This window comes from Rhineura floridana, chromosome 2 (genome assembly GCF_030035675.1).
Source record: "Rhineura floridana isolate rRhiFlo1 chromosome 2, rRhiFlo1.hap2, whole genome shotgun sequence".
NCBI lineage: Eukaryota > Metazoa > Chordata > Lepidosauria > Squamata > Rhineuridae > Rhineura > Rhineura floridana.
Window position 1 is genome coordinate 210,493,720 of NC_084481.1, and position 288,358 is coordinate 210,782,077.

Here is a 288,358-nt window from a genome sequence, read left to right on the forward strand (position 1 = left end):
CCAGTCACCAAAAGGCCACTGCAGGAAGAAAGGAGCTTAGTGTTGTGGAGATGTTAGATGGGAGCACTCAGGAGTAAAGATGGATGCCTCTGAAGGTTGCAATTCTAAACACACTTACTAAGGGACTAAGCCCCATTGAACTCAACAGGACACTTCTGAGTAGATATGGTTTGGATTGTGCTGTTGGTAAAGCTTGACTAGGGATCCTCTGCAAAGACATCCATATCCAAGCAGGGTTGGCAACCCCCTGCTTGGAATGTCCTGCCCTACATTTTAACATAGCTGCTCCAAACTTCTTTACACATTTGACCCTTCACTTCAGAAAGAGATTTGAGAAACGAGTAAGAGTAAGAAGATTCTTTATCTTTTTCTGTCTACCCTATGGGCTGGGCTGCTATAAACTCACTTTGACAACCAGTCCAATTCCAGTGAGTAATAATTGACAGAAAGAAAACACACATGGTTTGGTCTAACTTCACAGGCAGCAGCTTGGGAACAACAACTGCAGCCACATCTCCAAATATGTGAATTTTCTTATACCACTATTGGGCAAAAAACAAACCGTCATGCAACCAACAAGGTGCATCATCAGTGGGTTTAACGGGGTTGAGCTGAGTGCATGGAACCACTATTCTTCCTTCTATGGATGTAAGGGAGTGAGGTTAAAGATAAATGAAATGCAAACAGAAAAGAAAACAAAAGATAGTGATGATTTCCTAAGTGCAATACCATATACCAACCACAACAAGATTCCTTTGAGAAAGGCAGAAAACTCAGCATCCCACAACAGGTCAGGATTCATAACCAAAAACCAAAACTGAAAAAATCCTGGCAGCCAGTCAGCCAAGGTCACAGAAATTCTCATGCAGCACAACCTGACCCAGAGGCTGCAGAATGCTGTGGCACGGTTACTAACATGAGTGAGACCCTATTAGCATATAATAACTCTGCCCTGAAATCTGTACTGGTTGCTGATTTGCTACCAGGCCAAGTTCAAGGTGTGCTTTCCATGTTACGGGTGCCACATAGTACTTGTTCTGCTCTAATAAGAAATCAATCCTTTAGTGTAGCATCACCTACACTTTGGAACTCCCTGCTCCAGAATTTTCTCAGGGATCGATGTCAGGCTGAGTCTGGGAGCTGCCATTTAAAGTTCTCCCTGTGCCCTCAATGTAGCACAACATCTGGAGGGCCACAAGTTTCCCACTCCTGCGCTATACCCATGGAGGGGTCAGGACTCCAAATACAGTAGAACCTCGCTGTAACGCGGGAGTCAGGGACAAAGGGCGTGCCCGTGTTATAGGACTTCTGCGTTATAATGAAACCCATGTTCAGTAAACAGTATTTACTTGAGGGACATCATCATACATGTCATGGCTGCAAAGGAGAACCTCTGGCAAGAGGGGGACGATGAAGAGTGGGGTACAGATCTTGGGAAAGGGGTTGCCAGTACTGCAGAAAGGAATGAAGGAGGCACAGGGGAAAAGTCTTCAGAAGAGTCTGGGCTTGCTAATAGAATTACTGAAGAAAGCTGTGGGTGCCAGTCACAAAATGGCTGCCATGTGGGGAGCAAGGTATAACACAAAATTAGAGTGTTATACCATTGCTGCTGCTTTCCCCTTCCCCAGACATTGGTGGTCCCAATTGTGGAGATGCAGCTGTTCAAGACGCAGGAACCCTCTTTTCCCCAATGCCAGTCCTAAACTAATGCTTAAGCTGCCATCCTGTACCTACTTACTTGGAAGTAAGCCCTGTTAAACACAGAGACTTTCTTCTGAAGTAGACGTATACACTATTGCACTGTAAGTTAACTACACAGTGAATTCTGGATATCAGCTCCTTCACAGGAGACATGCCTAAACCTCTTTGCAAAGTTTTCACATTTTTCATTTGTGTGTGTGTGTGTGTATTCTTTAACATCCACCCACACATACTGTGTAGTAATATTTACAGAAAATAACTTCTAGGAAGTGCCTGATCTCAGACACAGGAAATATGCATCCTGGTTGCTAAGGAAAAGGGAAGGGAAAACTGCAGAGATTCCTACTAAATAATAAAACAGAATCGGGAAACGGAGAGGAAAACAGGAGCTCTTTAGGACCCCATGGATTCCTGTTGCCTGGTGTCCAAACAACTCACTTATTAATCACAGCTCACATTGGCTAAAAACACTGACAGGTGAAAGCAGTGACACTGGCTCATTTCACAGAAATCTCTTAGGACACCTGAACATTTTGCTTCATAACTATTTCTGGGAGGGCCCTGCTTGGGGGCACCAATGAAGGCCTTTGCTGGTGCCATGGGTTGGCAATCCCCAATATAGGTAATAAATTAATCAAAACCTAATACAGTACATAAAGCGACAATATTAAAATACAGCAGATCGAAAGTGCAATGGAACTTCGGGATTTTTACAAATTTAATTACCTGGGTAATTTTTTAAAAAGTCTTATCCGGACACAAATGAAAAGACTGTAGAGTTGACATCAGGCACACCTCTTTATGGAGGCAATTTCAAAGCTGGGGTACCACCATCGAGAAAGCCCTCTCCTTGTTGATGCCTTCTGATAAGGCAGGTGTTTTGATCAGAGCCTCAGTGGAAGAGCTTAACACAAGGACAGGCTAGTGTGCAGTAGTGTAGTGGCAAATTCAAAAGTGCAGGGTCCCTTCCTAACAGTCACAGCCACCTCCCCTCATGGCCACACCCCTTCTAAGATTATACAACCTTCTAAGATTTTAGAATAATTGGGCGAGGCTTGAATACTGCTTTCAGCTTTTCTGTCACTATCACCATTTGACTATCCTTTCTCACTGTCAGAGATCTTGCTTGAATTAGTGAATTCAACAGTTACACGTTGATCTCCTGTTGCTACCAAACTGCTTGATGAGATAGATGAGAAGCTGTCAATCAGGATTCATTATCTCTCCAGCATTACATAATTCTCACTCTCCGCAAGTTGTCTTGGCTTTTTGAAGGAGGAACTAATAAAGGCTTACTCATTGGGACTTTCCTCACTGGCTAACAGACTTCCCTTTCATGCTGGTTGGCTCGTAGGACACTGGAGACACAGGAACCCTGCTAGGACCCTGGCTCCTGAAAAAGTAAGGGGTCTAAGACTTCTTGAGACCCTGGGCAATTACATCTCTGCTAGTAGGGGAAGAGGCAGTCCTTGGATATGGTCTTTAAATGGAGCTGACCAGCAGGTAGCCAGCATGGAAGGTTGAAATGGGCAAGGCATCCTCCTTTACCAGTGATATGGAAAATCTAGTTGTGTGAATATGTAACTACCACAGTTTGAAAAACTCCATTTCATTCAAGCACTATGCTTCGAGAAGCCTCCCCCATCATATTTCCTCAATATTCACTTTAGATGCTCACTCAATCTCAAATTTTCCCTCAGAGGGGGAAACAACGCTGGTTTTGATCAAGTAATACAGATAGGGCAAGAATACAGACCAGGCAGTCAGCCTGACATCTATCCCTGAGAAAATTCTGGAGCAGATTATAAAGCAGTCAATCTGTAAGCACCTTGAAATCAATGCAGTGATTTACAAATTGCGTGAAGTATTGGTTCCCCTCTATTTGGCACTGATTAGGCTTCATCTTGAGTACTGTGTTCAAGTTCTGGACACCACACTTTAAGAGGAATGCAGACAAACTGGAATAGGTTCAGAAGAGTGCAACAAGCATGATCAGGGACTGGAAACAAAGCCCTCTGAGAAGAGACTGAAAGAATTGGGCATGTTTAGCCTTGAGCAGAGAAGACTGAGGAGAGATATTATAGCACTGTTCAAGTACTTAAAAGATTTCCCATACAGAGGAAGGCCAGGATTTCTTCTCAGTTGTCCCAGAACGCAGGACACGGAATAATGGGCTCAAGTTACAGGAAGCCAGATTTCAACTGAACATGAGGAAAAACTTCCTGTCAGAGCGGTACAACAATGGAACCAATTACCTAGGGAGGTGGTGGGCTCTCCCAACACTGGAGACATTCAAGAGGCAGCTGGACAGCCACCTGTCGGGTATGCTTTATGTTGGATTCCTGCATTGCTCAGGGGGTTGGACTCAATGGCCTTATAGGCCCCTTCCAACTCTATTATTCTATGATAGGGGTGCTCTGAAGAGAATTTAACTGGTCTTTATGCTTCTGCCAAAAATGTGCTTTAGCAGCTCTTCTTAAGCCTTTGGAGCGTAAGTTAATCAACCTCAGCTAGGACAGCAGCGTAAAATATTCTGAAGCAAATCACATTTGAAATTCCACTCTCTGGATGTCAGTACTGATTGTTGTATTAAACAGTACATGAAGCATGAGGAAATGCTGTATGGGCTGCTATAGTTAATGCAGAAGGACATGATCCACCATAATTGCCTCCAGTCAACCCCTCAGAGTACTGGCAGGCTTAGGCCAAAGAGACAGGACCCAGTTCAGGTTTCCATGCTGACAAGACTTTCCCAAACTGACTGCTCCTGGGGGGGGGGGGCTTGCCAGAGGGCATTCTCTGTGGCAGTGCCTAAGTTATGGAATTCCTTCCCCTTACAGCTTTTATCATATACTGAAGACACACCTCTTCATCCTGGCCATTTGACACTTTACATACTTTTTAGGACTCTCCCTAGCTGTGATTGTAATAGGTTTCAAACGGTTTAGACTATTGTATTTTATATTGTTCTGACTTATCCTGGGACTTTCTCGTGAAGGTCAGGTAATAAAAACAACAGCAACAGCAGGAGGGAATCCTTAGGGAATATGGCAGTTCCATCAGGAGTACTTGATCCACAGTGGCTTATTTACACATGCCAGTCACCATCTGACGATCCAGTTATGGAGCGATGAACACACTTTAGGGGTCCAGCCAATATCATAGGGTCCTTTGGGCATGCTGTGGACTGGACTTCACAGAATGATCTGTGGGATGATTCTCACCAGGCTTGTGACTGAACCAGAACACTCTTTTGGTTCATTTTCTGTTGATTTGAACCTATTTAAAAAGTGATCACATGCCAGCCCCCAGACCTTCCTACAGTCCCTATGGTATGGTATGTCTACATAAGAAAACACTCACAAAAGGGCAGTTGAGATAGTTTATTTTGGTAATGACATCAGCTGACAAGATCTGTACTGAACAGAACACCGTATTTGTGTAAGGAGTTTGCTGGTCAATATACATCAAGATTAGTACCAATAATCTATGCTCAAAACACACTTGGGGTGGGGAGTGAACATGTTTGAAGCAAAAGAAGAAGAAACAGAATACAGCAGTTTTTTTCCTAGAGTGGCTTCCTGTTTTCACATTATACAGATTGTTTTTGCTGTTTTTACATTAGCAGGCTATATACAAAATGATGCCACACAAAGTTTTGACGAATGTTTTTTTTTTTTTTAAAGTACAGAGTTTATTTTTGTCCTAAGCTACATTCAGCTTATGTGGTATTTCCTTTCACAAAAATGAAGTACAAGTGTGTGATTTAGTATTAACGAGTCAAATTGGTTTAGAAATGTAAACATGATCCAGCATTCACAGCAAGTTGACTTTGCTGTCAGAATCACAAGCTGTAGAAGGGCTGGTGATGGATGAGGCAAGTTTACAAACATTAAAGATCTAAGAGCACATACCTGCATGTTTTCACTGTTGAAAAAATATTCTATTGCTAGCAGGCCTGGCACATTTTACATGTAATATACATTTATACTAATTTAACCACGTCTTGCTATTTTACAAATACTGTGCATAGAAAAATAACTAGGTATCAATCTGCAGGTTGTCTAGCTTAAGTCCATTTCAAGTAGATTCAGCTACTTTTCACCAGCTGTTGCTGATGTATAGAACTTCAGGGTTCATTCTTATAGTTTCAAGTTCACTAAAATGGTTAATGCAGAATATCAACACCACAAATTGAACATATTTTTAAGTGACAAAATACAAAAGCCTATTGAAATGCGCTCCATGGTTGGGATCCAGTTGTGAAGCATGCATGAAGCTCTGTGCATGCAGAGGCTTCCCTACTTTTCTCTGTGAGAAGTGCTTTTATACAGCAGCCTTGGGAACCTCTTCAGATACTGGGCTTTGAATCATAGCTTCATTGACAATACCACTGTGTTCTGCACTAGATATGTTGTTTTTCCTGCTTTTGAGGTCACTCACCAAATAATATCCAATGGAAAACAAAACGTTTCAGTAAAATAAAACCTTTCTGTGCCACTTTACTTATATCTGAGATGAGGATGGTAGTAATTGGTTTTTAAGAAGAAAGGTGACCAATCTAGGAAAGTATTTTCACAGGATGCTGCAATTATGTGCAAATGATGCTTGAGAAAAATTGGGACTACTGTTCAAGGCTGTGGATGTGAACTCATTGGGGAAGGGCCATAGCTCAATGGTTGAGCATCTGCTTGGCATGCAGAAGGTCCCGAGTTCAATTAATGGCATCTTCATGTAGGGAAAGTCTCCTCTCGGAAATCCTGGAGAGCTAGATCGACCAATGGTCTGACTCAGTATAAGGCAGCTTCCTATGTTCTTATAACCTCTGCCGTTGTGAAACAAACACCCCACAGATGACATACGTGAAGCGATGGAGTTTAATTATATATTATTTTACACCGACATATTGTTTCTTGTAAAGTTGCAAAACATTAGTACTTTGGTTTTTAGAAATTCCAGTAAAATTCATGTTCCTTACGCACCCTTCTGTTGATGGAGGGAAACCTACTTTGTGTCAATCAGCATCTGGCTTTAGTACATATACAGCGACCTGCCTGGATCAGGGAACTAAAACACAGCAGTGGTTGCATGAGTTCATTACTTCAAACAAGTTGCATTGGGATCCAAATGCATGGGTTTGCTTGTCGCTTTTTCCTCTACACAGGTTCTCAAAAGTTGATACGTGGGTGAGAACCTATGTTCTACATGCATACCTATATTAGTGGTCAGCTACTGGCACCCAATCGGCCATACCTATTGGGCATGCTAAAATCTCACTGATTCATTACCAGTTTTCCTTTTCATCTTATAGACAGACTACCATGAGGGCTTTAGTGTGGTTGGCTAGAGGCAGATAAAGGAACCCTGGGAGAGAGCTTTAGTTGAGAGGACACAAACTGGCTTTTAATCATGACTCTTGTGCATATGACCATCCATGCCATACAGTCTAGAGGTCAAACAGACTTAGAATGAGTGGTATCATTGAAAGTGTGTGCTTATTTACGGCCAATGTCAATTTTAATGTATTGTATTTTGTCTTTTCCCCACAGTATTGAGAAATGTGGGCTATCCCCGTATTGGCTGCGAAGCACATTCATGGTGGGATTTGTGTCCTTAGCGCACACAAGTCAAACTAAAGTAGCTATGCAATTTGCCTCTGGTATGGTCAGTGTCATTGATTCAATAAGGAATGAAGCCCCTAAAGGGAAACTGACAAGAAAGAAATAGGAATTCTCATATCCAGACTGTCCCTTTGCAAACAGGCAGTAACACACCCAAGTACTCACTTGCTACATAGCTTTGAAGGGGGAGAAACACAGAGAAAAAGTTGGGTATTTCTGAGATAAATCAAAATGCTCATCAATATGTAAGTCCCTCATAGGAATGCCTCCCTGCTAATGGAAGCACTCTCAACAAGAGAGGCAGTCTGATTTTTCTTTCATACTGTGGACCTAATCTTTAAGTTGTTATAGAGCTGGTCATCTATCTCAGTTACTACTATTATTTAAGCTATAGAATACTGCCAACAGTGCACTCTGCAGAAGTGAAACAGGGTTTATTCCCACACAGGAGTAGACGAATTGACTTCGACTTCTTTTCAACCCACTGTGGTAATGTTAACATAGTGATCAGTGATATGAATTGGAGAATGATTACTTTATACTAAATGTTGTTAGACAAGGTGTCTGAAACATCTACCCTAATAGCTTGGACGCTTCCAAATATTGCCAAGGATGGGCAATATTTAGAACCCAGAAGAAACAATCCATGGGCCTGGTGTCAAATGGCATACATACAGTAATGAATGCTGGGGAAAAGATATTGCAAGCATAGATATAGCCCACGGTCCTTATGTTTGCCACGGCACACCAAAGGGAAGAAAGATGGGGTTGGAATGTTTTGTACAAATGTCCAGCAACATACGGATTTGGCTGATACCAGAAATTTCAATCCTGGGCTCCAAGGACTGGGGTACAGTGCAATTTTCCTTATGTTTTAGAGACAGCTAACAACAAGTTACTGGTAGTGTTAATGGTGCTTGCTCTCTGCTCTACTAGTACCTGTCTCAATTAGCCAAATAGTCTCACTCATTCACTGACACACAAAGTAACTGCCTCTGCCTAGGTGACCTTTATTTATTAAAATTTATATATTACTTCTTAACTATGTTAAGAAAGCAGCTTATAAATGACAGCAACTGGTTTACTTGCTGCCTGCCTACATTAATAACTCACAACTGCAGAAAGTTCACTCAAATTGATGCTGTATGTCAGAACAGAAGCTTTTTGCTTAAAAGGAAGCTGCAGCAGCACCTCTTAAAAGTTTCCTATACATTATTTCTGAGTTCTGTACAGGACTGGATTTCCAATTTTAAAAGTGCACACAAATTAGAGTTTGGAAAAAATTAAGAACATTAAGACCACACCCAACAGCAACTGATCAAATGAATTTAAAAAATATTCTAATTTCTGAACAAGTTTAAAAGCTAATTCTCTTGCAATTAAAATTGAAAAGAAAAAAAATGGATTACTACGATGCAACTTGCATAGCATTTAAACAGAATCATGAATCACATTAACATATACAAATCCCAATTGTCCTTTCACAAGACACCTCTTTTGCCTCAAGCTATATTCTCTCTCTCTGTGCGTGTACTGAGAACCAATCACTCACTAGACACCTTTTCGCTATCCAGCAATCTGAATAACTGTTAAGCACTGCAATCCGGTTTTATTGTCCTTGATGATCTTGTAGTGTTCTGTCCCTTTAAATAATTTGCATAATTTTTAAAACTACATAAGAATAAAATGCACATTACATTTTATTAACAATTATTTTAAAAATGCAATATACAGGCTAAATTCTTTAAAGTGCAACACAACAGAACATGTCTGTAACGTTCAGATTGCTCAGATCTCCACAAAAAGAGGAATGCAATATGTAGGGAAAACAATTAATGTCCACAATCATATGAAAATAAGTTTATGACAAGATGTCAAGACAGATTGTCCTTGTTGTTAAGTGCCACATGAGAGAGACTCACAGCTAGCAAAATAATTGAAATCCCATTGCTTTTGATATCCTGTAGCGTCCATGTCTCATAACAGACGTCAACCCTGTTACAGAAGGGTACCATGGTAACCCTTTGCTAAAAAAAACTTATTTCAACAATGCTTGGGGAATCCCTTTATACGTACATATGGACTGAGAGGTAGGGGAAGTGGGGTTGCTTCAAAAGAAGGGCAAAAAGCCCCTCCAAGAACACAAATCAAGATACCAAAGAAGATATGGTACCCAGTCTAAAACCAGCTTATCTTATCTCGGCTACAAAAAAGGTGCCACTCCATTTGGCACTGACCAAACTCGCTTTCAGGTTTTGACATCAAATTGCTTTAAAATCTCTTGTGTTCCTGAGATAAGCATATTAAAAGGATACGTCCCATCTAAAGTTGCCATGACAAGCGCTTTATGCTTTCGGATTCTCTATCTCTGTGAGTCAAATACATTTAAAGCTGTCAGTCCTCTCCAAGGCGCCACTTCTGAGACTCTTCCTGACGCACATCAGGCCTGATTTGGTTTCTCATGCCACCTAAAACATTTGATGTTGCTTCTGTTGCAACTATGAGAGGTTTCACCACAGTTGGTGGAATCTGTCGGAGGACTCCTCCTACTGCTCCAGTTACTCCTCTGTTTTCATGTTCTCGAGCTGCAGTTTCATAGATGGTATGTGCCGTATCTGTAATTCCCTTGAGAGTCACAAACGAAGAGTATTAAGAACTGCACTATCTCTTTTAGTGAAGTCACTTCACTGAACAGTTTTTGGGGTTTAGGTAATCAGTCCTCAAAGCCCCAGAACCACCATCCCCCATTCCATCTCAGGGCATCAGGATTTAACTCCCTGAGCATCTTGCTTAGTTTGGCAGGGTCTCATGCAAACCCCTTGCTAATTCAAGAAGGAGTTTGCATGGACACGCCTGCTAAAAGGAAGGTTTTTTCCCCATGTTTGGAAAAAATTGTAATCCAGAAGGCCAGAAGACGATAATAATTTTCCTTACCTCTTTTACAACACTGTATGCTTTGGCCACACCTTCACGAAGGTCTACCGGCTGATGAGCCAGGCGGTAGCGAGAAAGTCGTTTGATCTTTTTAGTCTCAATTAAACTTGGCCCAGGGGAAACCATGTCATAAGCAGTTTCTGCAGCTGCCTAGTTTTCAGTTCCAATAAAAAAAACAATGCATCCTTAAAACCCAGATATCACCATAATATCAGAGTATCTGTACCAGGGATAGCCAAAATGGTGGCCTCCAGATATTTGGTGGACTACATCTCCCATCAACCCTAGCCAGCATGGCCAATGGCCAGGGATGATGGGAGTTGTAGTCCAGCATTGTCTGGAGGATACCATGTTGGCCACCCCCAATCTATACATAATCCTACTAGCTTTTTAACACATGAGTCATCCCTAAAGATTAGGAATGCATTCCGCATTTCTCATGGCTCACTATAATCCATCCATCCTAATAGCCAATTTTCCAACATACATTAGAGTGTGATCTAAAAAAGAGCTAACTATGGGGCCCCAATAGGGCCCCCAATTACATATACAGAAGCAAGCTTGAATCTTAATTTCTGAGGTCCCATGGGCAGAGAGCCTATCACAATAATGTCTCACAGAACACTCCTTCATTGTCTCCCATATAAGTGAATTACTGTTGTTCTGTGCAGATATAATCTCACTTAGGAATACTGTTGCAATGAACATCTCCCAACACTACTTTGCCTGGGCTATGCTGGCATGGATTCCATAACAGGTTGCAATATGCAGTCCCACAGAGTTCTTTTTGTCTATAACGTCTCTCTCTCCCTATCTCTATCTCTCTCCCCCTCTCCCTTCCTCCCCTCTCTTATTGACAGGCACTTTGCAAACAATGAATAAACATGAGTTCTAAAAGAAAAAATAGTGTTCAAATGTCAGCATTCCTGTCTAAAATGCTATTCCAAACACCCAGTTACACAAACGTTACAGGCCATGCTTTTCCTCCTCCTAATTAAGGTGTAAATAAAAGGTATCCTAGTTTACTATGTAATTGAGGGCTGTAGTTTACTTCTGTATATATTTTCCAAATAAGAAACGTGTGCTTCAAATAAGATGAGGCCTTTTTTGTCTAACACCAATGATGACTGGAATAATATACCTGTATGGTCTGAACCATTCTGTTTGTCAGCTCTAATGCTGCCATTGCAGTGGAAGTACCAAAAGAAGCGGCGCCTTTCTGAAAGCCTCTTACAATGCGGCCATCTTTTCGGTATTGTTCTATTGGTAACCAAACCAAGTCTTTTAGACCCTGCACTGTAATTAAAGAGAGAACACCTTTTCAGCTAAGTGCTTATCCTTTAATCAATGAGGAAAAATATTTATATATGCATTTAGATTAAAATTAGCAGAATAAAATCAACCGGCTTTAAAAATATTGTATGAACTTACCTAATTGCACTAATGAGTGCATTGGGCCAACTCCTCCTAGAATACCTGGCAACTGGTTTTTCTTGATGTCATTAATCCATTCTGCTATGGCATAAGAGAACAGCTTATCCACACCTAGCAACCTGTAGTTAAGTAGCCTTATTAGTATACACAAAAGTAAAATTTAGTTATCTGAGAAATGACAAAAAATACAAAATGCAGGCTTCATCACTTACCGCTAATAAGACCTGTTAATTATTTTGTCTTTCCTTCTCAATAAATATAGTAACTAAAGTTACAAGGGTCTGTGTTGGTTTTGTTGGAAATAGACTAACATGGCTACTCAGCTAGAATTAAAAACACAGATCACTCAATAACCTTACCCGTGTCGATAGCAAAGCCTCTTCAGTTTCAGTTCTGAGCAGTTTAACTGAGCAAGCCCAATCAGAATCCCAGCTAATGTACCCTGAAAGTTAAAAGGTTCCAGTTCATCTACGGTACATAAGCAGCAAATAACAGCCAACATATTTTGATTACTTTTCATTATTTGTTTATTAAATTATCTGTATTTATAAGATGCCACATAAAATAAAGTTTCCAGACATTGCATAGAAAATAATGCACAGAATAAAAATAAGCTTTGAAAACTAAATTGGCATAAAAGCCAAATACAAAAGACCTACATAATAAAATACAATAGAAAGCATAGAAGCTGAAACAGAAGCTTAAAACTATCAGCCGTAACACAGGGACTAAAATACAAGAACTTAAAAGACCTGGAAGAATAAAAATTCTTGGCTTGGAACTGAAAGGGCAATGTGAGGTTCCCTAAAGTGAGCATTCCATAGCCAGGGGGCCACCACTGAAATTATGCCTGCTTTGCATTTATATATTGTCATTTTTTAAAAAAAGTTTGACTAATGTCTACAACCTACTGGAGAATGCCATCTAAAAACAGATGACACGCTGGGGTTCTGGCTGCTTTATATTAGTTTGGATCTCTTCAATAGCAAGATAGGGCTGCTCTCCCCACAAACAGATGTGTACTATGTTCAGGCCACATCTGTTCTGCAGAGGACAATCACCTAGGGGAAGCCAATTTGGTATCACACATCTTCAAAAGCATGAGAGCATTAGTCCTCATTGTACAGCTCCTCAAACACACTGGGTGGTGGGTCATGGTTTCAGGAGCAGTTATGATAATAACCAGTGAGGGAAATCATAGGGGTTGGAGCTGCAGCTGGCTGCCGCCATGGCTCATGAGATAATAATAAATAAATATACACGTCTCTGGAAAATACTACTGTGTGCTCAGAATGGAAGAGGCAGTGCAGTGAATGGTTAGGTAGCAGTTGGCACCTCAAACAGAACACCAAGGAGGCTTTATTGTAGACAGCACCCTGTGTACAACTGTTTTCCAGAGGCATTAAAGAGGCCCTTAATCCTCTCAATTCATAAACTGAAAAAAAAATATCAAGCAGCTTGAAAAGGACTTAGCACTTTATTTCAGGCTTGCAAATGGTTACCTGCCTAGTTACCTATGGTGAACAAGAATCTTCTCTGGGTGATAAAACAGGAAAGCTTTACAGAACGTTGGTGATTTGTTCTCTTAAACCACTAATGACCCTCAAAAACCATGTGTGGGTGAATGGGCTGGTAAAAATCTTTGTGGGCTATTAACTTCTCTGGATTTCCTGAAAGGTTATTTTATCTATGAATTTAGCAACATTTGCTTTATTTAAAGATTAGAGCAGCAAAGTTTCATATTTCCAAAAGAATAAACAATTGGTCATGAAATCACACAATTAATGGAAACTCCAAAAGGCTAATTTTATCAAAAAAGTCAACAAACCTGATCCATAGAAACATGCTTGCCATGGTAATCAAGACGTATTGGAACTTCTGATGTAAATCGAAATTCTCTAAAAAGGAAAAATAAGTGATAACATGCTATGCAGAAACAAACACACAGGACCCCAAAACTAATTTAACTCTAGCTGTAGAAGTAAAATTAACACCCCTGAACTCTGTATTGTTTTAGGATCACTAACATCCAGAATGTATTTGCTAAATGGTCAACTTTAGGGGGGAGTTAAAAGTTGCTAGGCCTACTGTTCATCTTAATATCACAAAATCCAGTCTCATACTTCTACTCTCTTTGATAATGTTTACACTCAAAAGATTCACCTACAGTAAAATTGAAGTGCAGTTCATGCAGTTCTACAGTGGAGTATTTTTAAGAGTACTACAGGCAAGCAAGGCTTGCTCCTGTGAATGGAAACATGCTAAACTAACAAGACAGTATGGAATACATAAGATGAAAACAGCCACAGAATATACCCTGTGGAGGGGGGAGTCTGAATATTACAGGCTTAAAATCCTAAATTAGGTAGGCAACCTTTTTACCCCCAACAGCTACTTTCAGTGGGTGGGGTCAGACTCAGCGGTGGGCATAGCTTGGGCTGGCATCCTCCTCGCCCCTTTTTTACGCTTAAAGAAACTCATTCACACACCCACACCTCTTTTTTACCCACCCACCGTCCACCCACAATGCTACCAATGCAGCCAAGATCAGAGTTCCCATGCTGCTATTAATAGCGCAGGGACCGTGATCTTTCCCCCATTGCCCATCTGATGGCTGAAGTGATATGGAGAGGCTTACATATGCAGGAGGCTCTGTATGCATGCACGTAGGCATTGCTACACATACAGGGCTCTGACTGTGGCTACGCTGATTATAACATACAAGCTTTTGGACAGAAGTTGCCATTTACAAGAGGAACAAATGACAGTAGACTGGAACTTCTTTAGGAGATCTCAAAGATCTAAGGCAGAGGTGGGGATCCTGTGGACCTCCAGATGTTGCTGAACTGCAACTCCCATTTCTCCTGCCGACTAGCTGTGCAGGCTGGGGCTGATGGGAGTTGGAGTCCAACACATGAAGGGCCACAGATTAGCCACTCCTGACCTAAGGTGTCCCAAGGTACCTGAAAAAGATTGGTTGGTCACTGAACAATGCCTCTTCATGTGCGAAATTATGGTCATCCTCATTGAGCACATCCACAGAATCAACACTTCCATTCTGGCTCACTCGTTTGTGTAATGAGAAAGAAATAACCGGGCTTGGCTCCTTGAAACTGCTGTGGTGCTTGGGCAAAGTACATGTTACGTCTGCACCAGGCTTTTTAACTGCAAATAAATTAATGCATGCTGAAATCCAAGGCAGTCAGTGAGAGTTATTTGTGTGCAGCTGCACATGTTTGTATAAATTCATAACACACATTAGGAACATATATTACAAAAACAAGATACTGAATGGCTTATGATAGAATATTTACCCTCAGGATCTGGAGTCATTAGGATTTCTACTTCTGTAGACAGACTAGTGAAAAAATCCTTCAAGAAAAACAGGGCATCCTACAACATAAAAAGTAGCATTTATTAGTTTGAAAGAAAAAAAAGATGTATTCTCCATAAAAATGGTCCATCTAATGCTTCTGTGCAAACATGAAAACAAACTGTGCTGGCTGAAGTAAGAATTCTTTTCCAGCTGTATCATTACTGAAAGAGACTACAGTCAATACCTACGTAACTTGCATGCTCTGAGCTGGAGCAGTCTGGGGATGGATAGAGTATGACCAACAGTTTTCGTAGTACAATGCTCTGGGGGACAAGTGTTTTTCACCAAACCCCAAGAGATGAGGCAGAGGTACCGATGCAGCTTAGAACTGAATTACATAGGATACTACAATGCTGCCCTGTGGAATTCCCTCCCCTTAAATATTAGGCAGGTGCCATCTCTGTTATCTTTTCAGCGCCTTTTGAAGACTTTCCTCTTTCAACAAGACTTTTAAGTTGAGACCGATCCCAGTCTGCATCTGTGTTGGAATTGCTTTTAAACAATATATTTTTAACCCTTTTTTAAAGATATTTTAAAGCTTTTTTTAAAAAAAAGTTCTTAAAGTTGTTTTGTTTTAATGTATTTTAAAGTCTGTTTTATGATGTTTTGATGAGACTGTGCTGGGACCATCAAGGGGCAAGCATTTCCACCTGCCTTGTCCCATCCCTCTGCGTGGGCCTTATCAGGAGGACCTGCAGGCTGAGTCGTGCTGCTGCAGGGATGAGACTGTGCTGGGACCATCAAGGGGCAAGCATTTCCACCTGCCTTGCCCCACCCCTCTGCCTGGGCCTTATCAGGAGGAGCTGCAGGCTGAGTCGTGCTGCTGCTGGGGTGAGACTGTGCTGGGACCATCAAGGGGCAAGCATTTCCATCTGCCTTGCCCCATCCCTCTGCCTGGGCCTTATCAGGAAGAGCAGCAGACTGAGACATGCTGCTGCTGGGGTGAGACTGCTGGGACCATCAAGGGGCAAGCATTTCTATCTGTCTTGTCCCACCGCTCTGCGTGGGCCTTATCAGGAGGAGCTGCAGACTGAGACGTGCTGCTGCTGGGATAAGACTGTGCTGGGACCATCAAGGGGCAAGCATTTCTATCTGTCTTGCCCCTCACCCCTGCTCTTAGTGACATTTTTCTGGGGACTGCGTTTTACCAGGAAGATGAATGCTTTTGGTTTGCTGTTCCTGTTTTTTTAGAGATGTTAAGACTTCGTTAGTTTGATTTTTTTTTTTTGTAAATTGTATTGTTTTTATTTGTATTTTGTATTTGTATTTTTTTTGTGTGTAAGCTGCCTTGGGTTGTTAGTCTCGTAATGTTTTGATGTTTACATGTTCTGCTTTGTACGTCGCTTAGAGTGGCTGACAATTCAGCCAGATAAGCGACTAATAAGTCGAATATTAAATTAAATTAAATTTTTAGCACTTTTGTTTGCTGCCCTGGGCTCCTGCTGGGAGGAAGGGCGGGATATAAATCAAATAATAAATAAGTATTGTATAAATCATGAATAAGGAAGACCACCTTATATACCAGGGATGGATAACCTCTGGCCCTCCAGATGTTGCTGAAATACAACTCCCATCACCCTTGGTCACTGGCCATACTGGCTGATGGGAGTTGTAGTTCAGCAACATCTGGAGGACCACAGGTTAGTGTTGGTGCCAGGCGCACCTCGTAAGAGACATCATTCCATAATTTGGGGGCCACCACTGAGAAGGCCCTCTCCCTTGTTGCCAGACTCCCAGCTTCCCTCCGAGTAGGCACCCGGAGGAGGGCCTTAGATGTTCAGCGTAGTGTACGGGTGGGTTGGTGTCTGGAGAGGCATTCCATCAGGTATTGTGGTCCCAAGTCATGTAAGGCTTTATAGGTTAAAACCAGCACTTTGAATCGACCTCGGAAACATATAGGCAGCCAATGCAAGCGGGCCAGAATCGGTTTTATATGTTCAAACCGTCTGGTCCCTGTTACCAATCTGGCCGCTGCATTTTGCACAAGCTGCAGTTTCCAAACCGTCTTCAAAGGCAGCCCCACGTAGAGTGCATTGCAGTAATCTAATTTGGAGGTTACCAGAGCATGGACAACTGAAGCCAGGTTATCCGTGTCCGGATAGGGGCGTAGCTGGGCCACTAACCGAAGTTGGTAGAAGGCACTCGAGGCTACCTGAGCCTCAAGTGACAGAGATGGTTCTAGGAGAACCCCTAAGCTACGAACCTGCTCCTTCAGGGGGAGTGCAACCCCATCCAGGACAGGTTGAACATCCACCATCTGGTCAGAAGAACCGCCCACTAGCAGCATCTCAGTCTTGTCTGGATTGAGCCTCAGTTTATTAGCCCTCATCCAGTCCATTGTCGCAGCCAGGCACTGGTTCAGCACATTGACAGCCTCACCTGAAGAAGATGAAAAGTAGAAATAGAGCTGCGTGTCATCAGCATACTGATGGCAACGCACTCCAAAGCTCCAGATGACTGCACCCAACGGTTTCATGTAGATGTTGAACAGCATAGGGGACAGAACTGACCCCTGTGGAACCCCATACTGGAGAGTCCAGGGTGCCGAGCAATGTTCCACAAGCACCACCTTCTGGAGGCGACCTGCCAAGTAGGAGCAAAACCACTGCAATGCAGTACCTCCCACTCCCACCTCAGCCAGTCTCCCCAGAAGGATACCATGGTCGATGGTATCGAAAACTGCTGAGAGAACAAGGAGAATCAACACAGTCACACTCCCCCTGTCTCTCTCCCAACAAAGGTCATCATACAGGGCGACCAAGGCTGTTTCCGTGCCAAAACCAGGCCTGAAACCCGACTGAAATGGATCCAGATAATCGGTCTCATCTAAAAGTGTCTGGAGCTGGCCTGCAACCACTCGTTCCAGGACCTTCCCCAGGAATGGAACATTTGCCACCGGCCTATAGTTATTAAGATTTTCCAGGTCCAGGGAGGGTCTCTTCAGGAGTGGTCTCACTACCGCCTCTTTCAGGCAGCCAGGGACCACCCCCTCTCGCAGAGAGGCATTAATCACTTCCCTGGCCCATCTGGCTGTTCCATCCATGCTAGCTTTTATTAGCCAAGAAGGGCAAGGATCCAGCACAGAAGTGGTTGCATGAACCTGTCCAAGCACCTTGTCAACGTCCTCAAGCTGTACCAACTGAAGCTCATCCAAGAAATCGGGACAAAGCTGTGCTCTGGATACCTCATATGGGGAAAAATAATGTGCTGTATGTGGAATCACTGTTGCAGTGGAGGCAAAACACTCTTTCTACCTGTCAGTGGGTGGCCCATGAAAGGCACATTGTGTACCAAGGGCAAAAAAATAAATTCTGCATACATCCCTCCGTCCACAAATACCCTGCCCATTACAGGCATTTCTCCAATGATTGACTATAGCAAGACACATTTCTGAAATGTGTCACAATTCTATAAATCTTAGTTTTCAGTTTAAAGATGTCAAGCTAACATGTTGCCTGTATTCCAGAAATTATTCTTTATCTCCCACCCAAGTTACGCATACAATAAAGGCAAATGAACAACTATAGTTGCAAAATGTGTCAAATCAAATCACAATTTAGTTGAAAAATGCAAGTGCACAAAATATGTATTATAGATTATGAATTAAGCAATAATTATAATGCATAAATTATAGGCTTCCTGCCTCCCTCAAAAAGTGTTTCTTGCTAAACCAACCTGATCAATATTGAGGCGAAGTGGCATTAATGACACTCGTAAGCAACACTCTTGTGGTGATCTGCCCGACTCTGGACGAACATGCAGTGCTTTGACTGTCAACTGCAGTACAAGTTAAAATAGAATGAAAAGCTCAGTAAAAATGAACGTGTATTTGCTAATTGCCCAGACAGCACATGTAAAACAATAGCAGTATTTGCAACTTCTTTCTCTACAGCACAGTATAGATGTGAACAAAATCATTCATAGATATATTCATTCCTAAAAAGCTGTGCTGGCAAATTTTAAATTATGTTCAGATGGGTGAGTTTTAGAGTTGTGCTAAAATTGCGTTTACTGGAATGCACACATAAAAGTGTTTGTGAGAACAGAAAGATTTTGCAATTTTCTTTGTAATTTGCTCCCACTAAAGCATTTAACCAAGCTGATCAGCTCTATATCTAGGATATATTCTATATGTAGTACAAAACTACACGTCCAATCAGGACCTACATTTTTATGCTACAGGTAAGAAAATACTGCTCTAATAATGCCTTCCAAAGCCCCAATATTATGGACATTTTTTACTTACTACTACTAACTACGGTTATATATCACCGTTCTGCCCCTAAACTCAGTTAATTTGGCATTACATTCTATTATTTATTAGGGTAATCTGAGGTAGTAAGGGAATGGAAGGTGAAAAAGGATCATACCTTTCAAGGCAGCTGAAATCCAAAGTTTAAACACAATGCAGCATATAGTAACAGTTGTAGCAGCGCTGTATGTGAATTGTGTTTCTGGATTGTTTTCAAATTCCATCATTTCCACATTTACAACATTCAGCAAGTTCTTATACAGACTCACCATATTAGAATGTGCCTTTCTAGGCATTTCCTTACTACAGTAGAGATAGAGAAATTTATTCATCTGAGATGTAGCCAAGCGATCTCTGATCTCAAGATCTTGAACCACAAACACTTGACGAGAAACTGGTTGCTCCAACAAGTTGACCTCACACTCTGATTCGCCAGATGGATATACCTCATGCTGGAATTTCACCTTATAAACAGAAAATGGAAAAGGCAATAGTTCTGTTCAGACTCACTGTAGCATTTACAGTGCTCTTCAATATAGATTCATCACTTAAAATTTAGATGGCTTCAGTAGCAAGGTGTGCCCGTTTTCAGCTCCGGCCAATTCACTAGCTACCGCCTTTCCTGGCAGAAAAAGCCTACCCACTGTAATGCATGCTCCAGATTGGCCTACTGTAATGCACTTTATATGGGGCTGCCCCAGAAGACAGCTTAAAGCTGCTACTGGTGCAGAATGTGGTGGCCAGGATGCTAATTGGTGCAGCCAAGTTGACCTGTTTTACACCAGTCCTGAAGAAATTGCACAGATTGACAATATGCTTCTGAGCCCAATTCAAGGTGCTGATGTTAATTTACAAAGTCCCAATTATTTGAAGGAATGCCTCCTCCAATACTGACGTGCTCGTGTGTTAATAGAAGCTGAGGAAGCCCTCAGTTTAAGCAAGTTTAAACAGTAATTCCACCACTCGGTGAAGTTTTGCGGTGTAGCAGCATGTGAGAATGCACTCTCTGAGGTGGTATACGGTCTCCAGGATGACCTGCCTCCCAGATGTGTCCAGACACTGTTAACCTTTCACAAGCAAGTGAAGACGTACCTCTTTATTCAGGCATCTGGAAGGAGGTAGTATGTGCCAGTCAACTCTGATTGTTTATATCAGGGATGGCTAACCTTTTCTTGGCATGAGGGCTGCATTGACTCTGGGCCAATCTTCTCGGGGCTGCACACCTATTTAATTTAAATTTATTTCTTGAAGACAGCAAGCTTTTATGCACCAGAGTAGTGCACTGCAGTAATCTGTCCCCATCAGTAGTCTAGTCACAGCATTTTAACACTAGCTGGAGCTTTCAGACCAAGCACATGGTCATTCCCACATAGAATGCAGTAGCTTCTACCAATTGAATCCCAATAAGCAAATCACTTCATTGCTAGAAAATAATCTTAAACACGTATTGGCTAAGATGGGGAACCTTCTTCAGCTACAGGTGGGGAACCTTTTTCAGCCCACATTCCCTTCTAGACAACCTTCTGAAGGCCACATGGAATTCCCATATAACACATGGAATCCTAGTTTAAATTTGCCAACTTGGAGATAGCTCTTTTCCTTTTCTAAGTTCAAAAGGTCTCAGTGTTTACTGCTATGGCTCACAAAAGCTACAAAAATCATGGACGCTACTCAGATTTTAAAGCCAGAAGAAAAGGTCATATTGCCTCTCTGTTGTAGTGCTTTATGTCCTATTCATGCCAAACAAACATTCAATAAAGTACTTAGGCAAATAGGATCCCCCATCAGCTGTAAAGAAGTCCCAACAATAAACAACATGTAGCAATTTAATTTACTCTTACCTTGCTTAATTGTATTTCCATCAAGAAATCTGGGTTCCTTCCTCTTCCCCCACAGGCTGTGTTACGCCCATGCCTCGTGGGTGTGTGAGAAGGGGAGCTCTGAGGACTACTGGGATAAGAGGAAGGATATTACTTTTCCATTTAAATTTCAAGCTTGGCTCACAAGAACTCTTTCACCGCTCAATTGCTCGCCTTTTAGTGTTGTATTATTTTAAACTGTATTAGTGTTAATGTATTCTCATCATCACTCTGACATTATAATGAGTTCATAAATCTTTTTTAAAAAAATAATAAACTGAATTCTTAGTAAGAAAAACAAATCAACTTGCTGTGATCGCTAACCAGAATGTATTTTCCTCTTGTATAAAATTAAGTATCTATGTAGAGCTATGAAGGAAAAAACACAATTTACAAGCATTGTATAAGTATTGGGAAAATGTAAATTGGCTAAAAAAAAACCTTTTTCAGAATAGTCTCACTGACAGTGCTTTGCCTGCCTTCACTACTTTTGACTTTACTAACATGTAATCACATGTTTCAAGGAAGGGTAAGTTGATAAAACAAGCAAACGCAGATGTCTACTTGAAGTTGCCGTTGCTACTCACTCAGATGCAGCTCCTGGGGAAATGGGCTGTGACAATACACACATGCCATCGATGAAATATTAGCCCACTTAGCTCTATGTTTTGAAATCAAAGGAATCTTTTCCCCATGTAACATAATAAACTGGTACCTGAAGTACTTACATGCAGTTTTTAGCTGGAGATGTAGGTGGTGCATTTCCAAAGTCCTTCCCCCCATAAAGGTGCCAAATGACTGAGATTTCTTTCACAACATAGCGCACCAATGGAATAGGAAATCTCAATGGAGCTTTGCTTGTGTCTGCCTTTTTTATTGGAAGACTGAAATGGTTCTCTTTTATCAGGATTGCATCATCAACCATGGTTTTTACTATTGGCTCTTCTTCCTTATCCTAAAAGGTTATAGGATGTTAAGTGCATGCACATTAAATGCTTTTTTAAAATTCATGCATTTGTTCTTTTATGTAGCTAAACTATAATTTGTGCTTGGTTCTATGTTGTTAAGTTTACTAGTTAAGTAAATAGTCATTTGTATGTGAGCAGTGGCAAGAAAGAACTGCCTTCAAAACATCCAGACACTTGTGCAAATTAGAAGGAAGCTGGGGACTAACAGAGATAATAATTTGGGGCTAGCATTTTCTATAGATTTACTTGGACTCCCCTTTAATCCAGCCCTGCAAAAAGGGACAAAATAAGATCTTCACCTTCACTGGACACTTTTCCCTTGACGAAAGATAATTTCTAAAATGCTGATATATAAAAAGAGAAATACTGAAAACAGGACTTCTAGTATCTAACCATACTATAAGTCTCCACACTATATTTTACACAAAATGACAAATATCTATTTCTCTACAGCACACTGGCCTTATTGTCCAATCTGAGCAACCACTTTGATAAGACAATTGCTAAATGCCATTTAACTGCTCTACTAAGGATTGTCACATCACATTCCAAAAGGATGCTCCAGTGACCACTTCACAGGTCCAAGATGGAACGTATTTATTCAATAACTTATGAGCAAATAAATGAAATCTGTGGTTTTCAAAATGTAGTTATCTGAAATGTATTTGATTTCTTATTAATATTAGAAGTTTCTTACAGAGACAACAGCTTTTGGTGCAAAAAGAATACAGAAATCATCATTTTCAGAAGGTACATCTCCTATCACTTCATTAATCATATGGGGAGTGAAGGAAGCATAGGTAGGGCTTGGCTCTTGAGAGAGGTTCCCACTTTCATCAGGGAACAGGAAAAGATCTGAGCAAGATGGTGTTGGTGTCAGAGAATTTTCATCCAAAACTCCTGGGAGAAGAGAAACAAGACATTTCCATAGAATGTTTTCATACAACCCGTAAACTGCTAAGATGGCTGTATTCAGATGCAATGGTAAACCATGGTTCAGCATTACAATAATGAGTCACAGCTTGTGCACTCATTCCTCTCCTTTCTGTATGGCTGTGAGGAGAAGATTGGAAGGTTTTACTTTGGCTTTAGATTAATTGCAGTTTAGTGTGTCACCTAGGGATAGGACAGGAATCTGCTGAATTCCAATTCCAAAGCGGATTCACCCCATTTGATCTGGGTGGATCATGATGCAGATTAGCTCATGGGTCCAGAATCCTCAATAAACACTGGGAGCAGCCACATTTTTCCATAAAATGTCCTCTGAAATATCAAGTCTCATTGTTCTCAGGTGCACTTGCTGTACTTGGATTCAAAGTATGCTATGCGAAGGAGCCCCATACACTATCCATTTCTGGCTGCAGGTGGTTGGATGCCTTATTTTTATAAGTTTAAAATAAAAATTTGATTTCTTATCATTTTTAAAAAATGTGTTTCTGTGCCTATTTTTAAAGGATTTCCCACTAAAAATCCATATGGAAAAGGGGACAGACTTATTCCCATTCCTATATAGAACTGAGATGGATTGGAATTTAATGGGTTCATCCATCCCTAATGTCAACAATGGATGGTTGAAACAAACCAGTTTCATAAACAATGATTTTAAGTTGGCTTGCTTCAACCAACCATGGTTAAGACTGTTCAGGTTTGGGTGACACAACAAACTATGGTTAATATAAAATGGAACCAAAGCTTCTGAACTTCTTCTGTGGCTGCACTGGAGGATGGGGGAATATGAGTGAGCCCAAGGTTATTATAGGCTCAGTCTTGTAATGCTAAAGCACAGTTCAGCATTCTATCTGAACAAAGCGTATATGAGTATGAGTACCAACTCTCTGTGCTGAGAACACAAATGTTATAAGCATATGTATTGTGTTAACATTATTTAGACCTCAGTACAGAATCACCTTTGACTAACTTTAACCATGAATACATTTTACAGCTAAGTATCAAGAATCAAATGTCAAGCTCTAATATTAGTATTTCTCTGAGCAGTGTCAAAGCCAGATAAGCTGTAGTGCCCTTTTAAAGGACAACGCCCTACAGTACCATTTAAAGTAAATCATATTCAAATGCTGCCATTTTAATGTTTTTAAAGGGGGTCTAATTTCTCAAAATATCCCAACTTTGCAACTGTTTAATTTCTCCACCTGAACTGATGCACTAACCAACCACACACAGACATCCTTTACCCCATGAATACATAGAGACTTCTGCAGCATAACCTGAGGAATAAAAATGACAAACTGCTCCAATATAAAATACAGTACCTTATAGACTGCCTTCTCACATATGTGCCTTCCCATTTATTAGGACCTGCAAGAGAGGCTCTTCCTCACGTCCTACCAACATCTAAATTGTGTTTGGTTGAGATGTGGGAGAAGGCTCCCTGACAGAGCAATCCAACTCAGGGGAAGCCAGTGGAAGGGTTGCCAGCAGAGGAGGAACCAGTAGGAAGCTCCATGGCATCCATTAGCCATTTGTTCCACTGGCCCATAGGCTCAGCCAGGAACTGCACACATGAACAGAAAAGAAAAAGCTGGCTCTCTTGAATATTCCTACTGATGAGTAAGTGCTACCCATTGATCTCCATTATAATTATTTTCTTAGACCGACATTTTTCTTGGTATAACTTTGGCCTGGATCGGGACCCGCAGGAATGCTCCAAACAGGAGTTGGATGTGTGTAAGTCCTCCTCCCTCAGCCCCTCCTCTGACACGCCCCTTTTTGGGGCCTTCTGCCGGCACTCCTTCTGCCAGGCTGGGAATCCGCCACATCTAATTCCCCTTAGCCCAGCATAAATACAAGTTGGATAGCACCCTAAGTTGCCAGGGCTAAATTTTGGAATTTCCTTCTAAGAGAACAATGTCTCACTCCTTCAGTGGCTTCTGATGTGGTGTACAAATAGCATCATGTGTTTCCTATTTGCCAACTGCTTACATTTTAAGCTGAGGTTTTTTTAATCTTTTGGCTTTTCTTTGAACTGGTAATTGCCCTTTTTGTTTTTCTTTACTGAAATTCAAATTTTTGTTGTATTCTGTCATTGCTATTTTATTTCCATGAGCCACCTTAAGCATTTCAAAAAGAAAAAGGGCAGAATATAAATATTTTTAATGAGACAAAAAGTAGAAGCAACATCTTTAACTGTACTTAGGTCACGTTGTTAACATATTCCTCCAATATTAGCAGCTATCACTATTGAGCATTTTTTAATTTATTAAATTTATCTCCGGCCCTTCCTCCTAGAAGGTGCCCATGTGAAGTATGTGAAGAGAATTAATGTGATTCATTTAAAGTATCGTATTTAAATGGCATCGCTTTAAAAACAGGAAATCCTGGAAAGATCTACCATTAGCTTGTGGCTTAGTGGGGGAAGTAAATTGCTGGGTTTCAATCTCTTCCATAGCATCACTCATTAAATCCCGTAAAATCTGTTGGTCGGCTTCAGCAAGGATTGGCCCTTGTGAAGATGGCCGGCTACAAACATCTGTCTGGAAGACAAAAATTATACTGTTCCAAACTTATAAAGGAAACACAGCACTGTTCTGATAAACATCTGTAGCTATGATACATTCTAGCTTAGTTAGTTATAAGAGTGTTGTTTCCCAACTTTACAAAGAGGATCTAGTTCAGGATGACATGTTGATCGAATATTACAACCCAGAACTTAACACCTGCAGTAGCTAGTGCTCTCGATTGACGGCATCAGCCCATCAATTTGGGAATCACAAGTTATTTCTTCTCAAGCTAAGCAAATGAACTAAAGCTGTGATTGCTACCTCTGTATACTAGAGTTCAGAGTACACGCAAAACCAGTGCTGATTGCCCATACATATTCTGCTAGGGCATAACAATATATGAAAAACAACCCAGTCTATGCATGACTAAGATAAGGAGATGACAGAATATCAGGTTGGAATCACAATTCTTCAAACAAGCACATGTTTTAAAACAAGAAGCAGAAAGAGCTAGAAGTATTTTCTACCATAAAACACCAATGTACACCCCCCTCTCATCACAAGACATAGCCTACAAGGAATAAAACTATGTGGTAAGGCTACTTATTTTCCCTCTCCCCTCCAAAAAAAACCTCATATAAGTAATGGTTTTTGAAACTGCAGACAACAGCTAATCCATAAAAGGTTATGATGACTGGAAAAGGAAGACAGAGAGATGCCTTTTTATACCTTAGCAGTCTGTTTGGTCACTCCACAGGTAGCCTCCATCTTAGTAGGTGGATTCAGATCACCGTAATTTGCAATATACTGTATAAGATTCATTAATGCAGCACAGGAGTCTGAGCACGTTCTAATGTGGATAACATCACTGGAACAATGGAGTTCAAAACGTGGTTTACTCTGGGCAACAGAAATTAAGTAAAAATCATGTCTGATATCAGGACAAGATATATTCAGGACTGACTTAAGGAAAGTGTATGATCAAGTAACCAAACATACAATTTTCAAAAATGACCCAATATGTTTCAGAGCCCATATCAATTCCAGCCCTACTGAAATGAAACTTCACCCCAGTCTTACACCCATTTATTTGAAAATTAATCCCACTGATTTCAATGGAACTTTTTTCCAAGTAAGTATGCTCAAGACCAAAGCCTTATTTTTATCATGACTTAAAAAAAAAAATCAAAAACACATGATTTAGCTTTTATATTTTTACTTCAATCCTTACCCTCTCTCCATCAGATCCAGGTTTCACTGCCCTTATGGTTAGTTCTAAGAGTCCCATGTCCATAACTCGAACATAGTCTGAAGAAAAAAAATATCTACTATATTATTCAAATTATGTTTAAAAAGCAAATTCCTGATTTCTTTTCTCTCATGCTCACATTTACTTTTGAATTGTTCCATTTCTTCACTAACAGATCCTACTTTACCTTGCCATAAATAATGCTCTCTCAGCTTTGAAGTATTCTCTCCATCCCCCTGACTTATACTTAGACCTCAGTTGCCCTCAGGTGGATTGTATTAGGAATGAGACTCAAGTCCTTCCTAAACTACAGAAAATAAGGAGATAGCTATATTTCCACTTTTGTTTGCCTTATGACTGAGAATTATTATAGAATGACTATTTTAGTGGACAATTTTGACTTGTTCTTCCATGGTCAACTTTACGGATGTTTAGCAATACATCCAGAATTTATTAAAATATTGGGAAGCAGGTTAGCTTTTTGATTCCAATATGTGATTGAAGATAACAAGACAAGGAACTCATGTGAGTGATATTCAGAACTGCAAAAGCGTCTTTCCTCCATCATGGCACATCAAACAATCTTGTCCAATTTACTAATAATTACTGCATTTACGTAACATAAAAGTGTATTTTAATATCCTTACTGGTTACTTTGAATTTGTTTAAAAAGCTGGAATGCACTTACCTCTTTGGAGGTTCACTGTAACATTGCACTTGTCAGACATGTGCAAAGCAGCTTCATCCAAGATTATTCTATAGCAAAAAGTAAAAAAAAAGTGTGTGCTTAAATATTTTCATACTGAAAGAAACAAAGGTGAAATGAGGGTTTTGTTAAAGTTTTTAAAACTTTACCTGAGAGTTGAAGATGATTTATCCAGTGCCACACTACTTGAAATGCTAAATGTTTCAACGGTAAGAAGTGATCTAGTTGGCAAAAACAGAGGCCTACAAAAAAGTCAAGGACAAAAACATCATTTGCAACATGTTTGGAAAGAAAGAAGTTTAGAACTTCAAGCCACAATAAATAAACTTCATAGAATCATAGAATAGTAGAGTTGGAAGGGGCCTATAAGGCCATCAAGTCCAACCCCCTGCTCGGTGCAGGAATCCAAATCAAAGCATCTTGATATATTGCATCTTAAAGCAAATGCTTCAAGACAACAGTTTACTATATAGGCTGATTTAAAATGCTTTATTAATTTAGCTTACCTATAATTCAGAGCACAGCTCCAGAGATGGACGTGAAATGTTGTAACAGATGCTGGAGGATTATATCCCAACACAGGCTCATCAGAAATGTTCAAAAAATACAAAATCTACAATTACAAAAGTGTAAAAATAGGCCCACTGTATTCTGATAAAGTAAAATAACATCAACTGTCATTGTTACGACTTTGCAAAATACATAAAAAGGAGAAGAGACAAAGAAAGTATTTACTGTAAAGGTATATTTGACTCAGTAATTAGAAAGGGGAGGTTTTCTTTTTAGGTATACAGAACTGAGCCACAGAAAATCAGCATACAGGAATTCCAGTGTACAGTAGGTATAATCTTTCTGTTTGTAAGAACATAGCCCACACAGATACCTATAGATCATAGAATACTTAGCAAATTAACATACCTGTTCATGCCAGCTTAAACCCGAAGGAAGTACTCTATGCTGAAGAGTGGTGCCTCTTAATCCAACAGCAACTAAAAATTCCTGCAGAAACAAGTAAGTTCATCCAAAGTAAGATGTTTTGAGATTCCAAAAATACAGTATTAGGTCTGATTATAAGATGTGCCTTTTCCCCAAATCTGGTTTATGTAAAACCTGAGTGCAGCCTATAATCTCGCTTTTATAGATTATAGATGAAGCTTCAAGAGCCACATGGAACTTCCGTATACTTTGGAAGTTTTTGTAAAAAAGGTGGTGGTGCTGGTTGCCTGACAAGTTATTAATTGTGAGATGAGCCTAGGGGTTGCACACATTTTTTAGATTTGTAAACGGCACTGGATGGTGCCAGAGATTTATGGCATATTTTTTTTCCTTTGAGAGTTTTCATTTTAGGGGTGTGGATTATATTTGGACCAATACAATACATCTTTAATGAAAAACTTTCATTCTGATCTGTTAGGAATAATACTTAGTATTCCAATATCATCAGAGCAACTGTTGGAAGAACACTGTTATAAATTATCTCCAGACTCTAGCTTCAAAGGATCACTTTATAGAACAACACTGATGACACTACAGACACGATCAACTCTTTTGAAATTTATAGTTACAGATGTCTTCAATGTCTTCAGACTTTGCTACCTGAAATTAAAAAAAAAAATTGCCATGATGGCAAAGGCCGGTTCAACCCTAGTTTAAATAGCTGAAAACAAGTGATGGGCCCATGAAATCCCCCAAGCACACCAACTTCAGGCTTTGATCATGGTTAGTGGGGAGACATTAAATCACAGTTTCCCAAACAAAAACAAGCAAACAAGTGATCACACTAGCAGAAGAGATAAAACCATTAGCATTAAAACAGCATTAAACAGCACTCAAATATTAATTTAAAATGCCTGGAAAAATAAAATAAAGTCTTTACCTGGGGTTGAAGGAACTATAATGAAGGTACCGGTTAAGTCCTTCTAAAAAAGGTCCTCCATAACCAGGACACCACTACTGAAAAGGCCTTATCACTAGTAGCCACCTGTCACACCTCATTTTGCAGAGTAACCTTGGGAAAGGCTCAGGGTCTGGGTAAGTGTATATGGGATGAGGCAATCCTTCAGGTAACCTGGCCCCAAGCAGTTTAGCGCTTCAAACTGGGCTCAGAAATGGACTGGCAACTAGTGCAGATGACCAAACACTGACATAACATAATGATATCAGCCAGTCCATTAATAAATTTGCTGCCCAGTTTTGGATGTCACCAATGTGATGTCAGTGGGCACATATGTGTGTACAAAAGCCTTCCCTGGCACCCACAGGGTTCTGCCCTCACCCCCAGAAATTAGGCCTGACAGAATCATTCACTGTAGCCACTAGAATAAAATACACTGTATTTAGTTGTAGTGTGTATGTGGTGTCCATGACCATTTCTCCTGTTTGCAAATGTGCCCATGAGCCAAAAAAGGTTGGTGCCCACCCCATTAAACTTTCTAGACAGTTTTTAAAGGCAGACCCAAGTATAATGCATTGCAGTTAACGAAGCACAAGGTTTTCAGAATGAAACAGTGGTTTGTTAAGCCAAGTTGATTGCGTCTGAACAAACCCAAAGTATCTAGTCTTTCTTAAAAATGCAACAAAAACATAGAATAAAAGATGGATAGCATAGAAAACGTTAAGCTTTAAGAAAGCATGGAATGTCAAGCAATAAACGCCTAGTCTATACAAGTGTTTTGCTGCTAGAAGACAGCCTTTAAACAAGTTTCCTTAAAATAATGCTAGCATCCTTAGTTAAAGAGTCAGGCACCTATTTAAAGACCTTCATTTTCAAACTAGACATTTAAGTAGAGACCTTTATCCCAGTCTGCATCTGTATTGGAATTCTTTTAAACATGTTTTTATTGTTTTATCACTTGTTGTTTGCCTGCCTCGGCTCCTTTTGGGAGAGGGGGGGGGATAAAAATATAATAAATAAATAAAATCAGTACCAAACAAAACCAGGGTTTAAAAATTTTTAAAAATTACTTTGGAAATATACATAAAAATCTAGCCAATAGCTTTGAAGACCAGGATAAATTCATATAAATGATTTCATGGAAAATATATGAAGAAATTAGTTTCTAAATACAAACCTTTGTGTTGGTCTCCAACTTATTTGACTGTATCTTCACTGCAACAGACAACATGCTTAAGCAGTCCACTCCTACTCCATCTGAAGATGCCCTACTGAGACCGTCTTCTTCCGAAAAATATATAGTAGGTTCTAACCAATGAGGAGCTGTTGCACTTGGCAGCCTTATTTCAGATGGACAGACAACCCCATCCACTACACCTGCAGAAAGATGGCATTATGGTTAGATGGTCTTTCAAAGACATTTGGAACTGAAGTAGAAAAACATACTGTTTTACTCTAAAACTTGCAAAAAAAAAGTCTGGCTGGTATTCAAAACACTTAAATCGTGTCATGTGAAAGTGCAGGAGAGATTTTTAAAAATTCTTTTACTTAAATAATGGAGCTTACCAGTCACCAGCAATTGATTTGACTACATATTTTAGCAAAAACAATCAGAAAAACTTAAAAGAAGGAAAAGGCATTTAGAGCAATTAATAGTAGTTCTTGTTCTGGGAGAGGAAGCTCACAGAAATGTCCCAGCAACATTTTCTTACTGTATGAAAGGGCAATAGACGGTTTTGTAACTATAGATGTACTTGCAAAACACTTTTGATACGTCAGTTCTGAACTGGCTGTTATTGGCACTTCACCCTCCTGTTACTGGCATAACCACCATGCCTTCCTCCTAGGACACCTTGTAAGTATTTTTTTCCATATCATTGTTTAATCTACACATGGAATGGGGCTGTACTGGATTGCAATAGACATATTTGTAAGGAAATAATAGCTCCGTCGAGAACCAGTGTGGTGTAGTGGTTAAGGTGTTGGATTACAACCTGGGAGACTAGGGTTCAAATCCCCATACAGCCATGAAACTCACTGGATGACTTGAGCCAGTCACTGCCTCTCAGCCTCAGAGGAAGGCAATGGTACACCCCCTCTGAACACCGCTTACCATGAAAACCCTATTCGTAGGGTAGCCATAAGTCGGAATCGACTTGAAGGCAGTCCATTTCCATTTTTCAATAGCTCCCCCATCTGGATTCAAATATTAGAATTGAGGGGGGGAATTCTATGAAAGACATGTGGTCTATAATATTAGATCAAAATTATTTCAAAGATACTCTACGGAATATAAGAGCACTATCACCAAAGTCTGGGGGGAAGCAATTCGACAAATTCATGGAGGAAAGCTCAACCAACAATTAGCTGTAACTAGGTGAACCTCCAGATTCAGAAGCAACACACCTTCAAATACCTGTTGATAGGACACTAAAGAATAGGGGATGGCCACTGCCTTCATGCCCTGCCTGTAAACTTCTCAGAAACATCTGGGAAGACACAGCTAGGAACAGGGTGCTGGATTGGATGGGCCTTTGGTCCGAATTAGCAGCATTAGTTGTTTTACTGTTTGGAAAAAATGTATGAAATAAGGAGTTGCTTCTAATAGCTCTTCAGCTTCTAAGGACCACAAGCCATTTGCTAATCTCTAGCTGTCAAGGAATTTTTATAAGCTGCCTAAAACATAGAAAAACTGATTCTCTCCTCTACTCTACCATCCACCTTTTCATAGATCTGAACACAAATTGCATATCTATATTGACATTTCAGTTTCATACCTTGATGATACAAGCTGAGGCTACCAGAATGGAGACAGATGTAATGCTGGTCTTCAAAGCCTTCATATTTTGTCACAAAGAACAGTGACCCATTACAGAACTCAAACCAAAATTCTCCATGTTTCTCTTCAAATACACTCCCATCGTCCTGCTAGATAAAGAATCAGAAAATTATATAGTTCTGCAAATATTCTCAGCTTAGTCCTTTTATCTAAAGCAACACTGCCATTAAAAAAAAAAAACACACCAGTAAAAGCAACATACTAGATGCCACAGCAAGTTGCCATAGCAGCTTATATGGTATAGCAAATGTAAGGATGGTAGTTCAAGTTAAGATGGGCTTTCTCACCCTAGAAGTCTCACCTTGACATCAGTGAATATTGACACTAATCCATGGTTAACATTCAAAAGAACCGAGAGAAAACTCTGTGCATTCCTGTTTTGGGATTCAGTTTTTTTCTTTCTCCGCGAACAGTAGTTTGGATCAACTGTAGAAAAATACTGTAGCGTTTCCTCCTCAGACCCACTCTCATCATCTACAAGAGAAATATTTGAACACTTAACCATGCATATAAACAGCTTATCACAGAAAGCTAGATCATTTAACTTTAAGGACATTAAAAATTTACATTTAAAATCTTCCCTCAGGGTGAGCAAGTAACTCTCTATGTATAGGTTTTCCTCTATCAATTTAGTAGCTTTAGCTGTTTTTTAGAGATAGTTGCGCATAACACTAGAAGTTATGGACATCCAAAAAAGCTAAATGTTGGAGAATTCATGACAGACAAAAGAAAGGACTCCTTCACACAGCTCATAGTTAAACTATGAAATCCGCTCCCAGAGGAGGCAGTGATGAGCCTTAACTTGGATGGCTTGAGAAGAGGATTAGACAAATTCATGAAGGGTGAGGCTATCAATGGCTACTAGTAACATTCGCTATGCTCTTCCTCCACAATTGGAAGCAGTATACTTCTGAATACCAGTTGCTGGAAACCACAGAAGGGAAGAATGGTGTTGTGCTCAGGTCCTGCTTAGGGACTTCTCATAAGCATCTAGATGGCCACTGTGAGAACAGGATGCTGGATTAGATGGGCCACTGGCCTGATCCAGCAGGCTTTTCATATGTTCTTGTCATGGAGTTTCCATCAAGAAATTTTCTGACGTGCCACTTGAGGATGATCCCACCCTATGAGCAGTTCAGGGTTGTAAGTTCCAGAAAGGACGAGGAAGGTACAATTCACATCCAGCTCTGCTCTGCTGGGACATTCAGCAAGTACAAGTGGCACATACTCACTCCATCATACCCCTGAACTCTCATACATTTAAGCACAGCAATTTGAGAAGACATATACAGCATATTACCATAGTGAATCGTAGATCTGAATTGATTAAAACTGTCTTTACTAAATGTGTTGATTAGCTGGCTGGCCACTGAAAGCCCAACACCGTAAGAAATATTTTCAAATGTTTCTACAGGAGATGGCGCTGTGGGTTCCCACAATAATAAATCATTACTGATCCTAGAAAGAGAGGAAAAAACCAGAAGTATTTTAATATGAACCTGGAAGAAATTGAAAAGAGAGCAAGGGTAAGGGGGCAAATGAATCAATAATGGGTTGTCTCCAACATTAGTTCTACTCAGATCAGATCCTTGGAAATTAATGGATATGATTCCCTTAGATCCATATTCATTTCAGTGGGTCTACTCTGAGTACAACTTAGCTTAATACAACCCAGTGTATTTAGAATTATTTTATTTTTGAATTAGTTAAAAGAAATCTAACCAATTGAATGCACCTGAAAGCACTAAGCTTGGTGCTATGAACTCCTACCGATGTCTGCATGCTATATGTATTTAGAGAGGAAAGCAAAACATAACCAGAAGAAAAAAGACCAGACACAGTGGCCACATCTGTATATTATTGGGGTTTGAAAATTTATCTAAATCTTTACAAAAATGACAGCATACAAATATTGATCATAATATTATGAGCTACTTATGGGCACATGTGTATCCAGAAGAACTTCCAAAGTTTTTTTTTCTTAGACAAGCAAGCTCTGCAGCCATGTACCACAGTCTGCTTTTAAACCCCTAATGTTTCAAAAAAAAGTTGTAACGCAGCACAGGGTGTGGAGGGGGAAAGGGGGAGTATTTGTTCAGGGGAAAAGGGGAGTATAAAAAGCTACATTAAGTACACCAAGTTAGTTCTGTGATTCTTGACCAGAAACCCAGAGATGAATCCACAGTTCAATGAGTAGAGTTCCACTTACAGAATGGAGCACTCTCAAGCCTCAGCTTTCCTCCCTCTATATTCCCCTACACTCATTAAAATCTCCTCCAGGGGATCAGGGATCTTTTGGATCACTGTGGGAGGTGGCATGGGCTAGCCGCTAGAGGGTAAAATTGGCGAAAATAGCTTTCCCCTGCCCTCTATTCAAAGAAGGCCTCCCCTGGATCATAGTCATGGGTCATACAAACCATGAAAGCTAGTGCTTATACTTGCCTATTGTAAAGCTTCTCATAAAAGTTCTTGTTTGGTAATGTTAAATACACATTTGGTAACATGAGTTCCAGTACATAATGAGAGTTGCCGATTGCTTTATCCTGAAACTCAGTCATCTCCATTGCATCGCCTGGCATCACCATCTAGAAATAAAAACAACATCTCAAGTAGACAGAATCAAAGAGAGAGAGAGAGAGAGAGAGAGAGAGAGAGAGGAAGATCCTCCTTAGGGAAGGTGATCGAGAGCAATTGCAAGTACTCTTGGATGAAACAGATAATCTTGACCCATTCCAGTCTGGGTTCAGGCCTGGTTATGGGCAGCCTTGGTTGCCCTGATGGATGACCTTTATTAGGAGAAGGAAAGGGGGAGTGCAGTCCTGTTATTCTTACTTGATCTCTCAGCGGCTTTTGATATCATTGACCATGGTATCCTTCTGGGCCGACTTGGTGAGATGTGTGTGGAAGGCACTGTTTTACAGTGGTTCTGATCCTACCTCCAGAGTCATTTTCAGAGAATAGCATTGGGCGATTGTCTTCCGCCCCCCCCCCGGCAGTTGTGCTGTGGGGTGCCGCAGTGTACCATCTTGTCCCCCATGCTGTTTAACATCTATATGAAGCCCTTGGGAGAAGTCATCACAGATTTAGGGCGAGGTGTCAGCAGTACGCTGACGACATCCAGCTCTATTTCTCTGTAACATCTGAATTGGGAGAGGTTGTGCGAGCCCTGGACCACTGGACTTTGCTTTGGATGGGGTTGTACTCCCTCTGAGAGAGCAGGTCTGTAATCTCGGAGTGCTCCTGGATCCATCTTTGTTGCTAGAGGCCCAGGAGACCTCAGTGGCTAGGAGTGCCTTCTACCAGCTTTGGCTGGTAAGACAGCTGCAGCCATTTCTGGACTGGAATAGCCTGACCACTGTTGTCCATGCACTGGTAACCTCCAGGTTGGATTACTGTAATAAGCTCTGTGTGGGGCTACCCTTGAAGCTGGTCCGGAAGTTGCAGCTGGTGCAAAATGCGGTGGCGAGACTGCTCACTGCAGCAGGATATTGCCAACATGTCACCCCACGGCTGAATGAATTGCACTGGCTACCTATTAGCTACCAGGGTAAGTTCAAGGTGCTGGTTTTGGTGTACAAAGCGCTATACAGCTTGGGACCAGAATACCTGAAAGACCGTCTTACCCCCTATATACCCAGTTGATCACTGCGCTCTGCAGGTGAGGGCCTCCTACAGATACTATCTTATCAGGAGATCTGTTCTGCACAACATAGGAAGTGGACCTTTAGTGTAATCTCTGATTTGTGGCCTGGACTAATTAATTAATTATATATATATATATATAAAATTAGTTAGTTAGTCCAGACCACAAATCAGAGATCCATATTTGGTTTTAGTATAATAAAGAAGAATCCTTCAAGAAGCATTCTGAGCACACCTTGAAAATCAGTCTGCTTTTATCAAAGCAGCGTTGGTTGTTTGACCTTCTCCCCCGGCACCAGCACCAATGTGAAAATTAGAGATACTACTGACTCCTAGAACATTTTGCATCTTAAGGCCTTGGATTGAATCCAACGCTGTGCAAGCAAATTTCTGCTCATGCAATGGGACTTCCCCTTTCTCTCTTCCCTGCCCCCCTCCAAATCTGCTCTGGAGGGTTCCCCAACATTCTGGAACAGATTTTGAGGGCACACAGAGGCCTGCAGGTGGGAGGAGAGAAAGTCGTGATTGTGCACATGGAAGTCTGTTGAGTGAACAGAACTGCAGCATTAGATACAACCCCTTGAGCCTAACTTTTAAACAATACTGCATCCAAAGCTAAGCAAATCATATTTAGTAACCAGCCAGAGAATCCACTGACTGATTTTTCAAACATGAACTAAGAACCCCGAAACAGTAAATAATCATGCCTTAGGGCAGGCCTGAACAACTGACCAACCAAAATGAATTCAGTCCACCAGCCATGTACTGTAACCTTCCAGGAGCTTGACTGCCTCTATTTTGCATTCCGAGGCAGGAAGAAAAGCAGGAAAAATTACTGAGGTCAGGCATGGCTCATGAACTTTATGCAGCTTAGTGGTCCAGTAACTTATAAAAGCTCACCTTGGGGAAATGGTTTGAGTAATTTGTTGAGACCATAGCAATGAACATCATAAACTAAGCATTCATAGAGATTGAGCAATTTATGATGGTGAATTATTGGTTGAAATGGAATACACCAATTGGATGCAAGTCATTTCTTGAAGCCCTGTTTTCTTGACCAAGAAGGCAAAGCAGCTGTCTTGTAGCACATTACTGGAACGACAGGAAGCAACTCAAACACTCTGAATATGGCAGCAGGGAACTGACTGTGCTCACTGAATAACCTACTCTAATGCTCACAATTGCTTTTGTCAGGTATATGGATGACCCAGGGAACCAGCACAGGCTGAAGCCACTTGCAAGCTACATGAACTGGATGCACTTCTGGAATGCACCAGATCACCAGGAAAAAAAAAATCCCATATGGATAAGCCCTTTGAGCTTACTTCTTCATTCTCAAACATGACCCTACGAGAGGAAAAGGGAGATGGCTTTGGTCTTCTAAGATCACACACGTCCTTCAAGGAATGAGACCCTCCTTCTTCTTCCTCTTGAAAATGACCATCAACTTCCTCTTCATCCTCAGGAGCTATCCTTTCCAGAATGGAGTGTACAGCAAGTGGGTTTATTTTAAGTACAATCCTAATAATCAGACAAGAGGAGGAAATTGTGACTAATTCCAGAAACAGTTATACATGTTTTACGGCAATGAAAATTATTTGCAAAGGGTTCTACAACCACTATTTCCAGCACAAACAAAATCTATTTCCATGTTAATACTACATTTATATAAACATACTAATATATAATAGCCCTAAACCTAGAGATAAGCATGGGTTTATGTTGGATTTATAAGACCTCATCCTTTGGTACTGTTCTCTCATTTTATCCCACATATTTAAGATTTTTTTTCCAAATGAGATCCACACAGCCTTCTTTTGATTATAGTTGCAATTATTGTTATTTCTGTGGTTTCGTTAAGTACTGTCAAAAATGGTCAGCTGTATTTAAAATGTCTACATATTATAGATGTTTTTCGTGGTGGTAATGATGACTTTGGGTCTATGCCAGAGCACCCACATAGCAAATGGGGTCCTATTCAAGCTGTAACTATTGATTGAAAAAGAGCACCACTCCAACATTAAGAGTACTTAATTGCCCTGATCAACATGCCCTGGATTTGAATTAACTCTGCTCTAACCCAAGTAATTTTTCAGTAGAACAACATTGCAGGCAGCCAGGATTTACATAAATAACACTGGTGTTGCCTGACCATACACCAAAGCTCTAAGAATGAACATGAACGACCAAGTATCTCATTTTACCGTGGCCAGTCAAAGTTATCTGATGAGATCATCTCTCCAACTACACCACTGGAAACTTGGAAAAATTGTACAGCGGATTCTTCTTTGCTTTCTTCAAATGACCCTATGGTGAAACCAGAGGAGATTATGTTATTAACTGAATTAACTGTTTAACTAGAATTAACTGCGTAGCCATTTAATATGAACAGAATTTAGACCTTTTTTTAAAAAAAAACAGTCCCTTTGAAATCATTTTTCCCTTTCCATTACACAGAATGGAAAAGCAGCTCCTCCTTAGTTATAAAAATGTAGATAGTGACCTACTCTTGCATAAAAAGAGGGTTGCAGACAACTATAATCACTGAAGAACAAATATATGCAACCATCTTGTAATAGATATGTTTGAAATACAAAACATTTGTTACTGGGCTTTAAAGTTGTAAAAAAATCAAAATCTGTAACCAGTTTACTTTCCCATCACCCCATAAGTCATCTGTATGAAAGTCATCTTCCTTTCCATTCTGTCTGAAGAAAGCCTGCATATTCCTACAATAATGGAAACTGGACCAGTAAATAGGTCCCGTCTTACTAATAAGTCCTTTGTATTCTCTTGGAGCAACACAGCTACAACCATCTACTGCAACCCTCGCTGAGTCTCTCTCTTACCAGTTAACTCTTTAAAAGTCAGCTCTAATTTAACTTGTTCTGGAGTGGGCCCTCCTGTACATTCTGTTTTAAGTTCCACATCTGCAAATTCTAATTGAAGAATTTCTTTCTGAAGGGATTTCTTAAACCAAGGTCCTCGTTCTGGATCTGATCGTAGGTCAGGTATTGGGAAGCGAACTGAAAGCTTCAAAGCAGGAGCAGTCACTTGTACCGATACTTTGCAATTTGCAGGAGTACGTGAATCATCCAGGAAAACTTCAGCAAATGCCTTGTGCTGAAACAATTGCAAAAACAGTAAGAAAAACAAACCCCACAGATTTTTAAAACAGTTCTGAGAAGGAAAAACACAACTTAAGGGACAAAATCCAATATCATGTGAATGGATGTCCACCCATGCAATAGGGCTTTCCCTTCCACTTTTCCTGCCTGTAGCCCTCTGTGCCCCCGCTGAACTTTCCCTGGAGTGCCCCCCAACATTCTAGATCAGCTTTTGGAGGTATGTAAGAGGACACAAGAATTTGTTCTGTTTGCAGACAGTACACACAAGTTACAACAAACCAACATTTTTCTTACTGTTTTCTTTTTATCAGTGACAAAGATGTAACCAGCATGCAAACACTTACCAGGCTAATGTGTTTGTTGTATGAGGTGTACATGTGTGATGCCATCATCTCCACCGTTGTTAACTTTTGTGGCTGAAGCAACGAATTCAGTCTGTCCACAATGCTGATATCCAATTCACAGGATGCTGGACTCAGCTTGATTTGTAAATCTGCTTTCTGGGGAACAGAGCTCAATCTCCCTTGGCTACCCTGTTACACAAAATAGTCTTAGTGGCAAAATGTAACATGCTGCCCTGGGCTCCTACTGGGAGAAAGGGCGGGATATAAATCTAATAAATAAAGAAATATTTTCTACACAGATATATGTAACTTAGTATAAATGCTTTATTTGGCTTTCTTCAAAAAATCAGAGGAAATAATATTTTCTACTCTACCTGAGGGCCTCTGTTATCCGAGTGCTTGTAATGGAGCTGAAGGCAGGAGAGAGGGTGTGCTTTGTTTCCTTGTTTTTCAGAGTTAAACATCAGCAGCTTTAACAAAATTAAAGGCAACAGGTACAATTAAAAGCAAGCAGAGAGGAAGAAAAAATTATCTGCTAAACATGAAGGACACCTGGTTCAAATTCATACTCCACCATATGATATTTGGCAAAGTTGCAGGCTAATCCATTAAACAGACCTTTGCAGTGTTTTTAATTTTTTTGTCATTTTATGAGCTGTCTACAGAAACTTGGCAGCAACACAACATTTGTATCCGCAAGATGCCATCTCTCTTTACACCCCATCCTGATGGAGAATATGGAGCTCTAGGAAATTTAAAGGAGGGAGAAAAATTAGTCTAGCAAAAGCAGGCATCTTCTGATTAGTGAAGTTAAGAGTGCCCCAGGTAGCAAGCATTAACTCTGGAGTATTGGGCACCAGGGACATCCCTAGCTCCCAATGAAATCATTGGGGCCAAGAAAAATGACCTCTGCCTGGAACCACCTTTTCTATATACTGGGAGTGGTATCCAGGGGCACCTCTTGTGCTGGCAGAAGGCCCTTTGATCCAATTGGGGCTTCTGTTGTTAGAACGGGGAGGGAAGGAATTTTTTGCTGATTCTCCCTCTTTACCTGCAGTGCCTATACCACCTCCCACACTATTGAAACCAGTCAACCAACACTCTGAGGTAGATTTTAAGGGACACATTGGGGAGAGGATGAATCAGCAAAAATTGCATTTCCCCATTATGTTATCAGAAACCTCTGCTGGGTCAAAGAACCATCTGTCAGCATAGGGAACACCACTGGATACAACCCTAAGAATGAAAATATATCATTTGCAGCTGACAAGGGAAACTCTTGTTGATCTATAGTGCTGAGAAAAGATACACTCAGAGCACCAATTGCTCCTTCATTCCCAGAATGTGGGGTGACCACAAATTCTACAAACATGTACCTATTTGCAGGAACAAACTACATGAAATCTTGCAGTATGTGGAATCATTCCCACATTACCTGGAACATGGTAAGAGATCTTCATGGAGTACTGCTATTAAAGCATTAAGAGTTTTTGCAATGCATTGCAATTGCTTGTGTTAAGTCATACAGATTTTTACCTCTGTATAATGAGGTATTTCAGAATGAGAGTCCATAGAAAAGAGGCATTCTAGAAGTTCCATCTGTCTAATAGATAAATCAGTACTCAAACAACGGGAGGCCGATCTCTGTCTTTGTTCATAGGACACTTTGATGCCTGTGCCTATAAATCTATGGTGAGAAACAACGGTATAAAATTGCATAAACTGAACACATTCTGCATTGATAATTATTTAAAATATCATAGAAATAAATCAATAATTAAATTGCCAATATAACTGAAACAAAAGGAGAAAAGACATCATTTTGCTATCATATTCTAACACATGCTAATACTTAATTTGTTACAAAACATACAAAAATTTATTAAAACTCAAAGGCAGGAGATCAATAACTAAAATGAATTATTTATGCAACACCTCCCCCCTGCCAGTTGCACCCTATTTTGCATTCTAAACATCCTTGCCCTTTCTCCACTAAAGGCAGCTGAAATTCTTTCTCCACTAAAGGCGATTTGAAATTCAATGCAGCAATTTTCAAAACAGAATTGCTCTAAACTGGCTCTTAGAGACCTGATGCATACACAAAGTTTATTCATTCCTTTCACTCAAGAATGCTGTAGCAAATGATGCAGGACACCGACCACTCTACTAAAGTGAGTGGGAAAACTCACTCACAGTAACATAGGAAGCAGTCTTATACCATTGGTCCATCTAGCTCTGTATTGCCAACACTGATTGGCAGCAGCTCTCCAGGGTTTCAGACAGAAGTCTCTCCATCCTAGCTGGAGATGCTGGGGATCAAACTTAGGACCTTCTGCATGCAAAGCAGATGCTGTACTGCTATACTACTGAGCTACAGCCCTTCCCCTAAATGTAAGAGCTGCATATGTACACAAAAGTGCAAATTGGATTCTGAATCTGTGATTGTTTAAGAGATCCACTTGTGATCACATCTCTGTATTTTGCATGGTTTGTTAATAATGTTCCTAACATCTTGAGCATGCACAAGAAGGCTATATAATTCTGCATACACACAGAGAGAAAAGTTTTCTACTTTAATGTGTGGTGGTGGCCTGATGTCTGTCATGCACTATCCCCACTAGCCTAAATTGTCTGCTGCTGAAATGACTATGCAAAAATCTGTTCTTTATGTATCAGTACACCTCAAATACGTTGCAACACCGTTTGACTTGTTCAGTAAACAAGCTTAAGCTGTCACAGAACTCATACAGAACGCTTCGTTTTGTTTGTGACATTAGCTGATGAATAAGCAAACTTGTACCTAAGGTGGTCATGTGAACAAGCCTTTGCAAATACTTCTCGGAGGGATAGAAAATCTTCTGTTGGAAACTTAACTGGATCAACCTTTTCTATTCGGGTAAAAAAATCCTGTGCCATTGGTGTCAGTGGACTAATGTTCAGCGATGTTTCAGGTGGTGGTAAAGGATCAATATGAAGCACCGACACCGAGAAAGCACCCACTACTAATCGAAAAAGAAGTTCAGGCCTAGATTCATCCACTGAGACAGATCTAGATGGAAGAGCTAAAATGAGATAAAATTAATACAGTTTAAAGGTAACATTTAGTGTACATCTGTGTGATATATAAACTTTTATAGTGCAGTCTGTCTTGGGATGCAAGCCCCACTGAGCTCAATGGGGTTAACTCTCAGGTAAGTGTGTATAGGACTGTACCTTTAATTAGAACAAAAGCGGTAAGTATTAAAATGGCCCAAAAGATACTTTTTACAAAACACCTATTTAATTTAGTTGCTCTTAATTGCAGAAATTCTTTTTGGCACAAATGATTAGAGTTAATAAAAATGTCACTTTCCCACATATGCTGGATTTTCTGTATGTCCAATCTTCTTACAGATAGTGTAATATAAGACATGTGCGATTAATGCTGACTTCTGGCTTAAATGACTGTTTTGAACACAGCCCAATAAAAATCATTTTCTCTCTTTAAACCAAAGCTATTGAACGGAAGTGGGGAACCTCTGGCCCAGGTGGATAAAAAAACAGCCCTTCACATCTCTCTTTCTGGTCTGTAGGTCTGTCCCCAGGACACACCCCTCCCTGGTCCTGCTCTGCATCCTCTCTGAGTGCTTTTGCTTGGCTGAAATGCGTCCTTGAACTGTGACAATGCCTTTTGCTTGCCTGGATAGAAGTGTGCGCGTGCTGCATATGTGTGTGTGTGCAGCAACCACTGAGTTTTTCCATGACTGGAAAGTACCCCATCATACACAGGTAAGAGTCACATTACTTGCTCCGGCCACTTTTGCCTCTGGCCCCCAACCACCACTAGTATGCAGCCCCTGGAAGGTTGCCCATAGAGGAATACGGCCCTCAGGTTGAAAAAAGTTCCCAGCCCTTTCCTCAGAGACCATAGGAAAAGAGCACTGTATCTTATCCTACCTGCAATCTGAAAAAAAATGAGACCACTGTGTGATTTTAAATTATATGCTGTTTTCCACAAGGTTCTGAATAGAGAGACATGCTGAGGAAGTAACTCCCCTTTCTTTACTTACAAGGCCTCCGCAACGGAGCTGGCTGGACTACGCTGGGCGTAAAGGATGAACTTCTTATGTGTGGTAGTTCCTGCTTGTTTTGATCAAAACAATCTCCCCAGGCTGGTTGCTGCTAAAAGGAAAAAGACAGCTGCTATCACGCTTATAGAACACATTACCCCATTCTAACTAAAGAAACAGAAAATGAAGTTCAGCATTTTTTTTGTCTTCGCATGTCCGTTATCAGTGACTTCTTTTGTAGTTCTGCTCTTTCTATCTGTTTGTATACTTTAAAAATCCCACTCATAGGCTGCTACCTTATGCCTATAGGGAAAGAGCAGAGGGCTTTGTGATATTGTTCATGCTATTTATTTTTATAGTGCACAGCAATTTACTGAGGACAAATCTCACCTTAGACACGAAAGAAACAGGAGGACAGGAAGACAGGGCAAGAATAGTTCAGTTACATGTACTTAGGAATAGTTACAGTAGAACCTAGGAACCTGGGCAGGGGTGGGGGTAGAGAGAGTGTCAAAGACTTCACAGAAAAAGTAGCTTTACAACTGTAGGGGATAAGTTACCAGTTGCTACCATGAGGTCATATATGTGCATCCTATTGGGGAAGAGCCCTAGCTCAGTGGTAGAGCACATACTTTGCATGCAAAGCATCCCAGGTTCAATGCCTGGTATGTCCTGGAAGGGCTGGGAAAGACTGCTACCTGGAACCCTGTACATCTGCTGCCAGTCAGTGCAGACAGAACTGAGCTAGACAAAAGCCAGATTAGCCATAAAGTAGCTAAGTTATTTTCCTTAAACAAATAGCACTTTGTCAAACACAGACCTTGCCAATATCTGTAATTTTGCACAGCTATAAACTGATTTTTTCTGTCTGCTAGCATGTCTTCGGGCAATGTCAAATTCTCATGCACACTAGGACTGGGCATATTAACATCACAGCAAGTTACAGTAGTACCATAGTGAATTAGGTAGAAGATATGAAGCCTCAATGCAGTGGTAGTGCCTTCGCTGAGATACTGTTCAAATAAAGCCATCCTACAACAGATGCCTACTGGGATATCAGGCTTAAGGATATGAAACTGGTAGACAGACAGTTAAGCACAACAGAGATTGTGTCAACTTTTGAAAAAGCACATACTATAAAATCATAGGAACATATAAAGCTCTCTTATACTGACTTAGATCAATCGTCCATCTAGCTCAGTACTGTTTACACTGGCTGGCAGCAGCTCTCCAGGGGATGTTTCCCTCCTTACTTGGAGATTCCAGGAGCAGAACCTGCGGCCCGCTGCATGCAAAGCAGATACTCTTCCACAGAGCTATGGCCTTTCTCCTACTCATTCACTCAGAGACAAACTGTTAACAATGACATACCATTGCAACACCATGTGGAGATCCTGCCGGAGTTGTAGTGTATGTACTAGTTAAAGAAAGGTCTAAATCCATAGTCGGTGGGTCTCCAAGAGGCGGCAGAGAAGAAAGACTGTGAGACATCTCCATGTCAGCCATTGAGAAAAAAACTTCTTCTTCTAAGGGAAAACAATAGATTATCTTATGTGGTTTGTTTGCAAAGAAAAATGTTTACGTCAACTACAGTACACAAAAGTAGATGAAGCAGATGGAGAGGCTTCTTTTGCCTATTCCACCTTCCCCCTGTAGGTGCCTGCATCACCTCTCATGCTGTCCCCCGATTGTCCAGAATAGATTTACAGGGCACACAATGAGCTGCAGAGGAAGGAGGAACACATTAACCACTTGGGGGTGTCCTAATGCCCACTGGAGAAGCTCAGTCGCTCACCACGGCTTGAAGGAGTTCTGGCTGCATCAGCCTCGTAAAAACTTGGATCAGACTGTGCTCCTGCTGGCAAAGTTTCTTTTCTTAAGTAACGGTTGAGCTCCATCTGAATCCGATATTCATCTTCCTGCTGCATTGGCCGGTTTTTCTTATCTTTACTACCCAATTCTATTCTGTTAGGATTCTCTGTAAACAAAAACAGGATATGGAAACGTGACCTCCAATTCAATTCCCAAAGATATCAAAACATCAAATAATCTCTCCCCTTCCCAACACCAGGTTTAGCAGCAATTAAGCCCCCACCCACATTTTAAAACACTATAAACCAGAAATTAATGTACAAAAAGAACAATCTGGCATACAAGGAAGGAATTAAAGTTTTCTGATTTGAGCTTTTTCTGTTTAAGAAAAATCTACCAAACATTACTTTCAAATACACTGTTTAATGACTTTTGGCCAGAGGCTCTGAATCTTCTTTAGTTGCCTAACTATATATATGAAACTTTGATAAAAAGATAAAGACTCTCTCCTCTTATGGTATAGCTAATTAGAAAGAGAAGAGGACCTCACTTGAATAACTGAGTTGTACCTTTTGTTATCCAAACTTATTTTAAAAACTCTTCCTTCCCTTGTTAAATGGAAAAAATTGTAGTATCTCCTGCGGCGGCTGCTACCTTCTACAGTGAGGGGGAAGAGTGTGTGCGGGAATAGTACCCATTCCTGATCTCACCACACAAAGGGGGATATGGTGCTAAGTGCCCTCTGTAAGTTGTTTATGAGGAGAGGGAAAGGAAACAATTTCCATTTTTCATCCTTTATGGGCTTTTAAAAATACACAGTACCACCACTGGATGAAGACAAGCATTAGATTGTGACTGCAGAAGAAAAGAGTGTTACTAATATTAATTTCAACTGTGCAACTATGACTCTGGTTTCAGGTCCTTTTGGATATTTCTAGCTCTTGTCAGCTGCTGAGTTTTTAAATTTTCAGAATAATTTTCAAAGAACAATACAAACCTACATATGAGAGATTTCCTCCCTGATATAACATTTTCTTTAGCCTTTATTGAAATGCAAATAAAACTTCAGTAATTAATGGCACAATCCAGTTCAGGTTAAGTTTTTTTAAATCCCTTGGATTTAAAAGGAAGAAATTTAAGCATGTGCTTTACTCTGCAATTCAATAAATGGAACTTTTGAGTGATGTATGCACTTGTGATACTTCCTTGGTCTAGAAATTCTTTAAAACCTTGGATATAGTGCAAAACATATAATGAGGTGGGCATTCTCTTTCTAACCACATAAGGCAATGCAACTTGAACTTACCTGGTCCAGCAATAGCTGCTAACATATCTAACAGAAGATGTACCTGTCTGGGGGACAGGAATAGATGCATGGAATCTATCTGTCCATCTATATCCAACTTAAAAAGAAAAGAAAAAGAATATTAAAGAAATGTGGATCAGAACGATTTCTTTCCAGTTATCAGGTTATGTACAATCTCGCAACTGAACCAAAATAGAAATTTCATTCCTGACTTTAATTCCTTTAATTATTATTGGTCTGTATACACACTATTACCAATAGAGTTGCTACAAGCTACTGAGACTGAATCTGTCCACATTTTGACAAAAATTTGTCAAGAAATATGGAAAACTAAACAATGGCCCACAGACTGGAAACGTTCAATATATATCCCACTTCCAAAGAAAGGGGATTCCAGAGAATGCACTAACTATTGAACTATTGCCTTAATATCCCATGCAAGTAACGTAATGCTCACGATTCTACAACAAAGGCTCTTACCATATATGGAGCGAGAATTGCCAGATGTCCAAGCTGGATTTAGAAAGGGAAGAGGCACCAGAGATCATATTGCAAACATACATTAGATAATGGAATGGAGCAAGGAATTTCGGAAGAAAATCACCCTGTGCTTTATAGACTACAGCAAAGCCTTTGACTGTGTAGATCATGAAAAACTATGGAATGCTTTAAAAGAAATGGGGGTGCCACAGCATCTGATTGTCCTGATGCACCTATACTCTGCGCAAGGGGCTACTGTAAGGACAGAATATGGAGAAACCGACTGGTTCCCCATCGGAAAGGATGTGAGACAGGGGTGTATTTTATCACCCTATTTGTTTAATCTGTATGCAGAACATATCATACGGAAAGCGTGATTGGACCAAGATGAAGGAGGTGTGAAAACTGGAGGGAGAAACATCAATAATTTAAGATACGCAGACGATACCATACTCTTAGCAGAAACCAGTAATGATTTGAAATGAATGCTGAGGAAAGGTAAAGAGGAAAGCACAAAAGCAGGACTACAGCTGAACGTCAAGACTAAAGTGATGACAACAGAAGATTTATGTAACTTTACAGTTGACAATGAGGACATCGAACTTGTCAAGGATTATCAATACCTCGGCACAGTCATGAACCAAAATGGAGACAATAGTCAAGAAATCAGAAGAAGGCTAGGACTGGGGAGGGCAGCTGTGGAAGAACTAGAAAAGGTCCTCAAATGCAAAGATGTATCACTGAACACTAAGGACAGGATCATTCAGACCATGGTATTCCCGATCTCTATGTATGGCTGTGAAAGTTGGACAGTGAAAAAGGCAGATAAGAGAAAAATCATCTCATTTGAAATGTGGTGCTGGAGGAGAGCTTTGCGCATACCATGGATTGCGAAAAAGACAAAGAATTGGGTGTTAGAACAAATTAAACCAGAACTGTCACTAGAAGCTAAAATGATGAAACTGAGGTTATCATACTTTGGACACATCATGAGAAGACATAATTCACTAGAAAAGACAATAATGCTGGGGAAAACAGCAGGGAGTAGAAAAAGAGGAAGGCCAAACAAGAGATGGATTGATTCCATAAAGGAAGCCACAGACCTGAACTTACAAGATCTGAACAGGGTGGTTCCTGACAGATGCTCTTGGAGGTCACTGATTCATAGGGTCGCCATAAGTTGTAATTGACTTGAAGGCACATAACAACAACAACAATACACACTATATTCAGACAGCCAAAAAAAATCACAACACACAACAGCACTACGTCTAAACTTGGATGCGTATAATGCGTACTTTGACATCTCTACTACATTGAACAAGAGCTATTTGCATACTCAAACTGCAAAGCAACTTGTGCTCCTGGGCCTGGTTGTACAAAGATGCCTGACAATTTTAAATATGCAGCTGAGGTTTTCAACACTGGACTCGATTCACTGGCCTTTGGCTATGTACCACAGACAACTGGGTTTTAAGGGCTGATTCACACAGTAGTTTTTAATTTAGTTATCTTCCATTAATATTTACAGCCTGTCCTTTATGTGTACATATATGTAAAACAGGCTAACATACAATAATTAGTAATAAAATTGAAAACACAACATTCATAATAAACAAAGGCAGCTAAAGCAAGAACAAAAATGCTCTCAAACCTCTCAAAATTCTAGAAATGCCCAAGCCAATAAATTTGTCTTAACCTGGTGCCACAATGATAACAACGTTGGTCCAGTTATACTTCTGAAGGGAGGGCATGGCACAGCTGGGCCACTACCACAGAAAAGGTTCTTTCCTGTATCATCACATAGTGGATTTCCCTAGATGATGGAAGCTGGAGAAGAGGCAGCCCCCTCCAAGAATCATAAGGCACAGGCAAGCTTAAAATAGGGAGAGGTGCTCCTTAAGTTATTTAGGGCTTTCAAGATAAACACTAGCACCTTGAACTGGAAACAGACAGGCAACATAACTCTTTTAGAATTGGTGTAACATGATTCCATCTGGCTTAAAAAATTTGGCAGCCATATTCTTTTGGGCTCCACTTTCCAGATCCTTTTCAGGATGTGTATTGTGGGCAAATTTGACAGGTGGCTGAGGCTGCCCACCGATCAATCACATGGTGTCATTATGACATCAGATGACTGACAGGTGGGAGAGGCCACACACCTGTCAAAATCCTTTGTGCTTTCCTTTTAAATCTCCAAGATCAGGGACTTAAAGGGAAAGGGGGAGGGAGCTAGCAAAAGCCTTTTCCAAGTCTTCCGGCACATCCCCTTTGAGTCTCTGAGATCGAGAATTTCAAAGGGGAGGGGGGAACCTAAAAAAGGTTTTAGGACAGCCCCCGCGCTCCCATTTGAACTGTCTTACAGCCCTTGCAAAAACCTCTTTGAAGTAGCTCAGTTGTATAAGCTGCTTCCAAGGGTGCTTTTGCATAGGACTTTAAATCCCCGCTCAGCTGATGAGTGGGGATTAAATCCTGCTGCCTTGGCTGCACAATCTCTTCTGGAAATAGGATTGCGCAGCCAATGCAGGATTTAACTCTGTCCTCCCGCCGATCACCTGATGTCACCTAGTGACACCAGCGGGTGTGCAGTTTGAGGAAAATGGCCGTGCATGCCAAATTGGACCCACGGGGAGGGAGGGGGCATGATTGGTTTGGAGGCCAGAGGTTTTCTACCGCATTCTATGCTAATCAATTTATCTGCAAAGGCAACCCACACAAAGATGCTGTTGCTGTCTAGTAACAGTGAGCATTCTCCAGTAGCAAAATATATACAAGGTAGTCACCCCACACACACAGTCACCATACACATAGACAACAAACATGCATCTTTCTCACACACATATACTTCATACATACATAGCCACGCATACTTCTCTCCTTTTCTCTGCTCAAGTGCGTCTCTCCCTCTCACACAGACTACATATAGGCCCCTCTCTCACTCACACACACCATACATGTCTCACAGATCACATCTTCATACCTCTCCCTCCCTCTCACACACAGACCACACATGGACCTCTCCGTTGCTCTCTGCCCGAATGTCTATCTCACACACATATGAAGAGCGTACTTGAGTACACACATATACATTCAGGAAAAAAGAAAACAAGTCTTTTTTCTTTCAAAACAAACAAAACACAAACACGAGGGCCACCAACCGAGTTGGCAATCCTTGCATTACAGTAATCCAAATGAGGAGGTTACCACAGCATGGATCACTATGGCCTGATCATGGCTATCCAAAAACAGCTGTAGCTAGCAAACAACCGAAGCTGGAAAAAGGCCCTCCATGACACTGAAGCCTCTAGTGATAGTGCTAGATTCAGGGAGAATCCCCAAGCTACATACGTACTCCTTCAGGGGGAGAGCAACCCCATCTACAACAGTTTGAGCCTCCAATTCATGCATATCTAATGCACGCAACCCTTCTCAGCAATCCTGAGAGTCACTTGGCAAGCAGATAGATTGATTTAAGTAAGCAATCACAGAATATAGTACTGGCAATTTCCGTTATTATGATTGAATCACAACACCTCTGCAACCATGTAAGTTCTTGCTAGCCATAGCTATGGCTGATTTTACACTATGTATTAACTGAAATCATTGTATACCTGGAGAGGCTAGGGTTGCTTGCTCTCACACATCTGCTGTACAGTGTTTAATGGGAAGCAATTACCTTCAAACTGGGTGAACATAAGAAATTAAAACATCTAAGTTATAGGTCAGATGGTGGGCTATGCACAATATCTTATTAACTCGGGTATTAAAGACAACATTGACAAATTACAAAATGACCAGTTATGCTGAAAAGGCCCAGACTCTGCAGCCTAACAGTAAAAGTTACACGTTCACTGTGATAGCATTCAAAAAATTCTGTATTGCTGGCATGTAAAACTCTCAGCAACTGCATTATATATACGTTGCCAGCCACAGAACATAACTGTATGAAGATGCATAAAGCAAAACCACATTTTCTTGAAGTTATTCTATTTCTTCCTCAACTTTGTAATTTCTCCTCTTATTCTCATTGTGTAGACCAAAATGAAGGCTAAAAGAAGCTCTAAAAAATCAACAATCCATTTCCTTCTGAATGGCTTCCAAAACATTACATTCAATGCAGTGATGCCTCTTGTTTAAAGATGTTGTGTATCTTAGAGACAGCGTTAGTTCTCTGTGAGTCGCAGTTCCTCAAAGAATTGCTTATGTTTACATCAGAAGCCTTATTGCTTTCCTGTCACAGCTAGTCTTGGGTCATGGCGCTTTCTATTTTTGCAACCATCACAAGAAGCCATGGTAGCCCAAAATGCAAGGAAATCTTTTACTTTGCACATTGGCTGGCTTGCGTGTAATGCTAAATCATGATTTGTTTACCTTAACTCTGGCTTGTCTGTTAATCTAAAAACCACCAGGTTCACTAACTATGGTTTGTTAGGGGCCAAAGCACCATGCTCTATAACTGCGATTTTAAATTGGTTTGTGAATTTTGGCTTGGGTCACCTGCGGTTTGTGGTTACACCTGAATTCGGTATCCTGGATTAATCCTAATTGGTTGTGTCACCTCATCCACACTGCCTATTTGGCTACAGAAACACAAGGAAAGAGTGGCTAGAAAACAAAACCAGTCACGTGGCTAAGAGCTTCTCACTGGTGCTTTCACAGACCTCTCCATCCCTCTTCTACTCACTCAGCCTAAAGATGGGCTGCTTTCCCCACCCGCTCCTCACTCACAGGCTCTCCTCTCCAGCTTAGGTGCCTATCTCCACAGCAGTCTTGCAAGGGAATTATTGTTTTTCTTTTTAAAGGACCAAGGACTCTCTTCCCCATAGCTAATAAGAGATACGTGTTAAACATACTTTTTTGTTCTTAGCAAGCTATATCAGCAGTTCAACAGGTGCAATTACAATTTCATCTAAAAGCTCCGCCTAACCACCAACACACTCATTTTCCACTAAACTCTGTTTCTGCAACATCCTGTCTACCACCTTTTATATTCAAAGGACCCAGGTTACTGTTCTTCCTCTTGCCCATCAGCAGTTTTACTACTGGGGGGGAAACACACCTTTGTCCCTTTTTTTGAAAGAATCCTCACAAAAGGAAGGAATTTTGTTCAAGACTGTTGGGAGGAAAGGACTAATATAGAACGCTAGCATCCCTTCATGAGGAGTATCTAGGAATGAGGGAGGAAAGGATGTTTTAGGACTTTTTCTCAGCTGAGGGTCATGCTACAAGCAGCCAAAGATCTCAAAGGAAGACAGCATTTGACTTCCTCACCCCATTTTTGCAGACACCCAATGGGAAGAGAATGGATGATGCTTTGGAGACCAAAAAAGGGCTTCATACTGCAGGCAGGCATTCATAGAGGCAGTGCAGGGGTGGGGGAAAAACAACAAACCACCCCCAGACAATTTTTGGACATTAGGTTTGTTTGAACATAAAATGGATCCTAGCTTGTTCAATGAACTATGGCCAAAACAAAATATGACATGGCATTCTATCAGAATGCAGAAAGTCAAACTAAAGCAGAAGTCACTATTGAACATGATGAACGAAATCAGCATCTGGTCATCAACTGGAAAAGAATGTTCACTAGCAGGAGCACCTGCAGAAAAGAGTGGCAGAGTGTCACCTTCCATGTCACAGTTAACTTGTTTCTGTCCGGAGCTGGCCTTTGCGCTAAACCCAAGAAAAAAGAAGCAAGTTTTAAATGGCAGTTGTATGATTGGCTGGCAACCACAACATGCACTCTTTTTTTCAGACCCAGAAAATTGGCCAGGAGAGCTCAGCTGTGTGCATCAAGGAAAGGGGGATGAGGGAATGATCAGCACTAAGACTTTGAGTAGCACACAGCAGGGGGGAAAACATGACTGCAACTTTTGTCTACAGTTGTATGCCTATGTTGGCACCCTGAACATATGACTTTACCTGTAATACACTAGGCTACAACTAACCTTTGCTCCTGGAAGCACTTCATTTTGCTTTAATGTAAGGCTCAGTTCCATCCTTCCAATCAGTTTACATATTTGCACAGGGTCAGAAGGAGAAACCTCTGGCAAGTTTCTTGCTAATTGCGGGTGTGGCTCATATACAATTTTGGGGTTCCAGCTAGGTGAGAGCTTTTGTTCTGTTGCCTTTAAAATAAATATGAGGAAAACAGTTAATTTCATTATCGTTCAAGAACACTGTGTATTCCAGCTGTAGCATATACAATGAGAGACTGTGTAATTATTATACATTAGTTGACTGTGAATCAACTACACTATTATTCAGTACCTAGCAACTGGAACAAAGTGATGCAACCATTTTCTAGTATTATAGACTTAGTTTTTGCTTTCACAATACACAGCATTCTGAAGATCAAAATGGAACACAGATTTTGAGCTGGAAGGTCAAAACTAATTTGTAATATAGCATCTCATTTTAATGAACATACTAAATGTCAAACTGCACTTGGTGAACTCTTAGCTTTACTTTGTTACATCTGTATTTTGCCCCAAAGACCTCAAAAGTAGCAGTTTTAGATTAACAGCAACTCTTGAGTTAAGCTAGGCTGAAAGATAGCTCTGTAGCTCACTGGGTAGTCTTGGCAGATTGGCAATTTGAACTTGGATTCCCAGAGTCAAGTCAACATTCTAGCAACTAAAAGAATGAGTGTTCTCATTCAGAATTCATTTACTATAAAACTGTAGCGGGCAATGTATAAATGGATTTAACACAAGATGTGGCAATGCTATAAACCTTGCCCAATTTAGCTCTCACAGAATCCGAGACATTTGACACTGCTGGCAGGGAAAGAAACCTGAGAATATAGAATAGGGGGGACACAGGGATGTTCTTTCTGTGTGCCTCTGAGGGACAACTAGGATAAACATGTTCATCAACTATACATATATAGTAATCTAATTTTTTTTACCAACGGTGTAGCTGAACAAACTGGAGAGGATTTTTCAGATGCTGGAAATTCATCCCAAAAGAAAGAAACACCTGAGAGGTGTAACAATTTGTGAGCAAAAGCTGTGGGCTGATGCACATTAATTCCAGAGGATTCATCAGCAGTTTCATCATAGTACAACGTTCTAGAAGAATGGAAATAAAGTAAAGAAATAACGACAGAACCAAACAAAAAAACAAATACATTTTTTGCTTGCATCTCCAACCATGTTTGAGAGAATTTTGTTTTTGTTTTTTTAAAGAGGCACTGATAATCCTAGAAAGGAGAGCACTTTTAGGTTGTTTGCTCACTGCTGACTTCATTTAAAAAAACACATTTTAAAATCCTTGTTGAGAGTATGTACAGCACAATCCTAAGCCTGTATACTTAGAAGTAAGTTGAGTAAGACTTGAACTCTCATAAACACACTTGTAATTGCAGCCTTCAAGTCCAGAGGGGCACCAAGTTGTCAGCACTCTCCATGCAGACTTGAGTGCTGGAAGTGTATTTCCCTCATGCTGTAATTGTTGACCATTCAGAACCTAAGAACATAAGAAGAGCCTGCTGGATCAGGCCAGTGGCCCATCTAGTCCAGCATCCTGTTCTCACAGTGGCCAACCAGGTGCCTGGGGGAAGCCCGCAAGCAGGACCCGAGTGCAAGAACACTCTCCCCTCCTGAGGCTTCCGGCAACTGGTTTTCAGAAGCATGCTGCCTCTGACTAGGGTGGCACAGCACAGCCATCACGGCTAGTAGCCATTGATAGCCCTGTCCTCCATGAATTTGTCTAATCTTCTTTTAAAGCCATCCAAGCTGGTGGCCATTACTGCATCTTGTGGGAGCAAATTCCATAGTTTAACTATGCGCTGAGTAAAGAAGTACTTCCTTTTGTCTGTCCTGAATCTTCCAACATTCAGCTTCTTTGAATGTCCACGAGTTCTAGTATTATGAGAGAGGGAGAAGAACTTTTCTCTATCCACTTTCTCAAGGCCATGCATAATTTTATACACTTCTATCATGTCTCCTCTGACCCGCCTTTTCTCTAAACTAAAAAGCCCCAAATGCTGCAACCTTTCCTCGTAAGGGAGTCGCTCCATCCCCTTGATCATTCTGGTTGCCCTCTTCTGAACCTTTTCCAAGTCTATAATATCCTTTTTGAGATGAGGCGACCAGAACTGTACACAGTATTCCAAATGATCTAATCTGCATGCAAAAGCCCATTTCTTCACATGGATTGCCCTTTCTGGAGAAAGGCAGTTACAGCAAATGATAGATACTTTCCAACATTTTCAATTTGGAAGATGAAATACAAATTCTAAATAATGTTAGCTTTTGTGCTTCCAAAAGAACAATAATGCTTTTTGATGATCTTACAATGAATAACCACACCAATTCTTAATTAGAAAACTTCAAAATGAAAAATGAATTTGAAACATCAAAGGTAGCAATCATAAACGTTTTGGATTCATGACCCTATTGGGCGATTTTGAAGGAGGGAGAAGAGCTGTTATGCATGGCTAAATTACTGATTAGTGGAAGTACTGTTCTGGGGAAAAAGCTTTGTGGAGCCAGACTTTCTTAGCATCCTACCAGATTACATTGTACATGCTCAGAGGCTTCTTGTAGCACCATATCAGCAAAGGTAACTTCTGTCTACAGTAGGACCCCACTTCTCGGCGCCCTGCTTTTCGGAGTTCTGCTAATACAGCACCAGCGGGGCGATCAGTTGGAGGGGGGGCTGGAGCTCCCTGCACTCCAGCTGATCATGCCAGAGGAGGGGAAGATCAGCTGTAGCACGCTAAATCTGATCTTCTGGCACGATCAGACTCCCCCGCTTGAGCTAATCGCACCCGAGGAGGGGAAGATCTTCTCCTCCTCGGGTGCAATCAGCGGATTAGGTTCCAGACCCCTGCACTACAGCTGATCCGCTTTTTGATGGTTTTCAGTTTTTGGCAGGGGTCTGGAACCTAACCTGCCGTATGAGTGGGGCCCTACTGTACATACAACATAGGCTCAGTATTACTGAGTAAGTCTGTTAAGTTTACAATCAAGAGCAGTTCTACTAAAGACACAATCTGCCCCCAGATTCCAGTTACTGTGGAATTCAGCAAAACCTGTAGCATAAACTCAGTGAACTACTGGGCCTAATCCAAGGGGTTAGTACTAGTGTGCAAACCTTAAATGGCTTGGGACCCAAGTACTTCAAAGAGCACCTCCTCCAATATCAACCATCTCAGGCCTTAAAATTGGCAGGGAAGGTCTTTTGGTGGTGGTAGGTTCTACCCGGTAGGCGCTGACCTGTGACGGGCCCATCTCGGCAGCTCTTCCCCATTTATGGACTGCCCTCCTTGGTGAAGTGTGTCTCCCTCTTGATTAATATTCAAAACAAATTTAAAAACATTCCTATTCACCCAGACAGCTGGTGGATGAAATATACTGTTCCTAGCAACCATGAAATTATTAGCTGTGAGGGTATTTGGCTGTTCTAAAATGTTTAAAAACTCTTTGCTGTTTGCTAGCCTGTACTCCCAAGGGTGGAAGGGCGGGATAGAAATCAAATAAATAATAAATAAAATAAATCCTCACGTATAAGAACAAGATAAAATTTTAAGCGTCACTTTAAAAAATCACTACTTACTTCTCAATGTGGATTTCAAGTGCTGTTCCACTTTTAGAGTTATCTGGCACATGTTCAATTCTCAGGACAGTGTCTAAAAAAGTGACTTTCACTCTTCTTAAAACTACACGGAAGAAAGAAAAATTAGAAGGAGGGGTCACATACAAATATGAAGACGAAACACAAGATATGGCATTCAGTTATGCAGTTATCTATTGCCTATACCAATAGAAGGAATTAACATAAAGTTCAATGAGCCTTCTTCCTCTCCCTAGGTACACATATAAAAAGCGTGAAGGCCCAGAAAAAAAATTAAAAAAATTTTTTGGAAGAAAATTATTTTTGGGGGGCAAGGAAAACAGAAAAATTAGGAAAAAATCCCCCCCATATTTTTTTCTGGACCTCTACAAACATACGGATCACCTGCACTATTCATCATGTAGAAGGAGTAGGTTGTATGTGCATCCTTGAACTACCCAGCCCTTATTTTCCTCCTCAGGGCAGAAGTAAATTGTGGAAACAGCACTGGGGAGAAGAGGGACTACTGAACCATTATAGGGAACATACATACTGGCTTCCCCTTCTCAATAATAACTGGTGCACCATGGTCCATGCATGAAGACCTGGGAATGAGGGAAAGAGAGCGCATTCTGCCCTACAGCAATTCCCTTTGTGGGTCCAGCAAGACTCACTTATTACTATATCATGGCCCACATCTTAAGAGTTGACTATTGTTACCATTGAATAGGAATTTCTTATAACCCAAGTATGCTGCTTGGTTTTGCGTCTGAAATGAATTAATTTAATCAAACAATGGCAGCTTTTCATGCTGTCAGATTCCTAGGATAAAGTTGTAAGACCTTGGCTGACCCAGTTAGCATTACAAAAAATATCTTGATATACTGCTTTGCAGTTTATAGAGTCAATAGTACCTGTTTCAATTGTTTCAGCAAACTTTTCAAGCCCTTCAAATGGCTGGGACCCTTCTCCTTGTTCATCTGTCAGTTTCTGGCTAAGGCATTCTTTTGCAAGTTGCATACTACTAGTCATAAAGCTTGACCAATACATAGGTTCTGAACCAGAAGCTAGAAAAGAAGAGACGTGTCTCAGATGTTTTGTCATAAACAGTCTTCAGCAAATGTACAGCCATAACCAAAATACATGCATGCAGGGAAAAATCAGAAGTACAAAATTTAGAGACTTTCAAAAGGTCTTTGCACCAAGTAGCAGGCATGAATTCTTTCCAAATCTGTCTCCCCTTAACTTCTGAAATGTCTCAGTAACTGTTATTTTACACAGCCACCTGCTCATGTGTTGACTCCATGCTTGCCATCTCTTTCACTGCTTTCTCCTTTCTGGATTAACACAGATGTGGAACACAAGAGTTCAGAAAAAAGCATTGAGGACTGGAATGGAGTAGGAAGGAAAACTGTAGGTATACATCTAGCTTGAACTCACAGTGCATGGGCACTGCATGTGTTGCCCACCTATGGCAAAAGCAGCAAAACATATGCAGACCATTCTTTGTGTAAATGTGTAATCCTGATAACAATATTAATAGGTGTGCATGCAGAAAACACAAAGCAGTTGATTTCAATTATATTGGAAATCTCAAAGGAAAAAGTGGTCTAGAGCAGGGATTCCCAAACTGACATATCCACATTAAATATTCACATTGATTTTAACTGTACTTTTATTGCTTCTTTTATTTCTTATATTGTATTTCAATTTGAATTCTATGGAATGCAAATTGTAATACAATAAAATACAATATAAGAAATAAAAGAATAATAATAAGATGCAATTAAAAACCACACAGAATCCACAGTGCATTACAATGGCTACAACAGGCAGAAAAATCATGAAATGGTCCACCAAGACCATCAGCAATTTTCAAGTGTTCCATGGGGGGAAAAGTTTGGAACTATTGGTCTACAGCCTCCCGTAAGGTTTCTCACTTGGTAAGCATATATGGTCTGTGAATAAAAAGCAGGAATTGTCTTCAGACATGCAAACTGTGGCTCATGAGGGAGATGTGGATACACAAAGATAAACCAAGTATGCACTTTTCATATATTCTGGGTCCTGATCATAAATCTGACTGTGCAGCTGAAGACAGGCTTGGATCAACAGAACACTATGAGGACTAACATTTTTAGCAAGAAACTAAATGTCAGGTGCAAGTCCATACAAATATACCCAGCTGCTATGACTAAGAAGTGTGTGTGGCAATAGTCCAAAATTGTTTTCACTGAGATATGCAAAACTGTTCATCACTCCTACTGTGTGATATGCTTTGCCCTTCTCTTACAAACCTGCAGCATTTCAGATGTTGCTGAACTACAGATTCCATCATCCCCAACCACTGGCCATGCTGGCTAGGGTCAATGGAGGTTGGTAATCCAGCATCATCTAAAAGGTCACAGGTTTCCTACCCCAGCCTACGGATTTGGGATTCAAAAATACTGTTGGCTGGATTGGGGCCAAAATATTTTGCAAATTGTGCGCAGTATTCAACTAACTTTTTGAACTAGACTTAGCACCAGCACAATGAGGCTTCCCCCTCCTCCCTGCACACACGCCCCGTGCTATCACAAAGTCTGCTGTGGAGGGTTGGGGAAAACCCCAAAACAGATTTCAGGGGTGTGCAGGGGGGAAAGGGGAGATGGTTCTGTTATAAAAGGGGAAAAAATTGCTCTGATGGAACACTCTACTTAGTGCTACGTTGAATACAATCCTATATCTTTGAACTGTGGGTGGGACCCACAACAGAAGCATCAGCCTCTCCCCAAGAAAGTCATAATCTGCTTCTTTATCATGTGATTAAGAATAGGCTACCCTGCTGCTTCAGAGAGATCAGCACTCACTGTGCGAGTATTATTCCACTAATATTCCACTAATCATAAATTAAGCAGACACTGACAAAAATGAATGAGTCAATGATATTTTTAACCTACTTAGTCGGGGTCTTGGCTTGAAGACCATCTCTAAGCCCTTCACTTCCAGTGCACAGTTATCTTGAAGTAAAGAACCCCAGGGAACGGATAGAGAAATTGACTGAATAAATCCTTCAGTGACTTCCAGGGGAGCATCTGCTGACTCTAAAATCTCATTAAGACTCTAAAGAAAGGAGAAAAAGAAGAAGAAAACCCAGAATTAATCTGCATATTACATAAGCAGTTCAATTTCTGTTGACACCTATGACATTTTATATCAAAAATAATTAAACTTCCCTTCATAACTGAATGTGAAATTAAGAACAAATGTTTCATTCTTAATTTCTAGATAATTTCTGAATTACAGATCTGTGATTTTGGTGCAAATGGGAGTATGTTTACATATATTATATAATATTATATAATATAGATATAATATAGATAAATAATTTTGTGGTGGCTCTCTACTACTGCCATAATCACATAAATTATTTCAAGGGTTACAAGAAACCATTAAATTTCAATTGTGGAAGTGGGGGGGGGTAATGTAGCAGGCAAAATGATTGTAGAAAAGCTTTATCACAATAAGCTAAACAATTAAATTTCACATAATGCCCATTTTACACTTGTGACAACTGAAGAAAAATAATTTGTGTTTATTTAATCACATTAATTATTCTGCTCATCAGTTCTAAAATGTCCTAGGAAATGATTGGCAAAAATACATTTTCAAATGTTAAACACAAAAGAAATGCAATCCTGTAGAAATGAAGAATTCTTTAACTCAAACCATTCTTGATTCACCAAGATAATAAATTCTGAGAGCAAAAGATATATGCATTAGGGATAGAATTATGAAGTCCCGGGGGGGGGGGGAACCTGGAAAAATTCAGGAAAAAAAACCATTCCCCCCCCTGAGGTTACCAGAAAAATTCAGGAAAACGTTTTCCCCCAATTTTTCATGTTTTTTTCTAGGCATTCACATCTCTAGTTACGGGTAATGTAAAATGAGCAGTTAATGTGCCTAACAACCGACCACTGTGCACATTCATCAGGCCTCATGGAAAATGTGCACATGAGTCCCTGAAGAGGGAACTGTGCACATTTTCTGGTCAATATACATAATCTCCAACAGGACTTAGGGAATGTGCATATATCAACTGCATCTGTACATTCTCTGGCCTGGGCAGATTACGTGCACATTCTCCATGAGGCCTGGTGAGTGTGCATAATGTACACTTTGGAAAATGTGCACAAAGTAGCATACAATCGGGAAAACCCAACACAGACAGGAGAAAAATATTTTAGCCAACATTATAAAGAAAATCCACTATCAATAAAGCATTGAATCACAAATTTACAAGGAAAGTAGCCTATACAACAGCTGGTGAAAGCAAACCTAAATAAAAAAAAGTCAGTAATTAAAATAGACTATAAAGTATGAAGCATTAACAGCCAAAAATGTCAAATGCTTTTAACAGCACAGTCAAACAGCATGGATTTGGCCCTGTGTCTAAACAGCAGTGGAAATGCCAGGTGAACTGGTTTACAGAAGATATACTGTAATGGAACAGGGAGGTGCCACCACAGAAAAGACCCTCTGTTCTGCATGCATGTGACTTATCTCTGAAGTCCAGGAAAAACCACTACTTTGCCTTGAAGCAAAGTGAGAGCCAGTGAAGATATCTTAATACTCTGATGCCAGCAAATCCCAGTTAACAATTTGGCCACAATATTTTAAATGCATTTAAGTTTCCAGACGCTATTTAAATGCAGCCTATTTAAATTACACTGCAGTAATCCAACCAAAATATTACCAAAGAATGGATAACAGTGATGAATATATTATTATGATCCAGGGAAGACTTCTTTTGGAGTAGTTTCCTAGCCATCTCCTGCAAGACTGCTGGGCCCACCTTCACTCTTGCTCTCCCAAGTAAACATTCACAATCTCCCAGACCTAACAGCTACTCCCACATGTTTAACATCAGTAACCAAGATAGGCAGGCAACAGCAAACAGAGGCAAGGATCAAGCATAGAGGTGACATTTGCACCTTTCCAAGCACCCTATCCACTAGCAAATCTGGCTTGATGGAATACTAGAATATACTGGCATTTGCACTGCTTCTTAAGATGATGTCCGAGTCTGAGCAGACATGAGTGATAAACAGAAAAATGCAATGGTCTCATCAGGCGACTTCTTCAGGTTGAAGAAGGCTCCTTGCCACTTGGAACAGTTTCCCTAGATTTATTTATTTATTTATTGCATTTATATACTGCCTCATAGCCGAAAATCTCTGGGTGGTTTACAACAATTAAAAACATTAAAAACAAGTATACAAATTTAAAACCATACCAAATTAAAACCCATAAAAACCGATAGGCAAGTTAAAAACTCCCATGAGACCTAGCCACCATGACCAATGGTCAAGGATCCTAGGAGTTGTAGGCTGAGACATCTGGAGGGCACCAGGGAAAGTTAAGGCACAAGTAGCCAACATGGTGCCCTTCAGACTTTTGTACTACTATTCCCATCAGCCCCAGCCAGAACAGCAAAATTTAGAGCTGCTGGGAGTTACAGTCTACAACATCTAGAAGGCAACATACTGGCCACCCTTGAGTTAATGCAAGTAAACTTAAGCTTGAAGCCTGCTCCTGATCTCACCATCCATAGAGTTATGGGGGTACTATTATATGAGCAAAAGTATTATTTAATTCTCAGTAACGCAGATTATGAACAAACCTAAAAATACATCTGGTACCTACCAATATTTCCCCTTTCAATTTCACAGCTGTATCACAGTCCAGAAAGTATGGAATTTTAATTCAGATTATTGTTTTCTAGAAAAGTCCTTTCCCATCTGTACCATTTAGTTCAGGCTATATGCTCTCAGGAAAGTAACTGTACTATCTCTCACTCCTGTATGCATATCAGCACACTCGAGTATTTACATAGCATTAATATGTCAAATGGCAGCAACAGTCTGCTCACAAAACAAGTATCAAGGATTGGGAATTTAAACACTGAATACGCAGGTTCCAGCCTCAGCATTGTTTCACAATACAATGAAACAAACAGCAGGTCTTATAGTAACTGCCAGCAAAGTTTCAAGCAAAACCTGTTGGTGGCAACTCCTACCAGCGATCTCTTCAGGTAGTCTGGGTCAAAATAATGTGATCACAATGTTTAGTCCACTGATGTTAATGCCTCTACAGGTACTTCAAACAGAGATGGAAAACCAACAAAGAAACAAGACTATAACATCAATGAGTGGCTGTCTAATGTCACAATGAAAATTATCCAACTAAACTATCATAGTAGACATAGACAGGGGGCTGTAGAGAGATAAATTGAGATGCAGCAGATGATACAGAAGGTAACCAGTAAGTAATCCATCCCTCCCTGATTCACATGCTGCTAGTTCAATTTTATGTCTCAGTTGGGGGTGACTTCTGGCATGAAAAATAGCTAGCTCAGAGCTGAACAATGTCTTTAAAACAATGTGATCTTTCTTTTCTGCCAATCAGCACATAAAAATAGGTATAGTAATTTTTTTTTTCTAGCACATGTTGCTGAAGCAAGCAAGCACTGGGGTGTCCACTAAACGATATTTAAATAAAAACATTCAGAACCAACCTATCTGCTATAAAAACTTCACTGTGTCAGAGGGTCATATGAGAACAACAATTATACTGACAAAATTCGTTTTATCCAAATAATTGCTCTCACACCGTTTATACACTCTATAAAAATTGTTTTCAGGATTCACAGCTAGATGGTGTTCTTAGAACATATGAAAAATAGAACAAAATAATTTTAGTAGAACATAGTATATAATTAATCATCTTCAATTCATAAATTCAATACCAGTTGCTGGAAACCACAGGAAGAGAGAGTGCTGTTGCACTCAGGTCCTGCTTGTGGGCTTCCCACAGCCATCTGGTTAGCCACTGTGAGAACTGGATGCTGGATGAGATGGGCCACTGGATGACCCAGCAGGCTCTTCTTATGTTCTTACAAAGAAAAAAAGTGCACACAACTGGTCTCCAGACTTCCTGGAGAGAAACAGAGCATTCTCTTTTCTAAAAAATATATATCTCATTTAAACAAAAAAATTCTGTAATGTAACAAAATAATTTATTCTTACAAAATCTATTCAAAATGTCATTCTTGAGCAAACTAATTGAATACAACAAAAGCATAGGAGAGGAAGAGTGATATGGAAGACTGGATTGATCTCATGTCAACATGCAAGAATGTGCAGTATCAGAAAAAGTGCATACATACCCTGACACTTAACACAGTAGAGAATATATAGTTTCTAGAAATACCTGCCTCCTCCCCCCAATGTCTGACTAGAACAGAGGCCAGAAATTGCTGGCAAATACAGACTTGACCCCACAACCCTCCAATGCTTCAACCGCCATACCAGATTTCTATAGTGTCATACAGTACAATGACTAAGCAAGACTTCCACTAAACGCAAATTTATTAAGGAAGTTACTGCCACAAACATACAAGTATACCATTCCAATAATCCCAACACTGTGCCCTCTGATGAATTCATGTAAAAGTAAATACGTAAACTTTCCAAGCCCTTGGTGAGCAAAATATGTACTTCCACAACCATTTTCTTTTATTAGACTTGTTTGAAAGAATTGCTCCTTGGGTCAAAGAAATAAAACATGTCAAAATGAGTTTTGTAGCCCATGCTATTATTATTATTACTACTACAAGCTCTAACTTCAACAGGGCTCTCTCAGATGAAGCATCTTTAAGATTACAGGCAAGTATACTTAAGATTACAGTCTGAATAGGACAGATGACTTTCAGCAAGAGAGGCAGTTATTTCCCTTCTCTCTCCTGAATTTTCCTTTCCCCTACCACCTGATCAAAACTCTCCAAATGTTGCTGAACTAAGATCAGCCACAACCAGCATGACCAATGGCCAGGGCTGATGGGAGTTGAAGTCTAACAACATCTGAAGGACACCAGGATGGGGAACTTCAGTGGGAATTTGATCATGGTTATTGGAGTGGATAGGAAGAAGCATTTAAGTTGTGAACCCAAGCACTTGGAAGTGAAATGCGACATTCACACGTAAACATGTGTACAGCTGCCAGCTTTGATCAGCCCCAAACTGCTTCTCTTCAAAGTACTCTATTGTTGTAGCAGACAGGAATCAAAATACAGGAAGCTTAAACAGCTGGCTGGGCATACCTGTCAAAGTGAAAAGAGGCCCCTGGACATTAGGGGGATAGCAAACTCTACTGATAGGACCAAGGCAGGCGAAAAGACATAAGAGTTACCACTTACCCATTTATCTAGGGGCACCTGTGCCAAGGAGCCAGTGCCTTGATAAAGATCTAGGGTAAGCTGTTCCAAGCTGAGCTTCTCCTGAAGGAAATGGCCCAGGTACCTCTGTAGCAGGTACCTGCAAGCCCTCTTCTTGATGGACTCTGAGAAGGGCCAAGGCATGATGGCAAGGAGTGATGTGCGAGTCTATAAGAAAAAGGCTGGAATCCCGACACAGGGATTGAGGTGTGGGGGTGGACGATGACAGATCGAGCCCCCCGAAGAGATGGGATTTGCGAGAAAGGTAAGGGAACGGCGATGTGGGTCGGAATGGAGATAAGAAAAGAACAACGGATTTAAGGCTCTGATGAAGCTGTCAAGAGAACGGGAGAAGGGATGGCAGGAGGCTCGGCTAGGGCAGATGTTATTAAATGGGGCGTGAAGAAAGCGGTGTCGTCGGGGCTGCTTGCGCTGAAGAGGTAAGAAAAGTGATGGGGAAGGAAAGACTGGCTATTGGGGGGAGGAAGAAAAGAAGGGGGACTGTTGGGGGTGGCTGGGCCTCCGTCGGTCCACCAGACTCTCCTCTCCACAATTCTTATTCAAGGCTGTCCAGGAAAGCGACAAATCCTAAGATCCTTGAGGGAACTTCCACAGAGGTAATAAGGACCGGTTCCATCACGCCTCGCCGCCCCGACCGGAGCCTCAAGCAGCATCCGCCATCTTCTCAGCGCAACCCCCTCTCATTGGAGGGAGAAAAGGGGCGGACCTTACTGAGGTACACCAACCATGAGGGTCTCTCTTTTTCTTTCCCCTCCCTTGTTGCCTCGGTCTGGTCCTACTGAGCTCGAGAGGCCCCGTCGCGACGACTGTTGCTCCCCGCCCTCTTTCCTCGCGTAGTAGAATCTTGGCTGTTGTTGTGCTCACTTGGCTCCTCCTACGGGTCGTCGCACGCTCCGGGGGACGTCACCTCCACGACAAAGTATCGTCATCATCCCCGCGCTGAAACAGAAACATAGGGGCGGGGCAAAGGAGGCGGAAATCCCAGGAGAGTTTTTCCTCTTAGCAAGCATAGTAGTAACTTGCGGTTACAGTTTGAACCCGGCATGAGGGACAGGCGCGTTCGCCAGGATGGGCGGGGTTATTTTCCTGTATGGAAATACCTTTTCTGTATTTCATTGCAATTTGCTGGTCTCATTGTTTTTGTGTTTGTGTTTTAAATAGAGTTTAAAAATTACTTTTTAAAAAAATGAAATGGTGATTCATAACAGTATTAATTTAAGTAATGTGGATATTTTCAATAACATAAATATTTGTATATACATAGCCCTACATAGTATCAGTATTATTAAACATTTGTCACCTAATACAAAACGTATCTAGGTGACATACACAATTGAAAGTAGCCATCAAGTTTAACAGTAAAATAGTATCCATCACCCCCTTTTAAAAAATGCAGAGAGAAAATCAGGAATAAGAATTATTGTGTTTTGAAGGATTATTATAATTCCTTAAAAGACTTAGAGAAGAGGTATGTCTTAAGCTGATGCTGAAAGAATGTTAGTGATGGGGCCACGTAGCCTCACTGGGGAGAGCACTGGGGGAGAGGGGTAACCAAAAATGTCCTCTACCTTGTTATCTGCCCTCTCAGATGACAAAATCAGGGTTCAGGTATTTTCAAATTGGGAGAGGCATTCCCTTAGGCCTGAGATCATAGAATAGTAAAGTTAGAAAGGTCTATTATTAGTTCCTCTCTATTCGGCACTGGTTAGGCCTCATCTTAAGTACTGCAGCCAGTTTTGGGCACAGCACTTCAAGAAGCATGCAGACAAAACTGGAACAGGTTCAGAGGAGGGCAACAAGGATGATCAGGGGACGGGAAACAAAGCCCTATGAGGAGAGACTGAAAGAACTGGGCATGTTTAGCCTGGAGAAGACTGAGGGGAGATACATGATAGCACTCTTCAAGTACTTTAAAGGTTGCCACACAGAGGGCCAGGATCTTTTCTTGATCATCCCAGAGTGCAGGACACATAATAATGGGCTCAAGTTGCAGGAAGCCAGATTTTGCTGCACATCAGGAAAGACTTCCTAACTGTTAGAACCAATTACCTAGGTACATGGTGGGCTCTCGAACGCTGGAGGCATTCAAGAGGCAAATGGAAAGCCACCTGTCAGGTATGCTTTAATTTGGATTCCTGCATTGATCAGGGAGTTGGACTCGATGGCCTTATAAGCTCCTTCCGACTCTATGATTCTATAAGGCTATTGAGGCCAACCCCCTACTCAATGCAGGAATCCAACTTAAAGCATACCCGATAGGTGCCTGTCCAGCTGCCTCTTGAATGCCTCCAGTGTTTGAGAGCCTATCGCCTCCATAGGTGGAGATGGTGAACCTTTTTCAAGATTGAGGGCCATATTACCATCTGGGCAATTTTTCAGGGGCCAAATGTCAGTGGTGGGTGGAGCCAGAGATGAAAGTGGGTGAGACAACAAATAAAACATCACCTTTGTACAGTAGACTAGTAAATGGTTAATACATACACATTCTACTCTATCCTCTGTATAGGCGAGCAAAAGTCACTACAGTATCCATATTTATTTTTATTTATTATTTTATTTATATCCCGGCAGGAGTCCAGGGCGGCAAACAAAAGCACTATGGGCAGTGTTTAAGTACGCATTCCAGCCAGACAAAACAAAACAAAACTCAACGAACTAGCTGGAGAGGCCAGGAGTTTTGCCACATGTGCACTAGATCCTTGGGGTCCTTCATGGTACATTGTATTTTATATTCTTGTGACCTACCCTGGGACCTTCTGGTGCAGGGCAGGTGGTGGTAATAATAATAAATTATAGCTTTCATATTATTATGGTGTTTCCAACTATTTATAGCCATTAATATTACTGACATAATAAGATCCAACCCAATAAGTTTCAGTTAATTTGAGGAAGGTGAAACTATAATTCTGAGGCATACTTAAATGACAGAAGGGCAGGGTGTACAAGTAGAACATAATGCTGAGAGAGGCAGAATATAGATTTATATCCCACCCTTCTTCATAGTAGGAGCCCAGGGCGACAAACAAAAGCATTAAAAACACTTTAAATCATAAAAACAGACTTTAAAATATATTACAACAAAACATCCTTATTAAAACAAAACATCTTTTTAAAAGCTTTAAAAACATATTAGAAAGCAATCTAAAAGTGTATGTTACAATACAAAGCATGTATTTATTTGATGTATGTAAAATAAACGGGAGGGTCTCCCCTGCTCCCTCTGTGGCCCTGCCTCCTGCTTGCTTTGCGTGGGCCATCCAACCCCGGCAGGTTCAATCGAGAACCGGAAGTGTTGGCGTCGTTTTTCTTCAGTCTGTGACTGCTTTGGCCCTTCACGGTCGTTGGCGGCCGAGGCACATGACGGAGGAGAGTCGTGGGAAGGGGATCGAGCGGGAGGAGGGAAAAGAGAGCGGAGGACCGCGAAGGCGGCTGGTCCTAGCACCTGAGAGGGGAGACGGGCGTCGGTGAGGGGAGGACTTCACACTATAGTGACAATTAAGGGCGCGCTGGCTTTGGCACGTACGGGGGTGGGGGAAGAATCGAAGAGGGATGGATTAGGGTAGGTACGTCGATTGTGGTGGTGTTATTTTTATTATTTATTAAAATTAGTAGAGCTGCCCATCGATAACTATCCCCTGGTAGTATCGTGTCGACTTGCCTCGAGGTGTGGATGGGCGCTGTGCCATATGGGAGGACAGGAGTTGAAGGACTCGGGGGGGGGATTAGCGTTGCCAACTGACCCAAAAGACCAACCTGCTTTGCTTCATCGATTTGAAGGCACATAACACACACAGATACCCGAAAATAGCAGCAGGCGAAGCTCTGCGCAGCGTGGAAAGAAACGTGATCGCTTGCCTGTGCGTCCTCAGGCTGCTGTTAAAAGCACAGCTGCAGCGCCAGGCTGAAAAGTTGACAACCCTTAGGAGCGTACCCCTTCATCGGAACTAGCCCCTATTCTGTTCAGTGGGACGTGCTTCTCTGTGGGTCGTAGGATTGCGGCGTTCTTATCTTTGGGGAAGGGAGGCTGAAAAGCACCGTGGGTGCTTTGAGAAGGAGGGATCTTGATTTTATTAATTTTTTTCTTGGACGGTGCCAAAGAATGCCAGGCCTTTAATAGTATCAGGAAAATAGTTTGGTGCCCTTTGGGGGGGGTGTCTGCCTGGGTGGATGTGGAATGTATCCTGTTATATGCTGTGTAAATTCGTTTAGACTACTTAGGCATAAACTTGTCTAAAATAAACGGAAATTAAATTTGTTTGAGATGGATGGGGTGGGGGAGGAGAGGCGTGTCAGCTGGGGAAGGCTGGCGAGTAAGTGGGATGAATTGGACAAGGGGGAAGAAAGCCGTTCGTTAGGTTGGCCTACATGGGGCAGGCGGAGGTACTCAGATGATAGAGGATGACTTTGGGCAGGAAGAAGGGTGGCTTGATGCAAGTTGAGTAGATAGTTGGCAGATTTCCTTTCTCGGAATCAATAGGCTTACCAAACCTGTTCCCTTCTCCAAGAATCTTGCCTTAAGTTTTCTGGAGTGATGGTGGTTTGCAATTAGCAATGTCTGGCAATGCAGCCAAAGCTGAAGAGGAGGCGGAAGAGCAAGAAGAAACGTGTGGTGTTAATTTGTAGAGAAGTGTGAAATGTAAGGCAGAAAGAGGAGAGTTAGATATAAAGTACCATACATTGAAGGCACTGAGTGTGATAGAGTTCAGAACTTCTGGGTTTTGCTTTCTCATTTTAGACAAAATAATAATGAGAAACACCTGTTTATCTGGGCTCACTCCTCAATTTAATCTTTCTGGCTTGATTAGAAACCATGGGTTTTTTTAAAGTGTTGTCTTGCAACTTGTCTATACTATTTATGTGCATTATATTTGTAGTATGAATGGCATCCCAGAGGGCTATGGTGATACGATTATTTTCATTTTTATCAACTTCTTAAGATTCATATTGAAAGCTCAGTTTCTTTAAAACACAAAACTAAATTGCCCTTTGACAAGTACTAAGCTTTTGTGTGTTTGCATTAATTGATTCTACCTTTCTGTTATTTAACCCTCTATGATTATTGCTTGCATGGTAGTATTAATCTAGAGCTCATTAACACAAAGCTACATGGTTGGAATAATCATAGAGTTGGAAGGAGCTTATAAGGCCATCAGGTCCAACCCCCTGTTAAATGCAGAAATCTAAATTAAAGTATACCCAGGTGGCTGTCCAGGGGCCTTTTGAATGCCTCCAGTACTAGAGAGCCCACCACCTCCCTAGGTAATTGGTTCCATTGTTGTACCACTCTAACATTTAGCAAGTTTTCCTGATGTTGCGTCGAAATCTGGCTTCCTGCAACATGAGCCCATTATTTCATGTCCTGCACTGGGATGACCAAGAAGAGATGCTGGCCCTCTGTGTGGCAACCTTTCAAGCACTTGAAAAGTGCTACCATATCTTCCCTCTTTCCAATTCTTTCAGTCTCTCCTTATAGGGCTTTGTTTCAAGACCCCCAGTCATCCTTATTGCCCTCCTCTGAACTTGTTCCAGTTTGTCTGCATCCTTGAAAGTGTGGTGTCCAGAAGTGGACGCAGTACTCCAGATGAGGCCTAACCAGTGCTGAATAGTAGGGAACCAATACTTCATGCGATTTGGAAACTGTACTTCTGTTAATGCCGCCTAAAATAGCATTTGCCTTTTTTGCAGCCACATTACACTCTTGGCTCATATTCAGCTTGTGATCAACAATCCTAAGATCCTTCTCACATGTAGTTTTTCTGAGCCAAGTATTCCCCATCTTATAACTGTATATTTGGTTTCTTTTTCCTAGGTGTAGAAATTTGCAGTTATGCCTGTTAAATTTCATTCTGTTGTTTTCAGCCCAGTCCTCCGGCCTATCAAAATCACTTTGAATTTTGTTTGTCTTCCAAAGTATTAGCTAATCCTCCCAATTTTGTATCATCTACAAATCTGATAAGCCTTCCCTGCACCTCCTCATCCAGTCAGTGATAAAAATGTGGAAGAGCACTGGGTCCAGGACTGATTCCTATGGTACCCCGCTGGTTACCTCCCCTCAGTTTGAGTAGGAACTATTGATAAGCACTCTTTGAGTACAATTCTGGAGCCAACTGTGGATCCCCCTGACAGTTGTTCCATCCAGCCCACGTTTAGCTAGCTTGCTAATCAGAATATCATGGGGCACTTTGTCAAAAGCTTTGCTGAAGTTGAGATATATTATGTACACAGCATTCCCAGTGTATGAGGGAGGTTACCCGATCACAAAATGAGATAAGATTAGTCTGGCAGGATTTTTTCTTGATAAATCCATGTTGGTTTTTAATAATCACTGTGTTGTTTTCAAGGTGCTTACAGACTGACTGGTTTATAATCTGCTCCATAATTTCCCCAGGGATCAATGTCAGGCTGACTGGCCTGTAGTGGGATCCCAAGTTGCAAAGATTAGACAGTGGTTCTGAGAATTCTTCAGCCAGTTCCTTCAATACTCTAGGATACAGTTCATCAGGCCTTGGAGATTTAAACTTGTTCAGAGTGTAGGTATTCCTTGACCATTTGTCTATCAACCTCAAGCTGCATTCCTGCTCATTCAACTTCACATCTGCCAGGAGGGTTGTAGACTCTCTTTTGGGAGAAAACTGAGCCAAAGTAGGAATTGAGCACTTCTGCCTTTTCTTTGTCATCTGTTATCATTTTGCCATCCTCATTAAGTAGCTGTACCACCATTTCTTTTCCCTGTCTTTTACTATGGATGTACCTGAAGAAAGATTTTTTGTTTCTTTTGGCATCTCTCACTAACCTCAGCTCATTCTCAGCTTTAGCCTTCCTGATGCCATCCCTGCAATTCTATGCTACCTGTCTGTACTCTTCCTTTACGGCCTGTCTTTCATTCCACTTTCTGTATGTGTCCTTCTTTGTTTTCATCTCATCTCTAAGCTTTCTGGGAAGCCACATTGGCTTCTTTTGCTGTCTTCCACCTTTTTTCCTTGATGGAATTGTTTGCCATTGTTCCTTTAGAATTTCCTTTTTTAGAAACTCCCACCTATCTTGGACTGCTTTTCTCATCAGGATCGCTTGCCATGGAACTTTACTTACCATTGTTCTGAGTTTATTAAAATTGGCTTTCCTGAAGTCCAGGGTACATGTATGGCTACTCTCAGCTTTTGCTTCCTTTAAAATCAAGAACTCAAGTATAGTGTGGTCACTTTTCCCTAGAATTCCCGTAACTGCCACTTCATTCACCAAATCATCTCTATTGGTTAGAATCAAATCAAGGATAGCTGATCCTCTAGTTCCTTCCACCACTTTCCGAAGGAAAATGTTGTCTCCAACACAAGTCAGGTATTTCTTGGGGGAGCTGTTTGGCAGAATTTGTCTCTCAATATATACTGCGGTAATTGAAGTCCCCCGTTACTACTATATCATGCCTCCTCGAAACATTGGTAACTTGCTTTGCAAAAGTTTCATCCTTGTCTTCTCCTTGATTTGGTGGTAAATTCCAACCACCATGTTCCTTTTATTCCTTGCTCCATTTATTTTAATCCAGATACTCTTGGTGGGGCTGCCAAATTCATCCTCCTGTATTTCTGTGCAGGGACATATATTTTTAACATACAGCACGACTCCGTCTCCCTTTCTATCCCTTCTGTTCTTTTTAAACAAGTTATATCCGTCAGTCATTGTATTCTAGTAATGGGAGTCATCCCACCAAGTTTCAGTTATACCTATCAAGTCATATTTACTCTCTTTTATTAAGAGTTCCAGTTCATCCTGTGTTTCCCATAGCCTGGGCATTAGTACACAGACGTTGAAGACGATGTGATTAACGGCCTGACTTCTTTCCTACATTTTTATAAAGACTATTACTGGGCACCATTAGAACCATTCCCTCAGTACTTCTTACTGTGTACGAGCCTTTGTTGGTCGTTACCACCAGGTTTGTCTCCCTCCCCCTTAGGATTCAGTTTAAAGCTCTCTTGATGAATTTTCTCCATGCTGTGGCCAAACATATTCTTCCCAGTCCTTGTGAGGTGCCACCCAGCACTTGCCAGCAATCCATCTTCCAGTAAGGGTATCCTGTGGTCCCAGAACCCAAATCTCTCATGTCGGCACCACCTTTGTAGCCAGTCATTCACCTGGAGTATTTTTCTTTCCCTTTCCACTCCTCTTCTAAGTACCAGAAGGATGTACGAGAAAACTATCTGGGCCTCAAAGTCCTTAAGTTTCCTTCCTAGAGCTTCAAAATCTTACGTGATTTCTTCTTAGCTCTGCTTGGCGGTATCATTCGTTTCCACATGGATGAGAAGAAAAGGATATCTGTCAGCAGGCTTTATGAGCGATGGCAACCCTTCCGTCACATCTCTAAATCTGTCCTTCAAGGAGGCAACTTACCTGACGAGTCCATGAATCTTCTCAGCATACTTGGGTTTCAATCCCCCACAGTAGGGAGTCTCCCATTACTACTCTTCTTGTTATGGGGCATGGTGTTATTGCATCTGCTTGACAGAGCTTCAGCCTCTTGCTTGCTGTCATGTGGGGTCTCCTGTAATTCTTCCCTTGCAGGCCATCCTCTAGTCTCATCCTCAGGTGCCTGGAAGCGGTTCCATAGTTCCCCCGGTGAAAGGTGTCTTCTAGCTCTTCTGCTCTGGTCACCCTGTTCCACCCAGTTTCCTCCACTTCATTGTTGCTCTCCACAAGTTTCCTCTTCTGCTGCAACATGCTGTTGTTCTTCCACCTCCTGTACTTCTCTTTGCTGTTGTTCCAGCATTCTATCTAAGAACTTTTCAGTGTGGCCACCCACCATTCCAGCCCCTCACTTTTTCTTCTGCAAAACTCCTGTTAGCTCTCACTGTTCACTTGCTCTCTGAGAACTGGCTCACTTGTATATCCTCTGGACCAGCTGATGCAGCTCCCTCTGCTCTGCATGGTTAGGAGTCAGGAAACAGAATTACCATACAATACTTGCACTTCCTGTATTGAAATTCACTTTCTTTAAACACCTCTCCAATATATTCCCTCTTGAGACTCAAGATCATTTATCTATGTATGCATTTCACTATTGCATTTATATCCCACCTCTTCTCCAAGAAGCTCAAGGTGGTTTACATGGCTCTCCCCCTCTTCATTTTATCCTCACAACAATCCTGTGAGGTAGGTTAGGCTCAGAGGCTTTTACTAGCCCAAAGTCACCCAATAAGCTCCATGTCAGAGGGGGGATTTGAATCCAGGTTGTAGTCCAACACTCTAACCACTTTGGAGATTTTTTTCGGGGGGCAGGGGGAATCACTGCTATCAGCAGTTGAGTGTGCCATTTACCTGGAATAGATAATTTTTCAGTTACACTTGTGGTATGGGACACCCTTCCTGATGTGATCCAACAGTTCCCCAGGTGAAATATTTAAAATGTCTGGAAACTTCTTTTTCTCTGAAGACTTCTGTCTTTGCTAAATTTGCTGAGTTTAATTATATTAACTTGCAATGTAATTCTTAAATTCTGTGGTTTGTAACAAACTACTTTGAGGGCCTTACCTTATGGAAGAAAATAAATAAAATGATAGATTCATCAAATACAGTGTTAGCCATTTGGCCCTCTTAAGCCTAATAATCAGTTTGGATCCGAAATACTGTGGTAAAAGAACCGATGTTTTTGAGGGGTCTGTGTGCTGATGTTTCAGATGTTGGACTACCAGAATCCCTTTGTCGTTGCTTTATTGTAGAATCTTTTAGCATGCATTTTGTTAAAAAGCCTGATATGCAAAAGTTTCAATACCTTCATTTGGTAATAGGAAAAAAAAGTTTATTTTCATTTTTTGTGTATTGGTATGATACTAGATAAGTGGGTTGTGCTGCTCTTGTGCTTCTTAACAACTGATTGATGATTAAAGCGCATTAACAACTTAAAACTCCCAGTATGCATAAGCATTTATATTCCTGTGTGTAGTTCTGAATATTTCTTTATTTTAACATTTGTGCTGTGTGCAGAATGGAGATGGACTACAATCCCATGGACTTATCCAATAACACAGAGGTTGAAGACAATTCTGAATGCAAGGATTTTGAAGGAACAGACGTGAAGGACATGAGAGTAGAAGCGGAAGCTGTTGTGAATGATGTCTTGTTTGCTGTGAGCAACATGTTTGTCTCTAAAAGCCTCCCATGTGCAGAAGATGTGGCGTACATCAATGTGGAAACTAGGGAAAGGAACAGATATTGCCTAGAGCTCACAGAAGCAGGACTTAGGGTAATTCTTCCTTTTGTGAAGTATTTTATGAAAGAAATGTTTGTCAAAGGCCACTTGGTATACATTTTTACAAAAGTAGCCCACTTCATTTTTATTGTATTTTTGGCATCAACTGTTTGAGAATGTTTACAAGTATGTAGAAGGTACTGGCAAATCTGCTGTTGCTATTTTTGATTACCAGAAAAGCTCTTTGGATTTTAGAGCTGATGGAGCAGCCAGTTTTGACTGTCCTGTCTTCTCATAGGGTTTCTAAACATTTTTTTAAACTCGGTAGGCATCCTGTGCCTTTGGCTACCTGAATGGCCAAAATACATCACATAAGGCTTTCTCTGACACATTTTGTTCATGGTGGGAAGTCCCTAAATCTTGAATTTCTGTTAATTGGGCAGCTGTTCAGTATCAGATGCCCTTTCAGAAAAAAGCTGCTATCTTTAGTCTGCCTAGGTAATACTTCCGTTTTCCACGTATTGTTTTGAAAAAGTCTGCATTTAATACATCATTTCAGTTTTTAATTATGGATGACAATCTTGCAACTCTTGTACCTCTAATTATATAGAAAGGAGAAATGCTTAGCAGGTGCAGCTTGTTGGATTATGATGCTGCGGCTTGAACAGCTGCATCTGCCAGAATACCTGTCAGTGCAACTATTAAATGAACATGAACTTTAATGTTGAAAGCTGTAATTTAAAGCAGGGTTGGGGAACCTGTGACCCTACAGTCTCCAGTTCACATCAGGCCCAGCCAACATGGCCGGCAGTCAGGGGTGATGAGAGTTGTAGGCCTCTGGGTACTGTTGGACTACAAGTGACCATCCCTGATTAAGAAAATGAATGTAACCTCTTTCTCTGGTGATCTGCAGCTTTAAATTAAGGAGAACAAAATAGCTGTCAACATGATGATCACATATGAAGAAAAGTGTGAAATTTCCCTATGCAATCAAGCTGTAGGCAGCCTTTTCTCCATCAAAGGAGAAAAGTGGAGTGTAACTGCAGTCAAATACACTCCTATTCATGTACAATGAATATTAACTGTTAATTAAACTTCCAGTCATAAGACAAGTCTTTTCCTGGTACCATAATTGTATATTATTGGTGTGACCCCTCAAACATATATGGGATTCTTGATTCCCTGACATTGCTTTTTAATATGAAGTATAAAAACACACTGCACAAGTCATTAGATACCTTTCATGTATAATGTGACTTCAGTACAAATTGTAAATAGTTCTTGAGATTCTAAGATCTTGATCTACTTTTTAAGAGCCATAGAAAGACAACTCACTAGAACTGTGCTTAGCATACTAATCTGTTTAGGTTTTTTATCCACATATTTATAGTGCACTGAATCACTTTTAATTTCTGATGTATGTTACTCTGTCTTCTGCAGGTGGTTGGCTATGCTTTTGACCAGGTGGATGATAGTGTACAAAATCCCTATCATGAGACGGTCTACTCTTTGTTGGACTCGGTTAGCCCAGCATATCGAGAAGCTTTTGGAAATGCGTTGCTACAAAGATTAGAAGCTTTGAAAAGTGATGGGCAGTCATGATTGAATTTGCAATCAAAACAGGCTTTAGCAAAAAGTTACTGCTGGTTCTAAATTGGTTGTACTGAGAACTGATGGCAAAAGAATGAATTTTCTTAACTTGCATTCTTTGCTTTCAAATTCCTAGCTCCATGACTTTCAGTGACACCAACTTGTAAATTGATACTGTGGTTCTGAGTAAGTTATCCAATTTATTTTTAAGATGACATAGTGACATATACATTTACTGTTCTTGGTTAAACTTTCCTTTGTATAGTTAAAAAAATAACAATGTTCTAGAGTTTTGGTCTCTTTGATAATTAACTTTAATTACAACAGTTGGTATATCTCTAACAATTTTTGTACCTATTCAGAATTTACACAGTAGTGTTTCATGAATAACCTGGTTTTAACCAAACCAAATATTATTTGCCATAGCTAATTTAATAAAATGGATTTTGTTTCACTGAAAAGAGTTACATTCAGCTTAATTTCTTGTGCGTGGATTTAGCAATTCTCTAGCTCATTTATTAGGAAAGTATGATGAGATGCTATTAAATAAAACATCTCTTAGGCTATGATCCACACATATGTTAAGTTAGTACTTATCAGTAACCATACAACAGTGTTCAGTATTTGGTGTACTCTGAGGGTAGCAAGCTTTGAATGCTAAACAAAAGATACACTGTTGGCATAATGAATGTATTCAAGTGAAATACAAATGGGATAAGCACAGTGACGAGGAAATAAAAAGCCACATTCTTCATAAAGCACTATCCTGCATTGCTTTTGCTAAAACTGTATTCATGTTGTGTAAAGAAAACTATTTGCAATTGCTTTGAATGTTTATATAATGTACAGTAAGTATATCTAAAAGTATTTTTGATTCCTTGTTTGCTATACTACAGTTATTGAGTATTTCTGCAAAGCCTCAACCGTGTTGTATCCTCTTCTAGTTAACTTAAAATGAAATCCTGGTGCATTGTATGGATATAAAACCAAAGATTGAAATTGGTATTTGAATAGGGGGGAAAACAGGTGGTATTAAGTACAAAATTAGTTAACTTCCAATGTTTCTGTAATTTCAGTATGTTTTGCTTGGGAGAAAGGTGTGTTTTTAAAAATAAAGCTATAGTGAAGCATCTTGCGAGATAATACTAACAATTTTTTTAATTCTCAAAGAGCGTGAACTTACACAAACTTTAGCTCCTTGATGGGTGTAAATATACATTTTATATGCTTGACTCTACTTGAGTGGTGCTGTTTTATCTTGTTGAGAAGTTATTCTATAATTTGCTGACATAAGGACCTATAGTACAAACTCATGTTTTGAAACATTGAATGTTACCTTTTGCTTTATCCACATGTAGAGTACTTGATTAAAATGTGCATTTCATGTTCTAAGAAAACTGGGTAAGGGTGCACTCTCACTCTGAATTTGCGGCATGGAAGTTAGGAAAATACATGAAGTGAATGTACTTTGCCCATTTTATCTGTGCTTCCTTGAGAATAATGCAGCCATGTTTATTTTGGAGGTTATACACTTAAATAAAACAACAATCTACATAATGTGTGCATAATTTTTTTAATAAAACAATGGATTTATAATAGAGGCCTCCAAATGAGAGATTTTAGATTTCTGCACTAAATTCCCAGGTTTTGTTGACTTTAGTACCTACAGTATCAGAGACAAATGGTTTGCCTTACTTATATATAATAGGAAGTTTTTAACTGTATGGTTTCCCCCATATGTATTTAAAGCTGTTATATGTCCTTTGGGGCAGGAGGAGGATGTATTTTGTGCCTACACAATTCATCACAGGTGCCTTGTAAGTGAGGGATGGGGAAAATGTTTTCAGCCCAAGGACCTAATTCCTTCATGGGCAACCTGCTGGGGGCTGCATGCCAATGGTGGGTGGGGCCAGAGGCAAAAGTGGACAGAACAACTACAGATAACACTTTGTGTGGTAGGCTGAATTCTGGCCACACCAAGTCAGAAGTTCCTGCACATCCACACACACTTCTCAGGGAAGCAAGACCAGAGACGTTGTCGCAGCTCAAGGACACATTCCAGCCAGGCAAAAGCATTTGAGAAGGGCATACTGAGGAGTGTGGCATATGTAGGTATCACAGCCGGGGGACAGTCCCAAGGACATAGATTTGGAGGGCCACATTTGGCCCCTGCATCTGAGGTTTGCCATCCCTGCGCTATGTGATGGAGGGGTAGGTTCTTGACCAGAGGCACAAATTAGGGCAACTTGAACTTGGGAAATTCTGGATTCTGACAGTGGTGCCAGGCATGAGTCTGGCATGAGGTTCCAACTGAAACAAGTGGAAAAAGTGCATCTTGCATATCATTGACTTTCAAAGGTATCCCATCTGGTGGCAGCTAAGGAGTTAAAAAGCAAATTATCAACATTCTCATTTAATTTTGTAAACATTTGTGCATATAACTATCAGAAAAAAGGAAATACCTTCAAAAAACTGGCTAGAGCTAAGCTGATATTGGAATCAATTGGACCTGAGGGAACTAATTTAAAGCTCTGCTCAACTATGAAGCCCACACCATGGCTTTTGTTTGGTCATTATCTAATCTTTTTCACAGGGTGGTTGATGGAAGTATAAAATAACACCACGTTGAGGAGAGCCTGGCTGGGAGTCCATAGTCTGTGAGTTCAAATTCCTGCTTGTGTCTCCTGGGTGTAAAGGACCAGCTAAAAATCACCCCCACAGTAAGTGGCTCGGGTTACGTGCCCTGCCACCTGTGCAGCCGTGGGCAAGCTGCATAGTCCCAAGGGGCCCAGTTGTCCCCCAGCTGGCAGTTACGGAAAAGGAAGGGGCTGGCTTGTGCAGCTGTGGCAAGCTGAGTAGGCCCTAGCCAGCTGGGGAGGACTAGCCTCAGAGGGAGGCAATGGTAAACCCTCGCTGAATACCACTTACCATGAAATCCTTAGTCATAAGGTCGCCATAAGTCGGGATCGACTTGAAGGCAGTCCATTTCCATTTTTTCCCCACAAGCTCCTTGGAGGAAGGATAGGACAAAATGTGATAAAACAAAGTCTTGTGAAGTAGTTTTGAAATGTCCTAAAAGCTAATAGAGGCTTTTATTAGAGAGGATGATCATGGTTACTAAGGCTAACCTCACTTCCATGGTACTAAACCCTATTAAGTGGAAGCAGATGATTACAACTGAGGGCGACGGGGTGAGGTAGCCTTAGGAACCCCTAAGGTTGGCAGAAGTTCCAGTATAGTCCATTATCCAGGGCTGTGGAGTCGGAAGCAATTCTGGGTGGAGTGGAAGTCGGTAGAAATGTACTGACTCCGACTTCAAAATAAAATTAATATTTTAATATTAATATTAATTTATTAATATACATTTGCCATTTATGAAGGAGTCGGAGTCAGAAAGTAGAAAAACAGAGGAGTTGGAGTCAGACAGAAAAATAGAGCAGTCGGAGTCGAAGGTTTGACACACCGACTCCACAGCCCTGCCATTATCCCATATATTGCTAGTTGTTTTTGAGAAAGAGGCTTGCAACAGCCCTACAATGCCAGCAGCTCATACGTTTTGGAATGTATGCTACATATGTGTTTATAGGCCCATCCCGGGAAGCGACATATACATACATTTTTAATTTACAGATTTGGTTCGCTTATGCCTGCTGTTCCTCCAAAGAGCTCAAGGCTCCCCCCGCCCCTTCCCCTCACAACAACCCTCTCATGGTTAGGCTGAAAGATTGTTAACTGCTGTACATTTCACCTCCACCCCTCAAGAATCCTGGAGATGTTAGTTTGTGAAGGATACTGTGAATTGTAGCTCTGCAAGGGGCAAACTATAGTTCCCAGCCCGGGATATTTTGGGGAAGTAATGCGCTTTAAATGTAATAGTGTGTCTGCCGCGGAGTCATCCAGAGCGCTTCATAAGTGAGTGGAGATCTGAATCGGTGCAAGGCGCGTGTATGTGTGTGTGGCAGTTTTGGATTTCCACACGCAAATCTCTCATTCATAACCGCCCTTCCAGTTGCAATAAATTTTAACCTGCTTCCTCCCCCGACCCGCATCCTCAGGACCGCGCTCAGTTTAAGTGAAAAGTGTGTGCAGAAGCCTCTCTCCATCAGTTTGCGTGCAGCCACGATCGGGTTTTCAAGGTCTGAACACTGATGTACTTTGTTTTAACAACCAAAGAAATAAACAGTGAACTAAAATTAGCAGAAACACCCGCGTTGGTGCTGCCCTTCTGTTTCTAGGCGGCAGCAGCGGCAAAACTACCCAAATGACAGAAACCGAGGCTTAACTCCTGCGTCTTTCCCCTCACCCCTGCCTTTATTTTCTATGAGCAATTGTTATTTTTTTCCAAAGGGGTGACAACCAAAAACACGGTCCAAACCAACTTGAAAGCTGGGCACGAACATGCGAGTCCACGTCATAGTGCCTATATCTATGTTCTTCGCGGGGTAATTTGCATTGGCCACGCCTCCTCCGGAGAAGACACGCCCGCTTCTCGCATGAGCCGGGCCCAGAGGCCTAGCTCGCCAGCTTCCTTCTTAACTCCGCCCTCTCCGTTTTTGGTTTTCGCCGTGAGGTCCCTCTGTCGCCACCTTCGCCTCCTTTTCCCTGCGCGTGGCTTGGTTGCTTAGCAACCGCTTGGCTTTCCTGTCAACCGCAGCCATGTCGGAGGAAGAAGAGGCGGTGGCGGAGGCTGAGGAGATTATTCGGAGCCAGAGAATCTTTCTGAACCACTTGGATACCTACGGCGGTAGCAACATTGGGAGGGTGAGGACTGGGTAGAGGTGGATAGTCAACCACAGCCAAATACTGTATTTCAGTTGTTCCCAAATTCCCTCCCCTGTCCGCAACGGACCACTTGAAAATTGCTGAGGGGTTTTCTGCCTGGTGTAGCATTTGTAATATGCTGTGTGTGCTACATGCTGTATGATTTGTATTTGCATTTTTATTGCTTTTTATTTCTATTGTATGTTATTGTATAACGGTGTGAATTCCATGGAATTCGAATTGTAATACAATAAAATATGCAGTACATAATTATAAGACAATAAAATATAAGAAATAAAAGAAGCGCTAAATTACAATTAGACATCAATATGAATGTTTAATGGATGTGCCACCTTCCATCTTCAACCACAAATTCACAGAAAAGCTGCAGGAGGAGAGGAAGGAAAAGGGGATCAGACAAGCTCATAGCTCCCTGCAGCATGTTGCCATCGCAACACACCATGGTTTGTTATGCCTGAACAAGAACAATACTGAAACAGGACATTGTTTACCATGATTATATCAATATAAATAGAATTCTCTTTCACTATCTCACCAACCATTTCTCATACACTTTAAGTATCTAGCTAGCTGTATTGTTGGAGCCTCTCTGGAAGAAATATCGGAAGAAGAGGAAGAAGAAGATGAAGGCAGATCAGTAGTTGAAGTTTCACCTCCGAAACCAAAAGAAGGAATATTCCAAGTAGTGGGAACTCTTTCACAGGCAAATAGTACAAAACCAGATTTTGCTGTGGAAGTGTATAGAGTGAGTACTTAGCTTTTTAACTTTAGTAAAATACTTAGGGACATGGGTGGTCACTGTGGGGATTTTTCAAACTGCAGGAAAAGAAAAGAAAGCAACAGTAGTTGTGAACATTTGATAACTGTAAAACATAAAAGCTACAATGCAATGAAAGTTTATCAGAGCTAAGCAATAATACTTAGCTATGCATGACTGAAAACCTGGGTATGTGTTATATTAACTTTGTGAGAACAACCCAGGCCTGCCTTTTGTAAATTCTGAACACTGTCCAGCCCAGACAAAGAACGCTACAGTGGATTACAATCTCTCACACCTTGGGCACCTTTTTCTATCCATTGCTTAACGCTACTTATCTCTGTCTGTCTTTCTTCGGTGGCTAAATTCAGCCAGGCAATGAAACACCCAAGTGTCAGCAGTCAGTGGTGTTAGATGGGATGAATGGCAATGAGGTGAAAGCCACAAACCTATTGGGAAATAGAAGTTTGGAAGGAAAGAGGATATGCTACTTCAGAGCAATGCCATGTGGTGGAGGTAGTAAAAGCAGCTCCTATGTAATAAAATGCCTTCAGGAGTGAAAGGCAATTAGAAATCAAATAAATAAGCACTCTTTTAAATATGTTTAAAGGATTTCTTTTTTTTTCTTTTTTAAAAGGATAAATTGATAAAAGTTGTTACTAAATAGGGGGAAATAATTTTTCCTTATACTTTTTTTTAGACATCTTCTCAAGAGGAACTGTTAGATCGCCTGTTAGAGTGTGACGTCATTATTTATAACATCACTGAAGATGCAAAACAAATTGAGGAAGCAACCTGGGCAGCTACTGGTCAGTACAATTTGTTCTTCACCTAAATATAGGTATGGAGCTTATAAACAACCTGTCCATCAGCTTGGGGGAGTGGGTAGTAGATCTAGTGTGATTCAGCAGACAGGGACTTCAACTACAAGGCCTGAATTCAAATTCCTCAGTCGTGGACTTACTAAGTAGTCTTGGGAAAATATCAGTTTCTTGTTCTCCTCCTCCTCCTTTTTGTCTCATACCTGTACGAATGTTAAAAGAGCATAGTTTGGCTCAGCTCACACACACAAATTTAGTCATGCATACTGAGTGCATGTGCACACAAATGACTATGTTTAAATGGTGTGGTCAGGTATACCTTGATTGTGCATATCATGCTATTTGAAGTTACTTGATTTGCCTCTTTATAATACAGCTTATCATGTTTGTGGCCTAATCCAAAAGACTGGCTGGGATTGACTGTGCATTTCAGCTACTATGGTGTGGAGCCCTGTCAAACACTGACAATTGCATGGATCAGCCATTTTGTGGGGAATGAATATGTGGACCAGTCCCAGACTCTCTGCAAACTCTCCCAAACAGCTGATTATTGCTATTGCTGAATTTCTAACAGGGACACACATGCATAACCCTAGTAACTGAATCATAGAGAAAACCTGTACACAGCATCCATTTGTACATGTATTGTAGTTCCTCATTTAGCTAGGGATACACATGGTGAACCTCTTTGCTGGATTGGAATGTCTGTGTGTGAAAGCTCCATGATTCCCTTCTGAGGCCCTTTCATCCACTGGTAGCTTTTGCACCATCTGTGAAGTTACTCCCAACTTCAAGTAGCTTCAGAAATATTCTTGGATGCTTGATAATGGCTTGCTACCAATGTGAAAGTGAGCAGTCCTGATATGTGTGTGTACAAGTCATTGTGCATTAAGAGATTTTATATAGCATTGGCCCTAATTTGGGGAAAGAAAACTTCACTGCTGAACGTTGTTATAAATTGTAAATAGAAAAAAACTCTATGTATATTAACATCCACACCATTATATAATTACGCAGCATTGCATGCAGAATCAAAAAACTTTGAGAAACAGAAAGTGTTCATTCTACTTTCAACAATAATGACCTGGGCACGGAGCAAGCCTCTTGATCCGGTGAGTGGTGGAAAAAGTAAACAAATTTCTGACGTTTATTAATTTTAGTAGGTAAACCTGCCCATGTTATCACTTGCCTCCTTAAATATTGGTGGCAGAATGTATGGTGCAGCTTCATTGTACAAACTTGCTTAAGACAGTTCCAGTCGGACTGCTACTCTCAGGATTTCTGTCTTTTAGAAACTATTGCACAGGAAGGTGGGAGTAATTTTTACTACTGTATACAATGATATTTCAATTAAGAATTGTCAGGAATGCAGTTATCTACTTTAAAAAGTCACTTTGTTCTGTCAAAATAAAAACTGAATAATTCCAAAGGTTACAGTTTTTTAATTTTTTAAAATTTCTGCTCTGTACTCCCCTCCACCAGGAAGATCCAGAAATACCTTTCACTGAAGAAGACTATCGTCGAAGGAAGCCTCATCTTAACTTTATGGAGCACATTAATGCTGAAAAAACTATTACCAAACTTGGCAAAACAGTGAGTGTTAGCAGAAAATAATTTATAGTGGTTTATATAAAAAAAAAGATTGAAGGCATGTCTACACCATTCGGTGAGGCCTTACTTTCTACTCCTTCTTTTTCACAAGTTTCTCTTGTAAAGACACAAAATATGGCTTTTTCGCTGGCTGCCCCCAGATTGTGGAATCCCCTCCCCAGTGAAGTACGATTAGCTTCCTCACTTCTTTCCTTCCGTGCTAAGGTGAAGACGATCCTATTCAGACGGGCTTTTAATTGAATTGGTAATTAACTCTTACCTTGTATTTGATTTAATTCATTTTAACTATTTTAATTCTGTATATTTACTGTTTTAACTCTTCATGATTATTTTTGTAAGCCGCCCTGGGTTCTTTGGAAAAAGGACGGGGTATAAATATTTTAAATAAATAAATAAATAAATACACCACAAAATCGTATCAATTTTATGATGACTTCTGAAATTGTGGGGTACAACCCTTGGGGAGGGATCAGACTGCCACTGAGGAGGATGTTTAGGAACACTACGATTTGAATTATCACCATCTCAGCACAAGGAAAGGGGGCATAACAATCTAATTTTTGTACAGTTTTGTATTGTGATATACTGTATTGTGTTATTTTTATTGTATTTTTAATGTTCACCGCCCAGAGAGCTGTTGTTAGTCGGGCGGTATATAAGCTTAATAAAATAAAAATAAATAAATAAATAAATAATCCTGTGGAGAGTTAGGTGTGCCTAACTGAGAATGAAGCTGAGACAGCTTAATTCTGCACAGTATTGGGTTATAAGAGACACAATATAATTTTTCCCATTTACCCAGTTCTTTGATTGGCTTTGCAGTGGTGAACACACAGGTACACATCTGGAAAGAGGTCGAGCTACGCTTTTCTGAAGCACTGAGGCAATATGCTGTAGTCTGCTTAAACAACAAGTACATTTTGAGATTTTATGCCTTCTACGTTAAATTTTACCTTTGTACCCTTTAGTACAACTCCCTATATATATGTGTGTGTGTGTGTGTATATATATATATATATATATATAGTTTATTTATTTTATTTATTTATTTCATTAAACTTATAGACCGCCCCATAGCCGAAGCTCTCTGGGCGGTTCACAAGACAAGAAACATCAAAAATACAATAAACGTGTAGCAATATAAAAACACATTAAAAGTTTAAAATGTTAAAAATTAAAACAATATCAGCGCATACTAAACATGTTGAAAAGCCTGGGTGAAGAGAAGAGTTTTAACCTGGCGCCGGAAAGATAGTAACGATGGCGCCAGGCGTATCTCCTCTGGGAGATCGTTCCACAGTTCGGGGGCCACCACAGAAAAAGCCCTTTTCCGCGTTGCCACCCTCCGAGCTTCCCTATGAGTAGGAACTCGGAGGAGGGTCTTTGATGATGAGCGTAGTGAACGGGCAGGTTCATAACGGGGGAGGCGTTCCAACAGGTATTGTGGTCCTGTGCCGTATAGGGCTTGTAGGTCAAGACCAGCACTTTGAACCGGGCCCGGAAACAGATAGGCAGCCAGTGCAGGCGGGCCAGAATCGGTGTTATATGGTCGAACCGTCTGGTCCCTGTTAGCAGTCTGGCCGCTGCATTCTGCACAAGCTGCAATTTCTGAACCGTCTTCATAGGCAGCCCCACGTAGAGCGCATTGCAGTAATCTAATTTCGAGGTTACCAGCGCATGAACTACTGAAGCGAGGCTCTCTCTGTCCAGATAGGGGCGTAGCTGGGCCACCAGCCGAAGTTGGTAAAAAGCACCCCGTGCCACCGAGGCTATCTGAGCCTCGAGTGACAGGGATGGATCTAAAAGAACTCCCAAGCTACGAACCTGTTCCTTCAGGGGGAGTGCAAGGAGGAGTATTTTAATTGTATCTTATGTATTTTAACATTTTTTTATTTTATTGTTTACAATTTTATTATGTACATGTTTGATTTTATTTTTGTAAGCCACCCTGAGTGCCCTATTACAGGGTAGAAGGGCGGGATAGAAATATTTTAAATAAAATAAAAATTAAATAAATAAAAATTTTAGCCACTCTCTCATAAAATGTCAGGGTCAGGAATCCCCTAAGGCTGTTTCTCCTGGAATATTCTTGTAGTATACAGAGGTTGTCCATGGTAAGGGAGGGGAAGAAAAGTTATAGAAGAAAAGCTGCTGGTGGTGGTGGAGTTCAAGCCAGCATGGAAACCATGGGATTTACCCTAAGTTCCTTCTCCCTTGGCCTTTATTGTATATGTTTGAGGATTGGCTGTAGTTACTCAGCAGTTAGTGGAGAGTGCTCTGTATATGCCTAGAAGAACTTTTCTTCTTATTCTATTAGGTATTTGAAGACTTAGACCTGGTGAGCCCAGGCACAAATTAAAGTTGGTGGATGTGCTTTCTGTGTAGAGCTTGGGTATGGCAAGATGATGATGATGATAATGATGTTTATTTAAATAAATAAGAATAAGGGAAGAATGTAGGGTGATCTGTGAGTAGTGAAGTTAATATAGTTCCATTGTTATGGAGAGATTGCTACATTTTCATCCTGTCTAATAAGAGCTGCCAGAGGAGGACTGACCTAGTGGGACTGGTGAATGCTTCCTTGTGGCTAAGGCTGCAATCCAATACATGTCTACTCAGAAGTAAACTCCATTGGGTTCAATGGGACTTACTCCCAGGTGAGTGTGTATTGGATTGCAGCCTAAGTCAGTCCTGGCAAGTTAGTGAAAAAATTATCTAGATCCATTTCAGTCTGGGTTTAGGACAGAAACAGCTGTGTTGAATGTTCTGTTCTGGGAACAAGGGGAGTGTGTTTATGTTGGTTCTACTGGACCTCTCAGTGGGTTTCAGTACTTTCAAACATGGTATTCTGCTGGACTGGCTTGGTGACATGGTGTTACATTAACTCCAGACCTTCTGGGGAGACAGTTCCAGAAGGTGGTGCTGGCTTATTTGACTTTGGGTGTTGGCCTGTGGGGATCCCATAGATTCCATCTTGTCTTTTATGCTGTTTAACATCTACGTGATACTGTTCAGAGAGGACATTCAGGGATTTGGAATTTGATGTCATCAGTATTATTATTTATTTTATTTATTATTTCCTGCCCAGGGCGGCAGTAGGAAGATGACACCCAACTCTGTCTTTTCTTTCCATTTTATTCCAAGGAGGCTGTAGAGCAGGGATGGAAAACCTGTGTCGGATGCTGCTGGACTACACCTTCCATAATCACTGACTGTTGGTCATTCTGGTTAGGGATGATGGGAGTTGGAGTCCAGTGAAATCTGGAGGGTCACAGATTCCCCACCTCGGCTGTAGACGTCCTGAACTAATGTCTGGAGGCAGTAATAGATGGGATGTAGGCAAACAAACTGTAGATCAACCAAGACAAAACAGAGATGTCCCAGCTTTCTGTGAAGATCCAATTATTCTTTCCAACAATTTAGGAGATGCCAAAACACTCAAAGCAGATGGTCCATAAATAGACACCAACAAGTACTGTAAATAAAGATGTCATTCAGCACTTACTAGTACAAGATAATCTAAATTGCAATATAGGACACTGCAGACATTCTTCATCTATTGGCTCATCTAGTGTATAAATGCCACACTCAACCTATTTCTTCCACAAAAAAGGCTGCTCCTCTATCAGGTAGAATTCAGGTAGAAAAGACCATAATGCTGGGGAAAACAGAAGGAAGTAGAAAAAGAGGAAGGCCAAACAAGAGATGGATTGATTCCATAAAGGAAGCCACAGACATGAACTTACAAGATCTTAACGGGGTAGTTCATGACAGATGCTCTTGAAGGTCACTGATTCATAGGGTCACCATGAGTCGTGGTCGACTTGAAGGCACATAACAACAACATCATAGGGTGAATTTACTATGAGCATATGTGTCAAATTGTAACTGATGACACAATATATGCCACCCGTAACAATTGTTTATTGACCTGCCTGAAGTTGAAGAATTCAGACTCGGGCACGTTTGAGGTTTTTGAGTAAGAGACAGCTTCATTTCAGTACACTTCATGAATCTATGTATGCTTACTCAGAACTGGGCATCTCACTAGAGCTAGCTAAACGTGATCTCAAGACTCTAAGACCTTGACTCAGCAACCGCTCCCTCCCCGAGTCAGCTTAAGTAAGACTGGGTGGGCTTCCCACTTGTGTGTGCCAACTGTCAATGCTGAGAGTGCGCACGTAGGCGAAGGCTCTGCCTTAACTGGGTCTGTTGAATTTCCCACCTCATTCGCCTCCTGGCGCGAGGTGAAGGCAGAGCCTCGGCCAGCTCCTTGTCTTCCCCCTCTGACTGAGGAGAGCTGCTAACTGTACGCCTGGGCACTGAGAGTGAGGGGGCAACCAGCTGGGAAGCATCTGACGGGCCAGGTTGCTCTCCCACAGGAGTGCCCGGAGTGGTGGGAGTGGAGCTGTCAAGGACTGGAGCTGGGGCATGGGGCGCCTTCTAAGTCGACTTCACCACTTGCCCCTCCCCAGGCTGTTCCTCCCAGTCCAAGTCCTCCTCTGTCTCGCTCTCATCTATGCTAGTCGGGCGGTATATAAATTTAATAAATAATAATAATAATAATCCACCCTCTCCCAGCTGGAAGGGCGACATTTATAAATGTTTGTTGGAATCTTGTATAGCAGAAGTTCAGGAGCTCAGAGAAGAGTGAAATGGAATGTTCCTAAACAACGGAGAATTGCATTAGAATCTATACAGAATATTTCCTTAGATTTAAAGTTGAAATTAATTCAGAAAGAAATGATGCTTCAAGTATAGTGGATTCTACAACTTCTTTATAGGAAGTCACTGTCTAATACAGATGGATGCTTGAGGTGTAATGCTGCAAATAGTTATTGTCTAGATATAGAAGAGGACAATGAAAAGGGAATAACAAGAACCCTATTCCAAAAGATTAGAGAAATGAAAGGGAAATTTAAACCAAGAGTAGGGATGTTGAATAATCAGCCGGGGAATACACTGACTGACCGAGATGAAATAAAAGGAAGATGGAAGCAATACACTGAAGAACTCTATAAAAGAGATGCAAGGATGATAGATTCATTCATGGAGGAACCGTATGATGAAGAACCAGAAATCTTAGAATGTGAGGTGCAAGCTGCTCTTAAAATACTTGGAAGAAACAAATCACCAGGAACAGATGGCATACCAATAGAGTTGCTACAAACTACAGAGACTGAATCTGTCCAAAATTTGACAAAAATCTGTCAAGAAATAGGGAAAACTAAACAATGGCCCACAGACCGGAAGCGTTCCATATACATCCCAATTCCAAAGAAAGGGGATTCCAGGGAATGCAGTAATTATCGAACTATTGCCTTAATATCCCATGCAAGTAAAGTAATGCTCAAGATTCTACAACAAAGGCTCTTACCATATATGGAGCAATAAGTGCCAGATGTCCAAGCTGGATTTAGAAAGGGAAGAGGCACCAGAGATCATATCACAAACATAGGTTGGATAATGGAACAGAACAAGGAATTTCAGAAGAAAATCACCCTGTGCTTTATAGATTACAACAAAGCCTTTGATTGTGTAGATCACGAAAAACTATGGAGTGCTTTAAAAGAAATGGGGGTGCCACAGCATCTGATTGTCCTGATGCGCAACCTATACTCTGCACAAGAGGACATAATATGGAGAAACCGATTGGTTCCCAATCGGAAAGGGTGTGAGACAGGGGTGTATTTTATCACCCTATTTATTTAATCTATATGCAGAACCTATATGGAAAGCGGGATTGGACCAAGATGGAGGAGGTGTGAAAATTGGAGGGAGAAATATCAATAATTTAAGATATGCAGATGATACCATACTACTAGCAAAAACCAGTAATGATTTAAAGCAAATGCTGAGGAAAGTTAAAGAGGAAAGCACAAAAGCAGGACTACAGCTGAGTGTCAAAAAGTTGAAAGTAATGACAACAGAAGGTTTATGCAACTTTAAAGTTGACAATGAGGACATTGAACTTGTCAAGGATTATCAATACCTCGACACAGTCATGAACCAAAATGGAGACAATAGTCAAGAAATCAGAAGAAGGCTAGGACTGTGGAGGGCAGCTATGAGAGAACTAGAAAAGGTCCTCAAATGCAAAGAGGTATCAGTGAACACCAAAGTCAGGATCATTCAGACCATGGCATTCCTGATATGTATGGATGGATGTGAAAGTTGGACAGTGAAAAAAGCAGATAAGAGAAATATCAACTCATTTGAAATGTGGTGTTGAAGGAGAGCTTTGCGGATACCATGGACTGTGAAAAAGACAAATAATTGGGTGTTAGAACAAATTAAACCAGAACTATCATTAGATGCTAAAATGATGAAACTGAGGTTATCATACTTTGGACACATAATGAGAAGATATGATTCACTAGGAAAAACAATAATGCTGGGAAAAACAAAAGAGAGTAGAAAAAGGGGAAGGCCAAACAAGAGATGGATTGATTCCATAAAGGAAGCCACAGACTTGAACTTACAAGATCTGAACAGGGTGGTTCACGACAGATGCTGTTGGAGAACGTTGATTCATAGGGTTGCCATAAGTCATAGTCGACTTGAAGGCACATAACAACAAACAACATGTATTGAGATTAATGGCAGGACAACAAAACTGGATTTTTCCAACCTTTTTTTGGTTTCCATGAGACTTATACCTTGAGTCTGGAAGGATAAACACCCATCATCTATTATGCAATTATCCGAAGATCTTAACACCCTTGCTGCATTTTAACACAAATTTTATAAACATTTGGATAACATATATCGAGCTATATGAAGATGGATGTATTGATTGTTAATTTGAGCTGATGGTTTTTTTCTGGTTTTCTTTTTTTCCTTTAATAAATTTGTAACTAAAAAAAAATCAATTAAAAAAGAGAGGTTCCAGGCTGGTAGAGCTGACCCAAGAATAGGAGTTCAACCAATGTTAGGGTGACAACCCTCATGAGAAGACAGGTTTGTAGTTTGAGGGTGGATTTGACTTTGACGTTGGATGCTCAAATATCTGCTGTGGCCTGCCTTTTTCCAGCTTGGGCTGATGCATCAACTATGCTTATTCCTGGAGATTGCAGGCCAGGGCTACACATGTCTCATTTACATAATATCTGCATTACTGCAGTAAACTCTTCATTGGGCTGCCTTTGAAGAGTGCTCAGAACAGTCTAGAACAGTGGTTCCCAACCTGGGGGCCATGACTCCCAAGGGGGACCACAAAGTAATCCAGAGGGGACTATGAACAGTAGAGAAATTAAATTTTTTTTTTTTACAACAGTCTTCACTCCCTGGACACTGTCTGCTCGCCACTGCAGACAACACCTCCCCCTTGCTCCAAACAAGTGGGGAGAACTTTTGCTGAAGTGCCAGAGCTTCTTTCAGGTGCATCGAGGGCAGGCATCTGCCTATAAAACACGTGGCAGACACTGAAGGAGGCTGAGGGTGGCGTTACCAGGAAGAAGAGGGGATTATTATCGCCAGCTCCCAATTCCTCACACTACTGCTGCTGACGATGCCCTTGCTCAGAACAAGAGGAAAAGGCTTTTCTTGAAGCAAAAAGAAGAAAGGCTGCAAGGAAAGGCTGCTTCCCCCATTCCTTCTTGGCAGCGTTTGCCTGCCTTTCTTGGCCCCTTCTTTGTTGCCACCTCCTTTTATAAATTATTCTGATTTGCGAGACTGCCCAGATCTCGCCTTTGGCCCAGATGCAGACAAGGAGCAGTTAGGAAGCTCAGGACTTGCTCGCCCCCCTCTCTGAGGCTAAGTGTGTCTGCCAGCATCCCCCCTTTCTTCCACCTACACTCCGCCCCCTCATCTCTCTCTCCAAGATGCTACAGCAGTTGAGGGCTTCAACCCTCCCTCGTGCCCAAAGGTATGCACGCCTGCAGATGCTTGCAGGAGGGGCAAGTGTGTTTATGTATGTGCGTGCACTGATCTGTTTTCTGTTCCACTCTCATTCCACAAGTGTGTGCTAACCAAGTCATCAGTTTTGATTATCATCCCAAGGCCTGAAAGCACTAACCCCCCTCCTCAATTTATCCATCCTTTTGTCTTCACAATCTAGCATCCCCACCACTACCACACTGCTGCTTTTTTATTATTATTAAAAAGCATAGCAGGTTGGCTGAGGCTGGGGTCCACATACTGCAGCTGAAATGAATTTATTTAATTATTATTTCATTTATATCCCACCTTTCCCTCAAGTTGCTCAGGGTGGTGCACATAGCCCCCCCCCTTTCCATTTTATCCTTACACAGACCCTGTGAAATAGGTCAGGCTGAGAGACTGTGTCTGGTCTAAGGTCACCCAGTGGGCTTCACGGCTGGGCTGGGTGGGGATTTGAACCCACTGGTGTTGGGAGATAGGACAGTACATCTTCACACTGTGGGGGGGGGAAGGGGATACCAATTTGATTGGACATTTGCATTAAGAAAAGAAAGCAACACCTCCCCCTGTTTGCAGGGAGCTATTTATGGAAAAGTTTATTTGGGGATGTGATTTTACCATGCACCATTTTTTCAATTAAAAGAGATTAAAATTACAATTAGCTTGGGGGGTCACAAAAGCTTTTGAGCTTACAAAGGGGGTCCTGTACTCATACAGATTGGGAAACACTAGAATGCTGTGGCCACAGAAGCTGCATATAGAGAGCGTGCACCTCCCTTATGGAAAGAGCTACACTTGCTTCCAGTTTGTTTCTGGCTGAATTCTAAATGCTGGTGATTTAAAGCCCTTATTGGTTGGAACTAGCACCACCTTCTCCTGTATGAACCTGCTCACACAGTGACATCATTATCAGAGGCCTGTGTGCTCACTGTTCCCAGAAATACACCTAGGTGGGCCCAGGAAGAGGTCCTGCTCGGTATCCACACCCAGGCTCTGGAAAACCCTCCTGAGGCAGGCTCATCTTGCTCGCTGTCTAATAGCTCTTCAAAGGGTGGTCAAACCTTCCTTTATAGGAACAATTATTGCATTTTTAAGTGGTTTTAATTGCCATGGTTAAATTATTTTTGATGGATGTTGTATTCTTAATTTTTCTCTCTTTGCTGGTTTAGTGTTTTATGGCTGCTGCATTGTATCAGAAGTTTTGCAATGCAATACAATATGTTTATTGCTTAGTCCAAAGACCATTGCAGAACAGAACTAAATACAAAACATTGCTTCTCAGCCTTTGGGCTAAGATCAAGTGTAGTATCAAAAGTTTTTTAAAAATATTGTTTTAACTTAAGTTGTGTTAGCCCCTTTGGTCTTATTGTGGAAAGGCTAGATATAAATGTTTTAAATAAATATGTAAGTAAATAACATGCCTTAAATTAGGTTTGTAAAATGGTTTGTATTTGCAATGCTACAGAGGTTTTTAATAATAACATTTACTTTTTTCAGCAGATCAAAGGCAAATTTACTACATATGTTGTTGCTTCAGGTGTTCAGTATGGAGCTGAAGAAAGACTTCTACACTACTTTTTTAAGGTAGATGCATTTCAAGGTAATTTGGATGATACTTTTGCAGGACTTTTAAGAAAAAGTAGATTTACTACATCCTTAAATCATCATTTTGCAGCTGGCTGTCCTCTATTGGAATCATATACTAGAGATCTAACAAAACTGTTCTTGTATAGTAAAATGGAATGGTGTTAGGTCTGTAAAAATTTAGCTTGTGGGCCTGATTCTGGTTCAAAAAACCGTGCAGATATGATAGTTTTTTAAGCTATAACTAGTAGAGTGCAAAGTTCCAGTGGCCTGGTCACCAGTGTTGACCATGTTATGTTTGGCAGAAAGACAGAACAGTTGAAGGGACAGATGAGCTACAGATATCACCTTTGCCTGTAGGTTGTACTGTGTACATTAAGGCTTCTCTCCAGCTTACTTCTCTCATTGTGTGCATGGAAGAGAAGAGTATTGCTCTTTAAATCTCTTCCTTCTCTCCCTCTACAAGCAATTACTCCCCTGCCCTGGCAATTACTAAAGAAGGCACAGTCAGTTACCCAATTTATGAAGAAAGAAAGGTAGCCAGATGAGGAAGACATAGAAATAAGGAGAGAAAAATAAAGGAGGAGGGAAAAGAAGACAGAGAAATCGGGGAGACAAAGATGTTGCTGCAAGTACTATGTTTGAGTTGGAGAATGTAAGAAGAGAGTTGCTGTGTAAAATGTATGTTAATTTTGATAAGCATTTTTAATTTGCAGTTCTTACTATGTTTCCCTCACAGTAAATCTGAGGGAGACCACCACTATTACATATCCTCGAACTGTCCTATTCAGGAATAGTCCATATTTTGTCTTTCACAGGGACTTTGGGAGCAGGGCCGGTGCCAGGCATGACTGGGCCCTTGGGCAGTAGCCAGTCCTGGGCCTGCAGCACCATAGTCCAACCCCCCCATATAGGTGGTGCGGTTCTAATACGCCTGCCCGCACGTCCCACCTACTTCTCCCGTCCCTGTGACTGTTGTGTGCTCTATGCGTGCATGCCTACCATCACAAGATGGCAGTAGGGGCGTCAGTCCCTTAGGGATCCTCCACCACCATCTTGGCTGATGGCAGGAATGTGTGCGCAGCATTCACAGGGATGGGAGGGGTAGGTGGGACATGTGGGTGAGCTTATTGAATCCCGCGCTGACTGCATTGGGGTGTGTGTGCCTGGGAGCTCGCTCTCTGCCATCTGCGGCAGGGTTGGGAGCCGATGTTGTCATGGAACAGGAGCGCTACCCTCCCACCTTAAGAAGGGGCTTTTCAGGGACCCTCGGCCAGGGTCCAATCTGGCCGCCCTTTGGAGCTGCCCGTTTGGGAGGATGCCTTTTAAGAAGGTTTTTAATGTGAATCGCTGGAATTGTCATTCTCAAGGTCTGGATGTTAGATAGCAGTATTACAAATGCACAAGAGTCATTCATTCCACTCCATATTTTCATCTGTGAAATGTTGGAGGGTATTATTCCCAGTTTATAAATGGAGGATTATAGCTGAGTATATGGAGGATACATAGTAATACCATGGTAGAGGCACAACTTGAACCCATGTCTCCCATGACCACACTCTATGACCAAGTGATGGTATGTTCTAAATCGGTTGTCTTTTGTGTATCAAATATGGCAGACATGGAAAAGCACTAAAAGGTAATTCCATAAAAATGTCAACCTACACACCTATTTTTCATTTTCATATATAATTAACACATTCTATATCATTTTAAAGATATTTTCCCAAAGTTTAATTATCTGGCAATAGTTTTTCAAAATGATATTTTATGCAAGTAAAACAACCAGAAGTATGGCATGCAAGATGACTCAGAATTTCTCTATTTTCCCTGGATCTTTAGTTGAAGATTTGTCACAGAAAGTAGACAATAGGTTAATAACCCTTTATTGTATTGATAGTTTTGCTTTTATGTTAGAAACAAAATCTGGTGAGCTTCAAACAATACAAACTTACATTGGTTGAGTTGGTTATGTTGGTCACAAAAACACATACTTTATCCCCCCTCAACAAATGCAAAGAACAAATTATAAGTTTCAGCTTTATTCTCTTTGAGTTAGTTAGCATTAAAAATGTGATGAGAGATTGCCTAACATGCAACAGTACTTGCGACCAACCTCTCACCACAATATGCAACTTACATAAATGTGTTGTCATCTGTACCCTTTTAGGACTGTAATAATTCCTTCCGTGAGAATGTAATATTTATTAGGCCTGTCATTTGTATCATACCAGTGGTTCCCAAACTTTTCCCCCCATGGACCACTTGAAAATTGCTCATGATCTTGGTGGACCAGTCAGTGATTTTTCTGCCTGTTGTAGCCATTGTAATGCACTATGTTAGATGTTGCATGATTTTTAATTGTATTTTTATTGCTTCTTTTATTTATTATATTTTATTATGTTAAAATTTGCATTCCATAGAATTCAAATCATAATACAATAACATATAATAAATAAAAGAAGCAATAAAATACAATTAAAAATCCATATGTATATTTAATGAGGACATGCCACAGACCACATGAATGAAGCTCACAGTCCACTGATGGTTCACAGACCACAGTTTGGGAACCCTTGCAGGGCATCTTACAGTTTTACAAAAAGACCTCATGCCCTCAAGAAGCTTACATTCTGAAAGACAAGACAGACAAGCAATATATTATTGCTCTTAGAAGAAAGATAACACAATTATATGTTAATATGTTTAGTAATTAGATAACTTTTTAGGTTAATTATCAGTAAACGTCAACCTGCGTATGCTTTAGAAAAGTGTAGAATTGATACTTCTCTACTAGATCCCTACCCGCTTTCTTGAAGCATGTAGAAGCTTTTCCCAGCTTCCCTTCAGGTGTATTGAAGCAGGGCCTGTCCTCTTGATTGGTGCTTCCCAGGTAGGGTGAATATGTGGCCTCAGTGAGAGATACAAAATGTCACCTCAGGAGCTGAAGGTCTCTTGCCTTGCCTCAGGGAACAGTATAACCCTGTAAGAAGTTGAAGACTGTCTTGAACAAAATGAATTTTTCACATAATTTAAAATAAACACCACTTAATGCACATATGGGAAATGTAATTATCCTCAAAGAAAGTGCAGAAGCAGAAATATCCACTGAAGTACTGGTCTCTGTTGACAACTTCGTTATTCTTGAGTTTGAGACATGGAAATTGAAAAGGAGATTTGTTGGCCAAAATTTGTTGTGAAAATGTGTTTGATGATTATTAAATAAAATCCTCTTCTTAAAAAAGGGACTTCCATGACATTTGCCTTTCCTGCAAATGGTGATAAATGTTGGGTTGAGAAGAAACAAATCATCACATTATTGTCACAGCTGAGTGTAAATTCTTGTGGGCATTATAACGTCCCGTATGGATGTATGCTGATCTGCAACTTGTGAATGTATAGTAAAGTGTCATGCACAGGGTCTTGCTTTGGAGAAAATTATTTGTGGGTGTCTGTAAATGAATTGTCACATGTTATGTGGCCACAGATCATTTGCCAGAAATTCTTTTCACTTGCCCATCAAGCATTAGCTCTTTACATATATTGCTGCAGATGGATTTTTTTATCATTCATACTCTGAGATAATTAACTTATCAAAGTTACAGATATTATGCTAGTCTCATATTTTAAAACAATCAAAAGAAAGCATTTAAATTAAATGTGGCTTACTTCTTGATTATTTTTGTAGGGAAGATCAATCCAGTTAACAATTAGTTTAATGTTGATTGGAATTCAAATAATATTAACCAAACACAAAATGTTATGTTCCTAAAACAGTGTCAGAATGCTAAGTTACAGTCTAGTAAACGAGGAATGAGTAGGCCCGCACCTAAACTTGGCAGCCTTGGACAGCTGCCAGGGCTCTAGCACCATGTCAGGATCCACTGCTGATTCATGCACTGGCCCTCCTTCAAAACATTATTGTCTTAGGACTTCCGGGAAGGGTGACTTAGCCTGTGCCTGCTTTTGAGACGGGCTCCTGCCTCAAAAGAAGCTTATTCAGATATATCAGTCAGTTTTTTCTTTTTTTTTTGACTGATTAAACTTCTCCCGGGTAGGGAGAAACGAAGAGATTAACCTCAAAGCCTATTTTTGTTGGGACGACCAGATCTCATTAATTTATGGGACGAGGTCCAGCCGACGAAGGTGGGACGGATTTTCAACAGCAAGCTCTATCTGTTAAAGCGAACGTTCATCTTATCTTCTAAGAGAGAACGCACTAACAGGCAAGCACCCTTCTTTCTATATTTTTCTTTTACTTGACTTAAATTGTTGCTGTTTAAAAGAGATTTGCCAGATTGATCGGTTTTTGACATCTCACTGGGGAGCCGTAACTTCTCTCTGCTACGCACTAATTAATAGCTTATCTCTGTTTCTGTTGCAAAAAGCTGTCCTGGATTTGCATTCTAAAGATATACACAGAAGAGGGATTTCTATTCCAGATTTTTATTTTGAAAAATATTATACTGTTTTGAGACTACTCTCTTTTTGGTCTATTTTATTTTGACGAATCTGTTTCTTGACGATTGCCATTAATTGTTTCGATCCTGGGAACTGCATTTTGTTTACTTAACTATTGGAGAGATAAGGCTGTCTGCTCTGTTTATACTGTGATGTCACCAAGTTTGGAGTATTAACCCAATTGTTGCTGAAATAAGAAGTGGTTTTCCTATATTTTTCTTTTAAAATGGCAATTAAGAAAGTGGCTGAGAATCTGGAAATAACTATGTTTCAGAAAATAATGGATGAGATTGAGATAACGAAAATTGAATTGAGTAAAATGAAGCAGGAGATTAAAGATATAAGGGTCCCTGTGAGAGAGGTGACCCTGGAAGGGGTCCCTGTGAGAGAGGAGACCCCGGAGATTGGAACAGGGGTCCCTGTGAGAGAGGAGACCCTGGAGACTGGAATAGGGGTCCCTGTGAGAGAGGAGATCCCGGAGATTGGAACAAACGTGGAACAGGAACAAGATTTGGAGTCTATGGACTTTAGAAATAAAATCTATTGTTTGGAACTCAATGTTATCTCTGAAAAAATTAATGAAGATTCTAGAGATAAAGTTATCAATGGCATGGATTATCTTCTGGACTGGAATGATGTGATGGAGCCCAATATAGAGAAGATCTATGGAATTAACTGCAGCCATGTGACAATGGAAAAACTTTTAAGAGATGACCCAGTGTATTTTGAAAAAAAGAACAGAGATATGATTTTACAGCAGTATTTCAGCAACCTATTCAGAATGGATGGCAAGAAAATATTTGGGATAGAGGTAATTCCCATCAGACTCTTACTATATGACTATGGCTTTGACAGCAAGATTATTATGGAATACTGATAATGGAAGATTGGATATTGAAATTACTGGACTTAACAAGACTACTGAAGATGGAAGATGGAAAATGGAACTAATAGAGATAATAGAACAATGGCTACTGAAATTACTGAACCTAACAGATTCTGATGTGATGGATTAATTGAAATGTTTATTTTGACTATGGTTATAACAATAAGATTATCATAATTAGTAATGAGATGGATTAATCGATATGCTTATCTGGAAAAAAAAAATTGATAGATATATTTCTTAAAGAATTGAAACCTCTCTTTGACTTTTTGTGGAAAGAATAAAGTAATGTTTATGAGATTTGATGATTAAGTAAGATAACTACTGGAGGAAAGTGATTTTATAATATGACTTAAGAGACAGGATTGTTATATATTATAGACTTATAACTGATTTGATCTTTGACAAATGGGAAGTCAATATTTTACTCTATTTTTTATTTTTGTTTTTTTTTTTTTTTCTTTTTGTTTAACTATTTTTGATTTTGTTTTTTGTCTTTGAATGTTTTATGATTTTGTCTTGTATGTTTTATGAAAATCTGAATAAAAATTATTGAAAAAAAAAACAAAACATTATTGTCTGATACTTCAAATATCACTGGGCACTGGAATTTAGCTGCCATTGTAATTTCCCAGAATGCCCTTAAGTGACACTACACCAAAGGCATTGTGGGAAATTTAAATGATAGCTAGACGCAACTGATTGCAGTACTGCTGCTGCCACTATCCCAACAAGTAAGCCCCCCAAGGCTTAGCAATTGAGAAACAGGCCCACCAGAGGCACTTTGACCTGGGCTGCCTCAAACCTGAAAAGGCACTGAACTTAAGGAAGTTTGTTCCCTAGTAATTAGCAAACATAGGCTTTGATCTAGAGAAGCAGTGAAATAGGTTATATTTTGTGATTGTGAAGAAACATCAGTTGTAGCATGTAACTGGAGTATGTGCTTCACTATTAGGCACCAAGAAGAATTTTTACCTTTATTTTCATTTTCTTGTTATTTTATGAGTGTGTGTGTATGTGTGAAAACTTGCAAAACTGTAGAGCTCAGATCCTATAAAACATTAATCCAGTAAAACAATTAATTTGACTCCTCTAGCTGGTGTGTTAGCATCTGGAGTGAATGATTTCTCATTCACATATCATACTAAAGTTACTAACCTAAGCTACTTGTAATTATTTTCAGTTATCTTGGCTTGGTGAGACTCCTGCAATACCAATTTTTGGAGATGGACGGAATTTTATTCCAACCATTCACATTGTTGACTTAGCAGCGTAAGTATACTTTTTAGCCATTGCTCACATCAGGGTTTCACAAATTCCCTCTAGAATTATTAAAATCAATGCCATATTCCCATTGTCTTCATTAATGAGAATTGGAGTTACCCAGGTTTATGCCTATCTGTTCAGGTTTCCAAGAAGTTCATTTTTAGAGACATCCTAAAAAGGAATGGTGCCTAATATTATAAAATAAACAGGCTTCATTGTCCTTAGCAAGAAGCAATCTTGCATAAATCGTACAATTATCTTTAATTGTTTATGCTTTTAAGAAATTCATGGAGATACCACAGAAACATAGGAAGCTTTTGTAAACCTAAATGAAACCACTGGTCCATCTAGTTCAGTCTTGTTGACACTCACCTGCAGCGGCTCTCCATGGCTTTAGGTAGGAGCCTGTCTCAGCCCTATTAGGAGATCCTGGGGATTGAACCTGGGTCCTTTTGATGAAAACCATTGAGCTACAGCCCTTACATATATACATATTAACTAACAGTTAGTTACCATGGTCCACATTCACAAAATGTGTTTACTCCGCTGTTATTCCATTTTAAACAGTCATGTTTTCCCCAAAGAATCCCGGGAAGTGTAGTTTGTGAAGGGTGCTGAGAGTTGTTAGAAGAGGCCCTATTCCCCTCACAGGGGTACAGTTCCCAGAGTTCTGTGGGAAGAGGGACTGTTACACCATTTTGCAAACTGTAACTCTGTAAGGGGAATAGGGGTCCCTAACAACTCTCAGCACCTTTCACAAACTACACCCTAAGATTCCATGGGGTAAGCTATGACTGTGGCATAATAATGGAATAAATGTATGGTGTAAATGTGGCCATGGAGCAAAAGCAGTTTTTTAAAAATTAGATGGAAGTCATCATTCCCTAGTGGCATTTTTCCCAGATGCTCTCTGGCCACAACAACAGCTACCAATAGGGTTTTTGGTCCTGCTCCATAATTTTTATTTAACCTCCTGCCCTATGTTTTGAGGAAGGCTCAGGCGGTTAACTTTTCCCCAAGTGCTGCCTCTAAGTTCCTTGCCCCAGAGTCTAATAAGATCCTCAGCAGCTTCTCCATTTGAAAGGGTTTGGCCACCCTGATATTCCAGCCTTATGGGTATGTCTCAGCTGTGACATGAGGGACACCTCCAGCTGATGCCAGCTAGTTAGACAAACTGAGCTGCATCCAAATATATCTTCTACAAATTAAAGTAGTCCTTCAGTTCATAGAATGGGCTTGGATCCAGCAGAGGCTTCCAGAAATTTCAGTGAAAGGGAAAAGCAACTTTTTGCCATCCCCTTGTAACTCCCTCATTTTAACCATCTGGAGCAGATTTTAGGGAGCTGCAGGGGAAGGGATCCGCATCCAAAATTGCCTTTCCTTAAGTTTGCAGAATTGTATCCATTGTATTTTGTGTATTCATTCCATATCATGTTAAAGACTGAGTGGCTGATGTCTTTATATCTTTTGTGTTCCCCGCTGCAGAGTGTTACAGAATATAATAGATCATAGGCCAAGAACTCATTATCTCATTGCAGTGGATGAATCAATACAAACACTTGGTGAAATAGTAAAGGTAAAGCAGTTTACATTTTTTTACTATCATGTTTCTCTCCATAATACTTGTTTAAATTATTGTTTAAATCTTGTTGAATCATGCAACAGATTTTGAGTACCATAGTCCTAAACCAGAGGTAGGAAACCTTTTTTCAGCCTCAAGGGTGTATTCCCTTACGGCCAGCCTTCCTGGTGGACATGACCAGAGGCAAAAGTGTCTGGAGCAACAGATGTGACTATTACTTTTGTATGTTAGACTGCATTCTAGCTATGCCAATGTCAGAGGTTTATACAACTCCATCCTCCATCCAGGCAAGCAAGAGGCATTATCACAGTTCAATAATATACTGAAGCTAGATAAAGGCACTTGATGAGGGTGCGGAGCAGAGGTGATGAGGGGTGTGGCCTAGGCAGCATTCCAAAGGCCAGATAGAGAGACCTGGAGGGCTGCATTCAGCCTCTGCCTGAGGTTCCCCACCCTGTTTTAAACTGAAAAAGAGAGTTTTATGGCACCTTAAAGGCATAAGCTTTCTTGGACTAACACACACTTCATTACTTTGTTTATTTATTTGTAAAGACTTCTATCCCACCTTTTGATCTTGTGATCCAGAAGGGGGGTTAGTCATATAAACAAACCTTATGGCCTTTCAAAATATTGTTTTATTGCTCAAACCTCTATTGACACAGAAGGCAGTGGTAACAAATAAGAGATATGGCCCTCCCTCATGGTTCGATTGTGAATGTAGAACAGCAAAAAGAAATCTTAGATCACAATTAAGGTCAACTGTCAGATATGATGGTGAAAAATACACTAGTCTATTTAAATCAATGAAGGCTGCATATAAAAAACTTTTGCGCCAAAAGAAATTGAACTCTGTTGTATATCGCTGGCAGAAGCTAGCCAAAGTGGTCCATGCGAATGATGAGCGATCATTTTGGGATTTAGTCAAACGGGATGGGTTTTTCCACCCAAGAAAAAGTACAACAAATCCCGAGCCTGACTTGGTACAATCACTTTCACAATCTCTACTCTCTTTTACCATCTTTCCAGACTAACACTCTGGAAATGGAGTTTGAAAATTTGCAGCAGTAGCCCCCGGTTTCCACTGAAGATATAAAATCGTTAATTCAAGCGTTAAAAAATGGGAAAGCCCCAGGCGAAGATTTTTTGCCCCCCAAAATATTTAAATTATGTCTAGATTGGTGGGCTCCTTTATTGGCACGTTTATTTTCTAGAATCAATGTTACTGGTGTCATCCCAGATGGTTGGAGATGTACCATTATAGCTCCAATACATAAGAAAAATGATTCCGCTGACCCGACAAACTATCGTCCCATTAGTTTAATTGATGTAGTAGCCAAGTTATATAGTAAATTTCTTTGTCAAAAGCTAGAACAATGGGTGGAGGCAAATCAGTTGATATCCCCTGAACAGATAGGGTTTAGAAAAGGGTCATCTTCGACAGATCACTGCTTAACGTTATATTTTTTGGCTAAAATGAATATAACGGGACCTGTAAGACATCTTTACGCGGCGTTTGTCGATTTGGCCGCAGCTTTTGATTCAATGGACCGAAACATTCTATGGTCCAAACTATATAATCTGGGAATTGACCGACGACTACTATTCCTTATAAAGGCTCTCTACACAGATAACATTGCTCAGGTTAAGGTAAATCTACAGGGTACCATGACGCCCCCGATAGCGGTAGAGAGGGGGGTTAAGCAGGGATGCCCGCTAGCTCCCCTTTTATTTAATCTCTTTGTAAATAAAATAATTTTAGAACTATCTGATCATCAATATTTCCCTCCATCAATTGGACAAAGGAAAGTGTCTACTTTATTTTATGCAGATGATATGGTTTTACTCTCCCTGGCCCCTATTGGCCTGAGAAAGATGTTAAAAAGACTGCAGGCACTCTGCAATGCAGATAGATTGAATATAAACTATAGGAAAACAAAAATAATGGTCTTTGGTAAAAGACCTGTATATCATCGATGGTCGGTGGATAATCATCAATTGGAACAGTGTAGATTATTTAAATATTTGGGGGTGACCTTTTCGGACACCCTTTCTTGGAAATGTCACATCCAATCTATAAAACAATCAGCGACTAAAACGGCGGGGGCTATTCTAAAATTTTATCGCACTGAGGGGGGCAATCTGATCTTACCAGCCCTAAAAATCTTTGAGGCGAAAATAATCTTACAGGTTTTATATGCGGCACCAATCTGGGAGTGGGAAGCAACAACAATCTTAGCTTTAGAGACCGTCCAGACAAATTTCCTTAGGCGCTTGTTATTTCTTCCCCCTGGGACTCCTGCAGCCATGCTTCAGGTGGAGACTGGAGCCACTCCGCTATGTGCTCATATTCATCTAGCCCTTTTGAGATTTGTGAAGAATTTTATACCTACACAATGATCTTATGGCAAAGTGATTTCTTTTAATATATATGTCTGTTGTTCTAGAACAATTTTAAAAGTCATCCATGTAGATTTTATATGTTTCTTTTCTTTCTTTTTTTTTATATATATATTTATATTGAATATTGTACACCTGTGTTGGCCTATGGCCCTGCAATAAAGGTTTGTTGTTGTTGTTGATATAAACAAACCCAAACTCTACACAGCCCAGCAGCCCTTTGTCCCCTGGTCAATGGAAGGATCATAGTGTACTTTCCTTCCGCTCTGCAGATCCAGGGCAACTGGAAATTGGATCAAAATGTTCTTTCTCTTTGGGGGTTGGAGGGAAACAAGCACCTTGTAGCTGCAGCTTCTTTGGTTAATATGGGTGAGGCAGGCTAGTCTGCCGCTTAATGTGATGCTATTCCAGGATGCTATACCTGGGAGGCTGGGGATGCAGCCCATCAGCTACATCAGGACTCCAGTTGTTAACAGTGTTTTTTTTTCTTTTGGAAAGGAGAGTGGCTTTCCCTCTGTCCTGTACCCACCCACCCATCCCACCTTTGCTGCCTCCTGAATCCTGTTAGATCCTCCCCCATAGCCCTGGAAGAAGGGGAGAGATTGCCTAGGCCACATCCACACCAGACATTTATTCCACTTTAAACAGTTATGGCTTCCCCCAAAGAATCCAGGGAAGTGTAGTTTGTGAAGGGTGGTGAGAGTTGTTAGGATAACTCTATTCCCCTCACAGACCTACAGTTTCCAGAGTTCTTTGGGAAGAAGACTGACTGAGAAGACTAAGACTGACTGTTAAACCACTCTGAGACCACTCTGTGGCCCTAGTCAGTTACCATGGGAGAAAGCAAGAGATCACCTGGTGAGTTTCACAGTTAGCAAAGCAAAGACACAGGCTGGTCAGTTTCATGTTAGCAAAACAAATACACAGGCTGAGCAAAGCAAAGGCATAGGTTGCAAAGCAAAGAGCCGGCTAGTCAGTTCCATATGAGCAAAGCAAAAACACAGGCTGATCAGTTTCCCATTAGCAAAGCAGAGGCACATGCTAGTCAGTTTCATTTGAGCAAAGCAAAGTTCTGTGTGGTTTTTTAAACAGAAATCTGGTGTTGGGAAAAGCCATGGAAACTTACAGCATTCAATATCAGCTTGCCATGATAGCAAACATGCAGACTATCAGGAAGTCCACTGCCAAGTTTGATTTTAGCAAAATTCTCTTCCATCCCTAACTGTTAATGTGCTAAACCCCTGGGTTTCTTGAGGTTTTTTTTTGGGGGGGGGTTCTGTCCCTGATCATTCTTTATATTTTACCTTGTGATTCTTATCATGCAATTTTTTTTGTAGTAAGCCACCTTGAGCATTCTAATGGAAAGTTTGGGCAAACATGTATTGATTGAAATAAATATATTCCTAACTACTCATTTTCCCTGCCATTATGCAGAATCAAATATTTATCCACTATTAGTTTCTCTCAACATAAAGGTACAGTAAATAAGTACCATGCTTCTGCTTGGTGCTATATATATATTTGAAAAACACAGTAAATGAATGTTAAAATAGATATGGAAGGGTGCATAGTGCTCCTCATATCTACCACATCTGATTGTCCCCTTAACCTAGGGTTGCCACATGTTTGGTGACTACACAATGCACTAATCCTTGATCAGTCTGTGTGCACAGGATTGACTGGAGGACCATTCTAGCCACATTAAGGCTGAGATGGTATGGATGAATCACAGAATTGGACTGAGCCATGTAGTCTTTATTTGGGCACACATACTGATTATATGTGTAAAACTAATCTTCATTCTGATATGAGTTACTGGGTTAACTAACAGTCAGTGATGAACACCAAGTTTCCTAAGCTTTATTGAAGTAATTCCTAAAACAATTTTATATGAAAAATCATACTTTGCAGGACAATACTTGTGGGCGGTGAGTGCCCCAGTGCAAAACTGTCAGAGAAGGGCTGTTGGAAATGGTTGTAAAAATGTTATATATTGGTATTTGCAATATAAAATTTGACATACAAAGCAATCCAAAAGGGCAGGGGGAGGAAAATTGAAGGTAGGTGACCCATGTTTTCCTATGCTTTGCCACGCTCATGCCACAGGGTAGACGGAGTGTATATGCATTGCTCATTTTTATTTTCAGTTCCAGGGTTTGTTAAAAGGGGGAAAGAGAGGCCTGCAGTAAGAGAAGGAGATCCAATTTTGGTTGTGTCCTCTGTGAGGCTGCAGGAAGGTCTGCATGTGATTCCTCTCTAATATCGAGGAGAAACTGGTTGTTTGGTTTCCCTCCAATGTTAGTGAGGAACTACCTGGAGATCTTTCTGCAGCTTCACTGAGAATGCATCTGAAGTTGCATCTCCTCTTAGTGCAGGCCTGTCTCTCAGGGGCCATAGGATAGCAGCATCTTTGAATAGCAAAATATATGTTAATTGCAAAGCAGGTGGCTCAATTTGCTGCCACAGCTTCCAAAATTTGCAGCAATTTTGTACAAAGTAATTTAATGTAGTGTTGCAGGGATTGTTCTGAACAACTATGCATTTTTATTGTCCTGTACTTTTTTTGCCAGCTCGCATCTGCTCAATAATTGGTTCTTATGGTTATGGCCTTATGGCTTAAAACAATTAATAAAGTATTCTGTTCTTCCTCCTGTGTACTGGATTTAAAATTTACCCAATGTTTTTCTTTAACAGTGCATCAGCAGAAATGTTGGGCCAGGAAAAACACAGAAGGTTCCAAGAGAAAATGCTTTCCTAAACAAAGATTTAACGGTATTTATTTTTTCAGTATTTTTAGTTAGAGAGGATACCACTGTTTAGTGCTAGCACCATTTTAAAGAACACTGACATGAAAAACTTTACTCCAATGGCAACCTCCTACCTGTGCTACTTTGTTTTGGGGGCGGGGGGATTTTTATCAGGATGGGGGAAAGGTTTAAGCCGTTGTGATTGTGATCACATGACTGCAATTGTAATTGTGGGGCTCAGCAGCTGCTATTTACAGTTTTAAAAAGATGTATGCAGTGTAGGGATGGGGTTCGCTACATAGTTCTGATCTGCTTGTATTCCGATAGTCCGTCATTTGATCCCGATCCCCCCTTTTTTTGTTCCCGCTTGCTCTTGCCGATTTGATCTGCTGTGCATGATTTTTGGGTGATTCGATCAGCGTGGGTTTTTTTCGGTGGCAATTTTTTTCCTAATTATTAACATAAATGCATAAATGATGACAGTATTCAACTTGGGGTTTTGGCGGCAGGGAAAAAATCGTGTGATTTTTAGGTAGCTTATATGAATTATCACAGTCTTCCATGTTGGTTTTTTCCTATTTACATATCAATGAGGCAGATAATCACCTTTGAGTCTGTCTCTTGCCTTGAGCTAAACTGATGTGCTGATAATAATTCCTCTCCCTTTCGCTATTCGCTATTCTCGAATTAGTTTGTCAGCAGTACTACAGCAGCATCACCACCACTAGTACCACCTTGTATTTTTATTCTCTCTCTCTCTCTCTCTCTCTCTCACACACACACACACACACACACACACACACACACATTTGTATGTGTGTGTGAGATAGCCCTTGGTTAACTCAGGACAGCAGCAATAAAAGTGGGGTGGGGGTGGGGTGGATAGCTTGGGTCATTCTTATCATCGTAATGTTTCCTGCGCAAGAGGATTGAATTCAGAATGCTCTGAGATGTCTTGTTTGAAAAACATGAAATTGCAGGATGATCTGACAATTAACATTGATGACATATATAACCTAGGGCACCCCAGACAGCCAATATTTTTTTCATTATATTGCGATAGGACATTTTTTTCAACATATTTAATGGACAAATGGCAGTCGTTGTCATACCTGCAGTTACGAATGCAGCAGCTTTGATTACAATGATAATTATGTAAAATGGGGGGGGGGATTTCAGGAAAAAAACTTGCTGATTGCAGCCGCCGCTGCAAAATCCATGCTGATTACAGCTGCGGCCCACTGCAAGAAATCGGTGTCGGTCTGAAAGGATAGCGAACTGTCGAATTCAGTCAGAATCCGGTACCACGTCTGATTTAGTGGATATTCTGCCCATCCCTAATGCAGTGCCAAACTGTATGTTTAAAATCAGGTCAGCAGTCCCTCTAGAAGTGTAACTTTACCATGTGGGTGTTCAACCCAGTCTCCCAATCACCATGGAGAATGAGAGAGAAAATTGGGCTTGCTGGAGGGAATATGGGTGTCAGTTAAATGAATAAGTCATCCTGGTCCCCATATCTTATGTCTAAAAGGTAATTTACCATGAGCCCCAAGATAGCGACCTAGCTATGATCATTCATGTCTTGGGGACTCCAGATTGGACTAATGTAATGCCTTCTACAGGAGGGCCATGAGAATGATTTTCCTTAGGTGGTCCGACATCACGTGGGATATAGCGCCATCTAGCATCCGAAGGCAAGAATGGATCAAAGTCAAGACCTGGGGCATCGAGCGCCTCCCACTCCAGTTCATTCTTGCCTTTGTTCGTTCGAGGTGTTGGATCTTCTAGTGTAGCTAAGTTGGAGTGTGTGGGACTGAAAAAGTTTTTCTTCTTCATTCCTCTCTCCCTCACCCTCTTTTTGTATCTTTGGGATGTTATTTTTTGGGGTAAATTTTATTTTTACTCATTTTTGCTTCCTCTTTTAGTCCCTTTGTTGGGGATTCCGGCGGCTGCCGTTTCCCTTTCGGCTCCCGTCTCTTAAGAGACGAGCATTCCTAAGAGCCGTGGCTGCAGCTCTCTCTCTTCACCCTGTTTTTTCTTGTGTTTTCTGCATCGACATCTCCCCTCCACAGGCGTCGATCGATTTTGTTAGGCTCACCTCTCCTTGGGACAAGCCTTCCCCAGAGCCGCGGCTGCGGTTCTCTCTTCAGCCCTTGCCTTGCCGTCACCTCCTCCAGGCGGCGGCCGTCTTTTATTGTTTTTTACCTTGTTGGGACCCGCGGCTGCGGCTCCTTTAACAACGATCTCCGGCGGCTACTTTTAGGCTGCGGCAAAAGGCTGCTGCCTTGTCTATCACCTTTTGCCTTGTTGGGAGCCGCGGCTGCAGCTCGTTTAACAACTGCTTTTTCGGCAAGGGCTGATATTGGGCGGCGGCGAAAGTCTGCTGCCTTCCTTGACAAGTGGCGGTTGGAGCTCTCTTTTGCGGCTCCTCTGCTCGCCTTCTACCTCATCGCTTTTAGGTGGCCGTGGGAAGCCCCCCTGGCCCGCGGCCATTAATTAAAGCACGTCCTCGTTTTTTATGCCACTCTTAGAGTTTGCCCTTGGTCCTCCTCTGTTTGCCTGCCTCCTATCTCGGCCATTATAGGCCTTCTGGAGCAACAGGAACGCTTGCCTGCCCACCATTGTTCCTTCTTCCCGGCCGCCATTTTGATTCAGTTTCCCGCCCTTTTTGCGGGCGCCATTTCAGCAATGCCTTTCGGTCTCTCGTCGGTCCCGAGAGTATTCACCAAGGTGCTCCTAACCCTGGTGGCTTATCTCTGCCTCCAGGGCATTCACATTTACCCTTACTTGGACGATCTGTTGATTCGAGCGGGTTCCAGAGATGTCGCCCTCTTTCACGTTCACTCTGCTCTTACGGCTCTGCGCACCCATGGTTGGCTTGTCAACTATGACAAAAGTCAGCTACTACCAACTCAGAGATTACAACATTTGGGTGCAATTATAGACACCACGCAGGCCATGGTCTTCTTGTCACCAGATTGAATTACGGCCATCACAGAGATGGCTCTACACCTCGCATGTCGTTCGAGGGTGGACTTAATGCTTCTGGCAAGGGCTCTGGGGATGTTTGTCTCGACCATTCACATCGTGCCATAGGCTCGGCACCACACTCGACCCTTACAGTGGGCCTTACTCCCTTTCCAACAGGACATTGCCACGTCCAACCACCGTACGGTCCATCTGCACCCATCTCTGCGGACCTCTTTCCATTGGTGGGCTACGGCCAAAAATCTCAGACTGGGAACCCCGTTCCGAGAACCAGACAGAACTACTCACCACAGATGCCAGTCTGTCCGGATGGGGGGCCCATTGCAATTCTCAGTATGTTCAGGGAGTGTGGTCCATCACGGAAGCAAGTCACAATATCAACTGGCTGGAACTAAGAGCGGTCCATCTGGCTCTTCGGCACTTTCAACCCTTGTTTCTTCTGGACCACGTATTGATTCGCACGGACAATACTTGTGTGAAATCACATTTGAACAGACAAGGGGGAACCAGGTCACAGTGCCTCCAGACGGAAGCGTCTCAACTCTTCCAATGGGCCGAAATACATCTACTTTCACTGAGAGCAGAACATCTCAGAGGTGTTTTAAACATTGCAGCCGACTGGCTCAGCAGACAAGAAGTGATCCCGGGAGAATGGAAGCTACACCCCATGGTGTTCAGCCTTCTCCAACAATGGTTTGGCACCCTCCCGGTGGATCTGTTTGCCTCCAGTCACAATTACCAGCTACCTCGCTACTTCTCCAGGTATCTGGACAACGACACGGAATCGACAGATGCACTATTGACTCAGTGGCCAGCAGGCCTCCTATATGCTTTTCCCCCGATACCGCTACTGGGCAGGGCCATCCGGAAGCTGTGACGCGAAAGGGCCCATCTGGTCCTGATAGCACTGTACTGGCCTCGTTGGCTGTAGTTCTTCGATCTGCTCTCCCTTTCAGTGACGGAGTCTTGGAAGTTGCCACTCAGACCAGATCTTCTATCTCAGGGCCCAATTTGGCATCCGGATCCCAAATGGCTCAATCTGACAGTGTGGCATTTGAACGCGGACATTTGATTCATTCCGGACTGTCTAAGGAAGTTGTGGACACAATTCTCGCATCTCGAAAGCAGTCGACCTCTCATGTCTACCAGAGCACCTGGTCTACCTTCGCTAGTTGGTGTGACTCTCAAAGTGTTCTACCATCTCAGGCCAATGTTCAACATCTACTGCAATTTTTACATAGAGGCCTGAAGATGGGACTGGAACCTAACACCTTACGTCGCCACGCTGCAACCATATCATCTATTCTCTCCGTCACGTCTCCTACTATTCCTATGGGTTCACACCCGCTTGTCAGGCGTTTTTTGAAGGGGGCCGTCCTACTGTCGCCAGCAGTTCGTCATCACTTCCCTTCATGGAGTTTATCGAAGGTCCTGCAAGCCCTGCAGTGGCCTCCTTTTGAGCCCCTTCGATCTGTGCCATTACATCTTTTGACCTTCAAAGTCTTGTTCCTCGTGGCGATCACCTCAGCGAGAAGAATCTCAGAGTTGGGAGCACTGTCCTCGGCCCGCCATCTCTGTATTTTCCATAAGGACTCAGTGGTACTACGTCTAGATCCTTCCTTCTGCCCCAAGGTCATTTCGGCTTTCCACTGTAACCAAGACATTGTTTTACCTTTGTTCTGTCCGGATCCTGCTCATCCGCTTGAGAAGGCCTGACACTCGCTAGATGTCCGGAGGGCACTCAAGACCTACCTGTCTCGCACCCAGGACGTACGGTCAACGGATTCCTTATTTGTATCCTTTCACCCGCGTACGCTGGGGCAAAAGGTGTCTAGCTCTACATTATCTTGTTGGTTGCGTGCCTGTATTGCATTGACCTATGAGTCCCTTCAGCTGCCAGTGCCTCGTAACATAACGGCACATTCCACTAGGTCGGCTGCCTTCGCAACCAATGCTCCTCTAGCAGAGATTTGCAGAGCGGCTGTATGGTCTACCCCAAATTCTTTCATAAGATATTATAAGATAGACCGTTACGCTTCTGCTGATGCCTCCTTTGGGAGGCATGTGTTACAACAGGTTATTTCTGCTGAGTAGCCAGGAGGCGGTCCCTCCCTAGTAGGGGCTGCTTTGGTACATCCCATGTGATGTCGGACCACCTAAGGAAAATGTACCATTGGTATCACCTGAAGGGTGATTTTCTTAGGTGGTCCGACATCACGGCCTTCCCTGTTTGGAGGATTTTGGGTTTTTTTGCTACATTACCAATTATCACTCTTCAGAGTTATAATTTTTAAACTTTTTTGCCAAGTCAAGACCAATTTGGACCTGTTTAATATGCTTGCAATCTTTGGGTCAGGTTTTGGGACACTGTTTCCTTGCTGTTAGGCCCGTTGGCCTTTTATGTCTTTTCAGATATGTCTCTCACTTCGGTCTCGTCACGAATGAACTGGAGTGGGAGGGGCTCGATGCCCCAGGTCTTGACTTCGATCCATTCTTGCCTTCGGATGCTAGATGGCGCTATATCCCACGTGATGTCGGACCACCTAAGAAAACCACCCTTCAGGTGATACCAATGGTACATTTGGAAGCTTGAACTGATACATAATGGCATTGATGGGTATGAGGTGGCAAGAAAATTCTGAGCATGTATTGATTGCTAGCTTGTTTCTAGGTCTGAGTCCTAGTTTTTACATTTCAAAGCTGCAAATATTCTGGACCCTGACTATTTCAAGCAGCATCTTTCCCCATAAGATCTGCTGATAAGGCCTTATTCTAGATTTCATCCTCTTGTGAGGGTTAGTTTATCACCTACCAGGAGCAGGGCATTTTCCCCAGGTAGTCCACCATCACGTGGGTATTAGCGCCATCTAGCCTCCAAAGGCAAGAATGTATTGAAGTCAAGACCTGGGGTATCAAGCCCCTCCCACTCAAGTTCATTCTTGCCTTCGTCCGAGGCTAGTCATATCTCTACAGCGTGAGGAATTCGTTTAGGAGTTTGTGTGATTGTGTGTGTTTGTGTGAATGTTTGTGTGTGTGTGTGTGTGTGTGTGTGTGTGAAGGGGTGTGCGGGACTGGGAGCCCTTCTGGGTTTTCCTACCCTCTATATTTTGGCTTGGAACGCCCTTTCTTTTTTCTCTCCTTCCCCTTCACATCCTTTGAGGTGGTGATATTGTGTTTGATTCCCCCCCCTTGCCTGTTTTGTCCTATTTTTTCCTGTTTTTTCCTTCGTTTGGCAGCGGGCACTTTGGCAACTCTGTTGCTTTTTCTCCTCCCCCCCTCGGGGCTTGGCTGCTGCTTCTGCTTCCCGCCTTGTTAAGAGCTCCTTTCAAGCGTGGGCTGCGGCCGTTTCCCCTTAGCCCTCAGGAGTTTGCGGCGCGACTTCTGTCCGCTCACAGCAGCGCCTGCTCTCCTTCCCTCCCGTTTTCTGCTTAACTTGCTACTGCGTTTGTTTGGTGAATGCGGCGGCACCCCCCCCCGGCTCGCAAGCAGCTACTGCGGCCATAAAGGGAAAGCAGCTCGCAATTGCCTGGGGTCGAGTGTCTTTACCTTAAACTTGGGGGTCGAGAGAGAATCGGGATTTTATTGGTCTATCGCCCTCCCCATTGTCTGGGGGCCTCCTTATCCGAACTTACGAAGCTGATTGCTGAGTTGCTGTTGGAGTCCCCCAGACTTTTAGTTCTCGGTGACTTCAACGTCCACGCAGAATCTGTACTTCGTGGAGATGCCCGTGATTTTATGGCTGCTATGACAACCATGGGGATGATCCAATTAATATCGGGTCCCACCCATTCAGCTGGTCATACCCTTGACCTTGTGTTTTATGCGGGAAGGGATGATAATGACCATGGAGTGTTGGATCCTTCAATAGTGCCATTGTCTTGGACTGACCATTACCTGGTCAAATTTAGATTAATTGCGACTCATAATCGCCCCAGGGAGAAGGGGCCTATTAGAATGGTCCGCCCCAGGAGATTAATGGATCCGATTGGTTTCCTGAACGCTCTTGGGGAGCTTCCTGTCGTTCAAGTAAACGACCCTATCGATGCCCTGGTCGACCTTTGGAACAGCTCAATGAGCAGGGCATTAGATACAATCGTTCCTGCGCGGCCCCTCAGGCGCAACAGAGCAAAATCGGTTCCTTGGTTTTCTGATGAACTGATGGCGATGAAGCGTACTCGTAGGGGCCTAGAGCATTGTTGGCAGAAAACTCGGAGCGAATCTGACCGACTTTGTGTTAAAGCATTTACCAAAATTTACTCAGATGCACGACGAGCTACACAAAAGGCCTTCTTTTCCACGTCTATTTCTACGGCCGTTAATCAACCAGCGGAACTTTTCTGAGTGGTTAAGGGCCTGCTCAGTCCTGATCATCTGGATACGAATATGGACGCATCTCCATCTCGTTGTCAAGAATTTGCTTCTTACTTTGCGAACAAGGTCGATCAGATCCGTTCCGACTTAGAGGCCAATTTTGATGCAGTCTCTAAGGATGTACCTCGGGCTTCTGTCTGTCCTATTAAGATGGATTCCTTTCAACTTGTTCAATATGCAGATATAGAGAAATTACTAGGAGAGATGAGACCTACCACTTGCCCACTTGACCCTTGTCCATCGTGGCTTGTAAAACAAGCGAGAGGGACTTTGGCTACTTGGGTCTGCGGAATAGTTAATGACTCCTTGCAACAGGGCTTCTTCCTAAGTTGCCTTAAAGAGGCATGTGTAAGACCTTTATTGAAAAAACCCTCCCTAGACCCTTTATGTTTGAACAATTATCGGCCAGTCTCCAATCTGCCATTTCTGGGTAAAATAGTGGAGCGTGTGGTGGCTACTCAACTCCAACGGTTTCTAATTGAAACAGACTACCGTGATCCATTCCAATCTGGTTTCAGGCCTGGCCACGGGACTGAAACGGCTTTGGTCGCCTTGGTTGATGACCTTCGGAGAGAACTAGACAGGGGGAATGTGTCCCTGTTGGTTCTCTTGGATCTTTCTGTGGCCTTTGATACCATCGACCATGGTATCCTTCTGGACCGTCTATCCAGGTTAGGACTGGAGGGTACTGTTTTGTGCTGGCTTCGCTCCTTCCTGGAGGACCGGTTCCAGAGAGTAAGACTAGGAGATTCCTGTTCACCCCCTTGGCCTTTGACCTGTGGGGTTCCACAGGGTTCTGTCCTATCTCCACTGTTATTTAATATCTATGTAAACCCGCTGGGTGATGTCATCCAGGGATATGGAGTTCGTTATCACCAATATGCTGATGACACTCAGCTTTATTTCTCCTTCCCGCCTGATGCCAAGGAAGCCGTCCTTTCCCTGAACCAATGTCTGTCTGCAGTGATGGATTGGATGAAGGCAAACAAGTTGAAATTAAATCCAGATAAGACAGAAATGCTCTACGTCAATCGTGGGACTAATCTGGCAACGGGGAATTTACCTATGTTGGATGGGGTTACACTCCCCCTGAAGACCCAGGTTCGCAGCTTGGGGGTGCTCCTGGACTCTGCCTTGAATCTGGAAGCCCAGGTCTCGGCGGTCTCCAGAAGGGCCTTCACCCAGCTAAGGCTGGTCCGCCAGCTGCGTCCGTTTCTGGAGACGCCTGAATTGACTAAGGTGGCACACGCCCTGGTTACATCCCGGATAGACTACTGCAACGCACTCTAAGTTGGGCTGCCCTTGAAGACTGTTCGGAAGCTAAAATTGGTTCAACATGCTACAGCTAGGTTGCTGACCGGGGCTAGTTTTCGTGTTCACACGACTCCCCTGTTACAGCAACTTCATTGGTTGCCGATTTGCTTCCGGACCCAATTCAAGGAGCTGGTGATGTCCTTTAAAGCCCTTCATGGCTTGGGCCCTGTCTATCTGTCCGATCGATTGTCTGTTTACGAACCCCCCTGTCCCTTGAGATCTGCTAATGATTTTCTTCTTACAATTCCGCCAGTTTCACTAGTTCATCTTTCAGGGACTAGAGATAGAGCATTCTCAGCTGTTGCTCCTAGACTCTGGAACTCGTTACCTGTGGACATACGTTCTGCCTCTTCGCTTTTGTCATTTCGCCTCCTGGTTAAAACGTTTTTATTCCGGATTGCATATAATTTAAATGAATAATTAGAGTTTTTAAGTATTGGATTGGGCTTACTGTGACCTCTAAATATAGAGATTGTGATTTTATTGCTGTACTTGTGCTTTTATCTACATGTTTTATTATGTTGTTTGTCGCTCTGAGTTTCTGTGAAAATAGAGCGGCTTATAAATATTTTTAATAAATAAATAATAAATAAATACTGTGGCTATGGGAAGACTGCGGTGGCTGCTCTTTATTTTCCAGTTACTAACGCAGACGCTATTCCTCTCCTGCGTTGCTGGCAATTTTGTCTGGCAACGTGACGGCCGCCATTGTTCCTTCGTTAGCGACCCTAGAGGAGGGCCAGGATCCTCACACAGAGGAGGGCCAGGATCTCTTCTCGATCGTCCCAGAGTGCAGGACATGGAATAGTGGGCTCAAGTCGCAGGAAGCCAGATTTCGACTGGACATCAGGAAAAACTTCCTAACTGTTAGAGCCATACGACTATGGAACCAATTACCTAGAGAGGTAGTGGGCTCTCCGACACTGGAGGCATTTAAGAGGCAGCTGGACAGCCATCTGTCAGGAATGCCCTGTAGGCCCCTTCCAATTCTACTATTCTATGATTCTGTGACCCGGTCCTGTCTTCTGGACGGACACCATTTTATTTTAATTTTCCTGCTCTTTTTTCAGCGGGCGCCAATTTGTCTGTTGTCTTTTTTCCTGCTTTTTTTGTTTAAAGGCTATGTTTGGCTGTTTATCCCCCCTGTTCCTCATTATGCCTTCACGTTTGTCTGTGTTTGCATTGTTTTTGTGCAGGGGAAATTAAACTAGATTGCTCTATAGTTTATTAAAAAAAATTAATTATCAATAAGCACTCAAGTAAGCAGAAAGTGTCACAGAGGTCCTGAACAGAGAGACTTCTTCATTTTACCTGCACAGGAGCAGTACTGCTTTTAGTCGCCTATAGTGCACTTGGGGTTGTACCACTTACCCCACCCCTGGGCGTGTACTGAAGCCCCTCTCCACACTGCATCCCCCACCTCTGTGCATGTGTTGGTGACAGATACCGCACCCCCCACCTTTGTGCGTGTATATGATGGCGGATCAACACCCAGAGGCAGCTCATGCAACAGGGGCAAACCAGCCACGCAAGGCCCCATCACATCACAAGTCTACTAAGCACAAGCAACCCAGACTCCACGCCAAGGCTGTCGCTAAAACCAAAAACTTGTCTAGCCACAGCGCTGCCAAGCGAGCACGATATGTGTCTGTCCCGGCTTCAGAGGATGCTGGCCAAGAGAGATTAACAGCCCTCTTTCATTCGCCTGCCGGGTCGTCTGAGGATGAATTTGAGGGGTTACCTAACCAACCAGTTCTGGACTGTCCGTCTCAACCCATGTCATCGACTAGAGCTCATATGTCTCACCAGTCTGATGAGACCCCTGCAACTTTGCCTCAACAAGGGCAACCACCTATGCTCCGCCAAGTGCAGCCAGTACTCGCAGATCCTCAGGTGGCCGCTCTTGCCCCTCTACTGGGGTTGCAGTTGGCACCGGAATTTCTCAGTTGCAGGACATACTGAGTTTCTTCTCACAAGTGCAGTCACGGTCACAGACGAATCCGTTGGTTCAGCAGAGTGTCCAGTGACAATCTGGCACTATGGGTCATTGCGGCTGCGATGATGTTCATTCACCATCATCTCCAAACCCATTTGATGTTGCTAGAGGCAGGATTGGTGCTGAGGTTACCGGTTTGGAGCAGGGCTGTGGAGTCGGAGTCGGAAGCAATTTTGGATGGAGTTGGAGTCGGTAGAAATGTACCGACTCCGGTTTCAAAATAAAAACTATAATATTATAACAATTCCCACCATTGTCAGACCCAAGAGCTCTGGCAATGGTGGGCCTTTGCAGTCATGCTGGGGAAGACTTGGCATAGCTTCAACGCCCCTCCCCTTTTGGGCATGGCATGGCCATGCGTGCCTGTCACATAGGGGGTGGCGCAGGGTGGCTATTTAAGCCCTGCTCCACCTCCCCTCACCCTCTTTCTGGCCTGATGCGACAACGAAGCAGGTAGCTAGGCCACGTTAGGTGCTTTAGGCCTTAGACGGAACAGGTTGCTAGGCCACATTAGGCACTTTGGGCCTTGGCTGGCTATCTGTTTCGGTGGCACACAAGGTGGGAGAGGACCTGGTGGGTCAGCTTCTCAGCACTGGAGTGTGAGAGAGAGGCTTGGAGCGGTTGAGGCAAGGGGCCTGCAAGGTTTGAAGTCTGGGCAGAGAGAGTCTCTGCTAGGCCTGGCAGGCCTGCTTCACTTAGCAGCCTCCTGTGCAGTCTGGCTGGCCTGTTAAGGGCCTGGAGGAGGGCTGGCATTGCAAGGTTTGGAGTCGGGGCAGGGAGAGTCTCTGCTAGGCCTGGAAGGCCTGCTTCATTTGAGGCCCCCTGGGTGGCTTGTTAAGGGCCTGGAGGGCTGGAATCATTTGGGGCCTACAGTTAGTGCTGGAGCATGGGTGGTAGTTTGGGGCCGTGTGACTGGGCCTTTCTTTGCCTTGTGGCCATTTTGGCAGACCTTCTGTGAGGCAGCCATTTTGGGAAGGTTGTCATAGGAAGGTTGTCAGTTTTGGGTTTTGGGTTTATTTTTCAGGATAACTGGTGTGCAAAGGCATAGCCAGAGGAATGAGCTTAGGCTGTTGGGCTTTGGGTAAAGATATCATTTCATACCTATATTTTATACTTTTTTATTTTTCAGGAAAAAATATTTGTAATCTTGATTGACAATTTTTTTAAAATATAAATTCACAATGTCAAAGAAGCTTCCCATGAAGTCAGCTGTATTTGAGCATTTCACCATAACTCAGGATGGAAAACATTTTGTGTGTCAGTGTATGACAAAAGACCCAGATGAAGACAAATGGTGTGATGCCAAGATCAGCGCATATTCAGGCAGCGATAAACATGCTCCTACGAGAGCTTCCAATTTAAAAAGACGTTTACAGTGCTTTCATCCAGAAGTATTCAAAGTTGTGAATGAGAAAGATAACAGCAAAAGCCAGGAACTAATGCCCAGAACTTCCAGCCAAGCAAAGGATCAGAAAACTTATCAGACATCAGTTACAAGATATTTTGTCGGTGACAAAGTTACTGTAACAATGATTAATGATTGAATGAATACATTCAAAAAACATATCATAGAACTTGTTGCAAAGGATGGTGTGCCTTTATCATTATTTTCACGACCAGCTTTTATAGGTCTGAATGGAGAAATGGTCCGCAAACTTGGTGTTTCTCTGGAAAGAGATAGTATTATAAAAATAGTGATTGAAGAAGCCCTTAACCAAAAGGAAGAACTTTAAAAAACTCTCAGGGGACGCTTTGTATTTCTTAAAATGGATGCCTGCACATACCACAGAGTGAACTTTTTTGCCATCAATGTCCGATTTATTTGTGACAAGAATGAAATAGTTACCAAGACACTGGCAGTAAAAGACACAGAAGCTCATCACACCAGCAAGTTTCTCCAGGTCTTAGTGGAAAAGGTTCTGCAAGATTATGAACTTAAAAAAGAACAAGTTCTTTGTATTGTAACTGACAGTGCTTCAAACATGTTAAGTACAATTAAACTAATGAATGCAGATAATGAAGGTGACCAACAGCTAGAAAAACACTTCAGAGATATAGGAATGTTTGAAATTGAAGAGCACGCTCCTGCAACTGAGGAACAAACTGAAGTTGCTACAGAACAACAACAAAATGATGATCCTTTAGATGATCTTGTTGAAGCTGCCTCAAAACTGTCCCGAATTCATCACATGCGCTGTGCTGTGCACACACAGCAGCTGGCAATAAGAGACAGTCTGAAAGAAGGACATGCTGCTGCTCTGATTGGCAAGGTGAGGAAATTAGTTACTGCTGCCAGAACACCTAAAGGTGATTCCATTTTGAAGAGACGCGCTGGAAAAGGGGCAATTATAGATCAAGCCATGCGCTGGGGCAGTACCTACTTAATGATTCAGCACTTGCTTGACCTGAAACCCTTTCTTGTGGACATGGCCAACCCTCAAGTGACGCTAAGCGAAGGTCAGTGGACACAGGTGACAGAATTGGAAGAGTTGCTTCATCACCCATTTACAGTGACTAAAAAATTACAAGCTGAGGACTTAACTCCAGGCATTTTCTTGAAGGAGTGGAAGAACCTGATGTTTCGCCTGTCCCAAAGAGGAGGGTTAATTGCAGATGGCATTGCTGCTTCAATGAAACGAAGAGAGGCACTATTATTACAAAACAAGATTCTTTTTGCAGCTGTTTAATTAGACCCAATGCACCGGATTCTGCTGGATGATGAACAGCTGACTAAAGGGAAAGATGCTCTGTGTGAGGTAGCAGTTAGGATGACTGGGTTACAGAAATGTCAGGAGGAAGAAGTTAGTGTTGCCATGTCTTCAGCCTCATCAAATGAGGATTTGATTTTGAAAAATTTGGATCACAAGGAGCATGCAAAGCGTCGCCGCATAGAGAAGGATTCCTCCGAACCCATGCAGAACAAACTGAGTAAATTTCAGCAAAATTTCTCACTTGCACTAAAAGAAGTAGAAAAATTTGATGGTTCATCAAAACTAACAGCGCAAGAAGCCATTCCCTAATATCCTGAAATTGTCAAGAGATGTTGCCCTGGTGGTTACTGCTTTGCCACCGACCCAAGTTAGTGTTGAGAGGTTGTTCTCTGCTCTTAGAATAATTAGATCAGATTTGAGGGCATCCATGAAGGGAGGATCTGATTGAAGCGATTCTTTTTCTGAGGACAAATTCTTCATAGATTTATTAAAAATATTAAGTGCGTTAACAGTGTCTTGTATGTTTTGATCTGACAGCATTTTTTTTGTTGAGATTCTTTGCTCAAATAAATAATTTTGTGGTCTATTAGACCTAATTCTGTAGTACATATGTTTATTAAAGAAATTATAGGAAAGCATCTGGTAATGTAATTATAAAAAGTTTGTAAGAGGACAGCTTATGTATTATGTTCTGTTAGTCATAATTTTATATATTCTTTAGTTTTAAGGTATATCCTATGTTTCTGTTAAAAACCTTTTAAAAAAATTATTAAATGCATGGTTTGCTGCATTCACTTTCATAGGAATTTAGGAAAGTTTTCTTGTTCAGAAATTTTAATCAAATAAATATATTTTATGTTCTATCAATCTAGCCTGATGATTCACGTGGTGGTGATGAAATGCCTTGTGCTACCATTTTACTACAGTAAATTTGTTATTACTAGTTAATATACATTTGCCATTTATGAAGGAGTCGGAGTCGGACAGTAGAAAAATAGAGGAGTCGGAGTTGAAGGTTTGGCATACCGACTCCACAGCCCTGGTTTGGAGGATCCATTGTATTCTTTTCCAGCCGAGGGACATGAGTGGAGCGGTGATTCAGAACTGGAGGAGGATGCGTCCTATCACCTTTTTGATTCAGCAGACTATCTTCCCCTTGCTCGTAGAGTTCTGGACACCTTAAGCCTCCAACCTTTACAGACTGAATCTACCATTCCTCCTGTGAAACCGGCCAAGGTTCTGAAATCTCCCAGATCGGCAGATCACTACCTTCCTGTGCCAGATCCCATCAACAAACTGGCCAAGGAAGAATGGGTCTGCCTGCTGCAGGCATGCCGTTTTTCTTTCCTCGCCAACAGACTCTATACCTTGGCTCTAGAGTTCATGAATCGTCTGAATGTCCTGGGGATATACGAGCTGATTTCTAATTTGGTCTCGAGGTCCCTCATGCTGAATGAAGGGGACTCACAGCTAAAGGATCCTTCTGAGCAGTGGCTAGACTACGCCTTGCGTAAAAATCACGAGGCTACCACTTTTGCTATTCGGGCCTCTACTGCAGCTTCCATCTTCTCAAGAGCTTCTATGATGTGGCTGGACGAGCTCTTAGATGACCCTAATCTGGATCCGGTCACACTAAGAAGAGGCCTGGTGAAGTTGCACAAGACTGCAGCATTTGTGGCCGATGCTACCTTAGATGCAACTCAGCTGGGTGCACAGGCCCTAGCAGCATAGGTGGTGGCTCAGTGTATGCTTTGGCTCAGGCACTGGGATGCTGATTCTACGGCCAGGGTCAACTTGTCGAGGGTCCCTTTGTCTGGGTCATTACTTCTTGGAGAGGAAGCCCTCAAAGCGGTCTTGGTGGACCCCAAAGATAACTGAAAGCCAGTATTGGCCACAGCCTGGAAGGATGATTGCAGGCTGTTCAGACGCTTCGCTCCATATCGCTCGTTTCAGCCCTTTCAGAGTATGCGGCCTGGGGGATGGGGTCGCGATTCTCAATCTACCGAATTCCATCCTTCCAGGGGATCCTGGCACAAACAACGTTTTCAAGGCAGAGGTCAGTACCAGGGACGTCCAGGTGCCTTGAACTCATATGGGAGAGGAGCTCATCAGTGCAGACAATACTGATGCCATCCGTCGGAGGCAGATTGCTTCGGTTTTCAAACCACTGGCTACGTTTGACACGGGTCGATTGGATCAGAGATCTTGTCAGCTCTTCACTGAGACAGCAGCGTCAGTGGGGGTACAGGCAGGGCTGGAGATTCCTTGGTGATTGCCAGGCCGTAAGTCCTCAGCCGGCAGCTTGGCTATAAATCTGCCAGGCTAGCAAGGAGGAAGCAAGATAAGGGCAGAGGCCGTTCGAAGCTTACGTGCCAAGCCAGAAATCCAGAAGAGACGTCAGTGAAGGTCCAGGTCTAGTTTGCCGAGAGATCAGTCCAAGTCAAGGTTCAGGGGATAGGAAGACACACAGTGGTCATGCCTGACATTGTAGTCAGCAACAAGCTGAAGCCAAGGTTTGACTTTTAAGGAGCAGATTTGTCAGCAGGTGTGAGCCGTCAGCGTTTTGGCCTTAAGTGGACAGGCCTGCCCCTCTTCTGCCTGACCTTCTGTTGTCTACGTTCTGCAGGTGAGGGGGGAGTATCCTGTTGACTGTCTGTGTCTGGCTGAAGGGCTTCAGCTGTGTCTGGGGTGCTCTGCAGCTGAGGGGGAGAAGGAGCTGGGTTCTCAGGAGTTTCCTCCGTTTCTCCTTCTGGGTCTGCTGCTTCTGGGTCTGCTGCTGTTACTCCCGAGTCATCCCCGTCTGATGAGTCCTCTGACAGGGCCATGACAGATCTCTTCTCTCATGGCTACGAACTAGAGACAGGCGTCAGATCATGCAGGAAGCTATTGGTCATCTCCTCAACATAGCTGCAATAGAACCAGTGCCATTAGCAGAGAAGACAGAAGGGGTTTACTCCCTCCTGTTTGCTGTTCCCAAATGAGATCTGTCATGGAGGGCGGTGTTAGACCTCAAGTTTGTCAACCGTTTCGTGAAGTATCGACGGTTCAAAATGGAGTCCCTAGCGTCCATTATAGAAGTTCTACAAGAAGGAGACTTTCTGGCCTCCATCGATCTCAAAGAAGCTTACCTCCACGTACTTATTTGTCCTGCTCACAGAACGTTCCTACGGTTTTCCTTTGGCCCCCAGCACTTTCAATACCGGGCAATGCCATTCGGACTCTCGTTGGCCCCGAGAGTCTTCACCAAAGTGTTGCTCACCCTGGTGGCTTACCTCCGCCTCCAGGGTGTGCATATTTATTCTTATTTGGACGATTTGCTGATTCATGCAGAATCCAGGGACCTGGCCCGTTTTCACGTTTACCATTCTCTCGAGGCTCTGCGCACCCATGGTTGGCTAGTCAACCTCGACAAAAGTCAACTACATCCAACTCAGTGACTGCAGCATCTGGGAGCGATATTAGACACCACAAAGGCCATGGCCTTTCTATCACCAGACTGGATTGTGGCCATCAGAGAGATGGCACTGCTCCTGGCACGTCGCTCATCTGCGGATGTAATGGTTCTGGCAAGGGCTCTGGGGATGTTTTTCTCCACCATCCATATTGTACCATGGGCTCGGCATCATTCTCAACACCTCCAGTGGGTCTTACTGCCTTTCCAGCAGGACATTGCTGTGTCCAACCACCGGTCAATCCACCTGGATCCGGCACTGCGTGTTTCCTTTCGATGGTGGGAGACAATCTGAAACCTCAGCAAGGGAACTCCATTCTGAAAACCAGACAGGACTGTGATAACAACAGATGCCAGTCTGTCCAGCTGGGGGGCCCACTGCAATTTCCAGTTTGTTCGCGGAAGCGAGTCGGAACATCAGCTGGCTGGAACTCAGAGATGTCCATCTGGCCCTTCAACATTTTCAACCGATATTCCTTTTGGACCATGTATTGATTCGGACAGACAATACCTGTGTGAAATCGCATCTGAACAGGCAAGGGGGAACCAGGTCACATTTCCTCCAGATGGAAACATCTCACCTCTTTGACTGGGCTGAGATACATCTAAAGTCACTAAGGGCAGAACATCTCAGTGGTGTTTTGAATGTGATGGTTGACTGGCTCAGCAGACAACAGGTGATCCCGGGAGAATGGAAACTTCACCCGGTAGTGTTCAGCCTTCTCCAACTGCAGTTTGGCATCCTCTCAGTGGACCTGTTTGCCTCAAGTCACAATTGCCAGCTACCTCACATTTCTCCAGGTACCTAGACACCACCGCGGAATCTGTAGATGCATTGTTAACACCGTGGCTGGCCGGCCTCCTATACCGTTACTGGGCAGAACTTTGAGAAAGCTGCGACGCGAAAGGGCCCGACTGGTCCTGATAGCCCCGTACTGGCCTCGCTGGCTGTGGTTTTTGGACCTGCTCTCTCTGTTGGTAACAGATCCTTGGAAGTTGTCAGTCTGGCCAGATCTGTTGTCACAGGGTCTAATATGGCACCCGGACCCCGAATGGCTCAGTCTGACAGCTTGGCGTTTGAACGGGGACATTTGATCCATGCAGGACTGTCTCAGGAGGTTGTTGACACAATCCCGGCATCTAGAAGGCCATCAACATCTCGCATCTACCAAAGTACTTGGCTCACATTTTTCAAATGGTGCGAGTCCCAGGACTTCCAACCCTCTTAAGCTACTGTGCAACACGTGTTGCAGTTTCTACATAGAGGTCTGAAGATGGGTCTCAAAGCAAACACCTTGTGTCGCCACGCCTCCACCATATATTCTATTCTCTCCGTTTCATCTCCTGGCGTTCATATGGGTTAACACCCGCTTATCAAACAATTTTTGAGGGGGACTGCCCTACTGTCGCCGGCAGTATGTCACCATTTTCCTTTATGGAGTTTATCAAAGGTCCTGCAAGCCCTGCAGCACCCTCCCTTTGAGCCCCTTCAATCAGTGCCATTACGACTATTGTCCTTCAAGGTCCGGTTCCTGGTGGCGATCACCTCAGTGAGAAGGGTTTCAGAGTTGGGGGCACTGTCCTCGGACCGACACCTCTGCATTTTCCATAAGGACTCAGTGGTATTGCATCTAGACCCGTCCTTTCGCCCCATGGTCTATTCAGCTTTCCACTGCAACCAGGACATTGTTCTTCCCTTGTTCTGTCCGAATCCTGTCCATCCACTGGAGAAGGCCTGGCACTCGCTAGATGTCCGGAGGGCCCTCAAGACCTACCTGTCTCGAACCCAGGACATAAGACTAACAAATTCTTTGTTTGTATCCTTTCACCCACATACTCTGGGTAAAAAAGTTGCTAACTGAAGCTTGTCTTGTTGGTTGCACGCCTGCATTGCATTGGCCTATGAGTTGCTTAAGCTTCCAGTGCCAACTAAGATAACGGCGCACTCAACTAGGTCAGCAGCCACTACAGCTGCTTTCACAACCAACGCACCTCTTGCAGAGATTTGCAGAGCGGCTGTATGGTCTACTCCAGATTCTTTTATAAAACATTTTAAGATTGACTGTTACGCTTCTGCCGAGGCCTCTTTCGGGGGGCGTGTTCTGCAACAGGTTCTTTCTGACAAGTAATCAGTGGGTGGTCCCTCCCTATTGGGGGCTACTTTGGTACATCCCACGTGATGGCAGGCTACCTGGGGAAATTGGACTATTGGTCTCACCTGAAGGGTGATTTTCCCAGGTATCCTGCCATCACGGCCCTCCCTGTTGGAGGATGTCTGGGTATTTTGTACCACCTTTCAAATTATTACTGTTCAGAGTTGTACTGTTTTGCACTGCCTAGTTGAGTCAAGACCTTTCTAGATCTGTTATAATCCATGTAGTTCTCTGTTATTATTGGGGACAGTGTCTCTATTTTCCTTGCTGGTAGGCCCGTGGGCCTTTTGTACTTCTCAGATATACCACTTTGGACTCGTCGCAAATGAACTGGAGTTGGAGGGGCTTGATGCCCCAGGTCTTGACTTCAATACATTCTTGCCTTTGGACGCTAGATGGCGCTAATACCCACATGATGGCAGGATACCTGGGAAAATCACCCTTCAGGTGAGACCAGTGGTCCATTCTCTGTTGTGGCCTCAGAGGTCTGGAATGCTGTCCATTGAGAAGTTCATTTATCGTTTTCCTGATTGCTTTTCAGAAACAGGTTAAGACATATTTATGACGTTTTAATGATTGTATGTAAATAGCCATGGTATTTTCTTGTGAGTTGGTGATTTAGAAATAAATAAATATCCTGCTAGGAATTTAAAAACAGATTTTTAATTTCTCTTATTGTAAATTTTACTATTTTAAGTAGTTTTACAATTGTATTTTAATGTTTATATTGTTATCAATCCTATGTTTAAAAGTGGCTTGTTAATATTGTTAATAATATTACATCATAATAATATATTATTGTATTTTCTTTAGCAAGCCCAATTGGATGAATTACTTGTGAACCTGCGAATGGAAGCTGTATTTTTGAAGGAGAATTTCAACATTAAGTGGGTTTCTCAAGGAGGAATAGTGGAAAATATTGATCAGGTTGTCAATGAGTACAAGCAAAGTCGAGGATTATTGGTAAACATCAAGTCTATGTTATTTTATAATGCATAGGTAGTGGTACCTTGCTGAACTCAGGTGCATGACAAAGACTTTCTTGTTCCAACAGGCATTTTAAGGTATTATTCAGGTTCATTCATTTTTACTGTTTTATTCCCTATATGGTTTTTAAATATACATTGCTTAGAAATGCTAATAATTAAATAGTATATAAATGTCTAAAATAAAATGTTTTTACAAGAGGTTACCTGTGAATCTTTCTAGAAAACCATAGTTATTATATATAAATGTAGACTGGTACTACTAGGTAGTAAGTCTCATTGAAATCAGTAGGGCTTACTTCTGAGTAGAGTCATTATCTCCTCCCCCCATTAAAACTGGGGAGAGAGGAGCGAGAAGAGAATTCTTTGTGCCATGTCTAGAGATGGTGTAAAGTTATGCTGTCGATGGGGGCATGATTGTAGTCTAGACCAGTGCTCTTCAGCCTTGTGTCCCCAGATGTTTTTGGACTACAACTCCCACCAACCTTGGCCATTAGCTAAGCTGACTGGAGTTGTTGGGAGTTGTAGTCCAACAATATCTGGGGACCCAAGAGTGAAGAACATTGGTTTAGAGGACTACAAGATACAGTCTCAATGTCCTTCTGTTCTGTGCTGCATCCTGTCTTGTCTTTGACTCTGCCCCATTTTAGCTATTTCACCAGTGTATCTCTGCTCTTGGAATAACTACACCAGTGGAGTGTTCCACTGGCATATCTGAACAATTCCACTGGTGTATTTGTCACTGCAGCAGCATATCTTCGGTTCCACCAGGATAGTAGAGCTTCTGCCAGATCCTACAACCCCCAGGCTGGCAGTATTTGAGTATAGGATTGCATCCTTTGTGGTTAATTTTACTTCTGGCCTTGGGATGCAAAGATGAGTGATTTTAATAAACACTTTTTCATGCTTTTTCTTTCAGCCAGTCAAAATTTGTGTTCTTGGTCCTCCTGGAGTAGGGAAAACTTCCATTACAGAAGAACTGTGTAAACGTTACAAAGTGCATCACATTAAAATTAAGGATGTGATCACTAAAGCCATAGAAAATTTGGTAAGCAGATTGCTGTTCAGCATGGGGTGGGCACTGTTTTGTTGTTTGGGAAGTAAATGGACATATTAAGATGATCTGCCCCCGGAGACTAATGGATTCCTGAATGCCCTGGGAGAATTCCCAGTAGATAGAGCAGATGATCTTGTTGAAACCCTTGTTACGCTGTGGAACAGTGAGGCATGTCAGGCTCTTGACACGGTTGCCCCTGTTGTGGAGTCCAGTTTGCACCCTGGTACACCAGTGAGCTAAGGGCAATGAAACTGGCTGGACGATGGCTAGAATGCAAGTGGCTAAAGACGTGCGGTGATGCTGATCGGGCACGAGTAAAACATCATAACTGTGCCTACTGTGCGATGGTGAGGACGGCGAAGAAGGCCCACTTCTCTGCCACCATCGCATCCTCAAGTAGCCGTCCAATGGAGCTTTTCCATATTGTCAGGGGTCTGTTGATATCAACTCCAGGAAATGGAGTTTTAGACCCTTCGGAGGCCCACTGTGAATTCTTTGCAAGGCATTTTGAGAGTAAAGTTGCTCACCTCCATACCAATCTTGATGCTTCATCCACATCTACTGTAGTCCCCCATAAGGTTTCCAGTGCAATGTCTGCTGCAACCTCTTGGGAACAATTTCAGTTGATGTGGCCTGATGACGTAGACAAGGTGCTCACATCGATGTGGCCAGCAATGTGTCCTCTTGACCCTTGCCCTTCTTGGCTTATTAAAGCTTTTCGAGGGGGCTTGACCTAGTGGATCGAGGGTGTTATCAACACATCATTGTGGGAGGGAGTGGTTCCAGCTGCCCTGAAAGAGATTTGATCGCTCCTGAAGAAGCCCACCCTGGACCCATTGGTTTACGACAACTACTGCTCGGTCGCAAAAAAACCCTTCTTAGGGAAGGTGACTGAGAGGGTTGTGGCGCAGCAATTGCAAGTACTCTTCGATGAAGCAGATTATCTTCACCCATTCCAAGCTGGGTTCAGCCCTGGTTATGGGACTGAATTGGCCTTGGTCGCCCTGATGGATGACCTTTTTCGGGAGAAGAAGAGGGGGAGTGTGACCCTGTTCTTATTTGATCTGTCAGCAGGTTGACCATGGTATCCTTCTGGACCTATTTGGTGAGATGGGTATTGGAGGCACTGTTTTACAGTGGTTCTGATCCTATCTCCAGGGTTGTTTTCAGAGAATAGCATTGGGCGATTGTATTTCAGCCCTCTGGCAGTTTTGCTGTGGGGGTGCTGCAGGGTACCATCTTGTCCCCTATGATGTTTAACATCTATATGAAGTCCTTGGGAGCGGTCATCAGGAGATTTGGGGCAAGGTGTCAGCAGTATGCTGATGATACCTAGCTCTATTTCTCTGTAACATCTGAATCAGGAGAGGCTGTACAAGCCCTGGACTGGTGCCTGGACTCTGTGGTGGGCTGGTTGAGGGCCAGTAAACTGACTCTCATTCCTAATAAGACGGAGACGCTGTGGGTTGGTGGTTCCCGAGTTTGGATAATTGGTCAGTTGCCTGCTTTGGATGGGGTTGTACTCCCTCTGAAAGAGCAGGTCTGTAGTCTGGGGGTGCTCCTGGATCCATCTTTGTCACTAGAGGCCCTGGTGACCTCCATGGCTAGGAGTTTCTTTCACCAGCTTCGTCTGGTAAGACAGTTATGGCTGTTTCTGGACAGGGATAGCCTGACCACTGTTGTCCATGCACTGGTAACCTCCAGGCTGGATTACTGTAATGTGCTCTATGTGGGGCTACTCTTGAGGTTGGTCCAGAAGCTGCAGCTTGTGCAAAATGCGGCAGCGAGACTGCTCACTGGGGCAGGTATCGCCAACATATCACTCCTCTACTGAAAGAATTGCACGGGCTACCTGTTAGCTACTGGGCTAAGTTCAAGGTTCTAGTTTTGGTGTATAAAACCCTAATACAGTTTGGGACCAGGATACCTGAAAGACTGTCTTACCACTTATATACCCAGTCGATCACTGCACTCCTGCAGATATTTATTTATTTATTTTATTTTATTATACTTGTATACCGCCCCATAGCCGAAGCTCTCTGGGCGGTTTACAGTAACTAAAAACAAATACAATTTAAGATACATCTTTTAAAAAACAATTTAAAATACAATTTAAAAATTTAAAACAATATAAAACACATGTTAAAATGCCTGGGAGAAGAGGAAAGTCTTGACCTGGCGCCGAAAAGATAACAGTATTGGCGCCAGGCGCATCTCATCAAAAACATCATTCCATAATTTGGGGGCCACCACTGAGAAGGCCCTCTCCCTTGTTGCCAGACTCCCAGCTTCCCTCCGAGTAGGCACCCGGAGGAGGGCCTTTGATCTTGCACGTCGTGTATGGGTGGGTTCATATCGGGAGAGGTGTTCCATCAGGTATTGTGGTCCCAAGCCGTGTAAGGCTTTATAGGTCAAAACCAGCACCTTGAATCGAGCTTGGAAACATAAAGGCAGCCAGTGCAAGCGGGCCAGAATCGGTTTTATATGTTTGGACCGTCTGGTCCCTGTTACCAATCTGGCTGCTGCATTTTGCACAAGCTGCAGTTTCCGAACTGTCTTCAAAGGCAGCCCCACGTAGAGTGCATTGCAGTAATCTAATTTGGAGGTTACCAGAGCATGGACAACTGAAGCCAGGTTATCCGTGTCCAGATAGGGATGTAGTTGGGCCACCAACCGTTGGTAGAAGGCACTCCGTGCCACTGAGGCTACCTGAGCCTCAAGTGACAGAGATGATTCTAGGAGAACCCCCAAGCTATGAACTTGCTCTTTCAGGGGGGAGTGCAAGCCCATCCAGGACAGGTTGGACGTCCACCATCCAGTCAGAAGAACTGCCCACTAGCAGCATCTCAGTCTTGTCTGGATTGAGCCTCAGTTTATTAGCCCTCATCCAGTCCATTGTCGCAGCCAGGCACCAGTTCAGCACATTGACAGCCTCACCTGAAGAAGATGAAAAGTAGAAATAGAGCTGCGTGTCATCAGCATACTGATGGCAACACACTCCAAAGCTCCGGTTGACCGCACCCAACGGTTTCATGTAGATGTTGAACGGCATGGGGGACAGAACTGACCCCTGCAGAACCCCATACTGGAGAGTCCATCTTATCAGGAGGTCCGTTCCGCACAACATAGAAAACGGACCTTTAGTGTTGTGGCACCTACCCTTTCAAATTCCCTCCCCTTAAACATTAGTCAGGCACCATCTCTGTTATCTTTTTGGCACCTAAAGGCGCCACCTTCCTCTTTCGACAAGCCTTTTAGTAGAGACCTTATCCCAATCTGCATCTGTGTTGGAATTGCTTTTTAATATATTAGTAAACCTTTTTTAAAAGATGTTTTGTTTTAATATGTTTCTAATGGTTGTTGTGTTTTAATATATTTTGAAGTCTGTTTTTATGTTTTAAAGTGTTTTTAGTGCTTTTGTGTGCCACCCTGTGCTCCTACTGGGAGAAAGGGTGGGAATAAATAAATAAATAATAAATTGAACAGCTTTTAGAAAAATGTGAGCAAAAGACATAGCATTGGATGCAATTAAAAATAGGCTGATTTCAGTGTACTATATATCTCCAGACTGTGCATTTCATCTTTCTGTTTCTGTGTGTATAATTTTTTTATTTTTTAAAGAAAAGAAAATACAAATAACATACAAAAAAAAATAAAAATGCAAAAACAGATGACTTGATCTATTTTCCCTATGAGTCCGGCCATCACAGTGGGTGTTAGCTCAACCTATCGTGCGAAGGCAAGAATGTATTTGAAGTCAAGACTAGGGGCGTCAGGCCCCTCCCACTCTCCAGTTCATTCTTGCCTTCCTACGAACAAGATTGGAAAACTTATCATTGAGATCCTATAGCGTAGCATTTAGCTAAGTTGTTTTTGTATTTGTTTACTTGTTTTGACTGGGTGCGAACCCAGCGTCGCTTGTGTGTCTTCCCAGTCCTTCTTTCCCTACTTTCACTTACCTCTGTTGCTTGTTAGAGGTTTTTTCCCTCAAAGACCGCGGCTGCGGTTCTCCCTGATTTGGCTTTAACATTTTATTTTCGTTCTCTCTCCTGCTTGTCTGGCGACCCCCACAGAAACCGCGGCTGCGGTGTTCTGTGTTTTTTGGCCGTTTTGAGCTTCGGGAGATCGCAGCCTTTTCTCTCCCGTAGCGGTTCTGCTTTTCTCAAGTCGCGCTCTGTGGAGCCCTTGAAGAGACCGCGGCTGCCGTTTTCTCCGAGGCGGGAGCCTGCGGCTGCAGCTCCCTCCAACCTTTTTTAATCTACCAGGGTTCTGCCTCCCTGGAGCCTGGCGATCCGGCTTTCTCTCCGCTCCTTTTTTTTTCGCCGCGGAGAGCCCTGTTCCTGCCGGCGACAGCGGCTTGGCTCCTGCTGCCTCAGCCCTCACAGGCTTTTCTCGGCACGTTAGTTTCGCCACGGCTAGCCCTGCTCCCGGCGCTGGCAGCGGCTTGCTTCCTGCTGCCTTATCCCTCACAGGCTTCTATCTGCACTTTCTTTTGGGGGGTTTTTTGGAGCCGCTAGTGCGGTTATCGGCCCCGCGGCTCCCCCTGCTAGTCTGTGCTGGGCAGCCCTTCCCCCCACTTCGTCCCCAGACGGCCGCCATTGCTCCTTCTCTCTCCGCCTTTTCTGATCGTTTTTTCCCGCCCTTTTTTTCGGGCGCCACTTTTTGAATTCAAAATTCCCGCCTTTTTTGTTACCCTTTATTGACCATCGGATACCTTCCCTGCAGGCTATCTATCCGTATGTGTGTTGTATACGTGCTGCAAACAGACTTACACAGGGCTCTCTTGCACACAAATTTACTGTGGTGCTGCAAACAGACTTACACAGGGCTGACTTGCACACAAATTTACTGTGGCTGTAATCCTAGTGGCTGGATTATATTATCAAGGCTGGAGCTCCAATCCTAGTGGCTGGATTGTATTATCAAGGCTGAAGCTTTAATCCTAGTGGCTGGATTGTATTATCAAGGCTGGAGCTTTAATCCTAGTGGCTGGATTGTATTATCAAGGCTGGAGCTTTAATCTTAGTGGCTGACTTGTACTAAATCTGATTTATATTGGTATATCCTGCCCCCTCTGGGGCCGTGTACCACGCCTGAAACACAGCCTACAGCACTAATCTGAGTGTGCTAAGTCTAAATACAGCCTATAACATATTAACGCTAATACCTTAGTGCATCCTGCCCCCTCTGTGGCAGTGCACTCCGCCATCTGCCAGTGTATTCTACCCCCTCCGTGGTCGTACGCTGAGCCAGTTCGGGTCTTTACATCCTGCCCCCTCCGTGGCAGTGTACTGTACCCAAGTTAATATAAGATGGCAGAACAGCCAGGCATGCCGCAATCAACCCATATGGTGCCAGATCAGCCAGGCATGCCACAAACAGCCAAGCCACAACATTCTAACACGACTAAGACCAGACACGCCAAAGCCCTGGCTAGGACAAAACATCTTTCCAGCCATAGCAAACCAAAGCGCCCACGTTACGTCTCTGTGCCAACCACCACCACAGCACCTCAGGCACACATAAGCGATATTCTCCATTCCCCTGCTGCTTCCTCTGACGAGGAAGAATTTGTTGGCTTTCCCGCTCAGTATTCGACTAACAAACCTTCCTCCGATTTACCGCCCCAAACATCTGTTCCAATAGCTCCTCAGGCACATACATCTGCCACATCCGGGCTGCAGCTGTCTCCTGATTTCCTCTCCCAACTTCAAGCCATGCTGGCATTTTTTACCCAAATGCAGTCACTACCACAAGTTCCTGCCATACCTCAACTCAACATGGAACATCGTGCGTGTCATGAAACTCACCCTTCCTGTTCACCTAACCCCTTTGATGTAGCCAGAGGCAGATGTATTGACGAAGCCTCGTATGCGGAGGAGTCAACCTTCAATGACCACGTTGAAGGAGATGACTGGAGCGACTATTCAGATCATGAGGAGGATACATCATATCGCTTGTTTAATGCGTCAGACTATCAGCCCCGGCACGCAGGGTAGTTAATACTCTTGGTCTCCAGACAGCGCCTTCAACTTCGTCCGCCCCAGCTATCAAAGGGGCCAAGGTCCTCAAATCCCCTGCACCTACTGAACACTACATCCCGGTGCCGGACCCAATTGCCAAATTAGCCTCTGAAGAATGGGCCCATCCACTCAAAGCTCGACGCTTCAAGAACCTGGCTGACAGACTGTACGCCCTAGCCCCAGACTTTGCCACCAAGTTAGATGTCCCTGGCATAGATGAACCAATCGCTCGCCTCGTTTCACGATCGCTTTTGCCCAGGAAGGGGAATCCCACCTAAAAGACACTACTGAGCGACGAATAGACTTCGCCCTCCGCAAGAATCACGAGGCCACTGCCCTAGCCATGCGTGCCTACGCTTCAGCCTCCATCTTCTCCAGAGCATCTATGATGTGGCTGGATGACCTTCTAGAGGACGCTAACCCTGATCCTGTCACCCTCAGAAGAGCACTATTGAAATTGCGTAAGACAGCAGCTTTTGTGGCCGATGCCACTTTGGATGCCACTCAATTAGGGGCATGAGCCATGACGGCTCAAATAGTCGCTCGTCGCACCCTCTGGCTTCGCCACTGGCAAGCTGATTCAGCGGCCAGATTGAATCTGTCCAGGGCTCCTTACTCCGGATCTCTACTCTTCGGCGAGGAAGCTCTAAAGGCAGTGCTGGTTGATCCAAAAGATGCCCACAAACCGGTTCTGGCCACAGTCAAGAACAGCGACCACAGGCCCTTCAGGCGATTTCCTTCCTTCCGTTCTAACCAGCCCTTTCGAGGAACGCGGCCAGGAGGACGAGGCCGCGACTTCAGATCCTACGATCCCAACGCATTCAGGGGCTCCTGGAACCGACGCTTCCAGGGCAGAGGTCAGTACCAAGGGCGCAGGGGCAACTCATCGTCCTCATATAAGGGAGGCCCTCGCCTACGCAAGTAGTCTTAACGCCCTCCCCATAGGTGGCAGATTACTTAATTTTGGAGATCGATGGCTGCGCCTTACTACGGTCTCCTGGATCAGGGACCTTTTCAGTTATGGCTATGCCATAGAGTTCTGGGCAACCCCATCAGACAGATTCCATCCGTCCACTTGCCCAAGGGCACCAGCCAGGCACAACATCATGCAGACAGCTATCCACCACCTCTTGGACATAGCAGCGATAGAGCCAGTTCCCACAACTGAGAGGTCGGAAGGGGTGTATTCCCTCCTATTTGCTGTCCCAAAACGAGATTTATCATGGAGGGCGGTATTGGACCTCAAGTTTGTCAACCGTTTTGTAACATATCGCAGGTTCAAAATGGAATCACTCCATTCCATTACGGAGAGTCTGCATGAAGGAGACTTCCTGGCTTCTATCGACCTTAAGGAAGCGTATCTCCATGTGCCCATTTGTATAGCTCACAGGAAGTTTCTTCGGTTTGCTTTTGGCCACCAGCACTTTCAATATAGAGCGATGCCATTCGGCCTCTCCTCTGCTCCAAGAGTGTTTACCAAGGTGCTACTCATCCTAGTGGCTTACCTCCGGACCCAAGGGGTTCATATCTACCCATATCTGGATGATCTGTTAATACGGGCCAAGTCTGAGGAGCTGGCTCATCATCACTTAATGATCACCCTCAATTGCAGGCCTACGGCTGGCTTGTCAACTTCGACAAAAGCCATCTCCAACCAACCCAACGCCTACTACATCTAGGGGCAATGTTGGACACCCTGCAGGCAATGGTCTTCTTGGCTCCAGATCGCATCACTGCCATCACAAACATCGCAAGGTCCCTGATGCAACAAACATCCGCAGACGTCATGCTTCTTGCCAGAACGCTCGGGATGTTCATTTCTACCATCCACATTGTGCCATGGGCTCGAGCACACACTCGACACCTTCAATGGACTCTGTTGCCGTTTCAACAGAACATTGCCAGCACCAACCATCGCAAAGTTCGTTTGAGCCCCGCACTGCGCCTCTCCTTCCGCTGGTGGACCAAGGTTCAACACCTCTCCAAGGGCACGTCGTTCAGAGAACCCCGCAGAACCATTGTAACCACAGATGCCAGCCTCATCAGTTGGGGAGCCCACTGCAACTCCCAGTACATTCAGGGGGTTTGGTCCACCGCGGAGCAAACTCAAAGCATCAACTGGCTGGAGCTAAAGGCTGTCCATTTAGCTCTACGTCATTTTCAGTCTCTTTTCCCTTTGGACCATGTGCTCATTCGAACAGACAACACGTGTGTAAAATCACATTTGAACAGACAAGGGGGCACCAGGTCTCATCCCCTGCAGGACTTAGCCTCCCTCATTTTTGTCTGGGCAGAACATCTACAATCCCTGAAAGCAGAACATCTCAGAGGGATTTGGAATGTGACAGCAGACTGGCTCAGCAGACAACAGGTATTTCCGGGAGGATGGAAACTTCATCCAGCCATTTTCCATCATCTCCAATGTCGGTTCGGCGCCCTCTCAGTCGACCTGTTTGCTTCCAGTCGCAATTGCCAGCTTCCCAGGTACTTTGCCCGATACCTGGACTCAACAGCAGAAGCAATGGATGCTCTGACAACACCGTGGCCAGACGGTCTATTGTACGCCTTTCCTCCCATACCATTGTTAGCCAAAACCTTGAGGAAGGCGCGAACCGAGAGGGCACAGCTGGTTCTGATAGCACCATTTTGGCCACGCCGACCGTGGTTTTCAGATCTTCTGGCAATGTCAATGATGGATCCTTGGACACTTCCAGTGAGGCCAGACCTTCTATCCCAGGGTCCAGTACTGCATCAGGACCCTACTTGGCTCAATCTAACAGCGTGGCGTTTGAACGGGGACATTTGAGGTCAGCTGGACTGTCTGACGCAGTGATTGATATTATTTTGGCCTCGAGAAGACCATCTACCACTCGTATTTATCAACATACCTGGGTGGCTTTCTCCAAGTGGTGTCAGTCCCACCACCATGATCCATCCCAAGCCACTGTGCATCAGGTGCTGCAATTTCTTCATAGCGGCTTTATGATGGGACTTCGACCCAAAACTCTACGTTGACATGCATCCACTCTGTCGTCCATTCTCTCAGTGTCCTCTCCTGGAGATCATATTTCCTCACATCCGTTCATCAAACGCTTTTTGAGGGGAGTCGCCCTACGCTCTCCGGCTGTTGTCCATCGGTTCCCTTCATGGAGTTTGCCGAAGGTTCTGCAGGCTTTGCAACGCCCTCCGTTTGAACCCATCAGGTCTGTGCCCCTACGTATGCTGTCCTTCAAGGTCTTGTTTCTGATCGCAATCACATCTGCCAGACGCGTTTCAGAGTTGGGCGCATTGTCTTCTGCTCGACACCTCTGCGTCTTCCATAAGGACTCTGTTGTGCTGAAGACTGATCCTTCCTTCCGTCCCAAGGTCGATTCAGTTTTTCATTGCAACCAGGACATTGTTTTACCTTCCTTTTGCCCGAATCCTACCCATCCGCTCGAGAAGGCTTGGCATTCGTTGGATGTTCGGAGGGCTCTCAAGACATACCTGTCTAGGACCCAAGAGATTCGAAGAACGGAGTCTCTGTTTGTATCCTTTCATCCAAGTTCTATGGGGCATAAAGTATCTAATTCTACCTTATCTCATTGGTTAAGGGCATGCATTACTTTAGCATATGAGTCCCTGAAGCTGTCAGTTCCAGCTAGTATAACGGCTCATTCTACCAGGTCAGCTGCCACTTCGGCTGCTTTTGCCACTAATGCTCCTGTTGCCGATATTGGTAGGGCTGCAGTCTGGTCTACCCCACACTCGTTTATAAGGCATTATAAAATTGATCGTTATGCCTCTGCTGACGCTTCTTTCGGCAGACGAGTGTTACAACAGGTTCTTAATAAGGATTAACACGTGGGTGGTCCCTCCCTGTATGGGCTGCTGTGGTACATCCCGCTGTGATGGCCGGACTCATAGGGAAAATGGACCATTGGTCTCACCTGAAGGGTGATTTTCCTATGAGTACGGACATCACGACCCTCCCAGTTGGAGGATGACTATATATTTTCTAATGTGTTATATATTACTGTTACGCTATTATATTTAAATTTAAGAGTGAAGTCAAGACTTCTAGTTCTGTTATACCGCTATGTTGCAGTCATGTTACTATGCATGGTACTATTGTGTTATTTTCCTGCTGCCAGGCCGGTTGGCCTTGTTCTTGTATCTTTAGATATTTCTCCTTAGACTCGCTGCGAATGAACTGGAGAGTGGGAGGGGCCTGACGCCCCTAGTCTTGACTTCAAAGACATTCTTGCCTTCGCACGATAGGTGGAGCTAACACCCGCTGTGATGTCCGTACTCATAGGAAAATCACCCTTCAGGTGAGACCAATGGTCCATCTTCGATCAGTTGTAACAGATACATATAAAGATACCTTGTTCACTAATAAATTACATACTCTCCTTTTTTCTCAAATAATCTAATTAATCGTCAAAACCCAATATCACCAATTCATTTTCTGTGTCTCGCAAAAAACTCAAAAAGCAATCCCAATCCTTGAGAAATGTGACTATTGTTTTTTCTCTCAGTAGACAGGTCAGCTTATCCATTTCTGCCAAGTCCATTAGTTTTAGTAGCCATTCTTCAATTGTTGGTAATGTTGTATCCTTCCATCTTTGCGCATATAGTAATCTTGCTGCAGTAACCATATACTGAATCACTCTTCCATGATTCCTTTCCAATTGTACGTCCATCAAACCCAACAAAAAGAGTTCTGGTTTAAAATGAATATTAACCTTTAAAATTCTCTGCATTAATTTATATATTTGACTCCAAAATGTTTTTGCTTGTTTACATGTCTACCACATATGGTAGAAAGTCCCTTCCTGTTGCTTACATTTCCAACACTCATTATGAACAGTTTTTTATATTCTTGACAATTTCTCTGGGGTCATATACCAACAATACATCATTTTATAAAAAAATTCTTTCAGATTATAGCACAATGTAAATTTCAGCCCTTTTGCCCACATATTTTCCCATTGATCCATTTGTATGTTATATCCAAAATTCTTAGCCCATTTTACCATACAGTCTTTAACTTTTTCTTCTTCCATTTCAATTTTTGACAAAAGTTTATACATTTTGGCAATTACATGTTCGTCATTTGTATACATCATCTTTCTATTTCTGATGTTTGATGTTATCCCTTCCTTCAGCAAAATACTCTTCAATATTCTGCTTCATTTTTTCAGTAGAAATAGCAGAGTATTTATAGACCTATTGTAAATTACTGAATTTCACTATAGTGCAATTTGTGGCCCTATCTGTAAATGGAACTTAGATTTAAGGCAATGTATTGATCCAATTTCAGATCACTTTACAGATGTTTATGGGCATGATCCACCCAAAGCTAACTCTGTGTTCAAACTTAATTGTACTGAAATGTGCTCCACTTTGCTCCACCTCAATTTAAAAGGGAGAACTTTTGGATTTACTTCCTGGACACATTGGCACTACTTGGCCTGAACCTGGAGGACAGTACCACCACTACTTAGCTTCTGCAAATGAAGCCCCTCTGAGTATTCCATCCTCAAAGCTCTATAACTGCCACCTTGGTAGCAGCATTTGTATGTTAGCAGCTGAAACGTTTTGGTATTACAATAAAAGCCTCTGTTTTGTTAATCACAGTTACGTTTATATATATTTTAGGTGATTAACAGAATCCTTATAGGGATCCAGAGCAAGCTTGAGTGAAGTTCTATTTGTTGCTTTCAAAACTGTCTTATCTATCTATCTATCTATCTATCTATCTATCTATCTATCTATCTATCTATCTATCTATCTATCTATCTATCTATCTATCTATCTATCTATCTATCTATCTATCTAAAAGAAAACAATCCAGCAAACTTCAGCTAAACCAAAAGCAACAAATACAACAAACCAACAACCTATATGTACAGTATAGGAATGTAAAGATGTATGTTAAATGTGAACAGAATTGTTTAAGAATGCTAAGCAGCAAAAAATAACAAAACTGTTACTTTATAATGCATAACAAAAACCAAACCAATCCTTTCCTCATAGGCAGTAAGATAGCCTGCTCATGGAAGTTGCTGCTTTTGGGATTGAGTAGGCAGGAAGATAAATGCAATGGCCAAGAACTGAAAATCACTCAGTTAGTTGTTGTTGTTATGTGCCTTCAAGTCGATTACGACTTATGGCGACCCTATGAATCAGCGACCTCCAAGAGCATCTGTCAGGAACCACCCTGCTCAGATCTTGTAAGTTCAGGTCTGTGGCTTCCTTTATGGAATCAATCCATCTCTTGTTTGGCCTTCCTCTTTTTCTACTCCCTGCTGTTTTCCCCAGCATTATTGTCTTTTCTAATGAATCATGTCTTCTCATGATGTGTCCAAAGTATGATAACCTCAGTTTCATCATTTTAGCTTCTAGTGACAGTTCTGGTTTAATTTGTTCTAACACCCAATTCTTTGTCTTTTTCGCAGTCCATGGTATGCGCAAAGCTCTCCTCCAGTACCACATTTCAAATGAGTTGATTTTTCTCTTATCCGCCTTTTTCACTGTCCAACTTTCACATCCATACATAGACATCGGGAATACCATGGTCTGAATGATCCTGACTTTGGTGTTCAGTGACACATCCTTGCATTTGAGGACCTTTTCTAGTTCTCTCACAGCTGCCCTCCCCAGTCCTAGCCTTCTTCTGATTTCTTGACTATTGTCTCCATTTTGGTTAATGACTGTGCCAAGGTATTGATAATCCTTGACAAGTTCAGTCAAGGTTAAAAAAGATGAGTTTTACAAAGGAGAAATAGTGCAACATGTATACCATAGCTCTGTGGTAGCAGAGCACATACTTTGCATTTAGAGGGTTCTACCTTCAAATGGGAAATGATGGAAAAGATCCTGGAGAGTTGTTGCTAATCGGAATACAGTAGACTATACTGGCTCAGAAGGATCAATGGTCAGATCTTGTATAAAGCAGCTCCTTTGAACACATACAATGACAATTAAAGAAAAAGCAATCGCAATCTAAGGTTGGAACCATATACACGTTTTCCGAGGAGTAAGCCATAGAGCACAATAAGACTTACTTCTGAGTAGATAAACATATGATTATCATTGTTGTTTCATATATGAATCACTTCCTATGAAACATCTCAAAGCGATTTCATAACACAATAAAATATATAAAAACAGTTGTATATATGAAAATAATTGAAAACAATTACATACATCAAGACTATTAAAACAATTGCATATATAGAAGGTCCATTTGAATTTTGTTTCTGTCTTCCACAGTATTAGCTATGGCCCCCAATTTTGTATCATCTGCAAATTTGATAAGCATGCTCTGTACCTCCTCATCCGTTAATAAAAATGTTGAAGAGCACTGGGCCCAGGACTGAGCCCTGTGGTACCCCACTCGTTACTTCTGCCCAGTTTGAGAAGGAACCATTGATAAGCACTCTTTGAGTACAATTCTGGAGCCAACTGTGTATCCACCTGATAGTTGTTCCATCCAGCCCACATTTAGCTAGCTTGCTAATCAGAATACCATGGGGCACTTTGTCAAAAGCTTTGTGAAGTCAAGGTATGTTATGTCCACAGCATTCCCACAGTCTACAAGAGAGGTTACCCAGTCAAAAAATGAGATAAGATTGGTTTGGCAGGATTTGATCTTCAGAAATACATATTGGCTCCTATCACTGCATTATTTTCAAGGTGCTTGCAGATTGACTGCTTTATAATCTGCTGCAGTTTTTCCAGGGATTGATGTTAGGCTGACTAGTCTGTAGTTCCCCGGTTCCTCCTTTTTGCCTTTTTTGAAGATAGGGGCAACATTAGCTCTCCTCCAGTCATCTGGCACTTCACCAGTCCTCCATGATTTTGCAAAGATAATAGACAGCAGTTCTGAGAGTTCTTCAGCCAGTTCGTTCAATACTCTAGAATGCAGTTTATTGGGCCCTGCCTATTTGAACTCTTTCAAAGTGATTAGGTATTCCTTGACCATTTGTCTATCAATCTCAAACTCCAATCCTGCCCCTTCTACTTCATCTTTCCCGGGAGGATCACAGATCCTTTTTTGGGAGAAGACTGAACCAAAGTAGGAATTGAGGACTTCTGCCTTTTCTTTGTCACCATTTTGCCATCCTCATTGAGTAGCTGTGCCACCGTTTTTTTGTCTTTTACTATGGACATACCAGAAGAAAGCTTTTTTGTTGCTTTTAGCATCCCTCGCTAACCTCAGCTCATTCTCAGCTTTAGCCTTCATGACACCATCCCTGCAATTCCGTGATACCTGCCTGTACTCTTCCTTTGTGGCCTGGCCTTCTTTCCACTTCCTGTATGTGTCCTTTTTTGTTTTCAGGTCATCTGTAAGCTTAAATAAACTGATTAATATTTAAAGAACCTGTAAGTGTCATTAAAATATGGCATAAAAACAATAAAACAGTAACATTAGAAACAGAGATACAACATAAAAACAATATTGTAGAATGGTAAAAAAACCCCAGGAATTCAGGAAGAACAGGCTCCAATCTTAGTGTCAGGGAAAAGGTTGGAGAAATTTATTGAGTTCATATTTTAATGCAAATCTGATTTACAAATTTACAGATCTTCCTAATTGAATGCAAATTTTTCTTTAACCAATACACAAACCAAAACATAGCTATGCTTCAAAACATGTAAGTAAACAACGCATAAAATAGGGGAAGCTATGCACCAAAATGCATATATTGAGTGAAATGCACCCAAAAATGCAGATAAATTTTCATGTGGACCTTTTTTTAAAAAAACACAAACTAACCTGAGAATTGAGCTTAAGACTGGAAAAATGAAAAACAAAGAGAAACCAGTATTGACAGATTTGTCCATTCCTACTTTTGTTTACAGTAAGTGCTGTTGTGAGTCCTTCACTCAAATACACAATGGCATAGAAACAGTAGACTGAGAAACTCACATCATGCAGTTGGATATGAGGAAGAAATTCAAGATGGAGTTGCTTTAGAGTAGCTTTGACAGGTTAACAGTTCCATTCAGAATGACTCAGCTTAGAGTTGCTGTAAGTATTTGTGTAGCTGAGGTAAAATTTGGTCAGAATTTCTGGGGCATTTTCTTTTATTTTTCATCCCTAGGAGCAAATTGTTGCTCCTAAAGAAATGGTGGAGATTGAAGTGGAAGAGGAAGAAGAAGAAGAGGAAGAGGAAGAAGAAGAAGCAGACAATGTAGAAGAAGCACAGGAGCTATTAGATTCAATTAAAGAAAACATGGAGCAAAATGCAGGTAAATCTCATTAGCAATAAAAAGATATTTTTCCTGTAACTTATGTGAAATATATGTCTGTCTTTTGAATCTTGTTAAATCTAGTCCATGAGATTTACAGTGCAATCATAAGTGTGTGGTGTCTTGAGCAGGGCAGAAGTAAACTTGTGGCGCTCCAAATGTTGTTAGACTCCAGTGCTCATCAGCCCCAACCACATGGCTCAGGCTCACCCTTAGCATGTGCGGGGCCCGGGGCAAAAGCATAGTTGGGAGCCCCCCACATTCTTTCTCTCTCTCTCTCTCTATATATATATATTTATAGAGAGAGAGAGATTTTATTTACGAATATATGTAATTATAATATTTACATTTGAGGCTAACAACCTATTAAATACAAATATGATTACCTTCACTTCAGGGAATAGGCCTCTAGTCAACCTCTTCCATACATATCCATTTCTTCACTGGTCTCTCGACATCTGTCTTCCCTTTGTTGATATCTGCTAAATATGGCAGTCTATTTCTAGGCATATTTCCCCATCTTTATCTTCCTAACTAAACAATTGAAAACACTGTGCAGAACCATTGTTTTAAATATCGAGGATGACAGAATTTAATCATTTCTGTAAATGTCTGGGCCTGGCTGCTTTGTTGATGGGCAATTACTTTCGGATTAAATTTTTTATTTATTTATTTATTTATTGCACTTGTATACCGCCCCATAGCTGAAGCTCTCTGGGCGGTTTACAGCAATCAAAAACATTAAAACAAATATACAATTTAAAACACATATTTTAAAAACAATTTAAAACACAATTTTAAAATTTAAAACAATATAAAAACAATTTTAAAACAATTTTAAAACAAAATTAAAATAATACAAATATAAGAAACTATATATTTGTTCTCAAAGATTTATTTTCCTTGCTTTCACTTCTGCAAACTCATTAATCAACTTGTCAAAATCTAGATTTTCACAGCTGATGAGCGGCGGCAGCACAGGGAAGCCACTGACTCAGTCACACAGCCAAAGAGCAGGCAGGGGATTCAAACCTTCCGCCTAAAATCAGCTCGGGAAGCGGCTGATGAGATGGCCGCTGCAAGGCTGAAGAGAGAGGAAAAACCCCACCGCAGCCCAGTTTCTCAGATTGCCAAGTGCAGGGCCCGGGGCAACTGACCCGCTTCCCGGTGCCTAGGGGCAGTTCTGCCATGGCTAATGGCCAGGGATGCTGGGAGTTGTAGTCCAGCAACAGGTTCCCCACTCTGGTCTACATAGTCATACTTGCATTGGGAAACGTAGTGTGAGGAAGATGCAATCTTGGACTTTTTTTTGCCTCGGCAAGAAGGGTTATTTCTACCTTGTTCTTTCTTCTCTTAAGGCTCCTGGCTGGCTCACCCATTCACAGGATGTGTACTCATCACCCACTTAAAACACAATGGGTTTGTTTCTCCCCACTGTATACATTCCATTCTATGGATCAGTACATTCCATGTACATGCACATCAGTACATTCCATGCTAGGGATCATTAGGAAAGGTATTGAAAATAAAACTGCCAATATAATGCCTTTATATAAGTCTGTGGTGCAGCTGCATTTGGAATACTGTTTACAGTTCTGGTCAGCTCACCTGGAAAAGGTTCAGAAAAGGGCAATCAGAATGATCATGGGGATGGAGCAACTCCCCTATGAGGAAAGGCTGCAGCATTTGGGGCTTTTTAGTTTAGAGGATAAGAGGTGACATGATAGAAGCTTATAAATTATGCATGGCACGTAGAAAGCAGATAGAGAATAGTTTTTCTCCCTCTGTCATAACTTTAGAACTCGTGGACATCCAATGAAGCTGAATGTCGGAAGATTCAGAACATACAAAAGAAAGTACTTCTTCACATAGCGCATAGTTAAATGATGGAATTTGCTCCCACAAGAGGCAGTGATGGTCACTTGCTTGGATGGCTTTAAAAGAGGATTAGACAAATGCATGGAGGAAAAGGCTATCAATGGCTACTAGCCATGATGGCTATGTTCTGCCTTCACAGGCAGAGGCTGTATGCTTCCAAATACCAATTGCTGGAACTGGTTGGCCACTGTGAGAACATGATGATGGACTAGATGGGCCATTGGCCTGATATAGCAGGCTCTTCTTTTTATGGTTGTGTTTCCAAATCACTTGCTGCCTGTCCACGCCAGTGAATGGAGAGGGGATGCGGATGTCTTCACATGGCTTGTTTTTAAATCGGATTGAAGCTGGTTTATGGGAAAACGCATCAAAATGCTGTATTTCTCAAGAAACAAATATTAGAATTATGGCTAATGTTGTGTACACAGCTTCACAAACCAGCAGTGGGAGCACACTGGATGCAAAGCAAACAGGAGCGTGTACACTACCTTCCTCTCTGACCAGGGGTGAATCAAGGAGTTCCTTTGCCTTGTAAATATGGCTTTCTAGACATGCATATTTTCTTCCTCTTGCTTAGGAGTAGGTTCTTATGAGTTGGATGTTGATTATAAGCACATTATGAGGAAGCCTCTCAGGGTCGGCAGCCAACTGCCAAGAGGAGCTGACTGCTTCCTGTCTCTGTGACAGGGCTGCTGTTTCCCCTATGACTCCCCCCTCTCCTTAACTCTCTCCTGCTTTTCTGCCTCTCTCCCTTCACCCATTGATGAAGCTGGGAAGTTGCAAGGAAATTCCCACCAACTCTGCTAACCAAGAGGTTAACTGTGTCAGATCCTTCTCCCCTCAGAAACAAGGGGGATTGGGCTGCTGGTTAAGAAATTTAAGAGTTTAATAATTTTCTTCAGTCAAGACCTATCCCTGTTATAGAATTATGTTAGCCATAGGAAGAGCGCTGCTGGATAGGAACTTTAATTTTGTTTTCAGCTGATTGCAAACAAGCAACATCTTGGCAGTAAAGGGATCTAGCACAGAAGCAATTAGAGAGGAACCCCATTGCCTATCACTTTTTCCCTTATTAGGGAATGGACCATTCACTCCTTTGGAGAAAAGTGCTTTACTTAGGGATATTGTTGGGGTTAGGACAAAATGTATCTTCCACTCCTTGACATGGGCTGGCCTGCGATGCAATGAGAGAAGCTCCACAAAGAGATCAAATGTGTAATCTGCCTCTGGTAACTTTGGTTTTACTTCTTCTCAGATGTGCCCAGATTGTGTTTCTTAGTCATGCTAGAGCAGGAGTGGGGAACCTCAGGCCCTCCAGGCCTCTCTGTCTGGCCCATAAAGCCCTCTAAAGGCCACACCCCTTCTTCCCAACCCATACCCTTCCCTGGCCCTGCTTCAGGCTCCAAGTGTTTATGCTTGGCTGGAATGTGTCCTTGAACTCTGATAATGCCTCTTATCAGGATTTAGGGTAAAGAGGGATGTGTATGTGTGGAAACTAGCACATTTTATAAAAGCAAATTTTACATTTGTTGCCCTGCCCATTTTTACTTTTGTCTCCACCCATCACTGGCATGTGGCCCTTGGAATAATAATAATAATAATAATAATAATAATAATAATAATAATAATAATAAAATTTAATTTATGTGTCACCTATCTGGCCGATGGCCACTCTAGGTGACGTACATGTAAACAGTTAAAACACAATGTGATAAAATACATTAATACAATATATAAACAATACAGCAGCAACAACAATATTAGTGCAGGGTAAGAGGCATTTCAGTCATAAAAGTTAACCCTCCCCGGAAATCCCAAAGGCCTGTTGAAAGAGCCAGGTCTTTAAGGCTTTACGAAACACATTTAGGGAAGAGGCGTGCCATAGATCTTGTGGGAGGGAGTTCCAAAGGGTGGGGGCTGCCACTGAGAATGCCCTCTCTCTAGTTCCCGCCAATCTAGCTGTTTTTGTTGGCGGGATTGAGAGAAGGCCCTGTGTGGCTGATCTTATCGGGCGGCATAATTGGTGGCGTTGAAGGCGCTCCTTTAGATAAACTGGGCCGAGACCGTATAGGGATTTAAAGGTTAATACCAACACCTTGAATTGGGCCCGGAAGACAACTGGAAGCCAGTGTAGATCGAACAACACTGGTGTGATGTGATCCCGGCGGCGACTATTCGTAAGTAGTCGAGCCGCCGTGTTTTGTATAAGTTGTAGTTTCCGGACCGTTTTCAAGGGTAACCCCACGTTACAGTAATCCAATCGAGAGGTGACCAGGGCGTGTACTACCAGTGGGAGCTGATGAACAGGAAGGTAGGGTTGCAGCCTTCGTATGAGGTGTAGTTGATACCAGGCTGCCCGGCTCACTGCCGAAATCTGAGCCTCCATGGACAGCCTGGAATCAAGCACAACCCAAAGGCTGTGGACCTGGTCCTTTAGGGGTAGACTTGTTGATGTTTGGCGGTTCTTGCGTGAAACAGCACGTTACGTTGGATGTAAGATGGTAAAGAAGCATCACAGAGGCTTGAGAAAGTTTTAAGAGTCTTTGCTAAGACATTACGGCCTAAGGCATTTAAAGTAGATACATGTAGAGTTTCACCCCTCCTTCAAGATAGAACTAGGTAGAACTGCTTGCTTCAAAGACACACACAGAAGAAGAAAGAACTAACAGCATGCTGTCACAACTTTCCCAGCTGTTATCTCCCGTTACCATGACAACCTGTCTGGCCTTGAATGTCTGCTCTCTCAGGCCAGCATAGCTGATAACACAGAACCATTCCCATACATCTTGAAACATTTCAGACTTGATGAAAAAACACATTGGTAGTACGGCCTAGTAAGCCAACAAGACTCACCCCATTGAACTTCAGGTCAACATCTCCCAACCTTCTCTTGTCCCCCACGAGTAGCACCTCGGTCTTATCGGGGTTCAACTTCAGCTTGTTCCTTCCCATCCATCCACTCACAGATTCCAGGCACTTGGACAAGGTCTCCACAGCCAACTCTGGTGAAGATTTAAACGAGAGATAGAGCTGAGTGTCATCCGCATATTGGTGCCACTGCAGCCCAAATCTCCTAATGATTGTCCCCAGCGGCTTCATATAAATGTTAAATAGCATGGGAGAGAGGATAGAGCCCTGTGGCACACCACAATTGAGAGGCCAAGGGTCTGAAACCTCCTCCCCCAATGCTACCTGTTGGTACCTATCGGAGAGAAAGGAACGGAACCACTGTAATACAGTGCCTCCAATTCCCAATCCCCCCAGGCGCTGTAAAAGGATACTGTGGTCGACAGTATCAAAAGCCGCTGAGAGATCGAGGAGGACAAGAAAGGTGAATTCTCCCCTATCTAATGCCCTCCTCATATCATCCACCAGAGCGACCAAGGCTGTTTCAGTTCCGTGACCAGTCCTGAAACCTGATTGGTATGGATCCAAGTAATCCGTTTCATCCAAGTGTGTCAACAACTGGTTGGCCACCACTCGCTCAATGACCTTGCCCAAGAATGGTAGGTTCGAAATTGGGCGAAAGTTATTCAAAACTTGGGGATCCAAGGAGGGCTTCTTCAAGATGGGCTTTACAATTGCCTCCTTGAAGGCTGATGGCATCACACCCTCTTTCAAGGATGCGTTTACCACCGCTTTAATCCCCTTGCCCAATTTCTCTCTGCAGCTCATAAGGAGCCACGATGGGCAAGGATCAGTTAGGCAAGTGGTAGGCTTCACAGTCGAAAGCACCTTGTCCACATCCTCAGAAGGGAGAAGCTGAAACCGATCCCAACTTACCGGCATGCAACTGGCCAACTCTGGTTCACTTACTGTATCCACGGTGCATGGGATCGAGCTCCGTAAGTGTTCGATTTTATCGGCGAAGTGCTTTGCCAATATGTCACAGGAGGCCTTTGACTGTTCCAAGGGTTCCTGGGCAACTGGACCGACCAGGCTTCGGACCACCTGGAACAGCCTCCTGGGACAGCACTCCACAGACGCAATAGAGGCAGCAAAGAAAGCCTTCTTTCCTGCCTTTATTGCCACTTGGTAGGTAGCTACTGCTGCTCTAACCTGTGTCCAGACATCTTTGGAGCGGGATTTCCGCCACCAGCGTTCTAGTCGTCTCACCTCCTGTCTCAGATTACGCAACCGTGGTGTATACCACGGTGCTGAGTTCTATTCAGGGGGAGAGGATGTTTCGGAGCCACCCGGTCTAATGCCCTGGTGATCCCATCATTCCACTCCCTCACCAGGGTTTCGACCGGGCGACCTTCAGCAGGTTCCAAATCCCCTAGCGCAGTCAGGAATCCATCCGGATCCATCAGGCGCCTGGGGCGGACCATTCTAATAGGTCCTTCGCCCCTGCGGAGGGGGCGCGGCATTGAGAAGTCTATGTTTACCAGGTAGTGATCTGACCATGACACAGGGGTGGAATAAACCATTCCCAACTTCAGAGCACTTTTCTCCTCTCCCAGGACAAACACAAGGTCGAGAGCATGACCGGCTACATGGGTGGGCCCAATATTACTAAGGTGCAGTTCCCAGGAAGCCATGGTTTCCAGGAAATCCCGAGGGGCTCCAGTGAGAGTGGTCTCGGCATGCACGTTGAAGTCACCCAGCACTAACAATTCTGGGGACAACGCCCGTACAGCCGAGACCACCTCCAGCACCTCGGCCAGGGAGTCTGCTGTGCAGCGGGGTGGGTGGTACACCAGCAGGATCCCTAAACTGCCCTTCGGGCCCAACCTCCAGTACATATAATCAACGAATTTAGTCCTATGAAGAGGAGGTCTGGCAAAAACCAAGGACTCTCGATAGATGACTGCCACGCCCCCTCCCCGCCTTCCCACCCTCGGCTGCTGTGCGTAACGAAAACCTGGTGGACACATGGCCTCAAGAATGGGAGCAGAGGCCTCGTCCAACCAAGTCTCCGTAATACATGCCAGGTCTGCCCGCTCATCCAAGATCATATCATGGATGAGCGAAGTTTTTTGTGCCACAGACCTGGCATTACATAACAGCAGTCGAAGGTCGGTAGGAACCTTGCGTCCCCCAGTTTTCGTCTGGTTCTGGGCCAACCCGGAACAGGGGATGGGTATAATGCATCTATCCCCTGTTCCCCTATTCTGGCGTGATCTGCCAGCAGCACCTATCCAGCGCCTGCCGCCCAATCTTTCTATAACTTGGCCCCTCACCTCCCTCCCTGGCTTGCACATGCCTCTATCCCTAACTGTCAGTCAACAGGCCACCCACCCTAAAAAAATATTGGTCCGGAGACACACCCCCGTACCCTATAACAAGGTTGCTGGTAAGCGGTTGCAGCCCTCAGGCTGAAAAAGGTCCCAACTCCTGGGTTGGAGTGTGAAGGAATGTGAGGACCTGGTTTTTAGATGCTGGCAAATTTGAAGAAAAAAAGCTCAGGGTGTCTCACTTTACCAATTATAAAAGATTATGCTACCTTAATAATGGTTGTTTCCCTGGAAAACTAGGTCATCTGGATGATAACTATGTCGTTAGGTTCATGAGAGAAATGCTAATATCTATGCCTTGTAAGAACCAAGGATATGTTTTGGATGGGTATCCAAAGACTTACGATCTGGCAAAGGATCTTTTTAATCGTAAGTACTAGTACTCTACTGTGCAGTGCACTATGCAACAAGTGCTATATTTCTGAGCACATTTAAACTGAAGTAGTTTTCTAATGGCTAAAGGACTATACTGAAGCATGCTCATGTGTGAGACTGGTGTTAAGAAAATCCAAATTATCAAGATGGACAACTGATTGTGTGCAAAGAGAAACACAGGAGGGTTGTGGCTACATCTTTTTTATTTGCCTTTATCTTCCCTGTTCTCTATGTTCAGAGTTGTAGTTTCAAATTATGAGGTGGATTTAGACATCATAATATTTGAAAATATATAAAAAAGTGCAACTTGGGGTGTGGGGGAAGCAAAGCTTTTTTCCCCCTATGAACAAGTTAAAACTACTTTGTTCTCCCCCGCTCTTCAAAATTATTTTGACTGTTTTAACTGTATCTTATATTGTGCTGCTGTTATGAGCTCTGACATCATCTATGATGAAGAATGGGTTATTTTATTTTATTTTATTTTATGAAAAACAATTCTTCCCAGGGGCAAGAAAGGTCAATACAAAAAAGAGATGGAGGTGATGTGAGTGAATCTCCTGTCTCATTAAAGTTTGGCAAATAATTTTTGAGGGGCTGAGGTCAATCCTTTTGGGTCATGTGTGTGTGTGTTTTAATTCTTTTTCCTGCATCACTTGCCTGATGAAAATCTTTGCTGCCAAGGCCACCCTCAGTTGCTGTTTGCCTCCTAAGAAATATGTACATGACCTGTATATGTAAGTTTTCTCTAATAACAGATAGCAGCTTCATGAAGGTGATTTTCACTGGGGAGAAAAGGAGTGGGAAAGGGTTAAAAACCCACCTTCAGCCATTAATGTGATCTTGATCTGGGCTTCTTCCTTCCCTCCTGCATTTCTTTTTTGCCAAAATTTAAAATGGCAGAACAGTCCTTCATTTTGGTTTGTTTGGCCCTCAGACCGAGACATACCTGTCTAGAAAATGTATTCCAATACATTGAGGTCACTGTTAAAAGGCCCTGCTCCATACCCAAACACTAGTTGAAAGAATCTGCAGAGCCTCCCCTGAGGATCGTTATGGGTGTATGGGCTTTATGGGGAAAACCACAATTTTTCAGACCTTGTTTAAGATATCTAATCTCTGTACACTAGGGGAGGTTTAGAGATAACCGTAATTTGTGAAAATGCCATGCACCATGGTTAGCTACAAAATGGAAAAGGAGGGGGAAATTCATGAAGAGGGGAAGAAGAAGAAGGGATGATGGAGAAAGAGCCTATGAACCTGCTGGTTAGGAGATGTTAGGGGCATAGTTAGAGAAGATAGCAGGAGAATTGTATCTCGACTGACTGGTACTAAACATCTTTTGCCATCTGCTGGGAGGAAGGGCAGGATATAAATTAAATAAAACAAATAATCTTTAGTGTTCAAGTTAGTGTTGGTGTCATTTAACTTGCATTTTTTTCACTTTAGTTGAAGAGGAGGAGGAAGAGGATGATGTAAGAAGCAAAATGCATCATTATGACAAACTAATAATTCCAGGTAAGTTTGCTTTACTTAAGCAAGCTAGATGTGATGGTGGCAGTTCCTTGTGTTTAAACCCAGATCTGCCACAATCATATAAAAAGGGAGAGTGGAGGTATCCAGTTTTTAAAAACAGAGTGGGGTACACTGCTGGGAAGTATAGAACCTTTCCCTCCATCTGCAACCTCTCTCCCCAGTCATATTTCTCTCTCAGCCAGAGTTGCTTTATTTGCATGTACACTTTAAGATGTTTTAAATATAAAGTGGGAAATGACAAACATGTTACATGTATTGGACTGCAGATCCCTCTGAGTGTACACTCGGCTGCAAGCTGAGATTTGCCTCTGTGTAATGTGCCCAAGTATTACTCAACTGCCATAGTCTTTGTTCAGTTTGCCCACCGTATACCGTTTATTCAAATTTGTCAGTAGAAGCAAACTACCAAGTGAATTCTTTGGGAGGAAGGCCAAGACAGCAGACTCCTGTAATGCAACATTAATTCTAAGAAATGTTTTCCTCCACAGACTATATAATTTCCTTGAATGCTTCAGATGAATTTCTGAAAAATCGAATCATGAACCTCCCTGAAGCTGTTGTTGCTGGAACTCATTATACTCAGGACCGGTACTTGAGATCCCTGAATCTTTTCAGGGAGTTAAACACTGATGATGAAACTGTTCTCAACTATTTTGATGAACTAGAAATACATCCACAGTGTATTGGTATAGTAGAAAGCATTTAATTTCTTAATTTCCCTCTTCTTACATAACTGATACAGTAGTATAACCTTTTGTACCATTGTAGTTTAGTATCATTCAGCTGTCTTACATATTGAATAGTTGAAACCAGATCATTTGTGTTGATTTTTGGAAGTACTGTGTGCCTTAAGCTTTTTAGACCAAACGTACAATGAAAAGAACACAGAAGTAGGAAGGTCATAGTCAGTTTAATTAGACTTTTGTGTTGTACCAGTGAGAAGCAGAAGCTCATTATTTTTATTACAAAATATTATTTGAAGTTGATGCCTTCCCCTATTGGTGAGGTTTACAAGAAAGAATTAAAACACCAGTAAGGAAAGATTTATTGTCCTCGAAAGTCAACCTAGAACCTCAGCTGTGTTGTGAGAGGTAGTGAAAGGAAGTGGCACCTCTACCAAATCAAGCGGATGTCTGTCTAAACAAGCACAAAACACCTCAAATTTGAAGATAAGGCTATACTTCATTAGGATAAATTATATGTAAACCACAGGGAGATAGTTTTAGGACATGGATTTGTTTACTCGTTTGACAGCTCTATGTTACTAATATTGTGCTGTCCAATAAATGGGCTTATGAGTTGAATGTGTGAGCTCCCCTTGAAGACTTTTCATTTTACCATGATGTCATTTATAGTTCAAATAATATTTCCTGTTAGTTCCTTGTTGTTCTCCTCGTACCCTTGATGTGCAGATATGTGGCTTAAGAAAACAGTTGTGTGGAAAACTGGTGGTTGCTAAATTTGTAGTGAACCTGTTTCTTTTACTACCTCATATGGCAGCTTAGATTTAAGACTATCATGGATACTGAGAGGAGTTGCTTAATTTTGTGCTTGCTTGCCCTTAGCATTTAAACTGTCTACCATGTTTTTAACTGTACATTTGATGGCGTTCTTTAGATTTGTATCACAAATATAATGAAGACAATCTCATAGGTTCTGTAATGAGCTGAATTCTCAGATATGCAGTATTACAAGAAAACACATTTGTCCATGTTAATTGATAAATTATACATCCACTTTCTCCTTTGTGTCTTACATTGTTATTGTTAAACTTGGATTACTTTGTTAGGAAAAATAAGTAAGGTATTTGGTCCCCTTTGTTATATTCAGGATAATAATGAATGCCAATAATGTGAACTAAGTAAGTGTGTTCCCGTGGTGTAATTCATTTATTTTCTCTCTCCATACTTGAAAGATGTATCAAAGTTTGAGGGTCTGGAGAACAGAGTTATAGCAAGAGAAATAATCAAAAACATTGGTGAGCCTCGAAATTATGGTTTGACAGAGGAAGAGATGGAAGAACTTGAACGGAAACAAGCTGAAGAACGCCTTAAAAGAGAAGCTAAAGAAAAGGCTGATTTAGAACAAAGAGAAACTGAGGAAAGGGCTCAAAAATTGGCAAATTGGGAAGAATGGGTAAGTTAATCCCAGACACTGGATAATTCTCAGAGCCCCCCCCCCCCGTGGCAACTGCAAATAAGTAGTCACATATTGCAATCAGAAGAATGAAGAGGAAAAGAATTCTTCACTGCTCTTGATTCTCTCACATAACTCTATTGGCAAAGGAAAATAGTAATAGATGACTGAAAGATTTAGATGGTCTGTATCTCTAGTAAATATACTCAGGAAAAGCAATGGCAACACAGTGAATGGGTTCCAGTGGGATTTCATAACTATATTGAGCTTTCTCTTGAGAGTTAACCAAGAAGTTTCTTTTAAGATAAATCGGTTTGGGCTAAATGCAGCCTCATATATATGTACTCAAGACCTTATCATACATCCTTCAATTCTAATCTTCAAGTTGGGTTTCTAAAGCAAACCCGCCCCCCCAATCCTTTTTTTTTAAAATAAAAAGTCTTAATAATGAGTCTGATTACCTCAGTCTCTGTTATATTTTTGTAAAAACTGTTCACGTTGAGTGTAATGGAATATATACCCAAGGTAGATTGAACTATAAATAATAGCTGAATATGGGGAGGAGTCATAGCTCAATGGTAGAGCAAATGCTTTGCATAGAGGAGATCCCATTTTTCCACACATAGCAGGTAAATATACAAAATGTCATGCAAATAGCATACCACTTCTTCTCACATATGATTGCACACATATCTATTTTCCATATGAGGCCGGCCATCACTGCGGGTTGTAGCTCCACCTATCGTGCGAAGGCAAGAATGTTTTTGAAGTCAAGACTAGGGGCGTCAAGCCCCTCCCACTCTCCAGTTCATTCTTGCCTTCGTACGAACAAGATTGAGATTTCTATAGCGTAGCATTTAGCTAAGTCTTTTGTGTTCGTTTGTCTTTGTATGACAAAGGTATTGTCATTGAGGGTATTGTCGTTTGTGTGTATCCAAGTGCTTCCCTTCCCTCTGTCTTGTCTTTAACACTGTTCGTTTGAAATTCCTGGGGAATTCCCTTCGGGGGGGGGTTCTCCCTGGCCGGGGCCGTTTTCTTTCCCCGGCTTATTTAGCCTTAGATCTTAGAGAGACCGCGGTTGCGGTTCTCTCCAGCCTTAGCGGGAGCTTGCGGCTGCAGCTCCCTGCCTCACTTCCCCTAGGAGGTCGTTTGTTTTTCGCTGCCGTCCCGAGCTCTGGCGCGGCGGTTTGCCTCGCGGACGTGCCTTTAAAATTCACTCCGGGAGCCTGTGGCTGCGGCTCTCACCTTGGAGATTTTTATTCGTTGAACTGCTTCCCAGACTTGTGGCTTTAAGTCTCGCCGCGAAAGTCTCTGTAGTCGGCGGCAGCGGCTGCTTCCACTACCGACTCCCTTATCTGCTACGGTGCTATTACGAGCCGCGATTGTGCCTTCCTTACACGGCTATCGCACGCTCTCGAGACGGCGCTAGACAGCCTTTCGGTCAGTTCGCTGTCGCACCTCAGCGCCCGCCATTACTCCGCTTCCTCCGCCATTTTAAGTGTTCTTTTTCCGCTCCCTTTATGGACGCCATCTTGATTGTCCCGTTTTTTCCCGCCCTTTTTGTTTTCGTCTCTCCTGAACTAAACAAAGGGGGTTTCTTACCTTGAGAAGGCTGTCTTGTATGTGAGTTTTCAGATAGGACTAGTTAGCTCTACAAGAGTTCCTCTCTCACTGCCTTATACTGCTGCCTCTTGCAACATTAGCCCTCTGCAGCTACTGAACGTACCTCCGCTGCTGTTTGCTCTGCACAACCAGTTGCTCCTGTACAAACAACAACTTCTTTGAACTGTACATTCTGCCCCTCTGCCGTGTACCAGGGCGCTCTGTACTGTACATTCTGCCCCCTCTGTGGCCGTGTACCAAGCCTGAAGTCTAGTCTGCATTATATTGACGCTGTTACCATCGTACATTCTGCCCCCTCTGTGGCCGTGTACTTAGCCTGAAGTCTAGTCTGCATTATATTGACGCTGTTACCATCGTACATTCTGCCCCCTCTGTGGCCGTGTACTTAGCCATCTGCCAGTGCATTCTACCCCCTCTGTGGTCGTGTACTGCGCCTGTTCGGGTCTCTACATTCTGCCCCCGCTGTGGCCGTGTACTGCACCCATAGTCAATATAAGATGGCGGAACAGCCAGACATGTCTCAGACAGCCAAGGACTAAGCATGCCAAAGCACTGGCTAAGACTAAACATCTTTCCAGCCATAGCAAATCCAAGCGTCCTCGCTATGCTTCTGTTCCGACCCCCACCACAGCAGTCCAGAAACAGCTAACGGATATATTTCATTCTCCTGCTGCTGCTTCCGACGAGGAGGACTTTGCTGGCTTTCCTACTCAGCCAATACTTAACCAGCCTCCTGCCATATTGCCGCCCAGGGCCTATCCTACGTCACAGCCCATTGAGCCACCTACTCAGGCACAACCATCTGCTTCAACGGGGCTGCAGCTGTCTCCTGAGTTTCTTTCACAACTTCAGGGCATGCTGTCATTTTTCACTCAAATGCAGTCACCTCCACAAGCCGCCATACCTCAACACACTATGGACCAATACATATGTCATGCGGCTGCGGCTAGTGCCTTAACTCCATTGCCTCAGCCGATTCATTGTTTTTTCACCGGCCTCCCTACATCCTTGACAGAGCCCCTGGACGTTTGAGCCGTGCTTCACAACTTTGTCTCAGTAGTAGCTGGGTTCCTCAGCTATTCGCCATTACTCCCTTGTCATATCGCCATTTTGATTGATATTCTTCCCGCTCATATTGCGGGTGCCATTTTGTCTGTCCTATTTTCCCGCCCTTTCTGTTCAGTCTATTCCGTACTAACCAAGGGGGGTTTAGCTGGCAAGGGCTCCTTACATGTGTGTTGCAGATAGGATTCCATAGTTCAACGGATTCCTCTACCACACGTCTCCTGCTGTTGGCTCTGGCAACCTTTGGATTAATGTACTTCTGTGACTGCTCTATCAAGGCTGTAGCTGTGCACCAAACTATTTGAACTGTACATTCTGCCCCACTCGTGGCCGTGTACTAGGCGGCTGATACTGCACAAGCTGTTTGAACTGGACATTCTGCCCCACTCGTGGCCGTGTCCCAGCCCTTGTACAAAACCCAACTTATTTGAACTGTACATTCTGCACCCCCCGTGGCTGTGTTCCAGGGCAGTCTATACTGTACATTCTGCCCCCTCTGTGGCCGTGTACCAAGCCTGAAGTCTAGTCTGCATTATATTGATGCTGTTACCTCGTACATTCTGCCCCCTCTGTGGCCGTGTACCAAGCCTGAACTCTAGTCTGCATTATATAGACGCTGTTACCATTGTACATTCTGCCCCCTCTGTGGCCGTGTACTTAGCCATCTGCCAGTGCATTCTACCCCCTCTGTGGCCGTGTACTGCGCCTGTTCGGGTCTCTACATTCTGCCCCCGCTGTGGCCGTGTACTGCACCCATAGTGAATATAAGATGGCGGAACAGCCAGACATGTCTCAGACAGCCAAGCCACAACCATCTAAGGCAACTAAGACTATCAACCTCTAGGTCGCAGGGTAGTTAACACCCTTGGTCTCCAAGCTGCGACCCCAACAGCTGCCGCACCAGCTATTAAAGGCCAGGGTTCTCACATCCCCTGCACCTACTGAGCATTACATCCCGGTGCCGGATTCCATCACTAAACTGGCCACCGAAGAATGGTCTCATCCATACCAAACTCGCCGCTTCAAAAACCTGGCTGACAAGCTTTACTTCCTGGCTCCTGAATTTGCCTCCAAGCTGGCCGTTCCCGGCATAGACAAGCCGATCGCTAGCCTAGTTTCGCGATCTCTTTTGCCTAGGGAAGGAGAATCCCAACTAATGCTACTGACCTAAGATTAGACTTCGCTCTCCGCAAAAATCATGAGGCCACTGCCTTCTCCATGCGAGCCTCCGCATCAGCTTCCGTCTTCTCCAGGGCAGCAATGATGTGGCTGGATGATATGCTAGAGGACCCTACCCCTGATCCTGTTTCTCTCAGACGATCGATTAAGTTGCGCAAGACAGCGGCGTTTGTGGCTGATGCCACTTTGGATGCCACTCAACTGGGGGCACGAGCCATGACGGCTCAAATAGTCGCTCGACGGACCCTCTGGCTTCGCCACTGGCAAGCTGACTCTACAGCCAGAGTGAATCTTTCTAGAGCTCCTTACGCTGGATCTTTGCTCTTCGGCGAGGAAGCTCTAAAGGCAGTGCTGGTTGATCCCAAAGACGCTCACAAACCGGTCTTGGCTGCTGTCAAGAACATCAATCATAGACCTTTCAGGCGATTTCCCTCTTTCCGCACTAACCAGCCCTTTCGAGGAACGCGGCCAGGAGGACGAGGCCGCAACTTCCAATCCTATGACTCCAATTCTTTCAGGGGAACCTGGAACCGACGTTTCCAGGGCAGAGGCCTACAGCTGGCTTGTCAACTTCGACAAAAGCCATCTTCAACTGACCCAATGCCTACTACATCTAGGGGCAATGTTGGACACCCTGCAGGCGATGGTGTTTCTGTCTCCAGATCGCATAACTGCCATCACAAACATCGTGAGGTCTTTGATGCAACAAACAACCGCAGACGTCATGCTTCTAGCCAGGGCGCTCGGAATGTTCATCTCTACCATCCACATTGTGCCATGGGCTCGAGCCCACTCTCACCACCTTCAGTGGGCTTTGTTGCCTTTTCAACAGGACATTGCCAACTCCAATCATCGCACAGTTCCTCTGAGCCCCACACTGTGCCTTTCATTCCGCTGGTGGACGAGGGTCCAACATCTTTCCAGAGGCACTCCATTCAGAGAACCTCGCAGGACTGTTGTCACCACGGATGCCAGTCTCATCGGCTGGGGAGCACACTGCAACTCCCAGTACGTTCAGGGAGTTTGGTCCACAGCAGAGCAGATTCAGAACATCATTTGGCTGGAGCTCAAGGTGGTCCACCTAGCTCTACTTCATTTTCAGTCTCTGTTCCCTTTGGACCATGTCCTCATTCGAACGGACAACACGTGTGTAAAATCACATTTGAACAGACAGGGGGGCATCAGGTCCCGTCCTCTGCAGGACCTAGCATCCCTCATCTTCGTCTGGGCAGAACAACATCTACAATCCCTAAAAGCAGAGCATCTCAGAGGGATTTGGAATGTGACAGCAGACTGGCTCAGCAGACAACAGCTCATTCCGGGAGAATGGAAACTTCATCCGACCATATTCCAGCATCTCCAGCGTCGGTTCGGTGTCTTCTCAATCAACTTGTTTGCTTCCAGTCGCAATTACCAGCTTCCCAGGTACTTTGCCAGATACCTGGACACAGCAGCGGAAGCAGTGGATGCTCTGTCCATACCGTGGCCAGACGGTCTTTTGTACACCTTCCCTCCCATACCGCTGTTAGCCAAAACACTGCGGAAGGCGTGGAGCGAGAGGGCACAGTTGGTTCTGATAGCACCATATTGGCCACGCCGACCGCGGTTCTCGGATCTTCTTGCAGTGTCGGTGACAGATCCCTGGACACTTCCAGTCAGGCCAGATCTATCCCAGGGTCCAGTATGGCATCAGGATCCCACTTGGCTCAATCTAACAGCGTGGCTTTTGAACGGGGACATTTGAGGTCGGCTGGACTGTCTGATGCTGTTATTGATATTATCTTAGCCTCGAGACGGCCATCTACCACCCGTATTTATTAACATACTTGGATGGCTATCTCTAAGTGGTGCCAGGCTCAACACTGTGATCCATCCCAGGCCACTGTGCATCAGGTGCTGCAATATCTCCATAGCGGTTTTATGATGGGACTCAGACCCAACACTCTACGTCGACATGCATCCACTCTTTCGTCCATTCTTTCAGTCTCCTCCACTGGTGCCCTTATTTCCTCACATCCGTTCATTAAACGCTTCCTCAGAGGCATTGCTTTACGTTCACCGGCTGTAGTCCATCGTTTTCCTTCATGGAGTCTGTCCAAGGTCCTACAAGCTTTACAACGCCCTCCATTTGAACCCATTAGGACTGTGCCTTTACGTCTACTGTCCTTCAAGGTCTTGTTCCTGGTCGCCATCACTTCTGCCAGACGAGTTTCGGAACTGGGCGCATTGTCTTCTGCTTGCCATCTCTGTGTCTTTCACAAGGACTCTGTTGTGTTGAAAACTGATCCTTCCTTCCATCCTAAGGTCAATTCAGTTTTCCATTGCAATCAGGACATTGTACTCCCTTCATTTTGCCCGACTCCTGTTCATCCTCTAGAGAAGGTTTGGCATTCGTTGGATGTTCGGAGGGCTCTCAAGACCTACCTGTCTAGGACCCAAGAGATTCGACAAACGGAGTCTCTGTTTGTATCCTTTCATCCAAGGTCTATGGGGCATAAAGTAGCCAATTCTACCTTATCTCGCTGGCTAAGGGCATGTATTACCTTAGCATATGAGTCCCTTAAACTTCCAGTTCCAGCTAGTATAACGGCTCATTCAACTAGGTCAGCGGCCACTACGGCTGCTTTTGCTACCAACGCTCCTGTTGCTGATATCTGCAGGGCTGCTGTTTGGTCTACCCCTCACTCGTTTATCAGGCATTATAAAATAGATTGTTATGCCTCTGCCGATGCCTCTTTTGGCAGACGAGTGTTGCAACAGGTTCTTAATGATGATTAGCATGTGGGTGGTCCCTCCCTCTTATGGGCTGGTTTGGTACATCCTGCAGTGATGGCTGGCCTCCTATGGAAAATGGACCATTGGTCTCCCCTGAAGGGTGATTTTCATATAAGGACGGCCATCACGACCCTCCCAGTTGGAGGATGTATAGATATTTTACTAAGATGTTATATATTACTGTTACGCTATTGTATTTAAAGTTACTAGTGAAGTCAGAGCTACTAGTTCTGTTATATCGCTATGTTAGAGTCATGTTATTAGGCATGTTATTTTCCTGCTGGCAGGCCTGTTGGCCCTGTCCTTTTATTTTTAGTTTTTTCTCTATAGACTCGCTGCAAATGAACTGGAGAGTGGGAGGGGCTTGACGCCCCTAGTCTTGACTTCAAAAACATTCTTATCTTCGCACGATAGGTGGAGCTACAACCCGCAGTGATGGCCGTCCTCATATGAAAATCACCCTTCAGGTGAGACCAATGGTCCATTTTGTTCTAGGAACACAGAATGAAACATGCATGCATGATCCATACATGGAGCAATCCACACACAGTTGGTATAATTTTCTACATGTAATGATATATGTATAGAAAATAACACAGTAACCCTCAGTCAATTGCTGCTGTGTTAACATTCCCTGTTGGGGACATGCACATTGATTTAGATAGGCAGCGTTAAATTCCAGCAATATTCCAATATTTACATTTATGTAGAATTTAAGAACTAAGGGCCAGCTACAGAAAATGAAATGTGTTTTATAAAGTCAGATTCCTATATCCACTTTGCTCTAGGTTTTGTATTCTATCTAAGCATAACTTACATAGATATTTTTCTCTCTTGTTTTTTAGAATAAACGTTTGGAAGAAGTGAAGCGGCAAGAACAAGAGCTTCTGGAAGCTCAGTCCATTCCATTGAGAAACTACTTAATGAAGCATGTCATGCCAACTCTAATGCAGGGCTTGAATCAATGCTGCATGGTTAGGCCTGATGACCCTGTTGACTTTCTGGTAAGGAAATGTATTTTCTCAGAATATGTCTGTCTCTTATCTATTTCAGACTAGAGTCCCATTTTTATTACATACTTATGAATTCTAGATGTCACTTTGTTGTAGCAAACCTGACAAAGGTTTCTATACTGCCCTGCCTTTATCCCAGTAACTTCATAAGCAATAGGTTTTCTACCAGTCACTGCAGGCAGCCTACACTGCCACCAACACTATTCCTTTGAACCTCAAATACCAGGATTTTGAAATAGGTCTCACTTGTGCAACTGTAAAAAATGAGACTGTATACCTCAATTGGATCCAGGTTACTTCATGTTGGCTCGTTCTCCAATTGGTTTTGTTTGCCCTCATTAGCATTAAAACATAGCCAAATCTGATTATATTACCCCCACTTGGCTAGAATTGTCCATATAACTATTCTAGGAAGGTAAGCCATGTAAGTGGCTAAACTTTTTAGTTCTGAGGGCTGCATCATCACTTTCCAACCCCTCAGGGGTGGGCATGCCAGCGGTGGAATGAACCAAAAAGAGGGTGTACCACCCTATAGCTATGAACATACCACACACTCATTGCATACACACTAGGAACACTCAACACGCAGGCAGACCCTCACCACTACCAGATGATTGATGGCACTGAAGCAGTAAGCAAATAGGGGAAACAAGCAATGCACAGGAATGGAAAATGGTGAACAAACTCACAGTTTAGGAGGGTTTCGGGTAATATTTCTATACTTACCCAAAAGCACCATTTTCAACACAAAAATCAAACAGGTGAATTAATATTCAGCGCAATCGTAATGAAATTGCTATTACTACTACTACTTTTTAAGGCTGAGGTTTCATGTGTAGTAACATATACCTTTTTTCTTATTTCAAGTTTATCAGCTCATTGTCTCATTTACCTGTGTGTTATAGGATGGCTTGAGCAGATCTTACAACATTGTCTCCAACTAAGTTCTACTTAGGGTAGACCCACCGAAATGAATGGACGTTGGTTAGGCATGTCCTTTCATTTCAATGGATCTACTCTGAGTATGACTAAAATTGGATACAACACTTCTTACTTATACTGGACAAGCCATTGTATATAATTTTTAACAAAAAATAGTATTTCTGTCCACTGTGTCATCTGAAAACCTTAAACAAAAGTAAAAATGGAGGTTGATCTACTTGCCATTATTTCCTTCTACAGAAAGATCATTTATAAAACTGTTAATAATATTGAAAAGAGATTTATCTTAAAGAATGAAACACTTAGATATCACTTTGTCTATGATGCCACAAAATCTATTGTAGAATCTGATATTTATTTTTTATTTATATATTAAATTGATATCCCACCCTTCCTCCCAGAAGGGTAAATATATACCCTAAGGTTTGTTCTTCCTCTTAAGTCCTGACTTAATGAGCTGTGACAGATAAGTTTTCAGGATTAGATGCAACTCCACAATTTGTGTCTTTCACTGATGTCTTACACAGGCTCAGAGTGTCACCACACACAGCAACAGAAGTTGGTCCTGCTGTGTTGCTAAAAGCCACTTTCATCAGATGCAGTGTTGTGGTGGCATGCAAAGGCTATTGGATGTAACAAAATTAGATAGAAAGGGGAATATGGGAGGAGGATCGAACTTAAAAAAGACCTGCAAGATCAGACTAAAGGACCATTTCATCTAGCATTCTGTTTCCCAAAGTGGCCAATGAGATGTCTCTGAGAAGCTCACAACCAGGGCATGAAGGCAACTTGCCCCCTAACATCTGATAGTTAGTGGATAGTTAGTGACATATTGCCTCTGAAACTGGAGGTCCCATGTAGCCATCATGGCTAATAGCCACTGAAAGACCTATCATTCATGAACATGTGTAACCCCCTTTGAAAGTCATCTCAGCTACTGGCCATCGCCACTCTTTTGGCAGTGAATTCTGTAAATAAATTATGTGTTGTATGAAGTACTTTCTCATTTCTCCTGAATCATTGGCAGTCATCGGATGTCACTGAGTTGTAGTATTAAGGGAGGAAAAGTTTTATATCTGCTTTACTATGCATAATGTTATAAACCTGTATTACATACCACTCTTAGATAGCTATTAGGCAGTACCACCACCACCAGAGCCACGTATTTCTCTGCAACATTATGAGCTACTTTTATGGTAAATCTTTTATAATGTGGTTGTAACAGGCAATATAGCAGTCACGTTTGCCAAGCAGAATATGTCATTACAAATATGTCAGTGCAAACCACTGTCTAGTGCCAGAGGCAAACTGATATCTTAAATGCAGTTAATTTCCATTAATTTGCGGAAATGCAAAATTTGACAACTTTACTGTATGGACAAATAGTCACTGTTTTTCTTCATAAATTTTTAACCAACAGGCAGAATATCTCTTCAAGCATAATCCTGAATTTGACTAAGAAGTATAAAACCTGTCATAGTTATACCATATTATATTTCCTTTTAAAATCATTGTAAAATAATGTTTTGATGCTGAAATAAAATGTTCAAGATCTGGAATTTGTAGTTCATTTCAGATAATTCACTCACCCTCAGAAGTGCTCTGAAAACTGATTATATACAGGGACATTTTGAGCAGAGAAGCCCCATGTAATAAAGGATTAAGCACTGTATCCACACTAATTTGTTCTAAATCTGACAGTCTCTTTTCATGGTAAAAAGGAGCCATCAAGGTTTGGTTGTACATGTGTATATGCAACATGTACTTAACCCCCTCCCAAAGTAGGGGGCATAAAAACTTTGGAATTCCCTTGCTAGTTCACAGTAAAAAATATTTTTACAGTACAATCCTATAAGAATTTATTCAGAAGTAAATCTCACAGTGGTCATTGAAACTTACTCCTATGCAAATATATGGATTGATAAAAGAAATCAAGCTTAAACCCTATGATCCTGAACAATTACGGAGGGTTTAGTGTAGATCCATTGAAATCAATGGACATGACGTGACTATGTCCATTGATTTTAGTGAGTCTCTTCTAAGTATGGCTTAGTTAGATATAGCCCCCCATCTCTTGCTTCCTTTTATAGGTAAGATATTGGAAAGGGTGGTGGCCTCTCAACTCCAGGTAGTTTTAGAGGACACAGGGGTGTTTTTGGATCCATTCCAGTCTAGATTCCAGCTTAGTTTTGGAACAAACAGCCTTGGTCAACCTGGTGGGTGACTTGCATTGTGGATCCCGTGGGAGTATAAGCCTACTGGTTCTGCTGGATCTCTCAGTAGGTTATAATATCAGCCATAGTATCCTTCTAGACCAGCTGTCTAAGTAAGCTTAGGAGGACAGCATTGCTCCAGTCCTCCTTGGTTGGCCAGTCCCATAAGTTAGTCTTCGGGGGATTCCATTCTACACTGTGGCCTTTGGCTTGAGGGGTTCTTCAGGATTACATTTTGTCTCCATGCTCTTTAACTTAATCTATTTGAAGAGCTGTTGGGAGAAATAATCTGAAGATCTGGGCTTCAGTGTCAGCAATAAAAAGAAGACATGCAGCTGTCTCTTTTTCACCTTTGAATTGCAGAGGCTGTGGAATATTTCAATAGGCATCTACAGGGAAGGTGCTGATGAAGCAGCACCCAGCAGGACTCTGCAGGGGACTGCTTTGGCATTGTGTTCCCTGCAGGCACTGGTAAAGCAGCACCCAGCAGGATTGAACCCTGCTTCTCCACCCATCTGCTAAAGACACCCAGTGACATCAGTTGATTGACAGGTGAGTGTGGTTTGGGGGAAATGCCGCACAGACCAAAGTGGACCCCCTGGCAGGCCACGACTGACCTATGGACCAGAGGTTCCTCAACCTTTAGTGTTGTGTCTAAAAACCTGTCTAGGATAGCACAGCAGCAGGGCTGGAGGAGGAGGATGCAGTCATGGTCTTCACTCCCAGAACCTGCATGTTTGCTCATTTGCACTAAATCATATTTTGGGTTAGCACTACATGCAAACTGGACCGATACCTTTAGTTTTGCAATAAAAGCTTGAGAGTTGGTGCTAGCAGTGTGTCTGAAGGGAGGGTGTTTTATGGGTAGGTGCACTACTACACAGGAGGCCTTTTCTTTGCCAGTCCACATAGCAGTTCTCCAAGGAAGAAGACATTCCTTCATGTACATAAGCCCCAAGCTGTATAGGACTTTAACTGTAGTTGCTGACACCTTGAATTTGGTTCAGCAGTATACTGGCATGGTGCAGTTCTTTCAGGATCAGAACATGTGATCTTGATAGGCTGAGCCTGTCAGCAACCTGGCTGTAGTATTTTGCACTAGTTGAAGCTTCTAAAGAGTCTTCAGAGTGCATTACAGTAATCCAAATGAGAGGTTACCAGTGCATAGGCCACTGTGGTAAAGATATAGCTGTCCAGGAACAGTCATAGCTCCTAGCCGTTGAAGACACCTGTGCTTCCAGCTACACTGCTGGATTTAGAAGCACTCCCAGACATATCTGCTCTTTCAAGGGGAGCACGGCCTAACTCCTGGACATAAGAACCACCTATCCATAGGATCTCTTGTTGGGATTAAATCTCAGGTTAAATATGGGCACACCAAAGCTTTTAAATCATAATACTTGAAGTTTTCAATTTAAATCTTTTCATTCCTAACACTGAAATTGTGCTCTTCTCTGCCTGATGCTTTCAGTATGCTTGGAGCTGTGAGGTTGAGGTCCCTGTTATAGTCACAACCAATTCCAACCGCATCAGCATATGTTAGGTTTTGTTTTTTGCCTCATTATTCATAGATCCCCCCAGCTGACAATGCCAGGGACTGAACCTAGGTCCTTTAATTTCTTTTGTCTTGAAGAGATTTATCTGAACTTTTTAAGCCTTCTTGGGATTTCACCATCCTGAATAATGCAGGCATTGTTTCAAAGCAGAGGTATGAAGCAGTTTCCTTACAAAACCCAGTTTGTGAGATCCTCAGAAGCTGCTTCTGAGTCTCTGCAGGTCACAAACTGCTTCCCAGCAAGGTGTACATATTGATAAGTTAATTCACATGAACCTGTTTTTCAGTTAGTGTTCCCATGTCTAGATGCTGTTCAATAAATATCACCACAGGGCACTAATAAAATATTTATTGCCTCTTCATGCTTTCCCGCCATCTGTTAGCTAATGGAGCATAGAAATCAAGTTATATTGAGTCAGATCATTGGTCCATCTAGTTGATGGAAAAGGTGAAGAGAAGGTAAATACTCTCTGCGTGCCTGTACGATAGCTGGCAGCAACTCTCCAGAGTTTCAGAAAGGAGCCTTTTCCCACCTAGCTGTAATGCCAGAGACTGAACCTGGGTGCTTTGGCTCTACCAGTGGCCTTCTGCTGCTTCCCCGTCTACTGTTAGGTTTAAGGATATTTCAAATATCATATTTGGAGCGTGAGAGAAAGCTCTTAACCTGGCTTACCCAAGTCATGCTGAATCAGCCCAAAGTTCTATCAGCAGCTGGTTTCTAACGGTGGGCAACCGGATACCTCAGGAAAGTTTACAACTAGGGAACGATGCCAATGGCCGTCCCTTCTTGCTTGTCCTCAGGCCATTGTCCAAATGTATATCGCCTCTGAATGCGGAGGCTTCATCTAGAGCTGTGAATAGATATGGTTTCTGTAATTTTGTCTTGTGCAAGCAATAATCCTATCATTTGCAAGCTTTAATGACTCTTTTCCACTTCCATTTTTTATGTGTAATGTTGTAGCGATTCCGAACTAATCAGGGCAGAATATAAATGCTGTCTCTGTGCGCGTAGAGTGCATTTTTTTCTTTAGGCGTCCTCCTGCTACCGCTTCGGAAAACAACAGCATCAAGTGAAACGCGAGCACGCTCGTCCTGCTAAGCGACCGTAGAGCTCCTGGTCCCGCCCCCTTCCTTTCAACGCATGTGCAGCTGCTGCCGCAACCGTTAGAGCTTTCAAAAGTTCAAATTCCCGAATCGCCTTCCTCAAGACTACATTTCCCGCGAGCCACTGCAAAGTCTAGCGCATGCGCTTATGAGGGAAGTCCCCCCTTGCGTTTCTCGACGCGGAGAGTGGGCGTCGTCGTTGCGTCCTCCACGCCTCTGCCCCCTCCCTCGCTCCAGAACGTTGCTGTGGTAGCGCCTGGGCGCCATGTTAGGAGGCCGGAGAGGAAGAGGAAGAATCAGAGGAAGCGGCAGTAGCAACAACAGCGGCAGCCACCAGGCCTAGCAAGCGGCTCTTTCCCCTCTCTTAGAGGGCCCGAGCCAGGCCCGTATCATGCTCACGGGGCCCGCTTTCCAGGGGCGGGAAGAGTAACTGCTCTGGAGAAGAGGTGGCGGCGTTTAACCACAGCCGGAGAGACGATGCCGTTGTAAGTTGAGGCCTGGATGGGAAAGGGGGAGTGGAAGAGTCCTGGGAGGCCTCGCAGAAGACTTTGGAGGCAATCTGAGTGAGCGCTTCCGGGGCCGCGGCCATTTGTCTCCCGCCCGGCTTTCCCTTCTCCTTGTAGCCCCGTGTTAACTAACCTCCCCTTCCCCCGTTGCCCTTCTGCGAGCCTCCCTCAGTCGAGTCCCTTTCCTCCCACGCGGTGGGGGGAGGGGGTTGGTGCCCGAGAGGCTCGTTCTTATCTCCTCTCTTCCTCGATGTGCCATCCTCTACCCCAGCAAAGTACTTCGGGAGGAGAGGCCGCGTCTGCCTGCATGACCTCAGCCGTAGCCCTACAATAAATGTCGGCTGCGGAAGCCGTCACCCGCTCAAGCGATGTATTGTCGCCCTTATTCATGTGCCTCTGCAGAGGCCGGGAAGGGGTGAAAGACGCCTGTGCAAAGTCTTACTGGCGCCGAGGCCTATAGGACGTACACAGACAGACCCACCGCGAGCGTGCCGCCTGGGCCAGAATCAGCCGGATGGTGGGCAAGTCTGCCAGCTGTAAAAGCGCCAGCACCTTCTCTCTTATAGCAGTTTGACCACCCATCCCCCGCCACACACGATAGATAGACAACGGAACATAAAACTAAAATAATTTGTATTTAAGATAGGAGATAACCTTACATTAAGATTTTGAGATACTCTCATTTGCAGCTCTTTAAGTTATATGCCACTGTTGAGTAATATTGGAGCATACCAACCTCTGTGTGTCCTTTGCTTTTTCCATATGCCTTCCTTTGTTGTAGTTTTTCCACACATACTAGATACTGAATTACATGGTTTTTATTGATTCTTGAATATTATTTTGCTATATAGGTCTATGTAAACATGTTGTCATTGGTTTTGTTGCTCTGTTTTATTTGAAAGGCTTTGTGATTTTTTAAAATGTATTTGGGGTAACTTAACATTGGGCCCTACGTTGGGGGGGTTGGGCTGTGTGTTCTTGTTGTACTCTACTGCAGAAAGCGTGGCAATTGTACCACCTTCAAGAAATGCAAATTTGGTTTTCGTTGTTCAGTGTGTGAACTTGCCATAATTGTGTACTGGGTATGTTAGGTAAATAGTCCTTGATAATTGTTGTAGTTGGAGTGTGTTTGGGAAGCCTGTGTCATAGGTTTTTAAATTGTGTTAGCAAACAACAGTTGATTGTGATTCTTGTCTGAATGTTTTGCAAAATGTAGTTTATGAAAGCTGGAAGATCTTAACTGAAAAACCTAGTTAGAGGTACTAGAAAAGACGGAAAAGGAGAACATTCTCTTTTCTAATGTGGGTTGTTTCAGTCAGGTTCATTTCTTAAAACCCTTTACTACATTTTCTTAATGTAAGTATAAATAGGATGCTATCATATTGTTCAGAGCATCCTTCAGCTTAGACATACTAAGTTTTAACATCGCTAAGCTATGGTTTACATTGGGTCCAGTTTGCTCCTGGGCAATCCCTGACACAATCCTTGTCTTGCATGGCTGAGATAAGTTTAAAAGCTTTCCTTTTCTCTTTGTTAACTGCAATTTGTGGTGCCAATTGGACCAACAAACTGTGGCTAATGTTAATTTGGTGGTTTAAAACAAGCCAACTTCAAACCGTGGTTCTGGAGAGGGCTTGTTTAATTTTGTTAATGTTAACCCAGTTCCATGTTTGGATTTTGCAGTAAGCTACAGTTAACCAAAATCAGAACAACAGAAACTTCCAAACTTGTTTTCTCAGTGGTGTGTGAGCCTGGGAAGATATTCAGCTTATTCAAGTGATACCATTGATAGCAAGCATGGCCAAGTTGTAGTCCAGCAATGTATGGAGGGCCAAAGGTTTCCCACACCTGGCTTAGTGTGATATCTGAATGCAGCTGCTCGAGCTAATTGGTGATGCTTATTAGACTCAAGTCCCACTCTGTTTAATGGGGCTTACTACCTATTAAGGGGGCAATCCAACTCAGGAGAAGCCTGCATAAGTTGTGCTGGAGCAAAAGGAGCCAGTGTAAAGTACCGCTGTATCTAGTTGCCATTCAGGAGTTTCTGGGTTAGCTGAACACCAGCTCAACCAGGAACTGTGCACAGGGACCAGAAAGTAAAAGCCTGCTCTCCCAAAAGCCCTACTGGGGAGTAAGCCCTATCCATTGACTTTTATTGCAATTATTTTCTTAGACTGACCTTTTTTCTGGCAAAACTTTTCCCTGGATTGGGACATGCAGGAGCACTCTGAACATGAGTACATGTGGCCTAAGTCCCCTCACCTCAGCCCCTCCCCTGATATGACCTCAACATGCCCCTTTTTCAGACCTTACGCTGGCTCCACTTTCACTGGTCTCCACGAAGTCCTGGTTGAGTCAGGATGAGGGACTTATACTGGCGTAGCCCGGCTGAGCCAGGACCCAGCCGCCTCAGCTGGAGATCCGCCACATCCAACTCCCCTCAGCCCAGCATAAATGCAAGTTAGATTGCACCCTTAATGTGTTTAGGACTGGGGTCAAAATGGAACCAAAACTGCCTGCCCCCACTTACAATACCAACTTGATTCCGGATAGAACTATAAGCATACTAAGCTCACAGACAATGACTGTATAGCTGCAGGACTACTTCATTTTATCACTCAGTCTAGGTTTGGAAGAGATCTAGTTTAGTAGAACTGTTCTTGAGAAAGTTGTTAAAATTCTCAGAAATATGAACACTTTAAAGATGCTGTTGTAGTGTCACATCACTGCACTTGTTGTCTCAGAAGTGTTAATCTATCAATTTGGAGACCAGAGTAATAAATACTATATCATTGTTAAAGCTCATTTAGTTATTTGTTTACAAAAAAATGGGATGCCGAACAATGCTGCACTATTGCCATTGATAATCAGCCTTTAATTCCTTATTTGGTATTAATATGGATTTGTAGGTTTATACATTAGCCACGTGTTCCCTTTATTTGCATTTTAAATGTTCCAGGAATTTGAGAGTTAGGTATAGTAAAATATATAACAACCTTAACAAATTAATTGCATTACTCTAGCTATGCAAAGTGACATATAGAGAGCCCTGTGTGCGAGACCAATGGAAGGGGTCTTCACATTCTGCAGGTTCCTCTTCCCACTGCATCCCCCATGTTGTTCTGGAGCAGCCTTTGGTAATCGAGTTTTTGGACCACAGCTCCCATCAGCCCCAGTGCTGTGACAACAGCTGTGCTATAGGGTCTCCTGAACCTTGGGTGTGGCTTTGGGAGTAGATCTCACAGGGGTCTGTGGTAGAAAAGCTCTGTTGTGCAAGTTCATCTCTGTGCACAGTTCCTGGGGATTCTGTCCTGTGTTTTTAATTGTGTACAGTGCAGCCCTATGCATATTTACTCAGAAGTAAGTCCAGCTGAGTTCACTGGGGCTTATTTATTATTATTTATTTTATTACATTTTTAGACCGCCCTATAGCAATAAGCTCCCAGGGCGGTGTACAGCATAATAAAACAGGTTAAAATACAAGTGGATGTAAATACAATACACAATAAAACATAATTAAAAATTTCCAATTTTAAATTCAAATTTTAAAATTTTTAAAATGCCTGGGCGAAGAGGTAGGTCTTTACCTGGCGCCGAAAAGATAACAAAGAAGGCGCCAGGCGTATCTCATCAGGGAGGGCGTTCCATAGTTCGGGGGCCACCACTGAGAAGGCCCTAGCTCTAGTTATCGTTCTCCGTGCCTCCCTATGCGTTGGGACACGGAGAAGGGCCTTCGGCGTCGAGCGCAGCGACCGGGTAGGTACATAGCGGGAGAGGCGTTCCGCCAGGTATTGCGGTCCGATGCCATTAAGGGCTTTATAGGTAAGAACCAACACTTTGAATCTGGCCCGGAAACATATTGGTAGCCAGTGCAGCTGGGCCTGGACAGGGGTTATATGATCATATTTTTCAGTCCCAGTAAGAACTCTGGCCGCAGCATTCTGCACCAGCTGAAGTTTCCGAACCGTCTTCAGAGGTAACCCTACGTAGAGTGCATTACAGTAGTCCAATTTAGAGGTTACCAGAGCATGGATAACTGTGGCAAGGTTCTCCCTATCCAGATAGGGTCGTAGTTGGGCTACCAGCCGAAGCTGGTAGAACGCATTCCGTGTCACCGAGGCTACTTGAGCCTCCAGTGACAGGAGCGGATCTAATAAGACCCCCAAACTACGGACCTGCTCCTTTAGGGGGAGTGTAACCCCATCTAGGGCAGGTCGGACATCAACCATCTGGGCAGAGAGCCCCCCCACCAACAGCATCTCAGTCTTGTCAGGATTGAGTCTCAGTTTATTAGCTCTCATCCAGTCCATTATCGCGGCCAGGCAGTGGTTTAGTACATTAACTGCCTCACCTGAAGAAGATGAAAAGGAGAAGTAGAGCTGCGTATCATCAGCATATTGCTGGAAACGCACTCCAAATCTCCTAATGACCTCGCCCAGCGGCTTCATATAGATATTAAAGAGCATGGGGGACAGAACTGAACCCTGTGGGACCCCATATTGGAGTATCCAGGGACTCGAGTAATGCTTCCCAAGCATCAACTTCTGGAGACGATTCTTGAGGTAGGAGCACAGCCACCGCCAAGCAGTGCCTCCAACTCCTAAGTCCGCAAGACGTCCCAGAAGGATACCATGGTCAATGGTATCAAAAGCCGCTGAGAGATCAAGGAGAACCAACAGAGTTACACTCCCTCTGTCTTTCTCCCAACAGAGGTCATCATACAGGGCGACCAAGGCTGTTTCTGTACCAAACCCCGGCCGAAAGCCCGATTGACATGGATCCAGATAATCAGTTTCATCCAAGAGAGCCTGGAGCTGGTGAGCGACCACACGCTCTAAAACCTTGCCCAGGAACGGAACATTTGCTACCGGTCTATAGTTGTCAAGATTTCCAGGGTCCAAGCAGGGTTTCTTTAGGAGCGGTCTCACCACCGCCTGTTTCAGGCAAGGTGGTACCACTCCCTCTCGTAAAGAGGCATTGATCACCTCCTTGGCCCATCCGGCTGTTCCGTTCCTGCTAGCTTTTATTAGCCATGAGGGGCAAGGATCCAGAGCAGAAGTGGTCGCCCGTACCTGTCCAAGCACCTTGTCCACGTCCTCGAGCTGAACCAACTGAAATTCATCCAATAAAACAGGACAGGACTGTGCTCCAGACACCTCATTAGGCTCAACTGCTACAATATTGGAGTCAAGGTCCCGGCAGATGTTTGTGATCTTATCTTGGAAGTGTCTCGCAAACTCATTACAGCGGGCTATTGATGGTATTATTGTGTTCTGAGGACCAGAGTGTAAAAGTCCCCGAACAACATTATAAAGTTCCGCTGGGCGGTTAGAAGATGACTGAATGGAGGCAGCAAAGTACTGCTTCTTCGCTGCCCTCACCGCCTTCACATAGAGCTTGGTAGAGATCTTCACAAGTGCAAGACCACAGCCGTCGGGAGTTCGTCTCCATTTGCACTCAAGCCGTCTCCTTTCTTGCTTCATCACTCTTAGCTCCGGGGTAAACCACGGAGCCAATTGAGCTCTGCAGAGGAGAGGGTGCACCGGGGCGATCGTGTCAACTGCCCGGGTCATTTCCATATTCCACAGATTGACCAGGGTTTCGACAGGAGCGTCAGTTTTATCAGCCGGAAAACTCCCCAGAGCCTTCTGAAAACCTTCAGGATTCATTAGTCTCCAGGGGCGGACCATCTTAATTGGTCCTCCACCCTTGCAGAGGGGAGAAAACATTGTGAGCCTACACCTCAATAGGCGATGATCTGTCCATGACAGAGGAATAGATGTAAAATCCCTCACTCCCAGATCACCATCCCTGCTCCAGTAGCAAAAATTAAGTCTAGAGTGTGCCCCGAAATATGCGTAGGGCCAGTAACAAATTGAGACAGCCCCATGGCTGTCATGGAGGCCATGAAGTCCTGAGCCGCCCCAGACAAAGCGGTCTCGGCATGAATGTTGAGATCCCCCAATACCATAAATTTGGGGGGTCGCAACACCAAACCTGGCTTACTCCCAGATAAGTATGTATAGGATTGCAGCCTTAGCGTAACTGATTGTCTACATTTACTTAACTTGGGTATTGATTAAGGCTGATGAAGGCTGATTTCTTTCACCAGCTTACCAGTAACATACAGTATAGAAATGCGCAGTTTGGTTTTCATGGGCTCTATTTATTGCATTTATATGCCACTTTTCTGCTAAGGCATCCAAGGTGGTTTGCAGTTTTAAAATACAAAAACAAGTAAATTGCGTCTTTAGGAGCTGATGGCACAAGTTGTCTTACCTGGGCTTCTCTCTTTCTCCCTACTCTCATGACGGTTTTTGGTGTGGTTCCAGTTTGGAAGCTCCTTTACAAATCTAAACAAACTATTTTTGTTGGCTTGCTGTCATGGAGAGCAACCTAGGGCAAACTAGATGTGATCTTGTGTAACAATTCATTTTAAAATAAAGAACGGGTGGGGAGCTGAATAAAGACCATGGGGAGAGGGTTCTTTAACCCTTTCCCACACTGTGTTCTTGATTGGAAAAGGACACACACCCTGTTATTTGCAGTAGGAATACAGTTCCTATTTGTGCCAATGGTAGCTTTCCTCTTATTGTGAATAGTGGGGGAGGGTGTCCAGTTCTGATAGTGACTACAGTGGGGGCAAACAGTTAAAATCCTCCTCCTGAGCTACAGTCCCAGTCTGACTCCTCCCGTGTGCCAGCATTTTTTTTAAAAGTAGCTACAGAATGGTGAACTACATGACAAGCACTCTGCTGGTTTGTTCTTGACAGGGTGCAAAGTGGCATCTTTCGTTGCTGATCAATCCAGATGCCTTAGAATCTGGATTCAACAGAAAGCCATGCTCTTATGTTTAGATGTCTTGGAAGTCTTTGAAACATTGTATACCAATGTGTCAGAATTATACTATCCATGTTGAGCTATTAAAAGATCAATTAAATATCCTATTTTTGCCACGAGATCATCATGGCAGCCACTTCCAACTGAACAGGTACTCCAAAGCAGTGTTCCAATGTTTCTGGCATTTGCTGATTCGAGACAGGCTCAGAAATAAGACTGCACTTGAGCTACATTTGCACATAACAGTAAAGCCTGATGTAGTGCTATATGGACAAGCACTATGGACCATGAACCAGAGACAAGCATCAGGCTTGCATGCTGTCTCTCCTGTGCCCCACCCCCACCTCTGGGAGAAGCTTTGATTTTTAACAATCCCTGCTCAAATCAGCAAAATTCTTACATGTCATCATTTGTGAATTTTAACCTTTTTTTATCTTAGAAAATGGATTCATTTGCAACTTTAGGTTAGCATATAACAAAAGTTCTTGCTGTGAAGGTGATGTCCCAAAACAGTTTTGAATTTTCTTTGGAAGCCATATTGGATTCTCTTTGGGATGAAGCACAATGGGGCTCCTTGATGTTTTATTTTCTGAGTGTCATGACAAGTATAAGAAGCATGAGATGAAGAAATCTAAAAAGACGGCGGAGAGACAGTCTAAATAAAAGTATGGGGATGGGGAATTTGTCTAAGATCCTTTGCATGACCACTACAGTGCTGAAAGGAGGTAGGATAAAAGCTGTCGTTAGTGTTGTCCTATACTTCCACAGTAAACTGAATGATTGTGACCTACTTCAGTAAAGGCATAAGGATCAGAAAATGTAAACTGTTAATGTGTCCATCTTCTGCAGCAATATGTGTTGCAACTGGAGGAAAGGTTGTTTGGGTTTTGACAGGGAGTAGTTAGTTCTCCTCCCCTCCAGTAAATAAGCTTTGATCTTTGTGGAAGGCATTGGAGAGTTAAAGCCGTTAGAATCTTTTAGGGAAAATACTGTTTTAATTGCTCAGTTTGAATTTTAGCAATAAAATGCAACTGATTAAATGGGACAGGGCATTTTTTTTTGGAGGGAAAGTCCATAATTTCTGCATGGTGCTTAAGCTTCTGATTTGAGTGTCATTGTATCATTAATGGAATTAATCATATTCGAATTACTTTTGGAGCCTTTGCTTGAGCTGGACTTATCTTTTAAAAGGTAAAGGTGTCCCCGCACTTATAGTGCGAGTCGTTTCCGACTCTTAGGGTGACATCTTACGACGTTTACAAGGCAGACCGTATATATGGGGTGGGATTGCCAGTTCCATCCCCGGGCTTTCTTTACCCCCCAGCATATGCCGGGTACTCATTTTACTGACCACGGATGAATGGAAGGCTGAGTGGACCTCGACCCCTTTTACCGGAGATTCGACTTCCTCCTTCCGTTGAAATCGGAGGGACAAGGGTCTGGGAAATGATTTTTTGATTCACTACAAATTTGGAGGGTTCACCAAAATCTTTGGGTCATGGATGAGAATTGCTTGTTTTGGTTTTGGTTTTGGTTTTTTAATTAATGTATCAAACCTGCTGATAATTAAAGTGGCTTTGATTAATATTTTGTGTGAATTGAAGGCCATTTCTGCAACAGGACTTTTCCATCCCCCTGTATCCTCCAAAGATATTGAAATACTTTCTTCTGGCAGCTTTGAAATTATTAGTTGTGAGAATATTTGACTTGGTGCTATTTTAAAAAAAATGTTTTGCACCCTCTGTTCTTTGAGAGGCATGGTGGGATAAAAATAACATAATAAAAGCATCTCCCAAGAGTTGGTGGACTTTCAGGAAAGGCTTAGGCAGAGCTTGGAAGATTACTTTTAAAAAGTAATAAATTACAGTTACAATTACTTGGCCCAAAAAGTAGTAATTACCGTTACAATTGCTCTGAAAGTAACTGATTACTTTACTTTTTCTCAAAAGTAATCACTACAATTACATTTCAGTTACTTTTTTTAAAAAACTCCAACAAGGTGCTGGCCTTGGCTGCTGCACATCTAAGAAACCTAAAACAATATTAAAAATAAACACACACACACAGGGAGTAGTAGAATAAAAAAAATTATCCTTAAGATTAACATAATGGCATAACAGAATCTCACATCCCCCCAAGCAATGAAGATACCCCAACTCTTGAAATCAGATTTTACACTTGAAATGCTTTTATAATATGTTTCTGTTATGTCTCAAAAGAACAAGATGCTCAAAGAGCATGTCAGACAAGGAATGTCTTTTTACAGTCATTACGTTGCCACCAGTACTAAACAGGCGTTCTACTGCGGCGCTTGAAGGCATGCCTGTGTTGTGCTGCAAAAAACACATCAGCACACGTGGAAAGCCATGGAGTGATGACACTTCCCTGCTGGGAGACCACAGGTACCTCACCAGTTCCTCCTCAGCAGTGTCCACTGCTGACTTCTTGCCCTGGGGCAGAAAGTTAAAGAAGTCATCTTCTAAGTCATCTCCTTCCTGGTCTTTATCTGAAGACTGATCACTGTCCTCATTAAGTACACCCATCTTTATTTCAGCTTTCAACAAGGCTTCCATTGTGTATCTAAGAAAGAGAGAGGATATGTTAACACATATATGTTAGGAAACCATCATCTGCTCTTCATTTCCTGATGCTTGTCATGTCCCCTGGTTCAGGGTCCAGCCTGAGCCTGTGGATGATGACATGGAAGGTAGGAAGGTGACCAAGTCACCACACTCATGGGGCAGCACAGCAGACCCTTAAGGATTACCTGCAGCAACCCAAGGTTGTGATGAGGAGCCCCAGGAAGAAAACGACCAGCCCCTGCCCTACCACCTTAAGCCCTCTGATGCCTCCCTTGAGACAACATTTCCCTTGGAGTAATCCACCCAAAGTGCTTCCCTAATGTTCTTACTTGTTGGTATGGGTGGTGGCCTGACACGATTCCAGCCGATCTAGTTTGAAGCGAGGGTGTATGCAGGCTGCCAGAAGAAGCAGATCCCTGCCAGATCCCTACCTCTCAAGGGTTGTCTGCTGCTGCTTCAGCATTTTGGGAGGAGGGGTGTCTGTCATGCATTGGTTCAGGAAGGCCATGTCTCCTTGCCTTTATTGCTTCTTCAATTGCTCTCAGCTTCTCAGGGTGTGCTCTCTGAGGAAGAAGAACAAAGCATGAATCCAAGAAAAAATGGAAGAGGAACTTCACAATTTAAACATAAATAGACAATGGACACTCTTTGAGGACCAGCAGGACAAAGGCTTACCTCAAAATGTTTCTTCACATTGGATGAGGAGGAAACAGCTGATCTCAGATTTTTGATCCTTGGAAGGCAGTAATTGCATCGTGCAACAACATTTTTCCCACTCTGGCTCACAAATGTACAAGCTTTCTCAAAGCCAAACCATGGTACTTGCTGTTCTGCAGATGTGGCTGTGGGCAACTGGCACTGCTTCATGCCCTCCTCCTCCTCGTGCACAGGGCCTCCTTTCTGAACCTCACTTTCTAGTTTTGCCTCCTCAGGATCAACAAGCTGTGACGCAAGTGGCCGCACTAACTGACTGCTGCTCTCAGCAGCAAAACCTGCAACAGGCGTCTCTGTAATAAACAAGAGATAATGCTCCTATGTGGGTGAACTTCAGCTGTGATGTGCCCCCATCTCTTCTCCATGCTGCAAGATGCCCCAGTCAGAGTGGAAGTAAGCAGGTCGATAGCACAATTAAAAGAGATCCTATTTGCATCATTTTTGCTCACTAAATAACCCTAACCTACTATCTCACAGGGTTGTTGTGAGAACAAAATGAGACTAGGGTTCAAATCCCCACATAGCCATGAAGCTCACTGAGTGACCTTGGGCCAGTCACTGCCTCTCAGCCTCATGAAAACCCTATTCATAGGGTCACCATAAGTTGGAATCAACTTGAAGGCGGTACATATATTTTTTATTTTGAATATGATGATTATGATAATAAATATGCAGCATTTCAAATTAATTTTGTATGAGAAGCATTCCATGCCAAGCTTGGAAAACCAAGGATGAGGTATAAAATGTAGACAAAAATACTTTTGACAAAATGCCGTTTATATTTTATATATATGAGTCTGGGTAGGGAACATTTAATCTAGCCTACTTGCTTTCAGCAAGAAGGGTTAAGTGCCTTCAGGCTAGGGCAGTCACCAGAAGGCCACAGCAGAGACAAAGGAGCCTAGTGTTGTGGAGATGTTAGATGGGAGCTTTGGGGAGTAAAGATGGAGGCTCCTGAAGGCTGCAATTCTAAACACACTTAGTAAGGGATTAAGCCCCATAGAACTCAACAGGACTGACTTCTAAGTAGATATAGTTTGGACTGTGCTGTTGGTAAACCTTGACTAGGGTTCTTCTGCAAAGACATCCATATCCAAGCGGGGTTGGCAACCCTCTGCCTGGAATACCCTGCCCTTTTAATGTGGCTGCTCCAAATGTTTTTACAGATTTGACCCTTTACTTCAGAAAGAGGTCTGAAAAATGAGTAAGAGTAAGAAGTATCTTTTAAAATTGTTCTTTTCAATTCACTCTTGAATGAACATCATACCTAGGGCAGATCCACACCATTCCTTTAAAGCACATTCAACACCCATTTGAAGCACATGAATCCCACCACAGAATCATGGGAACTGCAGTTTGTTAAGAGTGGTGAGAACTATAACTGTGAGGGGGAAATGACACTTCCCAGAATTCTTTAGGGGAAGTCATGCGCTTTAAATGCGAGTTGGATGTGCTTTACACATATTGTGTGAACCCGCTTAATAAATTTTGCCTGCATGTAAATTGTTTTAATTAATTTTTCAAAATGAAAATAAGCTATAAAGTGTAGTGGGTGACCATGGGCTACTCACCATTTCTCAGCCTATCTGCCCCTCAGGATGAAAACAATGGAGAACCATGACTACCCCAAGGCATACTTAAAATGTAAAGGAAGTATTGTACAACCATAGTATGCAATTGGATACTTATAGGGACACAGCATGACAAAACTGGGTGGAAGTAAAAGTTCTACACTTAGGAAAAAGAAACCAAATGCACAGTTATAAGATGGGGGATACTTGGCTCAGCAGTACGACATGCAAGAAGGATCTTGGAATTGTTGTTGATCACAAGCTGAATATGAGCCAACAGTGTGATGTGGCTGCAAAAAAGGCAAATGCTATATCAGGCTGCATTAACAGAAGTATAGTTTCCAAATCATGTGAAGTATTAGTTCCCCTCTATTCAGCACTGGTTAGGCCTCATCTTGAGTGCTGTGTCCAGTTCTGGTCTCTGCACTTCAAGAAGGATGCAGACAAACTGGAACAGGTTCAAAAGAGGGCAACAAGGATGATCAGGGGACTGGAAACAATGCCCTATGAGGAGAGACTGAAGGAACTGGGCATATTTAACCTGGAGAAGAGAAGACTGAGGGGAGATATGATAGCACTCTTCAAGTACTTGAAAGGTTGCCACACAGAGGAGGGCCGGGATCTCTTCTCAATGATCCCAGAGTGCAGGACACAGAATAATGGGCTCAAGTTGCAAGAAGCCAGATTTCGACTGGACATCAGGAAAAGCTTCCTAACTGTTAGAGCCATACAACAATGGAACTAATTACTAGAGAGGTAGTGGGATCTCCGACACTGGAGGCATTCAAGAGGCAGCTGGACAGCCATCTGTCGGGAATGCTTTGATTTGGATTCCTGCATTGAGCAGGGGGTTGGACTTGATGGCCTTATAGGCCCCTTCCAACTCTACTATTCTATGATTCTATGAAAATATTTATATAAGCATGACTATCAAATATGTTTATTTATATAACCTGTAAAGATATTTATAGTGCAATCCTATGTTTGTTTACTCAGAAGCAAGTCCCAATGTATTCAATGGGGCTTACTCAACCAGGGAAAACTGCAGCCTCAAGTGATAAGGAACTTGTTCTTTTAACAAGTCCTTTAAGTTGAGAGCTTATCCCAGTCTGCGTCTGTGTTGAAATTGCTTTTTAATATGTTTTTAAACTTTTTCTTAAAAAAAATGTTTTTAAAGCTTTTAAAAATGTTTTTAAAGATGTTTTGTTTTAATATATTTTAAACTCTGTTTTTATGATTTTTAAAGTGTTTTTAGTGCTTTTGTTTGCTGCCCTGGGCTCCTACTGGGAGGAAGGGTGGGATATAAATAAAATAATAAAAATAAATAAATAAACTTCATTTTTTAAAAAAATGAGTATTAGTTTCCTACATAATAAAAACTGTGATAAACCCTGCCTAATTTCTTTAAAAATAGGGTTGGAGGGAGAGAGATTTACAACACAAACACAAGTCTGCACTTTACTCACAATCATGAAAGGGCGGGGTTGCAGCCAGAGCTTTGAAAAGTTACTTTAAACTACAACTCCCATCAGCCCCAGCCAGCATGGCCACTGGATTGGGCTGATGGGAGTTGTAGCTAGAGCATGATCTGTTTTAAAAAAAGTTGTGCAGGGGGGGTTACGTTTTGGTGTATATCTCGGGAATTAGACCACCTAGAAACTTTTTTTTTTAAATTGAAGCGGAGAGTCCAGAGAGTAAGGGGTGGTAGCCAGAGAGCTGGAGCCCCCCCCCCCCCAAAACCAGAGACTCCAGCCGAGAACACACACACCGGGGCACACACACACACAAATTATCGTCACTCACCTCCACAGCTCTTCGCCATTCTGCTACAGCCTTCTTCTCCGTTGTTGTCCTTGCCCTGGCTTTTTCCTCCGGCGTCCATTTTTTCCTCTCAGAGTCAGACGCTAGCAGGCTCCCCCTGCCTATTCATCTCTTCCCGTGTGCCTCCTAACACAGATCAAGAGGGAAGAGACAGTCTGCGCAGAGGTCCAATCAGTGTGAGGCACATGTCTTGTGTTAACCAATCACAGCCAGGAGCTGACTTCCCCTTGTTCCCGCCCCCAAGTAACGTCCAACCTAACGTGGAAACGTTAAAGTTGCAGCTGAAAAGTAGGGAAATTACTATTCGTTCCGTTACTTGCCAAATGTAATGGAATTACCCACTCGTTATTTAAAATTGTAATGAATTAAAAGTAACTCGTTAAAAATAATGAGTTACTTCCAAGCTCTGGGCTTAGGGTAAGAGGGAAAAATAATAGAAATCAGGCTGAGCCAGATTGTGGAATCTCCCATTTGCTTTGTTTATGCCAGCATCCTTTTCGTTCTTCTAGTGAAGATAATACTTTGAAAACATTTGTCAGATCAACTGACAAAAAAATTTTGATAGGTCAAATGCTCAACTCTAGCGAAGCCTATAGTATCCTTTTTTGCTGGATTATATGGATCATAGTGTACTTGTAGCTTGATGATTGAGCTTTAATATGTATAAACCATTTTGAATATCTTGAAAAAGCTTGATAAATATAAGTCACTAACAAGTATGTTGTGTAGCAGTGATGTAGGACAGACATTTTTCTATTACTTTATTTTTCTGCACAAATCTTTCTGTTAACCTAAGTTTATTAGTAACAATGAATGAATGCTAATTGCAAACACAATATTAGGTAAGCTTGGCAGTTTAAAAGTTTTAGCTTTGCTTAGTGAACACAAGTAAACATGCTAAAATAGATCACCTTCTAGGGCATCAGAAATGCAAACTGAAAATTTTCAGGTGCAAATTCCCTTAATTTTGTTCCCCACTCATCCTCACAAGCACCACTGGATATTATAATTATCTTTTAAATGGCTGTTTTGCCTCTCCAGTTTAGTACACTGCATAAACTTGACATTGAATTTGGTTGCGATTTCCCAGATCCATATGCTCCTAATTTCTTCAGTTTTGATCGAAGAGAATTATTGTGCATTATCGAAAGTGATGAAATTAAGGTAATAAATACTTCAGGTTTTTATTCAGTCTGCTCTGTTTCAACCTTTTGCGGGAGCTAGGAAAAAAGGAACTAGGAGCTTATAACCAATTTAAGCTTCATCATAAACTTGTGGTAGCTGTGGTAGAAACTTTAGAGAAAAGAACATGGTAGGTAAAGAAGTATATTGTGTCTTAACACAAAAAAAATGTTTAATGCCCAAAGAAATTTGCCATTTCAAATAATGGAACTAAGGCTGCAATCCTAAACACAAGTTACTGGTGAGTAAAGTCAATTTAACCCAGTGAAATGCACTTGTTGGTTAAATGTGCTTTGCATTGCTCTGTAAGTCCTAGTGCTCCTTGAATATTAAAATGGTTAGTCTGTGCTAGTCATCCCTAGTGCTGTAATGTTTACTGTGGCTATTCTTTTATGGAATCCAAAAGGAAGAGTTTAAAATCTAGTATTCCTTTTTAGAAAATCAACTCAGAGGTGGTGTTTTCAGGCTAGATGAAAGCTACACACACAGGCTAGACACACTGAATCATTATGTCTGGTTTTAGTCACTTGGAGAATACTTTGGCTCTTTATGGCCTGATGTCATTTTTTATGTACCATAAAACAGCCATAGAGTACCATCAACAATAAAAAAACCACAGAATACACTGGTTTGCTGAGTGGTGTTTTTCTTGTGCTAACATTACATTGATGATGATGGAGAAAGGCTGTAGCCCAGGATAGAACATCTGCTTTGCATGCAGAAGGTCCCAGGTTTAATCCTCAGCATCTCCAGATAGAGCAGGGAGAGACTCCAAATTTGAAACCCTGGAGAGCTGCTGCCAGTCATTGTGGACAATACATAACAACATAAGAAGAGTCTGCTTGATCAGGTTGGTGGCCCATCTAACCCAGCATCCTGTTTTCACAGTGGCCAACCAGACGCCTATGGGAAATATGCAAGCAGGACCAGAACACAAGAACATTCTCCCCTCTGTTTCCAGCAACTGGTATTCAGAAGCATACCATCTCTTGGTCCATCTAGCTCAATACTGAGCTAGATGGACCAGTGGTCTGACTCTGCATAAGGCAGCTTTATATGTTCCTATGATAGTTGGGAACATCAGAATGTAGCAGCATAGATCTATTGATATAGCTTCCAGAGGGGTAGCTCTGATAGTTCTCTGCAGCAAAATCAACTAGTCTTTAAGGTGCCCCAAGTCTTTGTTTAATTTGTGGTACTACAGATAACTTATAGCTGCTTGGTACAGCACTGCAGAGATATTTGTTTGAGCTGGTTTATCCAGAGAAGTAAATAGTGCTAAAATAAAGAAATAACTCCTTTATGAAGGGTGTAGAAACCTGAAAATCTCAAATATTCTGAAATAGCAATAAAATGGTCTTGCACAGTCTGTGTCCAGTGTTCTAGGAAATTGTAATGGGTAGTTAATGGCTATAGGAATTTGCTTCAGAAAGGGAAGGGAATGAAAGCAAGTAGTGCTCATTCCTGAGGCATGCTCCTGAGGTGTACTGACTAACTTTGTTTAGTTGTGTTCAGAAAGTTCACATGCAGAAGTTATTTTGAGTAGACATGTGTTGACTTCCTGTTTAAGTGTTCTTCTGTCAGTCATATTATTGAAAATGTTGCATGCTAGGGATCATTAGGAAAGTGATGAAAATTAAAACTACCAAAATAACATGTGTATGTCTTTATACAAATCTATAGTATGACCCCACTTTGAATGCTGTATACAGTTCTGTTTGTCACATCTCAAAAAGGTGTAGAAAGGGGTAAATAACATGATCAGTGTGCTGGAGCACCTGCCTCTGAGGAAAGATTGCAGTGTTTGGATCTTTTTTCTTTACAGAAAGGGGGGCATAATTAAGGTTTAAAAATCTTGTGTGGTATGAAGAAAGTAGATACAGTTTATTACAATTATATCCTGCCTATCAGGATACAAATCCTTCCAAGGGGGCTTACAAATTAAACTACTACTCTAGAAATCACAATAAACAATATCAGCATGTAAAATGTTGTCCGGATCCTTCTCACAGGGCAGATGGTGGTAGATTGGTCCTCTGTGCATGGCAGTGAGGTACAGTTAATTGTCCAGCTGGATCAGGCCCTTTCTTGTCAGTACTGGGATCTTTACTTGTGAGTGGTGGAGGGAAACTCCATCTGGGTCAGATGGATGATCGTCACCTGCATTCCTTTCTTTCCTACACTACTTTTCACAGAACAGTTGATAGTATATTTTTCTCTATCAGTAAATCAGAATACTGGCTTATCCAATGAAGCTGGCTGGCGAGAGAATTAGAACACAACAAAAGTACTTCTCCACACACAATTTAATGGAATTCACTGCCACACGATGTAGTGATGGCCACTAGCTTTCATGGCTTCAAAAGGAGGTTAGATAAATTCATGGAGGACAGGCTGCAAATCATTGTGACTGCTAGCTATGATAGTTATCTACTACCTCCAGATTCAGAGGCATGCCTCTTAATACGAATTTTTGGGGAACAACAGCAGGAGAGGACTTGTCCTTGTGTCCTGTTTGTGGGCAAAGCATCTGGTTGGCTGCTGGGAAAGCAGAATTCTGGATTAGATAGACCTGTGGTGTGATCCATCTGGGCATGCTAATGTTCTTAAGGCTTCATGTATTTATCAACTGTTTGCAGTTATTTAATTCTTGTATGACTGGGCCTGCAGTCACTTAACAAAGTAGGATTTGCTAGAATTGAGTGTCAGCTTAATTTCATATAGCGTCCAGAGAGCTCAATATGCAGGATCACAACTTGTCCTATGAAGAACTACCTTTTTACCATATTTTAACCATTCTGATTATGAACAAGGAAGAGTTGTTGAACATTGTTAAGAGGTTGTTAAACTAATGTAAGTAATTATATGCGTATAGTATAGAAATAAACACGTACAATTACATTTACCAAGTAATCCTTTCCTTTTTTGTTCATTTTTTGTTTGACTATAATGAGTGAATTTTGTTGATGTTGATGAGCATTTCTCTTAATTTTATTCTACTTACCTTTATTAGTCCAGTTACAACCCAGGGATCACAACAAACACAACAAACACAGAAGCATTATGGCATTACCTCACCTATCAGTTTAGCTGCCCCCAAGGAGATCGACTGTGTACTTACTCAGAAATTAATTGAAACTCTTAAACCCTTTGGTGTCTTCGAAGAGGAGGAGGAACTGCAACGCAGGTGAGCAAGACACAAATTATTTGAAGCTTCAGTAATTGAAATCCTCTAGACTTCTGAACAATATCTCAGTATTCCAATAAGGTGTGTCTTTAGCTTGTACATAAAACCACGCTTTTGTAATACCTGCTTTTCATTGTTTGATTCTTGTGTTATTGTTGCAGTATTACTGTTGCTTCTGTACAGTCAGGTCCCATGTTATTTTGGTAAAATCCAGGCACTGCATAGGACAGGTGAATGACACAATTACTTTCTATGTCAGCACTGTGCTGATAACGCAAGAATTTATTCTAGGTTGTATGGACAAGAGTGGGAGTTGTATCGATGTTTTGTAAACCACTCTTGATACATGTTTATCTTATTTATTGCTTAAAAACTGCTTTTCCTTCCTGTGGGAACCTCTTAAACAGCTAACAACAAATCAGAAAAAAATAAAATATTTGAGAGTAAAAATACTTACAAATATTTGTGAGAGGGAGTAGCATAGAAATATTTTTAAAGGATAACATGAACAAGTGGAACCTGCAACAAAATGATGAAGTGTATTCTCTCTCCTAAAAGGAATATTCGTGTTCCAGCCAGCCATTCCCTCAAAGCAGGAGCATTCCATTTATCTTCAAATGCCTCTCCCTCCCGTGTTCCATTTTTCTCTTCCATCAGTCACTCTGCGTTCTGTGGCAAAGAAACATGTTCAGTCCTCATTGGATTTTTAAAAGGGGGGGGATGTCATTTTTTCATATGCAAGTCTCAGGATTCCACAAGCATGCTGTTATTTTCCTCTTGTTTCTCAGTACTTCATTTTGGCTACAATCCTAGCGGCATTCATCACCTGAGTTCGCTATTAGAGGAACTAATAGGCAACTATGGGCTTGGAAGTGGGATGGGATGGGAAAAGAGCATGATATAGTAGTGTAAAATCTAATAAACTAAATCTTAACTGTCAGTTAGCTGGTGGTGATTATCTCCATTATTGGGAAGCTTCACTGGTTGATTTCTGCAGATCACTCTGCTGTTAAAGACATAGGAGCAGGTTAGGCCATTTTTTTCTCGTTAGTTGTCATGTTTACTAGGGCAGCTGTTAGAAACCTATGGGATTACTCCATGTATGCCTCACCCCGCTTGGTAGTGGCATGGATGGCCAATAAACTGAGTCTAAATCCTAGCAAGGCGCTGTGGGTTGGTGGTTCCTGAGTTCGGGTAATTGGTCAGTTGCCTGCTTTGGATGGGGTCGTACTCCCACTGAAAGAGCAGGTTCGTAGTCTGGGGGTGCTCCTGGATCCATCTTTGTTGCTAGAGGCCCAGGTGACCTCAGTGGCTAGGAGTACCTTTTACCAGCTTTCTCTGGTAAGACAGCTGCGGCCATTTCTGGACCAGGATGGCCTGACCACTGTTGTCCATGCACTGGTAACCTCCAGGCTGGATTACTGTAATGCGCTCTATGTGGGTCTGCCCTTGAGGTTGGTCCGGAAGCTGCAGCTTGTGCAAAATGCAGCAGCGAGACTGCTCACTGCAGCAGGTTATCACCAATATGTCACTCTTCTACTGAAAGAATTGCACTGGCTACCTATTAGCTACTGGGCTAAGTTCAAGGTTCTAGTTTTGGTGTATAAAGCCCTATACAGCTTGGGACCAGGATACCTGAAATACCATTTTATCCCTCATATACCCAGTCGATCACTATGCTCTGCAGATGAGGGCCTCCTGCAGATACCATCTTATCAGGAGGTCCGTTCTGCACAACCTAGGAAAACGGACCTTTAGTGTGGCAGCACCTACGCTGCGGAATTCCCTCCCCTTAATATTAGACAGGCATCATCTCTTTTATCTTTTCGGTACCTATTGAACACCTTCCTCTTTCAGCAAGCCTTTTGAGACCTATCCCAGTCTGCATCTGTGTTGGACTTGCTTTTTAATATGTTCTTAAACCTTCTTTTTTAAAATGATCTTTAGAAGATCTTTTTTTTTTTAAGAAACGTTTTTAAAGATGTTTTGTTTTAATGTATTTTAAACTTTGTTTTTATGATGTTTTAAAGTTTTTAGTGCTTTTGTTTGATGCCCTGGGCTCCTACTGGGAGGAAGGGCGGGATATAAGTCAAAATAACAAACAAACAAACAAACTGTACTCTTTAGAGAAAGGATGAGATATAAATCTAACTATAGTAATAATATTGAGACTAGCGTTAGTGCATTACTCAAAATATTCTTCAGTTCCTGTACAACACTCTTAATACCCTCTTATGGGGATTAAATGCCTTAACCCAATTTCTTGATTGGGTACAATTTATTTTTGTAATGTGCTTCATCAACAGAATTCTAATCTTGGGGAAACTAAATAACTTAGTAAAGGAATGGATACGGGAAATCAGTGAAATTAAGGTATGAATTTCTTTATTCATGTAGATTTACTTTGAAACTTGTATCTTTAGCTGGAACTGAATATTGAAGCCACTGTATTTGACATTCAGCAATTGACATCAGTGGAAGAAATATGTTGTTTGTGATCCTTTAATTCACTCATTGCATAAGTAGATTCTTAGCAATTAAGGAGCCAAATAGGAGCTTTGGGTGGTGTTTAATTGGTCATATAACATATACAGTTTAATGAGTGTCTGCTGCACTAAGCTTAAGCAATATACTGCTTTCTGTTGATAAAACTAAGCAGGATGCCATTGCAAATGATGTGACAGCAAATTCTCAAAGTGGTTTAGCAATGATAACCAGCTAACTTTGTGCCTTTACCTCTTAACAGTATGCCACAATTGTTTTAAGCTCCTGTCTATTTGTGTTAAAGCTAGCATCTATGGTTTTAAATGTGTCACTGTTTTGCTGGATGTACATTGCTTATAAAATTCAAATCCTGTTTTTGCTCCCTTTTAGAATCTTCCACAGTCTGTAATAGAAAACGTTGGAGGAAAAATTTTTACATTTGGGTCATACAGATTAGGTGTACATACAAAAGGTAATGTGTCTCTGATCTGTACCTAGCAGTTTATACCTGTACCAAATAGATTTGGTGTTTTAGTGCGTGGTGGGTAGCCAATATGAGAAGAATAAAAATTCACTAAAGAGCCTATGAAATCTTCCTCAGGATTTTGTTGCAAGTGGAATGAATGACTGGCTTCGACAGGAGTCTTTCCTCCACACAAACATTTTATTAGAAAAGGATGTTCACAAGACGCTGCATCACAATAATCATAGCAACAGCTAATTTCTGAAACTAGCCATATCTCCACTGCATAGTGGTCTGATAGGTAATCCTATCTGCACCATATAGCCAGCATATTAAACAAAATTATGGCTTTGCCAACAGCTGTACTTCAGTAGAATGTGGTGATGTAGTGGCGTGTGGTTATTCATTCAGAACAGCACTGCATTTTGTTATCAGGGTCTTGGGATAAACTCAGGTTTGTTTGTCATTTTCTCCCTACCTTTCAAACCATACATATTTGAGTGACCAAAACATTACTCAAAAGTAGATAGGAGATGAATGGATCTTACTCCCAAGACACTGGGTATAGGATTATAACTAGCTTAAATTGTGTCTTGCTTTAACTCAGCCTTTCCCAACTGGTGTGCTTCCAGATGTTGTTGGACCACAACTCCCATCAGCCTCAGCCATTGGCAATGCTGGCTGAGGCTGATGGGAGTTTTGGTCCAACAACATCTGGAGGCACACTGGTTGGGAAAGGCTGCTTTAACTAATATTTCCATTATCACTTCCATCTTCATAAGTTGGCAGTCATACTGATATCTGATTGAGGTGTTGATTTTGAATGGTAGTTTTCAAGTGAACGATATTATACATACTGAGTAGAAGAATATATTTCAATATGGCATTAAAATTGTAGGTTTAGTACTTGGAAATACATTGTGTGCTACAGTTATTCCTGTTCAAAACTAGACCATTGCATTGTTGGCTTTTGCTGGTAGGCTTTATGTGGCAACCAACAGTGTTTGCTCACGCTTCTTTTAGGTGCTGATATTGATGCGTTGTGTGTGGCGCCACGGCATGTTGACAGGAGTGACTTTTTCACCTCATTTTATGAAAAACTGAAACTACAGGAAGAAGTAAAAGACTTGCGGGTATGTGAATTCTCAACTTCTTAGGTTGTCTAAAGAGCATAAGTCTCCCAAATGCAATGATAATTAAGAACTGACTTGTTACAATATAGGTGGTTTGCAATAAGGGTAATGTTGGTTTTGGGGGTGCTGAAAGCTGTATGCTTTTATAGTGGAACCCAATTTTGGTTATAACAATTTACTGCTGTAAATTTTGGTTGGCATAGAATGAGAGTTGGAAAGGACCAAAAAACCATATAACCTAGTCCCTTAAATAGTTTCTGCGTATGAATACCTGCTATTGTAAAATATTTATTTTTCAGGCTGTCGAAGAAGCATTTGTTCCTGTTATCAAACTGTGTTTTGATGGAATAGAGGTAAGGGTAATTACAATAGATTTTCCATCACCAACTGTCGTGCATTCTACACAAGTGAAACATGTAGTTGCATAGGACCAGTTCACACTTGCTGGCTGCTCACACAGAAGTGTACAGGTCATCCTCACATGGAAGTCATTTGTATGAACAGATGTTTCCTGCTGATGGCTATATACGCAGCTACTGTAACTATCATTATTGTGACAGCTCGAAAATGTCACTGTAGTTATGGAAATTGTAGCATCCGTGTAGACTGCTCCCAACTCACGCAAAAGATGTCTCTGCCTTAGGCAGCCCATTCAAAGTTCTTTGCAGTCCCAAAATGTTTGCATGGAGTCTGCTGGTAAGTGTGAAGTGGTCCATAGAGATGTTGTGTTGTAGTAGAGAGTATGTTACTGATTAAATACAACCCTCCAGTTGCTGCTCTTGTTTAACAGTAACAAGCATGCTAAAATGTTTCCCCAGATTGTCAAAAGTATGTTCACTAATAAGATGCAAACTTAACCTCCTTTTCCTAGGAAGGAGAAATGAGAATTCAAAGCTCCTTGTGCACATTGATTTGTCAGTGTTTGCAAGTGCAATTTAGCCTTGCAATTGCAAGAATTGAGTTTACTATTCACAGGGCACAAGACATGGAGTAAGCAAGAATCAAGGGGCACAGGGTAGAGACTAGAGGACAGCATAAGAGAGACGGTGAATATATCACCTGCTTCTGCTATAAAGAGTACCATTTCATCTCTTGCTCTGGAGATAAGAAGCACCCTTTGGCTATCGCAGCTGCGCTAGGTGACTGTGCTGAACCAGCCTACCCACATGTTTTTCTTCTCTCTACCAGTGCTGCTGAACGGTTTGTCCTATCATCCCTCAGTGGGGAGGCTGGGAGTTAGCCAGCCAGGTTCTTCCTTTTCCCCACTTACAAAGCAAAAGAGCAGTAGAAATGTTATCTTAATATGTGGACCACACTTGTACACACACCCATATTCTGGGCCTTCTCCTGCTCAGTATGCTAGTGTGCACAATGAACACATCTTTTGTTAAAAAAAAAGAGAGAGACTGGTATGATGAGGTAGTAGTTATTAGTTCTCCATGACCTAATCCTTCATCTGTTGATTCACTGCAATCTCCATTTGCCCATCCATGTCTTAAGAGAATTAAAGTAGAAAGGGAAAAGAAACTGCTCTAATGGAATACATATAATCTGGAAGGTTGAAGCCTGCCTCACCATTACTGTTGTCCTGGGGCACCAACAGAGAGATTTAGCAATTATGGATTTCTGCTTTCTACTTTCCTATATTGTAGGAATGGAGAACCTGTCTCCCTTGTTGGACTACAGCGCGCATCATCACTAACCGTTGGGACTGATGGGATTTGGAGGACCACTGGTTCCCCATCCCTGTTTTATTGCATACAATTTGAGCATATTAAGAGTTGTACACAGAATTAAGTTCTGTGGTGGTTATTACAATCACACATGGAGCTGTCTGTAAATATTAGGCAGATACTGCTGAATTAATGCAGAATTAAGCAAACTGATTCTTTTTCTTTTGTTTTGGAATTAATTATAAATCAGTGATAGTGAAACTGATCAAACTTGCATCTCATGTTCTAGGAACTAGGTGATTGCTAAAATCACTGGCTATTCAAACTGAGGAAAGATTTCTCTAAAAAGTACAGTTTTGAGGTGATCGTAGACTTGGTGACTTGCATAACAGTGGAATGAAAACTTTTGTTCTTGCTTATTTTAGATTGATATATTGTTTGCCCGATTAGCGCTACAGACTATTCCTGAAGACTTAGACCTTCGAGATGATAGTCTACTTAAAAATTTAGATATTAGATGCATACGAAGTCTTAATGGTGAGTATATTATTTGATTTGTAATCCTTTTATAATTGGGAAGATAGCTTTTTGAAACATACAAATATTTTGTATGCCATTAGTATTGCATAATAGCCATTGATTAAAATATAAAATTAAAATAATTATTCAAATGGTTATGCCACAACACTTGTTTAGAGTGCAGTTTAATGACATTTTTATACATTGCAAGAATTTTGACATTCCTTTACGAAAATTACCTGCTCAGCATTAGGCCCTCAACTACTTAAGTTTAGGCAGATCAGGCTGAATCAGACTGAATCAGTTTGGGTTGTATCCAGTGATTGTCACACAGCTTCAGAGGCATAAAGAGGAAAGCATAAGAAGAGCCTGCTGGATCAGGCCAGTGGCCCATCTAGTCCAGCATCCTGTTCTCACAGTGGCAAACCAGATGCCTGGAGGAAGCCCGCAAGCAGGACCCGAGTGCAAGAACAATTTCCCCTCCTGAGGCTTCCGGCAACTGGTTTTCAGAAGCATGCTGCCTCTGACTAGGGTGGCAGAGCACAGCCATCACGGCTAGTAGCCATTGATAGCCCTGTCCTCCATGAATTTGTCTAATCTTCTTTTAAAGTCATCCAAGCTGGTGGCCATTACTGCATCTTGTGGGAGCAAATTCCATAGTTTGACTATGCGCTGAGTAAAGAAGTACTTCCTTTTGTCTGTCCTGAATCTTCCAACAAAGCAATTTTTGGCAATTCCCCTTGTACCCCCCCCTTAAATCTGCTTCCCTCCCTGTTCTGCTGATGGAATCCTTGTCAGCTGACAAAACCATTGGATATAACCATGTGTATCCCAGTACCCCAAATAACCTGAGATGGCTTAAAATAGAGGAATAATTTACAGTGGAAGTCAAGCAAGGCCGTAAGCTGTCATTTAGATGGAATGGTGGAGTTACCTCGTAGGGAAAGTGCCATAGCTTGAAAGTGCAGAAGGAATATGAGAAGTATAGAATTATCTGTCAATATATGCCTTACTGTAACAATTGCATATGCTGAATTGTCATCTTTGTGAGTAAAATATAGCACTATTTTGTATTGAGGTGTTGTGTTTGTGTTGAGTTTGTTGAAGAGAAAACCCTTATTGTGCATAGATTTGTACCAATTGGAGAAAAAGCAAATTGTATTATAAATCTTCTCTTCAAAAGAAATCAAAGCATAGTAATCCCCAAGCTTTCCAGGGTTGTATAATATTTCTTAAGTATTCATGATGACAACATGGTGTCTTCTAGGTTGCAGAGTAACCGATGAAATTCTCCATCTAGTACCAAACATCGACAATTTCAGATTAACACTGAGAGCTATCAAATTGTGGGCCAAACGTAAGCAGAGTTTTACAAAACAGCCTTTTTAAAAGATGCTTATTTCAACTTGAATGAAGTTACTAAAGTTGTCTGTCTTTTTTTCCCTTTACAATAACAGGGCACAACATCTATTCCAATATACTAGGTTTCCTTGGTGGAGTTTCCTGGGCTATGCTAGTAGCAAGAACTTGCCAGCTTTATCCAAATGCAATAGCATCAACTCTTGTACATAAATTTTTCTTGGTATTTTCTAAATGGTATGTCTCTTTAGATTACACTAAAATAAAATTTATTATAGACCCTGAATTTTAGTGTTGTTTCTATGACATTCCTTCAGATGGTGTCAGGGTAAGAGATACACTTAAAGAAGTATTAACTTCCCTCCTGAGAAATTGCAAGACACTGTCAGGGATGAGCAACTGTCAAGCCCTCAGTGCAAAGCGTCTACTTACATTATATGAGACACTTAAACACATGAGCTCTTGTGTAGCTGTAACCTTTTTTGGTTTATGGCTGTCCATTTTAGAGCTTATTGGGCAGAGGGCCACAAAAGGTATTGCATACATATCTAGTCTGGGTTTCTTGGTGTAATAGAGTGGGGGCCCTTTAAGATGAACAGATAAGCCACAGCATTTGCTAGTTCATGTAATGTGATTTCCATATTACATGTTTAGTGGAATAACTGAGATAAGTGGTCTGTCTGTCTTTTAAAGCCCAGAAAAGTGCTGAAACCTCGTTGGAACTTTTGAATATTGAATTTTTCTAATATAATTTGCTGAATTGGATTGATAGCTGACACTTTGGTGTTGGCAGTACCTGCAAATCTAGTAGGTTCGTAACCCATATTCTGTATGGGTTCCCTAGGAAAAGCTGGCGTGTTTGGGGGGGCTGTGCTAGTCAGAGAACTAAATTTAGAGTGTTATGGTACATTTCACACTTGCACCATTGGTTTATGCAAGGATTCCATAATGCAAGGTGGCTTAACCTGCTCCAAATATTTCTACGGCATAAGACAAATAGGTAGTGTGAAGTAGAATCTTAAGATTCACAGTTGCATTAAAATTAGCTTCTTTGAAGGAATGAGTTTTTAATGGACAGAATAATAGAAGTATTAAAGCTAGTTAACTTTTTTAAAAATAATACTTCTGACAGTCTTGGGGTCAGTTTATACATCTCACCAGCATCCAAGTGGCAGGGGATCTCTTCGGGGAATCTAAAGGTGGAGTGTCTTACCATCGGTATTTGTTGCTGATGGCCATTCTGATCCATCCTGGACTTGAGGGATGAGATGGGTTCCAAATGTTAAAATAATGTTCCCCATAAATAGTTGTAGCATAACAATAGCCCTGAAGAAGCCCATTATAAAGATGCATCCAAATATATTTGGGAATGAATGCTTAAAATAAAAGTAAGCATTTGCTAATTGTGCTATGAAATTGTTTGGATTGAAGGAAATAAAATTCATTCCTTAAGGAAGTGCACTAGGCAGGTTTCCTCTTGGAAAAGAAGCTTCATCTGATTCTACATCTGGTGTACGAAATGAAGACTCACGTTCAAACATGCTTGCTTATTGTTATAAATAAGTGCTTTTTTACTCAGTGCTACAATCTCTCTAAACAGGGAATGGCCAAATCCAGTGCTATTGAAACAGCCAGAAGAATGCAATCTTAATTTGCCTGTATGGGACCCAAGGGTTAGTGTATTATTTTTTCCCCCCTATAAGATCAAACTGCTTGAAACAAATTGCTTAAGCCCTAGGGAAACTGTTACATAGTCAAATACTGATTAGTTTTACAGCACTTTTATACTTCCTTTATAAAATGTAGAATGTAACTTAATTCTGTCCCAGGTTGTACTTGAAGCCTGTCATAAATTTAATCTCAGAACTCACTGAAAATTTTCCAAATGCCCAGCCTTAAAATGTAAATATACTTAAACTTTGGGGTTGTGTCAGTTCATTCGCCATATGATTTCTTTGAGACATTTAAGTGTTGATGACCATGTAGCATATTTAGAAATATGGTTCTTAGTTGGGCCAATATTGTACATGTCACATATACCATAGATGCCCTATATAGACAGGTGTTTATACTTAATATACTTTTGCCTTGGATCGCAATGAGTAAGGTTTTTGTACTAAGTTCAGTTGTTCCTTTAGAAATTTCATAGGACTCCCAGTGATCGTTGATCTGGCACTGATTTAGGGCCATATTGCAGTTTCAGCAGTGCTATAGGATTATTTGCTCCTGGGTTCGTGCAAGAATTACACAATGTACATTATAAAAATAGGGTATTTTTCTCCCTATTGTATGTGGCAATCATGCTCGCGTTCTGGGCTTGCTGAAACCCAGTTGGATATCAGAATTGTGACTACTCAGTACATGGAATCGAAGCCTATTGGTTGGTGAACACAAGCAAAAATTGGTGTATATGAAGACTGTACAGTTTTTGTTTTCAATAAAAAGATTACTTTAATAAAAGCCCACATCAAATGTTATGATTGTTTTTGCTTTGTTACGCTTTATGAGCAGTATGTAATACAAGTCTTTTGTACTCCAGTAGCTAAAGAAAACCATTTAAGGAAATGGTAGGGTTTCACCTTCAAAAAAAATGCAACTTTAAAAGTATTGAAATGCATCTACGTTTTTCCTTTTCCTTCCTTCCTTCATCAAACATACTGTTCTAAATAAAGGATATGTTAAACACATTTGATCCTGTTGGGTGCCTAGTTTTATTTTTTATTTTTATTTTTTTTTTGAATTGGCACTTTCTTGACAATTATACTACAGGAATAAATTGCACCACATATTTCAAAGGGGTTACAGACAGTGGTGTACCTGGTAATATAATTCCTTAAATGTTAGTGAGCTATCACTATGGTTGCATAATTATAGGTGAGTTAGCTTTTAGTACAATTGCAACTGGAAAACATATTTTTTTATTTATTTTGAAGAGCAGAGTAACCTTGCATCACTTTTTCTGAGTTTGAAGTAGGCTGCCAGTATAAATTGACATTGCCACTAATGGTATATAACATTGGGATTTTTTTTCAATGGACAGATCCAAATTTTTTAACTTAAATGTGATTGAAGAAAACTGATTGGCTGTTGTTATATATAGGTAAACCCCAGTGATAGGTACCATCTTATGCCTATAATTACACCAGCATACCCCCAGCAGAACTCTACGTACAATGTGTCCGTTTCAACACGTATGGTCATGGTCGAAGAATTTAAGCAAGGTAAGTAATTCTGAACATCTATTCCTGAAAGAATGAAAATAATCTGCCTTAGATAGTGTATTGTAGACTGATATCTTGGATCAGAGCATTCCAGCCAATGCTTATCCAGTAGTATCTTGTGGATTTTAACGGCTTTCCTAATCGTAAGTGCTCTTAGAGTTTTTTCAAACTATTTGATTAGAAATGGGCAATCCTTAGGTATGGCTTCTCATTCAGCTTTCCAAGATATTCCAGTGGCTCAGTATTTTTTTGTTCACAGCTGCTAGGATTAAAGAGATGATTTAGTGAAAAAATGTATTCCTGAAAGCAGTAACAATAAATTTGTTCCACCAATAAAGTTCATGCTCATGCTAGTTTTAATATCTGAACAAATTGTATTGTATCTTAACTATTTTAGCCACTGTTGGCTACAATATGTACAGCTTCCATTCCCCATACGTAGCTCAGTGGTAGAAAACATGCTTTCATTCATACTCACAGGCTCAGTCCCCATCATTTCGTTTAAAAAAATCTTTCCTCTGTTTAAAACCTGAGACATATTCTAGCCAGTTACTTTGTCAGTACAAAGTTCTGATTCACCACCAGCTAACTTAAATTATAAGTTAACTTCCAAAATGGCCCTTCCTCAGGAAGGGCCATACCTCAGTTATAAAACACTTGCTTTCTATGCAAAAGGTCCCAAGTTCAGTCTCCAGCATCTCCAGATAAGGCTAGGAAAGAGTCCTCTGAAGCCTTGGAGAGCTGCTATCAATCAGTAGTGACAATACTGAGCTAGATGGACTAACGATCTGACTCAGCATAGGTCAGTTTCTTGAACAGACATTCACTTGGGTAGCTATAATATTTATATTTATATGCTCTTGCTCCTTGTATTTTGTGCACTGTTGTTCAAATGAAGAAAATGTATGAAAAGGCTGAAATGTGTTTTTATAATTCAGGTCTTGCTATCACAGATGAAATTTTGCTGAGTAAGGCAGAGTGGTCCAAACTTTTTGAAGCTCCAAACTTCTTTCAAAAATACAAGTATGTATTTTATGGCATGAAGGATGTTTTATATTGATCTTTAAGACGTTCACACTTAACTTAAACTGGCTAACTTGACTAGTACTGTTTTTAATGGACAGATGTCGTGACCTGATTCTGGCAATATTGACTGAGATTTACCTAAGTATGTTCGGACATGTAACAATCTAAATTGGATAAAATACTTGTGGCTCATAATTATTTATTAGTGAAACACTTTAATATAGTTTCTGGAGGAGTCCTGGGACTTGCTAAATATTTGTAGGGTTCCTAATGATACTTCAGATATTAGCATAATAAGAAAGCTTGTTTAATGTTTCTTGTATTTTGGTGAAAGTTGTAACACAGTTTGCATTATTTTTTAAAAACTTATCATTTAAAACTGGTCAGATGCCCCCTCCAAGTTGAAACTTAAATATTTTCTGTATTGGGTGGTTATGTATTAAACTAAATAAAATGACAGTGCAGCTTTTCCCCCATTAAAAGAAGACTGATGATCATGATAATGTGTCTGTGTTTTGATTCCTTTAACTCTTGCATTACAAATGTTAGAATCTTAAACAGATTTTGGAAGGTTAACCACTTTGTGTCAAAATGGAAAGACTGTTTCGTAAGTCCAGGAATACTAAAGATTATTTTCTTAACACCTCATTTTGACAAAGTGGAAGGAATGCTAAGAGTGACTTCTCATAAAGTAAGCCTTTCTTGTTAAATTTCCACATCTCTTATAAATAGCATCAGTGTAATAAACCATAGGTTTTTTTTAAAATAGTAGGTTTTCTGGCCATTAAAGAAGAAAAATTGATTTAGTATATATTTAGTATTCAGTCTTTGATATTGAAAGGTTGGGTAGCTAAGTCATAGATACTTTGCCCAAAGCATTTATTTGTTTGTTTGTTGTATTTGTACCCCACTCTTCATCCAAAAATGCTCCTAGAGTAGCTTATGTAAATCAGTTAATACAAGACGACCCTGCCCAAAAATTCAGTAATCTGCCTGTCTGTGAGTCCTTTGTACTTAACTTCAACTGGCTAACTTGGCTAGTATTGGTTTTAATGACATTTATATAGCAGTAATGAAATTTCATTAAGGCAGAAATTCTAGATATATTTGGTAGATGTCCAGTTAAAATCAGTGATACTAACTTCAGTAAATGTTTTAGGATCATCTTGCCAGTGCTAAATCATATTTTGTCTTCCAAGTGCCACATGAAAGATTAGTATGCATGCATTATTTAATATGGATTTCCTTTGTAGAAAAAAAACATGATTTGAGAAACTGAAATAAAGTAGCCTCTTGGCTTGTTTGGAGATTAAAAATTGAGAAAATTTAATTGCCAGAACAGTATGATTAGTGGCTGTAAAAGGAAAGCTAATGAGTTAAATGCAAACTAAATCAGAGGTGAGAAAAAATATTTCTGTCTCGATGACTGTGTTAAATCAGGGGAGGGAAACTTGTGGCGTTCCAGATAATTGCTGGACTACAGCTCCCCTCATTCTTGACCATTGGTAATACAGGCTAGAACTGATGGGAACTGGAATCCAAGAACTTCTGGAAGGTCAGTGGTTTCCCATCCCTGCTTTTAAATGAAGGCAACAAATAGCAAGACAAATTGTCACAAAATGGCAACTAACCATTTGTATCAAGGAACAGTTTTTCTAAGTATGTTTTGTATAAAATTATGTATAGGACCCCAGATTCTTGACCACTTTCAATACAAAGAGCTTCAGGAGCTTGTGTACACCAGCGGCACTCTTTGGAAAGAAACTCTCTTCTCAGGAAAAGTTAAACAGCAACTCTTCTGTTTTTCCTCAATTTAATTGACAAAAAAAAGAAAATCAGAATAGGGATTTCGGTGCCATCACATGGTTGCTTTAGAAAACCTTCGTGAAAACTACTCAGGTTAATAATTGCTCCAATAATTACCATTTTGTAGGTTTCAAAAAAATGGTTTGATAAGTGTTGGGACAAGTTATAAGAACTTGAAGCCTCAGCTTTACGACTGAATACATTGTTGAACTGATATTCAAGCTGAAAAGCATACATGCCAACTAATAAGAAATCCAGTTGTCTATTGCAATGTCAAAATTCGCCTAAGTTTTAAAAATTACTTACACTGACTGTGATCCAAAGATTCTCTTCAGTATACTGTTGTGTACACTAGATTCACAATTTAGCAAGATGAACAGATTAGTTTCCACAGAGTGTTAGCTATACAGTGAACCACATTTGTCCTCTGAATGCTGTGAATGTTAATCAGTGTGCTTCAAAAAGCAACTAAAGCAAATGTTTATGGTAACAACCTTAATCATGCAGCATAAACTGCTGAATGGTGCATATTTAGGAGATTGGTACTGCATGGTTCACCTAGCTCCCTATAGTCAGTCACACAAACACTTTAATCAAATTTCAGATCAATACGTTTGATTAAAATCCAATTCACAATGTAGTTTTTAAAGTGAAGAATCATCAAAATAATGCCATTAATATTGTAAAATGGTCTTCAGAAAGTGGGCTTTGCCCCTTAAGGGAACATTGTGAATTATCTCACACCGAGACGTGCTTTTAAAGAAAAAACACTTGGTTTCTAGCGTTTGTCAGAATATTATGACTTAACATTCATGTAAAAAACAAACTACTGCTACTGAAGGGGGAAAAATAACCTGTATATATTGGCACTAAGATGCTCAAGTCTCTTCATTACATTTAATTTGTATAAATGAAAAAAAGGCAGACATTTGGCAATCTTTTTCTGCTTCTGTTTTTATTTGAATACTAACTTTGTAAAGAGCTGTAAACCTGGAACTTGCTTAAACCCTTACTTGCTATACAAATCAGTTGTTAAGGTGTATGTTTTTTGTCAGTTTTCAATAATGGTTTTACAGGTTTTAATAAGATTTTGCAAGCTTACAAATAATCTTTCTGAAAAACACTACCAGGCCTCCACTGGCAAATCAGATTCCCAACCCTGGGTTTTGTTCAGAGTTGGCATAGAGTGGAGCTCTGCAGACTGGTTGCTTGCATGCGAGGAAACGATGAGATAATTCTCACTTAGTTTTATTTATTTATTATTTGATTTATATCCCGCCCTTTCTCCCAGCAGGACCCCAGGGCAGCAAACAGAAGCGCTAAAAACACATTAAAACATCATAAAAACAGACCTAAAATACATTAAAACAAAATGACGTTAAAAACATTTTTTTAAAAAGCTTTAAAAACATCTTTTAAAAAGGGTTAAAAACATATTTAAAAAACATATTAACAAGCAATTCTAGCACAGACACAGACTGGGATAGGTCTCAACTTAAAAGGCTTGTTGAAAGAGGAAAGTCTTCAACAGGTGCCGAAAAGACAGCAGAGATGGCTCCTGCCTAATATTGAAGGGGAGGGAATTCCACAAATCATGCTTGCTCAATAGAGACCAATTCCCCCCTTGCTGTTACAGCCCTCTACATACATAAAATTCTGCTTCATAGTGTTGGGGGGACTCTCCAGAACAGCTGAAGGCATCAGGGAGGAGGGCTAAAAACTGCCTCCCTCTATCCGCAGGAGCATCCAGTTTGTGAAGTGGGAGACTTTGCTGGATTTGATTTGCACAAATGGAAAGAACAGCAGGTCTAGATCCAACCACCTTGCAATGCTAATATGTGGGCAGCATGTGCTGGGACAAACTGGTGATGCTGAACTCTTCCTCCTGATTCTCCCCCGGAAATCCCCAACACCTGGCTATTTTGCAAGGCTGTACTGAGCTGCAGTTCTTATGCCAATATCTCTAATCTCTAAATCTAATTGATTGCTTAATGAGAAAACTATGTACTACAGCTGCATATGCTTGGATATGGCTAAATTGTGCCTTGTTTCTTATACAGTTTCATCACATCACAGGAGCTCTCAAATACCCACAAATGCTGCTGCATTCATTTAAACAGAAATAGCAGATCACCGTGAGCACACCTAGATATGCACTTTTCATTGAAATGAATGAAGCTGCCCTGACACACATCAAAACACATAATGGTGCTCTGGATTGGGAAAATTTCTAAATAATGCACTGTAAAAATAACAACCACCAGCTTTCTTCAACTAAAGACAACATGTATGTTCATCTTTCCCAATAAAGTTTTTTTTCCAAATGGCAATATCAATTTCCCCCATTTATGCTTATCTTGCTGGTGAGTCTCTTTCCGCTAGTTGTGCTAACTTTGTTGGTTAATACTGTTCTGACAAATGGAACTCCTCCTCTGGATAAGTGTTAAGAAATTATAAGAACTTTTAAAGGTCACCAGAATATTAGTTGTAGGTTAAACAAAATGAATGTATATTTCCCTTTGACTGCATTTCTTTCTCTGAGGCTATGAAGGCATTGTTAATTCTACAGTAGCATTTACTATAATGAGAATCAATAAGATGTTGAAAATACACCGGTTATAATATGAACTTTCAAAAACAAGGTAGTATATTGTATTATTTTTATCTTCAAAGGCATTATATTGTACTTCTAGCAAGTGCACCAACGGAAAAACAGCGACTAGAATGGTGAGTATCTGAGCACTCACTCTGCCCGTCTAAGTTAATACTTTATTTGGATCATTAGCATACATTCTAAAGATCTAAAGATGCAGAAGGTAGCACAAGGCCCTTTGAAGGAGCATTTAGGTACCACTTGTCTTACCTCTGCTAATTAGATCTAGCAGGGACTCCAGACAAAAAACAAAGCACAATGGGCATGCCAGGCTGAGCCTGATGAAGCCCTTTTTTACTGTATGTTTCTGTATGCGTTTTTTTTGGCAGGAAATGTAAATGTTTATATATTTGAGCTTTTCCTTTAAGAAAAGTGCAATTTTTTTGAAGGGTGAGAGGGGGAATGATGAAAAGCCAGAAATGAATTGTTGATTGAAAGTTTTCTTTAGCAGCATAGAGAAGACACAATTTTCGCTCACCCTTCCTACAACCCCTATGCCACCTCCCACCCTGTTTGAAGCCCTACCCCACCCCTCTTGAGCTAAAGGCTGCCAGGGAAAGGAGCATTTTGTGAGCAGAACTCCATTCACATATCTCTTGATCTAACCCATGGTGCACATAGTAAAAATTATTTTAATACATACATACCTGCCAATATTTGTATGTTTCCAGTACTTGTTAAATTCAAATTTCCTTTTCTTAACTAGGAAATCAGTATTTTTACTTGTAGTATTCAATATTAACAAGTTTATTTTTGTTCAGGGTTGGGTTGGTGGAGTCAAAAATCCGTATCTTGGTTGGAAGCTTGGAGAAGAATGAATTCATTACACTGGCTCATGTAAATCCTCAGTCATTCCCAGCACCCAAGGAAAATCCTGACAAGTAAGCCTCTTACTCTTAATGAGACTGTTATTCTTAATAAAACCTTTTACTGAAAGTGGGGTGGGGGGAGAATCAGGTTTACTTGTTAGTGCTGTCAGATGCTTTACCGTGATTTACAGTTTTTAATATTAAAAAAAAATTTGAAAGAGGAACTCGGGTTATCCTTTGTCAAGATATACAGAAAATTGAAGCCATTAGTAAGGTTTACACTAAACACTTTGAACCATAGAATGTATGTGCACATTCTAGATACCTAGATTTTTTTTAAAAAAAAAATAACAGCTTAAAATGCCTCTACTCTGTTACAAGTGCTGGGTTGGATCCAGAAATCTGCTAGCAAAACAAATTGTGGTGGTTGTGCTACAGTTCATGGAACAGTGCATGAAGATGGGCCACATCCACCCATAAACTAACTTACACTTTCTAGGTTTAGTGAGGGTGAACAACAAGCCAGTGCATACTGCCTAATTGTGTTGCATTCAATCCTTCCGTAGTGCAAGCAGGATAAACAGGAAGCCTTGGCACCATGTTTCATCTGAACCAGAGATCATGATTTGTTTATCCCTAAAGCCATGATTGATAGCTAGCCTGAAACCATTGTGTGTTATTGGTTTGCAAGTCATGGCTTTTTAGTGAAAAACAATTCCAGATTCGAATGAAGCAAAGCAAGCATTTCTGGTTGGTTGTTCTGCTTGCACCAGAGGAGGAGTGAAGTGGGAACAAATGGGCAGCATGAACCAGCATGCTTCTCGTTCCTAGTAAACAGGTAGACCCAGAAAGTGTAGTTTAGCATTATGTGCAAATGTGGTCACTATTTGCTATTGTGCAAAATGGTGGTGCAGTTTATGCATCTGAATGATTAAAAAAAACCTCTTGCATCATGTGGGAGAACAATGGCCATTGACTTGAGAATATTCACTTTAAGTCATATCAGGTCTGCTTCCAATTTATAAAAGAAGATCTGCCAAATTCCTCTTTCAGTAGAAAGTCAAGTTTGTCAATTTGAGTTGTAGATATACATTATTAGAATTCAAGGTCATTTATATGATTCTTAAGTCATCTAGATCATCCAGTGTGAATGTTTCTGTGACTGGTCACTGAAGAGTAGCAGAAACAAACACTCGTTGGAATGGGTGTTTACCAAAAGCTGTATTTTTAGAATTGCTGCTGTTGCACTTCAGGTCCTGTTTGTGGGCTTCCCATGGGCAACTGTTTGGCCACTGTGAGAACAAGATGCTGGACGAGATGAGCCATTGGCCTTATCCAGCAGGTTCTTCTTATGTTCTTATGTCATATGTGATGGTGGTATTTATTTATTTATATTTTTTTCCAGGGAAGAGTTTTGTACAATGTGGGTGATTGGGTTAGTGTTTAAGAAAACGGAGAACTCTGAAAATCTGAGTGTTGATCTTACGTATGACATTCAGGCTTTTACTGACACTGGTAAGCTTAACTCATGGAATCCATTCTACCTCTAAAACTATGCTGGATGAGAAATTGTTTTTGCTTTGGATCATAGAGGCCCTCTGTGCATTTACCAACAACTGTTAGCAAAATATTTGCCTTCATAACAGTTACTTTCAACACTTTTAGATACTAACAGTCTGATCCTGCAACCTGGACCAGCAGTAGCCATTATAACAAAGTCAGTTTCATCTTATTTATTTATTATTTGATTTATATCCCGCCCTTCCTCCCAGCAGGAGCCCAGGGCAGCAAACAAAAACGCTAAAAACACTTTAAAACATCATAAAAACAGACCTTAAAATACATTAAAACAAAGCAATATTAAAAACATTTTTTTTGAAAAAAGCTTTAAAAACATCTTTTAAAAAAGGGTTAGCTGTAGCTACCATAACATGCCAGTTCTCTGTATTCCATCTGAAGCTTAACATGCAGAAAATTTATTTAGCAATGTTAAAATTTTTAGATCAGTGGTGTCCAACAGTTTTTCGTATTTGCCAAAATTGTGGTGAGTGTGTTATTTTTGCCACATTAAAAAAGCTTTTAACTGTGTTCTAAGGGTAGAAAAATGCACAATGTTTTGAATTATATATTGGTAGAATTAGTGAGAAATCTGACATACGTTTTCATTAAGCAGTGCAGGGAAATCAGACACAAAATCAGCTAGAATACATTATAATTCCACCTCCAAATATTCAATATCCACGTCCAGTATCTGCAACATATATATTGATTTCACCATGTTTACCACAGAAAAAGGTGATTCACAGAGCCACATTGAACCAAAAATTGAAAGTTTTGGAATAACTGTATTTATAACTGCAAACTCATTTTTATTTAAAATATGAGCCCACATCACAATAATTTAATAAACTTTCAATGTTGAGTGCTTTGAAGTAAAATCACATCTGTCTCGAAAAGGTGCCTCTCCAAAGAAAGAAGACTCACACAAACTTGAGATAGTTGAGAATTGTAGATGTCAAAATGAAATGGATCATTCATGAATTCAAAAACAATTCTGTAAAAGTATATAAGACCCAAGGACAAATCTGTGATTGTTAAAGGAGCAGGGCAGATGCTTTTTTAAACTGGTACATGTATAAAATAATTTTATCTAAAAATGTATTTTAAAAACAGGTGCTGGAAGTAAAGCACCAGTTTGCCGCAGGTCAATTGCCAACTTGCCAAATGTAGTGAGTGCTAACTGTTGCACACCAAGATTGTAGACTCCCTGTTATCATAGCAGTGAGGGGTGAAAAGGCAGAATACTCTGGACTTTTTGACACTTCAAAAAGTATAACTTCCCATGAAACATTTCTACATTAAAAAATAGAAATGGAGAATTGCAAAGAGACAAAAGGAGCCTGGATGACCCATATATTTGGATAAATAAAGTTCAGGCCTCTCTTGAGAGGGATCCCACTTCTGTGTCATTTTTTATCATAGCAGAGCAGTACAGGATTTTCCTTTCTCACTCAAACCTTATTCCTATGTTAAGGCTCACAGACAATGAACTTAATGTGTTGCATCTTCAGTATTACATTGGACTTAGGGAAAGAACAGTGCAGAGTGCTTCTGTGATGGAAAAACTTGAAACCTCTTAGTGCGAAGGGTGAACTGAATAGCCATATTTTCAAAATGGAGCCCTTGTCTCTCATCTGGCTGTCAATGCCAACTCCCACAGGAAGCCACTTTGAGCAAACATGCAAGTTCCCAAAAAGGAACTCTCAGCCACTGTTCTCCTCCACAGTCCTTTTTGGTACCATGCTAAACTAAGCCAAGGCTTGTTCTTGGCTGCAGCTCATGGTTTGTGAGGAAAGAGCTTAACTGCAACTGGTTTAGACAACATGCTAATCCAAACCTTAGCTTAGTATAGCACAGTGGCAAAAAGGACCAGGGAGTAGCAAAGCAACTTGAAGTGCCCCTTTGGGAACTCGCACGTTTGCATGATCTTGTTAAGCGATAGTTTGGCTTACTGTATTGTGTGAACCAGGTCAATTTTACAGAAAGACATCTTGATATTTGAAGAAGTCTATGTACCTTGCATAAAGATTTTGTCAGAAAGTCCTTGTGAAATTTCCCCAGATATTCCAGGCCAGGTTTTCAAGGAACCAGAGCAGGGTGCTTGGAAGGAGAAGGGGAAACTGTTAGGAATTGCCATCCCTCTGCAATACGTTCTGTCATTTTATGGTACTGAGAGGGGGGGAAAGTTATACAGCAGCATCCACATTCTGGTAGCAGTACCGAACTTTAAAAAGGTGGGAAGGAACAGAGGCTTCATCCAGCTTTCTGGAGAATTATTTACAACACATTGGTAATTACCACTGCATTCCCAGCTGTGATTGGGTGGGTGGGTGTATTGTTTTTAGTGAATCTCAATTCTGAGCTGCAGCAAAATCCTATTAACTTGCTAGCCATGTGAGGCAAGTCTGGGAAAGCAGATAACCCCTTCCCAACTTGACCCTGTAGCCAAGAGGACATATGGTATCAGATGTAACAGCTCTTTTCTTCTCCTTCCTTGGGAGAAACTATGAGGCAAAAAATTACATAATGCCTTTTGAAAAATTAGGAGAAAAACATTTTAGTATGTGTTAGGATAAGATGATGTGGCACTGCACATATCATTTTTCTCAGAATTGAAGAAAATAATGTTTTTCATTCCAAATCCAAAATTCTTAGGAATGCAAATTTCTTTCAGGGCAAGTAATAGTGTCTTTTGCCCAAATGTAAAATGTCTTCATATTCTTCTAATTATATAGTTTATAGGCAAGCAATAAACAGCAAGATGTTTGAGATGGATATGAAAATTGCAGCGATGCATGTTAAAAGAAGGCAACTTCATCAACTGCTACCTAGTCATGTGCTTCAGAAAAAGAAAAAGGTAAAGCTTCAAATTAACTGGCAAATATATGTGTAGACTGTAACACAAGTCTATTCTAGATTAGTATCTCCGACTTCTGATGATGATAACTTGTCATGAAATATTTGTACTCATAATTACAGCATGCACAAATCCTCTTTAATCTATTCTTCTTGTCCTCTCTGACATGATTCTTGGATTATCTTTGACTTGTAGATTGTGTGGTAACTGATCAGAATTCCTGAAGCATATCAAGTTTGTGGAAATGAACATTTGAAACAGTTGGCAATGATTAAAAGGAACAGTGTTAAAATCTTTTTCTCAGAGGCATTAACAGAGAGGCTGGTTTAACATCTGTTAAATATGGTTTCAGTCTTATGCAGCATTTCTCAGGCACACTATAGCAGGTCTGTTGAACATGTGAGAAAATGAAGTTGTCCTGATTTTTTTTTTCAGAGTACCAGCTCAGCTACCATACCCTTTTTCATTAAGTCCAGAGGTGGGCATTGTATGAGAAAAGGCAAAAAGGAGGGATCACTGAGCTGCTACATGAAACTGGGTGTACACAAGAATCTATGGCCCTATTCATATGTTACTTACCAAGAAGAAATCTCAACCTGATAATAGGACACATGAGCCTTTCTACTCCCCTTTCCCATGATAGCAATAAGAAAGCAGCATCTAATGCAGGCTGTACTTGGTTTGTTTGGTTTGTACTGTGATGTGTATCTGCATGCGGGCACACACACAGAGAGACACACACACAAAGAGCCAGCCTCTGGAAAGATTGGGAGTTTTTCTGTGGTGGTGTCAGTAAGATGCCTCACTCAAATACAGTAAAGTCCACTTCAGCCATTACTTGCTTTCTTCACAGTGAGGAGAGGGGTGTGCACGTGCACACAGTTTTCATCTTACTATATAGGGGTGGTTGAGCTAAGCATATTCATTGTTGCATGAGCAGACTTCCCTTTCTTTGTTTCCTGTGCCCTTCCTAGATCTGCTCCAGAGGGTTTCCCAACCCTTAGGAACAGATTTTGGTTGTGCAAGGGGGGGAAAGAGGAAGTCTCACTGCTCCATCAGAAGTCTGTTCTGCTGGCAGGTAGCCATTATTGGATGTTACCCTGTTCTCCCTAAATTACAGTAGAGTTTTGCTGCTCCTGAAATAGCATTTCTGATTTATGATCTCATTGATTGCAGCATTCAACAGAAGGGGTCAAGTTGACAGTGCTGAACGACAGCAGCCTAGACTTATCTATGGATAGTGATAACAGCACATCTGTGCCTTCTCCTACTAGTGCTATGAAGACAAGTCCATTGAACAGTTCTGGAAGCTCTCAGGGGTAAGAATTCAGCTGTCTGATGAAAACATTCTCTGCAGCACAGATTTGTCTCAACATTTTTATATGATGCCATACCTGTGTGTCATGTGCCCAATGTTGAATTGGGAGAGTTATCTCATTCCTTCCTTCAGACTCAAGCCCTTTGTGGACAGGTTACTTAGAGGCAGACATAAGTAAACGGAGGTTATCTGGACTTTAGACTGGGCATAATTTCCTTCAGTTTTCTGTTTAAGATGCATGGTAGGAAGCCCAATTTGAATGAGAGCAAAATGTGTTAACTCTTGATCAAGGTCTAGATCCGTCCTGTAAAAGGAAGTGAAATGCTTTTGGGGCTTCTTTTTCTTTGTCTCAATACAGTCCCACATGGGTTCTGCACCTGTGCACAATCCTATTCAGGAAAGTGAATCTTCCTATTGTTTTGGAAGCACCCTATCCCTATATACCATATAACACATTAAGTGGTGTTGCTCCTGCTGCCCATGGTTCTATTTTGACCACTGTAACTGTAGTGCTGCTCTAGAACTGTCTAGTGTTACAGTAGTTTTTTTCTGACCAAAATAAGTCTTATTTCTCTCATTTTATTGTATTCTGTCTTTTATTGAGTACTCTTCCACCCAAAACATTAAAGCTTGAAATCGTTCAAAAAGAATTAATGACAAGAAAGATCAAAAGTAAGGAAGCCATTAGATCATTGGGGGGGGATCTTTGGTCCTCCAGATGTTGCTGAACTCCTATCAGCCCCAGCAAGCATGACCAACAGGCAGGGATGGTGGGAGTTGTAGTTCATCAACATCTGGAGAGTTTAAGATTACCTGCACCAGCATTAGATGGTACACTTACTAAGGCCTGCAACACTCCTGCATCCACTTTCAGGAACTGCTGTAACTGATTTCAGTGACATAGGCTCCCAGGAAAATCCTGCTAAGGTGAACTTGCACATGAATTCAAGTAAATGGATATAGGAAGTTCTAGTTATCATTGATTGTCTTCTTAACACTGTATGCGGAAGTGTCAGTGAGGATGTTTCATTAAGTTGATGCTTTATGATGAATTTAAACTTGTATGGTGATTGTTGTGATTCGTGTACAAATTGTGACCCACCAAGCTATGTATTGTGGTTTGCAAGGTTCAGCTAGCCTGTTGCTGCACTCCTAGGAAGGAAGTGGAGCCAGGAGGCTTATCAAGCCTCTGGGGATGCTGGTGAACTGTTCAGCTTGGCAAGTCACAATTTGTGTAGGTTTGCTTTAATTCATTGATATGTTATGCTTTTTTAACAAATATTTTTGTAACAAATATTTTAGCAGAAGCAGTCCTCCTCCAGCTGTGACGGCAGCATCTGTGACCAACATACAGGCTTCTGAAGTCGCTGTGCCACAAACAAATTCCAGTGAAAGCTCAGGGGGTAGGAAAACACTACTATTCTGCAAATACAATCTTTCTAAATCGTTTATCCATTAAATTATTTTTCCCCTTAAAATTATTGGTGATTTGCCACTTGGCAGCAACTTACTTGCAGCACAAGCATTGCCATATACTTTGCAACTCATTGCATTATGAAATTACATGCTGATAAAGCAGCCAAAATACAAGCAGAATTACTTTTGATAATACAAATTCTTTTTAAAACGGTCTGTGTTCTCTTCATGAGGTGGCATAGACAATAATTGCACTGTGGCTAAACGCCATTGTGCCTCTGACATAATCCAAGTTATTTCTCAGATTTAATGTTGTCGCCCATACCCCCAGAATAGATCTGCATTATGGGGAAAGTAATAGTTACCTGCCCTAGAGTGTGGTTGCAATAAAGTATGTGAACAATATTTTTTTCTCTTAACCAGCTGTTCAATGTTGGTCAGTATCTTAATGTTAGGGAATGTGATCTAGTTGTTGTCTTCACTCCAGACCAAAGATGTAAATCTCCACCCCATGGGCCAAGCTTGGCTCACCAGCCCTCCCCATTTGGACTGTCATGACATCAGGTGTGGGGCAGGTAAGGGCAGAGCTTCAGAGGAACAATTATGAGCTTAAAGTGGGCTCCTGATTGTTCCTTTGCTGGTGCAAGGCACAGTCCCAACCATCCATCAGCCAGTGGCCAGTAGGAGCATGCCTTGCTCAAGAAGGGGGAAGTTATTTCCATTCAGTTGAAACCATTTCTCTCTCCCAGTACTGCTCTTTGAAACCCTTTGCAAGCCTTCCCACACTTCTTTGCACCTCTGACATCGGGGATGGAAAGGAGAAGCGTGGGACTGGCAAAGCCCCTTGTGCTGTGATTCCCAAGCTTGGTAACCCTGTCAAACGGATTTTGACAGGTGGGGCAGTACAGCCCACCTGACAGTCATATGATTTCATAATGCCATTACATGATTAGGAGGTGAGTTGCCCTGCCCACCTGTCAATGTTGCTCCATGCAGTGAGGCCTGAACTTTACCGGAGCCAGAAAGATTCCCCAACCTGGTCTAGACAATAACATAAACAAAGCTACTCTTTTGATAATGTTAGGAATCCATATTTGGAATCATCTGTCATGGTTTCTAAGACTCTTAAGGAGCCCCAGATTTGAAGCATGAATACTGTGAATTGTAAAGTAAATGCCCTGCATGCATTTAGATGGCAACATTTGCTGCCGTGGAGCTCTGACCACTGAAAGACAGTACACATGGCTGCTGAGCCTTCAGAAGACACTTTAACATCTTATTAAAGTCCAGTAACAATGAGGGTTAGGAACTGTTTTTTAATGCCATTCCAGATCTCTTGAGAACAAGATTATGTACTGAATTCAATGCTTTGTAGTGTGCTATGATACATAAATGCTTGCTTTTTTTTCTTAAGTAGCCCTTTAATTTTCATATTGAATGCATTGCCCTTGAAAACTGAAATGTCTTTGAGCAGGGCTGTGTATATGCTCTAATCCTGTGGAGGTAGTGAAAAAGTGCAAAATGTTGTAAGTTGCTGAGAATCTGACTTTTTTTAGCAGGTTGCTAACCTTTTTAGACATGAAGATAAAAGTGTGTGGGCAATGCTTGTTGAAATCTCAGGTGCCAGAAAAGTGGGTTGAATAAGATTTTCAGTGATTGAAGATGCAGCTTCAGTGTCCTTGCCCTGTGTGATTTGAAAAGCCAGAACAAATTGTACAAAATAGTAAATTTGCATAACAAATGTAAAATATGGAAGTCATACAGTTTTGGTCAATTTGAGAAAATGATACAGGCCACAAATTTTCTCAGTGCACGACTTGGACTACTTAGGCACCAAACTCTAAATTTTATTTTTTAGTTCCAAGTGTACAGCCCTTCTCATCAAACTATAGGTTGAATATTTGATTACACAGTAATTGTTAAAATATATTTCCCAAGGTTCTTCAAGTGAAAGCATTCCTCAGACTGCCACACAGCCAGCCATCTCTCCACCACCAAAGCCTGCCATTTCTAGAGTAGTTTCTTCAACTCGTCTTGTCAACCAACCACAGAGACCTTCAGGAAACACTGCAACGAAAATAACTAGCCCTGTAGCAGGTTTGAAGAGGACATCGTCCCCTCATAAGGAAGAGTCTCCCAAAAAAATAAAGACTGAAGAGGTATTTTTATTTACTGTGTATTTGGATCTTGTGTATTTTGCCAAGAAGTGGTACCGAACTGTAGGACTGATACCTCAGTGCTAGGAACAGAGTTCTTAATAGATTTCTGTCAGGCAACTTGCCTATAATAGCCGATGAGCGTTGTGCGAATAATTAAATGCAGGTGATGATGACACATGAATTAACCTACAGTGCAAGCAAAAAAATTACACTTTTGCTTCATTGGAGCCTTCTAATTACAATCATTTTGGACATTTTCTGGAATTTTCCTGGGTGATTCCAGAGTAAGCATGGTTAGTGAAAGGAGTATATGCATCATCTGCACACAACCTGAATCTTTCTAAGATTTTCTCTGATCAGCTGCCTCCAGACACCCCTTCCTGCTCCCCCCCACTCAACTGAATTGAAAAAGTAGCTTGAGAGTCACTTTAATGAAAAGTCACTTTAATGAAAAACTTAGAAGGGAGGACTAAAATTCATCTGCAGGCAGCAATTTCCCATTAAACCTTTTTGCACCAAATCCAAAAACTGCTTTTTAAACATGGAATTAAGAATCATCTTGGGAGTTCTCTGGGAACAGCTACTCAGGGGGCACTTTCTTGGGAAGGGTGAGGGAGTGGACACTTGCTGGTCTGTTGTGTACCAGTCCCTTTTAATCATGACACTGGTGCTGGATTTGAACTATTGAGATCCAGCGACACTTAATTTTTATATACATTAAAAGCACTTTCAAGCGTTGTTCTTAATAGGATGACTCTGACACTGTGTGTCAGATAAAGCACATGTTTTGAGTTGGTCTTTAGGCCTTTTGTGTTTCTGTTTATTGGCTGTTGCATCTCGTGTTAAGGCTCCAGTCCTATGCATGCTTACTTGGAAGCAAGCCCCATTGAAATTGATTGTGAATGAGCATGCATAGGATTGCGCTGCAGGTTTCACTACCTAAATGTTTGATGAATGCTGCTTAGTCCCAAATGAATAATAATAAAGTAAATAATAAAGATCTTGATTCCAAGCTTTTAGCTTTATTTTGGGCCTGAAGAACTGCTTCTGAGACTTAAAAGACACTCATATGGTGCTGGTCTCAGCAGTCTTCAACATCTCTAATTTAAATTGTATTTATCTAACGCTTTTCCATCATAGGTATGCCCAGGATGGTGAAAACGTAAAGCAATAATCAAAACTATAAAACAAATAAAAATAAATACATAGCAATAAAAGCCCTTACAGCAGCTTGTTTCAGAGAACTCTATCTTGTGCTGAACTTCACAGTACATTCTTGCTTTATCACGGTATTGATATAGCCAACTTAAATGGAGTTAATATCTGACAAATCAACTTATGTATCTGCAGTGTCTAAGGAATAATGTAGAAGTCATGGCGGCCTATTAAATGGCCTACTGTGACTTGAAGCTTCAGAAGCTGCGCCATGGAGCTGTATATGTTTTAATAGGTGGGTAAGATTGTGGGGGTTGGCCATTTATGGAAATAAAAGCACTTGGTTGGCTTCAGTCTGGATTTAGGGGACCTGTTAAAACAAAGGGCTGTATCCAAAGGTGCACACTCCCATGCAGGTATAAATGCATTGCGCAGTATAAGTGCAGTTAAATCTAAAAACGATGATCTGCTTCTGCAAATGCTGTAGTTAGTGGAAGCATAAGATGCCACAGAACCAACCTTTTATAACATACTGTGTAACTTTTTGTATAAACTCTTGGTATGGAACATTGCCACCAGCTATTTTCCTTTAGCTCATGGTTCTTTGGATCCAACTGAATATCTGTATCCACTTGTGTCCAATTCAGTTATATGTAGAATGGTATTTTGATGAAATTATAGTCAGTGGTTGGATCCAGAGAAATGCTGGTGGAAGGGAACTTTCTTGCCTCATCTATCAAGAAACCTTTCCCAAGGGTCAGAAGATGCACTGTGGCACAGGAGACTGAGAAGAATCATAGAAAATAAAGTGGAGGCACTTCCCAAGAGCTCAGCTCACAAAAAGTGTGTCTGCTGGAGTTTTTTGTTTTTCCATAGGAGGAATGCCATCATGCTGGGGATTATAGCTCGTCCTATCGTCCGAAGGCAAGAATGTTTCTGAAGTCAAGACCAGGGCGTCAGGCCCCTCCCACTCTCCAGTTCATTCTTGCCTTTGTACCGAACAAGTTTGAAATTCTTGCTAGCGTAGCTTCTGATAAGTTTTCTCTGTATTTGTGTGACGGGTGGGAGGTTTGTGTGTGTACTCCTGTACCTTCCTTTTCCCCTCTCCTATCTCAACTGTTTTGGCGATACGTAATTTGTTCTGGGGAATTTCGTTGGGGGGGTTCTCCCTTGCCCTCGTTTTTTCCCCCGTCACCAGCCTAACGGCTCTTAGGGAGACCGCGGCTGCGGCTCCCTTTTCCCTCAGGCGGCGGACGTAGTTTCTACTCAGGAGCTTGCGGCTGCAGCTTCCTGGTCCGCTCCGCCGCATATTTCGTGCCTTTTTTGGCTGGCACGTACAAGGAGCCTGCAGCTGCGGCTCCTTTTGTCTTTGGTTACTGCCGCGGCAACTTTTTGAGGTGGCCCCAGAGCCTAGGCTCCGTGTCTCACGGACGTTCGGGGAGACCGCGGCTGTGGCTCTCCCTCCTTTAGCAGGCGAACTACAATTAACTAGAGCTTGCGGCTGCAGCTCTCTGTCCCCGCTGCCTCTATCCTTTTTCTCCCCCCCTTGCCGCCTATTCTCGCGGCAGCTCCAGAGCCTGCGGCTGCGGCTCTGTGTCAGAGCCTCTATCTGGTGGGGTTGCTCCGCCTCCCCTGGCTCATCTGCGGCATCTTAAGCCTACCGCAACTGCCCTTAGAGCCCGCGGCTGCGGCTCATTCTTTTCCTCGTTTGCTGAGCCCAATCGTGCTCTCCCAGCCCAGCGGTCCCAGAGTTTTGGTTTGAGACTGTTTTGTGCTTGCTGGTGCGTTCCTGTGACCGCCATTGCTTCTTTATCACCCCAAGCTTCTCTGATTGGCCAATTTTCCCGCCGTTTTTTGCGGCCGCCATTTTATTTGTCTCTTTCTGTCTAGTCAGTTACAGTGCCAAAAAGGGGGGTCTCAATTACACGGGCTGTAGTTTGCAGAGCCAAGGCTTTCTGGCAGCCCCACAGCGTGATTTACATAGCTTTCTCTCTGCTACTGCTGCTGCCTCTTGCGACTATTTGAATACTGCAACTGCTTGAAGCTGTTGATACTATACCAAAACTGTTTGAACTGTGCATTCTGCCCCATCCGTGGCCGTGTACAAAGACTGTCCATACTATACAAAAGCTGTTTGCTCTGTACATTCTGCCCCATCCGTGGCCATGTACAAAGGCTGTTGGTTATATACAAAAGCTGCTGGACCTGTACAAAGCCTGTTATTGCTGCAACTGATACCTAGTGTGCAAGGTGTTGATACCCAATAAACCCTGTCTGGACTGTACATTCTGCCCCATCCGTGGCCGTGTACCAAGGCTGTTGATATTATGCAAAGCTGTTTGAACTGTACATTCTGCCCCATCCGTGGCCATGTACCAAGGCTGTTGATATTATGCAAAGCTGTTTGAACTGTACATTCTGCCCCATCCGTGGCCGTGTACCAAGGCTGTTGATATTATGCAAAGCTGTTTGAACTGTACATTCTGCCCCATCCGTGGCCATGTACCAAGGCTGTTGATACTATACCAGGCTGTTTGAACTGTACGTTCTGCCCCATCCGTGGCCGTGTACCAGAGCTGTTGATACTGTGCAAAGCTGTGCAAATATTACATTCTGCTCCATACTGTACCACACCTATGGATACTGTGCCAAGATATCTGGACGTGCATTCTGGTCGTGTACTAAGACTGTTCATAGTGTACATTCTGCCCCATCGTTGCAGTGTACTTAGCCATCAGCCAGTGCATTCTGCCCCAGTCGTGTGCCGTGTACTGAGCCTGTTCGGGTCTGTGCATTCTGCCCCAGTCATGTGCTGTGCACTGCTACCCTCAAAATATATGATGGCAGAACAGCCAGAGACAACCCAGGCACCCAAGCCGAAACAACAGCCAGAGGCAAACCAGACGACCAAGCCTAAAACACCTAAGGCGGTCAAACATAAGCATGTTAAAGCGGTTGCCAAAACAAAACATCTTGCCAGCCACAGCACAACCAAGCGACCTCGCTATGTCTCTGCTCCAGATCCAGAGGGTTCAACCCATGCACCGTTAACTACCCTCTTTCAGTCTCCTGCTGCGTCCTCTGATGAGGAGGACTTCCCTGGCTTTTCTGAGCATCCAACGGTCACCCAACCCGGGGCTTACTCTATTGCACAACCTGTGGGGCCGTCTGCACTTCCGCCTATCCAAGAGCAACGGGCTGCATCTCCGGGACTGCAGCTGTCCCAGGAGTTCATTACTCAACTTCAGGGCATGCTGTCGTTTTTCGCTCAGAGACAGTCACCATCACAAGTTCCCGCAACTTGCTCACAGTGAGACGAACCCTTCATGTTCTCCAAATCCGTTTGACATTGCCAGGGGCAGGTTTGCTGATGACGTCTCTGGTGCAGAAGATTCCTCATTTCCGCTGCAAGACAAAGGAGACATCTGGAGTGACCATTCGGAACATGAGCAGGATACATCCTATCGCCTCTTCGATTCCTCAGCTACCAGCCTCTTGCGCGCAGAGTGTTGAACACCCTAGGCCTTCAATCCACCCCAACTGCAGATGCTACTCCCGCTTTAAAAGGGGCCAGGGTCTTGAAATCCTCTACTCCAGCAGAACACTATCTACCTGTGCCAGACCCCATCGCTAAACTGGCCAAGGATGAATGGTCTCACCCCTTACAAGCATGCCGTTTTAATAACATTGCAGACAGACTTTATCCTTTGGCCCCGGACTTTACTACCAAGCTGGCCATCCCTGGCATAGACGAGCCAATTTCCAGTTTAGTTTCCAGATCTCTCTTGCCACGGGAAGGAAAATCTCATTTAAAGGATGCCACTGAGCAGAGACTGGACTTCGCCTTACGCAAGTCTCATGAGGCTACCGCCTTTTCTGTGCGGGCATCTACATCAGCCTCTATTTTTACCAGGGCAGCGATGATGTGGTTGGACGACCTCATCGAGGATCCCAATCCAGACCCTGTTTCTCTGCGAAGATCGTTAATAAAATTGCACAAAACAGCTGCTTCCGTGGCCGACGCCACCTTGGACGCGAATCAGCTAGGGGCACGTGCCATGGCGGCTCAGGTCGTGGCCCGACGGACACTCTGGCTTCGTCACTGGCAGGCTGACTCTACTGCCAGAGTTAATCTATCACGGGCACCTTATGCTGGATCTTTACTTTTCGGCGAGGAAGCACTAAAGGCAGTGCTTGTTGACCCTAAGGACACTCGAAAGCCTGTCTTGGCCACAGTCAGAAACATCGAGCGCAGGCGGTGTTCCTGTCTCCAGACCGCATAACCACCATCACAGACATCGCAAGATCCCTGATGCACAAAACATCCGCAGACGTCATGCTTCTAGCCAGGGCTCTAGGAATGTTGGTGTCCACCATTCACATTGTTCCATGGGCTCGAGCTCATACTCGTCAGCTACAGTGGGCCTTACTGCCATTCCAACACGACATTGCCAGCTCAAACCATCGAGCAATTCCCTTGAGCCCCAAACTGCGTTTATCATTCCGCTGGTGGACGAGGGTAAAACATCTCACCCGGGGCACTCCGTTCAGAGAACCCCACAGGACTGTCATCACCACAGATGCCAGTCTCCTCGGCTGGGGAGCCCACTGCAACTCTCAGTTTGTTCAAGGGGTTTGGACCGCAGCAGAACTGGCTCAGAGCATCAATTGGCTGGAGCTAAAGGCGGTCCACTTTGCTCTGCTCCATTTTCAATCTCTGCTCCCCTTGGACCATGTTCTTATTCGAACCGACAACACGTGTGCAAAATCACATTTGAACAGACAAGGGGGAACGAGGTTGCATTCCTTACAGGATCTAGCTTACCTCATCTTCGACTGGGCGGAACACAATCTACAGTCCTTGAAAGCAGAGCATTTCAGAGGTATTTGGAATGTGACAGCAGACTGGCTCAGCAGACAGCAAGTCTTTCCAGGAGAATGGAAACTTCATCCGACCGTTTTCCATATTCTCCAGCGTCGATTTGGCCCCTTCTCAGTCGACCTGTTTGCTTCCAGTCGCAATTACCAGCTTCCAGGTACTTCACACGATACCTGGACACGACAGCGGAAGCGGTGGATGCTCTGTCAATACTGTGGCCGGATGGCCTATTGTACGCCTTCCCTCCAATAGCACTGTTAGCCAGAACCTTACGGAAGGCACGGCGCGAGAGGGCACGGCTAGTGCTGATAGCACCATATTGGCCCCGTCGACCGTGGTTCTCGGATCTCCTTGCAATGTCGGTGACAGATCCTTGGCCACTACCAGTCAGGCCAGACCTCCTATCCCAGGGCCCAGTATGTCATCAGGACCCCAAGTGGCTCAACCTAACAGCGTGGCTTTTGAATGGCGACATTTAAGGTCGGCTGGACTGTCGGACGCTGTCATTGACATTATTCTAGCCTTGAGACGACCATCCACCACCCGTATATATCAACATACTTGGGTGGCTTTTTCCAGGTGGTGTCAGACTCGGCACCTCGATCCTTCACAGGCTACAGTACAACAAGTACTGCAATATCTTCATAGGGGCCTCATGATGGGACTTAGACCCAACACATTGCGTCGACACGCGTCCACTCTGTCGTCCATTCTTTCAGTGTCCTCCACTGGTGCCCCTATTGCCTCACATCCGTTCTTCAAACGCTTCCTCAGAGGCACTGCTCTATGTTCACCGGCTGTAGTCCACCATTTTCCCTCATGGAGTCTGTCAAAGGTTCTGCAAGCCTTACAACGCTCTCCGTTTGAGCCTCTCAGGACTGTGCCTTTACGTCTGCTGTCCTTCAAGGTCCTGTTCCTGATTGCGATCACTTCTGCGAGACGAGTGTCGGAACTGGGTGCATTGTCTTCTGCTCGCCATCTCTGTGTCTTTCACAAGGATTCTGTTGTGCTGAAAACTGATCCTTCCTTCTGCCCCAAGGTCAATTCAGTCTTTCATTGCAATCAGGACATTGTGCTTCCTTCGTTTTGCCCGAACCCCAATCATCCTCTAGAGAAGGCTTGGCATTCGTTGGATGTTCGGAGGGCTCTCAAGACTTAACTGCCTAGGACCCAGGAGATTCGACGAACGGAGTCTCTGTTTGTATCCTTTCATCCACGTTCTATGGGGCATAAAGTTGCTAATTCTACGTTATCCCGTTGGTTGAGAGCATGTATTACCTTAGCTTATGTGAGTCCCTTAAGCTTCCTGTTCCACCTAGTATAACAGCTCATTCCACTAGATCAGCAGCCACTTCGGCTGCTTTTGCTACTAACGCTCCTGTTGCCGATATTTGTAGAGCTGCTGTTTGGTCTACTCCACACTCGTTTATAAGGCATTATAAAATAGATCGTTATGCCTCTGCCGATGCCTCATTTGGCAGACAAGTTTTGCAACAGGTTCTTAATGACGATTAGTATGTTGGTGGTCCCTCCCTGTTATGGGCTGCTTTGGTACATCCAGCATGATGGCATTCCTCCTATGGAAAATGGACCATTGGTCTCACCTGAAGGGTGATTTTCATAGGAGGAATCCCATCATGACCCTCCCAGTTGGAGGATAACTACATAATTTTTGGGATGGTTTATATATTACAATTTCATCATATTATATTATATTATATTATATTACATTTTAATTTTCTAGTGAAGTCAAGACTTCTATTACTGTTTTCGCTAGGTTAGAGTCAGATATTATGAGTGTTGCTATTACGTTATGTTCTTGCTGGTTGGCCTGTTGGCCTTTTTTCCTGCATGTTTAGATATATCTCTTTCGACTCACTGCGAATGAACTGGAGAGTGGGAGGGGCCTGACGCCCTGGTCTTGACTTCAGAAACATTCTTGCCTTCGGACGATAGGACGAGCTATAATCCCCAGCATGATGGGATTCCTCCTATGAAAATCACCCTTCAGGTGAGACCAATGGTCCAATTTGTCCTCAGCCTCCAGAAATCTACCTTATTCAGGGTATCCTTATCCTTGGAAGAGGCTTCCTAGGAGGAGGGAGGGGGCAGGAGAGTCTCCTTCCATCCACCCTCTTGTGTTGACATTTCTTTGGATCCAACCCAATAGTTTCATTCTTGCATCGTGACCTGCTGTCATTCTTAAAATGGTAACTTTTATTATGCTTTGTGACAGGAGGAAATGAATGAAGATGCTAGCTGTCTTGATGTGAGTGATCATGATAAAATGGAAACTAAGGTAAATTTCTCATATAACTAGTACTCTGATTCCCACAGCTTATGAAAGATAATGTTTTTATATTCTAGTCTTGGGTTACTTTTTTGCTTGCCTCATGTGGAGACACTTCCCATAATACAGAGAGACATACACAAGAAAAATGATTGTCTGGAGAGCACAAAATAGGCTTGAAATTGTGTGGGTGAATCCACCCTTGCACATAAAAAGCAACTAAAAATGTGCATATTGCATTTCTGACAGCATAAGCATATTAAGAATTTTAGAGGAGACCCGCTGGATGAGGCCCAAAGTCCAAAATCTTGTTTCCCACTAGATCCAGTCAAATGGGTGTTACAGCCAGTGTGATACAGTGTTTAGAGCAGCCTTTCCCAACTTGTGGACCACCAGATGTTGTTGGACCACAATTCCCATCTTTCCTGACCATTGGCAATGCTGGCTGAGGCTGATGGAAGTTGTGGTCCAGCAACATCTGGTGGCCCACTAGTTGGGAAAGGCAGAGTGGGACCTAGGAGACCAGGATTCAAATCCCTGCTCAGTCATCATGTTCACTGAGTGACCATGGGTCAATCACTGTCTCTCAGCCCAACCTACTTCACAAATCAGGAGGGGAGACCCATGTTTGTACGCTACCTTGAGCTCCTTGGAGGAAAGGTGGGATATAAATGTACAAATATATAAATAATGACTAGTGGTCATTGTCCATGAATTTGTCTATTCCTCTTTGATTCTTTCAGGAAAAACTTCCTAACTGTTAGAGTAGTACAACAATGGCACCAATTACCTAGGGAGGTGGTGGGCTCTCCCAACACTGGAGGCATTTAAGAGGCAGCTGGACAGCCATCTGTCGGATACAGTATGCTTTTACAGGAGGGCCCCGCTAATACGGCGGGTTAGGGACCAGGCCCCCGCCGTAAAGCAGGGCTCCATAGACTATAATGGGCTGCGTCGTGCAAAAATGACGCCAAAACGGCACAAAACGGCAAAATCGGCTGTAAAACGGGGAATTTCCCCTGATTGAAAGCCGCCGCATCAGCGGAACGCCATAAAGCGGGGCCCTCCTGTATTCCTTCATTGAGCAGAGGATTGGACTAGATGGCCTTATAAGCCCTTTCCAATTCTACTAGTCTGTGATTCTTTCAAAATAATCTAAGCTGGTGTCCATTGACAATCTGGTAGAAGCACCTTCACAAAGCTTTGCCAGTACAGGAAAGAATTGAAAGCCTTTTCATACACTGTGAGCCTGACAAAGTAATAATGGATTCTGAGTGGTTTCCTCTAAAACAGAGATAGAGAATCTGTGGCCCTTCAGATGTTGTTGGATCCCAACTCCCATCAGCCCCAGCCACCATGGACAAGGATTATGGGAGTTGGAGTCCAACAACATCTGGAGGGCCAGAGGTTGCTCATTTTTGCTCTACAACTGAATTGACTTTAAGATTGTTGAGGTCTTTTAAGTAGGAACACTGAATTGCACAATTGCAAAGTGTTGTAATTCAACTGTTTAACTTTGTATTCTTCCTTCAAAGTTTCTGTGTTCCAGAGTGGCTACCTTAAAGTCAGTTGCAGAACGTCTTGGGAGGTTGAAATGTTCTCCCACTAGTTTATGGATATTTCCATTTCTGTTGTCAGATTATTGTCTGTTTGTGTGTATATGCAGAGAATGACCTATCTGTCCTATGTAAGAATTCTGCATTCTTTAAAGGAAGAATGCAACATGAAACAGCTGAATTACAATGAATCAAGAAGTTTAGTGGCATCACTTGTAGATTAAATGGAGACAAAGGATATTTATCAAATTACATGTATTAATTAGCTTGAAAAAATGGAAATGGACTGCCTTCACGTCGATCCCAACTCATGGCGACCCTACGAATAGGGTTTTCATGGTAAGCAGTATTCAGAGGGGTTTACCATTGCCTTCCTCTGAGAGGCAGTGACTGGCCCAAGGTCACCCAGTGAACTTCAGGCTGTGTGAGGATTCGAACCCTGGTCTCCCAGGTCATAGTCCAACACTCTAACCACTATACCACACTGGCTGTTATTAATTAGCTTACCAATGCCATTATATCTCTGATATCTATGACTGTTTCTTGCAAATGGTTTCCTGCCCCACTACAGGTTAATGCAGTCATCGCAGCGATTATCACCAATCTGCTACTGTTAAAGGCATGCCTGTTTAACATATATTTCAGCTCTAATTATCACTGCCATTCAATTCCCACCATAGTTTTCTCCTTTATATACTTGCCAGCTAAGATCTCGCGTCAGGCATCTGTTGAAGCAGACTTGAATCCACAAAAGCTTATGCCATAATACATTCATGAGTCTTTAAAGTGCACAAGACTGTTTTTGAATATCAGTCTGATGTTGTATACATGCTGACATTTGACTGCTGAATGTTTGCCTTCTTGTTTTGTACTTGACCAGCAGTAGTTGGTTGAACCTTACTCCTAGAAGATGTCTAACAGGCAGGAGTTTACTGCACTTACCCCCAGAATGCTTAAAATAGGTAGTGTGGAAAATCTCAGGAGTGTAACTGTTTCTATCCTCATTGGCATTAATAGCCCAGTGTGCTTTCAAAAGCACACAATGCAAGGGAATATGAGAGAGTGACTGTTCCCCCACCCCTCCCTGGAACAGCACAGTGCAATAATAACTTTAAATCACAATGTGAACAGGACAGAAGCAAAAATACTTTACTACTGCAGTAAATGCAGGAGAAAACTACTTTTAAAACATAGATGTGAACATACTCTGAATTCTAAGTGAAGGTTGCTAAGGGTGGAATGTGTTGCAATGACTTCCTGCAAGTAAAATAGTTGGAGATACCTGCTTGCATCTGGGCACGTCCTGTTGACCATACAATGATGAATGCATCCAAGTAACTCCTAATGGAATTGTGAGAATCTAGCTCCTACTGGGAGGAAGAGCAGGATATAAATTTAATTAATAAATAAGCACTAACATAGGGTGATATCCAATTGCAATGGCCCACTCACAGAGCAGCTATTCCACTAGGGGGACTCTCATTCTTCATGTAGTGGACAGCTAAATTCAGTGGGTGTCTAGTGCTTATGAAAGATGTTGCATAATCACTATTATTATTAGTATGCTCTTTGATAGTTAAGCTTGTGTGCTTCTAATTGTGCAAGCAGCATCAGCTCTTAAATATCTTATGCTGTGCTGGATCTTGCCCATAGTGTTTCTTTTTCTTTTCAGGAACTACTTGATACAGATTCAGAGATGGCCTCTCAACCAGAAACTCTTCAAACAACAGTATCTCTGCAAGCTCCTCAGGTATTAGAGTGAATGTTCTTCCATTTTAGTAGTAGTCAATTGAATAGGACATCAATAACTATATGGTACGTAGCTTTTGGGATAATACAGTGGTATAGAGGCCTGCCTCACACAACAATGGATGCAAGGTGATGATTTTGCTGTACACCTGCAAGTATTGATGCTTTCCTTATAGTGTGTTAGTAGTAGTCTCAAGCGTTTTGTAGACATCCTAGCATAATGGGACATTAATTGCATTCCTGATAGATAGGTGAGTCATTGTTCCAGAATCCGCTGACCACCCAAACAACGAGAAGAAGGGTGAAGAAGCGTGAGTTTAAGACATAGGCATTGACCTGTGTGAATTTTATGTAATCCTTGTTACTTTTCTTACCTACAACCCCCAAATAAAGAAGTAGGTTGTGTGTATTGTATGAGTGAAACTATTATGGAAGTGGAAAAATTTAATAATGTAATAGGCTTAGTGTTGTCTTGACAAATTCCTAATTCCTTTTGTGTTTGAAATTATCAGTCCTAACACTTTTTCTCTTTTTCACCCCCTCAGAAAATGCCCAGTACAGACCTTTCAGATATCCCTGCTCTCCCTGCAAATCCTATTCCAGTTATCAAAAATTCAATAAAACTAAGATTGAATCGGTAAAACCAACCTCAGGGGTCCATAAACAGTATCTGCCAATTCAACCTAATGTCTTCTAATGCTGAAATGGAGAACAGAGGGTGCAAGACAAGAATGTGAACACAGATGGATTTAGGTGTGTTTTGTGCACTTCCCTTGCTGGGCTATAATCACTTGATCTGGAAGTCCAGGTTAGTATGTGAAGTCAGGAGTACTATTAATGTGTTAGCAACAGTTACATTGAATAATTCAAAGGATTACTGCCTTTTAAAAGGAATGGGAATACTATTTCTAGCCATATTTGACACTGATTGGGTTTATGTTGATGCATTGTTTGGAAGAAAAAATAGAGCTTAAACGGGCAAAAGAATCCCTTAAATGCACTTTTATGTACTTTTTTATTAGAATATGACTAATTTTAGTGCTTCAGCTTGATAGTTTTTATTTTTATTGAAGACATTCTTCAATATCTGTGACCTTCAAATTAGAGAATGGCCTGATATATTGTGTACTGAAGGTAAAGGTATGCGCTATATCTAGCTCAGTTACCAATAAGCTGCAGTAAACCTTTAAAAGAAAATGTCAAATCTTGAGGTTGTAAGTCTGAGAAAACAAGTATTGGGTATTTGATGGGGCATGATTAAGAAGTGGTCTATTTTGTATTTATAGGATTATTTTATGGTGCATACAAATCAGCTATCAAAAAGCAATTAATTTTTCCTTGAGCTAATCAGACCTATTCTCTTCCTGTTCCTGTCACCTTATTTCTTAGAGGGAGAAAAAGCTTTTGCATTTAACTTGTGTTTCAGTTTGTATGCACAAATTAGGACTAATGTTGTCAGTCAAATGCTGGTATTATTTCTTTTAACTGGTCATGATGGTTACGTAAACCCTGTAACTCTGTGGCCCTTAGGCAAAAATGCCACATTTTCCTCCATGACTGAAACTGAGTAAATAAAGTGTGCCTGTGAAGCATAAACCTGTCTTGATGGCCTTTTCATAAGAGTTTTGTATGCTCCATAAAAGTCCTATCTGCATTGCAAACATCTCGGATTTTAAATGTAAAGGCAGATCTTGCCTACCCTAGGATTTTAACAGATTTATTTCTAGATAGCTCATCTCAGCATAGTTTTTACATTCTGAATGTTTTTTTTTAAAGTCACAATTCTAGCAGGCACTTGAAAATCAAATAAGCTCTCCTTACTCAGTTGTCTTTGTTTTGTTCTGTAGAGCTATTAAAATGATTAGCAGCAACTTTGTTTAAAAGGTATGAAAATCTCACATGACTAAGAAGCAGAAAGTGAGGAATGCCAGTGATTATCAGATGGAGATAGCAAACTACATATAACTTTGATTCAATCAAAATTAAGTGGGATGGTTAAATTGCTCTTCCCATATTTTCTGATCAGCATGTTTTATTAAACTTCTTTCCCTGCATTGTGCTTAATCCTCCTACATGTGCATTTCCATGTTAAAGTAAAATTACTTGCTCTTCCCCTTTCCCCTTATAAGTTAATTTTCCAAAGTCAAGAGGTTGCAACGTACTCCCTACCTCCCCAGTTGTGCAGTAACCAACATCTTATTTTCTGCCATTTTGTCTACAACGTCTAGTATACAAAATTCTTGCCCTCACCCTGTACAGCCTGTCATCCAACCTTCCGCCCCCTTAACATGCTCCTGCACCCTCCTCCCCTCTCTCCCCTGCCACCCAGTCCAAAAGGTTTAACTAACAGTTGAAGTGTACAAGCTGTCTGTGTATTTTGTGTAGCTATGGAGTTTAGATCGAACTTGCCAGGCACAAATTTAGTCTTGTTTTGTTTACACATCAGGAAATCTTTTTTTTTTCATTTTATTAAACGTTTCATGTATCTGCACCCAAGTTTTGCCAAGCTGGGAACTTGGAATCTTTTCTGTATAGTGACTTTTTAATTCTAGTTTTCATAACCTGGAGATCAGACTGTTGCTTTCGCATGATGTACGTAGGTGTCTCATGACTGGAGTTGCTTTGTTTTATAGTATCTGTACTCCTTGTATTTTTCAAGAGCTATTTTGTAAACAGATGATGTATTTCTCCATGGAAAACAATAAAAAAACAGCACAATCCCACAGTTGCTTGGGTTTTTTTGAATGTGTAAAGTAGTGGTGTCTCAAAATGGTCAAATTGTCTTAATTGTCTTTTCCTAGTTGTGAAAAGAATGATGCTGAGAAAAGTATTCAGTAAATTGAAGCTGGTTTTAAAACCATCAATTAACAACGTGCTCAGTTTGAGTCTGTTAAAAGAAAAAAGTAAATTGCTATTTTCTGGTCTACTTTGTTTTTCGAAAGAACAAACAATAGGGTACCTATTACATTTTATCACATAGTGTCCGACTTAACCTTGAATGATAAAGTAGGGGACAAGCACATAAATACAGATGGGGGGATATAATTTAAGCTTGAAGCTTTTCTTTTTTGTGATTCAATATTTGCACGAATCAGTAAATGTGGCTTTATAAGTTCATATCTCTGGGGAAAAGCATTCCATTAATTGCTATATTACCAGCAGATGGCAGTGTTTCATTGGTTTCAATTGTTAAAACTCACAGTAATAACAAAGAACTAGAAACCAAAGAATCCATATACCACTTAACTACCTATCCATTAGCCTATAGCCTAGAATAAAACTGGAGAAACTTTTTATTGTTGTGCAGTCACGTTTGAGTTTTTGGCCTGCAAAAACTAGACTGAACTAACAAGCAGTCTTAATGTAAGTGTTAAACTATTTCATTGAAATATGCTCTTAGCAGTGTAGTTGCAGCTGAAATTAAGTTGGCAATTATGATCAGTTTATAAAAGCTGTCCAGTGTTAGTAACTTATCTATAGTGAGAAACATATCAGGTTCTAAAGAGGTTAGTTGGCATGTTTCAGGACTTTAGAATTTCCTGATTTACCTCCCTGTGCAGCATCAGAAGCCACTCTAGAGTTTCTTGCTGAAAGTTGGGGTGGGAGGGAGATGAGGCGGGCACAAAAAAGCTCCCCCTGTAATTCTCTGCATCTGATTCGGTGTTTGGTTCCATTAACCTTTTAAATATATTTATGTAGGGGAACTACCAAGTCCACTGGATGTGTGAATGTATATTTGGAGACTTGAAATAGATTATACCTATGAAAACTGAGTCACCTTGAAGTGTGCTTATTTTATTTTCTCACCAAATCAAGTAAATTTCTAAGATTTAACCTACCAAAAAGTGAACCCATTCTTCATGTTGTAGAATGCAACCTATATTAATGATTACTTTAGCTTGCTTTAATCATCTTTAAAGCATTAGTTTGGTATTCAGCAGAAACAACATTATCACAAGTTTGTTGATTGAAGCAGATGCAATTTGAGAAGGTTCAAAGTAGTATTCGAAATCTATAGGCTTCAAACATCTGCCACTATCATCTCTAAAAGAATAGTGCCAACTTTGATATCAAACTTCAGAGTCTACGCCTTGTTATAAAAATAACACAGTGAACCACTGCTGGATGTCCCATCTGTTTTGGTTGATATTTAAACCCTTAATGACTTTTAAATGAAGTTTAGGCATGTCAGATTGTTGGTACTAAATTCCATCATGTTTGGTGCTCACACTTAGGTGAGGGTTAGGGCATAGGTGTCTGTCTTCCTTTTTCTACCCATGTATCATGCTACCTAGGTATTCAGTACTACAGGGAATGGTTTTTATTTGCTTTTACGTACATTAGGAATTCCCTGCCTGTTCCAATAAATATATAACAAAATGAACTTTAACTTTAAGTGAGAAGAAGTTGAATTCAAGTAAAATTGTTTTGTGACTGATGCAAACACTGCATTAATTAGTCTGTGGAGACATAATATCTAGTAAATTGCTGTTTTTTTAATTAAAAAAAAGTACCATGAGAAGAGCTTTTAGCTATAATTAGGGAAGAGAAAAATGAGGAAATGGTGAAGATGTAGACGTTTACACCAAATACAACTTTGGGAACAGATATAAAAGGGCTAATGGAAGGAAAAGGTCAAAACAACATATTTAAGTGGGCAACTTATTAAATAAATGTGGCTTCTTGGCAGTGCATCAACACTTATTTCTAGGCTTTCTGTGAACATGTGGCCCATATACAGAAGGAGTGTTCAGCAGCTTACTGAGACAGTGCCTGGGTACCTGAGCATGTATTGTACCTGCACCTTTGGAAATAGGGGAGGGCACTGGAGGGGGAGCAAGTGGTCAGCTATGGTTATGCTTGGTTCCTGTATTCCCTCCGCAAGAGATGTTCAGTGCTGCTCTGTAAGGCTGAAGCGCACCGATACAGTGCTATCTCCAGGCTTCTGTCACAGCACTCATCACTCCTCTTTCTCAAACCACCAGGAAACACTTGGAATAATCTGAGAGTAGGGAATGTATGGGCACCAAAACAGCTCTCCTACTTTGTACCAGCCAACAGCACTACAGTAACAACAGCCATACATTGCAGCCTATGAGCAGTGTTGTCAAAGCAGTAATTACTGGGGTTGGAGGAAAGGCTTTTCCTAGTTCAATAGCGCTGTGATGTTGTTTTACCTAGGCCAGCCTCTCCTAACCTTTGGGTCCCCAGATGTTGTTGGGCTACAACTCCCATCAGCCCCAGCCAGCATGGCTAATAGTCAGGAATGATGGGCACTGTACTCCAACAACATCTGGGGACCCAAAGGCTGGGAAAATCTGACCTAGCCTGAGCTGCAGAGTTGATGCATTGGGTGTTGGCTGGTCAAGAATTCAACCCTCTTGCAGTTCTAGGAGAAAATATGCTCTTTAATGTTGTTACAATCTTCATTACAGGGGCCAGACTGGAAATCTGCCAGAAAGCTGTAGCAAATATATGCATGTAAAAGTTGGCTGTTTTGGTATAATTATTGGCACAGTTACTCATGACTTGCATATATTTGGTATATGGCAGATGGGAAACAATGTATTTGGACATATAATTGCCTACTGGTTTCCTACTGGTGTTCGTGTGTGTGTGACAAATTTACATCTGCAAAACTGAAGGCTTAATAGTTTTTAAAAGCAAGACAACTGGATGGGGGGCACATTAGAGCTACCGTGGGGTACATGTATAACATGCTTGCAAAGCCATTACATTCTACCTTTGGATTTCTGTATTGCCATTCTTGCATCAAAATTGGTCTTCGTTGAACAATCTGTGCATATTTGCTTATGGGTCAAGTCTCTTCTTTGATCTTCATTTCCTGTACTGTAAGCCTGGAATAATTCACTAATAGGCAAAAAACCCTTGCAGTTTAAGAACATACCTCTAGCCAACAAATATTTATATCAAACTTTAAAAAGCAGGGAAATCGGACAGCTATAGTGAATGCACATGGGGAGCAGGAAACCTGATCTCTCTGAGATACTGTACTGCCCTACAAATTTGTCAAAATGCAAACACTATTTGGGTTGGTCTTTCACAGTCCAATCCACTTGCTGTGTAGCTTGGAAGAATTTGGTAAAATGTGCCTCTGAGCATATGGTGAGTGGTGGCAACACCTGCAATCAGCCCAAATAACAGAAACAAGAATTTGTTTTAGCAGGGAGGAAGCAACAATATTAAGACACTTGATATAGTTCAGATAGTCACTTTAAATATGTTTGATTTCAGTAAATTTTCCTATGGTAATCTTTTTCTTATGTTTCTGTGAATAAAGGAAGTACAGCAACACTTTGCATAAATTACACACAAAAAATTAAAAAACAATTGTGGAATAATGGCACTAACTATTCTACTGAATAGTCTCCAAAGGACACGAGGAGTGTCTCCATTTGCACAAGATTAAACAGTGGGGGTGAAATACGTTTTAGAAAATTTCTTGGTGTGCTCCATGTTTTTAATTGACCATGCCCACTTTGCCTTAAGTGAAGTGGTCTTAGCATAGCCGGCTGAACGCATGCATCTTGGGCAGGCAAGGTTTGTTTTTTCCAACAGCCAGATTCATTGATTAAGTAGCAACATACTGTAATCAGTCTGATTTTACATCAAAGCTGCATTTTCAGATTCAACTGTTAATGCACCCAAAATAGAAATAGAATATAACCTTAAGTTTGAAACACAAAAGGCTGTCTTCACCATCATATGACATTGACCAATAAAATAGCTTTGAAATTAATAAAAATAAATCTGACATAGATTTATAGGATGAATAATGAGTGAGATCTAATTTTCTAGGTTAGGTTCTCTGTAGAAACGGTAGTTAACACAGGAAAAAGCAAAGTAATAGGAACACCACCAAACATACAAAAAATGTAATTCTCCATCTTTGGAGATGCAGTCCTGATTTCAGGTGTTGCCACCACTCACTATATGCTCAAAGGCACATGTTACCACATTTTTCCATGCTACATAGGAAATGGATTGGAGCCCTGCATGGTATCCAAGTTCCCTTCGCAAGCGGCTTGACTGCGTGCAGAAGCCACTTGCAAAGGAGCAGGACCCAGCAGGCTGGAATCCTCTTGCCGATCAGCCAGTAAGCAGGAGGATTCATCTATTCATCTTGGCAGTGCAGGTAGCTGCACCTTCATGGGCAGCTTCCCTTCATGCAGAGAAGACACGAAGAAGCAGAGACCACCAGCACTGTGTCACCTGCCTACTCTGAGAGGTAGCCACCCTCCCAACCATATTTTAAGTTAAAATAGGGGCTTAAAAAAACCCATAACCTAACCCCTGAATGGCATCAGGAATGGGTCTGGGGTGGGGTGGGTGGTCCTCTAGTCAGAACAGGACAGATTGGCCTTCCTTGGGCCTGCAGATTAGGAGTACTGTGCACAACGCCAGTGCACATTAAAAAGCAGCACAGTCCCATCATCCAGGCTGGAAGCGTATTTGCCATAGAGTTCAGGGACCTGTGGCTCTCCAGATGTTTTGGGACTCCCAACTCCCATCAGCTCCAGCCAGCATAGCCAGTGGTTGGAGATGATGGGAGTCAGCAATATCTGGAGGGGCACAGGTTCACCACCACTGATGTAAGTGATGGATTTTCAAAGATGCATAAACCAAGAGCAGATCATTCCTTGATTGGAAATGGAAATGGACTGCCTTCAAGTGGATCCTGACTTACGGCTACCCTATGAATAGGGTTTTCATGGTAAGCGGTATTCAGAGGTGGTTTACCATTGGCTCCCTCTGAGGCTAGTCTTCCCCAGCTGGCTAGGGCCTGCTCAGCTTCCCACAGCTGCACAAGCTAGCCCCTTCCTTGTCTGCAACTGCCAGCTGGGGGGGGCAACTGGCTCCTTGGGACTATGCAGCTTGCCCACAGCTGCACAGGTGGCAGGGCACGTAACCCCTGAGCCACTCACTGAGGGGATGATCTTTAGCTGGCCCTTGACACCCAGGAGACACAAGCAGGGATTTTAACTCAGACTCTGGACTCCCAGTCAGGCTCTCCTAATAGGCATTTAAGGTTTTATTGCCTTTTTAAAAAAAATGTTGCCTCTTTAGATGTAGTTGACATACCAGTATATCCCAAGTTTGTTTGTTTGCTAAAGAAGAAAATAAAGCAATGAAGATTTAATCTGTTCCTTGCTTTGGCTGCAATTAACTCTGGAAGTTCGTTTTCCTCCTTGAAATCTCACACATTGGCCAGTATTTGACACCCTGCATATACAAAGACTACTTATTTCTTCCCTGCGTATACAAAGACTACAGAAGGTGGATTTTTTTATGCTGAGGCACTCAAAGGTCCAATATCTCTCTTTCTTCCTGTATCCTCCCATTTCCAAATGTATAAATGTTGATGACTGGGTCTGTACACAGTTGAATATGTATGAGTCCTTATTCAAACAACTTTGTATATGTTTTCCTGATAAACTAGGCACTGAAGCATGGCCAACCCTGATATGAGAAGCAGTTTTGTCCAGGTGACTGTTCTGCGCTTAGCCATTTCCATTCGCTCTCCCTCACACACGCACATTCGCACACACCTACACCCCTTCATTGTCTTCGTCGTATTTTGAACTTTATATAAGCACCTTCCATCATCTGATCTCAAAGCTTTTGGCAAACATTAATTAAGCTTCACAACAGCCCTCGGAGCTAAACAAATATTGGACCATAGGAGTTAGATGCATATTAGATAGGTAAAGGAAGATAGAGTGGTTGCAATTTGACCAAGGTCACCCAGAGAGTCAGCCACAGGACTGAAAAGTGTGCTGTGATGGACGTGGAATCTTTAATTCCTTTCACTTCCTTTCCTTTTCCCTGGCTTCCTGAATGTTGCTCGTTGGTCTCTTTGTGCATAGAAATGACGGAGGCTCTGTGCATGCCAAGAGCAGGAACAAAATGGTATTCAGCTTCCTGACACGGGTTGCACCATCGCTTTACAAAGTACAAGTGGATAGGTCTCCACCCCCAAGAAGCTTGCAATCTGAAATTCAACACTGGAAATAATAGAAGATGGGGAGGAAAGTGGAAGCAGGGCTAAACAGGGAAGCAATATGTAGTTGTTTCAGTGGCATGTGCTTAGTCTTTTGTTACAGGCCAAGTTGTAGTAGAACTTTGGAGCTCAGCAAAAGGTTTCCCCAAAAATGATGGGTTTTCAAAGAAGTAAGAGAGGTGGCATCGCCCAGGTGTTTGGAGCAACACTTCCAAGCATTCAGTGATTTTACAATTATTATAAAGTTTTTAACCCTCATGATTACACTTAAACTGGAATATATATAGGCAATGTCTGGTGAAATCTTAGAAGCCAGGGTGTTTATTGTTGTTTATTTCTACCCCGCCTTTTGGCCAAAAGGCCCTCAAGGCAGCTTACAATATATATATATATATATATATATATATATATATATATATATATATATATATAAATCCATAAAAACAATACAATTTACAAAAAGCAGCAGTTACAACTTCCAATAAAATACATTAACAGATCACAAAGCGAAAATCAGAAGGGTAGCAGTGAACTTTGACCAAGTGCTCCTTGCAGTCTTTGCTGCTCTTAAACGTCTCTGGACAGCTCTCCACCAGGCACTGGTACATGTTGTGCCTCTCTGCCATAACCTGGAAGAGGGAGTCATGCCACTCCAGAATGTGTTTATCAAATGATATGCACAAATAACCCATGCTCATGTTTATGTAGCATGAACAATATTATCTATGAACACTAGAGAGATATCAGCAAACCCTGGGTAACCCTGAGGTTTGCAGAATGCAAACAATCTACAGGGGTGAGAGGACTGAAAGAGAATGGTGGGCAACGGCTACATGATAACTCAATGGCATGGAATATAATACTGAATGAGGGACAGGGAAAAAACTGACAACCAGGTAGGATGGGTGGAAGAATGGAGTGATCAGAACAGGATGACAGAAGCATAGATCTATATCAAAGATAGAACTACTGTCTGGAAAGGTCACTGCTTGGTTCGCACTAGGAAGCTTGTTGTTTAACTTACATGTACCCAGAGCCACCTAATGGAGAAATCCAAGTTTGGGCACTGCTATGTCACATGCACTCCTTCCCCACAAAAAACTCCCAAGAGGTAGCAGAAAATAGAAAAGTTCCCGGTCTTTCTAACTCAGTTCTTGTTTTGTGTGAATTTTTTTTAAAAAAGCCCTGCTAAATGTACATTCCAAAGCAAATTCATTCATTCATTCATTCATGCAGTTCACTCATTGTCCCCAGACTGCAAGTTGGCAGGGGCTGTTTTTTTCAAGTCTCTATACAACCTCATACAGGGATAGTAAAACACTTGATGGAAGCTGCTCTTTGACATGGTTGTTTTCCTGCTTGCCCCTAATTACCCTGTTAACTAAATACAGCACATAGTTGCAAGGGGCAGGGAGAGACAGAAAGTTCAACTAAAACCATGATGTGATCAGATAATAGCATAAGAGCTTTTTGCAAACTGGACCATGCCTTTTAGGAGTTTGCAGAGACCCTTGGCAGGTATTGCCATCTAAGATCCAAAATAATTGCTGTTTCTGAGATCCATATTGAAATCTAAGGTTCTGAAATCCATACTGTTCAGTGGAATGAAAAAAAAAAACTTCATGGGAAATTAGAGCCGGACTTATGCTAGTATTCTGTGGCTGTTTCCATGTGGGATTAATTCCCCTACTTACTCTAAATTAGCATACAAGTGCACTAAACCTAATGTAGACCTGACCAAAGATGTAAAGGACAGAGGAGATTGCCTTATACCAGATCAGACTAATTACTTCTCTAGCTCAATATTATCTACTCTGATGGGCAGTAGCTCTTTGGGTCTTTCACATCCGTGGTAGCCATGTGTCCTAGGTTACAGAGGAAGTCGTCAGCTGTATTTCACGTAGCATTTAGGGCAAACGTTCTGTCAGTACAAGGATTTTTCCTTACACAACGGAACGTTCTCTCCCTTTCCTCTCCCCGTCCCTCATGTGCCCCCTAACTCTGGTCTAGGGGTTCCCCCAAACCTTCAGAACAGATTTCGGGACAGGAGGCATAGCAGGGGAGAGAGGAGAAAGTTCAGCTGCACAAGCAGGAGTCATTCCACTCACACAATTGTTTAGTGGAATAATGCCCACAGAGTTTCTATACCACTCAGCATATGAAATGTCAGAGTGGTGTACATTTTGAGACTTGAAAGCATATGCAAAAGAAAAATGAAATCAATAAAGAATCTTCAATATTACAGGGAAAGTTTTCATGAGTAAGAAAGTTTTAAGCAAGTGTCTAAAGCAGGAATAGCTAACCTGTGGCCCTCTAGAAGTTGTTGGACTCCAACTCCCATCAGTCCCAGCCAACATTGCCAATGGTCATGGATGATGGGATGTGTAGTCCAACAATATCTGGAGGGCGACAGGTTAGTTACCCTCACCTAAAGTATGTTGGGCAAAGCAATACACCTCTGGGGAAGCTGGTGTAAGTTGTGTTGGTGCAAGAGAAGCCGGCGTAAAGTTCCACCACATCCAGTAGCCATTCAGGAGTCTCTGGGTTGGCTGAAAGCTGGCTCAGCTAGGAGTTGAACGCAGGGACCAGAAAGTAAAAGCTTGCTTTCCAAAATACTCCTCCCAGGGAGTAAGCCCTCTCCATTGATTTTTGTTGCATAACATTTGCCTGGATTGGCACCCGCAGGAGCGCTGCGAGCATAAGTTGGATGTGGCCTAAGACCCCTCACTTCAGCCCCTTCCCCGACACACCCCTTTTTCAGGTCCTATACTGGCTCACACCAGCTTCACTTGAGCTGGTCTCAGCTGGCTCAGCTGAGCCAGGCTGAGGGACTTGTTTTAATACTTTTTATTTTGTTTTTAAGATGTTTTAAAGTGCTTTTAGTGTTATTGTTTGCCACCCTGGGCTCCTTCTGGGAGGAAGGGTGGGATATGGATTTAATAAATAAATAAAAAATATGAGAACCAACACACAGCTATGCTTTGAAATTCGCACTTATCTGAATTTTGCAATGCAGTTCTCCAACAAAAACATCTTTATAAAAATGCATATATTAGGAGGAAATGCGTGTATAAATGAATCTAATTGTAAGAATAACAAACAAAAATGCATTGTGTTAGGAGAAATTGCTTGCAAAAATGTGTACATTACTCAAGACTGTATGCAAAAATGTTTATTAGGAGAAATTCACACTAAAATGCTGAAGAACTTTCATGAGGATTTTAAAGAAAATTAGCAAATTGCAAATCTGGAGACCTGAATTTAAGATTGTAAAAATGACTGCAGAAACTGAGAGAACTGAAACTGACAGATCATTTCATCCCTGCAAGTCTGAAACATTCCCCTTCAAATGAGGTAAGTCCAGTCAAAGTGAATGCTTTATTGTCAGGTAATAAGGTTATAGAAACCTTCCAGGAGAGGGGGGTGGGTCACTCTCCACTCTCCAAAGCTGAGAAAAAAATGTATTGTGGGGAAGCATCTGCTTTTCATGCAGACGGTCTTGAGTTGGTTCAGTCCCCGGCATCCGTAAGTAGGGCTGGGAGAGACCCCTACCTGAAACCTTGGACAGTCACTGCCAGTCAGTGTAGGCAATACTAAGCTAGATGAACCAATGGTCTGACTCGGATGCTTCCCCACCACCTGAAAATGAAAGTGAATCTTGTGGTCTTCCTTGCCCGGGAAGCCCTGCAGATGTAAAACCAAAGTTTTGCAAAGAGTGCTTGGCATGCTATATGTGAGGAATATTTGTGTTATGTAGATGAGGCTTCTGCTCATCCAGCTGATGGGGACACTGTGTGAGCCTGTGTGCGAGAGGCGCTTCAGCGCTTCTCTGTAATTACGCCACACACAATCAACTTTGACATCCTTCTCTCTTCAATACGCCGCATCTAATTATTGAAGGCTTCCCATGGAATGTGTGAAACTTTTTGACCAGGCCATGGCAACTGAAGTAAACACTCTTTGGTCTCGAGCTGGAGCCCAGCCACAAAAGCTATGTGGTCAGAGCTGGAAGATGGCCACAAATGGGCTGCTCGATGTTTGGCATGATCGAGTCTTCAAAAGAAAGCAGGTGCCCTCCTGGCATTTTATAAAGAGAGTCATTTCTGAATTGCAAGAGACTTGTATTTTGCATATTAGTGCGAGTGCCAATATAAACCCAGCTGTGTGCGACATAAAGTGAAATATATATTTCAAAAACTAGGACACAGCTTTTCTATGGAGCAATCGCAAAACATTTGCATATGGATAAGCTGTTTCTTTTAAAATGTTGGCTTTTCTTTGTTTCGGGGGGGGGATTTTCCCCCTCCCCTTTCCCTCATAAACAGCACATTTTTAAAATGTTTATCCAAGGTGACAATACAATAGCCCAGACGTGAGCCGAGCATAATGCAGGCAGGTGTGCGGCAGGTTTCACTACTCAGTGCTGGAAGCCGCACCTCTGTGCAAACCAGTGGTCTTCCAGTCTGAAGGAAGGTCTTCTCTTGACCATTGAATTTTAAGATTCGCTTCATGACATTCCCATGGCTCCTCTGGGACACTGAGGTAAGGCTGAAAACAAAGGACAACTCCATATCTTGCATTTTTGCGTAGATGAAAATACGGACATAGGTAAGCACAGTGGAGGCTGGCCCATTTATATATTTTATTTGTTTATTATTGTAAAAAGGTAAAGGTGTCCCCGCACTTGTAGTGTGAGTCATTTCCGACTCTTAGGGTGACGTCTTGCGACATTTACTAGGCAGACCGTATATATGGGGTGGGATTGCCAGTTCCTTCCCCGGCCTTTTTTTTTTCCCCTGCATTTGCCGGGTACTCATTTTACCGACCACAGATGGATGGAAGGCTGAGTGGACCTCGACCACTTTTACCAGAGATTCGACTTCCTCCTTCCGTTGGAATCGGACTCCGGCCGTGAGCAGAGCTTCGGCTGCATTACCACCGCTTACCACTTTTCCTCCAAGGAGCTCAAGGTGGCATACATGGTTCTCCCCCTCCTAATTTAATCCCCACAACAACCCTGTGAGGTAGGTTAGGCTGAGAGGCAATGACTGGCCCAAGGTCACCCATGTGCTTCATGGCTGAATGGAGATTTGAACCCAGGTCTCCCAGGTCCTAGTCCAACACTCAAACCACTACACCACACTGGCTCTCCAGTGTGGCACTGCCCCATTAATCACACACTGCCTTCAGCCAGCCCCTCATCTGTCTGCCTTCTAACTTACAACCAGCCCTGGGGGTGGCTTTGGCTGTCAGCTTCCTCCTCCCTAGTCTCATTGTTGCTCCTGGAGGACACAGCTGGAAAGAGGATGGGGACAAGACTAGAATTAGTTGGGTTTCCTTGTTCTTTGCACTGGTTTCACCTACTTTTGGTCTCTCCGCCTCCTGCCCCACCAGGCCCAATGGGCACCAGCCACCACTGGGAATGTAGCATGTCATACTTCTATCTGCACATCAAGGATCATTGCCTGCCTGACCTCCCACTGCACTGCACCCCACCCATTCATGTGGTAGAAGGCTCCCCCCACCCTGCTATAAGCTGTATGTATTTACTCTGCAATAACCCATAAGGCATTGGCTTTTGAAGCAGGGAACATTCCTAAGCCCACCCTAAAAGCAGGGGTGGCATCCGGGATCAGCACCTGCCAAGGCTCACTCGTAAGGAGAGGACCCACTGCTGACCATTCCCTGGCCTTGCTGCTCCTCTGGCTTTTTCCACCTGCTCACCCACTCTTCTTTCTGTTCCAGCCAGAGAGGACCAGCCAATGATGAGAGTGAGCAGAAGAAAGAGCCTCTGCCGCGCTCTGCTTACTCACCTGCTTGTCTGCTCGAGGCAACAGTGGGGATTGGGCAAAGAGAGCAAAAGTGAGTGAGTGCAGGGAGAAAGGGATTCTCCCACCCTGCGCCTGATCCCTGCAGATCCCCCAAACATAAACTTTATTTTTCTAAAAAAAATTGATCACATGTAGACTGTCACTGTGGATCAGGTTGCACGTACTATGGGACCATTTTTGTTCACACGCATTCAGCACCTTTTCTGTGTATAGTTTATGGGTGTCAATGTGCAAGATAAGCAGAGCCCTGATGTTGTGTCCAGGCGTGTGAGCTGACCCAAGACATTTTGCTGCCTGACGGCACACACACATACCAGTTCCATGTATTGAAGCTGACCTTTGGGAAGGGCCATAGCTCAGTGGCAGAGCATCTGCTTTGCATGCAGAAGGTCCCAAGGTCAATCCCCGGCATCTCCAGGTAGGGCTGGGAGAGAACCCAGTCTGGAATCCTGGAGAGCCGCTGCCAGTCAGTGTAGACAACACTGAGCTGGATGGACTAATGGTCTGATAAGGCAGCTTCCTAGGTTCCTGTGACTGGACTGCAACTGAATCTGACTGCAGCCGTGGTGGCAGGAGAACATCCTCCACCACGCTTGAAGCAGCAAGCTAGAAGAGGGAGCCCAGGAGAGGCCATGTGACAGCAGAGGGGAATGGCCGGGGGGTCATGAAGAATAGTCGGGTGGCTTCTCCTACTGCCCCTGAGCATCTGCCACCTCTCCCTAATGGTAGGACCGGCTCTGCATGTGTGTCCATATCTACACACAGTTACACTACAGTGTCATTTTGTCTCTCCCCACCCTCAAGTGCATTTCTAGAGAGCTGGGGGATGGGGCAGAAGCTTCAAGAACTTGCATGTGCATGCACACTTAGAAAAAAGATTAAAAAGCATCTGCAACATCTTCCCCAAAGGCAAAACAAGGCCACTGTGTTGGCCAGGGACTAGGAACAACAAAAAAGAATTTTGTAAAACAGAGGGAAATGTTCCTGAGAAACGTACACCTCTTAGAATTTTTTCTGATTAAGCAACCTATACTTTTTTTCCTAAACAAATGAATAAATGACAGTTGAAACAATTACCACCATTGCAGATCAGGGTGGTGTGCTTGGTGAATCCTTAACTAGGCCCTTTCTTTCTTTCTTTCTTTCTTTCTTTCTTTCTTTCTTTCTTTCTTTCTTTCTTTCTTTCTTTGATTTATGTCCCACCCTTTCTCCCAGTAGGAGCCCAAGGCGGCAGGGCTTTGCCTCTGCTTTCCTCTGTTGTTCATACGCAGGCAGGATGAAATCCTGGATCTCTGTGGGCTCGCTCCCAGAGCCCTTGAGGAAGCAAGGAGAGCTATATTTATTCCAGTGGCATAACTCCACGGGAGATCCAGTTCTGGTATGCCTGACAGTTTGCCCCTTCCCTTTGTTGGTGGTACACAGGAACCTGCTTTATACTGAGTCAGTCCATTGGTCCATCTAGGTGCTCAGTACGATATACATTGACTGGCAGGGTTTCAGGCAGGGCACCCACCCAGCCCTTCCTGGAGATGCCAAGGACTGAACCTGGGACCTCTGCATACAAAGCAGATGTTCTGCCACTGAGCTCTGGCCTCTTTCCTCAGAAGAGAAAGGTGAAAAAGGACTCCATCCTGTTTGCTGAGCTGGTCTTTGTGCAGCTACAACCAAGAAGGCAGGAAATAGCAGAGGAATCCCCCTTCCCTGCACAACACAAAGAAGAAAGAGGAGGAAGACCACACCTAGAAGCAGTTTTCTGGAGCTGCAGAACTGAAGAGGCACCAGGCTACTCTAGAAAACCCTCACAGATAGAATAGTTATCACAATTTGGTGTGCTGGAACCCGTCCACCCACCATGCAGCCCCTTTCCTCTCACTAATTTACATAGCAGGGGGGAGGGTTTGTAACTGGAACACCATCTTTATGTCCGCTTCATCCCTGCACAGGAGATGCTGAGGCAGGGATTGGGGGCACCTCCCAAGGTGAAGAAGGTTTGCCTGGCCCTATATAATTGCTTGCTACATTCTGATGGGCAGCTAAGGTTGCATTCATACTGGGCATTTAAAGCACTCTTACAGCACTTTAAACAAGTCAGCGAATTTCCCCAAAGAATCCTGAGAAGTGTAGTTTGTTAAGGGTGCTGGGAATTGTAAATCTGTCAGGGAATCAACAAACTATAGTTCCCAGGATTCTTTGAACGAGGCCATGACTGCTACTGGTATAAGAGTGTTTAAATGGATGGTGTGGATGTAATCTAAAATTCTCTCTCATTTTCAATAAACAAATAAAATTAGGTTTGTTTGTTTGTTTGTTTAGATCTTGCCTTTTAACTGCCAGGATGCATTTTTGCTGTTTTTCATCTTCATTTTTGAGTAGGTTTAATTCTTACCCTTAGATTAATGTTGTTCTTGGATTAATTTTAATACTGCATTTTTAAACTGTTTCTTTAAAAATAAGATTCTTGATGTTGACCATCTTGAATATGTCTGATAAAAAAAGTGGGATATAAAAATCTAACAATACATAAAGTATTTTTTTTTAAATTGTTTAGGGCAGAGATGTTACTTAAGACAGTTCTAGAGAGAGAGAGAGAGGGAAGGGGTTACATGTGCCCTGAAGGAACATAAACCTGAGGGTTGTATTCAGCATAGCACTGTTGTGAATGTTCCGTTAGCACATGGATTTCTGCATGCGCAACGGAACGTTCTCACCCTCTTCTCCCCTTGCGTGATCCCTAGATCTGTTCTGGGTTTTCTCCCAACCCTCCAGAGCAGATCTTCCTTGCGGGTTTTTAAGTAAAGGAGCAGTCCTAAGCAGAAATGGAATGTGTTTGAGACAAATATGCAGGCCATCAACTCTCTTTTTATTGAAGTTTATGCTTTTTCTCATTCATGTGTTCGTACTTTCTGAACCCAACAGTTATGATAAAGGAGCTGGTCATTCCTTGTCACATCTCAGCAAATTATAAGCCATAGCTCAGTGGTAAAAGCAAATGCCCTCCATTTAGAATGTTCCAGGTTCAATCCTTGGTATTTCTTGTCTGAAACTCTGGAGAGCTGCTGCCAGTCTATTTAGACCAAGGATGGGGAACCCGTGGTTTCCATCAGTTGGCAGGAGGGCCAATGGAGAGGAATGATGTGGGAGTTGGAGTCCAACAACATCTGGTGGGCCACAGGTTCCCCATTCCTGGTCCAGATAATCCTGAGCTAGAAAGATGGGCCAATGCCTTGGCCTTAGTATATAGTAGCTAGTTTCCCTTTGGGCCTCATCTTTTCTAGAGCACCCACCTCCTCCACCCACTTGGCATGTTCTGTTGTCCATGAGTGGTATAGTGAAATCCTAGAGTATGGTCTGAAGGCACATGAAGCCACCAATTCGCTGAAACTAAGCCAGTCAGGGTCTGGTCAGTGACTGGTCAGTGACTAGACGGAAGCCACATATATGCCAGACTGGGATCCATGATGGAGAAAGGTGGGATGTAAAGGTAAGGAAATACATAATAAATATTGAAGCCTTGGTGATTGACTGTTTCTCTTGGTAGTTCCTCATCATTTGTGAAGGGGGATACACCATTGCCTTTATTCTGACTGTATTTCTCCATCCCCAGTGATTCCATCTACGAATATGTGTTGTGAGCAAGCAGAACTGATAAGAGGATCCTGTAATGGGCTGATGAGCCTTGCTCTTGTGCTTGGGAACGAAACCCTGTGTTCTCTCTATTAGCTCAAGTGCAAAATGCACTCACTGAGTATAAACAATCATATCAGCATTGACTTCTGTTTTTTAAATAATTTTGATTTGTTGGCATTGTGAGGTTTTGTTTGGGTTTTTGTATTTTGGGATTTTTTAGAAATGCTTTTTTGGCTAACAGGTGCTTGGTTTAACAATATTCATTCGCTTTTCAGTTCTGGTAGATTTAATAGCATAGTAGCTAAATGGAGTTTATATAGCTTATCCTGTATATATTTAGAGATAAGAAGTTCATTTAGGGATTAGGGAACGCTTCTTGTATATGCACCATTAAGCACAGCACATCTGCTACTGAGCTTGCAATCAGCAGAATATTGAGAAAAGTTATAAAGAAATCTTTTTGTACATTCTAACACACACACTCGCAGCGAGGACATTTGCATACAGGAGGAATCAGATCAGAGCGCTCCAGCTCAAATCCGCAAGGAGAACACCAAATTCATAAAGTTTTCAAGAGGAGAAGCACGCAGGGGGAAGGTGGTTGTGGTGAGATAGAGAGATAGATTGTATTTGAACTTTGCAAGGATATCTTTCTGGTTCGGAAAATGGGTCAGTAAGACAGATGGCACCACCACCACCACAATAATATGCATATTCTATAGGGGGGGGAAATCTAAGGTTTCCTTTGGAATACCACGACAAGCAGCTTATTCTGTTTTGCAGACTGGGTGATGAAGCAGAATAATAATAGAAGGGGAAAACAAATAATAGATCAAGGGTCCCCTCCCCACTCTTCCCTGGTTAGTTTGTATTCAGATGATGTGAAGGGCCCCTAGCAATGGCCTTTATAGTGATGCAAAAGGAAAAAGCTACAATGAATCCTTTGGTCCCGGACTCCAGAGGACCACTTCGTATGAGCCATTTTGGACTACGTGTTCCAATACCTGAGCACAAAATTCGTGCATAACATCATTTATTATTAGGGCTGCCAATTGACCGGAAAAATCTGGCCTGGCTTGCTCCTGTGCTGTTAACTACATAGCAGTTTTGGGGAGTACTGTTTTGCTAAAATGCTGTTCACAGCATGCAGATGAACATTATCACCTGCTGATGTCTATAGATAAAACAAGCAGCTGAGAACGACACTGAGTAGGGTCCAGTCCAAAAGTTAGCAACCAGGGTTGTGAAGGGTGCATTTGCATATAAATCACGGCTTTCCCCCTTTCAAAATACATGTGAAAAATTTTCTAGTTGTTCACCATGCATGCATTTTGAAGGGGAGTTGTGATTAATACATATGTGTTCAGAAGGTTTGTCAACAAGTGAATGAACTTTCCCTTGATGAATCATCTGCTGCTTAATTAATTAATTAAATAGATTGCAAAAACTCAGAACATGATAGGTGCACTTTTGAGATGCTGAAGGAAGTCTCTGGTAATTTACAATTTATTAGACAAAAGCCCTCCGTATTAGAAGGAAAGGCTACCTTCAGTAGTTGATTTTTGTTTCATTCTTTAATCACAGTACCAGACCAGAATCAAATAGCTTTTAAAAACCACCTTAACTTGCAGCCCCACTGATTTAAAAATATACTTGAATAAATATTATTCATATTTTAGAATTGCATATTTAAATTGGTCCCACACCAATTAATCAACAGAAACTTCAGTTGATTAATATTTAGACTTGAGCTTAAAAGTCCTAACTTGTATCCTTCATTATTTCATAGCTTATGCCATATGCTTATGCTTTGTCCTCAGTGTAATATTTGCAGGATTTGAAATAAACCACAAATGCTGGTTAGAAGGAACAAACTTTACTTCACAGTGTGTTGCTGCATAACCAAAAACTCTACTTTCGTTTTCCTACTGGTCCCACCCCCAACTGATTCCCCCATACAATTATTTCTAATTCACTTGAGTTCCTACTCACATTACACTCAGTATCAACCCCAATACAAAAATGAATCTATTAAAATGGCTCAGAGTATTAGGATGGCTGCACAAATAGTGTCTGAGCTCAACCCTGGGAGGTCTGGACTCCAAATGCTGGCTGAGCCACAGATGCAAAGTGTCTGAGGAAGGACCAGTGGAGGATGGTCCATTAGGCTAAATGGGGCACTGCCCTGTCAAGGTCAGTCTGCTCTCAGCCAGCCTCCACCCTTCCTGTCTCCTTACTTAGAGCCAGAGTGGAGAACCTTTACTGGCTGGTGAGCCAGATCTGCCCATCTGTCAGTCACCTGACATCATAGTGATGTCCGGTGATCCTTTGCTTTGAAGCCCTGATTGTTGGGACTTCAAAACACAGCACATGGCTGTTTGAAAGCCCTTTGCAAACAACTTTGTGCTGCTCCTTTAAGCCTCCAATTTTCAGAGATTTAGAGGTGGAGGGTTCGGAGGGAAAAGCAGTTTCCACTTCCCTCTTCTTGAGTCAGGCGCACCTTGCTCTAATGAAGGAACAATCGGGGGGGGGGGCATTTTCAGTTCCTGATGGTTCCTCTGAGGCCTCGTCCTTACCCACTCTGCACCTGATGTCACAGCTGATGTCAGATATAGGACAGGTGGGTGTGGCTTCCAGAAAGGCCTGACAGGACAAATGGGAAGCCTGACGAACCAAGTGTGGTCCACAGGCTGGAGAACTTAGAACTACTCCAAAGGGTGGCCCTGGCTGTCAGTTTCCTCCTCCTTAGTCGGGCATTCAGCAGGGAGGAGGACGGGGCCAAAACCAGAATGAGTTGTCTCTCCTGTCATTGGCTCTGGCTCAACCTAGTGTTGGGCTCCCTGCCTTCCGCTCTGCCAGGCTCAATGGCCACCAGCCTCCACCAAGTAGGGCTCCCTTCACTCAGTAGGGCTTTTCCACCTCCTACCTACTACTGCAGCTCCTTTCATTCCCCCTCCCCGGGGAGGGGGGGATACTGTTAAGGTCAGAGATGTTCTAGAACATTGTCAGATGCAACACAAAGAAACTGGAGCAGGAAAGGGGTGGGTGGGAAGGAAATGCCTTGTGTGAGCAGAAAGAGAGAGAGGAAGGGAGATCCGGCCATCCTATGTAGCTTCCTTTCCCTTTCTGTAAAATGTGCTGTTGCTGTTTTCAGGTTGGCATTAATTTACATTCATCTGGAAGGTCCATAAATGTGAGGTAGCAAACTTGTAGCCCTAAGGCCATATGCAGCCCTCAGCCTAATTTCTGCAAGTGATCAGGTCAGTCTGGTCAGAATGACCTGTCCTTCCCTTGGCACCCTGCTAGGCAGGGAGGAGAAGAGAGAGGGGGTGGGCTGTATACACACCATACACTGAAATGCATTTCCACACTGCAGTACTGTTGCCTTAAGGAACAGTGGCTTTTTTGGCCAATATACTGGCATTTCACGCAACTGTCTTTCACACTGCTGCAATGAACAGCGCCTTGTTTTTGTCACACACCCATTATACACATGCGCACTGTAGTTCCCCCATAATTTACTACTTGAGTTTATGTTTGGATGCAGGGCTGTGTGTGGGAAAAGGAGGAAGGAGATGCTGCTAACCATGCCTACGCCAGAATGCCAGTACAATTTTCATCAGACAAAAAAACCTAGCACGCACCTAAAGGGCAGGAGCACATTGCATGCCGGGATGCCTGTCATGTGAGTGGCTGCAGCTAGTGCAAAGCTCGCATGATCTTCCAGGTTCCCAGGCTAGCAAACAGATTGTTTCTGGTATTATTTATCATGAAAATTATCACTAAACGTCCACTATATTCCACTAGATTTCTGGAACTAGCTTTTATGTTGTGTGAAAGGTCAAATATAATGTGCAAATTACCAGGTAAGAAATCATGGGAATAATGGAATAAAGTACAGTATGAAAGCAGCCTTAAAGACCTTCCTCCAAAGAATCCTGGGAACGGTAGTTTATCCCTCACAGAGCTACAATTCCCCACACCCTTGACAAACTACAGTTCCCAGGATTCATTGAGGGAAGCCATGTACTTTAAATGAATTGTATGCAACTAGAGAGAGAAGAAAAGGGGGTTAGGGAACTGTAGTTCATCACCATAGGCAATACTGAGTTAGTTGGTATAATTTGACCAGGTCTAAAGCAGCTTCCTATTTACTCTGACCTTTGTCTCTGGTGGATCATCACATGGAGCAGTAACATACAGATCAGTGGGTTTCCAGCTGCAGTCCCAGTGGCTGTAGACAAGACTCTCATCCCATGACAGATAAGCATTCTGAGGGGTGCTGGAGTCTAGGGGTAGGGTACCTTTTTCAGTCCCTTTCTGAGGGCCCATGAGGGTGGGTGGATGGGTCCAGAGGCCAAAGGGCAGAGCAACAAATGTAAATTTTACTATTGTTGAGTAGGCTAATTTCTACACTCTCACTCTCTCTCTCTCTCTCTTCCACCCGGGCAAGCAAGAGGCATTATCAGCGGGCAGGTCCATACCATACATTTAAAGCACATCTAACACACATTTAAAGCACATGACTTCTCCAAAAGAATAATGGAAACTGTGGTTTGTTAAAGATGCTGGGAAGTTGTAGCTCTGCGAGGGGAAAACCACAGTCCCCATAATTGTTGGATGCGCTTCAAATGTATGGTGTGAACAGAGGTCAAGGATGCATTCCAGCCAGGCAAAAACATGGGGGGGTCAAGCAAGGTTCATGACGGGAGTGGCTTGGAAGGGGGTGGTCCAGGGGGAGGTCTGAGGGCCAGAAAGAGAGGTCTGGAGGGCCACATTTGGCCTTTGGGCCTGAGAGCTCCTGCCCCTGCTGGAGATAGTGCAACGCTGCTTTGTTAGTATGGGAGAAATTAGCTGGCCTGCTGACTTATTCTTTGCCTAGACTTGCAACCACCAGCACAGGAGTTCAAACACCATGCAGGGTGCTAAGATGCCAATTTTATGGAAACGTTTCCCAAGGTTTGCCCTTTTGTTGGTGCTATGGGAGCCAGGCAGGTTCATTTTCTGTCCAGCTAGGATTGGTGCCCTCTGGTGAGGACACAGCAGGAGTAGACAGATATTTCTACCTTATTGTCCTCAAGGTGGTTTGCAACCCATAGAAATGTCAAAAATGTACAACACGTTGCTATTCCACAACAATTCAAAATGCGACCAAAACAAATTAATACAATTCAAGAATCCATTTGGTATAGAACATTACAATATATCAACAAAATATCAGGAAACAATAATACAACCCTCCAGATCAGTTGTGACAAATTAAATCGTTACAAACAACCAAGATAACATTGGCAAAAATACAATGTACCAAATGCCAGAGATTATCCAAAAAACAAGATCTGAGCAGCTAGGCCATATCTCTCCATCCCTGTCCTGATATTTAAACTCTTCCTCAGAGATGGAGAATCGGTTTAAGCCCCAGGGCCAGAACTGAACTTGGTCAGCCTCCTTGGGGGCTGCATTCCAATGGCAGGCATGGCCAAAAAAAAAAAAGCACATACCTCTATACCCCCATTGTCACAAGCACATGTGCATCAGTAATGCAAGCACACAGCACTCTCTTCTCCTCCCTCCCTCCCTCTCTCTCACACTTTCTCGCACACCAGACATACAGGCACATTCACTCACATTCCCAGTCCTCTCCACTCCAGCACTGCAGTGGGGTTGGCTGGCAAGATCCCTCTGCCTGCTCTTTAGAGAGGCTTTCTAAAGAAGGGTTTAGTGCTAAGCACCACCGTGTTAAGATGAAAAAGTAAAAGGCAGCACTTCTCCTTACTTCCACTTCAGCACCGGGTGGGTGGAGAGGTTGCCTTTTGCTCTTGAAGAGCAGGCAGAGGGCTTATCTCGCATTTTAGCACTGCGGTGTTGAGATCAGAGAAAAAGAGATCCCTCTGTCTACAAGGCTTATCTCCCAACCCCCATAAAACGATGTCGAATTATTGGCAGATGGGTGGGGCTCACTGGGACAAGCCTAATGAGTCATTTGAGGGATGTAATGGGCCAGATGAGGCCCTATCGCCCCTGCTCTACTGAGTAAGGCCATTATTCCATTTGCACCAGTGCTTTCTACTCTAACTGGCAGACGCTCACCAAGTTCTCAGTCTAGCTCACCATGCTATCTGAGATCCTTTTAACCAGAGGAACCTGAAATGGAGCGCTACTGAATGCAAAGTATGTTCTCTGCCATTGAGGGCCAAACCAGAAGCAATTTCATCCACAGAATTAGCAATTTTATACAAAAGGTGCAGAGGACCCGGTCCAGGTTGGGACCACAGCGGGCAGCATATAGTTAAAGTCCCTCTAGCACACACACACCCAACAGTCACTCCCATGCTAGGGTCCTGAGCTGGATCAACCCTTGCAAATGCAGTTTACTTTTTAAACAAACAAAATCATTTACGTAATTGCTAACTGTATGAGTGGTGTCACATCCAGTTTTGTCCTGATATCTGGCGCTTTGTGATTGGGCAGAGTAGGTGAAATGGATTCTATAAGAAGAGGACTTTCTCATGTCATGCAGCACAGTTTTATGATACAATCAACCTACAACTTTGCATTCATTGAAACAACCTAAGAAATTTGAGGGAAGAGTAGAACAGGCTGATGAATCAATGATGGCATCTTCCAGGAGGGCATACTTGTCCCTTGTACACCTCTCCAATAGAGTTTAGGTGCCTCGCTGTATTACAATCCTATATACACATCAAGTGTGTTGCTGAATGCAAGGAAACGTGCCTCTGCATCAATATATGAGCATCAATGAATATGACTCGACTGCAGGTGTCACTGTTAGATCTGAAATCAGAGCCTGCTCTTTGATGGTTGCTATCATTTAGAGTAAAAAAATGTTTCCTTCCTCACATCACAATTGTGAAAGCAAAGGAAAAGTGCGGCGGGAGGGGAGGAGAGAATGAAGGAAGGGGCAAAAAACCCCAACCCTCTCCATGTATAGGTGTATGCTTGCAAGATATATGTACATAAAAACATCTCAGTCGCTAAGTCAGTGTTTTTACATTCAGAATTTCTATGCCAGAGGCAAAGAAAATAGAAGAGATGATGCTACTTTTAGGTTGAAAATATTTTTCAAAATACTGCTAAAGGAGTGATACGTCCCTCCACCCCAATACTTTGTAAAGTGATGGCATTGTGGGATTAAAAAGGAGCAAATTTTTAAAAATGCATATTTGATGCCATAGCACAGAAAGAATTTCTGGCCTCTGGAAAATGCAGCATTTGCAAACACAGTGTGTACAAATCCATTTTTATTCTTTGTTCAAGTCTCTCTCTTTTCTTTTTGTATAGTAAACACCAAAGAGACACCTGTGCAGTAAATAGGCCTAACAGGCACATGAGGAGTGAAAGGACTGGAGACTTGCTCAGTTTGGGCTGACTCTTTTTGCGTACGGCTAAACCAGTATGGAATGACTTTAGATTAAAATCTCACTGTGGGGAGACAGAGAAAGAGAGAACAGAGAATGGTTTGCTTAATTTCAAAATGCTGTTACCTGTCCAGAACCTCCAGAAAGGAGCTGGAGAAGTACATCTTTCCCTTTTTAAAAAAGACAACTGTAAATAAATGTTCTAATTCTTTATTTAAAGTCTCAAATTCACAAAATGTTTCCTTGCTTTGGGGGAGGGCAGGATACAAGATGTGGTATACAAACTAACAATGCATTCCCAGGCATGTCTACTCGGAACGAAGCACCACTGAGTTTGATGGGATTTACTCCCAGGAAAGCATGAGCAGGGGTGGGGTGGGGAATGCAGCTGAACAGCTTGAATGGTTGTATTTCCAAATGACACAGTGAAGGCTCTTTTCTATGAGAAAAATGCTAGATTTTCATGAAGTGCTTGCTTATTCCTCCTCCCCTTTTCCCACTGCCCTGGACACACAAACCTGGATAACTTTTCAAATTATTGGCTTGGTATATGACTGATCAGTATCCTGCACTGATTTTTATGAGACTGTAATTGGTGGGCTCCTCCACCCTACCACCTGATTGGGCACTACTCCCGGTATACATACTGGGTTTGATTTTTTTCCCCAGCTGAATTCTATGTGTTCCACCCGAGTGTCAAATAATTACTTATTTTTACATTGTGGCCTGCTTTCACACCTGTGTTGCTTTCCATAGTCCACCTGGATCTTGGCGGGGTGTATTCATGTGACAAACCAAGTCTCTTCTTATTTCAAGTGAACAATGCATTATACCTTATGCTGGCACACAACAGTAACATTCTCACTGTGAATAATTGTTCTGTGCCCTTCGAACTGAATACAGAAAACAGTGTTCTTCTGGTTTGGTTTGGGTGTTGTTGAGGTTTTGGGATTTTCTTGCACCAAGTGAGAAAATATTTTGAAGGAGGTTGGAAATGGCTAAAGGGGATGGGAAGAGCAGGCCAATAAATTTTTGACTCTGAATGGCCTGTATACTGTGACTGTAGGGTAAATGCAAATCTCTGTTTTCAAACACAGGCGTGTGAATTCTTATGAGGGACTTTGCCTCCAAGCACATTATTCCATATTTATAAGTGTCGAAGGAAATAGACTCCTTCCTTGTTCAGGTGTGTTCAGCTAAACGCCACCCCTTTAATCTGAAAGAACGGCTCATCGGCTACGTTTCCTTCAATTCCCAAATTGTTAAGGGAATAGGAGATAAAAGATGCACATTCTCACACACACACATGCACACAAAAGAGAGGAAAAAAGAGGGTAAGCAGCACTCCTCTACAAAGATCTTTTTGGTGTCAACTTAAATGCACACAAATAGCAGATGATGATCTCTTTTATTGGGCTAACATTTATCCAGTAATATCCACACACTTTTAAAACCATTTGAGACCTTCTCTTCAGGTGTTCATTTGAATAGAAATAGCTGAACGAGTGTTTTTATAATTGATCCCCTGAGTATGGAATGTCTAGTGTAGCATAACCAACATTCCCCCCATTGCTGATTCCCCCCCCCCAAATTGCTACTCTGCAGAATTAGGATTTTTGTACACTTTTGATAGGAAAAATTAACCTCCCAAATGCCAAAATCCCTTTCAGCACAGTCCTGTACATTCCTATTTGGAAGTAAGTCCCACTGTTTTCAATGGGATTTATTCTCAGTTAAGTGAGTAAAGTATTGTGAACTCAGTGTTATTTAGTACAACAATGGGCTCTTATAATAAAAAGGCTCTTATTTGGCAAAAGCAACATCCATCAAAAGTTAGTTTTCTCTTCAAATCATTAAAGAGAGAAAGGGGCCCCCAAAGGTGAAAATATATTTATTTGTAATTGTACAGCATCTCCAAGTTCAAGAATGCTTGCTTCATGTAGATTTTTTTATTAAAAAAATCCCTTCATTTATATCAAAGGATATGATGTCAACATTAGTAATGACACCTTTGGCTGGTGTTTTTTTTTTAAAGCTTCTCTTTCGCGCACATTAAGTGTCAGCAAGTCTCAATTATCTGTCTAAACTTTCACTTATGGCTTGTTTTACCTTCCAGTCTGTTGCACTGATAAAAAGGGATATCATTTTCTTCCTTCTTTTTAATTTGTTTTTTTGAAAATATCCTGATATTCTGTGGGAAGCAGTATCAGAAGTTGAACAACAGCCTTTATAAACAACCTTCCCTTTTAAAGCCAACACGCGTCGTTAGCTGACACTTGAATCATCCTCTTCTCGCAAGGCTTACCTGAATAGAGTTTAAAAAGTAACAGAGGCAGATATAATGAGCATGCGACAAAAACCAGTTAACATTTGTGTGCCACAGTAAACGCCTGAGTATAAAGAAAATACTAGCTAGTCACTAGAGAGATCCACTTATGTTCATGATACAAGCACTACAAACGCCGGTTCTATCAAACTATCGTCAAGTACAAGGTCCGTCTTTAATTTAATCCTGCCAAGTCGAGACTCATTTTGTGACTGCGCAGGGAGAAATTAAGCTACTCTGCACTTGCCTTGAACTTCACCCTCGCCCTTGTCTCTCCACGCTGTTGAATAGCACAAGAGCTTACGCTCGCCTAGCCCCAGTTCTTCATTTTGTCTTTGAGCGAGATTATTCAGATCAACCTTCACCAAGTTCCTCAATGCATTTTGCTGAAAGAAAGAAATGGTGCGTTCCTTTCTCTACTTCACGTCTGCGTGTCACTCGTACGCAGATCGGCACGAGGGAGAAAGGGCATTCTGCACTTTGGATCTCTTCCGCCTCTTCGACCCATATGACAGAACCTCCCTAAATTCACACAACCCACACGGCTACAATCGCATTTTTCTTGCCTCAGTAATTCAGTATTTGAAACCTGAAATTATGTATGAATATCTCAGCATTCTTTTTTCTTCTCTTTTCTTTTAAAAAACGCATTTGTGGTTGCAATGACAGGTTTGAAAGTGAGTCTGCAATATCTGGTGAGATTGTCAAAGCCTGAGAGGTGCCCTGGCAACAGCACCTCTTGGCAGTTTGGGGAAAGGGGTGTGGTGAGGGGGCAGGGGGGTGTATTAATTTAATTATTTATTTAAATTACTTGTATGTCACCTTTCTGGACAACTTCTTCCAAAGGTGGCTTGCAAAAGATAATTAAAACCATAATTTTTTTTTAAAAAACCCAAAACTCAGTAAAACAATTGGACATAAACTAAAAACGGCAGCAATTTAAAGCAGCTTAAAAACCCATGCCACAGCACTTTTTAATAGAACACAGGTTGAAGCAAATATATATTTTTAAGGTCAATTTGTAAATGAACAAAGGTAATGTTCCTTTTAGGTGAGAGTTCCAAAGATATGGGACCGCTATTGAAAAGGCCCTTTCACTAGTGCCGTCCAGTTTGGTACATCTTGATGGCAAAGCCCGCAAATCTAGATGGCAAAGCCCTGAGGCTGATCTTAAGGTCCAAGCAGGTTTGTATGGGTGCTAGTGGTCCTTCAGATAGCCTTCTCTCAAACCATTTAGGGCAGGGGTGGGGAACCTTTGGCCCTCCAGAAGTGAGACTGGTCCCAATCCAAATAATCAGTGTCATTCAAGACTGTTTGCAATTCAGAGGCCATCACCTTCTCCAGTCGTTGAGTTTATTACATTTATTAACATGTTCCCACATCAAAAGAAATCCCAAAGCAATTTACAAAAATAAAAGAAAAATACAGAAATACAATTCATAATTGAACAGTCATTAAAAATGATACAAATATGCTAAAGTGACTTCATCCACAAAATCACTTAAACAAAACTAAGCTAAAACAAACTACCCCTGCCTAGCACAACAATGAACACCAAAAAATAGCCACAGAAAGCCAGACCATTAGGGCTGTCCAAATGCCCGGGAGAACAGATGTATGCCTTCACTTGGCTTCAAAAACATTACAATGTTGGTGCCAGACAAGCTTCCCTGGGAAGAGCATTCCATAAGCAGGAAGCTACCGCTTCTTTTGTTGCCATGTTTTGGACATCTTTAGGAAGGGAGGCTTAATTAGTTACTTCCAAAAATTATCCAAAATAGTAAACTCCAACATTTTTGAATACTGCTAGGTTTTTTCCCCCCCAGCTCAGGTTCAACTACTACCTTGTGTATGCCTTAGCTTTGTGTGTACCCTGAATAACAAGGCAAACTGGGGTGATTCAGGACATAATCTCATGTTCTTGAGTCAAGTTGCACCACTAACAAGGAATCTCAAGGCTGATTAGAAACCTCCTAATAGAGATGGGGAAGAAATTCAAATCAGTTCTCATTTAAGGCAAATCTACCAAATTTGCACTTCCCAAAACAATATGCGAAGTGAAATAAGGCTGTCCTTTGAAATTCGCACTTGACAGAATGTTGTGATGCAGATCTCCCACCACTGTTTACAAAAATGCATATTTTAGGAAAGATTATACATAAAATGAATATATTAGTAAAAATAACATACAAAAATGCATAATATTGGGGGAAATTACTTGCAAAAATGTGTACATTAGTCAAAGCTGCAGACAAAAATGTGTTTTGTAGGAGAAATGCACACTAAAATGCTGATGAATTTTCATGAGGCTTCTAAAAATATAATAATTGCAAATTGCTGCAGAAATGTGGAGAACTGAATTTAAGATGCGAAAAATGAGAAATGAAGAGAACTAGAATTTACAGATTCATTCATCCTTAGCCACTAAGCTTCTGAGACGGTCTGTGGCCCGTTTTTCCAAAATGTTACAGTTAACCCCCACTTTAAAACATTAAACTCCCCTTTTTTCTTTTCTGAGAAATGAAACCAAGCTGACCAGGCAAACACCCAAAACTCCAAAGGGGAGGGGATAGCTAGATGGAGGAAGGACCCATCCATTTGACTGAGAGGTCTAATTTATAGTCACAGTGCATTGTTTTCTTAGGGCACTCCACAGTAGGGTTGCCAGGCTCAGAGCCTGAGACTGATCCTGTATCTTTAGGAGAAGAGAAAGTCAGCCAAGTGCAGGTGTTCTTGCAACACTGTAATGGGAAAAACCACAAGGTGGAATTCTCCCTTCCCCCTGCACCAGTTTTGAAGATACAGAAGACCTCTTGGAAGCTGGGCCTGGCAACCAAGAGGTCTTCTGCATCTTTAAAAGTTGTGCAGGGGGAAGGGAGAATTCCACCTTGTGGTTTTTCTCATTACAGTGTTGCAAGAACACCTGCACTTGGCTGACTTTCTCTTCTTCTAAAGATACAGGATCAATCTCAGGCCCTGAACCTGGCAACCCTACTCCACAGGGATTTGAGGAGGGATGTTGAAGTAAATAAACAGAGTTGTCTTTCACATAGGTCACCATTATTTTTGGAGGTTCGGCTGTGAGAGCAGGACATACATAATGTAGTTAGACTATTGGGGTGGCCTGCTTCTTTCCCAATCATTATTTTTCCTAACAATTACAAATCCTAGTCCTCTGTAGTGGTGGCTGGTGGCTCCATGTCAGTGGGACAGTGGAATCTGCTCCAAGTTTTAGTCTGAACTTTCAAAGAGCTGTCCAAAGTGCTTCAGCTTGAGAGCCAGTGTGGTTAGAATGTTGGACTAGGACCTGGGAGATCTCCACTCATCCACGGAGCTCACTGAGTGTCCTTGGGCCAGTAATTGCTTCTCAGCCTAACCTACCACATAGGGTTGTTGTGGGGATTAAATGAGGAGGGGGAACCATGTACGTCACCTTGAGCTCATTGGAGAAAAAGTGGGATATAAATGCAATAAATAAATGATTTACAGACTTTTTATTTTAAAATTTATTCTTTTGTAATTTACAAATGTAAAGATTCCCTGCATGAAAACCCCGGGATGGATGCCTAAAATTTGAGAGACTTAATCCACTGTGAAGGGCTCCTTTTTCTGTAAACGTCATGCTAGTTTCCCAACAGGTAGGTTGCTTTTGCTTACTGGGAGTGAGGGGGGCGATGCAAGGAAGTAGGGAGGATGGTACAGTGCAAATAAATCAGTAGAGCTAATCTGGTGCTTCTGCAGTGGTCAGCCAGGTGCCTCTTGGAAGCCCACCAGGGAAACAAGAGAGCTATGGCCCTTTTCCACTGCTATACCCCAGCACTGGTAATTCAGAAGCATACTGGCTCTGACCATGGAGGTAACATATAGCCATCATGACTCATAGCCTTTGATAGCCTTATCCTTCATACATTTGTCTAATCCCCCTTTGAAGCAGTCTAAATTGCCATCTTGAATGAATTCAGAAGCTGGCCTTTAATCCTTGCAGAGACTCTTGCCTTCCTGCTACTGAAATTCCTTGTTTCCTACTGAAATTTGAAAAAGATGTCCTAGCTCAGCAGATTACTATTGGTCATTTAAGGGGAAGGCCTTGGGCAAAGTGTCCTTGGGTGGGCTCTTTCTTCTGCCATTGGGCCCTGGTGGACTTATCTACCTGAGTGGTGGCCCTGTTCCAAGTAGCGCTGGGCAGCTGTGTTTAGAATTCTTTAAAATTCCTCCAGTGCTACAAAGGAGTTAGGGTAGCCACATGTAATTACTAAAATAATGGAAATGCAATAGCAACAACAAAAGAGGACACAGATTTTCATATGCTAATTTAGAAATAATTTACTATAATGTAAATACAAATGCAATACAGCTCATCATAATGGGGAATTCTATAACCAGGCAGCCCATGTGCTTGCTCAGTACTTCAGGTGCTAACTGTTGACGAGCAACTTCAAGGCTCCCGGTCTCCTTTCATGGTTATCTTTAAACCAGACCTGGACAGGACAACATTCAAATAGAGCAGGAGCGGGCTAAAGGTAGATCTGGACCTACCGGTAAGATCTATTGGTGATTTGCAGTAGATCAGCAAGGTTTAACAATAGCAACAACAAAATTACTCCCACTTCTTTAATTTTTTACTGCTGAAATTAAGTAAGCTTGAGGTAACCAAGGAGTGAATTTTGGGATGGAAAAACTGTGAGCTCTGTTCAAACCTGACACTCAAAACAAACCCCTGCACTCAGAATTCTTTAATTCTAGGTGCATGTCTTCTGCATGAGGCTTAAGTTGGTGGGTCTTGGGGTTCTAGTTAGATCCCACAAGCCTGAAGTCTGCCTACCCATGAAATAGAGGGTTGTCTTCTATAACGCAGGACATATGGCCACCCTAAGGATCATACTAAGTCAAGGGCATTGTGGGAAGTGAAAAACCTCATTAGATCCAGCCACCTGGACCTGCTCAGTGCTGGACCAAAAATGTTTTTTAAGGGAGGGCAAGCTTCAATAGTGGACCCTACTGGGGTGCTGGGGCCCTGACAAATTCCCCTTGGCCTTGATCCAAATGGGCAAATGTATGATTGTAGGATTTGGATCATCCTGGAACGGAATTCCATTTTTATTTTTTGTTTTCTAAGCAAAATAAATACATAGCCGTGCTTTCATGTGATCTGAAATGCAGCTAGTCTCGCTAAATACATTTTGGTGTAAGACCCAAAAATAGCTGCCCACGTAAACTCAGCTTCCTTGGCAGCCTAGCCAGTTCATACAAAGTTGATTGTTTAGAGGAGTAATACACTTCTGTTTTTGCTTACAAGCAGGTCTCTAACACATCTGATGTTGTGTCATGATGGAAGGTCCTTGAATGCAAATGAACCAGCTGGTCAACCAATCCAATCTATCTCTTAACATCTTACCTGCAAGGGACTTCTAGACTTTGAACTAGGGAGCCTCATTGCCCGTGATGGTGAGGAGGGAGGTTTACTAGCTGAAGCTGCACTCAATTCCCACTTTTACCTCTGAGTGCTGAGAGGAGGTGGTCAAGGCAGGGAACCCTTCACTCTGCACCGTGGAAGGACAGTTGCTGACTGGATGGTCAGCACAGACTGCTCTTTCCTCCTTGATAGCTTCATGGTGGCGGTGGCTGGTTCTGATGAGCAAAATACCTCACTGGCTGCCACTGCTCCTGACCAAACCTACTGAGACTATGGACTGTATGTGTACGTGTCTGTAGAACAGGGGGTCACCATCTGGTTCCTATGGGTGCAGTGTCGCCCTTGAGACCTCCATCTGGTGCCTGCAAAGCTTCTGAGCCCCACCACTCGCTCTGCCCCTTAGTCATAAGACAGTGAGGATGGTTCCCTTTTCCTCCCTGGAAAAGTACGCAGAATAGGATTTATTTATTTATTTTGGAAGACTGGTGGTCTTTTCCACTTCCCCTCTCAGCTCCATGGACTTTTCAAGGCTCAGGGTTATTCTGCTGAATCTGACTTTTATCCAGATCTCTTGGGAAAGAGACGTTTGTGTGCACACACTTTCTCTCTCCCTCTCCCTCTCTGTGATCTGGGGAAGAAAAGTGATTAGTGGGGGTGGTGTCCACAGCACTTGTTCCAAATGTGCCCATGGACCTAAAAAGGTTGCTGATCCCTGGAGGCCTTTGAGTCCTCTTTGGGCATAGAAGAGAACAAGTGGGACCTGCAACAAAATATTGCAGTGTACCCTCACTCAACTGCTTGCAAGAGTGCTCCTGTTCAGGGTACCTGCCAGCCAGCCGTGCACTTCTCCGGGATATTATACACTGTAAGGAATTCAGTCAGGACTTACACAACCCATTTTTAATTTCCCAATTGAAACTCAATATTCTATGGCTACTGAGCAGGCTTAGTCCTCATTGGGCTCTTCCTACAATCTGCCCATTTTTTGCCCCCTTCATACTTTTTTTTTTTATAACAAAAAAAAGAAATGACTCTGCAAATCTTGGGATACACCGAAACATGCCGATTCTTCTATCTTGCTTGTCAGCTTTCCTATTTTGGCTCAATTTCTGTTGGCACTCACCACCTGAATTTGCTATTAGAGGGAATGTTAGGGATGCACAGCACCAGCCCCTACTATTGGCAAGCTGTATGAAGCTCCTGAATTGGCTGGGCCTGGTATAAATATTTGAACTCTGGCCTTTGCCCACCACATCAAAGCAGTGTCTTGCTTCCTACTTGCAGTGCACAACACTCCATTTCTGACACAGTGGGTATTCCATGTGAATTGAAGAAAGATACCTGAAAAGCCTCTGCTTTATTGCAGAGGAGTCTGGACGTCCTCACATTTTGCACTGGATGCCTGCTAGGTTCAAAAACCATTGAGGAGGCCCACATTTTATTCAGCAGTCAGCACACGCATACAGTAAGAAAAGGATGCTTTAGAGGTCTCTAGAGATCTTTTTCACTCATGCAATGCTCCTTGGGGCCTGCCACAAACACCACAAACTTCCTAGATGTATGCGGCAGATTGGGCACTGCTTCCAACACAATGGGTTGAAATGAAAAGGTGTGCCAAAGGTCTCTGCACTTTACATGGTGTGCACCCCACCAAATCAGAAGTAGTCTCAGTTGCTAGGACTGAGGAAGAAATTCAATTCAGTTTGTATTTAAAGGTGAACTAGCTTAATCTGCAATTTCTGAAACAACATGCGAGCCAAAACACAGCCATTTCTTACAATTAGCACTCTTCCAAATTTCACAGGGCAGTTCTCCAGCCATGTAATATGTACAAAAATGCATGTGCTCTGGTAATGTGTGCATGTAACTGCATATATCAGCAAAAACAATGTGCATTGTATTGTAATTTTATTTCAGTCAAAGACCAGCAAATCTAATATAGAAAGCATAAGAAATGCAGTCTACAGAAGGAAGAAACAGACTAAAAAACAACTGCAGTACTGATAATATATACACATCTGGATAAAAAATCATAATAAACATTAAAATAATTACATTGTTATCCCTCTCTGACAAGCAATAGCAGCTGCACAGAAGCCAGCAACCAAAAATAACATGTTATATTAGGAAAAAACTGTTTTGCAAAAATGTGCATATAAGGAAAACTTTTCATATACGGAGTGAGAAATGCCAGATGTCCAAGCTGGATTTAGAAAAGGAAGAGGCACTAGAGATCATATTGCAAACATACGTTGGATATTGGAACAGACCAAGGAATTTCAGAAGAAAATCACCCTGTGCTTTATAGACTACAGCAAAGCCTTTGACTGTGTAGATCATGAAAAACTATGGAATGTTTCAAAAGAAATGGGGGTGCCACAGCATCTGATGGTCCTGATGCACAACCTATACTCTGGACAAGAGGCTACTGTAAGGACAGAATATGGAGAAACTGACTGGTTCCCCATCAGAAAGGGTGTGAGCCAGGGGTGTATTTTATCACCCTATTTGTTTAATCTATATGCAGAACATATATGGAAAGTGGGATTGGACCAAGATGAAGAAGGTGTGAAAATTGGAGGGAGAAATATCAATAATGTAAGATACGCAGATGATACCATACCACTAGCAGAAACCGGTAATGATCTGAAACAAATGCTAATGAAAGTTAAAGAGGAAAGCACAAAAGCAGGACTACAGCTGAACGTCAAGAAGACTAAAGTAATGACAACAGAAGATTTAAGTAACTTTGAAGTTGACAATGAGGACATTGAACTTGTCAAGGATTATCAATACCGTGGCACAGTCATTAACCAAAATGGAGACAATAGTCAAGAAATCAGAAGAAGGCTAGGACTGGGGAGGGCAGCTGTGAAAGTACTAGAAAAGATCCTCAAATGCAAAGATGTATAAATGAACACTAAAGTCAGGATCATTCAGACCATGGTATTCCTGATCTCTATGTATGGATGTGAAAGTTGGACAATGAAAAAAGCAGAGAAGAGAAAAATAAACTCATTTGAAATGTGATGTTGAAGGAGAGCTTTGTGCATACCATGGACTGCGAAGAAGAAAAATAATTCGGTCAGAACAAATTAAACCAGAACTATCATTAGAAGCTAAAATGATGAAGCTGAGGTTATCATACTTTGGACACATCATGAGAAGACATGATTCACTAGAAAAGACAACCATGCTGGGAAAAACAGAAGGGAGTAGAAAAAGAGATGGATTGATTCCATAAAGGAAGCCACAGACCTGCACTTACAAGATCTGAACAAGGTGGTTTATAATAGATGCTATTGGAGGTTGCTGATTCATAGGGTCGCCATAAGTTGAAGGCATATAACAACAAGAAGAAATCCACACCAAAATTCTGATGAATTTTCATGATTTCTTTTTTTCTTTTTCTTTTTTTTTGCAAACTGATGTGGAAATAAATTTAAGATTGGAAAAATGAGAAACTGGGAGAAACTGAAAACTAAAACCTATCCCTATTTACATTGCCTGAGGCTCATCTTCTGATTCAATGGGTGTTTCACATAAAAGAAGGCCAATGTCTGCTCTGCACTCTGTGGGTCTGGACTCTCTTCAGCAACAAGGGCCTAGCCAGGGAGGATCTGCTCTCCTCCCCAGAAATTGACTATGCAGTCTGTAAAGACGTTCATGGGCCATTTGAAGCTTTTTAATGTTAACAGAGCACAATTCCTAATGCCAAAGAGACAAGCTGTTTTTAAAGTTAATTGAACAGTGGCTTGTCTCTTCAGCAGTCAGCACTGCCACACCATCAATATCAAATTAAGCTTTGGTCTAGTTTTTGCACATATTGCTTCCCAGGATTACTGAAATGGTAATGTGTTGACATCAAGAGCACTTGTCACGTTCAGGGAATTTTATTGTGTCAAACGGATCTGTCTGAAGTTTTCAATACATGTCGGCAATGGATATATTTACATTTGCCAGAATGCAATTGGGAGATTCACTCTTTTTCATTAAAACATAAGAACAATCCTGCTGGATCAGATCAAAGCTCTATTTAGCCAAGCAATTTGCTCCCAATGGTCAAGGTCTGTTCCAGGTTTGAGGAGGCCCATTCGCATATACCCCGGAGGGACTCATGGAATCTTTCCTACAGCAGTGCATCCCCTGATGGGCTTAACTGATGGAAGCAGAATGTAAAAGCAGCAGCAACCCTCTAAATCAGCACTAGGCAGTGAGATGCCATTTACATTTCCTACAATGCTCCTAACATAGCATCACTCCAGGGCATTGTGGGAGATTTAAATGGTAGCTCCCACTGGGAAGCATGGAACCCATGCAAGCAATCTCCATGTTTAGTAGTGAGGAAGTGAGGGATTAAGCAAGATGCTGCTTATATTATAGGGTAGCAACCATATCAAAATATTTTTGCAATTTGCAGTGGGGTCATAGTGCACGAGGAAGGGATGTTTAACCCTTCCCTCCCAGCCACGATCCCAACGAAAATTAGCTTTAGAAAAGCAAAAGGCTCCAATGGGTGCCAATAAATGGACCTGACTGGTTTGTAATGTTTACATAACATTTTAATATATTTATGTTTTTATTGTTTGAATGCGGCATGAACAACCCAGCAGACTTTGGGTTGTATTCAGTGCTAGCCCTTCTGAGATTAATCCCACTGAAATGAATTGACATGACATCCCATGAAATAAACTGACATTACATCATCCATTCATTTCAGCTGGTCTTCTCTGAGTAGATACAACCCTTAGATACAGACCTTTGTTAACTGGATGATCAACGAGTGTTCTAAATAAATAAATAAATCTATGTTGTCTAAGAATAATTACAACGCCTGTAATCTTCATTAATTCTCCCCTATTCATACACTGTGGTCTCAGTTACCCCCTCCCCCCACCTAGTATTAAATTTTAAAAAAACTCTTTTGTGGTTGCTAACCATGCAATAAAAGTAATATCAAGTTTAGACCTAAGACAAATACGTCTCTGAACATATTCTGTGTGTGCATGACACTCCTAAATAAACTGAAAGTACCACTGGCAGTAAGAACACAGGAAGGCGCCTTATAATGAACCAGACCACTGGTTTATCTAACTCAGTTAAGTATTGTCTTCACTGACTAGTGGCGATTCTTCTGGGTTTCAGACAGAGGTCTTTCTCAATTCGTCCTTGAGATACTGTTGATTGAACCTAGAACCTCTTGTATGTAAAAGCGGTGTGCTACCATTGAGCTATGACCCTTACCCATTTACTTTTACAATTTAAAAATTGTAAGTTGCTTTGGGACAAAAAGAAATTGTTGTAAGCGACAAATTAATAATGATGCTGGTGGTGGTAGTGATGATGATATTGATGTTGTCAGATGTTTCCAGTGCAGTAAATGGAGTTCCTTCCAATACAGATGTTTGGGTTTTTTTTAAAAAAAATAACAAAAATAAACTGCTTATAAACTCATCAAGGTCTCATATGCTATATCTGGCATTCCCAATTTCTGTTTAGGAGGTGTAATTTTATGCTGTCTTTTTTGAGAGATGCATTGTCAAATAAGGCCAAAACTATGCTGGCTGAGCTTGATGGGATGGAGGTGGGGGAATAGCCATATTTGACATTTTCTGCTGATTGAGCTGTCCAGTTGACTGGAAAGGGCTGACAGCAGAGAGGGCCCTGGCCTGAGCAGAGCAGCTCCCAGGCCAGCTGGTAAGGGTATGGGCAGGAGCCAGGTAATTATCGCCTAGTGCAGAGGTCGGAAGTCTCTGAGAGGCTGATGTACTAATGAAACACAAATGGGACATCTGTGTTCAGGAGTTCAGCAAAGCATAGAGAACAGAACTTTGCCAAGAGTCCATGTACTTTGGAAAGCAAAAAATACTTTCCACTCAAGCCAATGAAAACCAACCCAGCAATAATCAAGTAAGAGACAGGGAGGGAGAAAGAGACAGAGTGTGTGTGCTTCTTGTCACCTATTTTATGTTCATATTCATAGTAAGTTTAACACTTCATAGATTTTTATCCAGACTGTATGGATTAGACACTGGTCTAATATACTGTGATATTCTGAGATGGTACCCATGGATAATTCTGGATTTGAACATGGAAGTTGTGGGAGGTGGCGTATGGATAATAGTAGCCAAGCTTATGGTCTGAAAACATAGAATGTAGGAAGCTGAGCAGGTCTTGGTCTATTCTGTGCCTTGATGGATGACCACCTGGGAACTCTTATGTAGCATGTACTTCTTTATTACATTCACTAATAGGCAAAAACCCTTGCAGTTTAAGAATGTACCTATAGCCCACAGATTTTTCTATCAAACTTTAAAAAGCAGGGAAATTGAGCAGCTATAGTGAATGCACTAGGGAAGCAGGAAACCTGACCTCCTCTCTGAGATATTGGACTGCCCTACAAGTTTGTCAAAATGCAAACACTATTTGGGTTGGTCTTTCACAGTCCAATCCACTTCCTGTGTAGCTTGGAAGAATTTGCTAACATGTGCCTCTGAGCATATGGTGGGTGGTGGCAACACCTGCCATCTCCAAAGATGGAGAAGTATATTTTTGTATGTTTGTTGGTGTTCTTACTTTGCTTCTTTCCTGTGTTACTAATGTTTCTGCAGAGAATCTAATCTAGAAAAGTTTATTTCCCTAATTATTCATCCTAGAAACCAGTGTCAAATTTATTTTTATTAATTTCAAAGCCTTTTTATTGGCCAATGTCATATGATGGTGAAGACAGCCTTTTGTGTTTCCAACTGGAGGTTATGCTCTATTTCTATCTGGGGTGCATTAACAGTTGAATCTGAAATAAAATCAGACTGATTCCAATATGTTGCTACTTCAGCAATGATTCTAGCTGTTGGAAAAAAGAGGATGCATGTTTTCAGCCTGCCGTATTTAAACCACTTCATTTAAGGCAAGGTGGGCATGGTCAATTAAAAACATAGAGCACACCTAGAATGTTGCTAGAATATATTTCACCTCCCACTGTTTTATCTTGCACAAACTGAGACACTCCTGATGTCCACTGGAAACTATTCTGCAGAACAGTCAGTGCCATTATTCCACAATTATTTTTGGAGGTTTTTTTAGTGTAAATTTTGCAAAGTGTTGCTGTACTTCACATATTCACAGAAATAGAAACAAAAGAAAATGATTTCCTATAAGAAACTTCACTAAAATCGCAAAGTGAATCAGACATATTTAAAGTGACCATCTGAGCTATATCAACTGTCTTAATAATGTTGCTTCCTCCCTGCTAAAATAAGATCAGCACAGCACATCTTCTTTCTATTATTTGGGCTGATTGCAGGTGTTGCCAGCACTCACCATATGTTCAGAGGCACATGTTAGCAAATTCTTCCAAGCTATACAGGAAGTGGATTGGACTGTGAAAGACCAACCCAAATTGTGTTTGCATTTTTACCAATTTGTAGGGCAGTCCAATATCTCAGAGAGGAGGTCAGGTCTCCTGCTCCTCTGGTGCATTCACTATAGCTGCTCAATTTCCTTGGTTTTTAAAGTTTGATAGAAATATCTGTGGGCTATAGGTACATTCTTAAACCGCAAGGGTTTTTTTGCCTATTAGTGAATTTCTCTGCTTTTTAATCCGGGAGGTAAGAAATGGGATCCTGTGCAAGTTTGCTGAGAATGGATTGATCATTTGCATGCTTATAGAGTTCAGTGGGATTTACTCCCCTGCAATCATGCTTAGGATAGGTGAAACTGACCACAGGGGGATGGGGAGGGCAGGAGGAGGCGGGAGGAGGGGAATGGGAGCAGGCAGGACGGGGAAGGTAGGAGGAGGACAGGTTTGATCATTTGCATGTTTATTGAGTTCAGTGGGATTTACTCCTGTGCAATCATGCTTAGGATAGGTAAAACTGACTGGGGGGGAGGGAGGGGGGAGGGCTAGACTGGGCAGGGGAGGAGGAAGAAGGAAGAGGGGAGGGCAGGGGAGGAGGAAGGGAAAGGGGATGGGAAGGAGGGGGAAAGACAGGTTTGATCATTTGCATTCTTATTGAGTTCAATGGGATTTACTCCTATGCAATCATGGTTAGGATAGGTAAAACTGACCATGGGGGAGGAGGAGGGGAAGGGGAAGGAGGGGATTGGAGGGGGGCAAAGGAAGGGGGAGGGGAGGGGAGGTTTGATCATTTGCATGCTTATAGAGTTTAATGGTGCAATCATGCTTAAGATAGGTGAAACTGACCATGGGGAGGAGGAAGGGGAGAGGGAGGAGGGGGTAGGGGTAGGGGAAGGTGGGATTAGAAGGGGATGGGGATGGGGAGGGGAGGGAAGGGGCAAGAGGGAGGGGATAGGAGGGAGGGTGGGTTTGATCAGTTGCATACTTTTTGAGTTCAATGGGATTTATTTCTGTGGAATCATATTTGAACATGGAAATGAACTGCCTTCAAGTCGATCCCGACTTATGGCAACCCTATGAATAGGGTTTTCATGGTAAGCAGTATTCAGAGGTGGTTTTACCATTGCCTTCCTCTGAGGCTGAGAGGCAGTGACTGGCCCAAGGTCACCCAGTGAGCTTCATGGCTGTGTGGGGATTCGAACCCTGGTCTCCCAGGTTGTAGTCCAACACTGACCTGAGGGACGGCAGGGAGGGTAGGAGGAGGGGGAGGGTAGGAGATTGGGTGGGTGGGCACTGGGCAGAGTGGAAGCCCTTTTACTTTCAAAAAGGAAAACATTGTGAACAGTATCGTTGCTTTTCAGCCTCCCACCCAAATTTAAACCAAATCTGTCCCTCGCCACATCCACACCAGACTGTCATCTCCCTTTAGGTAGTCAGCTTCTCCCAAAGAATCCTGGGAACTGTAGTTAGTGAAGGGTGCTGAGAGCTGCTAGGAGAGGCCCTGTTCCCCTCACAGACCTTCAGTCAGAGTGGCTGACTGTTAAACCACCCTGGCCACTGGAGCTCTGTCAGAATAGGAGTGTCCTCTCAGCATCCTTCAAAAACTACACTATTCTTTCAGGGAAGCCATGACTGTCTCAAGTGAAATCAAATTCTGGTGTGGGTGTGGCCCCCTGATTAGCCAAGCCCAGCAGCTGTGAGTCTGGCGTTTAGAACATTGACAGTTGGTTCTTACTGAGCATGCCCGACACTATCATTGTGTTCAAGGCAAAATTTCTTAAATTAATTAAAAATCAGCCAGGCATTTTTTAAACTTTTAAACTGCAGAAGATGAAGGTCAGAGTATGGGGCAAAGTCAATAGTAGGATTACAAGTACTCTATGAACATGGCTGATTTTTAATGAATTTCAACAGATTATGAGAACTCAGGAAAAAAGTCCAGAAGGGCTCTGGGGTTTTTCCTCTCTTTTTGGACTTTGAACTCTCGATTCTATCTGACTGTATAATACTCGTGGCTGTATAATTTATACACCACCTTCCTGACAAGGCACCGAAGGCTGTTTACAATTTTAAAAATACTGAAACAAATCAATGGTATAAAACAGCGGCTACCAAACTCTCTCACCCACACCCACACACAGACCACTTGAAAATGGCTGAGGCTCTTGGTGGGTCTCTTAGTCAGTGATTTTTCTGCCTGTTGTAGCAACTGCAGTGTGCTGTGCTAGATGCTGCATGATTGCATTTTATTGCTTCTTTCATTTCTTCTGCATTGTATTTTATTGTAGTTCAGACTGAATTCCATAGAACTCAAATAGTAATATAATGAAATGCAATCTAAGAAATAAAAGAAGCACTAGAAAATATAACCAACAATCAATAGGAATATTGAATGTGACTGATGTTCCAGTTCTTAACATTACAACATTTTTGTAATGACCAGCTTGATTGGAAACAGCTGATGAAGTGGAAGGAGCTAAAAGGAGCTGGTCCCCGCAGAGCTGAAGCTGTCGAATTTGCTCCCATAAGTTGTAGTGATGGTCACCAACGTGGGTGGTTTTAAAAGAGTATTTGACAAATTCTTGGGGGATGAAGCTATCAATGGCTACCAACCACAGTGGCTATGTACTAACCCCCCCCCCGGAATGTCTCCTCGTCTCTCTGTACCCATTTTCACCAGTATAGCATTTCCTCTGTAGATGCCTTCCTTATCTCCCTCTCATCTCCTTAGTTCCCCTGTGTCTTGGGCTCTGCTACTCTGCCCTACCCTACCCCACCCATACCCCCCACACACACCATAGCACAGATCCTGTTCCAAGCCCCCCAGTCAAACTGACCTTTTACTTTCCCTCACATCAGATGCACTGTTTATTAACAGACTGACCCTGCTGACCTCTCAGCAATTAGGATGCTGGTGAATATTTCATGATGTTGGAGCAGCTCAGAGAAAACAGCTAAATTTGGCTCAGACAGGTGACTGACAAACCACTAAGCAGTACCACCTACCCCAATCTCTCCTATGAAGGTCATGCACATGGAGTGCTTCTGATGATCAGGAGTGGATATTTAACTGTAGGTCCACAAGGGAAACTGATTCTATAATTATGGAGAAGTCATTGGGGTTGTCTTTGTACTGTACTCACTTCAGGAGCTTCCCTCTAGGACTAAATTGTAACAATTTCTTTACAGGCTAGTTCTAACACACATTTAAAAACAAAACACCAGCCCCCTGCCCAAGTACAACAGAAAGAAAACAAATAACACAATAAGGTGAAATGAGATATCTTTTCAAAAGACGAGAACAGTTTTCCAATTCAGAAGTTTACCATATTTTTGATGGTATTGGCCATCATGGTCAAAGTTTTATACTCAGTATAGTTTTTAGATGTTTATTCATTATCGAGTATCTGTCACTTAAGTTTATCTATTATCTATTACTTTTATTTTCATTTATCATATACAATCATGTTTAATAGATTCATGGCAAAGTGTGTATGTATATGACTTAAGTTTTGATGCCAAGTGTTTCCCCCCCACAAACGTCCATCATACCATAACCATACAACCACACAGCAAAGCTCTAAATGTGCATGCTAGAAACTGTAGGATATCTCTGTTCATATAAACAAAGTTAACTTGAGCATATCCTCCCCACCCCATATGAGACAAATGGAATCGAGACCACCATAAAGGATTCTGATGTTCTTTGGCCAACCCCTTTAACAGACGCTGCTGGCTGCTTCACATTTAAGATTCTCTCTAAGCAAACTACATCCCAGCTGTTCAGAAGGATGCATTTGAGCTGAGAATTTAATATGCAACTTATCTCCTCCATAGATAATTAGGAGAATATACTGGAATACATTATCTCATTAATCCTTACAAGGGGATGCTAAGGTAGGCCAGTATCATTATCTCCATATTGCAGATTTTGGAAGGGGAGGCTGAGAGTTGGTGGCTTGCCAAAAGCCACTTAATGCGTTCATGGTTGCCTTTCCTGCAAGGAGCTCAATACCCCTTCTCCTGCCATTGTATTATCACAACAACCCTGTGATGTGGATTAAGCTGACAGAGGGAGTAATTCCGTGAACTTCAGAGTTGAGTGGAGATCTGCACCTGGGCCTCTCCAATCCTACCCCAATCCATACCACATGGATTACTCAAGCCACTACACTGCATATACTGGGTTGTATCTTCTGTAGCTCTAAGTCACTTTCTCCATCAGTGCAAGGATTTAAGCTTGTGCAATAGAACATCCCCCCACTCTCCTCTGCCTGCCCTGTGCCCTCCTGTGCCTGCCCTGTGCCCTCCCCAAATCTCCTCTGGAAGGTTGGGGAAAACCTCAGAACAGATTTAAGGGGCACACGAGGGGAAGGGAGGCAGATCTATTGCCAAAGCACAGTGATGGAACAAATTAGTTGGATATTACTGCCTGCTGTGCTCAACAAAGCCTTGGCCTCACAACTGTGTTTTCTTCAAGGTGGCAGCTTTTTTTTCAGCTGCCTTGACCTTGGAAATTGCTGCTGAGATGCTACAGTTGTATTCATGGAGGAATCAGCCATACATTTGGTTGGTTTTCCATATTAATACATACTGAGCGCCTGAGTATATCAGGATGAACAGGAATGGGCAACCTTTTTTTTCTGTTGAGGGCTGCATTCCCTCAAGGATAATCTATCAGGAGCCTCATGCTGGCTGCAAGCAGAGACAGAACCAAAAGTGGGTGGCACACTATTTCCTCACACTTTCTGCTACCTTCTCCTCACTCTCTCTTCTTCCCAGAGGAAGGACAGGGCACTTTTACCAGAAATCTGAACCAATCGCTTGCATGGGGTTTTTGAAGTTAGACTGAAAGTAGGCTGAGGGCCACATGTGGTTTAAGGGCCACAGGTTTCCCAACCCGGATGCAGAGAAAACTGTAAAGGGGTGAACTGACACTAATCCATCTCTGTACCATTGCCCAAACACTGCCTATTTGTACCTGGAACTACTGACATGGTTAAATTAGATTAGCTTGCATGTAAGCTCAGTATCTACTCTTAAAAGGTAGCACTTTTCAGTTCTTTTTACCCATGAAAAAAGGAGTTCCAAAAGACAGCATTCTCTTGTACCCAGCAAACAAAAAAAATACCGTCTTTGTGTTGTTTGTTCTTGAGGCAACCATTCTAATCACAATCCTTCAGTGATTCATGCCCAACAGGAGCAAACTGTGTAGACTCGAGGCATGCCAGTCTCGTTCTGGATGCAAACTACTTGCTTCTGCAGAGAGGGCATGCGGGCCATGCTGCTAGGGTTGCATTGCCAGCTCTCTTGTGTTACAGACGCTAGGCCAACACAGAAGGCCAGCAAAGATTTTGGCTGGTTTCTGTAGAACTGCTGAAAGCGAAGGGAAAAAAAGGCATATAAGGCCAGTTAGCAGCCTTATTCCTTGTATATCTCTTCATCAGAAGAACTATGCTATATAAGGGATGGGGGAGAATTTTGATTCAGTTTGCATTTAAAGGTGAACTTGCCTAATTCACACTTTTTAAAACAATTGGCGAACCAAAACACAACCACCGTTCAAAATTTGCATTTCTCCAAATTCTGTGATGCACTTCTCCAACCAAATAATGTGTACGAAGATGCATATATTATGGGAAAATAACATTCAGAAATGAATTATAAGGAGAAATTGCATTCAAAAATGTGTGATTTAGGAGAAATTGCATAAAATGTCTCTATTAGGAGAAATTCACACTAAAATGCTGACAAAATTTCATGAGGACTTTCTTAATTTTAAAAAAATCACTAACTGATGTGGAAATGTGGAGAACTGCACTTAAGATTTGGAAAATGAGAATTGGGAAGGATCTGAAATGGATAGATTTATCCATCCCTACCTGCAACCTGCTGCATGTCTCCAAAGTTTGCTTCAGTGGGTCCCCCAACCCTTGGGAGCAGATTTTGAGGGTGCCTGGAGGGCTGCAAGAGAGAAGAGAGGATGGTGAAGGCCCATGGCAGGAAGTCCATTCCATTTGCGCATGGCCAGCATTGGATACAACCCAGTATCTTTTCTCTAGCACTTTCCGTGGGCATGTTTTGTTCTCAGACTGAGTGTTAATACCTATCATGCACTTCTAGATTTTCAGAAGTGAGAATTCACTGTGAAGGTTCCATTCACCCTCACCATTTCTGCACTTTATTGATTTCCTTATTTGACAATAAGACATATTATCCATTTCCCCCCTTCTCCAAATGGAAATGCCCCAAGTGGCTAACAAAATATAAAAGCAACAAAAATAATAAGCCAGCAATAATTAACATATCAATCTAAATAGCAAAAATCAAGAGTGTGTAGGAAAAAAGAAAAGTTTTCAAATGACAATGCGTCACCAGCTAAGAAGGGTATAGGCTAATCTTGGGGTGTTTTTCCAGACTATGGTCACAAACTTAAAGGGGCATGGCTGGATGCTGTTCTTTGTAGTTCTGAGCCAATTACACAAATGAGGCTTTGAAATGCATAATCGTCTTCGGACAGTTTTGTTTTGTAATGTACGTAGCAAATATTCCTGCAAAAAATATATAGGCAACTGTGAAATGCCAAGCTTCATAATGAAGGTAACGCCACCTTGCCTGTTGATTCTTTTCTGGTAGCAGAGGGTGGGTGAAGAATGAATGTTTAGCTTAGAAAAGAACACTTTGCTACCAGCCCACATATCTTATGCAGCCCTCAGCCTCAAAAAAGGTTCCTCACTGTTGATTTATACGAGGCTTTTAGTCCCTCTGGTCAGCCTTCTAAGTATAAGCTTTATATATTTTCTGTATAAGCTACCTTTGCATTTCTTTAATCTTGCAGCTTTAGTTTCGTCAAAGTAATACCAGTCTTTAACACTCAATAGCTGCATTCCAGTATGGGTGGAGGTATGAGAAAATGTTTTCTGCCCAAGGGCCGCATTCCCTTCTGGACAACCGTCCAAGGGCCACATGCCAGGAAAGAGGGCAGGGCAATGCACATGAATATTACCTTTGTACTGTAGACTTGTTTCTACACACACACACACCTCTTTAACCTCCATCCAGACTAGTAAGAGCCACTATCAGAGACCAAGGACTCATTCCAGCCAGGCAAAAATACTCCGGGTGCAAAGCAGGGTCAGGGAGGGGTGTTGCCTGGGTAGATGGGGTATGGCTTGAGAAAAAGTTCCGACAGGCAAACAGTTATGGTCTGTCACCTATTTGATCCTGGTTTGGTCTAACTAGTAGTGGTTTGTGGTGGCTGGGAAAAAAGAGTTCTTCATATTCAGACAATAAGAAACTGGCTTGTTCCAAAATGCAAAAGGAAGCTTTGAATTACCTCCCTGTGTATGCTCCCCTCCCAAGCTGCACTTTGACCCACCCACTGAGGAAAGCATACAGGTACATCCTTTTGAAATGTGCATGAAATTTCATCTGCCAAGATTGGGGATGAGATGATAGAAGAAAATAATTTTGAATTTAACATTTGTATTTAACCAGCTAAAAGGAGTCTTGCAGATGACTGAAAGAAGCATATTTGTGGGTATCTTGTTGCTTTTGTGTGTGTGTATGTGTGTGTGAGTGTGTGTGTGTGTGTGTGTGTGTGTGAGAGAGAGAGAGATGCTATTCATCCTGTGTTTCCGCAACTTAAGCAGATATTAAAACACAATGAGTTCCAACCATTTGGTAAAGTGGGACATGTGAAACAGTAGGATGTAGCCAATGTCAGTGATACTCAGAGGAAACCCACTGAAATGAATGGACATTGCTAAATTCCAATCATTAGTTTCAGTGGTCTACTCAGGGTAGAACATAGTTGGATACTGCCCAATATATGTGTTTATTTTATTTTATTTGCAAAAAAGAAAATAAATATTTAATACAAGCAATCTTGTACCCGGTGTTGCTTGGAAATTCTAAGAAACCAAAAAAAAAAAGTGTAGTTCTGAAATCAGTGTTTAAAATCAGTGCAGTTTTGAAAGGTTCAGGGATAGGGATGGGCAAGAGTTCTGCTGAATTCAGATTTAGCACTGGATTTGTCAATGGTCTGCATATTCTCCATCTTTGTGGAGCAATACTGTTTGCTCTGGACTTCAACGACTTTTCCTTGACATTGGATTTCCCTCCACTGGAATACTCCCTCAAAGATAGTATTTCTTTATTGATTTTACTCACAGCACAGCAGTACAGGTCTCTCTCTCTCTCTCTTTCTGCCAGCCCCCCTTCACTCAAATAATCTAAACTCCAAGCAGAAGCAAGCAAGCCAAGTCTTGCCCATGTTAAGGAAGAGGTGGGGATGGGGAGCACTGAAACCTACTTTCTTTCTTTCCTTTCCAACAGGAAAACAGCCAGTTTCTGCTTGCTAATGTGAAAACTGACCAGCCTCAGTCACAGACTCACAGCGGAGGAGGAGGAGGCAGAGCTGCTTTCCTTTATCAATATTTTCTTTCGAAAAATATCAATATTTTCTTTCATTTATTTTCTTCAAAAATATCAACATTTTCTTTCATTTATCTACATTTCCTTTCAAAATATTAATATTTTGAAAGAAAATATTGATAGGAATATCAGTATTTTGGGGGAGAAAAAAATGGACCAGTAAAAGCAGTGGATAGCAGACAAAGAACAAGCTCTAATCCAGCCTTTCCCAACCAGTGTGCCTCCAGATGTTGTTGGACCACAATTCCCATCTTTCCTGACTATTGACAATGCTGGCTGAGGCTGATGGGAGTTGTGGTCCAACAACATCTGGAGGCACACTGGTTGGGAAAGCCTGCGTCTAATCAATACTGCCTATTAGATCAACTGAATGCTTTCAAAACAGCACCAGCCAACGGATCCCATCCCTGCTGCCATCTTGATTCAAACGGCATCCAAACTGTGTCCAAACATAGGCAAAACCCTGCTCCTTCATTTCAGAAACTATGATGCAAAATTTGGTTATGATATCTTAAGAGATGTCCACACATGAATAGTGAACAACTTTCCAAAATGTATAGTAGATAGATGATAGGTAATCACTTCAACAAGCCTCCTCAGTTAAAAATATTATCTGCATTTAGTCTTTCCTCTTTTATTTCTCCTGGGGTTTTCCCCCTGGTTTTTTTTTCTGTTTTGTTCCCTTAATATAGGAAGGTAGTGCAGGAGGCAGTCTGCCTTGGCAATTAAGTCATTTCCCAGTTCACTGAGTTGAGCTCTAATGGACTTAAATCCTTCCTTACAGGAAAGTGGTTTTATCCCTGCATTTCCAGCTGTGTGGGGTTCTTAAGAACTGTACGTTGAGCGAGTAAACTTAGCATGTGCAATTGCATATGCCCTTGAAGAACCATTTGACTTGAAATAGCACCTGAACAGAAGCGTCAAGGACATTAGCACAACCTAGAACAAAGAGATGACAGTGCAGCAAGCTCACTGCAGCCTGCTGAAAAGGGAACATTTCATATTTGTAATAACTTTTGCACAAGCCCCCTAATCAAAAAGCAGAGCTGGCCCAAGACATTTTGCTTCCTGATGTGAATGAGAAGATGGGGCTCCCACCATTCTATGTCCAGAAGCCAGCTGGACTGGTTCTTGAATATTATTTCAGTACTACCAATGGGATGGTGTCCTCCACCATGCCTGAGGACAGTAGGCCTAAGGTCCACGGTCTAAAATGGTCATGTGATACAACATAGCTCTTTCTGCCAACAAAAAGGTATAGGTTTGTTTGTGGAGGGAGGGTGTCTGCTGCCCACAGCATCTGCTGCCTGAGGTGGGTGCTAGGACTATGCTTTGTCTTCGGCTGAAGCCCAAGGCCCAAGCCAAATCTGGCCTCCTTGGAGGCATCTGGGTCTCAGCTGAGTTGGGTTGAGATAACTCCAGATCTCTATGAGTTGGGTATGGCAGCTCAGAGTGATCCAGGGCGTTCATGAGGTGGGCCATAGGACAAAAAGAACAGGCAGGCATGAGCAAGAACAAGGAGACACTTGGAAAAGGAGGCACCTCTTTGCAGCAGAAGGTAGGTACTTTCCCACCCAACCTCGCCCCACCAGGCTTTCCTGAGCCCCATTAACCAAATCCCATTTGTGAGCGTCTTACCTGCACGCAGGGAAGCAGCTCACAAAGGAGCAGCACTTGGCAGTAGGGAATCCTCTTGCTAATTAGCTGATAAGTGGGAGGATTCATCCTGTGAGATGTCAGTGGCTGCTCATTCTAGAATGGCTTCCCAGCATGCAGAGAAGCTGCTCACAAAGCAGCACCGACTGGCAACACTCAGGATGGAATTGTCCTGCTTACCAGCTAGTAAAGAAGACAATTCCATGCTGTGCTGGTTGCACCTGCCTGCTCTCGGGGAATGGATCTGGGGTAGGGCAGACAGTCCACTCTTCAGAACAGAGCAGATTGGCCCTCACTGGAGCCCACAGATCGGGGCCAAGGGTCTGATAGGACAGCCCTGGTGGTTGCCCCATTGTGCCTAATGGTAGGGCTGTTCCTGTCAAAAAGCCATCTAAAAGGAGGTAGGTCACTAAGCTGTTTGGACGGTTGCTGGGGAGGGATGGTTTGGTGGTCAGTTGTCAATTTTAGTGCATGTGCTGGCAAACCTGTGAAGTGGTAATCTGACTTTTTGTGCTGTGCAGTTGCAGTGAGGTAGAGGAAATGCCAGAGTAGGGAGTAGGGATGGAATCCATTGGCTTTCAAAAGAAGCCCGCCCACGTGACAGGCTGGTATTGATTCATGTTCGCTCTTTGTCTGCTGTCTTTTACGATCCAATTCCCCCCTCCAATCGATAAGTTCAATTAAAGGGCATCGATAAAAGAAAAGGAATGTAACTTTCTCACCTCCACCCCCATCCCCTACCTTCGCCTCCATCTCCTCCACTGCCTGTGACAGAAGCTGGTCCAGCTGTTTCCCTTTTGTAAAGGAAAAGAAGAAAGCAGCTTTCAACTCCCCCCCCAATTCTTAACATGGTCAAGACGCTCCAGGAGCTTTCATTTAATGGGTCAACACCACAGAGGTTAGAAACCATGTCTAGTAGAGAGTCTTGCCCATGTTAAGGCTCTATTAGTCTTGGCCTGTTTCCTGTCCTCTTGGAGCCCCTCCTCGGCAAGCACTACAGAGATTAGAAGCTAAGCTTAGATAGTCTCACCCATGTGTTAAGGACTCTAACCTCTATTAGGCTTGGCTTGCTTCCTCCCCGCTTGGACCTTGATGGGTTATCCGAGTGGAGGTAGGGTGGCAGAGAGACAGAGAAACCTGCATTGCTGCTATGCTGAGATTGCAAGTGAAATCAATATATTCGGGGGGGGGGGAATCCGGTGTCAGGATTTGCTCCACTGAAGTTTGGAGCAAACCGGAACAGTCCTCATGCAGACCACTGAAAAATCCAGTGTTAAATCCGAATTCAGTGGACTTCTCACCCATCCTTACTGAGGTGAAGGAAGAGGGAAAGCTCCATTGTGACTGACAGGTTAAGCTTGTAATCAGAGCCAATCATTTTACTTGGACTCTCCAATCCCAGTGCTTTCAAGGAGAAAAGCAAATCCCTTTTAGTTCTCCACTGCACCCAATCAACTTTGAAAATGCCTAGCACAAAAAACCCTTAACCAGCTGCCCACAAAACACTAGAGGTGATTAACTGGTTCCTTTTTTTACCAACCCCAAAACTGCAACAAGTGCCCTTACAGAACAATCATTGCAACAATCCTTCTGGAATTTGGAAGGATTCTTTTTCTCAGATGAGTCTACCATGCCTGCAAATTTCATCCAATTCAATGAAAAATAAAAATTAAAAGTTATATTCATTTATTCATTTATTTCTTTTTTTGTTTTTTAAAAATCAAGCTTCCCACTGAGCTCATCATCTGCATCCATGCTCTGCATTCCATCCCAATCAGAGCTATGACTACCTTGGATATGACAAGGGACACTTTTAGTTGTGATATGCAGGCTGTGGAACTCCCTACCTAGTGAAGCTTGTTTGGACCCTTGTGGCTTTTAGGTGAATTATAAAAACTTCATTATTTCACCAGGCATTTGCTGTGGTTGAATCTGTCTTCAGGTCTGGGGCTCTGAGAACATGCTAGGATTGCCACTCCCCTCCTCAATAGGGCTCCTCCAGACGACCTGTTTATTGAGCATTCATCCTGATTTGCTTGCACAGAGCTTATGACTATGTCCAATTTTTACCAGTAATGTAGAGACAAATTCAGAAGTGCAGGGTCCCTTCATGACAGTCACTCCACACCCCCTCACAGCCATGCCTCCAGGATTCACCATCTCTTTTGCAATTACAGAATTATAGAACTAGAATAAAACTGTGCTTTGCATAGGCTCCCCCCTCATTTCTCTCTCTGCGGGGTTAATGTTGCCAGAAACCTTTTGATTTTAAGAATTCTGAAATGAAGCCGTGGGACTAGGATTTGGGAGACCAAGGTACTTTGCCATAAAGTTCACTTCTCACTTAGCCTGGGAGCCCATCAGCATGAAAGGGAAGGTCGATGTTAGCTACTGAGAAGAGTCTTCTCAGTGATTGACTCACTTTGATTGGCTCCAGTCAGCATGAAAGGACAAGGAATCATGTTGTTAGCCAAGTGAGAAGACTCTTCTCAGTGGATAACGAGCTCCCCTTTCATGCTGATCAGCTGGTACTGTCTCAAAAAAATTGTGTCTATGACCCCCTGCGACCTTGGATGACTCCACCACTAGAACCCTTTACTGAGCATTCATTCTGATTTGTTTGCAAGGAATTTATTTGAAAACAAGCATTCATCCTGATTTCCTTGTGTACTGGTTATACATCTTTCCAGTAATAATTCATTCATCCCACACTTTTCAGTGCACTTGCCTGTCACTTCCCTAACTGCAAAAAGGCATTTTTTAAAGAGGATTTGTTGCACTAGGGCAACAAAGCTCTTTAATCCACTCTAACGTCACAAACCTTCTTTTTAAAAATGTTTTTAATCTTAGAAGATGTTCTGAAATATTTTTTTAAGAAACATTTTTAAAGATGTTTTGTTTAAATGTGTTTTAAAGTTTGTTTTTATGATGTTTTAAAGTGTTTTTAGTGCTTTTGTTTGCCGCCCTGGGCTCCTGCTGGGAGGAAGGGCGGGATATAAATCAAATAAATCAATATATAAACCTAAATTGCTGGTATGAGCTTGGATCCCTCCTGCAAAACAAAGCAACCTTACACTGAGAAAAACTATCATGGGATATAAATCTAGAAAGTACAAATCATTTATTTACATGTCCAGGCTGAGCCAATGGGAAAACAGGAAGGGAAAATCATGCAGCCGCATCCTTCCCAGACCAGCATGGGTCCCCTGAAACAACAGCAACTCTTATGACTAGTTCTTGCTACCCAACTACAAATTATCTCCTCACCCCTCTTTCTCTGGCTACATTCAAACTACTTCTCCTCACCCTTTTTTCCCCTTTGGTTCACACACCCCTAGGCAGAACATTAGTCTCAATTAGTATTGCCTACATTTCCAATTGACCTTGATTAAGAATTAATCTGTATTCATTGTCGGTGACCAAGTTAGCATGGACAGCATGTCTCAGCAGGGTTGGCCCTACCATTGGGCAGAATGAAGCAGCCACCTCAGGCTGCAGGTTTGGGGCATCATGAAAGGTCAAGTTTTTTTTAGTGGTTTAATGTATTATTTATTGTTGTAGTTTAATTCCTCAGAAAAGGGTGTTTGGGTTTTTTTTCTGCCTTGGGTGTCAAAATAACTTGACAAGCCCTTAGGTCCTATGTGCCACAATTTGAAAGAGGTGGCACTATTTGCTGTACCACCCAAGGCAGCAACATGTTTCGAACATGTTCAATAATAGATCTCTTGGTGCAAGGATTTACACTTGCACAACGGAACCTTTCCTCTCTCTCCTCTCTCTGCACGCCCCTAAATCTGCCTTGGGTTTTCCCCAGTCTTCCAGAGCAGATTTGGGGAGGGTGTGGGGGAGTGTTCAGCAAGAGGAGAAGCTGCATTGCACAAGCAGAAATCCTTGCACTAGCAGATCCATTTAGAAGGATGCTGCCCTTAAGCTGACTCTGTGAGTCAGAAGTAGGAATGGAAAGATCTGTCCATTTTGGTTCTCTCTGTTTCTCATTTTTCCTATTGTCGGCAGGAATTTGCAAATAAATAAATAATAAATATTTTTTAAAACTCCTCATGAAAATTCTTCAGCATTTTAATGCAATGTTCTCCAACCAAAAACATTTTTGTATACAGTATCGATTAATGTTTTTGCAGGCAGTATCTCCTAATATAATGCATTTTGTACATTATTTTCACTAATACTGTATACTCATTTTTATACACATTTTGTTCAGCAGAAAGATCTTGGAACTGTTGTTGATCACAAGCTGAATATGAACCAATAGTTTGATATGGCTGCAAAAAAGGCAAATGCTATTTTAGGCTGCATCAACAGAAGTATAGTTTCTAAATCACATGAAGTACTAGGTCCCCTTTATTTGGCACTGGTTAGACCTCATCTTGAGTACTGTGTCCAGTTCGGGACATCACACTTTAAGAAAGATGCAGACAAACTGGAACAGGTTTAGAGGAGGGCAACAAGAATCATTAGGGGACTGGAAAGAAATCCTTCTGAGGAGAGACTGAAAGAACTGAGCATGTGTATCCTTGAGAAGAGAAGATTCAAGGGAGATAGGATAGCACTCTTCAAGCACTTGAAAGGATAGCACACGTAGGAGGGCCAGGGTTTCTTAATCATCCCAGAGTGCAGGACATAGCATGGGTTCAAGTTACAGGAAGCCAGATTTGGGCTGAACATCAGCCTAACTGTGAGAGCAGTACAGCAATGGGAGATGATGAGCTCTCTAACACTGGAGGCATTCAAGAGGCAGCTGGAGAGTCACCTGTTGGATATGCTTTAAGCTGGATTCCTGCATTGAGTAGGGGATTGGACTCAATGGCTTATAGGCCGCTTCCAACTCTACTGTTCTATAATTCCTTCTAATATATGCTTTTTTAAAAAAAAAATTGGTTGGAGAACTGCATTGGAAAATTTGGATAAATGTACCTTTTGAAGGACTGCTGTGTTTCAGTTCTCATATTACTTCTGAAAATGTGAACTGAATCAAAATTCTCCCCCAACTCTACTTAGAACCAGTGTGACACATGAGGTGTGACACATGTGGTGTTTCATATATGCATGAAGGCTTTTCAGCTTTCCCCTGCTGGAAGCTGCCTGCGATTACCCCTCCCCCAAAGATCAAGTGATCCTCTCAAACAGCCCCTCAGAGCCATTCCTCTTCTCTCTTCCCTTCATTTGTACATGCATGTGCATTATGACCATGCACAGGCCTCTCTGGATCCTGGCTCAGAACTGATAACATCACAGTTTATAAAATGGGAATAAAAGGAGTTCACCACTTCACAGGTGAAAGGCAGTATTCTTAACATACCCAAACTGTTATCATGATGAGTGTGTGCATGTGTCTGTAGAATCATTTAAAACGTCCAAGCCACAGCACTCTTTTCTTCACTGGGGTGTTTTTTTTTTTTGAGGTAGGAGAAGAACCATCAAACCACAAGTTGTCTTTTTAAAATTTCTTAAGTGCAGATGATCTGTACATTCCATATTTTTTAAAAAAAGACGAACACACACCTTTTAACTAGTGAGCAATTTAAAGACTAATAGGATTCATCCATAATTACATAGTTAAGTAAAATTTATCTATGAAGGAATTAACTGATTTCCCTCAGGGCGATATAAACCATAGAGAGAGCGCTCTGGTTACTGAGTGCTTGGCGGGGGGGGGGAGGAGGGAGGAACTACAGTCTCAATGTTTAAAATACTTTGTCATCCTTCTGCAGAGTGCTGTTAGGTGCCTGGGAACTGAGAGGCACACGCATGGAAGTTTATTTACTGATCCTCAAATGACTGATATAACAGATCTTTGCTTTGTTTGGAATAGAAAACTTGAACAGCTTGTCCGCACCTCTCCGCTCGGACATTAAATCAACATGGCTCTATTAGTGTCCGTAGCATGCCAGCTGAGCCATCTCTAAGCCTGTCACCGTGATGTCTTCATCTGTAACCAGAGCAGACGTGAGCTCCTGGCAGCTTCGGGAGGTGACAACAAATCCAATTAGCTCCTCTCCATGGCGCCACAATGCTGCTGTGAAACGGCCTGACAGGGAGGGTGGCTGCAATACCCTGCACAGTGGGACATATCCTTCATAAAGGGGGGGAAAAATCGCTACCAACACTTAATTGCTGGAATGACTTTCCAGGCGCCTGTTGGAACCTTTACGCACAATCTGGTCAGAAATGTGAGCTATCCTTGGGGGTTGATTGTTGCTGTTGTTGTTGCAAAGTGGGGCGTGGAGAGGGCAAAGGGTTTGTGTGAAGAGGAGCGCCACAGGCCTTGTGCAGATAGTTCTGTGAACACATATGCATCTCTCTTTTGAAAAGAAAATGTGTGTGATCTCTAAAAAAAACCATATAAAGAAACCCAAGTGGCTTTCTGTTCCTGTTTGGTCGCAATCCACACGGAGATGACACCTTTCGATGCTGTCTGTGGTAAGAGCTCCACATTATCTGGGGCTTAAGCCAAAAGACAGACGTAAACCCACCGTTCCAGATTTTGTCTCTCTTGGAAATTGGGTGGAGCGGAGGAGTGAGAAAAAGGAATTGGAAGAAGGCAAGCCCTAGAAAAAACCTTCAAATGTGGAATGCAAGAAGGTGGTGGTACCGTTCCAAAGCTGAAATTTGTGCTTGGACAGTTGCTTAAAACACAGACCTCTCTTTCAAACAAATTAGCTAGCAGAAGATTCTTTGCATGTTACTTTAAAAATGTTGCCAGTTTCCCTTGAGGCATAAGATTTTAATTCTTTGCAATATAATTTCTTTCCCGTCAAATAGAGCTCCCCAATCTACTATGCATCCATGTACTTTTATCATTTGCACCTACCAGAACGTTCCTCAAGCATATCTAAACTATAAATTTACATTGTTTTTTATGTTGTAACAGTTAGGGCTTCCCTCAAAGAATCTTGGGGATTGTAGTTTGACAAATGTTAAAATAAATAAATAAATCCCTAGCCCAATTTATAGAACTACAGCACATGGAATTCCTGAGGGAGTGACTGTTAAACTAGTTTGTGGTGAAAATATGCCCCTTGACATTATTTTTTGAGTCTTCAAGTTCTGATTCTCATATTACTTTTTGATGTGCTGAGGCCTCTGTGAGGTAATTTTAGCATCTTATTTGAATGTGACTTCAGCTGATGAAATTAGATATTTATAACATCAGGGAGAAGCAACACTTATTCTGAGATAGTAATCTCATCACAAAAGCCCTCAACATGATGTGGTAAAATAATAACCACCACCCAGGAACCTGATGGTGATTTTAAAGTCTCAAAAATTAACATGAAAATTAGTCTTTGTGGGGAACTGGGAAGAAAATGGACAAATAGGTCCAGATATAAAAGTTGTGTGTATATGATTGCTCATACTCTCCACTTCGGACATTTTCGCTCTACTTCCCGGCAGGCTCCTTTATAAAGGAATGATTAGAAGAAAGTAACATTGGGACTGGCTCCATCTCTCAAACGTTAAGTCCAGAAGCATCTCAGAGAGGGTTATTATGAGAATCGTGTTGTGGCAGCCTAGTCAGCTACAATGGCCATAATTTTGGGATGAACTCAAACTGTAACACTGGAAAAGTGCTTTTTCAATAAGTGTTTTGGCAAAACCTTATATCCTTCAACATGTATTATTTCTTAAATATACATCTTTGGTCTTACAGCTATAACATCTTATAGTCTGCTTCTATTTAGCATTTTAAATTTAGCATTTTAAATTTAGCATTTTAAATTGTAATTATAATAAGCATATGTGTCACAGTACGCCTCCGCAGTATTTTCTTCTGTACTTACCATTTTCCTTCTCTTAGTTGGCAAATCTGGTTTTTTTAGAGTGGCATCTCTTACAGTATTTTGGAAGATAACAAGCAGCCTTTTGGACTGAAGCCTTCTTTGTCTCCAAACTTTCCCAGCTCTTCCTAAAATAGGATTTCCCCATTTTGCATTATCACTCATTATGAATGTTTTCTTGGACTTATGGTCCCAAGAAAGTATTCTAGGGGAAGTTCTCCAGATTATCTTCAGTTACGGCAGCAATATTCAATCCTCAGCATCTCCAGGTAGGGCTGGAACTTGAAGAGACACCTGCCTGGAGAGCTGCTGCCAGTCAGTTGACAATATTGAGCTAGATGGACCAATCAATGGTCTGATTCTGTATAAGGCAGCTTCCTATGTTCCTGTTCTGTATAACAGCTAGTGGGATGCAATGTCAGCATGTTCTTTGGGTGAACAGCCACGCATATACATTCATACAGTTTCTTTCAAGGAACCAGACTGGATACACTTAAGAACATAAGAAGAGCCTGCTGGATCAGGCCAGTGGCCCATCTAGTCCGGCATCCTATTCTCACAGTGGCCAACCAGATGCCTGTGGGAAGCCCACAAGCCGGACCTGAGTGCAAGAGCACTCTCCCCTCCTGCGGCTTCCAGCAACTGGTTTTCAGAAGAATACTGCATCTGACTATGGAGGCAGAGCACAGCCATCATATCTAATAGCCAATGACAGCCTGATCCTCCATGAATTTGTCTAATCTTCTTTTAAAGCCATCCAAGTTTGTGGCCATTAGTGCCTCTTGTGTGAGCACAGGGGCATCACTACCGGGGTGCGGGGGGTGCAGATTGCACCCGGGTGACACCCTGAGGGGGGTGACACCCAGAGCTGCCCCACCCCGCGCTGTTGCCCAGCAAAGGAGCTGAGAAGCACTCCGGGTCGGTGCAGCCAGCTCCTCCTTGGAGGCGGGTGGGCGAGATGGAAAGCAGGCTCCTGCTCGCTGGTGGTGAAGCCAGGACGGTCCTTCCACCGCCACCCTGGAGTACATGCACGTGCGTGTGGGAGGGCGCGTGCCAGAGGTCCGCACCCCCCTGCACTCCCGCTAGTGATGCCGCTGTGTGAGCAAATTCCATAGTGTAACAATGTGCTTCGTGAAAAAAAACTTTCTTTTGTCTGTCCTGGATGTTCCAGCATTCAGCTTCATTGAATAGCCCATGAGTTCTAGTGTTCTGAGAGAGGGAGAAAAACTTTTCTCTATCCATTTTTTTCCATGCCATGCATAATTGTATACACTTCTATCATATTGCTTCTGACTTGTCTTTTCTCTAAACTAAAAAGCCCCAAATGCTGCAACCATTCCTCATAGGGGACTTGCTCCATCCCCTTGATCATTCTGGTTGCCCATTTCTTATACTTTTCCAACTCTACAATATCGTTTTTGAGATGAGGCAACCAGAACCGTACACAATATTCCAAATGTAGCTGCACCATAAATTTATACAATGGCATTATGATATCAGCAGTTTTATTTTCAATGATTCCTGGCATGGAATTCACAGTTGTCACAGCTAAGTATACAAAGTATGCTATTAAATATAGGAAGATAAATATAACACTACATTCACTACATATTGCTCTTTCCCTTGAGTATAGAAAAGGTCCACTTCTCTACACCAAGTTTTCAGACCAGAAGCCTTGGCAAGAAAAGATGGGTCAATAGTATACAAGCATGTAAAGATACAGTGGAAATGTTCTTTGGTTGTTCATATTCCTGCATGCTTCTTTCTCTCGAGCCAACTGGCATGCACCTGAATTTCTTGGAACCAGAATTTCTTCATATGAAGACAAGTGTGGAAAGGGAATAACACAAATACCTCTGGATAAGAAAGTGATAATTTAAGAATAAAATTGCCAAGCGATGAGGTTACTTGCATGGGCACAAACAAGGTTTAAAGCTTTTTGCTTCAAATGCAATGAAAAATGCTCTAGGTCAGCTTTTCTCAACCTTTGGGTCCCCAGATGTTGTTGGACTATAATTATCATCAGCCCCAACCAGAATGGCCAATGGTCAGGAATTATGGGAACTGTAATCCAGTAACATTTGGGGATCCAAAGGCTGGGAAAGGCTGCTCTAGTTGATGGGATACAGCCACCATGGAAAAATACATTGAAGAGCACTAGAAGAAGCGCAAGTGAAGTGGAGGTCTTTTGTCCTTCAAATCTAAATGCAAGGATGGAACATTACTTTTGGAGTCAAAACGTACTTAATCTATGAGCTCTTCCACGCAACCTGTTTATTGAGCATTCATTCTGATTTGTTTGCAGGGAGATTAGATGGTTATGTTGTGTCAAAGCAAGTGTATTCCTACAACTTTCAGTGCATTTCCCCAGTCACTTTCCTTACTGTAAAAAGTCCAATCTTTTGAGGAAGAGGTTTTGTTGCACAAGGCCTTCCAATGAACTATAATTGCACAACCTGAATTTGTCAGCATGTGACTGGACCATACCTGAAAATAGCATCAGACTGGAAGTGCCCTGTATGCCTCACATGGAGGGAAAAAAAGATGCACCAGAAATGAATGGATAAAATGTATACCAAAACATTTTGAGGGTTGCAAGATAGGATATAAATAATTTTGTAAACAAAGAAACAAACCAACCCCAAATGTTTCCCATTAACGTGACAATATTACAGAGACCCAACTGCCCTCCACTAGAAGTTGGCAATTCAGTGTCACCCAGTGGAGGCTGGTGGCTTCAATGTCAGTGGAGCAGTGAATCCGTTCTGGGTTTTAGTCTGAACTTTCCAGGACCTGCCCAAGATGCTGAGTACCAATGGGCCTATGCAGATGTTTCAAATGTTTCAAATGTTTTTGAGTAGCCAGGCATTTTAATGATTGTTTTGTATTGTTCTAAATGTTTTTGTGTTGCTGTACATCACCCTGATGTTTTGCGAGAGGGCCGTAGATCAATCGACAGGAAAAATCTTCTTGGGAATCTGTGTTGTGAAGGTCACTCCTGTTCTTGGACTCTACATAAACACAGTATGAGAGACAGAAAAAAATTACATTACTCCTGCCTTGACAAATTATATTCACTCAGCAGCACTGCTAGGGACCTAGACAAGGTGCCTGCAACGCCTCCTGCCTCAGCTGCCCTGTTTTCTCCCTGTTCCTCACTGCTCTGGTGACTCTTCTTTCTCTCTCCTCGCCCCCAATTTACCAGGCAGCACTGAGAAGGGAAGAGAAGGGGTTCCTTTTTCCCCTTTAAAAACACAACACAACAGATCCACACAGCAGTTATTCAGTCAATAACCAGTGAAACTGGATCCAACCATGTGGGACTGCCACTTGGCTCAGCATCGTGCCTGCCACTCAGGAACTTTTTGAACAACAACAAAAAAGAATCCCAATCCTTTCATCTTGGTAAAATGGGGGGTGGGGGTTCTAAGGCAAATGCTGGGACTGCCCTGAATGCTCTGTACACTATCCTGAGCCCTTTGGATGAAGGCCTAGGGAAGGGATGAGGAACCTATGGCCTTCAAGATGTTGGACTACAGCGCCTATCATCACTGACCATCAGCCATGTTGGCTAGGAGTTGTAGTCTGGCAACGTATGGAAGACCACAGGTTCCCCACCCCCAGCTTAGGGGGACATACAAGTGAGGAGGCTAGACAAGTACTTTAATGTCTCTCTTCAACAAGAACAGAACAGACACAGCAGACTCCATCTATACAACTAAATCCAGCACCCTCTAGTGACTAAACAACGCAATGACACCAGCCACAGAGGTAGGGTGTAAATCAGTCTTCGTCAACCTGGTGCCCTCCAGATAGCACGTGCTGTCTGGGACAGATGGGAATCGTAGTTCCAGACATCTAGAGAATGCCAAGGTGATAATGACTGGTGTAAATGAATATATACCTGATGAAAATAAAGGCTAGGATAATTTATTTCCTTTAAAAATAATAATAATGAAACACCTTGCTGCAATAGTATTATTTATTTATTTATTATTGTATGTTGCTACATAGTCAAATAAGCATCCCAGATTTACTGGGCACAACATCCAGATATGTGACTGATTTACAGAGCAACCAAATATTCAGTGACTCTTGGAACTACTGGTTTTATTTTTGGAAACAAATGCAATGCTGCCAGGCCCAATTATTTTCAGCAAACATCTTTTTCCGCTACTGAAATGCAGAACAGTGGGTTTTGGCCTGCTTGGTAAAGTATGGCTTGGCTTTCAAAGCTTGCAAAAATTGTCATGGTTCCTAGTGTAAGCTACTGAGCCAGAGCCCCACTGCACAAGAGATAAAAGATGCCCTGCTTATTACTCTCTGAGACACCTTCTTAACCTGTACTTAGCAGCTGCAGCAATTTTAAAACCCAGCACACAATGTAGCACAACTGGTAGCTTCCACTCCAGAGAATGAGAGTGAAAGAGAAGCTGTCAGTTCTACAAAGATTAAAAGCCGCAGCGGAAAAATACTACAGTGTAATGATGCATCGTAGCCTGTATTCTCTTCAATTCTTACATCTGTGTGGGTGACTCCATTGGGAGTTAATGGAATGACAGTAGATTTATGCCAACAAAACAGAGAGAAGAATCCAGTTTATGAGGTACAATGCAGTTACCCCAGAGTAAAATGCTGCCAAAACAGGATGGTGGGGTTTCAGGGAATGCTTG

General features: G+C 42.2%; 4 protein-coding genes and 1 pseudogene across 16 annotated transcripts; 4 read left to right on the forward strand and 1 right to left on the reverse strand.

Moving 5' to 3' along the window:
- Window positions 1-5,081: 5,081 nt before the first annotated feature.
- Window positions 5,082-65,836, reverse strand: ATG2B (autophagy related 2B). 3 transcript variants are annotated; one of them, XM_061612072.1, is made up of 42 exons: window positions 64,850-65,836; window positions 59,553-59,715; window positions 57,528-57,680; window positions 56,617-56,719; window positions 53,963-54,125; window positions 53,001-53,180; window positions 46,573-46,669; window positions 45,250-45,432; window positions 44,826-44,980; window positions 43,455-43,563; window positions 42,206-42,467; window positions 40,942-41,092; window positions 39,780-39,875; window positions 39,406-39,594; window positions 38,783-39,056; window positions 38,138-38,240; window positions 37,259-37,454; window positions 34,734-34,876; window positions 33,592-33,749; window positions 32,593-32,765; window positions 32,230-32,380; window positions 30,630-30,829; window positions 28,477-28,557; window positions 28,065-28,171; window positions 27,708-27,800; window positions 27,541-27,608; window positions 26,835-26,911; window positions 26,333-26,503; window positions 25,495-25,636; window positions 22,843-23,045; window positions 21,906-22,132; window positions 21,160-21,268; window positions 19,588-19,782; window positions 18,742-18,843; window positions 15,005-15,083; window positions 14,654-14,855; window positions 13,519-13,588; window positions 12,050-12,132; window positions 11,688-11,809; window positions 11,398-11,552; window positions 10,257-10,406; window positions 5,082-9,947 (listed from the first exon to the last, which is right to left on the reverse strand). In XM_061612072.1, exons 1-42 carry the CDS (start codon window positions 65,009-65,011, stop codon window positions 9,717-9,719), a joined length of 6,231 nt encoding a protein of 2,076 aa, XP_061468056.1. In that variant the 5' UTR covers window positions 65,012-65,836; the 3' UTR covers window positions 5,082-9,716. The 3 variants fall into 3 exon arrangements, with proteins under 3 accessions (XP_061468056.1, XP_061468057.1, XP_061468055.1); XM_061612073.1 differs by having other exon boundaries at window positions 32,230-32,377; window positions 43,455-43,566; XM_061612071.1 differs by having other exon boundaries at window positions 43,455-43,566.
- GSKIP (GSK3B interacting protein) lies at window positions 65,693-78,215 on the forward strand. 6 transcript variants are annotated; one of them, XM_061612075.1, is made up of 3 exons: window positions 65,693-65,976; window positions 74,864-75,122; window positions 76,509-78,215. In XM_061612075.1, the coding sequence occupies exons 1-3, from the start codon at window positions 65,957-65,959 to the stop codon at window positions 76,668-76,670; spliced, it is 441 nt and encodes a 146-aa protein (XP_061468059.1). In that variant the 5' UTR covers window positions 65,693-65,956; the 3' UTR covers window positions 76,671-78,215. The 6 variants fall into 6 exon arrangements, with proteins under 6 accessions (XP_061468059.1, XP_061468058.1, XP_061468061.1 ...); XM_061612074.1 differs by lacking the exon at window positions 65,693-65,976 and adding an exon at window positions 68,172-68,352; XM_061612077.1 differs by lacking the exon at window positions 65,693-65,976 and adding an exon at window positions 68,266-68,451.
- A 2,952-nt stretch (window positions 78,216-81,167) lies between these two features.
- On the forward strand, window positions 81,168-165,034 carry AK7 (adenylate kinase 7). 2 transcript variants are annotated; one of them, XM_061612081.1, is made up of 18 exons: window positions 81,168-81,419; window positions 82,000-82,185; window positions 82,898-83,006; window positions 84,036-84,130; window positions 84,501-84,611; window positions 94,008-94,094; window positions 100,625-100,713; window positions 102,193-102,283; window positions 107,381-107,458; window positions 127,231-127,380; window positions 128,323-128,451; window positions 143,579-143,726; window positions 151,082-151,210; window positions 152,663-152,731; window positions 153,238-153,435; window positions 154,665-154,885; window positions 162,373-162,531; window positions 164,903-165,034. In XM_061612081.1, exons 1-18 carry the CDS (start codon window positions 81,315-81,317, stop codon window positions 164,939-164,941), a joined length of 2,193 nt encoding a protein of 730 aa, XP_061468065.1. In that variant the 5' UTR covers window positions 81,168-81,314; the 3' UTR covers window positions 164,942-165,034. The 2 variants fall into 2 exon arrangements, with proteins under 2 accessions (XP_061468065.1, XP_061468066.1); XM_061612082.1 differs by having other exon boundaries at window positions 94,011-94,094.
- Window positions 93,781-93,867, forward strand: LOC133378633 (U2 spliceosomal RNA; annotated as a pseudogene).
- Window positions 165,035-168,495: 3,461 nt separating the features above from the next.
- On the forward strand, window positions 168,496-227,565 carry PAPOLA (poly(A) polymerase alpha). 5 transcript variants are annotated; one of them, XM_061612084.1, is made up of 23 exons: window positions 168,496-168,839; window positions 183,479-183,552; window positions 186,584-186,757; window positions 189,064-189,130; window positions 189,632-189,713; window positions 190,728-190,837; window positions 191,137-191,190; window positions 192,936-193,047; window positions 194,297-194,386; window positions 194,487-194,625; window positions 195,989-196,061; window positions 197,489-197,609; window positions 198,548-198,632; window positions 203,115-203,168; window positions 203,856-203,975; window positions 205,309-205,418; window positions 208,199-208,320; window positions 209,497-209,639; window positions 210,941-211,041; window positions 212,993-213,213; window positions 221,484-221,546; window positions 224,766-224,843; window positions 225,388-227,565. In XM_061612084.1, the coding sequence occupies exons 2-23, from the start codon at window positions 183,485-183,487 to the stop codon at window positions 225,481-225,483; spliced, it is 2,283 nt and encodes a 760-aa protein (XP_061468068.1). In that variant the 5' UTR covers window positions 168,496-168,839; window positions 183,479-183,484; the 3' UTR covers window positions 225,484-227,565. The 5 variants fall into 5 exon arrangements, with proteins under 5 accessions (XP_061468068.1, XP_061468070.1, XP_061468069.1 ...); XM_061612087.1 differs by lacking the exon at window positions 168,496-168,839 and adding an exon at window positions 169,285-169,396; XM_061612083.1 differs by lacking the exon at window positions 168,496-168,839 and adding an exon at window positions 169,360-169,377.
- Window positions 227,566-288,358: the final 60,793 nt, after the last annotated feature.

What these genes read in the sequence shown, in the direction of transcription:
- ATG2B (XM_061612071.1), bottom strand. Translation starts at nt 65,011, where the DNA reads ATGCCTTGGCCCTTCTCAGAGTCCATCAAGAAGAGGGCTTGCAGGTAC. An exon ending in GATAACTTTGACTGGCCACG is followed by an intron (nt 37,455 to 38,137) that starts GTAAAATGAGAT and finishes TCTGATTATTAG; the next exon opens with GATTGTACTTAAAATAAACC. An exon ending in CACCAAAAGCTGTTGTCTCT is followed by an intron (nt 22,133 to 22,842) that starts GTAAGAAACTTC and finishes ATAACCTTTTAG; the next exon opens with GATAAGGAAGAAGAGCCAAT.
- GSKIP (XM_061612074.1), top strand. Translation starts at nt 68,246, where the DNA reads ATGACGGAGGAGAGTCGTGGGAAGGGGATCGAGCGGGAGGAGGGAAAA. An exon ending in GAGAGGGGAGACGGGCGTCG is followed by an intron (nt 68,353 to 74,863) that starts GTGAGGGGAGGA and finishes TGCTGTGTGCAG; the next exon opens with AATGGAGATGGACTACAATC. An exon ending in TCACAGAAGCAGGACTTAGG is followed by an intron (nt 75,123 to 76,508) that starts GTAATTCTTCCT and finishes TGTCTTCTGCAG; the next exon opens with GTGGTTGGCTATGCTTTTGA.
- AK7 (XM_061612081.1), top strand. Translation starts at nt 81,315, where the DNA reads ATGTCGGAGGAAGAAGAGGCGGTGGCGGAGGCTGAGGAGATTATTCGG. An exon ending in TTACCAAACTTGGCAAAACA is followed by an intron (nt 84,612 to 94,007) that starts GTGAGTGTTAGC and finishes TACTTTTTTCAG; the next exon opens with CAGATCAAAGGCAAATTTAC. An exon ending in AATACATCCACAGTGTATTG is followed by an intron (nt 153,436 to 154,664) that starts GTATAGTAGAAA and finishes CATACTTGAAAG; the next exon opens with ATGTATCAAAGTTTGAGGGT.
- PAPOLA (XM_061612083.1), top strand. An exon ending in GAGGAGGAACTGCAACGCAG is followed by an intron (nt 186,758 to 189,063) that starts GTGAGCAAGACA and finishes CTTCATCAACAG; the next exon opens with AATTCTAATCTTGGGGAAAC. An exon ending in TTCCAGTGAAAGCTCAGGGG is followed by an intron (nt 211,042 to 212,992) that starts GTAGGAAAACAC and finishes ATATTTCCCAAG; the next exon opens with GTTCTTCAAGTGAAAGCATT.